This window comes from Pseudopipra pipra, chromosome 2, assembly GCF_036250125.1.
Source record: "Pseudopipra pipra isolate bDixPip1 chromosome 2, bDixPip1.hap1, whole genome shotgun sequence".
Classification (NCBI taxonomy): Eukaryota; Metazoa; Chordata; class Aves; order Passeriformes; family Pipridae; genus Pseudopipra; species Pseudopipra pipra.
In genome coordinates this window covers 65,803,822-66,092,179 of record NC_087550.1, presented here as the reverse complement: position 1 = coordinate 66,092,179, position 288,358 = coordinate 65,803,822, and the positions used below count along the sequence as shown (strand labels likewise).

Sequence of the window (288,358 nt, the reverse complement as noted above, 5' to 3'; positions counted from 1 at the left end):
TTTTTTTTAAACTATCATTTATATGTCCATATTTTTATCTATACTGTAAACTACTAGAGAAAAAAACCACAAAAGCTCACATACATTTTTCAGTTAGAAATATTTAGCATTTAATCTGAAGTATAAAAGGGTAAAAGAATGGAAAGAATTCTATAAAAACCTAAATACCTTGGATATCTTATAGCAACATAAAGAAAAACAGCAGACAATTGCCATCTTCACCTATACAGTTACAAGAGGTCTGCTGTAAAAATTACATGTAATCAATATGAATGCAGCTATAAACAGAACCACACATGGCACCCTGCAATTTAATTCTGTCCTTATTACTGCTGGGTTCCACTTTTATATTTATAGTATGCATAATGAATGAATATATTTTAGAACTGATCCAAGGGGAAAAAAATCTCTTTCCTTTTTGACAAATTGAGTCAACTACTTGTTTTTTTTTAAATCCAAGTTACAATATATTTGGTTTGTGGCTGAGCTGAGGAAGAACTGAGTTTGGTTTGTGTAGCAAAGAAACCATGTACTGCAGAATATTTCACTAAATAAAAGAATATATATATATCAGAGACATAATGAAGCAGTCAAATAGAGAAAATAATAAAAATAATAGTACCAATAGCAAATGCAAAAAAATTAATTAATTAAAATACATTGTTTCCAGATGAACAGATATTTGCCTGTCAATTATATTCAAAACTGACCTTCTGGCTTACCTTAACAATAACTTAAAAAGAAGTATTTAGCATTTAAATATAACACATAATTGAAAAATATTTTTAAAGGTAATTTGATTTTGGGTGCCTTTCTATGGTCAGCTTATGCAGTTCAGCCTTAATTAATTTTACTTGAACACTTGAGTCCTGAAGAATCTATCAGGGAATTATTTTCTGTCTCGTACCAGTATGATGAGTGAATTCATCCTCCGCATTCAGATTTTCTGCTCTTATTTGTTGGAAAAATATCTAATAACTAACAGTGTCTGTATAGCTCAATGCAGTTCTCAATGAGAATTCCAAATACTGGCTTACTGACTTATTTTTAACTAATTAAGTAAATAAATTTTTGAAGAAAAAAATTTAAAAAAAAATAGAGCTAGATATTACCATCAATAACTAAGTCAAAATCTTTCTCTAGTTTCATAACAAAGGTGTAACAACATCATTGTTATGCCTGGGGTGCATAAAAAGAATTGCGACCAGCATATCAAGGCAGGTAAGCAGGTCTCTACTCTGCTCCTATGAGACTCCACCTCCACATCCATCCAGCCCGGGATTCCTCAGTACAGGAAAGGCATGGACCTGTTGGAGTGTGTCCTGAGGAGGGCCACAGAAATGATCAGAGGACTGGAACACTTCTGCTGCAAGGAGAGGCTGAGAGAGTTGGTGTTGTTCAGTCTGGAGGAGAGAAGGCTCTGGAGAGACCTCATTTCAATATTTAAAGGGGCCCTGTAAGAAAGATAGGGAGAGAATTTTTAGCAGGGCCTGTAGAGATAGACTGAGGGATAATGGCTTGAAACTAAAAGAGGATAGATTCAGACTGGATATAAGGAAAAAGTTTTTTAAAATGAGAGATTTTAATCTGGAATAGTTTTCCCAGAGAGGTGGTAGATACCCCATTCCTGGAAACATTCAATGTCAGGTTGGATGGGGCTCTGAGCAACCTGATTGTTCCTATTCATTGCAGGGGCATAGGACTAGATGATTTTTAAAGATCCCTTACAACCCAAACTATTCTGTGATTCTGTGATACTATTGTTACTACTTATAATAGGCTTAGAATGGGTGTGTTGTATTCTTTGAAATCAGTTGCCAAAATCTTTGCTAGCAGGAAAATCATGAAGAAGAGAGCATTTTGTGAATATGCAAGAATCTATTTCTGCATGCTTTAGAGGGCAGGAGTGCATGCAAAACTGACAGAAGAGATTATTTTACTTTGCAGTCTATGTCTATGATAAGACCCAAGGTCTTTGAATGGGTTCCATAGAGTGTGCACAGAAGACCTGACTATTACCATATACATCAGATCTACCAAAATGTGTTGTGTTATTGTTTGTAGATGTGCTGTTGTCTCTGTATATACTGCAACTCTGAAAACTAAGATTTGTGCTTTCAGGAATCTGAATGTGGCAGATATGTCCATGTTATTGTCTCTGCCATATAGAAACACATCACACAGAGACTGAATTGTCCATGTCGCCATGGATCCTGGGGTCTCCTGGAAAATAGTGGGTTTTTTTCTTTGTTATTGGAAACTACTAAATATTATCCTGTTCAGACTCTATATCACCTTTTTCCATGCCTCATCTACTGCTCCAGTACAGCTGCCATTATAACAGAGATAGTATTTTGTATTCACAACATTATTATTCAATAACCTTTTCTGTTCTGTTGAGAAATTGCCTTCTGTCATTGTGTTTGACCTTTGAAATAAAGTAATTCTAGCTAGCAAACCCTTCTTTTTTTTTAGCATTTGTGAAACATCATCCACTCTTGAAAAATGATTCACAGAATCACAGAATCATAGAATGGTTTGGGTTGGAAGAGACCTTAAAGGTCATCTGGTTCCAACCTTCCTGCCATAGGCAGGGACACCATCCATTACACCAGGTTGCTCAAACCCCCATTCAGCCTGTCCTGGAACACTCCTATGAATGGGGCATCCACAACTTCTCTGGGCCATCTGTTCCCGTGTCTAACAACCCTCACAGTGAAAAAATTGCATAAAATCATTCTAAAAGAACAAAGATACCACTTCCAATGTTGCTGAGGGGCTGCTTATTCAAATTCAGAGTTCCTGAGCTCTAATTTTCTCTGCCATTGATTTGTTCCTTAACCTCAGACAAATTTTCTGTGATTTAACTGGCTCGGTTTCTCTTTGGATTGATATTATCTAATTCAGTGAGATTCTTCTGAAGACTTATTAGAGCATTGTTCATGATATGAAAATAAAAATGAATGCATACTATCATATTTAGATGCTTTGCATCAGCCTGATGCTTGTTGATGTTGCCTATAAGCAAGAATGAGTGGCATAAACAGTAATTGACAAAAACATCTTCAGCAATTGCCAGAAGTAGTGCTATGAATATACTAAAAAATAATGACACTGTCATTGTATTCAGGCTGACAGGCTTTGCTAAGAGGCAAGGAATGTTAACTTAATCTTAGATCTGTAAAAATATTGTATTCTGGACATGGCTTCCTATATTTGACTGCTTTGGTGTGCCAGCAGGATGAACATCTGACAATCTGCAGCAACTGAAGCCTGTGACCTCAAATATATTGAGCTGTTAGTGCTGATATTGTTTATTTGGCTACTAGAATGACAGAGATTTATGCCAAGTTGCTTTAGAGAACTCAGAAAGCACTGTATAACAACGTGCATCTATCCAGAACTGTCCATACACAAAGCTTTATTCATTCACCACTCTTCCAGCTGAAAAGGAATCTTATTTTTATATTTTTCTGAATCTCAAGTTTACAGTTTAATTTTTGGATTAAAAGTACAATGTATTTCAATGTATATTAAGCACTTTAATTACTGTTAGGTAACATAAATTCCTGGAGATTTTACCTAATCAAAATTCTTCATCTGGCTTGATATTTTAAATACCTTTTTTTTAATTACAGAAAACTTAGTATTTAATAAATTGTTGAACAGTAACAACAAAACCAAATCCTTTTTTTTTCATAAGAATTTGTATTCAAAGTGCTTAAATTTTGCTTCTGCTTTCAAAGGTACAGAAAGAGAAAAAAAGCAGAGGAAAGGGAAAGGTCATAGTTTATTTTCCTCAGAAGACAAATTTGAATATAAAATGTTCTTTTCAGCAAATTAAATAAATATTTTTAAGATACACATATATTTTAGGTACTGACATAAAACTATATATTCTGAGCACTCCACCATCATCAATCCTTTCTTCACTAATTCCTTCTGACCGCTTGTCTGGGAAGCATAAACTTCCTAATTGTGTTTTGACACTTTTCTTTGACAATCTTTTTAGTATTTTGAGACAGAATTTGCTCACTATATCATCTGAATTCTACTTATGCTCAAATAATAATTTTTTTTCTTCTGAAACTTTAGCATAATTTTTGACATTTCCTTATTCTTTTCACTAGAATCCATTTTATGAATACTAGGGGTTCCAGTTTTGTCTATCTCATAATTAGATTGAGCTATAGCTTCAGCAGTTACCCATGAAAGATCTTCTTCACTATACAAGGTATGTTTATATTTTATTTCTTCTTTGATATTTCCACTCCTTCTTTGTGGTTCTTGCAAAACAATTTTTTTTTTTCTTACAGATGTATTAGTTATGTCTGCTTAGGCTTGTCTTCACTTTCAGATCTGTTTCAGTTTAATTTTATTTGTTTTTCTTCTGGATATAGATGAAGATTTTATATAATTCTGTATCTTAGAAATCATAAACTCCTTTCTCTAACTTTAATGAGGTTCTTAATAGCCTTTCACTCAGTTTTGGGTCTCAGATTACTATTATAACCCTGTTTGCTGGGATTCTAAGTACCTTCCAAAGTTCTCTCACTAGTCTCAAACCCGCTTTTAATTCTACTTTTTGAGTTTCTTACATAAGACTTATGAAACATAGACCCCAATTCTTTCTAAGACTTGAATTTCCTTAAGTATCTTCGCATTTCTTTTGCACTCTTCTCAACAGCTATGAATGTAACATAATCGTATAGGTTGGAGTTTTTACCTATGAGTCCCCTATTTAAACCTTCCTTTTTCCTTTGCTCTTATAGGTCACTTCTCCTTTTGTCTCTGCTGCTGATACTTTCTAGTGCCAAATTGTGCTCTAATTTACAAATTATAATCATATCAAATCCTTATGAAGATGACAAAGGAGTCAGATTTTTTTCCTTTTCCTTAATTGACAATATGAAACTATCTTTAAATTGACAAGAATGTTGCAGAGGTCATTTCACTTGTAGTTTGAACATTTTAGCATGTACAGGTTAGGTTATCTTAACAGTTTTCTACTACACTACAATTTAAATTTTTCATCAGAATAGATAATGTGGTTTTCATAGTAATATCTATTTAAGACTTTATCATAATCAGAAAAAAGTTGCAAGTAAGTGCAATAATAAGTAATATATAACACTATAAAATTAAATTTAAGCATGAAATTTATGAGAATCAATGAAAAGAAGAGCTTCAAATTATTTTTTCAAGTGCAAACAATGGTGATTGACCACTATGTATTGTTCTGCAGTTTCAGATGTGAAAGAGAACAGAAGAAAGTTAATCATTAGAAGGGTGGAAGAAAAATGAAACTGCAGAGAGAAAGGACTAAATTGAATGCACTGATAAAAATTAGACAATGAAGCAAATCAGGACAAGGGTAGAACAATTTCCCTTGAAAGTCTCTCTTAAAGGATGAGAAATGCTGCAATGTGGTTCTCAACAAAGGATAAAATTCCTTTCTCCAATTTGCACGGCAGTTCTTAATGGTATATTCTGCAGCTGCCCTGTATACAGGGCTCCCACTGATATTAATAAATGCCCTTTTCCTAGAACTACAGAAGAATATGAATAGAAATCAAGAAGAGAAAAATTTTACTGTGTTATGCAGAGAACACTGAAGGATTGCCATTCTGACCTGTGCTGACTTTCTGACTCTTTAATCCCTTGATGGCCCCAAACTGTGTGAACTTGACCTTTGTCTCGTGATTATATTTAGGTGACACGTTATTTGGAGCTTAACTATTGCTACTTCCTATTTCTTTTTTGGTACCCACACGCTCCCCATGACAAATCTCTAATATAATTACACTTAATAAATAAATAAACCAAAAAACCCACAACAAAAAGCCCAAACAAACAACCCCCGCCAAGCAAACACCACCCCCCCAAACCACTATAAACCTAGGAATATGCACAATCCATTTCACAATTTCCAAACAGACAACAAAATATCTTAGAACAGTAGAGACTTTTGCTTTTGTCATCCTCTCTTCCTCCAATTCACTGTTTCTTGACCAATGTGATTTTTATATCACAGAACGGCTGACACTGGAAGGGAACTCTGGAGGTTATCTGGCCCAGCCTCCCTGCTCAAGCATGGCCACCTAGGGCCAGTGACCCAGGACTTGTCTATACATTTTTTTTATGTTTTCAAAGATGGAGACTCCACAACCTCCCTGAGCAACTTGCGCCAGGGTTGAGTCACTCTCACAGTGTAGAAAGGTTTCCTGATGTTCAGAGGGAACCTCCTGATTTTCAGTTTGTGCCTCTGGTCCTGTCACTGGGCACCACTGAAAAGAGCCTGGCTCCATCCTGCTTACATCCTCCCTTCAGATATTTATGTACATTGATGAGTTTCCCTCTGAGCCTTCTCTTCTCCAGGATGAAGTCACAACTTTAAAATATCATTTTGTAATATCAGATTAAAGAGTGTTATTAAAGGATTTGTAGAACATTAGGCAAATTATTTTTAAAACTTATTTACTTTGAAACAAAGGCTAGTCTCAGTTGAAAGAATATATCATATAGTAGTTGACATCAAAGGAATTGTACTTATGCATGCATGGTGTATTGCATGTATTTAGATTTGAGTGAATTTGTAAAATTACTAATAAATCTTCATTTTAAAAGGAAAAGCAAATGCAATATTTGATTGATTATTTTTAATGCATTTCAGTAAACAATCTGCATGATCCCTACCATTTCACATATGACATAAAGTACTCAGCAATATCAGTGAAACGGATTTTCAAATATATATAAATTCTTTCAAAGATCAGATAATAAAAAAAAAGCTATAGTTAAAAGAGTAAAATTATATATCTGGTAGACAAAGAAGGGGAAAGGAAAGAAAGATTTTTTAAAATTCAGACTAGTATAATCTAAACTGACTTTTAGTCTAAAATAGGATGAGCAAGATGTTATATATATAGGGGTTGCTTTCTTAGTTTGTTTGTTTTTAATGCAAACTATGACTAAAACAACACAAAAACAGAGAATCCAAAGGAATTTCTGCTTGGAGGTGCAGAGAGGTTATTCCAAAGCTATAGCAATTAGTGAAAGGCCTTCAACTTCTCATCTAACTTTTTAGCCAATGAACAGGATATGTTCCATTAGCAAAGTGTTTATGGTCATATGTTTCTTTAAACTGTGATAATTTTTTCTTTTTTTCTAAATTTGGCCACTGTCTATCCATGATTACCAGATGCCCATGATAGGGGTGTAATTAAGTTTCATGTTCACTGGCTCCAAAAATGTCATTCTTGTTATCCTTTTATTAAATTATTGCCATGTAACATCAATCTGAGATCTGAGGAACAAACTTAATTTGCTGTTTGTCAAGTATCATCTATGTGATACAAATTCTACTTGATAAATCACACCCACACATTGCCATATGATACTACTACTAATGTCTTCACAACCTTTTCTTCATCGTTAGTTGCTTTGGTGAAGTGAATGATTAGAACATAAGCAATGGCATTTGTTCAAGATGTGCCAGAAAGAACTGCAGTCTGTTCACTTCTTCACTGCCCACGTTAGCACAGCACTGTAAAAAAAAAAAAAAAAAAAAAAAAGATTACTAGGAAAAGTGTTACTTTTAGTCTAAATTTGTAAATGATATTCTGAATACCCTGTTCAATGATCCTATTTTAAAATATGGCATCTTAAGGGAAAAAGTCAGCTCTAAAGAGGATTCAAGGTGGTTGTTTCTAGAAGAAAAAGAAGATTTGAGGCATCTTAAAGGCTTTGGTCATGCCATTTTGAAGATCAGTTCAAAACTCAGTTCCTTTCATATGGCAAGAAAAGAGGACAATAAAGACAACTCATTTCAAAATGGAATATATTTACTGTTGGAGTTACTGGATAAAGTTTCTTGTAAAATCAAGAGAATACAGTTAACTTTCTGTCTTGGTTCCAGCCAGGACGGGTTTAGTTTTTTGCAGTAGCTGGGAGGGGCATGTCTAGAACCTGGAGCTTATTCTATACCACTTCACATCACTGCCAGGGGCAGGGGAAAGGGGCTCTCTTTTGTGGGAGAAGGGGTTCTTTATGGTCAAGAAAACATCATAGATGGAGCCATGTGGTATTGTCTCTTTTTTTTTTCCATGTGAATAATTTCTTTTCTTGTGTTCTCTGTCATTTGTGCCTCCAGTTCTCCTCTCCAGCCACCCAAATCAGGGAGGGAGAAGGGAAAGTGGGGGAACAAGAGAGAGAGCGGTGCGTGGTTTGGAGAGTCTCAGTGGGGGCACTGAACTAGGGAGTACCATTCCCAAACCACAACAGCCTCCAATACTTTCCTTGCCTGAAGTTAATATGCATTTGCTCCTATATCTAGTGTCTCCATTTATTAGTGATGATGTAGTTCATCTGTGCATTAGAATATGCAACTAGAGCATGTGTCTCATACTTGTTAGTTAAAATTGGCTGAAACTGAATCTCTTACATAGTATTTACACTAGCTTGTATTACAGTATGCTTATTTTGATAGGTTTTCTTTAGACTATCTTTCAGCAATAACAACTAGTACAACTTGCTGCACTGAAAGCCTTATAAGAAGAGAAAACAGCTACACTTTTCTGCTTTCTCTAGTTTCCTGTAGTTAAATACATGCCAAAAAGCTTTTGTTAGTAATAGTACTGTCTTGTAAGAATACTTGATACAATTCTACCTTTGTTAAAATTATTACTGGGCTACTTTTCCACAAGGCAGAAAAATTTGATTTTAATAGTATATTTTTAATAAGTTGGAAACTTGGACTTCTTATGAACCAGTTATGTAGAATGTACTACTACTTCAAAATAGCTTTCACAAACTAACTTAGAAAATGTTCACTCTGTTTGACTTAAAAGTAAGAACTTTAGGGATATTCATTCTCTTGATGCAAACTTTTTTTCCTACCATGCTGTTATTTTTTATATTAAACTCATTTGTACCAATGTAAATATTTTTCCATTACAGCTATGCAAATATCTGTTTACTCAACATCGCAGCATCAGTATATTGTTTATGATTATTTCAACATGGCCCCAAACATTTCTGACAGCTAGACAGCAGATGTTAGCAGCAGTGAACGAGAATAACTCCTCAACAATTTCAGAAGGTTTTCCAGGAAGGGCTTGCTTTCTGTCAATGCAAATTTTCCCTGAGATGTTGTCGTCTGGATAACAGTTGCATAAAACTGTATTTTTTCAAAAAGCTTGAGGCAAGTTCTGTCTCAAACTTATCAGTGAGTGCAAAGAGGGTAAAGGCGGTGCTTCACACCCCTCTGTGCACTTTCTGCACCAGGATGGGGTGATCCCAGAAATAAGTGTTTCATCTCTCTTCAGAGTACAAAGCACATTGTCACTTCATGCATCTTTCTCTGGGACTCATGATGGTGCCTAAGGGCTAAATGGATCTCTTGTGTTCAGCAAAAAAATTTGTACCATTACCAAATTTGAACATGACTGAAATAGAGTCAATTTGAATGCTGGCATGACAATACTGCATTCCAGCAGTAACATGCCTCCATTAAAAGACTGTGTAACAATATTGTTTTATATGCCCAAGTTCTGGATTGTTTACAGTCTTCACTCAATATATCTTACATTTTGCATATGTAAAATAATTATAATAATCATACTGGAAATGAGCATCTCTCACTGGCTCTCAGGGCAATATAAACTTCATCTCTACATCAGTCTAATTCATTGGATTTCAGGGAAATTGACACATCTGCTTTCCCATAGGTTCCTATGAGGCTGAAGAGTGAAACACTAAAGATATGATTTTGTACTTCACAAGCTGATGAGAATTTTTCTATTGATTCGAATGGCAATCCATGAATCAATTCTTCCTTTGACCCTAACAGCTTTGCCTCCTTTGTAATTCAGCTCCCAGTTTTGGCAGAGAGCAAAGGATACTTTTACTTTGTTTGTTTGGGTTAATTATATAAGCTTTCTAACTTCCTTACACTTGAGAACAAATCATATCTGCCATATTATCACAATGCCTATTTAAGGCAATTTTTCCATTGCAAATTATTGCAGATTACCTAGGAAAAGAAAACAGCTTCAAAGCCTTATGTAGTTTTGACTCTCCTGTCAAATGATACCACAGAGAAGAACCTCTAAATTGATTCTTCTGCAACTCTCTTTCTTTCAAAGCACTCAAGACACATTATTGCCTTGTTGAGACACATCAGTTGCATCTGGGCAGAGGAAGAATTTTATTTTACTGAGAATACTCAGTGCACTCCAGGAGTGCAAATCTGTAAACTGCAAGCTCGGGTATTTCATTAGGTCTGAAGGGCCATGATAACACACAGTTCCATTACAACCACACAGGACAAATCCTACTCATACTATTAACACACCGAATCTCACTCAGAAGATGAGTGCATGATATCATTTTGCTTTGATTTTTGTTCTAGGACAAGAAAACACCGTGCAGCAGCCATTGTTTCTCACGTGGAAGCTCAGAATAAGACCACACAGTCTGCATTCCAACAGTAAAGTCCAGAAGCCAAAGCTGCAGATAACTGTAGCAAGAACTAGATCTGAAACGTTTAAGCAGATCAAGGCAAAAAAAAAGATGCTTATTCATCCGCAGAAGATTTTGAAGCTGTAGGGTAGGGAATGTAGTGCATATTTTATAGGATGGGGTCACTGCTCTGCTACTGAGCCCAAGGAGAAATGGATTCTGTAAAAAAAATACAGGTATGTAAATAAATACTTTACTAGTAGGTACTGCCATTCTTTGCTAAATACCACTGCATCTAAGAGCAGCATAGAGTTTTTCCAGAAAGCCTGTTTTAAAAACTCCCAACTTGCAGCTCTAGTCCAGGAAATTCATGTAGGCAAGGAAAGAGACTCCTAGGAGGTCTGTATGATAGGGGAAACAGTTCCATGCGTCATGTATAGACCACAGATTGTCTATTTGGGGTACCCCATAAAGTACCTCCATATTACCCATCTCTTGAACAAAAATAGAAAATCTCAGCAAGAGAAGTCAGTCTCATTTTTCCCTTTTCCCATTTTATCTTGCATAGATTAAATTTTACCTACTTTCCACTCAAGCACAGTGTCAGCTAGGAAATTTCAAAAAGCAGAAAACTTCTTTATTTTTCATTGAAGAAGAAATTGAGTTTAAAAATTCCCCATTTTCCTTCCCAATAAGTGTTGTCATATGTCTAACAGGAAGGGAGAAAGCAAAAAGTCTGAGAAAATCCCAAGGATAAATTTCTTTCTGAGACAATTGTATCGAATCTCAACTTTCACATGAAATAATTAGAGGGAAAAATAGGGTTAGGGAGAACTGCATGTTGTGCTGGAAAAAAACCCTAGCAACAGTATTAGAGACATCAGTTGCCAGTCTCAGTTTTATAGGTCAGCTTGGTTTTTTTTGTTTTGATTTTGTATAAGATAAAAATATTATTGCACCTTTATTGTTTGTTAGTATAACATAATATAATTGCATTCTTGTATATATGTCCTTTTTTATACATATGCTATAAGACACTGAGAAAGTACCTAACCATAAATATAAATTCAAAAGTTTATAATAATTTAGAATAAAGTAAGTGTAAGGTGATATAATAACAAGAAGAAAGCAGCATTTTTTTCTGCTTCTCATGAAAAAAATGGAGGAAATTGTAGAATGCAGGCCTATTATTTCCCTTCCCAAAGAACTGAGTAGGTTTGCTATGGCTGATGGTTTTCATTAGGAAGGAAGAAATTCCTTTTGAAAAAAACTTGAAATTGATTTCACATAATTGTTATGATGTTAATTTCACCAATCATGAGCAGAAATTGTCACCCTGATAATGGACATAAGGATACCTGGGCCATGCATCATGAACATAAAAAAGCATTAGAATGAAGGTAAAATTCTGTACCTGTACTAGTGAGAAGAGAGTGCAACAGTGACACTTGCCTTTAAGAGTCTTCAGGATATATAACAGCAGAATAAATTAGTTCATGTGAAGTATTTATGAATATAATTAACCTTTAAAATAATATTGTTTTCAAAAACCTACTTACAATATCTCTTATAATGATAGACAGTTATTATAGATAGAAAAATAAAGGCATTTTTTCCAAATGGTTGTGCACTGTAAAAAAATATACAGTAAAAATAATATTTTTCTCATGCTGGAAATTATCTTAATAACGATAATGCCTTGTAGCACACTTGGCACTTTAATCTCTTGTTTAGCACAGGTTTTTTTGTTCATCTAACAATTTTCACATTGACTATTTTTCAAGCTTAATTAATGGTGCTTTTGTACTTATGTGGCATCAATGGAGAATTTCTTGGGTTTTATTTTGTTCTCTATCCTGAATGGCAGGTTCTCTATTCTGCCATCTGTCTAGCTTTCCTGTTTGTTACAGCTTCTAAGAGGTATTTTCAGAGTTGAAGGCTAACTTTAAGAATGATGTTAAATACAAACATACATTTTACTTCTTGGTTAATGCAAAACTACTTTTCTTGTACAGCAGAATAATAATAGGAAAATAATGATAGTAGATTCAATTCTTCTCATAGTAATACACAGAGGACTATTAACACCATTAGAAACCAAGGAAGTATTATTTATTGCACATGCAATACCACTACTAATGTAAATTACCCTGAAAATTCAAAGTGAATCTGTATCATGAGTGAATTGTATTTTTCTATTGATATTGTGCTCAAAACAAAAAATAAATAATTTTGACAACCTGTGAGGCACTGGATTTGAATCTCATGGAGGATTATTTAATTATTGGGCCAGAACCAACTCAAGAGTGCGGGGGGAAAGGGCCAGGCCGTCCCCAACATGGCACAGCTCATGGAACCCATATAGCAGGCTCCGCAGTATCACCTGTCAATTAAAAGGGCAGCCTGGGAGCCTGCCCACACCACATCCCCTGGAACTCCTAACCCAGCCTCTGGCTGGCTACACCACCCCTAACTCCAGCCTGGAGGAACAGAGTCGCCAGTGAGCCGGAATTCCTGCCGGGGAGGGGTGGCCAGAGGTGGCCAAAGCACATAAATACAGCAGCACATGCTCTCCACCTCTCACTCTTCTGGGATCTGCCTCCACCATGTGAAGCTGTACTTCCATAGGACTCTTTGGCAGTAGCTGTTTTTCTCTTATTCTTCTTTAATCTATTTTCTCTCTGTTTTTTACTCCTGTTTCTTCTCTTGTTCTCTTTCTTATTTTCTCCCCAAAATTAAAAGTATCTCCTGAGAAACATACGCAGTGTTCTCTCTTTACTCTGTCTCAAGATATTAAAGAATCAAAGGCTCTGCAAAAGTTTGGTGGGAAATATTTTGGAGACTTTTATATTTTTAAAAGTAATACTCCCAATTGAGCTTGTCGCTTTGAGACTGAAGTCTTACACAACCACTGCATAATTCCAGCCTAACTTTCAAATACTATTTTCAAACAGTTGAAACATGGTAGTTTATGAAATTATACTATACAACACATAATACCAGATCAGGTCATACACATTAAAAAAAAATTTTAAAAAAAATCAAAGGACAAATTCACTCAGGTCTGTAAGCCCTCAAGAATCCCCAGGCTCAAATGACTCTGGAAAATTAGGCTGGTGGCACAAATTTTCTACCTTTACACCAGCAGGGACAGCTGATATCTGCTATAGGATGCAATCTGGCTTACATCACTTCCCAGAGCAATCTTCTGCCCTCCCTGCCCCATACATCTTCTGCTCTGTTTACCGGATGATAGAATATGCTGAGTTGGAGGGACACATCAGGATCATTGAGTCCACCTTCTGGCCTTGAACTTCTGAACATAATCACAGCACTTAAGATCAAAATATAATATTAAAAAACATTTTCATATGATAATGAGTATGGGGAAGTGAGAAGCCAGATATACTTTTTTTTTGAAAATGTCCTAGGGAAAAAAATAGTCTTAGGTTAAAAGCATAGCATTAAATATTTGTAGACAATCTGAATTCTCATTACTTAATAACATGAACCTATAAATGAATTGAAAACCAGGAAAAAAATAAGAAGAAAGCTTCAAGCTATGAAAGATGTGAGTTTTCTCTTCCTGGTTAAAATTTTCCTTCTATTCCAGGTTAAAAATGTTAGGTGGCTAAATATTCACATATTGTTTACAAAAGCTGGACATAAAAAGCACAACAATTCCTGTAGGACTTAGATGTTAGGTATTTCTGAAAACCTCCATTTGACTGCTTCCCAAGCCTGATTCAGTTCACTTAAACTCAGCTATATTTTAGATGCTCAGTGGAACAGTACTTTTAACGTGTATAGTTAACATATATTCTGCAGAGAAAGCTAGATAAATTTGAAGATCTTTTTCAGTCATTAGTATTTAAGTTATTTGCAAAAACATACAATGGGATTTCTGCTGTCTTCTTAAGGTCACTTCCCTCAGAGACCTCTCCATTCAATATCAATAGTTCTTTCACTCTTCTGGTGATCCCCAGTCAGCAGTGGGACTGTCCAACAGCATGTAATTACTGTATGCTACAGCTGCACACTGAGGTGTCTGTGTGACAGAATCATGTGAGCCATATTAATGTCATCCCATTAGTATGAACTGAGATACCTCAGTTGTTGGCTGACAACTGGACCTAAAGGGACAAGGCTGTACACTGATTTTGTAAAACAGAAGTGTATTGAAATGTGTACTGAAAAGGAAGGAGGCTGGAAAATTTTAAAATTTTTCATTCCAGCTTAAGCTTAAGCAACAGTGAATCTTGGTTTTCATCTGAAAAAATTATGTGAATTAATCCCAACTGACATTCATAGGCCAATAAAAAGTGTTAATAAGAAACTAAAAGAATTGTCAAAATAGTAACAATTGTAGTAATTAACATATAGCAATAATTCATTGGAAGAAATCAGGAAGAAGGACTAATCATGAAAATATCCTACCCTAAATATTCTATTTATACAGATCTCTCATTATATTCCCATGTAATACATTGGACATGTATGTTTGTGATGACACAAATACTTGTAAAGCTTACCAGATAAACCATCTGTTCTTTTCAAACAGCGAAACATTTATTTACAGTTGGATTTAATAATTATGTTTGGACTCAATGTTCTTAAGTGTCCTTTCCAATATAAATGATTCTATGATTCTCTAAGTCATGCATCCTGCTCTATTGAGATATGTCATCAGACTATGCCAAGAAAAATTTTTGGAACTGCTAATTAAAATTCCACAACCACAATGAAGCTGGGGAAGGAACACGGAACATTACAGTTACCTTGTGACAGGCCGATACTCCCTTTTAATCCTCCTACTTTTCATTTTTAAATCCATGATATCACAGGCACTGATTAAATATCCTTTGGGCAGAAAGGAAGATATTATTCTTCTCGATTACCTGATGGATAAACTGAAATGTGAAGCAATTAATTCAAAACAAAAAGGTAATAAAGTCAGTACTAGAACTCACCACAATTTTGTTTACTATCCTAAATCCTCACTATCCCAAAACACAATAACAGATGTAAAATTCTTGCCGCTACATATTTTTTCCTATACTTACATGATAGATTAAGGAATAGACAATTCCAAACAATGGTAATACACAATAAGGCATCCTTGGTGTCCGGATTTTGCATAGCAAGTTCTTCACCTGATAAAGTTATTCCATTGCAACAGTTTTGGGAGTATTATAGAAGGCCTGGGGTTGTTTGGTTTTAAACTGTCTTGGCCATTTAGTTATTCAGTAGCAATGAGAGAGTTTAAAATGAGGTAGTGCTATGGGTTGACTTCCACATATGACAGACATACTTCTACAGCCCAAAAGGCTGACCTAACATTTTATTGCATGTAGCTGAAGTGGTAACCTGTTCCCCAGAGGTTTTCTATTTATTTTTTAACTGCTTTTCTACTAGTTTAGTCATCTGACCTAGCTCAACCAGGAACCAAATAAGTGCCAGAGCTTTCAAATAAAAAATCAGATGCAAAATGGTGATTTTGAAGTTCCTTTGAAATATACATTTTTCCTACTTTTCATAGATACATGGCATTCTCTGGAATGATATTGCTCCAATATCATTTTTTTAGATTTTAAATTTTATACATTCTTTTGTCCATTTTAGTAAATGGATTTTCTCTGATAAAGACTTTCAAGCTGAATTCCTTCTAGTAGGTATAAACACTCTGGTAGATAAAAGTAGATTACCAAAGATAACATGCAGAATGCATTTCCCTTAACTTCCCATTAAGGCAAGTGAAGGAAGCAGGCAGGAGATCTTTAGATAATATGCTATGTAAATTGAAAAGGATCTGTCCTTATTTGAAGGAACTGAGAAACTCACACACTGAAATACAGTTCGGAGAGATTAAAGGGTCACATATGATGTCAAATCTATACTTTTAATGTTTGAATTAAACAGGGTTTCTTTAAGTTCAATTATAGAAAAAAAAGCAAATTTACAGAAGCAATTGAACACCGTCTGTTAAATAAATATAATGTTTTCTAATTAAACTGAGAATTCAGGAAGGCAACCTTGAAAATAAAAGGCTTTAGGAACATACAAATGTGAAGACTGGGAGTTCAAATAGACTTAACAGTCTCTTTAAGATAAGATTTATTTTTAACTTCTGATTTTAGTGGTTCTGGTGCCACTAGGAATGTTTCAATTAAAAAAACCAACCAACCAAAACCAAAACAACTCTGAAAAATCTTTGAGGAAGAAGAGAGGTATGATTTATAGGGGTTAAATAGCCCCTTAAAAGGTGTCCCTTGGAAAAGAGATAAAACCTGTAATGACTGTGGAGTATATTACAAAAATGTAATGAAGCCTGTAAGGAGCAAGAGCCTGTAATAAAAATAGAGTGTTGGGTTGAAAATAATCCAGAAATGTTGAAATTATAATTCACTTTTTCGGGGGGGGGAGTAGTAAGAAAACGTAAGGAAAAAATATTTTGAATCTACTTTCCCATTCCAAGATGCTATAACAGTTTCATTTCATTTTGTTACTAAGACTATTTCATATTTTATTAAAAGTTCTACAGTAGAGAGCGAGAATTTTCACCCTTTAACCATACAAAGAAATATCAGTGGATCTCTTTTACTTTATTTTACAGAATGAGATCCAATTTAGCCTACCAAGGATATAGCTTTTCAAAACCACATATTTTATCTTATGTATTCCTACAGGTACATTCATACTGCAAGGAGCAGTTTGGAACATCCTAGTCTTTTTGTTTTTCAGATATGTTGCTGTGTAAAATGTCTCTTATTTTAATTTTTGCCTGCTAGAGTATATGGTCTGTGCTTAAATTGTGATGCTAACACCATTGTCATATATTCTGTAGGCTTAGAGAGTACACAGCAAAGCATTCTGTTCTTCTGAGAACATTTTACTATTTTTATGAGAAATGCTGAAGGTCTGAATTTAGTTGCAAAGGTCACTGATTCACAGATTACAAAATTGTTAAGTCTAGTAACAGCAGGAAAATGTGCTGTTGCTGTATGTGTAAATGTCAAGTCAGCTGCTGTTGAGATAAAAAGCATGAACATAATCAAAGATCTCTGCATGAGTATAAAAGAAACCAATTAAAAGACATTTATTGTGATTTCTGCACTAAGGAACAAGAATAAGCATGTGTATGGAGTGCTAATTTCAGTGACTAGCCAGTATCATCCTTGACCCAGTTCTCTTCAACATCTTCATTAACAACTTGGAGACAGGGCTGGTAGGGTCACTAATCAGGTTTACCAATGACACTAAATTGGGAGGAGTTGTTGACTCCCTGAAGGGCACAGAGGCCCTGAAGAGACGCTTTGACAAATTTGAGAGATGGGCATTCCACAACCATATGAAGTTCAACAAAGGAAAGTGCCAGATTATGTACCTGGGACAGGACAACCCTGGTAGTGTGTACAGACTAGGGAACAAGATGAATGCTGCTGGAAAGCAGTGCCATGAAAAGGGACCTGGGGGTCCTGGTCCATTGCAAGTTGAATCTGAGTCAGCAGTGACCTGGCAGCCAGGAGGGCCAACCCTGTCCTGGGCAGCATCAGGCAAAGCATCGCCAGCTGGTCGAGGGAGGGGATTGTTCTGCTCTGCTCTGCACTGGTGTGGCCTCACCTTGAATATTGTGTGCAGTTTTGGGCACCACAATATGAAAAAGACATTAAGCTATTAGAATACTTCAAAAAGTTGGCCAGAAGGATGGTGCGGGGCCTTGAGGGGAAGCCATATGAGGAGTAGCTGAGGTCACTTGGTCTGTTCAGCCTGGAAAAGAGGAGTCTGAGGGGAGAACTCATTGCAGTCTTCATCATCTTCATGAGGGGAAGTGGAGGGCCAGGCACTGATCTCTTCACTCTCATGACCAGTGACAGGACTCAAGGAAATGGCATGAGTCAGAGGACATTTATGTTACATAGGACATTTATGTTAGGAAAAAGTTTTTCACCCAGAGGGTGGTTGAGCATTAGAACAGGACCCCCAGGGAAGTGGTCACAGCACCAAGCCACTCTGAGTTCAAGAAGCATTTGGACAATGTTCTCAGGCCCATGGTGTCATTCTTTGGGTGTCCTGCACAGGGCCAAGAGTTGGACTTGATGATCCTGATGGGTCCCTTCCAACTCAGCATATCCTGATTCTACCTTGACCACTGAAAGTATATTGCTTTGTCTCATCAGATTTTGAGCTGCTATTGCTGGTCAGAATTTGTCACTAGTGATATTTGGTATTCTGTAGCATACACTGGGCAATGGTATTTATCACAAAAGGATAGTGACCCAAAAAAGACAATGCCATTTTTCAACAGAATTTTGGACGCACCCACTGTAATCCTAGAAAAATCTGGTGCTTGAAACAACACTATTTTATGCTAAGTAATCCTCCCATATCTTCAGGAGAAAGAAGGCCTAAAGAAGGGACATATTAAAATGAAGTATTGTGGATTTTCCAGTTCTTTAGCATTATATTTGTACATCTACCATCCTTTTATAAAAAATCGTATTTTTGTATAGCATGTAATTTTCTAGCAAAACACATTTTTTGCAACTGAGCCCATCAGTCTCTGCGAAAACATATTTAAGAAAGTGCAAAACATTTGAGCAGGCAGTGATGAGTGTGGGAAAAAAAGTGTGAGAAGCAGTTCTACGACACTAAGGTGAGAGAAGTCTGAAGTCCCTGGAGGACATCATGGTGAAGTAGGTTGTCCCCCTGCAGCCCTTGGAGAATCATGGTGGAGCAGATACCTACACTGCAGCCCATGGAGGACTGTGTGCCACAGCAGGCAGATGCGCCCTGAAGGAAACTGCAGCTTGTGGAGAGGACCAGAAAGCCATACTTGACCTTTATCACATAATGGAATGTGCAATTGCCAAAGGTCTGCTAACTATAATCTACTCTCTTTCCAGTTATTATCATAGGTAAGTAGGAAGACCATATAGAAATTAGAAGCCTAAATATTTAGAGAAAGTTAGCTTCAGGCTCCCACTCTCCCTGCCACTCAAAAATTTAGTTTTATACAAAATGAAATTCAATGTAAAGTTCATAAGGCTTGATGTTCAGGCTTTGTAGAAAATAAGGAGTACAAAAAATTCTTGTTCCTTTACATTTTTTTTTTTTTGTTTTCACAGAATAAAAAATAAAATTACTGTTCTCTACGGACTTATAGAAGTCAGTTGGTAGAGGTGGTGGGAATAAACAGTATAATTAATCCGAAACAAGACTATCATTTAGATGTATCAGTTGTGTACAAGCACTTTAGCAGGAACACTAGACTTTTAAACAGACTTAGCACACAATTGTTATCTCTGGCAATATTTTACTATGCATAGTACATTCATCTTTAAATGGCTCTATCTGTTTTATAGTTATGACTTACATTTTAAATTTTATTTGAAAAGAAATATTAAGAATTCAGATCATTTGCAATTCTGAAGCATTCCAGTTGTTGACAGTTTTCACTGTCTCCTGAGGGTAGGAAAATAGTCTTTGCACCAACACTGAAATAAACTACTTTAAAAAATATTTTTCATTATTTTCTGCCTATTCTAACAGGTAAAGCAGCAACAACACTGCTATGAATCTGGTGTTGCACTACCACACATGGGTAATAAACCTGTAGTGACTCGTAGTTTATTTGCACACATTTCTGATGTTGGTTGGTAACTGTTGTGCAGAAGAATCTGTAAACTGTTTTCACAGAAGGATGCTCCTGAATTGTTTCTGAACCAGAGAACTAAGATATCACTAAATGTTTGTGATCTTGCTGTGGTATCCCCCAAACTCATTTTCTTAAAATGAATTTTACTTTAAAACAAAGTACGTTATTACTTCATGATATAATTCTGTTGTTCTTAATGTTCGGAATATTATTTTATCACCACAATAACATATTACAGTAAGCAAGTATAACGTAACTTCTATCTTAAATAGTATAAATCACTTGGGTTTGGTTCATGGATCTCCAAGGAATGTAGTTTACAATAACTATACAGAGTGGGGTAATGGGCCACGTGTTTGGGATTCTTTCTCAAAATAATTTTACTTTGAAATTTAGTTCCTATTATTTCAAGTGTGCCTTTATTAAAGCAATCAACTATTTATTACCTATACCACAATGAAGAACAATAAACAGTATCCTGTGGCTAATCATCACACAACAATTCTAATAGAAATAATGGTCTCAGCCCTCAGTAGCACAGAGTGTCTGTAATAAAGCCACAGTTCTTCAGGCTTCTTCTCAGTCTGGAGAAGAGCAGGCTCTAGGAAGATTTTATAGCAGCCTTCCAGTATCTGAAGGGAGCCTACAAGAAAGCTGGAGAGGGACTTCACACAACAGCACACAGGACAAGGGGTAATGGCGCTAAAACTGAAAGTGCATAAGTTTAGTTTGGATATTAGGAAGAAATTCTTTACTGTGAGAGTTGTGAGACACTGGAATACTTTTGCCCAGAGAAGCTGAGGATGATCCATCCCTGGAAGTGTTCAAGGCCAGGTTGGACGGGGCTTTGAGCTTAACCTGGTCTAGTGGAAGGTGTCCCTGCCCTTGGCAAGGGGCTTGGAATGAAAGGATCTTTAAGGTTCCTTCTCAAACCATCCTGTTATTCCATGTTAATGTTCATACTGTGCAGTAGCAGTAAGCAGTTTCTAGATAGAAATAATAACACAGACTTATGCAGAAGAAAAAGTCAGTGTAGGGAACTTGTATTTATCGTAGTGTTATCAGTATTCTAAAATACTGCTGAGTCTGTGTATAGCTGTGCAAAAATACAATTCAATTAAAGCATTTAATGACTTTTCCTAGTCTGAAATTTGGGTGATTTAAAGGTAGCCAAAGATATCTTATCTCCTCTTGGTCTGTACTATGTGCTATAACTGCTGCAAAGCTAAATACAGGAATACCTTTACTCTCATCTGTACTCAGAGCATTAGGAAAAAATATTCTGAATTAGTATATTATATTAATGAATTTATGGTTATTGCTTTATGATTTAGCAGGAACAATCTCACCTCAAAGAGTAAAGTAGATTTGATATCTTCAGGCACACCATATATCATAAAAGATATATTAAAAACTTCTTGATTCAAAGTCAAATGTGATGTAGCAGAACTAAATGATGAAATATTTGTAGTATAAATTTTCTTACTTAATTCTAAATATATGATGATATAACTATTTTAAAATTTATTTAAGACTGAAAGCTTTTGATTGGTCTGTATTTTTTAAAAAGTCCAGGTCTGACCTGTTAGTTAAACTATTTCTTAGTCTAGAACTAAATATTTCTGCTCCTAGGACTTTAAAACAATATTAATGAAAGCCAGTTCTGACTCTATCTGTTAATTTTAAGAACAATATTGACTTTGTGGTTAAGACACCTAAATTTAGTGATGCCATTCAGTTACTAATTTATATTGTGTTGGTACTGAGATTTATCCGAGATGTCCATATGGGGCTAATAAGTATGAACATCTCCCATTCCTTTTGGATGAATTAGAAACAACTCTTGATTTGGTTAGTGGTTTTTTATTTGTTTGTTTAATCATATCTATCTATAATTAAAATGGTCCCATTAGAGCTGCATTCAGAGTTTATAAAAGAAAACAAAAAAATACTCTCTCCCCCCAAAAATCTGTTGTGGTTAAATCTGAGGAATGTGAAAAAATCAGAAGTAAATATATTGATTTTGTGCAAAAGAAGATATGTTTAAGTTAGTAAATTTTTTTGTCTTCTTCCTAGCCATAGATAAAAGAAAACAATGCTCCACTTGTCCATTTCTAAATACATGCTTTTGAACAACGTGGTCTCAAAACAGTAGTTCTGAGTCTTTGTAGAGAGGAGGAATTCAAAGAATTTCACAAATCTTTGTTATTTCCCAGGACTGCAATCAGGGCAGTCAAATTCCTGGTTCTGAGAAACCAGTCCAAGGAGTTTAACTGTTTTCACTTCATACATATGTTCAAATTAGCATTGTTATTTCTATTGAAAGTCATGGCACTTAAATATGATATATACAAGAGTTTAATAATTTTTTAGAAGTTCTTTCATTTGGGCAGGTTTTTTGTTTGTTTTTTTCTCAACTTTGACATTAGTTAGCAAACTGTGAAGCAGTGACAGTGAATCTTTCCTAAATACAATTTTGAAGTATAAAAATGGATAAATAATAAAATTATGAAGACAGAGCCTTACAGAATGATTTTAAAGTGAGAATTAGATATCGAAAATTCAGAAATACAAAATTAAAATTACAGAATGGACTGTTTTCGGGGGTTTTCTTTGTATTTCTGTGATACATATAATGATCTCAATTTTTTTGGAACATATCTTCTGAAAATAGATATTTAAATTTACTACTTTATATTACAAAAATATTTCCAAAATAAGGAAACTAATTTTTGCAGGTGAAAATAAAATATTCTAAATAGTCAGCATCCAGTACAAAGGATTGCCGTCACACATTAAGCTTCATGGAGAATTCTAGTCTCACAGACACACAAGAGGACTTTTCAACTGCCTAGAAAAATCTTTAAAAGCAAATTTATGTTTGAAAAAAAGATTAGAAAATCCAGAAAATCATATACATGCACACTAACTATACGTCTCTTACTAGATATTAGATCTGCTGTGTGGGTGAGTACACTTTCCACTCACCCACCTCACCCCCCACGCTTTCCCCTGCAGTTCTGTGATTTTCAAACTCAAAGAACAGACTTTCTTTTTTTTTCTGTTCAATATGTTTTGGTTCTCAAAGTCAAAAGGTATTCTTCCTGAATCTGATATTGCAGGGATAGATACAATCTCAGAAGAATTTGTAACGGAAAGTTAAGGACTCGGATTTCACTAAAAAGGCTTTCTGCCTAAATGGTAACTCTTTCTCAAAGGCAGTTTGAGAAAGACCCCACCCCTGGCATATAGCAAGAGAAGTCCTCAGCCTCTCTCTGGCAGGTGAGAGGAGAGAGATAGGCCTAAGAGACATGCACTGCCTTGGGAAGGCGGGGAAGAAATAGAATAAAAAGGGCCGTGAGGGGCCAGAAACTCGCGCAGGGTAGCGTTGTTAAGAAATGGTCCTTGCATCTGAAATAAACCTTTTTTTTAATGCTTCCACTGCCTTGGCATTCTTGGGAAGAATACCTGCATATGTTTACCTTACAGATGTTAATAAAAATAATAAAATATTTGGTAAAACCAATTCAAATTATACATTCATGTGTACCATTTAATCTAATTTGGGCTGCTTACATAAATTTTTTTTCTGAATGTAATATGGCAACTAAAGAATATTTATGTCAAGGACAGATCATCTTTTGCAGGAACACATCCATGGCATGTTTAGCACACACTGATGCCATGCATTTTTTATTAAAGAATTTTTTTTTCAAGAAGTCTTTTCATTTAATTCTTGCTATCACTGAATTCTGGATTCAATAAAATAAGTGGGAAAACGCTCATTAAAACCAACACCTCACCTTCCAAAATATCAGCTACCATAAATATATATGCTCTCTGTCTGGATAATACCAATTCATATTGGTAAATTGGAGGTATTACCATGAAAATAGATTTATTTAATCAGAGCTTATATTTTTATAAATATCATTATTATGTAAACGTTGTCAAAATTATTTAATACTGATACTATTTGAGGTTCATGTTTCTAGAGATTTTGACTGCCAATAAAATAAGAAATCTATTATAGAAATTTACCTAAGCTCATTTGCTTTAGAATAGCCTTGCAAGAAGTAGAATATAGCCAACGTCCTGGTGAGAAACCCATTCCAAAATTACCAGCTGAATAGCTTAACAAGGCTTGATTTGCTGAAATTAGAAAATTCTTAAGTGATGTTAATAAAAACACAGTTTGATCAAAAAGACCTTTTCAACTGAAGAAAGAACAGGCTCACTCATTTGTTGGATTTCTGGAGGTTAATATTGGAGGTATAATCACTACAAATACAGTGAAATAAATCTATATTGATTCCTCAGCCCCATAAAAATGTCCAGTAGAGCCTTTGTTTGTAAGAGGTATGTAGTAAATACACAATTAAATTATCACATATACTTTTGAATGGACAAATCATAAATGCACCCTCTTGAAAATCAGTACATCAATCATAATAGAAACTACATGAGCAATAAATGAAATTTCAAGTTGGTTTTAATGAAAAGGTAATAGTGCAAATATGTCATGTATATTTTTTCAAAATCGTATTGTAGTGCCTCAGCCAACTATAACTACCATCAGAAAACCTGAAAATAAATACCTTTCATAGCACTTAACTACAGGGTTTTTCACAAGAAGTATTTAAATACCCAGCACAATATCAAAGTTCCTATCAGGCCTTCTAGATTGTTACTCACAAATTACTAAAATGTATGAACCACACTATAACTTAAAGTAATTTAGTATGAAAAATATGTTGAATATATATGGTACTCTGTCAACAATTTCTGGTTGTAAAATAAGAAAATAGGTATTATTACAAATATGCAAATTACAGCATATGGAAAATCTATGCAAAACATGAACCATAAATTCAAGTAGAATTAAAAGGCTGATAACTGAAAAGAACAGACCAGATGTTGGGCTGCAGCACAAAAATACCATTCTCTGTCTTCATCTGACAGAACTCTGGAACTCACTTTAACCTTAGCTTAGGTAGTGACTAAGAGGACATACATTTAAATAACCTCCTCCAGGTCTTTCCATTTCTTCTATTTTTTTTTTAGAATAGAGAAGAACTTCTACTACAGACTGCAGAGACACTAAGCAGTGTCTAAGGGAACTTGCTTATCAATTACTTAAAGGTGAGTGGTTTAAAATTCTCTCCTTTCTTTTCCTTTGGAAAATCTAAAATGTTTTCATCAGAAACAGTAATGTCATCTATCAAAATATTCAATACTTTCTATGAATTATGTGGACTAAACATTGTTCTTCATAATGGTCTTATCTTTTTAAAAGCTTGCCCTTCAGTGGTAAAATTTGGTTATTTATTTTGGATATTTAGACTCTGAAAATTAATTTCTCCATTTTTCAAAAGTAAATTTTTGGAAATTCATTCTGAGGATTATTTCTACAGCAATATGTTTTTAAAGTTATTGCGGAAAGATAGTAGTGAAATTTGAAGCATAATAAAAGTCTAAAAAAATGTAACAAATTAAAAACAACTGACCTGATTTGTACAATAATGTACACTAACACATATATATATACATAAATACATATATTTTATTCCATGCTACATAATTTAATTTGCTTAAAACCATAGAAAAATTGCAAGTAATGTTTTCAATTACAATTCATAGAAGCAAGCCCTACTGCTTACTTGGTACAGAAAATCATATTAAGAACACTGTTCAGGCCAAAATATTTTCAGAAGCAGCATTGTTTCAATAGACTTGAATACGTTCTCCTCCTTAAAATACCAAGAGCTACCCCTATATTACGGAAGATAAATGAAAAAGTTGCAACTGAATAAACTGTTTCATTTGATTGTGAGTTTGATTTTTTAACTTTGTTTTATCTCTCTTTGTTTTGTTTCTAACACTATATTTATTGTACATAATATTAAGTAACCCTGTCAGAAGATATTTAGGATTTGATTTGGGAAGTATATAAAATCTACAACAGTTGGTACAGAAGTTAGTGGTTAGAATGCAACATGAAACAACTTTCTGGGAACATATTTTCAATGTCAGTCTTTTAAAAAAACCTAATTTACAGAAAGGCGTGTTTCAACCTTTAAATATAGGTACAAATTAGTAGCTGGGCATTTTTGTTTCCATAGCTCTAAATATGATTTGATTTGGAGGGAACCCTCTTGAAGAGAATTGTGTTTCAGTATCTTTGGTTTGCATAAGACACTATCATCTAGAACACTTGGGAAAACCTCACTGACATAAAAATTCTCACCTTTTTCAGATGTCATTAGTAATCATTGTTTCCTTTGTTTCTAGATATTTGGGACTAACCATTTATCTACAGCAGAACTCTTTACATTGCTTTGTAAATGTGGCAATTTTTTTGTAAATACTTTGACTTTTCTAAAAGAAACCAAAATCTACGACAATCAGTGCCAGAGCATTACAAATAAATGCACTAGGTAAAAGAATTAGGCAGTAGATGAAGACATGCACTTATTTTTTCAAGTTTAGAGTCTAACAAGTGTTGGAAGTGCCCTTTGAGCAAGATGGCAGAAATTAATGTGTTAGTATGTTACTCTCCAAAAGTCTAGATAAGAAGCTCTGTCTTGATAAACTGTGAGTGTGTTCTGGGATGCTGGAAATAATGAAAAATTGTCTTTGATCAATTTGGGGAGAAACAGTGTAAGCATAATGGCAATACTATTTTATTTTGTGGTTTTGCCTGCTATACACAATGACAAAAATGTTTTCTAATGTTCTACAAATGATCAGAGCAGGCAATTGGACCATTTCTAGAAATTTTTGCCAGTGTTCAAAAAAAGAGCTTATGCAAATATTAGCAAAAAAAAAATTTATCAAAAAAGCACTAAATTATAGATTGTAGAGGCTATTAAAAATGCAAAAATTGCCAATGGGAAGCTAATAGGTAGCTAAACATGTATCCACAGGGTACCTGTCTCTAAAGAAATCCTCTAATACTAAATGTCATTAATTCTTTATATGATAGTTCTCATCCTCTTTCATATTTTAAATGTCAATGAAAAAAATTAGCACTGTGTATATATATGTATCAGATTAATCTTACATATAAAGCACATATTTTTTCAGTAGCTTTCTGTAAGTTCTTGTAACTGCATTACACATTCATTTGCATGCTTTTTTGCTTCTCTCTGCAATCAATACTCTGCACTTAATGCCATGTACAAAGAGTATGATTTCTCTCACCTAAGTTAATGTATTTTATCTTTAGAGTCCCCTTATATTAAATTGAAAGAAAATTAATTGATTTGTTCCACCTAACATTGATATTTTTGGCAAAAGTCACCTTGAGAAAACTTTTTTCTGCTAGGATTCAACTCAAGGATTGAAATAATTGGGATGAGTAGTAGGTACTGGAGCGTGAAGAGCCTTTCAGCCTCTGCGAATATCTACTACAGAATAAAATTATCAACCCTCTATTGACTGTACTGAACAGAACTCTGACTATAATCTGTTTCACACGTAGATATCCCCTTTAAAGACACATGGTAAGATGAATCCCACCTCCTGTTCTGTGCAGATATTTGTATTTCTATGGACTATTTAGGAAACCTAGATGACACTCAGATGTCTAAAGTGAGGTGAGATGAAGCTTATTCTCAATACCTAGAAAACCCACCCTATAAATTCTAAAGCTCACAATGCAGAAGTTGTGCAAAATTTCCCAAATCAGTGACTATAGCATTTACTGAGGTTGCAAGATACCTGCACACAGATATTTTTCAAGATATTCACAGGATACTCTTCACATAGGAAGACACATCTTTCACCTCTTCAATTAATAAAAAACCAAAATATATTACATTTTTTAATTTATTGCTCTTTTGTGTTACAATTATTTAACTATAGATCAAATCAGAGAAATATTGGTAGACCCAGATAGCAAAGAAAATTGGAAACTGGTTACTCAGAGCATGAGTAGGAAGACAGGAAGAGATTTAAAATAGTAAGGAAACTAAACAGAAGCAGGGACAATGAGAGACATCCTATGAGTTTCCTGCTGGGATTATGTATTATTTAATCAGTGACAAAATTATAAGATCCTGCACATTTGATGTCTCACCATGGGAACACAATAGCCATTATGCATGCTCACAATTGCCAAAGGAACATGGCAAAGAGAAGGAAATACACAGAATAACAAAACTGAGTAGTAATACTTTTTCAATAATTGAAATTGTTTGTGAATTATTCAAATAACCATTTTTATATCGTAAAGCAACAGATATAAACAACTTGGTAAACTGCATATATGTATCATTTGTACTCAGAAAATGATTTGTAGAAAGATATAGGTTCTAGTTTTGATCAGAAGTTTCTGAATGTTAGATAAGAAAGCATAAAAATTTAAATCAGAACATTTGAGTAAACTACTAGGATCTAGGGATCAAGACATTTATCAAGGCTGAAAATGCACAGCTGAATCCTAACAAGCTAAGGCTATGCTAGCAAATTATCTACGAATCAGACTTTTGTCTATCACTGAGGGCAACTCAGTGGAAAAACCTGCATTCATACTATCAAACTCCCTTATGCTCCAGGACATCATGAATACATGCATAGTGCCTTTTGAGGGTCATCCATAGTTAATTCCACAACTATCCCAAGAAATGTTTTAGGAGACTGTCACTGGCAGAAGCTTTTCAGGGACCATTCTACAAGACTAACAGAATATGAAATACAGTGTCCAGAAGCATTTCTAGAAACTGTTTTATTTACTAATATAGAGGTAACCAAAGCCTCTAGTATTGGTGTTGTTTACCATTCCATTTACTTTTTCCTTCAAGCTTAGGCAGCTTGTACAACTGTGCATTCAATGAATTCTAGTTGGTCATCCTGTGATTTCTGAGTCTGATGCCTTTGAATATGTGTGTCTTGTACTCATTAATAACTCATTTTGGCATGCTGCTTCTCTGTACATTAGGGTATACTAATTGGAGACTTCCGCCTATCTGTTGCACGAGTTCATAATCCCAGGCTTGTAGTGAGTTGTGAAGAATAAGGTATGGCTCAAGAAGGCCTCATTAGAAATGCCTGATAGTCCACTATATGATTTTCATTTTAAGTTGCTTAGCAACCTTTCTCTGGTATCAATCCCTGAGTACAGATTGGCAAAAGGCTCTACAAAGGGAAGATAACAAGGAAAGGGTGAGATATCTGAAAGAAAAATCTGCATATAAAGGGATTCATTCATTAAGCTTATTTTTGTGAATCTGTGCATGCCTGTTCATTTGTGCACTGATTATTAGTAGAAGAGCAAAGTGCCATTGCGGTCTGTGCACCTATGCGGCTTAAAATGATGCCAGGAAGGAATAGATTTAAAAAAAAAAAAAAATTAAAGAAAAAAGGACTTGTGTCATGACAACTGTAGACTGAAGCATCTAAATGCAAAAATCCATCCACTCTTCCCTCAGACTTCCTGAAGGGCTATTTAGTTATTCCTGCATGCTTTTTAAAAGGAAAATTTTCGAGAGTTAATAATAGGCTCATTTTTAGTATTGTCCAGTTTTTTTTCACATTGGTACAAGTTCCATAAATGAAAAGTTGTGAAGTTCTGGAAACTGGAACTACTCTACAACATAGACTCAGCTATGTAGCATCGGCTTGAAATTAAAGACACTTTTAACTTATTTTAATTTGGATAATTATATCAAAGATTGAGTTTTGTGGAAAATCTTGAATAATTTTGTGCAATTATATATATCTGGATATAGATATTGTATTGTGTCATAGAATATTATCAAAATTATCTCTTTATGGTGATGTCCACTTACATTTGGAGTCTAGCAACAGCACCAACAGAGGAAACATACCCAAGACAGCATAAAATTATCATCTGCTTCCAAACAAAGACCAAATGTCATACCTCTTTTTGCCTGCCTTTTGATAAAGGCCATGTGTAGTTCCCTTATGCATTCAACTAGAGCCTTAATGCTTTGAAGTACAGTTTTTTACAGGGATCGGAACAGATCATTGAATAGCAGTTATAAGGCATAGAGAGCTGCCATCCAGCTTCAAACAATTCCCTCTCAGTATGTGACTCCTGTGGTTCTTATCTCAGATGTCCATTCAGTGTACTCACTAACAGTGTGAGGAAATTTAATTTAAAATTTTCTCCCTCTTGTTATATTATGCAAGATGGAATTTGGCAACTGAAGACAGTGATCAGAACAAGACACAATACTCTTCAACTATCAGACAACTAAAATTTAGACTAATAGTATGGAAAGGATTGTGAGCAGGAAGATAAAAGCTATAGAAATATTAAACCTCTCATAAACCCATTTTTGTCTTTATTCCTTAAGTATTCCACATGTCAGAGGGATATAGACTCAATTACTAATGGCTACTGAAACAAAAGACATAAATTAGGATTTACCTCAGTGACATTTTGATTTCTGAGTCTTGTGTCTGACCCTCTGACTTCTCTGTCTTGACAAATAAAGTTATAGCTTTTGTTACTAAAAATTTTGACTGGTTTTGCTTCAAGACAAAGTGAACTCGTATAAACATGGGCTGATGATAAAGGGCTCATTGTGCTGACCACCTGAAGCAAACACTTCCTGTTTAGGAGAGATGATTCAGTGCTGGTTTCTGTGGCTTATGGGCAACCATCCATAATGACGACCCTCTGGAAGCTTGGTCTGTATTACTGGTTAGCCATGGAACTTGAGCAGTTTACCTGGGTAGAAAGATGCTGGCATCAATACAGGAAAAGTCAGGCATTGCTGTCAGATCTGTGAAGAGATTGTGTCACTGTAGAAATCTGTCAGTATTAAATTCTTGCAGTAAGTGCTCTGAGTGACGGCATTTATTTCAAGCAGTACTCCTGGCTCCTATATGTACTCCTGTACACAGTGTGATGACAATGAACAAAGAGAAAACTGTATGTATCTTGTCTACATATAGTATTGTGTATATCTATGTCTTTATATCTTTTCAGACACTCAGAACATGCTTTATATGTCCTTCTTTGACAATCCCATCTGCCCCTAGTTAGCCTCCCCTCCTCCAATCTGTCTTACAGATCTTCTTCCACCTTACAGGGCAAAGTGAGAAAACACTACCATCCTACATGCCACTAGGTGAGAGAGCAGTCTTCAGCTGCCAGTATCTGGGTGCCCTTATAGCAAGAAACTAAGCATGTTAATCATCAACCACACTGCACTACAGGTAGCAACTTTAATATTTATTGACTGAACATGTGTGATATCTGTGTGATCTACCTAAGTGGTTTTGCTGTGACAGATGGGAACCATGGTGTCCAGGTGCACTGGGTGTTGCAAACTTTTTCTTCTGTAAGACTTAAAGCTGTGACTTCTTTCAGAACTGTCTTATAGAGGCTACAGCTTTTTGTCCATGAAAACTGAATCTTCCAGTTTCCAGATACTTCATCCGGGGTAAGGGGAAAGAGGTCTTGCTATGAGTGAAGGGAAAATAAACCTCCAAGGTTTGGGTATTTTGCAAAACAGAGTAATGATGGATCTGAAGAAGGAGCAAGACTAAGCAGAAATATGGAGGGAATGAGTGGGAGAAGGAGGTTTCAGCATAATACCCTGAAGCACTTTTCTGTCATGCTGTTCTGTAGTCATCTTGATAAAGCTGAGTCACCTGAATCACTCCAGCTGAAAGCTGTCTATCCATAATATCTTCCATTGTGTAAATAGGGAAATAGGATGTCTGCCTTTAGGCAGCTATCTCATGATTAAATGCAATTTTGAAAAAGCACTAGCCTAAACTGAGAACTCTATTTTTAGGCGACTGAATCATATCCCAACAAAAACAGTGGAAGTACAGTGAGTGGTCATTGTGAGCCAAAGGATCACTCTGCAGCCTCTCTCTCAAATTTCCTACGATGAATATAAGAATACTTTACAGGATAACAAAAATATGCTATGGTGGATGTGCTATTGAGCCTTTAAGATAAAGAATCATGGGAGAAAAAACCCAGATAAAGTAATCATTATTACTGTAACAATTAGCAACTGAGAGAGGAACTACAAAGCCTCTGAGTCCTAGCTAGGTATTGCATGTAAGAAATGTTAGAAGGCAATGTCAATTAATGCATTATAGATGCTGTACAGCCATCACATCTCTTATTATCACATTTTCATTTGCTGCATTTGGCTAGAGTCTGGAACACTGACATTTAAAACTAATCTACTGGGAGAAGTGCTTCCAAGACTAAAATTAAAATTGCGTGTATACCTTTCAGGAGTGTAGTTGGGAAGCAAGATACTTTCTAGCATCTAAATATGTGATTAAACAAAGGGTCTTTAATTATACTACACTCATTAACTCATACCTATAATAAATGCCCATCTTTAATTATTTATAGGATTGAATTCATGTTGCTGAATAATGTGCTCCAAATGATTTCTTTTCAAAGCAAAACCACTACTGTGCATATTGCCATTGTAAATATAGATAGGTGGTAATAATTCAGTGGATTGCAGGGCTGAGGGTGGGTTTTTTTTAAAAATGGAAAACTACAGATTATATTAGTATAATTTCATGTCAAGCTTTATATTAATGAAGATGACCAAAAATGCCCTGCAATAGGGAACAATAGAATTTATTTGAGGGAGATCGTTCTCAATAAAATGTCATTTCAGCTTTTGGTCAATGCAAGCCTTGCCCTGGCAGATCTGAATACTTCTAGGCAGGTAGGTGATTCTCCTGTTTTATTTTTCAGTATATCGAGTCCTGTTTTCAGCTACAATTAGGAAATATATTCAGAGATATATATGATATATTCAGATGAACAGTTAAGCTGTTATCATTCTGCTATTCTCATGTCCAGAGCATCATCAAAGGACTTCATTTGTTAGTTTCTCTCTTGCCTGTGAAAAGTTATAAAATACAATTTTCAAGTTAGACTAAAATTTTTACTTTAGCTATAACTGCTGTATAGGGGGTAGGAGTTCTGAGCTTTTGCATTTAAGTCATTAATTCTTGGGGTGATCCAAAAATTCTCTGTGAAGCTATCTGCATAGTTAAGATAACAGATTGACTGGAGAGAAGTTTATTGACTGAACTCAGACTATCACCGAATCACAGAATATGCTAAGTTGGAAGGGACCCACAAGGATCATCGAGTCCAACTCTTAGCCCTGCACAGGACCATCCCCAAGAGTCACACCATGTGCTTGAGAGTATCGTCCAAATGCTTCTTGAACTCTGTCAGGTTTGGTGCTGTGACCACTGCCCTGGGGAGCCTGTTCTAGTGTCCAATCACCCTCTGGGTAAAGAACCTTTTTCTAATATCCAACCTAAATCTCCCCTGACACAACTTCAGACCATTCCCTCAGGTCCTGTCATTGGTCAACATAGAGAAGAGATCAGTGGCTGCTCTTCCTCTTCCCCTCACAAGGAAGTTGTAACTGCAATGAGGTCTCCCCTCGGTCTCCTCTTCTCCAGGCTGAACAGACCAAGTGACCTCAGCTGCTCTTCATACAGCTTCCCCTCAAGGAACTCTTAGTTATCCTTCCAACAAAGCATTTGACTATTTTGCCGAGGACCTCTCTAGGTCAGAATTTGAAACTCTCTCTAAGATTTTCCCAGGTGAAATATTTTGTCCAGCCCAGTCTCTATGTCCAAAGTGTTGACTGACACCCTTGGTGAAAAACCTGACCTTTTCAAAAACCCAAAATGGTTCCTGTGCAGAACTGATCAGCCTTTGTGTAAATAAGACTCTTGTAAACAGTCACTATAAAGTGTTCATGCAGATACAGAAATGGTCACATATGACAATCTGTTTTACATACTAAGTAAGCAGGAGACGTTTTGCATGAGGTTTAAGTAACAGATCGTACACATGTTGGAGTGATGATGTCAAGAAGCATCAAAGAGCTGCTCCCTGAGGCAGGGTGAGCTGGGAGCCTAGGGTGACCCTAGCATAGGCCCTGGGCAATACAATCATGGACAGGTGCAGTCACACAGCACCTATCTAGGCAAGCAAAGCAGGAGTGGTGGTATGCTGTACGCACTGCTGGAGGATGGAGGCAAGGCTGCTAGGGCTGCGCTCAGGACCGTGGGAACATAGGAACATAGGCCAACATGATTATAAAATTTTTACCAAAAAAAAAATCTGGGGACTCTCAGATGAAACCAGTGTTACAAGCACCCATCATAATCTGAACAGTGACTGACCATCCTGAGATTCCCCATGTGAATGTTACTCTATGCAAAGATCCCAATAATCAGTCTTTCTTTCTTTTTCATTTTTTCCTGCTTCCTTTTTGTCCTTTTCTTCCTTCTCGTCCTTTTCTTCCTTTTCTTTTGTTTCTTTCTTTCTCCTTCCCCCTTTTTTTTCTTCTTACACTTTTTCTTTCCTGTGGAACACTTAATCACTGTTGAAAAAGGTCTTCTCTGATAAAGTGGATTATCAGAGACAGCAGTGGGTATTAAGGAAAACTCGCTGGAGAAAGCTTTGCATCCAAGCAGTAAGATGCTAAATAGCTCTAGTTATATAAAATGAATTTCTCTTTTACTTGAGATATGTATAGCTTTACAGGTCTTCTTCTAGGCCAAAAAAAGAAAAATCTTTTCTGGGTAGCTTAAAGTACTTGTGTCCTTTCTTTTGTTTAGGTTTATTTTTTTTGTTAACAGGCATCATTATTTACTTATATTTGTATTTTTGGTTGTTTTTTATACCTTATAGTGAACCTGGAGTGCTGTGTGCAGTTCTGGGCCACACAGTGTTAAGGTGCAACCAGAGGAGTTGGAAGGAATGTTCTATGAGGAATAGATGAGGACCTTGTGTTTGTCTAGTTTGGAGAAAAGGAGGCTAAAAAGATGACCTCATGGCTCTGTACAGCTTCCTGAGGAGGGTAAGTGAAGGTTGAGGTGCTGAGCTCTTCTTGGTATCTAGTGATAGGAAGCATTTCTTTACCAATAGGGTAGTCACACCCTAGAACAGGCTCCCTATGAGGCAGTTGATGATCCAAGCTTGTCAGTGTTTAAGAAGCATATGAACAATGCCCTTAATAACACGCTTTAACTTATGTTCAGCCCTGTAGTGGTCAGGCAATTGGACTAGATGACTGTTGTAGGTCCCTCTCAACTGAAATTGGGTATTCTATTCTATTTTATTCTAAACAAATATACATTCTATATGTTTGTATAATAATTCTAATACCTACTGGGTACATTTTACACTTTCCCTTCAATTTTTCCAATTCTCTATTAATTTGACAGACTACAGTCATTGTCACTGAAGTAATAATCTACTGATTAGCTTTTAGTTAATCTAGCAGAAACACACTCTCTAAGTTCCTATACACATGACCCCACTAAATTTTGTTCCCTTTATATTACTGTATTCTGGAAGATAACGTCGTTATTCCCTTATATGATATTCAGGTCTTGTATTAATGATGTCTCCCAAGAAATAAGGGTAGAAAGAATTCAGAAGGGAAAGAAGCATTGAGTGATAACTGTTTTGATAGCATGAAACAATAGAGAAATAAAAAATATAAAATATTTTATATTTATAAAATATTAAAAAAATTCTAATGCTATTAGAAATAGTATCTTTCCTTAATTTAACCTAGTTCTCTTTTTAACTCCCACACTGTCTCTCTCACATAGTGTTAGAACTGTTATACAGCATTTCTAAGAAGCATATAACTTCCATTCTTCATTTCAGTGCTCTGTCTGAGAATAGAGAACAATGATCCTTAGTCACTTCCTCCACTAATTTTACAATTATGAGCATGAGTTGAAAAGTCACATTTGAAATAATCTCTGTTCTTACTAATGCAGACTTGGAAGTTTATGCAGAATAGATTCTGAGTAATCCTTCCTAATGGATTTGATAAATGCAAGGTCAAGCAGAGTCCCTTAAATGAACAACCCTGCTAGCATAAACAGACTACAGTGTGTTTAAAGTATATAGTATCTTGATTGCTGCCTTGACATCCCTTCCACCTTCCTTTTTATGGGGTAAATCAGCAGTCCATGATAGTGTCTGATATGGAAGAGACGAGACCTGGCAAATAAAATCTGTTTTGCAAGGAGACTCTTTTAACATATAACTGATAAAGAGAAGCAATCTTATGAACCGTTATTCAGCCTAGGGCCTGTGTTAAAAAACTCTTTAAGAAAAGTTAAGATATTAAAAGTTCAAAATGTATGAGTAGGCATTCATTTGCTGCTATTCATCATTTTTCTAATTTTCAAAATATTTTATAAGTGTTGGTAGTTATGTCCCCAGCATTTGCTAAAATTAACATAAAATTTTATGAATGCTCTAGAACTGACCTTTTCACAGGAGTAAAATGAGACTTATGGAATTATTAATTTTTATTTTTGTAAATCTTTATAAGCCTTTCACCAAATACATGAACTTAAAATGAATATGAATATGAATTCTCTTTAAAAAATATTTTTGGTGAAATGTTGGTCAGTGCTTTCTACTGTTTTTGAATAGAACTGGCAAAGGGATTTACATTGTTTCAAACATTAATACAAAGAACCAAAGGGGTGGTTCTTCTACAATATATGATTAATTAATTTTGCTATTATTGATAAATAACGTTGTTTACAATGTTTTAATATGTAATTATATTTTTAAAAATTAAAAAAATCTATTTTCTAAGAAAATATCTTAGGTAAGGTACACTGGCTTTACATCCTATTCTGCTACCACTGAAATCAGATGAAAGTTCTGTAAAAGATTATGTAACAAAAAAGGGCCCATAAAATCAAGTATTTCAGATATATAGGACACCAGTAAATTAAACAAGACATGTAATTTTTCCTTTTTTATGAGTTATGCTGGCATGCCTTTAGCTATGAAACAATGTCAAAAGAAATATTAATCAATTTCCCTCTAATGCCTCATATTAAAATACTACAGTTGGATACGATATGTTAATTACTTTGTATTTTGTTATTCTAAACATAATTTTGAATGCTGTTTTGAGAGGTATTTTGTTCAATGTGCATACTGGAGTGAAAGAAATTTATAACTTGCTAATATGGTTTATCAGACTTTTTTTTCTGTTTGTTTTACCCTCTACTTTCCAGACAGACTGTTCTTTGATTTCTCAAGCTGAAGGGACAGAATTGCACACTGAAAATAGGGTTGCTCAAAAAAATCCCTTTGCAAATAATAATAGAATTATAGAACCTATACCCCTATATGTTTTAGTTTGCTTTGGGTTTTTTTCTTCATTTTATGGATTAATACTGTTCCGTATGACAGTTGATAATTGCATACCAGCTGGTAATAAAAAGCCATGGTGTCTATAGAGCTTTGGAATCAAATCAATGGAACGTTACAATTTGAGATAACATTGGCAGATACAAAACACTTTAATCTCAGATACGTGTGCACTTTTACAAAGTGGTCACGGCAGTATGGTCTGTGATCAGCTGGGCTGTGGGCTCCTCTGGGTGTCACTTTGGTGCCTTCTTCTGCAGTTCCATCAGGGACTTGGGTCCTCTCCTTGCACACCCCGGGAATCTATCTGCGTGTCTCCAACAGCACCTTGCACAGTCTCTACACTGGTATCCACAAGTGCCCAGTCTCTCCTGTCTCCCCAGGAGTCTATCCCCATGTGTCTCCCCAGCTGCCTCTGCTCTACATGTTTTCCTGTGTAGTTCTTCCCCTAAGTCTCCCAAAGTGTTTCTCCCAGATGTGTCTTCTGCGCCTCATAGATGCCCCTTTATTCCTAAATACATGTGAGACAGAGCACGTGGGGCTCCCCTGCCTGGTGCAGTTTGGGGTGAAATGGAATATTTTTGGCAGTGTCAGAATCAACCGGACCCTCAGGATCTCCTCCACTCAGAGCACCCTGCAGCTCCCAGTCACCCAAACCTACCACTTAGGTCTGATATATTAACATTTAACATCAGATCTTCCTTTCTTTTTTCCTTCTCTCCTCTTTTTTTCAGAGCTTACTCTCATACTTTGCTGCTAGGATTTAAGACTTTCTTAGTGGATGATCTTTTTCATTGTTTCTCCTCTATGTGAAATACAGACTTCTTTCTCACAGTGGCCAGGTTTACTGTTTTTATTGATTTTTACACTAGTTACTTCCTGATCTGAAAAGGAAGGATTGTTTTTTTCTTGTTTTTTTCTTCTTCTCTAAACACATAACTTTCCTTGAAGCACCAAACTTTCACTTTTTGAGACAGTCTAAAAAAGTGCTTTAGAACAGTCTTAGCAGCCAGAGCTAAAGCCAGGACAAGAGGTTATATATTGTTAAGGTTGCTAGTATCATTAACTATTTTGCAGATACTTCAGAAGGATATCTTGGGTATTTTTCAGGGTTAAGACTGAGCTGGACAAATTCAGTGCTCAATGACATTTTTAAATTTTTAAGCATATCAGATGGTTTATATATATAGGGGCAAATTCTTGCTAGGATTTGATTTGAGCATGATATAACTACTCAATAGATTCTTAGTGTAATGTTTCTATCTTAATATAAGCAATCATCATATTTATGCATTTCTTGGTTATAATTTTATGAACAAACTCAAAGATGATTAAAAGAAAACAAGCAGGATGTGCATTTCTCAAAAGTGTCCTTTCTTGCTCCTGATGGCTGCTTCTGTTCTGTTTCTATCATGACATCTGTTTTTCTTTACTTCCTGATATTTGGCTTACAAGATCTGTAAACGGCTGACAGGTTCTTTTTACATTTATTTAGATTCCAGTTGGGACTTGCTCTATGAATTAGCTTGAGGCCATGATAGGGAACAAACCCATGAAAATATGAAGTGTTTTCTCAGCATCGGAGGCCACTTTCTACCGAGATTATGTATGAAGCCAATTAAACAGTCAACAAATGTTCTACACCTGTCAGAAAGTTTAAGAAACTGTTACTGTTGGATGCGGTGTCACATGCATTGTATAAACATGTCTGAATTTCTCTATTAAAGAAAAGCTGAATTATTCAATGTGAAGCAGTTTTGCAATGCTTTTCTCTCTGTTTTCCATCTTTCTGATTCACTTGTTTCCTGGAGAGTCTTAAGGCACATAAGCACATGGACTTTCCTTCATTTTTGTGTAAAACTTACTTATATCATGAGGATTCAAATTGTGAATTGAAGATGTTAACTTTACATTTCCAGAAGCTCGACAGCCCAAAAGAAAAGAGATTTGACAAATCCTCCCTACAGAATGACTGTGACATTCTAGTTCTGAGGTTTTACTCTAAGTGAAAAAGTCAAAAAGACATCTAATTTTTAATTAGTTCTCCCCATTTGGGAGATCATCTGATTTTACTGGCAGAATTAGCAAGTGAAATCACTCAAGAGCTGCCATGTAAATGTCCCCTACCCCTAGGGCCTCAGTATATTAAATGAGTACAGTGTTAATCTGGAAACATTATTATTGATTTTAAATGAGAGTAGCTACAAAATTTGGAGGAAATCATTAAAATGAAATAATTATTATGATTCCTTTCTCAATCACTGATAATGGAAATTAGACATGTAAATATATTTTATGCATAAAAGAGGACAATTTCTTCCCCCTCCTGCATTTTTCTAATTAAAATAAATAATTTAAATTAATTCCAGACATATTTTATAGCATTTTCTGACCAACAAGATGAACGTCTTGCAGGGCATATCAGAGAACAATAAGGGCTGTAAGTCTTTTCCTCCTTGATTTTTATTTTGTAACTTCTTTTGCTAATTTATGCATAGTATGACATTTTACTGAAACAATGTAGAAAAATATTCTGAGATTGTGTAGTTAATTTTTCAAGTGCCATTTAAGTATTAAAATTCAACCATATTTTTATGGCCAATTTTTAATACTCGATTACAAATAAAGACCATTTCTCTTGTATCAGTACGGAAGTTCACTTACTGAAAAACTTACAATGCTTATATAAATTCTGAATGAATGCATCCTGGAGCCATACAAACAGCTTCCACATATTTAAATCTCACCCCTCAAAAAGTTTTTGAATAGGAGCCCCAGCCTTACCAGCCTGATCTGTCCTATCAAACTGTCATTCTTATTACACATCCTTTTACTACTTGAGAACAAACAGTGCCTAGAAATAAGCAGAGATTTGAGTACCTGCGCTTCTCAGTCTCTATTACATGAATTGTACTGCTAATACAAAAGGCTTACTTAAAAATAATTAAACATTTCCAGTTAAATATTAAGACTGAAAACTAGTCAGTGTAAAAAGTGACCAGTAATAACATGCATTTTCAATGTGTATGTATATGTATATATAGACGCATATGCATGTGGATTCATATACAATCATAGAATCATTTAGGTTGGAAATTACCTTAAGATCATTGAGTCCAGTAAGTTGTAGCAATAATATCTGATAGAATCCCAAAAAAATACATTCAGGCATAACATAAAAGTATAGCTTTCCCAATTCCCTTCTATCTTGAAAACAAAAAGCTGACATATATCATCTTCTAATAATTGCACATTCTTACATTTTAAAACAAATTAATGGGAAAAAAAGACTATTAAAAGGAGGTCTTTATTTCACAAATCCACTCGAAGTCAAGAGGCACTGCATCTTCTAAAATCAGATAAGTGGTATGCAAATCTATCACAATAACGAAGAAGACAAGTTCTAAATGTAATTTAAAGCAGTCTGAAAGGATAAATAAAATCAGAGGGGAAAAAATTAGATATTGCAAAGTATAGAAAATGTAGATACTTTCACCAAGGAGAAGCTCATCCAGTTTTGACAGCCTCAGAGATCTAGTCGTTTCTTAGTCACTAATGATTTTTAAAAGTAATGTATAAAAGCAACAGAGTTAAAAAAATGGTAATGAAATACAAAGAAAAAAACACGCATTTTTATTTAACATAACTGTTAAGATTACACTTTTCAAAAAATAGATTCAGTTAGAAACTGCATCACTTCTTAGACAGCTCTACTGCACAGTCTTACAAAATTTAGGGAACTGTTCCAAACCTCATTGTAATAGATTTTTGTTTTCTACTAATACATTATTGACACCATTAACATTAATAAAGTAAAACACCTGAGGCAATTATATGAAGAAAACTTATTATTTTCAGTAATAACTGCATCTGCTCTCAGTGATCAAAATCAACACTTGTTAATATATAAAGTACTATATCTAAAAATGGAAATTTGCTTCTAAGAACTATCAGGAAGGATATGATAACTCATTAAGAGCTGAAAGACTTGTGTTAAACAAAGGCAGAATACTTGAAAAATGCTTAGAAATCAAGCTAACTAAAGGGAGCCTGGAAAAATATATTAGTCAAACAAAAAGGGATTCAATTCCATACTTTTCTTGATCATGCAGTCATTTGCAGCTGCAGAATATGGATGTAAATCATTATAATTTTATTATTTCTAAGAAATATAACTGTGTATGTATACTGAAAACCAAACTCATTGGAATCTGTGAATTTAAACTTCTGGAACTTTCTTTCTATTATTTCTTTCTATTGTTGGAAAACTGAATATAAAAGCAGTTCCTTTATTGAATTGCCAGATAATTTTGATTTTCAAATAAGGCCCAAAACTGCAATATTTGCATGGCCCACAATAAATGTATATTTTCTGCATATTTCCCTGACAACATAGTCCCTTTTGTTGCTTCTGTCAGATCCCTTAGGGTTCTGTCAGATACAGAGCTTTCTATTTTACATGATCTCCTTACAGTCAGAGGACTGGTCCAGGATGCCAAAGACCTTCATTTACTCCACACTGTACACTGACAGGGTAAAAGTAACATCCTGGATTCCCAGAAAAAAGCCTTAAACAAACACTATATTAAGAGATGTTGGGTTGGAGCAGATAAATTCTCTTGGTTCCTTCTTTTGAAGCAGTGCTATTATGCAATAAGAAAACTAATATATAATATGTTAGGAGAGGTGCAACTAGTGTGAAAATAAATTCTATATCCTCTGAAAGTTTATATAAATTTGCCTCTGAAGTGGGAGGAAGAAATGAATCCTAAATTTTCAATTTCTCTCAGCTTTTCAACTACTCACGTATTATTGTGGATTACCTAACTAATACTGTACTGATAAGATTTTTTGAATTATTATTATTACAGTTTATGAGGGACAAATATGGTGACAAAGTTTGTTCACTGTGGTTTAAAATGTCTTTATGGTCATTCAGAAGACGTCGGCAGAGTCACTGGATTCAGTACAGAGCATCAAGGTTAAAGAGATGGTTATGCAAACAGATCAGAATGAGACTCCCTGCAAGCACGCATGTAAACAAAGCACAGTGATACTAGTGATTTAAAAGTCAAAAAGGAATGGACTTAATATATATTTGGCATTACATACCAAATCCAAATTTTGGGTTTGGGCAAAGCCAAATTTCCAAACCCACAATTAAGACTACAAAGTCTTCCGTTGGGTCTTGTCTGTAATCACATTTTAGGGGTAGTATTTTCTTCAAGTTGGGTCTATCAGTTACTCATGAAGTTGTTATTACTTTGAAAAGGCCTCCATAAAGCATAGGTACTTTCCAGCCTAGATACACGAATCTGTATATCAGCTTGGAATAGTCAAATCTGTATGCCAGCAAGACATCTAATGCCGCACACTGTAGTTAATTTCCACAGTATATTTTGAGAAACATAATTAAAGTGTGTTCAATATCACAAAATGTGAATGGGTGAGATCATAACAAGAGTCTTACCTCTGCCACTGCAATGCAGAGAAAATATGTCTACTTAATAAAAATGATCTGATGTGAAAATTTGTTTATCAGGATTAACTATAATACACAAATGCTGTTTATAGTTACAAGCACACAATTAAGCACAACACAGTATAAAATTCAAATAACATATGGCATTTGCAGAACCAGCAGTGCTACCAGGAAAGAAACATACCAGTTGTCATATTTTATTAATCCTATGATAAACTACTGCTGCATTGTAATTAAATGAGTCAGCCAACATCATTATCTGAACTTCTGTTTTCTGTGAATCTCTTGTAACTTAGAAGTCCAATTATTTATGAATACGACATTGTTTCATTGACTGTGAATTATTGTAAGGACAGCGGGTTGACTTACTCTCCAGTATTATTATTCCAATATAGCAATGATTTATGCTAGGTATTAATTTTGTCATGTTTCATATTGTATCTATTTATATATACTTCTTGGCAAGAGTAACTAGCCCAATATTCCTTAGGTAATGAGCTGTTAAGTTCAACAAGTGAACTTACAGTGCCCTTACAAATATAGCATTCACATTTAGCTCTTATTTGTGTCAGAGGTTAATAATTTCACAAGTTAATAACTTCCATCTAACAAAGGTAATCAATATTATTCTGTTTCATAAGTTGGAAGGAACATCATGGTAACATGTAACAGTAGCATCCAAAATTTAAAAAAACCTATTCTTTTTAGTAACCGAGAAACAAGTAATTTGTAAGAATTAAAATACCACTGAAAAGGAAACAAAAAACACATTGTAAAAAGACAGCCCTAATTATTTTTCTCAACATAAATAAAGCCTGGGGATACAATCCAACAGCAGATGCAATATCTTAAATGAACTTCATGTTGCAGTGCTGACCATTATTTGAATAAATATGTCTAATTCCTATATTACTGATTCTTCTCAGCAATAACAAAAATTCAAGAACCTTAAATCTGTCAGGGTCATGTACATACCTTGAAACTGCACATCTTGCATGAAGGGGCACCAGACAAAAGCCGTTTTGCCTCAGAATGTCTTTGATATTACCATTTAGACACAGCTAAATAAACTATCAGCCTGTTTTGATTTTAAAAGTCAACAATAGTCAGGTAGACGCTACAATTACTTCACTAAGAAAAAAATCGTATTACCTAAAATTTTTTGATTGGTTTAAATAGCAAACTTATAACAGCTGCAAGAATTTCTAATAATTTCTAATAATTTCTAATAGAAGACCTTGAGGTAAAAAAAACCAAACTAATTATAGGTGAAATACTGAACATATTACATCCATGTAGAAGTTAAGCAGAATTTTAAGCTTATAGAATAGTCCTACATATTCTTCTTGTTCTCTGTCAATATATAAATATGGGCCATAATTACATTATATAAACCTCTCAATTCAAAATTACAATGTCCAATTTGCTTATTAAAGGATAAGTATTTCCAAATTACTTAATTTTGTTTACTCAAATCTATTCAACTGACATAAGATATCAGTTCTCACATCAGAATCCTTTCTGGAAAGGGCTCTGCAAAGGATTTGCCTGAAATCAAAAGGGTTGTGGGAGAAGCTCTGGCACATGCATAAATAAACAAATACAAAACACCTCACACAATGAATCACAATAATTTCTTTCAAAAACACATGATATTTTGTCTAAATATCTATTGGATATTGGATATCTGGATTGCAGAGTAAACCTTGATAATTTTTAAATATATCCTCATGAGTAGACAGAGAACTACATTTTTATAACTCTTATACCAAATAAATTAAGATGCTACAAAGGAAAGAATGAATTGATATGTAGATAGATAAAATCATTCAGTAAATTATTGATGCTTTCCTCTTTTTATCAAGACAAAGAAATACTTTTAATCTTGCTTTTCAAACTGCAGCTTTATTCCACAGTAATCTATAGACTGGAGGACAGTGCATATGCAAAAGAAATAAACAACACAAACCAACAACAACAACAAAACAAACAAAGCCAAGAAAACACAAAACCAACTCAGAAAGAAAAAGTAGGTTTAAATCTGCAAAGAGAGGAAGAAATCTGAATCTACATCAACTATATCCTATAAACTTCTATCTGAAATGGAAACAAAACTCTACTTGCCATTCTTTGTATCTTGAGAAGAAGGACTGTTAATCATGCCTGGAGAAAACAGCCTCCCTGGGGATTGGTATTGTCTGAAGAGTAATGGCAATGAGCAGGTATTTCTCACTAGTGGCTAACTACTAGCTCATCATTCAGCACTCTAGTCTTCTAGTCAGTCTCATATATATCAATTTGTTTAGGAAGCTAATAGTCTACCACAAGTGACTGGGATTTCAGTATACAATGAACACATCAGAAAAATAAACTTAAAAATGAGGTACTGCAACAATACACTGCAGTGTCTAAATTCCTTTCCCGATCTAGACTCATATTAATTTCATACAACATTTACACTGTTTGTTTTTATTTATTAATGGAGTATGTTAATCTTACTGGAAACATGTTTATTATAGCAATACTTTGTGAATAGTATTTTTTACTGTTTCAAAATGAGCTATTCATAAAAAAGGATATTGAAAGTATGTGAAACAATAAATTCTGGAACTACAATAGAAGAGATTTTGCTTTTAACATAATTGAACTAATTTATGTTATGAAATTGGATTGACATATTTTGGAGTACACAACCGTAATTGCTTCTGCAAAAGTAAACAAACAAACAAACAAACCAAACAATCAATCAAAAATAACTCCTAATCTACCCAAGCAGTCTGGAGAGAGGAGAGACCTAACAAACATGACAACTGAATGAGAACAAGAAAAGGGATTTGAGCTCTTAGAGAACTCAGAAAGCAGTCCTGAGATATCTGGACTATAAAACTCTGGATCAATTATCTTTGAGAATCATAATGAGAAATGTTTGTATGACAGAAAAACATATTATTAGTATTATATATTATATTATTAATTCAAATTTCTACACAGGCAAAGTAAATATTGAGTCAGTTCAAATAATTTTTAAAAAATAGAACTGTGTGCTTTTTTATGATTCTGGGTCATCTTATTAAATACCAGGTTAACATATTGCAAACCATTATCCTCTGTTTTTAATGAAAAAGAAATCCTGTAAAATACTTCTGAAATCTTATGCCTAGATTTTTTAAATGGAAGTTAAACTATACACTTCAAATTAAATCAAAATAGGAGGAAGAGACATTCTATAAATCTTCAGCAGTTAGCCCATGCCCAAGTCTAACAGAAGACATATATTTTGTGAAAAAGTTTCTTCTCTCTCTCTCTCATGTCTTTGGACTACTCCATTTCTTCCACTTTCTTCCATCACATTGCCAGAATACTATTCCCAGAAACTGCATGAAGGTCATAAAGAACCTTTAGAGCAAGAGAAGGAACATAACAATTGCTAAATCAAGTGTAGGTTTATTTTTGTTGTTGTTGTTTTGATGTGCTTTTAATTTACCTTTTCAACTATTTCTGTAGCTGGCTTTCAGTCTTATAGGGCTCTTACTACTCAATTTCACTTGGCCAAAACTAGTCCATACATGATGCTCTGTGGGGTACATTACCGAGTTAGATTTCTATCCATCTAGATAGCTTTCTATCAAGGAGAAATAATATGACATGGAAGTCTAATGATATTAGTGTGTGCTTCAATAATTTCTGTTGGATATAAATTTCACTGAATTTTAAAGTAAGTTTATCTGACTTGTTTGACCAGTTATTCTTTCTAGCATCTAAATAAATCCAAATAGATAGATTAACAAATTACACGTAAGGAAGTACTGACAAGGGAACTCAGTGCTTGCAGTACTATGCAACTTTCAAAGGCAGGTGAGACTCAGACATCATATGACAACCTGTCCGTATGACAATCTGTCCATACAATACACTTAGTTCAATTATGACCTAACACAACACTGAAGAATTTATATTGTGTAAAAACACAAAGAGAATGCACAGGCAAATCAGAGACCTCTATAGGATTTGAATACACTATAGTGAGAATAAATTAAAAGAGTACATAAAAAAAATTCCTAACGAATAGGCACTAGCTAATGAAATATGTCAAATATTAAAAAAAAAAAAAAGTATCAGTAGAAGACAGGCATCTTTAGGTATCTTATGCAGCTGTCACTTGAGAAGGACACAGGGACTGTTATATCTGCCATGCCTGCCATATAACTTTGAATGGCAAGGCAACCGGATGGTGCCAAATATTACCATTGACTATAACGTAAAGCACAGATTTAGCTTTCAAAACCACATGTAATATCTAAGTGCATTCAATTTTTAACGTGTGCATTCTGGAGCTCATTCCCACCTTGCATGATGCTACACCTACTCTATTGTATGTTCTTACCAATTTCTTTCTTCTGGCCACAGAACTATCCTTTAAAATCTGCCTTAATATCTAAATGACATTTGAAAAAGGACCTGAAGACAGTAAAGGGGAACTAGAGATTATACAGACTATGCATTTGCTCTGCTTGTTAGCAGCAAACCCAAAGAATTTAACAGTGAGAAACATTCAGAGGAGAGTAAAATTCTGGACAATATGTGTACAGAAAACCAGATCCACTGAAGTGCTACTTCCACACTTTTAATATATACAAGTATCTTTTGGAGTTTGGTGTACATATTTATAATAGTTAAATTAACAAGTATGTTTCAGCTATGTTTTGTTTCATAGAATAAATAATAAAAGGTAACATAGCTAAAATAAAGATAATAATTTTAAATTCTCAACGTAAAACTCCAGCAACTGGAGTTTTTCTTTGTAGTTAAAATGAAGAACACAGAAGGAATAATCAATACCTCTGAAAGCAGAATTGACTCTGAGTGCACTTTTTTAATTAACTTCTTTAATCACAGTTTGCTCTTAATAACATTTTAACATAATGAAATCTTTTGTTTGCAGTGTTCACAAATGTAGAGGTTTTTTTAATCAGTTAAAATCTTTCATTCTCCTACTTGATGACAAATCTTCATACAGAAAACATAAATACAATGGACTGCAAAATTGTCAGCCACAACTTTGTAACTAACTTTTTTTCCTTACTTGAACTTTATAAGGGTCATTTAAATGAAATCTAGAAGCCTAACAAAATCTGAAAAGAGAATTTAATTTTTTTTTTCTAGTAAGAGAGATGTTAAAGTATATTTTTACAGTATGGATAATTTTCAGTGAGAAGATAATGTCAAAGCTTACAAAGAAAAAGAAACAAGTAAAACATGACACATAATGACGATGCACTAAATATGAGAACAGTATAGAAGTAAATTTTTATTTAGGGCTAGAGCATTTGAGAAAAGGAATCAAAACCAGAAGGTTCTAATAGTTATTTGACATCTCTCAGTGCCAAATACTATTAGTGGTGCTATTGGAAAAGTTAGCTGACTACAGACATGTTAGGAAGGGGGGCACAAGAGTGATGGGAACTTTTTGCTCTTTGTGCTACAATCAACCTTTTATCATTGTCATTTTGGTCACCTTAGTTACCTGTGCTAAAAGCATAATAAAAAGACTGTACTTAAAGTTTCCATAGACATGAAGATTGGCTTTAAATAGCTGTGAACTTACATAAAAGATGGAATCCTGTTAGGGCTGGAAGACCATGACTATGCTGCCGGCTATACCCTGCCCTGAGATAAAGTTAACTGAGCAGGACATGGCATGGCATGGCATGGGAAATGGCTGGATGTGACAGATGAGAAGCTGAAATAAATTACAAAGAGCACCATGAGGCATGGCATGGGGTGCAAAGTTGGTTAAGGCAGAAATTATCCAAGAAATGATTGAACTCCACAGGTAATTGGAGAGATAACTGGGAACTTTCAGGATGGCAGTATCTCACAGGCAAGCAGTGACAAGGTAACCACATCAGCAATGACCTACAAGGCTAAGGCTACATAAGGAACAGTCAAAGAAATACTCGATTTGGATAAGGATGTAGCAAAACCAGGATCAATAAGGAAGAATTAACTGAGGTCAGTTAGGAGGAGATTGGGGCATAGAAAAGGCAGTGGCAAAAAGAGAGTCAAGATACATGAAAAGCAGTAATAAGACATGTTAGTGTTGAAATTTGTGCTGTCTGGGTGTACTTTCTGGGCAGTCCTGCACTTGATCACGGTAGCCTAAATCAGGACTGTAGACAAAGCCTGTAGCTCTGAGCATAACGCAGGAGTCAGCCTTGCAGGTAAGATATCTTAGGTCAATTCTCTCCCTGGTTAACAGGAGCACACCTGGACAAGTAAATCAATAGTATCTCCAGATGATGTCTCGTTCCTGACAGCATCCACATCTGCCCATCAGCTCTAATAAGTATAAAATTTTGATACAAACATTTCCATACAATTCATGCAACTCAGATTTCAGTTTTTTAGCTGCAGATGAACTTCTAAATAAGAAAAAGGCATTCACTGGAAAAGTAATATCAACATTTACTGATTTGGAGAGGTCAAAGCAAGACTTTTCTTGTTTTTTAAAATTTCTACTATTCATTGTTTAGGTTTTCTCCAAGCACTTGAGTATATTCAGTGAAAAAGTAAATTTATCAAAACATAGAATATGGAATATTTCAAATTTCATGTAGTAGAGGACAGAGGAGAAAAGGGCTATGTGAACAAAGTATAGGATAATATTTAATTATTTTAAGAGATGAAGAAGGAAGAGTTAATATGCAGGCAGATTAAAAAAAAATATACTGTATAATGTAGTATAGTCTCAAGATAATGAATAATAGTTTTAAACATGTGGGCAAAGAACTCAGTTTTTTCCAAGTGGATATGAGTCATATCCATTAAAACTGTCATATTTCAGCAAGTCTGCCATTCAGAGATAGTTTTCAAACGTATCTTTGAAATAGTCCCTTCTGTTGTCAAGATGCCATGAAAGTTACAGCCTAAACATCACTCTACAGTCAACTGCTGGAGATGTGGAGGAGTTCATAAATAGTGGCAGTGACTTTGGAACTCATAAGCAGACAGTGCTTCACAAACTAATTCCTCGCCTTGCAGAAGTGCCTTGCTGCAACAGTCTAGCCTACATTTCTTGACAGAAAAAAAAACATATGGGAAAACCCAGAAACCAATAAAAAACCCCATAGACTTACATGTAGATAATGGCTTCTTTTTTTTCCCCAGCATATTCCATCAGATTTTGAGCTCTGGATTTGTATTTTATCAAAAGAAACATCCTAAATAGTTTATGATCCATTTTAAAAAAACACAACAGTTATATTCCACAGTAATTTGGTCAAAACCTCATGATGGGGGTTTCAGCTCTGAAACTCTTTCATGAAGATGCCTACCTCATATCTATATTGATCTACCTCAAATTCTGTAGACAACACTTTCAGTTAAATCCTTTTCTTAGCTGTATTTTATATTTCTATTCTCTTTAGGCTTTCTGGTCCATCAGGATTCTTTATGTGGGTGTGAGTCCTTATTTTCAAGCATATGATATACTTAGGTACACTGCAGATGGAAGTAAGATGTTCATTTCACCTTAAAACTTATTGAATCTGGATACCAAATATAGGTACAATACTAAGGATTATAAAATTTCTTTTCTATGTCTTCACTGCTTTTCTTATCAGTTGTGTTGAAATGGAAAACATGAGGCAAATACAACATATTATTACTTTCCATACAATTTATGTTAATAAAAATGGATGCTTGGGATGTTTTCCAAGACTTGTATATTGCCAAATGCTAATAAAGACTAATAAATACTAATTTAAATTTAATCAGGACAGTATTTCAGGTAAATCCCATTTAAAAGGAATATTTTTTTCTATTGCCAAGAGATAAGTGGTGTTCAACAAAGTTCAAAGTATATCTAAAATTCAAATTTGATTTTGATGCACATTTCACTAAATAAGTATTAGGAGGTATATGAGCCAGTTTATTCAAGAATGGCATGCAGTCTACTTAGCAATTAATTAATGATTAAATGTTAGGTGCTTTGTGAGTCAGAACACCTGTAATTCCAAATTCCTTTGTGGTAATATCAGTGGACAGTTATCTTTAAAGATACAAAGATAAATATTCACAAAGAAAAAAAATATATTTAACACTGAGGAAGTTATTTCCATTTTAAGTTTTAGAAGATGAGTTATTTCTTTCAAAAATTAGAAATTATACCAATGTTAAGAATCTGAAGACAAATTTAAGATACATATTGAACCTGAAATCCACATAGAATCATAGAATAGTTTGAGTTGGAAGGAACTTTAAGACCATCTAGATCTTACTCCCTTGCCACAGGCAGGGAACCTTTCACTAGACCAGGTTGCTCAGAGCCCCATAAAACCTGGCCTTGAACACTTCCAAGGATGGAGCATCCACATCATCTCTGGGCAACCTGTTCCTGTGCCTCACCACCCTCATATTTGAGGTGGGGTCTCATCAGAGCAGAATCACCTTCCTCAACCTGCTGGCCACCTGCTGCTTTTGATGCAGTCCAGGATGCAATTGCCTTTCTGCACTACAAGAGCACATTGCTGGGTCATGTCCAGCCTCTCATCCACCAGCACCCCCAAGTCCTTCCTGGCAGGGCTGCTCTTGATCTGTTCATCCCCCAGCCTGGATTGATACTGGAGACTGCCTCAACCCAGGAGCAGCACCTTGCACTTAGCCTTGTTAAACTGCAAGAAATTCCCAAAGGCCCCCTTCTTGGGCCTGTCCAGGTCTCTCTGGATGGCATCCCATCTTTCAGGTGGGTCAACCACACTCAGTTTGGTGTCATCTGCAAACTTGCTGAGGGTGAATTTGATCTCACTGTCTATGTTGTTGATGAAGATATTAAATAACACTGGTCCCACTACAGACCCCTGAGGGACACCACTCATCACTAACAGTCCACCCATCAAATCCATTTACAGAGAAGGGTGTTGTGGGGGACTGTGTCAAAGGCTTTAAAGAAGTCCAGGCAAATGACATCTGCAGCACTTCCCTTGTCCACTCTACTGCAGAATGCCCTAGCTTGGTTAAGCAGGGCTTGCCCTTGGTGATGTCAAGGGCATGTTTTATTAGACTTGAATGTGTTCTCTCTAAATGTTTTAATTACTTTAGCTGGTAATTATTATAATTTTACTAAAATAAAAGTGATGCTCCCTATGGAAATGTACACATAACAAATTACAGTTCGGTAGTGTAACCCTTGATCAACAGGTTCTCCTAGAAACTAATCTAGAGCTTAGTTTCCTGTAGCACAGCTGTGTGACTTTAGCACCATTTTGCTGAGAAATTTATTTTAAGTTTGAGAAAGTAAGTGGTCTAAAGTCATTAAAAAGTGTGGGGGTCACAGAGGTATTGGTGTTGAGACAGTGACAATCATCAGCAGGGCAGAGATTCAGTAAGAAAAATGCTGACATCATAAGGCATAAAAAAATTCAAGCAAAAAATTCAACAACAGCAAGAAGAACAAGGAGGCTTTTCCACATCTGACTACTAACTGACTCTAACTCCACAGAGATCAGTATTAGATCAGTAGTGAGCATATTAATGCTTTGCATAATAGCTTCTTGGTTGCAGCCATCTACCACATGTATTAGCCAACAAAAAAATTGATTTTCACTGCTAATTTGTTCAAATCTTACTGACAATATTTTCCTTTTTAATAAAAGAAGCTCAAATGAAGTGACCCAGAAAAGAAGGGTTACCCTTGGTACAGTAAGGCCAACAAAGCCTTTGCAATATTTATGCTAAGAACAACTGAAAGCAATCTACAAACAAACATGAAAACTGGTTAAGATGTTCTATTTGTGATAATTGCAGTTTAAGATAATTTCAACCACAGAAAACATTTTGACTGAAGTATTATTACAATGTGATTTGGCACTGAAAAGAGTTTTAAGTTCTTGAATATAGGTTAGTGTCATGGTAACAGATTTTAATTTGGAGTAATTCTGAGTATGCTTCTGTTTTGTTTTAGGTCTGCAGTTTGTTTAGATGTATCCTAAAGGAATTTAAAATTAAATCATACTGGTATAATTGATTTTGTTTGAATTGTGGCTTTATATCTCACTAAACTACATTTCATAAACTTAATTGCTACTGTGTTATGAAGAAAAGACAAAACAAATTTACTAAATACAACTCACTAGCACTTTTTAAAGAATACTATGTATCTTTCTGTAGCTTTCTTACTTGTAAGGGTCAAAAATGTTGGTTTTTTTTATTTTTTAAATTACTCAGAATGTCTATAGTGTACTCAATGTCAATCACAATACTGTTAAAATAGGGATATCTGAGTATGGTTACTTTTCATTCACTTTCCCTTTTTACACTCATATATGTCAGCATTATGTATTGACATTGAGGTATTGCAAAAATACATACTGATAGCCTAGGCAAAGTTTGCACAGTAACCCCCTCACCGTTTTTCACTTATTCACGTAAATTCATATGCTAATATGGTTTAAAAGAATAGTGTCTCTTCAAATAGATAAAACAGAAATTTCTTTGCAGCCATCTCTATCCATTTCTGTCTGTCATTCATATGATTGTAGGCCATATCTTTCTATGAGGACAATCAGTGGTAAAAGTAATACTGAGAAAAAGATAAAAAGAGCACCCAGACTTCCAGGATAAATAAATGAGTTATGAGCTAACAAAATATAACTTCAAAACCTTTTCTCCAAATTTAAAATTTTATTCAGATTTTGTACACTGTAAACATTAAACTCAGAATACTACCTAAAATAATACCTTGAACATTATCAGAGACTCAAGTAGCATTAAATGTACATGAGAGCAATATGAACAAAATAATTAAGTTGTTTTCATAGTAAGCAAAACAGCTGAGGAATGTAAATTTTAAAACTAAGAAAAAAATACCTTGATTAAAGTTAAACATTGCAACTCTAAGAAAACAATGCCACTGTTCACCCAAAAATTATTCTGTTGTTTTGAAATGAATGCAAAGCAAACAAACCAACCCCCCCAAACCAAACATGTTTTGTTCTAGCAAAGTCAGCAATACTGCTTAAGTAATCATATTTGTCTGCGAATTTTCAGAATTTTAACATCAAGTAAAATGGATTAGAACTGCCTGTTATTTCTTCTACCTAATTACTTTCAGTGTACAACTGAACAAAAGTATTATCCTTCAGTTACATGAAATGAAAAAAAAATAAAATCAGAGTGGAAACTTTGGATACAATTACTCTTCTTTACCTCTGACACGTGCACTTTAGATGTTTCACTAACAGCTCCTCACTTTTGTCTCCTATCACAATTAACATTGATAAGATTGGTTAACATCACCTCAGACAAATGTCTGAGATAGCTACAACAGGCCACCCTTTGGAGATGCCATCTTCCTCCCACTCATTATGAAGAAAACTCATAGTGATCAATACAGGTGCGATCAGAATGTTACCAGTTGCATAGCTGAACAATAATATAGAAGAAGAGAAAAGTCTTTCCTTAGGGAAAAGTCAGGGGGCTCAATTACACTCATGGATAAAAGAGAACAACGGAAAGGTTTTTACTCCTGAATGTTTGAAATGCTTCACTGCTAAATTACTACTGGCTCCTTTTTGCACAACTGTCACTAGTTATCCCCAAGACTAATCTGTCATTAAAATGGTTAAGCAGCCTTTTTTCCATTTAGTCACTGGGCTAGTATTAATTTCCTTGCCTTTCAGCAAGAAAGAGCTGAGTCATTACTTAAGGGGCACCAAACACTACTAATTCCAGGAAGGATGAAGTGTTTACACTTCTCTTGCTTTAGTTTTCATTAAGGAGGCTATGGATTAATGGACATCACACCAAGACAGAATAAGTAAAAAAGTTACCTAGATATAGGTCTCACGAAATTTCATCAAGTTGATGAAATTTTCTGCAGAGGACCTAGAAAAATGGCTGAGGAAATCTCATGTTAGCATTACATGTGAAAACACAAGGAGAATAAATGAAGAATATGCCAGAACAAAGATACGGAAAATCAAAAGATGTTTATTGTCAGCCAATAAATTACACCATAACAAATTTCATTCAACCAGGTACCTCATCTCATTAGTATGTTTGAAATATTAAGGTATGTCAGATAGTGCCTGGTACTATTTTCTTAAATGACCTAGAAAATTACACCCAAGAAAAATCTGCTGCAAGGAGAGTATATAAATGGTTGGAAAACCGTACTCCGCTGCTATTCATTGCACACAGAAGCACAAGAAAAAATGTCGAGTATGTTTACATATGTATTTGTCTTCACTACTGTTCAATACATTTATCATTTCATAACAGAAAATACAGTACACTGTTCAATTTGCAGATTCCTTCAGACTGGACTAGGCTTTGGAGACCATATTAAAATTCAAACAGTCTCAAGAAACTGAAGTTGTTTATCTTCCAAAAAAACTGCAAACCGAACGGTTGCTGACAGTAATGCACTGTTAGCTTAAAAGAATATGACAGATTGTTGTTGCCTTCACTTGAAAACCACATCCTGATAGTCGAATGAATATTTTGGGGCAAATAAGAAAATTGTCCAAAAGTTTACCATAATGATTCTATCAATCTGTATTTTCTTTAGTCCCCTCCTTTAGATCATCAAAATTAATAAGCTTTCTTTTTTTAGGTTTTGTAGGTAGCAGTACTTTGTACTGCTCATATAACTCCTACTGGACAGGTAACACGTGTTCTGGCCATCACAGCATTCTAATTACTAAGCTTCTTTGTTAATTATGCCTCCTTATGAGTTATATGCTGCAGCAATCCAACTGTAAAACACAAGTTATACCAAAAAAATGAAAATTATTTCAGTCATTACTTATACACTTGCAGAAAAAAAAACCCAGAAAAATATGTCAGCTATAATTCATTCAATTTTGATGAGAAAAGTTTGGATTAAATTTTTTTTTAGTCAATCTCTACTTTTTAGATTCTAACTATGCAGTGAAATTTATGCCTAGGCTTTTCTTGACAAGATGACTATGTCAAAACATGAAGTTAGAACATACTTGCCAGAAGTTATGGTCTTAGGACACTGAAATCTACGACATTCTACCACCATAAAAAACTGTGGCCAAGGGATTAAAAATACAGTATAGTTTTTTATGTAAAATCAGAGAAAACACAGCAAGAAAACAATTCTGCAAACAAAAATAATTATAAATATGTGAAACCTCAGATATATAGTAATATAAAACATTTTTACTGCTTAATTAATTCTGTGTGAATGAGAGAAATTTTTAGATTATTTGATTTTATCTTGGTTCAGCTTAATTACAGAATTTTGCTTATACTTTTCAATGGCAAAGAAAAAATACAAGTTCATTTTTAACATTAATAGAAGTTTATTGCTCTTCTGTACTTCAAAATATGAAACATATTAAACATATTAAAAATATTAAACTCTAATTGCAGGCTGCAAGAGGAAAATGTTCATTTAGAAATACATATAACAATAATGCTTTTGGATGGTAGTATTTTTCTCTTCATTTTATTTCTGAAATAGCAAAAACTTTAATATAAAATTATATGATGATTACCCTTGATATTACAAATGTTACTCTGAGCAACTACATTATATTCATCTATGTATTCCTCAAATTAAAACTGTCTCTATATATACATATAATGTAGTGCAGTTGGTATTTACTAGTCTGTACTTATCTATTTTTCTACTCAGATTACAAAGATTGCAATTTAGATGGTAAATAATATTATCACAGAAAATTCTTTAAAATCATCCAATATCCTGTTATTTAGACAAAGCATTTTGCTATTTAAAGTTAAATTTTATAGGGATATGAAGTTTTCCTATAAAATAAAACAGTGAAGAAAATAATATCAGGTTCATAAAAAAAGGAAAATTTCTTTTAAAACAACCTACCCACAGAGGAACATCACAAAATATCTCCTAAAAGTTTTTCAAGGGTGAAATCCCTAGTTTGTTTTTTTTTTTTAACTTCAAAAGAAACCGTAAGATGAAATATAAGCATCATAAGGTCATGTCTAGAACAGTAAACAAAATCTCCCCGTGCCTGTTCTCTGCTCTGTTCAGCTTCTGGGACCGAGGCCAAATCGCATGGCACAATTTGCCATTTGGCTAAATGCTTCTATTCTCCAAAATGCTGGCTATATCCAAAGTGCCTATTGAATATGTTTCCTAACTCTGAATAAGTTTGTGACATGTTAGTCTGTGCAATCCAAAACCATTTCAAGACTGTGATGCCTTATCGGTATTGACCATCTTATGCCAGCTACATTGGCTCTGTTTAATTTAATTAAGTCTACTATAATTTACTACTACATGTGTAGTGGTAAAATCCTAGCAATTTCTTTTTTATATAGCCTGTTTTGCAAACCATCACTGTCTCTATTACTGTGATTTCCTAAAATATAGTACTTGAAGGAAGTTTTTAATTCAGATTGAAAAACAAACATTGAATAAAATATCAGCAGGAAACTGCATATTTTTTGAACTGAACATGAAAGAAAATCAGTTCTAAGAAGATTCTGAGTCACAGAAAAATGTCAGCAACTATTATTGAACCCAGCTAAGAAAAAACACCCTATTTTCTTTGCATCACCGGAATTTCCACAGAGATTGATGTCATTCACAGAAGCACTGTTAAAAGTGTTGGTTCTAGATCAAAGGAAAACAACATAGTGAGTTTAATAAGAAATTCTACCACTTGAAATAGATAGTGATAGCGTCTATGTGAATGAACAAGTGGTACAGATGAGTGGCTTTCAAATGCAAAGGTCTCAGGATATTATGTGGAGTACGGCATAGGAGGAGAAAGGTGTACGCTCTGCCAAACCTGTACTAGATGGATTTCAGCTGTTTCTCTTGACCATAACATGTGAGAGAAGGCGTGGCACTTTTTTTCAAATAAGGCTGATCTACGGACAGCTTGGGAATTGCAGGTAATAACTATGTATTTCTCAAGAGAACTGACAACTATTACAAATAGCCAAATTTTTTGAAAAAACTATTTCTCTGGTGGCATAATTTCATGTTTCGCAGAATCATAGAATATGCTGAGTTGGAAGGGGACCCACGAGAATCGTCAAGACTAACTCCTAGCACTGCACTGGACCATCCCCAAGAGTCACATCAGGTGCCTGAGAGTATCATCCAAGCACTTCTTGAACTCTGTCAGGCTTGCTGCTGTGACCACTGCCCTGGGCAGCCTGCTCCAGTACCCACCCACCCTCTGGGTAAAGAACCTTTTTCTAACCTAAATCTCCCCTGACACAACTTCAGGCCATTCCCTCAGGTCCTGTCACTGGTCACCACAGAGAAGAAATCAGTGCGGGTCCCTCTTCTTCCCCTCACAAAGGAGTTGTAGACTGTGATGAGGTCTCTTCTCAGTCTCCTCTTCTCCAGGCTGAACGAAATTGCTCACTCACCACATGGTGTGTTTATCCAGTTGTGTGCTGGATAGACATGTTCTCTAGCCTTAGTTTATTTGTGAATCTTTATTCATAACAAATAATGTAGCATTTATACTTCTTAAGTGAAATTCCCTGACCATTTAAAAACTCCTTTAGGGTGTGTTTATAGAACTGGTTGTGACCATAATGAAATGGATTAAGAAATGACCATCCCCCAGGCTAATAGTGACTGTGCTATTCTAGGCTCCTGTAACAGAGAGTAAAATGTATCTGTTCAAGTCACCACTAGGGGCAATTCATATATCATTACTTTACCCAGCATTACTAAGGAGGCATTCAACAACTATGGAGAAGTAATTTTTGATACCAGCTGAAAAAAATGTAGCTGGATATGTCACCACATTTTCAGAAACCTAGCCTTGCTGTGCTAGCTCACTTTTAATTTTAAGAAATAACATCATTTAACCTTTAAATTTATCAAAGGCAAAATCATTCTCAAAAGTTCATTTTCAGTTGAAAACTCACTACAAAAAACCATACATAAGCACTGATAGGTGAATCAGGTCCAATTTACTGTTTGCCTGGTTTTGTTATTCCTTTCTTGCCATTAGAAAACAATCATAGTCAATAAGTGTGGGCATATTTATAGTATTTAAATATGTTATTATGGGAGGAAAATCAATTTAACGAGTTGAAACTCCCTGACTCACTGCAATGCCACAGCATTATATGTATACATTATAAGCAATGTAACTGTTTTTTTCCCCCTACCACCATCTATTCCCAGTGTTTCTCAGTTTATTTACCAAAACAGAATATATCTAAGTCATAAAGCTTGTTCAAAGGCTTTGTACATACCAAAAGTTTAAAGCATAATTCTAAAGCATTATTTGTTTATCATTTAGCACACTGACACTTTCTGCACTAAGTTTTGAGGTCAATGGATGTCCAGTCCCATCAATTTCTTTCTCTACTTACTTTAGCTTAAGTATTCTGTAGTTCTTTTTAACAGTTTTAAGCAGATCTTTTAAGCTTCTTGTAGTTCTTTTAAGCATCTTTTAAACACCCTCCGATTCTAGCTTCTGAATGTATAAATAATCACCCAAAAAATAAGCATCTTTATAGCTAAAGTGCATGTTCATTCATTCGTGTGAGAACTCCCACATTCAAGTAACAACTGTTTTAAAACCGTTTTAAAATCATTCATTCTACTACCATCTTTATCCAAAACACAGTGCTGTCTCATTTTTTGTGTTCTCATCCAAATTTAGCATCTTCTGGATTAAAAATACATAACAGAATAAAATTCAGTAACAAAACCACCCCTTATCCTTTTAATTTGCTGAGAGGTATATCCCATCTCTTATTGATAACTATTTTTCCACAGTAAGCACAAATGCTCATCACCCTCAGACTCGCTGTATATCTTTTGACTTTATTAATGTGTAGATTCACATAGACCAGGACTACTTGGGTTTCTTTGCATGATGGTTCCTCTGTCGCTTGTTTTATCAATCAATAACTGCAACTACAACTCAACCTTATTCCTGATCCACCAGTTCTCCCTAGGGTACAACATGTAAACAGCTTGATGTAAAACATTTATCTAAAAATAAACAGTATTCCAAAGTTTTGCAATGGAAAGGAGGAAAAAAGAGGGTTAATAAAATCTGACTAGTTTGGATATATACTTCAAGGTTCTTCTCTTTGCAAGTTCACTTTACTATTTAAAGATTTACTAAAGGATATATACCCCTAGGCCATTTTTCATACAAAACATGAGCATGAGACTTCCCTAGGGACATGACTATGTGAATTTATTTCATTTGAAGAGCATTAGAAAGACAAAAAAACAAATAGGAAGTGTCAGGAATCTGACTCATAACAGGGACATAAAGATTAACCACTTTCACCTGTTTGCCTGACTAACAGAAGAAGAAAAAAGAGCCATGAATACTTTCGAGCAAAGTCTGTAAAGTTATTCAATATTTGAGTGGCAATGAGTAATCTGGGGAAATTACATCAGGTGAGGAAGTTCAGAAATATGCTATTTAATAAGCAAAAATAAAATGTGATACACAGTGCGCAACCAACAGACACGACAAAGTTTACCTATGATTATTATAATTTCGGCTGTAGTTCATGGAAAATATAAGGTATGGATGGAAGGCTGTTTGTTAGACATCAAAGTATTTCCCTTTGACAACTTGAAAGACACTTGTAATTTCACAGTTTTGTTCATATGTTTATGTCAACCCCATATGAGTAGACTAAGACATAGCCCACCAGTAAAATAATTATTTTATTTAATTCCTATGAGTAAGGTCCCTAGAATTCCAGTAGAGAACCATTTTTTCTTCTCCTGGATGGAGAAGCAAGTCTAGACAATGTACAGAGTAAAGTTAACCTTTTTATGAACAAGAAGTTTCAATTAAAACTCAAAGACATTTTGTGTTCTTCTTATCATGCAATAATCTAGAATATGTTCTTTGCCTCACTGACATATATCAAAAGTGCTCACAGGGAAACATGAAGATAAGAAGCTGTGAGAGCCTAACTAAATCAAACTGTTTAATTCTTTTACTTCAACATCAGGAAACCAATTTATTAATTAAGTATATATACTGACAATGGCTACTTCTTCGGTGTAGCTTTTTTTAGGGGTAACTTTTGTTTACTGTACATTGACAAAATAATTATGAATGTAATAAGAACTAAGACAATAAAGACAGTTTTCCAGATTTCATTTTATAATACTTCATGCAGGAAAAATCCATCTATAGATAGCAAATATGTACATCTTTTACTGCAAAAAATATTTACGTACTACAATAAGAAAGGATCAAGTAATGTTAAAAAGTACGTCAATGACTACACAATATATTTAAGAACTGAGATTTTAATTTTTAAGAAGAATTCAAGACTTTATTTCAGTGACCGACATAACTGAAATAAAAACATATGAATAGCAAATAACCTAAAGTATTCTTTACCTTTCTTCCTCATAATTGCTTGATAGGTTGTACTGGATGGAAAGGTGATAAAAAACCTGAATCAATTTCTTGGGTGATACTGTTCTATGTAGTTACTGAGTGATCTCTGAAGTAGGTTTTGTTGGAATGCGCTGTCATTTATATTTATCTATGTAGCTGAAGAAAAGATAGAGCATCTAAACTATCAATTGTTCACATCAAATGATCAATTTAAATATTAATGCAGATTTTAAAATTACTAAGATTTATAACATGCCAAGGAAATGATGCAATTCTCCTCAAATTAGGTTATATACCTGCATCGTCCTAATCAACCAGGAGGCATTAAATGAAGAAGAGATAGCATACTGTCTATGTATTCATTGATTAAAATTATTTTATATGTACATATGCTCATCTTTTAGAGCTTGTAACTAGACATTAAGCAGCCAGTATTCACTATCGATGATTTCATATATATCGCCATAAGAGGTGCACTTCTAGAGTCTCAGAAATGATGAAAGTTTCATCTGTCCTACCCTACATGAAGATTTTTAGGCTTTTCTTCCTGCTGCCCTTCTCAGCAGATCAGTTCCTGGATAAAAATGAGCTGTCTCTTCTGTTTGCTTTAGAATGGTTTTTGTCTTTTTTTATCACTGAATACTGAGAGCAAAGTTGAGGCACCAAAGAGTTTTCAGTCCAGCTGTTGTGGAATAAATCAATATTTAAAATGCACAGTAGTGATTTTTTTTCCTTTGAAAGTAGGACTTGGTGCCCTGAATTCTTGTAGTGTTAAAGCTAGAACTTTATCAACGTTAAACACAAACCCTAATATTAGTTTATACTCAGAAGCACTATTTCACAGAAAAACTAAACAAAACAATAATATACTTCACTTATAAAGTAAATATAACAGTAATAAAATTGTTAATTAATGTTTGAGTTTTGTGTTTCTCTGGAGAAATTTTCATGCTTGAGGGAAATGATTCCTACAATCTTGTTTCTTGATTTCACAAAGAGTTAGTATACCGAACTTTTGACAGCTCATGAGTACATGGGTAAAGCTGGCCAATGCAAACATTACTGGGGGAAAATACAATCTTTTTCATCATTTTCCTAGGGATAAATCTTCTTCTAAAATATTACTTTCTAAGGTACAGGTGATTTGCAGGTATTCTGTTTACTGCCAACATTTCATGCATGGGGATTCATGAGCTAGCCGTGATACGTAGTTTTGCCCCCATATCCCTCTCCCACGCTTCAGCATAAAGCTTTTAATTCTGTAATTATGTCCCAGATGCAGTGTACTGTGACACCCCTCCCAAGTGGGCAGATGTTCCTAAGCAGATTTTTTTCTGTCGAGAAAGGAACCTCCCTTGGGTTTAACACTGTCAGACTGCATTAAAAGCAGATATAAAAGGTAAGAAGCAGATGTGTAGTGCTATTTCTGCTTGACACACTGTCCCTCTAGCCAATGTTTTCTACTGGTACAGCAACACTAAGCCAACAGGCTAATGAACGGAGCCTGCAGAATAAATCGTTAACCTGTAACCTTATCCAGTCTGCATGCAGTCTATTACGTCTCTACTCCTATGATTCGCATTTTTGCATTTACTGCTGCTGATCCATTTGTCGTTTCACTTTATTTTGTTCCCAGTAATACAGAGTGATCTCAGAACCAAAATACCAAGGTGAAGAGACCTGCACCGGAGAGAGGAGAAGGAGACTGTGAGGGATAGTTCGTGACCTGCCGACTTACTTGCACGAGGAAGCATGAAGCATTTCTTTTCCTCTCTGCCTCTTCACACTGATGGCCCCAGCGCACAACTGCGTCACATGCAGGGGAGGGGGCGGCTTGCTGAGAGGAGCCGAGATAGACAGAAATTTGTACATACTGAGGACCTTGACAGCCTCACGGGCGGGATTTTTTTTTTCTTCCCTCCTACGTACAGCGTATATAAAAGAGCCCCGATTTCTCCCTGTGCCAGCTCTCAGGCTTTGCCATCCCAGATAACGGCAGGCATGGGACTCCCCAGAGAAATAGGATGGGAAGGTGGGAGGTAAAGAGAGGCTTCCAAGTGACTTTTTCCTGTCTGGCTGCACTCGGTCACGGAGATCTCGGAGACTGAGGAAGTGCCACCTGCCTCCCGCTGTTGCTGCCGCCGCCGCCGCCGCTCCTCTCCGGGCTGTAGCTCGCCCTCCCGTTAATCAGACTAGAGCGTTGTCGCAGCCTCCCTCACCCACACTTCCCTCGCAAGTGCCCGTCTCCCCTGAGAGGTGTCTCTCATGTCTGCCTCTTTCTCCTCCCCTTTCCACTGATCTCCGTGCAATTCTCGTCAGCTCTGGACATCTCTCCCTCTCTCTCTTTCTCCCTTCCCTGCTGGGTGTCTCTACCTCCTCTTGGCTCTATCCATCCATCCTCCCTCTCTCTCTGCACGGGTGTGTGCGCGCATCTCTCTCCTCCCGGCGGCTGACACCCCTCGCCCTACAAGCGCAGCGCTGCCCGGAGGAGCCGCCGCCGCCGCCGCTGCCGGGAGCGGGGCCGCCCCGCGATCCCGCCACCGCCGCCGCCTGGCCCTGCTTGGCCGCCGTGAGTCCCGCCTCAGCCCGCGCCCGTCCCCCGCCCGCCGCGGCACCATGTCCGGCTCCAGCAGGAAAGACTTCGACGTGAAGCACATCCTGCGCCTCCGCTGGAAACTGTTCAGCCACCCCTCGCCGGCGGGAGGCCCGGCGGGGGGCGGCTGCCTGCCGCCCGACAGCAGCTTCGAGCACTGGGGACCGAGCCAGAGCCGCCTGCTGAAGAGCCAGGAGAGAGGCAACGGCGTCTTCTGGAAGAAATCCGCCTCCTCCTCCTCGGCGGCCACCACGGCCAGCCCGCCCAACGGGACTCTGCTGCCCGCCGGCGGCCGGCCGGCCACGGGGCACGGGCCGGGACCGCCACCGCCTCGCACCGTCTTCTACGTGGAGTCCCTGGAGGAGGAGGAGGCGGAGGCGGTGCCCGGCGGGATGGAGGTGGCCTGCGAGCCCGAGAAGCCCCTGGCGCCGCCGGAGCGCGAGGAGGCACCGGGGGGCTGCGCGGATGGAGGCGGCCGAGCAACAGGTGACGGATGCGGACACAGGTAGGACCGCGGCGGCTCCAGCGCCACCTGCGCGGTCGGTCCGCGGGGGGTCATCGCCCTCCGGCCGTGGGGGCGGGCCCGCGGCCGCGGGAGCATTGACGGGGCGGGGGCGCGGTCGGGCCGGGGTGCTGGCGTTGTGGCGGGAGGGTGCGGGGAGGTTGGGGACGGAAGGGAAGTTCCTCCGTTTGAACTGGCAGGGTTTAGGGGTGGAGGGGCGCCCTGCGGCGCGGGAAGGGCAGCTGGGGGGCTGCCCGAAGGTCCCGGGAGAGACCGGCCAGCCTCATGGCCAAGGTGCCGCGGTCCAGGGATGCTACCCCTGGCCTTGCCCCTGCCCCGGCCTGCGACTGCCCCTGACCTGCCCCTGTCTTCGTCCCGGCTCCTGGGCTGTCCCTGCCCGCGAGGTGGCCCGAGAGCCTCTCAAAGCCGGCGCCCCGCGCTGGGGATCGTCGCTACCCAACTTTCTCAGAAGTTCATTGAAAGGCTAGCGGGGAGGTGATATTGTTCAGAGTATTGGGGGATGCCAGATGAAAGCTCAAAAGTAAAAACGTTCGCTTTCCTGGAACTCGGTGACTAAACCGTGTTACAGCCTACATCAGAGAAAAATAAGAATTAGTTTTACAAATCATCAACCGAGTGACACCTGAGAAGATGTAAGAGCAAGCAAGACACATACAGATTCTTGAGTTTCATACGAATCTGTTAATGTTGAATTGCTTTTCTTTGTCAATCCTGCCCTCCTCGCCCCCAGCTGAAAAAGAAATTAAAATCATTAGAAGAAGGAAATGTAGCTAACATAGAGTTTTCAGAAACACTCTGATTCAGATAGTCCTGAGGGTAAAATGATTCATTGCTTTAACTCCGCTTGCCCCCACTTCCCCATGGTTAAAATTGCTTCAATTTAATTTCTCTTGACTTTTTTTTTCTTTTAAACTATAGAAAAAAATGTACAGTTCTGTTTCCAAACAGAAATGAAGAAAAGTTATTTGTATTCTTCATATTGAAAGTAAAACATAAAGTATTAAATATTTTATTAGATGGAGAGGCAGCACTCTGCATATGTTTGAATTAATACGGTTGTAGATAAACGTACATGTACATGTAAATTTTAGTATTTTAAGCTTTTTCAGAGACCTCCCAAAGCATATATTCTCTCCTTGAATCTCTTTATTGTTTTGCTAGTTAGCATAGTTTGTTTCATAGGAGCTACCTAATTTAAACATGTGGAATGGCTGATAAGTGACTTAGGGTGTATTTTTAAAGGAAAAACAATACTGAAGTTTTTATGAACATTGAAAATTATTTTGAGCAACAAAAAGGATTCAATACAAATTGTTATTGAGATGCACTATAAAGACATAAAAAAACCCCCTAAAATATCCCTTCAAGGTTTCTGAACTGAATAGAAGAGGTTAAAACCTAGTACAAATATAATTTCATTCTATGGACTTTATATCAGGTGTGTCACTGATCTGAGAATCTGTAGAGATCTGCATACTGGCAGAAGCTTACTGAGTTTTGATGGCACTACTTGATTTGTCCATAAAAGTTGACTTGCTAGAATGTGTGTACTCTGTGACAATATGTATCTGATTACTGCTCTTACTGCTTTTGATTTTAATAATCAGTTTATTCCATGTTCTTCATTCATTGCTACTGAAACAACACGTCTAGACATCGTAGTTCTTTTGAAGGAACATGCTAAAATTTGTTCAGATTTAAAATAACTAAGTCAGGAGAGACAATTTTATTGTTAATGAAAGTGCCTCCTTTCAAGATATGGAAATGTTTAGGATAGTTTTAGAGTCTAAGGCTTGCTTTTCTGTTTCTCCATCATAGAACCTGTACGAACTTTGAATGCTGTGACAAGAAGCAGTCAGGTTCTGCAAAAGCAGTGCTGTGCTTGAAAGTTCTGTGGGCCAACAATTTTCTACTGCCCTGTCAGGTTATGTCTCACTCCTGTAGAGATTAGTCTTTTTATCAATGGTGCCAACTTCTTTATGTCACTGTGACTATAGAATATGTAAACTACTGTTCAGTCCTGAATGAAAGATACTATCATATACATAAACAGATGAGTAGGCATATACCTGGATTTTTGGCACAGAGAGTGTAAAATTGATAACTCCTAAATTTCCATAGTATTTTGTCCTACACATATTTAACAACTACTTTAATATTTTGGGACTGTTTGGAAAACAATATTTTTGTTATGTGAAAATGTTGAGAATTCAACATTTGATTATGATCCAATATAGACCATGTCGACATTATTTCAAATGTTGTGAACAAGAGGTCTCTGGGCAATATTAGCTAGGTTCCCAGTGGTAGGTCAACCTCAGGAGCAGGTTGACAAACTGGCTTTGATTTTATGCTTACGATTAATAATTTTTTGTTATATCTACTATTGATATGTATGCACAAGAGAAAACTACTTTTTTTGTTTTATTACCTACTTGGGATCTTGATATCCTTGTACCCCAAAGGAGTTTTGGTTGGTTTTTTGCTTGTCTGTTTTGTTTTTGTTTGTTTATTTTTGTTCTGTTTTGGTTTCTCTTTAATGTTTTGTTTGTTTGTTTTTATTTTTCCCAGTTGCTCCCCTCAGCTTGAATTTTGTACTGGAATCCTTTTTTCAGCTCATCTTATATGCAGAATTTCTGGTTTTGGTGGGTTTTTTGCATATTTAGTTATTGTTTTCACATTTAAGTTAAACACTAAGCTGAATGATCTTGAAATCTTAATTTTAATTTTAATATTCTATTAGATATTGTGGAATTTATTTAATGAGAGATTGTGGCTGTATAATAATAAGCACATTCTACTTTATTGATTTGGAGTTTTTGCATGCTTCTGAAGAACATCCTATCATGTCAATTGTGCAGGTACATATATGCTTAAGGTTATGTGAATAGTCCCGTTGGCATTAAGAAGACTGAAGGGTTAGACCATGCACATTAAAAAGTACTTGCCTAATTGTTCTATATTCCATATTGTATCCATAAAAACAAAAAAAATACTTTAGAGTTAGCAATTAGTGTTTAAACACTGTTTGATTGTTTGAAATTGCTTGAAAACATGCATATCAAATTCGTTAGAGGTGGTCTGACAAAATTGTCAATAGCTGCAGTGGATAATTAAACAGATTCTGTTTTGATCTTCATTTTCTAAGACAAAGCTGTTAGGAAAAAAGTCTGTAAAATGAATTTATAATTAAGATTTATAAATCATCCACAAAATGCTTGGAAAACACCTGTTTGAAGATTTGCTATATAGCCATCAGGTATCCTCTCAGTTTATAATGGAGACCTTACATGATCACAATAGCTTTTTTTACATGACGTGTCAATTAACCCTCCACATGAATGGTATTCACCTAATAAGCAAAGAGTCAGTATTTTAATCCCTCCCTCCTCAGTGAATGGTAGCATGTTTTGCTTGATTTACATTGTCCAAATCCTGTGAAGATGTAATTACTCAGGAGCCCTCAGGACTGTTCGCCACTACACTCAGTATGTGCTTCACAGACTAGTAACAGGTTTATCTTTACAACAGCCCTATTTTACAATAGGGGGTAAACCAGAAAGAGAAATAAAAGTAAGAAAGAAATAATTGACTGGTTTCAGAGCATATAGCATTTTTCTTCTACTGCTTTCTATGTTCTCTGTTGTACCCATAAATTATGAGCCCTTCTGCAAACCAGTCCCAGACTCCTCTGGTTGTGTGCAGGAAGAATGGGGAACATGGGATTCAATTAACATTTTCTTTAAGAAACAGCTCCAAGAGGGGTGTGCTAAGATAATGCCTAACCCACATGAAGATGCAAAATTCTTTCATAAAACATACAAGAATTTGAAAGTACAGCTTCTGAAAGAAGATGGCAAATCCTTCCACCATTAGCAACCATAAAGGAAGAAGTGAAAGGGCTGAGTACTGTGGCCTCCTCACACAGCAGAGTCTCACACTCAAATTTTGCTTCACGAGAAAAAATCATGAGGAAAGCATCTTACGCTGTTTCTCTTGAGTTTGTCACCGTGAAGTAAAAAATTCAGTATTAGTGGGAATCCAGAAGGTTAATAAGTGAGGGCACGATTTTGTAATTCAAACATTAACTGAGAAATTTAGTTTACAAGTCTCCATGCTCAAAACTATTTATTTAAATTAAATCATTATTTGATAAGAAATGATAACGATCAGGGTAGAATCAGAAACATAAAAATTTGCATGTGTAAAATATAGTATCAAAGCTTTTGTATAAGCAGTTCTTTTGTATCTTTCTGTTCTGAGCGCACAAATCCTGTTTTGATGGTTTTTGCCCATTAGTCTTTCCCACTTTCATGTCTTCCTTCTTTTCTCCTAGCAACCTACAACTTTGTGGTTAGCATACTGCTGTACAAAGTTATGAATTTGAAACCTGTCAGGATAAGCAATAATCTCAATGCAGCTTTCTAATTTAATGAGAAAATATTGTGGTCAATTCAGAAAATGTAGATAAAATTATCATCAAAATTTGCAACTTAAGTACTTAATGTACTATTGCATATGTATCTAGACTCAAGAGAGGATTTCCGTCTCTGGTTTCTAAGTAAGTGGGGCTTCCCATTTACAGCTTTGATCTTGGTACCTGAGCTTACAAAAAGAGAGGAATCAAGATACTTTCCTTATGTCTTAGTCTATCCTGTGAGCTCTCACATCTTTAAATATTTTCACCAATGATCATGGCTATGGCCTTTCTGAGGTGCTATCCAAATTGGAACCATGGCTTCTGCTGTGATAGCTAGATCCTAAAATTAAGTACTAAAGAAGTAAAATTTATAGGTGCTTATGTTTTCCATTAACTTGGCTATCTCATATAGAAGGCTTTGTAAAGAATGTAATTTAATGCTCAGGGTGGAATATAGATCACACAACTCCACATTTCTAGGTTATGGAATCAGAAGAGAATAATTAATTTCTTTTTTGACTTGATTATGAAACTTTTAACAATGGTTATATAACTTTTATGCTTTTATATTTTTAACTTTCACAACAAAAGAGGCAAGGTTCCTACACGACACAGGCCACAGACCTGTCTCCTCCGAAGTTCTTATTCATTCTCAGAGGATCTATGTTCTGTGCATGGGATGCAAAATAATCTGGTGATAAAAATAGTGCAAGATCACATAGCTAGAGACTGTATATATATATGTGGATGGCATTAACTAAATTACAAGGAAAATCTAGGTCTAGAATTTCCTCACTGTAAAGTCTGGCTTTGCTACTCCTAGAACAACATTTCTAAATCTGGGTGTTTAGCGCCTTTGTTTGTTCTTTTATTTGTTTTTTTTTTTTTCTAACAAAAGAAGCAGAAGAACACACAAGTAACTTTATGCGCTGTCATTTCTTTTGTCCACCACGTGGATGCAGGACTGAAACTTGAGGATTCACTGTATACCCCATTGCCACTTAACTGATAGAATAATTGATGGCAATTTTTATGTGGACAATTACAATGATGATTGCATCATCTCTCTGAAGAAAGACTAATGAATTCAACAACTGAAGGGATGGCAAGTCTTCAGAGTCTTCTGCTGCGTTTGGGATTCTAGTGACAAGCAATGAGTCATATATTTTCTACTTAGTGTTACCAAACTTTCTTTTGTTACATCCTCTTTATGCTCTTTTTGTATTGAGTTTGTGTCCTCCTTCTGGATCTTATTGTAGCTTTTTTTCTCCTTTCCATAGTCTCAGAGGATTCCTGACTGCCTTATTCAAATTCTGGGTACCTCACCCAGTGTTACTAGATTTTACTGACTTCTCTTACAATCTGCCTTGTTGATTTACTCAGGAGGTTATTTACTGTCCATTCCTTCCCATATCTTGTCCTAGATCCTACCAAAAATAAAGTCAAATTTCGCCTAGTTCATTAGCAGCTTCTTGGACTGCTCATTCTGTTTCTATTTTCTAATCTTTGAATTTCACTATCATTTGCACCTTCCTGTAGCTCCTTTGTCAGTTTTAACAGAATCACCTCAGCTCCCAGTTTTACTTTGTTCTCTGACCTGTTTCATCAGCTGCTGCCAAGTTGATGGTACTATTTGCTATATTTAATGGGTCAGCAAGACACTAGTTTGAGTAATTTGTTCAGTCCTTGATGGGGATTTATCTCCTTTCTTTCTTAGATGCAGAATAAGGTGAATTATCTTCCAGACGTGCCTATTTTTCTTCATTGAGTGTAACAGTAGTCTAAAGTGGCTAGTTGAGGTTTTTAAATGTTCAATTTAAATGTTTAATATTCAATTAAATTTGAGAAAATGAACATCATTTGAAGTCTACATTGCAAATTCAAACCGTTCTAAAAGGGTAGAATAAAAGGATAGCATTAATTGAATCTTGGTACATTTTCATAGTGTAGTAAAGATCATATCTATCTTAGTAAAGATCATATCTATTATCTCAATAAAAGTATGGATGCTGCTCCAGAACATGGGCCCATTAAATGCACTAGAAAGCAATACTTGACAGGTTTTTTGGTTGTTGTTATCCGTGTACTTTAAACATTGACAAAACCAATGTTTTTTTTCTTCTGGACTTATTTTCAGAAATACTTACACTGTTTTACAGGAATATTTCCAAAAAATTCAACATGAAGAAAAGATTTGGCAGTGGAAATATCAGTTGCACAGAGAGTGATTAGATCATTAAAATACCTCTAAAAGTATGGTTCTCTTAAGGGTTACATCAAAGATCATTAGTAAAGGGAAATGCTGTTCGTCCTTTTCATAGTAAAAGTGAAAGCAAGTAGAGAGAAGAATAGCTATCTTTGTAAAATCCAATTGATACTGAATCTTTATAGATAAGCCTCCAAAAATACTGTTGGCTTGAATATATTTTTTCCCCCCCTCGATAAAACCAGTTCTGGAATAATAATACTAGGGAAATATGTAGGTCTGTATGTGCACAAATAGATATGTATTATCTGCATTTCTCTATTTATATAAACATCATTATATATATAAATATATATATAAAGTGCATATATGTATATAATTTATATATTTATACACAGATACTTTTAATCTGTAGATTTCTACACAGTTATAATAAATCCTCTATAATATTTTTGAGAGCAGTGATGGTGGAGTCATGGTCCCTGGAGGTGTTTAAGGAAAGAACGGATGTGCCACTTGGTGCTATGATCTAATTGACAAGGTGGAGTTAGGTCATAGATTGGACTCAATGATCTCAGAGGTCTTTCCCAACCTAGTTGATTCTGTGATTCTGTGAAGTTCACTTAAATATTATTCATGAAGAAAAGTTGTAGCATGTTGTTGGAATCTGTTAAATTCATAAGAATGGTGCTGATACATATAGGTTAACATATTCTTTGCACATGATCATTGCTTTCTAGCAGCTACTTCTTATCCTTGTGACAAGTATTTTTTTATATCCTGTTGCAAGTGGTTTAAGAGTTTACTCTTTCTTTTTATATCTCAAGCTTGCATTTTTTAGGTGAAAACTGCTCCTTAAATATTATTCTATGATATTTCAGCAGAATTTCATAGTAAAAGAGTTTCCTGGTGTTATTTGAACAATTTTTTTAGAATACAGGATTAATGACCTAAAATAAACTGTTTACACTAGGGAAATAACTAGGTGTTATTAAAAGTTTCATAAAGGAAATTTATCCTGTAAAAAGTTGAGAACTGCTGCAACTTCCACAGAAAGATAAGTAACTGTGTAGTCATCCCTAGTAATATGGAAAAAAAGATCCCCATAATCCCCCAAACCAAACTTTACCAAAAATATAATTTCAGCAGTACCTAAAATTTCTGATTTTTATTTCAAAAAATTATAACTTAATGATAATTTAAGACAAACACAAATCTAAAATATTATTATTTTTTGGTAAGAGTTTTACTAAAGCTCATAATTTTGTTTAGATGTTTTCCATTGGTATTTTAAATATTTTATTTCAAAATTTTTGAAAATGTTAATTTTAACTGTAGTAATAAGCTAAAACATTATTATAATTTACACTTTGAAAATACTCTTTTAACTTATTACAAAATAATAAGTGAAAACATTTTGCTGCATAATAAACAAAACAAAGTAAGTTTCTCCAAAATTCATGTTAAAATTTTCCTGGAAGTTTCAATACATATTTTAGGTTTATATCAAGTTGTTCACTCCATATCTCCTATTTACAGCTGAAGTCTTGAATTGAAGTACTAGCAATGGTGAGGATTACTGTAAGTTTAGACCATTGTAATCATACCTCCTACTTCTTCACTCTTCAGTCCTTTACTGCATATTTCGTTGCCAGATTTTGGCTGTCACAAACACCTTTTCTAGCAGTTAGGGTCCAGAATCCATTCTTCTACTCGCCTAGGCACATCTCATCTCTAGATTTCCATTTTGACTGAATTTTCATCTGTTCTACCTGACCCATGAAAAATATCAATTTTAATTAATGAAATAAAATGGAAAATAAAGGATGAGGGTGAGTATTTAATTCTCAGAAACAAACTGACAGAAAAACACAGAGAGAATTAAGACTTGGTTCAATGTGGTATGTGTTCCAAAGTTTGCACTGATTTGCTTCAACTTATTATGTTAAAATTTAATGTTAGAAGTGAAACATGTAATATTAGATCTGGTTGAAAATAGGAGATTTTATATTTTGGCCTTTACCATTATCTCAAAATAAATTTGAAGGAGAGAAATGTCTTTTTCAAAACTTAAAAATTATTTTTTGAATCTGAACTAACAATCTTTGTCAAACTGAATTGATTGTCTGAGTTTAATAAGTCACTGATGTTCTTATTGTCTAATAAAGGCTTAATTCATGGAATGCATAAACTACCATTCTTTCTTTTTCTAACTATATCAGTCAGGTTTTCTGATTTACTATGTCTTATCAACATTAAAATATTCAACCTTTTGTAACATGTTTATTTGTCTGTCATGGGTTTTTTCCTCCCTCTCACTCTAACCATATGGAAAAAGCATCATTGTTTTGACCTTGGTGTCTTTTTGCTGCTATTTAGTGTTACTTTGTGCAAAACTCATAGAGGAACACAAAACCAAATCAAATAAGGGATCACAAAAGATCCTTTCATCTGAACGAGTAAAATCATGCATGCCCTCTTTGGAGAATGTAGTCCTAGCCCTATTTGGGCTCTTAATTCTTTCTAGTGATTCTTCAGTGGTGTGATTCATACCTATAAATAGAATGTAGAAATATGTAAAGAGACTTTCTGTTCTTAGATAGACTTCTGACTGCCTATGGAGATCTAAGTTCTTTTTATATTCTAGACCAGTCAGGTGCATCACTAATCAGCTTTCAGACTGATCTGGTTCACCACTTTTTCTCATATTCCTTGTTATTTCTCTGCTTACAAACTGGAATCTGTAAAATTAGTATAAATCCATCCACTGCTAATCTCCATATGCATTGCTATATTTTTATTCAAGCAATCAAATTATGATAGTTTGCATTCGAATGTCTGAAAGACTATTTTTACAAAATTATTTATATTGTAGAATTTTATAGTACTAATCATGCTAAATGTAAACCTTCTGTATGTAGTGTCTCGTGGCTCTATTTATGCAAGCTGAATTATCTTCTGCCGGTTGTTTTGTCATAATTTTCATTATTAACTTGTCCACAAAGATAACCTAGTTTTTTATCAATTATTTGAAGTTCAGAACAAAAATACCCCAAAACAAATACCACCTCCACTCCAAAGTAGCAATAGTAAGGACAACTCCAAAATATATGAGAAACTGAAAATAGAGAGGGAGAGAAGAGAAAGAAGGGGAGAAAGAAAGTAAACAGTATGAAATAAACAAAAGAAAGTAAACAATATGAAATAAACAACCCAATATTTTCAGCTAGTGAGAACAATTTTTTTTAAAATATTTTTAGTCTTCTGTTGATAGACAATGAGAACTTCAAACTACTGTACTATTCAGAAAATTTTTTTAATGGAAAAAGCTTCAATAAATTATTGTTAATCAACAATGCCTTCACCAACATATTTGATGAATTAATCCTCCTGAATTAAGTTTTTGTATATCTTGACCCTCTTATTTTAATTTGAAGATTAATGACTTTTTTTTGAAAATATAATAGTTTTTGAGAGGATTGAAATGTAGATGAAAGTGAATGCTTCTGTATACTGTTCGTCTGGTATGGAAATGGAATTTATGAAAACTGCTATGAAAGGGATTGAAGAGGAAAGCCTCGTTCACAAGCAAATTTAAGAACAGGAGTTGTATAAGTAGGAATACGTCATATGTTTCTTTTGCCCCCAGTACTTTCATTCTAGTCAATAAGGACTAAAGAATGAAATAAGGCATATGCTTCGTAAAAATAAAGATGAAAAAAGTCTTAGATGATTCACCCATATGTTACAGAAGGTAATTAGAATGCACAATAATCTTGGGGAAAAAAAATCCTCTCGAAAAATGAATATGGAATAGTATAACTTGATATCCTGTCATAAGAATAATCAGCAAAGGTATCAAGTAGGATCAAATGTCTAGATAGCATTCTGCAGAAGTGTTACGCTTAGTACAAAGCAAGCAAAATATGAATGAACTATTCCATACTGCTACTAAAATTTAATCACAGGAGTAGATGAACCGATACATAGCCTACAAAACAAGATTCCTATTCTCTATTCAGTTTTGGTAGAGCCTCAGCTTCATTGTATTGTCTAGGACAATCAAGAAACATATGGATTGTTTCAAGAAATTCTGAGTAAAAAAAATCACTATCCTTTTAGGAAACATGTTGTACCAAGAAAAGATTGTCATAGGAAAGAAACTTTATTTTATTTTACAAATACTGATATACAGGAACAGATTTCCTGGGAGGGGTATGGACTATTTGATATCTGGGATTATGAGAATAAGCTAGTCAAATATCTGTCAACCCTAACATGTTTAAGCATGACAATCCTTTTGCCTTGAAGAAAGAAGCACATCAAATAGTCTCTCACAAAGTGTCAGTCAGTATCTTGCTGTGAAAAGGTTTCCCATGCTCATGCTGACAAAGATTAAAAAAAAATCTAACCTTTCATATGGCATGAAAAATTTTTAAAACAATCTTTGAATATATCTATTAGAATTTAAGTATCTCCTCTCTTTACATTTTATGGCTTCATCTTGCTCTTCCATTGGAGTACTGTGGTGTGCCAGATCTCATGACTATTCATAAACAAAATCAGTCCCCATCATGTTAGGCATTTAACATAAAGCACATATTCCTATCTTAAAAAGCTTAGCATTTAAAGAAATCATGCTAATTGAAAGTAAATGCCAATACTATTACTTGTGGGGGTTTTGTTTTTGGTGGTGGGGTTTTTGGGGGATTTGTTTGTTTATTTTTATTTGTTTCTTTTTTTTTTAAAGACAGAAGCAAAATAACTGAATTACATGGGCAAATTTATAAACTGAAACTGGCTATTTTGAATCTGAGTCCTTAAAGGCATGACCCTATTTCTTCATCAAATAAATGTTATAGTAAAATATATTTATCCATATGCTCATTAAAAAAATGAAGTTTAAGTGCATAATGAAAGCTTGTGTGTTTAGTTCCTCAAACTCCTTCTAATTTTGTAAAATTTAGTGTGTTCCTTTCTGTGCACGAACTTCATTGTTATGTCCCCAATTATCCCACTAAGTGTCATATTTCTCATTACATTATCTTAAAAAGATTATGGAAATACAATGAAGTTTATTCTTTCCAGATAGTGAATAAGATACAAAATAAAGACTTAAAAGTAGTTGTGTATAGTTTCCTAATAGCACTAAGTAATCTCTTGTGCCATCTCTCTCACGACCATGTAAGTTGTTAGGTCGATTTCTCTTCAGGTGATACTGTTTTCATGACAGGCTTCAAACATTACTAAAACTGAGGGTTGAAATAAGATCCTTTTATGTACTAGACTCTTAATCCTCTCATAAGCATTAAGAGTGTAACTCACAGGATCAAACCTGGTTGTCTAATCAAGGAAATTGCTGTCTGAAATGTCCTGCTTCCTTTATAGTGGTGATTGGGAATTATGTAGCAAAAAAGAGGCAGAGAGTAATTAAGAAAAGAAGGAATGTGCCTTGTTTTATGAACTCTAGTCCAAGAAGCTCACTTCAGAAGGAGAAAATCGTTGGAAGGTTTCTTTCCAAATTTCGGTGATTAAGAACTCATACAGATGTTTCTTAAGTCTTTGGTTTGGTGTTGAAATTAATTCCTTTGTGCCTGACAAGAACATTTGGAAAGTTTCAGTCCAAAAAAATCAAGATACAGAAAACTGAAAAATAGTGAGTTTAATTACTCTCAAAAATAGAACTTGGAAAGAACTTCTTTTTTTTTTTTTTTTTCTCTTGCAGTCTAAGTGTTCTATTACAACAGAGATGTATCTAGGCATATGTTATTTTGCAAGGTGAAGTCAAATAACTTCTCTCTTCCCTTTTCATGTAGTCTAAACAGAGCCACTCTGTAATTCCTACAGATTACTGTACTGTAGGAAAAGCTCATTATACTTCAGGATTTGTATTTTGTTTTGCTTTTATATTAGCATATGAAAACAGCAGTTGAAAAAACAAACCCGTCCAACAGATGGCTTGTGCATTCTGCTACAAGCAGATGATAGGTTCTCTGTCTAGTTTATGCAGATAACATTGTCTGCTAAAAGTTTTGAGGAAAGTACTATTATGGAAGCAAAATGTCAATATATCTTTTCTCTTTTTTACATTAAATGATGCAAGAATCTTCAACATATGCACATTTGTATGTTTCTGTATATATAAATCTAGATAGACAAACATGAAACAATAATAATTTCTGGAAGTGTTGCTGCCTCTCTTTTCAAATGTCATGTTTTGACTATATGTCGCAAACTGTGCTGTTGGGGCCACAACAGTGTAATAAAACTTATATATCTGCATGTTTGAGCATATTGAAATGACAAGTAGATGGGTCTGACTTTCCTCACTGATTTGTACATACTTTTTAAAAAATATTTTTCATTATTTATTGCATTTTTTTCATGGAAAAACCCTACAAATAATTATATTGCCTTTTTTACCTTTCAATAAAAACACCACATTGGAGGAGACTCTGGTGGAGCTCAGAAAAGTGCAGTTCCCCTTTGAGTGCAGGTAAAATTTAATTTTTCTAAGATTCTTTACTGTTACCATAACAGGCAATCCTTCTGTCAGAAATTGAATTCCAGCATCATATCAGAGTAAACAGCAGTTGTAATTACTTCTTTACCACTTTTGTAGAGATTTTTCTCTTCAGGAACTGAACACTGTCTGAAAACATATGTTAAAAAATGCACCAAACTTCTTGTCATGTACAGTAAACAAGTTTCAGACTATCAAAACTCAGTCTAAAGTTGATCTAACTTAAAGATTATTGATTTCTCAAGAACAGGTGTTGTTCCTGATGACTATTTCTGTAAATGTGTTGCATGCCTTGTCTTTGCTGTACAGTATTTCAGAAAATCTTGTAAGGTTATGTGCATTTTTGCCATAACCTTTGTTTCCCAGTCCTTGATTTGCTTTATCTCATGCTAATTCATGTAATGTCTGATTTTTAAGTTTTTTAAATGAGTCCTTGCAGCAAATTTCTTCAGTCTTGTTTGAAAATTAATGAAAACCAAAATGTGTTAAAAGTAGTAAAAAGTAATCCTGGTGTATACAATTTGATCATTCTGTTCTAATTCAATGTGCTATGGGTCAGTCAAAAAAGATCTGAAGTTTCTTTTCTGTACACAAAGCAGAGATGTACATCAATTTTCCATGAAAATATTTTTTGTAAGAAAATAGTGTTTTATTAAAAAATAGTGAAAAGAAGTGATTCCACTGCTACCATTTACTGATTTAAAATTAATAATTAAGATTTTCAAAAGTACTGAAGCATCCTCTATGGCATATGAACAAAATCCTACAGTCTCATTTTAAAAAAAAGTGTGTTTCATAGAACATAATTAGATAGTTAAAAGGCCTGAAGAGGGTTACAAAAACTAATACTAAGTGATTCAAATGAATGTGTTGATTTGAGCTGAGTAGGACTTTATTTAGCAGTTTGTAAACTTGTTCATGAAATCATTCAGGTTCTGACTGCATTATTAGAACTTTGGAAAATTATTACAGAATCACAGAATATGCTGAGTTGGAAGGGACCCACGAGGATCATGGTGTCCAACTCCTGGCCCTGTACAGGACCATCCTCAAGAGTCACACCAGATGCCCAAAAGTATCATCCAAGCACTTCTTGAACTCTGTCAGGCTTGGTGCTGTGACCACTTCCCTGAGGAACCTGTTCCAGCACCCAACTGTCCTCTAGGTAAAGAAACACTGTTTTTGTTAAATGTTAAATAGGGGCAAAAAAGCAGTATTATTCTTCTGCTAAACTTTTTGTTACATGCTGTGTATTGTCCCTGCTCTATGACCTTTTAAAATGGCATTTAATTTTAAATCTCTAAATTGCATTAGAAATTAATTTCTGAGATTAAAACAGCAATACTTAGAACGACAATAAATAATAAATTTAGGAAAAATAGCATGCAAGCAAGAGGAAGAGTACTAGATTTTTAATAAGCCTCTTCAGACTACTGTAACTTTTCTTACTATTACTTTTGTGTATTGGATTATCAGGTCCCAAACAACTCAACAATTTTTCCAAATTTTCTGTGCTAAACATGCAGGCAGTTGATTCCTTACGCATTCCCCATTAAACTGTATTTATCTCAACGCACAAGTTTTCTACATTTTGTGCTTCTGATTCTCTCCCTGATCCTGCTGCTAGGGGAGTGAGCGAGTGGCTGCGTGGGGTTTGGTTGGTGGCTGAGTTTAAAACATGACAATGTAAAAAAAAAAATTATTTGTTAGAATAAGTATCCAAAACAATTATGTTCACACAAGTTTTGTAAATCATTTTTGAAAATGACAGCATATATATCCCCACTAAAGTAATTTGTGGAAGGATAACAAAGTCTCTGAAGAGATAACAGGAAATCTTGTTCTAATTTGACACAAAGAAAAAAAATTTTGTTTTTAAGGAATCAAGCCTGACTAGTTCTGGAATTATTTGTTTGATTTTATTACATTTTTATGTTTCATGTGTGCAGGAGAATTTTAACTTCTAATTAAAATGTTAACAGTCAAGTAATGCTTAAAAACTAACTTCCTGCTGTTGATTGTTGAAACTCTAATAGTTTAATTTGTGATAGACCATAAATTACTGTATAATGGGTTTTTTTAGCTGAAAGAATAGATTTGAGAAAATATAAAACAAAACAAATGGAAAAGATAGTTGTGAGAAGAATGTGAACTGCTACTGTATCATGGCAGTTTAATTCATTTTACTTTATAGCTACATCAGTTTAGCAGCATTTGCAAGGAGAGTTATTGTATGTCAGAAGAGAAACAGTAATATTTTAAGATAGGTCAACTTTTTAACTTGCTACCATGTGCTCATATCCAAAGACTAAAAGCTGTAAATCTTAAGAGTTTCACTTTATTCAATAAAATAGAAGAATGAAAGATGTTAGTTGTCTTATAGTATCCAATATTCTTGATATACATCTAGGTTAGAATCCACAGACCTGAAAAGCTATCTGAAAGAAGCTGTGCTTGGAAGGGATTCACTTTGTTCCAAGACTTGATCTGGAATGAAACCTGAATTGTCTACAGATGTTTATTATTTTGTTGCTTAGAAGATTTTCAAGTATGAAGCAGAATATTCATTTTGGTAAAAGAAACTGAAACTTCAGTAATGTGTAAAGAAAAGGCATTTTGAGGTTCTCGTGCTACAGGGGAAGCAGGATCAGAATTCTTGAGTGAGATCGTCATTGAGGTAGAGTATCTCAGTTCATTTTAGCCATTTACATTTAGATTACCAATTTCGGCATGTCTTCCTATGCTCTATAGTCAATGAAGAGAAATACGTGCTTGAAGCCATGGCTCAGCTAGCATATGTCAGATGGCTACAGTAGTATGGATTAGATCATCCTTAAGAAGTGCTTAGATTTCTCTGCTGCCCATTCTGTGTTTCCATAAAGATTCTCTATGAATAGAAAAATGGAGACTATACTGGAGCAAGGCAGATTCTGAATTCTACCCTTCTAATTTGCTTTCATTACCAGGAAGGAAGCCCAAGCCTCATCATCTTATCTAAAATGATAGAAGGATGAATTAAAAGAAAATAAACATTCTTTTAAAGGTAGAAGAATAATTTTTAGCTGTCTTTCATATATAGGTGGTGTTACTTCAAATTACAACTACTACTACATAAAAGAACACATTAGGATAAAAATGTAAATCAGAAAGTTCTATGCAGAAGATAGAAAACAAGAATTAAACAGTACATATAAAGAAAATTATATAAGCTACTTTACAATGAAAATTCTATACAGTAGAAAAGCTTATATGAAATGAAAATTTCAGAATGTAAATACAATTTTTAAAGCTACTCTTGCAATTGAAAGTGTTATTTGCAGTCCAATGCACATTTTTTTACCTATGGAGAATTAAAAAACCCTCAAAACTTTTTAACATTGCAGCATTGCTGAAACATCTGCATTCATGAATTTGAATTATTTTTAACTGTGCTTAAGAGCTGGATTAAGAATGTCATGTAGAGATACTGTTTAGAGACACTGGACGAACATTTTTGAGTTCAAACAACGTATTCGGATTGAGGCCCAACCTTAGAGGGCCTAAAGCTATTGACAGTTCTGCTACCAGTATTGACTAAAATGCATTTCATCTGTTGTGACCAGTAGTGCCTAATAAAATTTTGAGATTGACCAAGTCTAACTAACTGAAAGTTTTGAAAGAAAGTTTGTAACAATTTCATTTCATTGGAACTGAAAAGTTTTTTTCTTTTTTCTTCCTCTTATTCATTGACCAGAAATAAATTTATCATAAATAAATGAGAAAAAAAAAGCATCAGAAAAGCATCCCTGTAAAGCACTAAAGCAATAAAATGTGTATTTCTTTCCTTTCTGGTAAATACACTTGCTCTCTTTTAAACAGAACTTATCACAAGCTCAACTCTTGTCTTAATATTTTATAACCTTAAACCTTATAAAACTTTAACTCTGATATAAAAGTTTAATACATAGCAGAGGATAGTTGCTGAATAAGAATGTTTAGAAAGGAGTTCTTTAGCACAAAGAAAAAAGCACTGAAGTAATTTGTGAATATTTCATGTTATAAGAACCAGCTTCAATGTCAACCTTCATTTTTTTGACAAAAAAATACCATCCAAAGGTTAGTTCTAACCTTTGGAAAAGGTTACTTCAGTAATACCAAGCAGGGAAGCATATGAAATGTTTGCAAGCCTTTGTGTTTTTAGTTTGCATGTTTCTGATGTCAATTAAAAATATCATCACTCAGGGATAAGTGCATTTTGGAATAAGCATTGTTAAAACCTTTATCCTCCAGAAAGTATTTTAAAGGAAAACAAATAGGGGAAAAACGATTAATATGTATTTCAGGCTGAAGTCTGCAAACCCCGTTTTATTGTGGGAGTTAAATAGTAGCAGTTGAACTAGTTTTCAGTTAATTCTGACTGACTATACCATTTTGCTTGGCTTCAGTGGTCCCACTAAAAATAAAACCCAAAGTCATGAACGAAAACAACAAATTTTACATCCACTTAGAGAATCATGCCTGAGACCAAGAGTATTTGATCACAGCTAGATGAGGTAATCCATTTATGCCAAGTTCTGCCAGCTGCAAGTAGGCTGCTTAAAGCTGTGTTTGGTCGTCCTATATTAATAATTTCCTGCTCAGCTAATGTGATTGATGGCTATCCAATGTTTTTGTGTCCAGTCCTCAACTCAGAAATAGCTTCAAGGTCTGAAATGAGGAACATTTTGTTTTGGTCTGTCATTTCTTTGCTTCCTGTCCATGCCCCAGTTTCTCTGTAGGTTACAGCACTGTCATATGCAGGTCACCTTACCTTACAAGGTGTGGCAAGCATCAGTGTAAAGGAGAGTTGTATTCCGAATAAAGGAAACATCTTCACAAATGATCTTCCCTTCTTCCTTCCTTTCTCTCTCCCTTTTTTCTCCCTTTTTTCTTCTCATTCCACAGCACTGCTGTCATAGCCTTGTGAAAATAGTACTTTATAAACTGCAAACATAATAAAATTGTTGGTCATGACAAATGTCTGAAGTCAGTCTTTCCTATTAAGTCGATGTAATGGCTGCAGTATGTACTGTGCTGTACTGAGGAATAAGACTATAGCTTTTGCAAGAGCTATACTACCAATTTTTCCCACAAGTAAATCAGACAACGACAAATTGTCTTCTTCTTTAGGAGTATTAATAAAGTCTCTACTGTGCATTTTTATGGAGGCAGAATTTGCCCAGATTGCTGGAACTTTGCACAGATTCTGTGTACTAGTTTTTCTGTTAAGGTCTGTTTCTAATTTCATTGCATACAAATATTCCTGGTGACTTGGAGAAAGTTTGATTCAATAAAATGATATAAAACTGCCTCTTTATTTTACATCTGTGAAGTGTGGAGTTGGAGGACATTTCCAATAACTGACTTACTAAAGGAATACACAATACAGGAAAGACAGAAGGAGGGGTAAGATGCTTCCAAGGTCTGTTCTGCGGCATCTTAAATCTATGGCATGTGGTTCAATAGATGATTATATTTGTATATTGTGGATAATTATAAAATTATCCACAATGAATCCAGAGTTTTCTTCTAAGTGGTAATAGCCAATTTTTAGTCAATTTAGAACGTATTATTTCCCATGCTTGGTGATTCTTCCCTACTCTCTTTGATTCTGCATTTATCAACACTGAATTTAATCTACTTTTGATAACATTCAAATTTATTACTCTATCATTCAGAAGCATGAGATCTTTCTTATACTGCTATGATCAGGTTAGATTTGATTATCATTAATAATTTAAATAAAATATTTTCCATACTCATTTTTCTTGGGTAAATAATTAACAACAGACCCAGCACACAGTTCAGGGATGCCTCTGTGGAGATCTCTTCATTATGAAAAATGACCATACATTTCAATCCTTTTCCATTCCAATCTTTCAGCTGATTAATAATTCATTAAAGATCTTCCTCTTCTTTTAAAACAGAATGGGTTCTTTCAGAGGCTCTGAGGGGAGAACTTAACAAAAGTATTTTTGAAAACAAAGTGCATATCTTATATCATATTCACATAGTTCCTGATCCCTTTACATTACTAAAACTTGTAATCTCTGATTTCCTCCATAGAAGCCAGTTTGAGACTTCCAGATCTAACTTATGTGTTCATTTGCCTATGAATCATGTTCTTATTTTGTTTTTATACCAAGTTCCTTTAACGGAGGTAAGACAATGACTAGTCCTCTTTTTAAAGATGTTACACCTGTAGCTTCTGTCCATTGTTCTCATACCAAAGATGATTTAAGTAACATCTTATACCAAAGCAGATTGCTGTATATTTCATAGAAAATTAGTGGATGAATACAAAATTATCTAGGCAATTTATTGTTTTCTATTTCAAAAATTTATTCCAGGACATTTTCTGTTAGCAATTTCATTTTGTGACTACCTGTCAGATTTTGTTTCCAGTGAAAAGAAGACATCTAGTCAGAGAACCTATATGTGACTTAACTCTGTTGTAAATAGAAAATGAGATAGAATAGATAAAAAACCAAAACAAACCCAAACTGAATGAAACGTGGAATTTTTCCATATTTCCATTTCCTTGATAAATGGCATATTTTTATGCAGTTTCTTTCCAGATATGATACATTCTTTCAGTCTGTGGTGCTACAATATTTCTGCTATCAATTTCTTGTTCTTTGCTAGAACTATCATCTTTATTTCAAGGGAGTCTCAAAAAAGTGGAACAGGCTTCCAAGCACATAAAACTAAAAGATTATTCTTTTTTAGAACCTTCATTCTGTCAGGCTTTTTTAACATGCGTCAAAAAATACCGCTTCATAATAATAATAGAAAAATAGAATGGGAAGGAAGATTTTTTTTTCATTTTTTGCCATCATAGTCAGTATACAAGGCAAAGTGAGAGTTATGATAAAAACTTAATTTTTAGTAAGAAAATCCAAAGACTCATTTTTTTTAGAAATGCATACTTATGGAATTAATTATATTTACTTTCTGTTATCAGATGGCTAGAAGTGACTGTTAAAATCTCAGCAAATAGCCTTCTGCCTTTGTAAGTACAAGGAGATAATGTGCCATCTCACACATAGATCATTTGATGCTCAGTGAAGCTCATTTAAGCTACGAAAGTTTTACCATTTATTTAGAAAAAGGAAAGGATTATCTTCCTCATAATTTTACATTACTTCTACAAAACAAAGCACCTTTTGGGAAGGAAGAGAAGAAGGGAGGAAAACAGGAGTAATTTAAATGCCATTTAAATGTTCTCAGTATTTGGTTATCCTCCACATGAAAGGTCTACTGAAGTATACTGTCTCTGAAGATAAAGACCAAAGTTCAGGAGACAGTCCAAGCCCAGGACATGAGTCAGAAAATAAGCATACCTGTTACTGAGTAGGTTGATTGTCTAAACTCTCTGGGTTTGGGGATTTTTGTTTGGTTTTTTGTTTTTTTTTTTTTTTGTTTTTTTTTTTTTTTTTTTTATTTTTTTATTTTTAATTTCTAAATTACTTGGCAGAATAAAATCTGCTTTAATGCCAGAATTCTGATAAATACTACTATTGAACTACATTGCCTCTTGAGTATTCGGGAAGCTTCTAATTTTTCTTAAAAATGAAGAAAAGTAGTACAAGAAAGAGTTTCTCACTTTGAAGATATCACTTCAACTAGTTTGTTTATTAATCTTTCAATGTCTATTTTTGTACAATAACTGATAAATAATTGCAGAAATACAAGAACCTGCAATATGATGATCAGTTAAACTGGTAATGAATTCTGCGCCCAAGATTTTCTTGTGATAATTTTAGCCAAATTAAACTTAAAAATAAATCTTCAATAAAAAGCAATCACCTACATTGGGATTTTATTTCTTATTTTGGGAAAGCTTGAATGTATCTCTGAATTACTTGTGAAAGATTGTCTTTATTCTTGAAAGGGTTTTTTTAATATTATTTGTGCTGACTAGAGGATTATAAAGGTCTTCATAAACATAATAGACTGGATTAAAAACATAGTTGGGAATTATATAATCACATCTCATTTCTTGCTCACTTCTAAATGCACCTGCTAGGAAAAATTCAGAGTAACATAAAGCATGTGGCTAACATGAAGCACAGGCAATCTCATTAATATAAACATTTTTTTAGGTTAGTTATATACATATATGTGTGTAATTATATGTACATATACATATATACATATACATATATATATGTATGGCCAAATTATACCTTTTTGTTATGTGGGAGCTCTGTATGGGAAATAGGCTTGTATGTTGTTACAGTAAACATTCACATCTGCCCACCACTGATTATCTCTCCACTGGAATGGAGGACTGGAAGACTGCTGAAGAGGATATTGAATAACCCCATCTGGTCCTGTGGAGAATACCTGAAAGTGCAAACACATGCATGACCCATTAACTTGAAAAAAATGAATCAGTTATAGTAAAAAATATTTTTGAAAACTATACTGTTCTATAACTGATATAAAGACTCCTACATTCAATGCAAAAAAGTCCCACAAGCCTTGTAAAGTTTTGAATTAAGAATTCATCTCTAAAAAGCCTCACTTATTTAAAAATAGAGCATATGTGTTGTTATTTATAAGTAAATGTAATATATTGAAAGTTTGTTTTAAAAGAGTGATATATATACATAAAATATGAGATACTATTCTGTTTCTTTTTTTCTTGTTATGCAGTACTTGTTTTACTAATATATCAAAATACTTAAAATATTTATATCAATAATATAAAATAATATAAAATAATATAAAATAATATAAAATCTTGTAGGCACTTTTAATAATTCTTTTTAAAATAATTAATAAATTAGAATATATGGAAATAACATGCCAATTGTTATGACTCTCAAAAAGATATTATTTTATTAATTTATGCCAGCCAAGCAATGCTATTAAGAGTGCCATCTTGACTTCAATCTAAGAAATACTATGTTAACTCTACAATAGTTCTAATTTTTATTTTTTTAAAAATTATATTATTTATACTATATTAACTGGAGAAATCTACTGCCATTTTTAAGAAAACAAAGGTGGAATGGAGATTCGTGGCTGTACCCAGGAGAACAGTGCTCTATGTGAAACAGTGTTTTGACTGATGTAGATCTCAAGGGTCAAGGGTATATTTATTCCCACCCAAATATTCAATGATTTCTCAGCCTACTCACTGTTTCTTAGTTTAAAAGCATATGAATTGTTCATAGTGACTTGAACAATATTAATTTGGATAAGTCTGCACCACACTGTTCTGCGCTGCATAAGCAAACACACTTCGGATTGCTGAAGTGGATATAATTGGACTTTGTTTCTCAACGTGTTTAAAAAAAGGACAATAACTTTTCTAATTGTCTGTAGTCTGGAGATGTTCTTGTGTTTTGGACAGGCTCAGAAGCTGCAAGTAAAACCCACATTTCTTCTCTCTCCTAAAGAATATTTGCTTGGTATTAATATTAACTACATATACCTTTCAAATCCATCACTGAAAATAAATCAGAAACCAGAAAAGTGCTCTATTTGCCTCTTTCTGAAATTTGTGTCTACATCTAGGAAATATCTTCTGGAAAACTTAATGTTTAAGTCCCACCAATTTAAATAAGAATATATTTGCTTTTCTTAATAAGATCTTACATTAATAGTATCTTCATTTTGGTTTCTCTTCAGTACACAGGAAAAAACTAACACCTATCCATGATTTCTTCTAAATAAGATTCTTACAAAGCAGCAGTAACGTTTTTATTTTTGCAACTAAAGTAGCAAGTAAAATTTTACTTGCAACTTCTGACTGCTGAACCAAACAGAATTCAAAAAGCCAGTCCTCTTCCTTCATGGAAGCTGTATAGAAAAGTATTGTAAAAAAGGGAACAAATAATTGATAGTTTAACTTTTTTTGATAGATACTAATGTTCAGAATGCTCTCTAAACAAAATAAGGATTCACTGGAGAGGCCTCATGAATATACAGGTTGGAGTCCTTATTCTAAAAATGACTAAGCTATTAAAAGTTACCAGTAGTTTTCAGTGTTGTCAATGAGTAAGATAAAATGTTTGTGTGAGTTTGAGGACCAAAAGCATGGTTGATGTTCCTTATTCTGCTAAACAGGGAAATGAAGGCAAAAGATTTTTCCCTCCCATGTGTCTTCCCACGGTGTTCACAAAGGAGCCTTCGCAAAGGCTCTTTAGGCATCTAATTGAGGCATAAAAGTGAGTAATACGAGAACTGCCTGTAATGGTAGTAGAAAAATGAAAAGTATTCCAGGTAATCTAGTGCATTTGATGTCCATTAGAAGCAGCTAACTCAGTGCGATAAGTTAAGCCTTTCCTCATTAACACCTTTAGCTTTGTGACTTCTTGAAAGAAGGGCAAGAGAAAAGTAGGGGAGCATATGGTAGCATTATAAAAGAGTCAACCTCCATTTATGGAGGTCGGGGAAGACTGAGAAGTTGCTCCCAGCAGACACTTCTTAGTTTATTCACTCTAAGCAATTGCTCTCAGATCCATATTAGGCCATGAAATGTGGAGTTTGACATTAGGGAAACACACTTGCATATTTCCATGAGTCCAAGATTAACCTAGAAAATTAGATTTACTGTAGTAATAAATATCTTGTAGGCCTCTCTTGTCATCTTCCCTTTGTTCTGCCTTCAGATGAACCTATGAATACTAAAGGAAGATGCAAGTAGAATTCAATATCAGGCAAATTAAATGACATTTGGAAAGAGCTTTATTTTTATTCTGGACAAAAATCCAAATAGCTATAGATTTTTAAGTTCTAATTTAAGAACATAAGTCTGCTGACCTTTAATGAGACTGTTACTGTAACTGACTGTTGAGATTTCAAATACTCTTTTGAAAAATGTGTGAGGTTTTAGAAAATCAGGAACAATCATTTATTTTTCTAATAATTAAACTGAACAAATTTGGTGTGTCAGCCACATTTAACTGTGTGTCACACACGAGCATTCATAAAGTATTCCAAGGATTGACACTCTAAAAAGGTATTTTTGGATATGTACTAAAATGTTGCACTGGTTATTTCTTGTATAAACACAGACTGGCAAAAAAAAAAAAGTATTTTTAAAGCAAAGAGCAGGTCTGTGGAAACTTAAATGTTACTGAGCTAATAAATCTAAACTAAGTGAATCTAAACTGCCACATATTGGAAATCCTTGAACAAGAGCTATCCATTAGTGTCTTAAAATTTCCTATTCATGAGTTGAGGCAAATGAACTCTCCCTTCCCTTCTACTGTTTTGTTTGCCTTAAGGATTGTTGATTGATCTATCAATCCACAAGTATTGCAGATACCTCCTTAGAATGAAATTTGTAAGTAGGCTTGTTATCCTTCAGCATTAAATGAGAATTGCACACTGTTGTACTTAGCCCGCTAAATGTCAACATGATTCGCTGGTAAGGCATTGATCCATCTAAGTCTCTTCCAGCATCTCTGCTAAGAGACTTTAAAAATAGCGTCACTAATATTTCATTCAACAGCACAAAATACTTAAACTTTTATTGCTATTCTTTCATTTCATGTGATTTTTTTTTTTAAGCAAGAGAATCTGCTTTACCATTCTGATACAGAGATTATACTTTAGAAATCCTCATTTATGTATCACTCCCATGAAATGATGAATGGGAAATCATAATATTGTCCTCTGCTTGTTATATAAGACAGCTGATGGTTTCCGTGTCACCGTCTACCAACTATATACAAATAACTGTTGAGGATGACAGTTGTGGCACTCCCACTTAGCAGCTTTGGTGGGACCCTCTCAGCTTTAGCAGAATGTTTTAAAGAACATTTGTGAGATGTGAGCAGTTAGGAGAATATTTATCCACTGACTACCATATATATATGGCTTTTTGAACCCTATACTCAGCAGTTTCATTAGTTGATGAAATGGGGAATTCCTTTTTTCAGGCTTTACAGAAATCCAAATCTCAAGCTTATATTTAATTATTTATAACGCCTATTGCAGAGCTGAGTGCATGTACTGATCTACTTCAATGCTGTTGGGTTTTGTTAATTCTATTAAATCTATAATTAAGAGTGAGCTGTAGCAATGTAACTATTAAACTCAAGAAATGTAAAAAAAAAATAAATTTTTTTCATTTAACAGTCAAAACAATACCTGTTGGAGTTCCTTCTTTATGCAATTTTAAATCTTTCTACTGGCTTTTCAGGAGCAGACTTTAAACTGGGGTTTGCTTTACTTTACTTCAGTTCCTGTAATGTATACATTTGAATGTGGTCGAGCAATTGAAGCACATGTTATTAGAAGAGAAACCAAGTAAGGCGTCCAGAGAGCTGGTCATCTCATCGCTAAAGTGAATGCCTGTAAATGTCCAGATGAATACCTCTCTAGGCTCCAATAGCAGCTTAGTTCAGTTCCTCATGCATAGATATCTAGTGTCGTTTGGCATGCCCTAAGATGTCTAAGATATGTTCCATGGGGTTGACAGATACTACGCTGGATCTAGATAAGACCATGCTTTATAATGCCATCTGAAGACTGGACAAGATACTTGAGAGCATCTTAATAAAGAATGCCATAGAGTGATACCTTGCATAAAGACTTTTGTCAATAAGGACTAATTTTAAATGTACAGATATATCTTGTGTTTACTTGGTGAACGTAGACTGTACTGTAATTTGGTTTTGTCTACTGTAATTTCCTTTTTAGAAAAAAACTCCACAGTTATGGGCCATGTTATATTATGATTTATGCACACATAGCAGAACTGTAGTAATGAAAGTCCATGCTAATTACCAGTATTAGGTACAATGTTTCAACAGAGAAAGACAAGTTGTTAATGGTTATGGTGAGAAAAAAAAAATCCTGAAAATATTTAAGATTCAAATAACACACCTATTTCCATTTCTCATGTTCTTGCCTATCTTCTGAAATGTAGAGTAGATAAATGAATTAATTTTTTCTCTGGTTCTTTACATGTTCTAAGTTCTTCATCTTAAATTGGTTACTGCAATCTGACTGAAGTAATTCATTCTGTATATTCGTTTAAGATGCTTTGAGATTGCAAATCTAAGAAACAATTTTTGTAGGATCCTTTCACTTTCAAGAGACACTGTACAAAGGTTTATTTAATGAGATATTCATTGAAAGGAGTACTGCCTCTTGAAGGGAGTACTGCATCTTGAAAGGAAAACTGCCTCTTTGAGAGTTTGAAAGCAGTGAAGTGATAGATTTATAACAGTTAAATCAAGAAGGGACCATTACATTGGCTTAAGACACATAGAACACATACACAGAATTTCATTCGGGTACCTTTATGCTCAATAAATGAACACTGATCTTATAAGATTGGGATCAAGAGATAAAACCTGTCCTCCTATCACCAGTATTTGAAGAACAAATCACGTCTAACCAATCTCTTTGTTAGATTTACTTTCCCAATGAATTAAAACCCAGGAAAGATTTTGGTACTTAAGCATACTGATAAATGAACTAATGATATATGATGGAGGTATAATCAGCCCCTGTAAGTGTTCAGCTGTTTAAAATCAATCATAGAATAGTTTCTTAAAGGCTTGTTGTAAGCTGAAAGGACATTTATTACAGTTATGTCCTGAAGCCAGTTTGATTCACTTGCTTGAATAGTAAAAATTAAAAAAAAAAAAAAAAGGCATACAAACTGCAGGTGAAAGTCAAAAGTGATTACAAAAATGATTGTAAATATAAGTCTGATCTCCCATTGATTTTGAACCATTTGGAAGGAAAAAGGAAAAAAAAAATTGAAATCTTGATGTTGAAACACAAGGCTCAGACACTCAAGCAAATTACCCATGGGTACTGCTTTAATAATCACAGATGTATATATCCCACAGCAAATGCAAGGTAATTTGAATTAACTTATTTCTCTTGTAACAAAGGGTAAGCTATTTCAGATATCTGGTTTCTGTGGTTAGGAATAGAATTTTTGGTCAGCTGATGTGTGCTGTCTTTTGGGAACCTGTTTAGCTAGAGAGAGAAACACTTATGATATCTCTGAATCTCATTCACTGAAAAGTTTTGAGTTTTGAGAATTAGGCAGACATCTTTCAGTAATTGTCTACATGTGCTTAATTCTTACTAGGCAGATGGGTAAATAATTTTTCTAGATTTATTTAATTTTAATATTTACATCACTCTTAGCCTTCTTACTCCAGCTGCAGGAGGCATTGTGGTTGCAGACTTTGCAGCCTGCTGGGGGAATCAAGCCACCCTGACATCTGCTGGAAAAGCAGCACAGTGAGCTGTAGGCAGTCCAAGAGACTCCTGGAATGCATGGAGGATAACTTCTTAAGCCAGGTAGACAGCTCTGCCAGGGAAGATGCAATACTGGACCTGATGGTCACCATTGCAATTGAGCTAATCAGTGATGTCAAGAATGGAGACAGCCTGGACTGCAGTGTTCATACACTGGTGGAGTTTGGAGTCCTAAGGGATATGAGTCATGCAAAGAGCAAAGTCAAGACTCTTAGGAAAGCAAACTTCCATCTATTAAAGGAGTTAACCAATAGGACCCCTTGGGAAAGTGTCTTCAGGGGCAAGGGAACAGAACAGACCTGCCAGATCTTCAAGGACACTTTCCATGGAACCTGAGTGTGGGATCCTCAGGCACAAGAAATTGGGCAAGGAAAGCAAGAGACTGTCATGGCTGAATCAAAATCTGCTGGTAAACTAGAGGGCAAGAAGCAAATGCACAGGCAGTGAAATCAGGGAAGAGTATAGGGATGTTGCTTGGTTGTGCAGGGATGGAGTCGGGAAGACAAGGCCCAGCTGGGGCTGAACTTGTCAAGGGATTCAAAGAATAATAAGAAGGGCTTTTACAGGTATGTCAACCAGAAAAGGAAGGCTGGAGAAAGCATACCCATCCTGATAAACAAGGCTGGCAAACTGGTAACAACTCAACAACTTTTTTGCCTAAATCCTCACTGGCAACATCTTTTCCCACACCTCTCGTGGATTAATAGCAGGATGGGGACTGGGGGAGCAAAGTCCCTCACACTGTAAGAGAAGATCAGGTTTGTGAACAGTTGAGGAATGTAAACATACGTAAGCGTATGATGAGATGCATCCCAGAGTCCTGAGGGAATTGGCTGATGTAATTGCCAAGCACCATAATATTCAAAAAGTCATGCCAGTCAGGTGAAATTTCCAGGAACAAGTGAAACATTGCATCTCTTAAACAGGGTAGAACAGAAGAGTCTAGGAACTGCTGAGCTATCAGCCTCACCTTTGTGCCTGGAAAAATCATGGAACAGATCCTCCTAGAAGCTATGCTAAGGCACATGGAGGACAGGACAGCCAGCATGACTTCACCAAGGGCAAGTCCTCCCTGACCAATCTAGTGGTCTTCTATGATGGAGTCACTACATCAGTGGACACAGGAAGAGCTGTGGATGTGATTTATGTGGAATTTGGCTGTCAGGCTTTTGACACGGTCCCCCATAACATCCTTCTCTCTGAATTGGAGAAATATGGATTTGATGTGTGGACCGTTTGGTGGATGAGGAATTGGTTGGATGATCAAATCCAGAGGGTAGTGGTCAGCAGCTCAGTGTCCAGATGGACATACTGACAAGTGATGTCCTCTGGGGGTCTGTACTGGAACCAGTACTGTTTAATATCTTCATCAACAACAGTGAGCTCAAGCATGCCTTCAGCAAGGTTGCTGAAGACACCAGTCACAGCGATGCAGTTAACATGCGTGAGGGTCGGGATGCCATCCAGAGGAATCTGGACAAGCTTGAGAAGTAGGAATGGGAATCTCATGAAGTTCAACAAGATCAAGTGCAAGGTGCTGCAGCTGGGTCAGGGTATCAATAGAGGCTGGGGGCTGAACAGGTCAAGTTTGAAATCATTTGGTCATTGCTAAAATTCATGGGGGAACAAACATATCCAGAAAGTTGTCTCGGTCTCACACTTGAAATAGTCATGATGGTAGCTTCTGAGATTTGCTATGGTTTTGGCACTTAGGCTATCTCAGGAGAACAGCAGGTCACCAAGCTGTCACCACACTGCTCAAGAAGTTGTGACTGGATCTGTTTTTATACTTTCACCTTGACACCATTTTTGGTAACTAGCGTCTCACTAATTAAGGGATGGGATGAATGGAGATGGCAGTATGAATTAGGACAGCTCTTTGTTTTGTTATCAGTAAAATGACACTGAATGGTTGTCATTGGCTTTTCTGGCTCAAGATGCTTTTCAGCTATACTAACATTTATATATTATGTACTTACATCTTTCAAATGCTAATAGAAAGGAATATTCAAACAATCCCCTAATAAGCATATTGTTTCTCCCTTCTAAGTTAGGATTAGATACAGTTGTAGCTAGACTGCCTAGACCTTTACGTTGTCAGTGTGAGGATTTGGGGAAATAAGCAGCAGGAAGAAGAAAACTAATATATCTTCATAATATCTTTTAGGAAGAAAAGCAAATGGAAGAATTATTTACAGTTTAGCTCCTCATCTGCTATATCAGAATCATATATCTTCCCAGTACAGTTAGTATAATGAACATTTCTGGTGTTCCTTGCTTGGCCAAATGCATCCAAATGATTAGCACTTGTAGTGTTCACCAGAACCCCTCTGACTCACCCTGAAAATGCTCCCTCCCACCCTCATGTAATTTACAGTCACAAAGTTCACCAGGAAGACCAGGAATATGAGTGTCACCCCTGTCACCCGTTTTCTGAATTTGTCAGACTACTTAGTGTGCAGTTAAACTAATCTGCCTGAGTGACATCTGTGTACAAATACTGTCTTGATACCAATACTGTTTGAGAGATATAAAGTCCTCAGCTTCCTCCAGCAAGCTGATGCCAGGTCTCCTAAGCAAGCTGCTATGACTCATTTACTCTACCCTCACCTTCCATTAGCCTTCACGACCTGCTGTGGTGTATTTCTAAAGTGGTCCCTCCTAGTGCACAGCTAATGTGTGTGTATGTTTCCTTAGTAATCTCAGGTCAATTTAGAATTGTTCTGCTTGCTGATAGTATCATTGCACAAAGAAATAGACTTCAGCAATACCGTGTGTGAGAAAATAAGGAAACAAGATTGGCAAAACAAATTAGTATCTTACTGTAGCTTCTTTTGGGATCACAATAGCAGCCTCCCTCTGTTCCATGTCTTTTCTCATCTCTACACCCCAAGTCACATTACATGCTAGTTTAGTTGTTTGGTGCTGTAAACATTTCACAAGAATTTATCCACAGCTGTCAAACTCACAGCTATCATTATTTTTATTAGTCATCTTCCCTTCTAAAAAGTCAGCATCCTTCCCACAGGCTCACCTTTCTCCCTGCCTGACTGTCTACTTCTCAGGATTGCAAGCTGGTATTCAGTTGTTGTCTTTAGTGACACTGGGTTTCTATGTGCATTTGCCATTAACTGCATTGAAAGGAGCAAGAGCTCACCCTACTGAGCAGGACCCCAGACACTGGAACCAGCTAGGAAAGGAAGAAGTGATAGAAAAATATGTGATATTGTTATTGTCAAGCTAAAATACTTCCACACAGAAGCTCAAGAAGGAAAAGTGAATTCTTCCTCAACATTTTTACAGTCCTAAGGTCACCCTTAAAATTCTACCCTCTCTTCCAATTTAATGTGCAGTTCTGCACATATGCATACATATATGTGTACACAGAAGTATGATGCAGAGATATTCTTGCAGTGCAAGTGCAGTGCAAACCATCTTGGCAAAAATTACTATCTACATCTGCATGAGGTCTGTACTGTTATGAATTATTTCTAAAGAAAGAAAAAATAAACCTAGAATTAGATTTTTTTTCTGTAGGAGTTCAGAGCACTCTGACAAAGCTATTTACCATAAAGTGAAAAACCTCTGCTGCAATTCTGACAGTAAATTTATTTCTCTGCTCCTATGCTCTCTCATTCTGTAAAGCGAGTGAGGATGGAACTTATTTATCAAGAACATACTGAATTTTTGTAGTTACCTTTTCTTATTCATTTATATTATTCAGCTTTGTTAACATCAGAGTGTTCTTATTTGTGGTGCTTTTTTTAATCCACATCTCTGAAATCTTTGTAAAATAAATCCTTTAATAAGCATATAGGTTTTCTCCTTTTTAGGATACAGCTAGATAACTAAGTAAACAATCAATCTGTGGATCAACTGTTTTCTCAGTTCAGCGTATTTTCACAGGAATCAGCATGATTCCTGCCATAACTGTAGTTAATTAACAAGTACCTCAAAGTCCTTGCTTTTATTGTTATTTTAGCCACTGGTAAGCATGCTATTGCAACTATTAACCGTAGCCAAATGTATCAGAAGGAAAAGACAGTCTATAGTTTTATGTAGTCAGCAATGAACTTCCAGGAAGCTTAAACTTTTTTTTTCAGAAAAAAATCAATTGCAGTTGAGCAACCCTGTATTTTTGCTGTTGCTGTTGTTAGATCTATGCTGAATAACGATCATAAGTTAAGAATGCAGATATCAGCCAGGAACTCAGTTTCATGTAGTATAAATGCAATTTTGCTTTAAAATAGGTTATAATTTTATAATTAGATCCTATTAACGAATGTACATAGTAATAAGTAATTTATGCTACTGCTTGTCGTCATCAAACTCATTACTTGCAGAGTCTTTCATCCCTCTCCCTAACCAGAAATATGAAAAATTCTCCCAAAAGGCTCTCCTCATATATATTCCCTTTCCAAGCCCCACCACTGAAATTTTCCTACAGAAAAGTAATGAGATTAAGCTTACAGGACATGATGAAAACAAGTTCTGGAGAACAAGCTCCAGTTTTCAATTGCCATTTCATCCAAAGTAGTAATTTCTCAGGGTCAAAACATAATTTAGGTGTATGAAGTTCCCTGTGAAATAGCAATAGAGAACAGGGGAGAGTACAATGGGAAGAAAAAAAAAATAATCTGTATTGAACATTTTTATAGAACTACCTTTTAACTCAAACAGGTTCTAACCAACAGGTTATCTTAAAATTTTACCTTACTTAACTTTGAGAAGGGTCTTCATGAAACATCTTACTGTGAAAGTGTATCTCATATTTTTGGGAGAAGGGAAATCAGGGACTGCTACCATAGGAAGGTGAATAGTGAGCAGAGGGAGACAGCTGATGTATTGTACAGCCCTACAGCATCTGAACACAGCAGATGGAGCCCAGGGCTGTTAACTGGGAGCCAGAGCCAGGATGCTTCCAGGGGATCAAGAATATAAGGAGATAAGGCCAGAGACAGAACTAGAGATAAGGCTACAATATAGACAGTAGTGGAGTTTTACTTTTAAAACAATTAAATTTCCTCTTTCACTGTTTTAAAATAAGAATTATATTCCCGTAAGCCTGCAATATCAGCAATAGCTCAGGAAACAAATCAAGCCTATATGACCACCAGCCTCTGTAGACATAAAAAGGAAGAGTGTTGCCTTCCAGTTTCAGTTCCCCTGTGGAAATGGTCTTGGAGTGCTTGTGGGTCCTTCAATTTATATTTAGTTAGAGGCACTATAAAACTGCAGTCAGGACTGTAGGCATATAAAGGACATTAAATATATCCACGAAAAATTCTGAGCAGGACTAAGAAAACAAGAATACATTCTTTTAAATATTGGGAAGAAGCATACTTTGCTAATGTCAGAACTTGATAGGCAGGGCATACTGAAAATACAACAGTTCTATGCCTTATATATGGTGCATTTAGAATTTTCCTTTCACTGAAATGCTATCTGATTTGGTTTTAATTTGTGAGATGTTAGTAATGAACTATTAAAAGTAAATAATAGCAGACATAGTAACAATAGGTCTAATGTGTAACTACGTCTAACAAGGTGTAGTAACAAATAAAAGTGAACTCCTTGATCAAATTTTTGAGTTAGTCTTAAAAAAAAAAAGAAAAAAAGAATGTCGGAGAATATCTAGTGGTCTAAGGAAAAGTTTGTTTCTTCTAATGTTCAAAAAGGCCAACTACAAGTTACAGGTGAACTAGTCTCATGTTAATCCTAGGAAGATAATAGGGAAGTTGATATAGTAAACACTACAAAAGAATTGATTAAAAACAAAAGAGCTTTATGGAATATAAGTTTCATCAAATGAATTCATTGTGTTTGTTCAAAGCAAGAGATGGGTACAATCTAGAAACACACTAGTACATTTTGACACTTGAAAGGTTTTATATTAGTCTTTCATAAGATTCTAATTCAAAAGAAGAGTTGGGTTTTGTTTGTGGTTTTTTTTGGTTTTGGGGGGTTTTTGAGTTAATTAACTTGCATTGAGTTAATTAATTTTCACGGCTCTAGACTTCAGACTGTCAAATATGCATAAATATACAATTGGTCTTAAAATATATAAATTTATTGATTTAATTTTTAAATGTTTCTTAAATTATGGAATCTTACATAATAATTACAAAGTAATACAGTCAGCGTCAGTGCTAGTAATGGGATAATCCAAAGAGAATCTTTTGAATACAAGCTATTACAAGGTATACATGTATATCTGCTAAGAATATAAAATATATTCATAACATAGGAAATAGCATCCTAAAAGATAAAAATAATTTAAAGAGAGGATCAACAAATTTTTTTGAAAAGAAGAAGAAAGATTAAGTAAGAAAATACATGGCAATAATGAAATCATCACAAGAACTACACATCCTATGCTGGTTTGCAGTTTGAAGAAAGTATGATCTGAAAACAAAACTAAGAAAAAAACTATAAGGAAAAAAATAGAATGATCTGGTAATTAAGCTTTAGAGAATGTTAATAAGAAGGGCAATGTGTAATATGTACACTGGAAGACTTTCTGGGTTTCAGAACTGATATTTGAGTTGTCTTGTAAATCCTGAATCCTTTCTGAGCAAGCAAAATATATAGGAATATTATTCACTTGAAGCATATTGCATTCTTCTGTGTGTTTTTCTAGTTGACTGTAGGGAATTCCATACTAGGTTTCTGCATCATGCCCTTCTGCATCATGTAATGTGTTTACATATGTCTTCATCTGTGCTGGGACTGTTGCTACCTCTGTTGCTGTCAGGCATATTGGTAAATATGCATTTAATGACAGCCTACTGTACCTTTGACTTGGTTAAAGTGTTTCTTCTGGGGATATTAGTAACAGTTTGGACTCTTGAACACATTCAAGGTGGCCTAACCAAGGAGGCTGGTCTGAATGAGCTCCTGAGAAATGTGCATGTTAGATAAAGAAGATGTGGATTAATAAATGTTTGGAGACAATATTATTTTTTTTTCTTTTTGCATATTGTGGCAATCTCTAATCCAATAATTGTATTAAGTGAAGGAGGAAACAATGTGAAAAGAACACATGCTTTTTTTGACCTTTACTTCAAGCTTTCAGTGTAATTTTGTGGACAAGTCACTCAATCTCAAGGTTTCCACATGATCTGTAATATAAAGATATTCTCATTTTTCTTTTTATTATTTTTGAAGGATGGTATTATTCTATCACCAAGTGCTATTATGCTCTTCAAGAATAGTTTTTTATGTACCAAATAGGGCAAAAGATGTAATTCTATATCTTTGTAAACTCTTTACGTTTTGGTAAGCTGCACTATTACTTAAAAAATATGAGAGGCAAAAAAATTACTGGAAAAGGATAGTTGTGTAAGAAGCAAGAAAATCTGATAGATTCTTTTCATATCAGAGGATTTCGGCTATGATGATCTGTTAGAACTTGTTTTAAAGAGAGGGAGAACTTGAATCCATAGGTTCATAGAATCATGGAATCATAAAATGGTTTAGGTTGGAAGGGACCTTAAAGGTCATCTAGTTCCAACTCCCCTGCCGTGGGCAGGGACACGTTCTACAATATCACAATATCTACAATATTGCTCAGACCCCCATCCAACCTGGCCTTGAACACTTCAGGGATGGGGCATCCACAGCTTCTCTGGACAAAATGGTAACACTGTGATTTCTATGGAGTACCAGTGAAAATGTTAACTATTCTGATAAAAGACTTAACACTGAGAATATTAAGTAATTGTGCAGCCAAAACCATTTTCTCACCATACAGTTATCAGTTTAAATTACATTTGCTAATCTTATACCTATTTGATTTTGCCATTACTCTATGACATATAAAAAAATCAGCAAAATAAAATTTTCAAATGTGACAGAATAAAAGCCTGATACAAATGAAAATAAAGTCTGTGAAAAAACATAATTTAAAGGGTACACTATCATAAATTTTAGCTGCTTTACATTGGCCTGATTCTTGGCTGTGCATTTTGTGAATTTTTCTGATTAATGTTTGCCCCAAAAAAACCCAGCAAGTGAAGAAAAAGGCTATTTCCTTGCTTATATTGGAGAAAAGACATGGTGAGACAAGAGACCTACCAAAAGGTACTGGAAGGATATTGGCAGTGGGGTAGATTCTTGAGGAATAAATCTGCTTGGGTTAGAGAGATGTTTGCAAATGTTGACTGCTTATAACTCCTTTTCATCATCTAATTTTTTTTTTCCTTTGTTAAAGGATTTTCTGTGTTAGAAAGAAACTGGTTCTCGTTTATCGTTTTGGTTTACAAAACTGTTTTTTAATGTAAAAAGACACAATCAGTGGGGGAACATGCTCCTCCAAAGAGCAGTGTTTAGCTCAATCTGATGAAGAGCGGTTCATAAAGATATGGAGTCAGACATTCATAGAGATCATGAAGAGAGGAGATGCAGCTCTGCTAAAGCATGCCATTTAACATTTATGCCAAAGCATAATTGTATGTTTAGAGTATCCAATTAGGTGTTAAAACAGTACTTTGGATTATTTGCATTCTGCCAAGGAATCTTAAGATTTTGGAATGGTTAATTCTAAACAGTAAGCAAGCAATATGAGGTAGTTTTAAAAAAATAAAAGGGAATAATAGTGAGATGATTCAGCTGGGCTGAAAAGTGAATACTAAAGAGATATCTGTAGAAGGGTAAATAGCTCTGAAGAAAAATAATTGGGGGAAAAAGTGATTATGGTTAAAAGAAATAATATATTTAAATATGTGCAGTATATTAAACAATAAATGTGTTTTCCCAATATTTGTAAAAGTAGTGGGATTAATTGTTTCCATCAAAGATGTGCTTGCTATTGACAAGATGGTACAGAACAGCTTAAAGAGCTTTAAGAGATTAATTATGAATATGACTTTGAATCCTTTAGAATACACAGATCCTCAATACATGTAAAATCTATGCTCAGAACAAACGTATTTTAAAAACACATAAAAGCTTGGGGAAATTAACCCAGTCAACTGATGTCTAAGTCTTTATTTCTACAAGGCTTAAAAGTAGTGCAGGGAGGCTGGGGAAGGCAAACACTGTTTCAAGTCCTTGGTCTTGAAATGAGGCATCCCAAAATGAAATGTTATTGTAATTATTTTTTTTTTTCTGCCAACATTAAGCTTGGCATTGTATACTTTAAAGTCTCAAGACAAATTATAAAGGCAGAGTTGAGAAAATGCACTGTAGTAGCAATTTCAATAAGAATCCTTCAACAATATGTTTAGGAAGGAGAATTTCTGTTGACTTAAGACAATCAAATGATTATGGTTTGGAAATGATTAGCGAGCAAATGTGATATGAAGTACACTGAAATAGGCTTTGTGCTCTTTGTCCCTTTATAAAGGAGGAGAATTATGAATGGACAGCAATATAAGATCATTCCACAGAACAGATACTGTTGGATTTTTGTTGAGATAAATATAATATCACTTATGCATAATACTACATTTCAAGCTTAGGAACAAACCAGTGATGGAAATTCCTTCTATGTGATCTTCTCTAAAGCCATAAGTAACACATTTCAGTTACATGGTGTAACATAGTCAGTAGTCAAAGTCAATGGCCAGTGATGGCTAGAGAGGACTTCCAGTTCAGAATAGTGTGTAATCAAACCAATAAAAAGCTTTTGTGGTCTGGACAGCTGTAGGTACAGAACCGAGGGGTCTGGTGACAAGACCCAGATCTCCCACTGTCTGAACAGATTCCTCTTACCCTGAACCACTAAGGACTGTTACTCTTAACAGTTGGACTCAACGATCTTAAATGTCTTTTCCAACCTAAGTGATTCTGTGATTCTTCCCAAAGGCAAGTAGATGAATAAGTCTGGAATGGTTATGTGTCTCTTCATCACTGTTTTGTATTGGTGTTAGTCTGCAATCATGAGGCAGTCTCCCTTATGCTGTATGCCTTTTCCAATCTTACAGCTGTAACACTCCAATTTTAAGCCTCACGCTTAATTGGGAATATTACTTACGTTTAAGACTTTTAAGTTTGCTTACCAAACTTTTGAAAAGCCTTTAGTTTGTTATACCTTGAATTTGTATCTGGAGAAAATGCTGCTGTGTTTCCTCTAAGAAAATTTCTTTTGATTTAGTGAGAAAATGAGATATTTTGGCAAAAGATTTTACAGGGATAACTAATTATAACATTATAACTAATGCAGAAATATTTCCCCAAACACCCAGCAAAAAGACCCAGTTCACAAAAGCACCCACCACAAAGCAATCAATTTTAGTAAAACACAACTTACTAGTTTTAAGTTACCCACAAGAGAAAGAAAAGAGTAAAGCAAGAAAATAGAGATTGAGAAAAGAAAGAAGTAAAGAAATAGAGAGGAGGAAAATTAATTTCATTTCTGGAATTAATAGGCATTCTGTTTGGCATCTCATTGTAATGAATTCTAATTTAAGCTTATATCCCTTGGATTTTGTTCACCCTGCAGCAGATTTTACCTGGCATTATTTTCTTCACAGCTGTAGCCCTCTTTAACCAGCCAAGGATGAACTGATGAAAGGTTACAGTATGTGCTATCTTGGTTCTTAAAATCTACTAGGTCTCTAGTTTTACAGGTGAATCAGCCTGTTTTGTTGCACACATTTGCAAAATTTATGTAATAGACAAGTAACTGCTAAGACAGTATTTCCAGGAATAAAGAGAAAGGGTAAATTTATGTTTGTTTCAGGCATTGACAGGGCATGGCAGTAAACACCTGTTAAGATCATTAGGGGTCATTTGATATAACATGTTTCATCTGTGAATTACTATCCATTTAGGCAGCATAATAGAGCTTGATGAGAAGGTTGTATTTGCTCTGTTTCTGTGTCTCTTAGGCTTAAAGGGTTTAAAGCTCTAAACTAGAGTATAATAATTTGGAGTTAGGAATTTAGCAATGAGAACTGGAATTGAATTAAGGTAAAACATTAATCATAAAATATAACAAAAATATACTCTTTGGCTGCATTTGGTTCCAGCAGTAGAATAGTTGATGGTTTGGTGTGTAAGCATAAGTACTATACATGATTCATATCTGTATGTTATCAAAACAGCATTAGGACAATAAGAACATTCTCATGCTAGGCAGGTTTGGGGTTGTTGTTTTGTTTTTATTTTTTTTTTAATGGAAAGGATAAGGGTTAGATTTCAATTGAGTTTTTTGAATTGCTTTTTTCCACTTAACAACAGTAGCTTGTATTTCCTTTTTTTTGTTTTTTAATTATAAAAGCTACTAGCAATTGAATGCACATCCATTTTGTCTGAGAGTGAAAATGTTTTGTGTGTAATTGTTTTTTCATGCCAAAGCCTTTAAATAGATTAAGTAACTGTATCATCCTTCTAAAATTAAGTAAAATCGCTTTCCAAGGATACAAGTTAATTAATTTCAAAAGAAAAATGTACTTGATAGTAGTACAAAACCTTATGTACCCCAAAAGTTATCCTGCTAGATTTGCAATTCTGGCACATTGGAATTTTTTTTGTGTGTTGATATTGCAGTTATGCAAAAATCTATTTGAAGTCTGCCCTTTCAAAATTATTCCACAAATCTAGATGCAAAATATACCTGTGCTAATGAGTAAGCGCTGACAGGGAAAAGTGGATGTTGGACTGCAAAGGAAAACCTTACTAGATGGATTAACATTATGATTTCTGTTAAGATAGGAGTACTTCCTTTCCCTTTGCTAATTATTGTAGCATTCTCTTTTTCCCTTTCCTTCTTGGAGCACCTCCCTGGGTAAAGAATGACAGTGTGCTTGTAAAGAATTTTGAACACTTCAAGTATCTGGCCATTTTTACCTATGACAAAGTAAATAAAATAATCTAAATCTTTTAATTATTTAAATGCTTTGATTTTTTTAAATATTATTTTCTATACATTGTTTGTATTATTGTTCTTTAACTTAGTTCCTTGGTTTAATGTACTTAAGCTGTTTGCTTGTGGGCTTTGAAGCTAGTTTGTCTGTAACTCAGAATAATCTGCCAGTATATTTGAACACATGGACTTTCAAGAATACACAACATGACAAATGAGACAAATCCTTTTCCTTTCTGTAAAAGATCCTCCAAGAACTTTCAAAATACAATCCACCCAATCAATATACCAAACACTGTTGCTTCTCACCTGAAATACTAAAAAGGAAATATGCTGAAATACAAAAAAGGAATCGTTTTAGTTTCATGTGTAAGAAAACTAAAGCAGTCATTTGCTTTATTTATATGACCTTCCTAAATGTATCACATATGAAAATAAATTGTAAGAAATTATTTTTTTCATTTTTCAGTAATAGGTGAACAAAATCTATTGTTGAGAATAGCTTGACATAAAATCCAATCTAGATAATGCTACCATGAGTTCATTAGCTGAACTCTGCTGAACTGATGTACAGTGGATTACTGGTATCTTTTGACAACAAATGTCTTAACCATGCAATCCTTGAGACCCCTAATAGATCTTGAACTGTACCAGGAATTCAATAGACAAATGATGCAGTTTGCAATGCAGTCAGGTCACAATGCATCCTTGGAAGTTTTTTCTTTCCTTTTAAAGCATTGTTAAGAATAGCTTATTACAGCTCTCCAGTCTAGAGGAGGTCAAAAAGCCATGCTCTGATTATCACTTGTGGTTGTAATTATTGTGCAAAATGTATGTAAAATAGATGAACTTCACAGTGAATCACTTGAAGCTTCACAGATTATCACTGACCTTACTAAATTTCTCCTGCATGTGTAACTCAATAATACTGCTAGCACTATTAACAGTACTTGATAAAATTTTGCTTTCATTCCTTCTTTTTAATTGCACTGATAATTTTTTGTGTTAAATTAAAAATTAACATAATAATGTGCAATGGCAATGACAATTAAAAAACAAAAAGTGATATGCAAAAATTCTTGCTGAGCAAATTGTATATGTCTGTCTGTCTGTATATGTTCATATGTACATACATGCAAATGTATATGTAAATATGAAAACTCGCACATACCAAATATATATGTATTATGCACAAAAATATATAAACAGACATTTTTACAATTTTTATAAAATTAAGAACAAATTCCTAATAGATTAGAGTCAAAGGAGAACCCAGAGGAGAAAACATTCAAGCACACCAGACACACCAAGGTCTGCTCTCTCTTCGTTCAAGGTTTTTCTCAAGCGTGGAAAATGAAGGTAAAAGATTAGGTTTCTACTTTCCTTTTAAGACAATGGAACCTGGAGTTTTCATGTCTCAAGACACCACCAAAGGACTGTAAGAACAGTCTTAGTGCTGTATTTGTAAGTTTTCCTCTACTGCTTGAGGAGCCTTATATGATGCTTTATATGAAGAAATCTGTCTTAGCCTGAGGATTACTCATTATTTCGTAAGGGAGAAGCACACTTTTGTGGTCCTTTATCCACTAATAGCTGTTGACATATTTTTCAGTAACTTTTTTATGTGTCTTACATTAAGACTCTTTGGACTGGTGAACTGAAACAAGTTTCTTTGTGTATGAGAGAGAGGGGGTCTGTACCAGCAACTGGAGTGGCCTGTGACCTTGGTATGTCCAGCTGCCATCAACTGGGTAGAATGGGGTGTCTGAGCCCAGCTGCTGGAGACATCCACCTTGTCATCCAAGTTGGTGCCTTGTCAGTGGTGGTGTTTTAAATAGGAAAGGTCTGTCCAGAAAGAATGACTAGTATTTTGCAATCTGTTGCAATTATATGCTATGATTGAGAGATTTCATATCATAAATGCTAAATGAATCTCTCTTTTTGACAGCGAGAAGAGAAAATTATGCCAAGCACACAGGAAGAGCTTCAATGAAATATGAATCTTGGAAATCTGCGCCTGTCAATAGCATAATGCATACTTGACAGATGACCAAATACAACAGATGAGAAACCCCAAAATTAGCATGCATGCACATATCAACATTTTAAATTGATTCATAGCAAAACTTGGCAGAAATCAAAATCATTAGCAGGTATAGTTCATTAATAAAAGTCAGTTTCATACATAACTATACCTAATTTCATGATATATAGTATGCAATGATTGCAGTCAGCCAACAGAGTTTTATTGATAGCTGCTTTAATATGGTCACACACAGCCTGCAGAGGAGATATATATGTTCGTTACCCTGTTTACTAGTAACTCTTGTTTTTAGTTTCTGACTACTGAAATACAGTGATAATTAATATTCAGATTGTCAAAATAATTTGGAAATACATTGTACTCCACTGTAACATAAATCAAAAAGTACAGGTGTGCTGCTTTAGTCTTTCATTAGTGAGAAGTTAAAGGTCTTCATCTACTAAAAAAAATGGGTCTAGTTTAGAATTTACTGATGTGGGGTAAAGTTTCTTGACTTTTGATTGAAAATGCCAGTGTTTTATTCATAAACCGTGAAGGAAATGCAGAATCAAGTAATTATCGTTAACATTGCTTCTTGTTGAAAGAAAATATTGCATAGCATAAAGTGGTAGACAATTTATCTTCACTTTAGAATAAGATTGGCGGAAACCTTTGTGTTTGTTTTACAGCACTCCTAATGAAAGCTGGGACTTGCTTATAGGGATTGATTTATCTGCTAAGTTTGGGTATGTAAGTTGCTCAGGTGTAGAAAGAAAGCTGACAATAAAACTCTTATAGCCTAGAGACATCTCTGGCCAAGAGACTCAGCTATAACATTGCCTAATTGTTACATTTTGCCCTTAAGCATGTGTATGATAGTTTGATGTACTCCATTTATAAAACTGTTTTATGGAATTTGGATTTTTAAGTGACAGCTAAAAGAAATGAATTCCACAATTAGGTCTCTGTAATTATACATTGTGTAAACTGCTCATCTCAGGCAGCGATTTCAATAGTGAAAAATTGTTGCACCTATATCATTCTTAGAGATAGGCTAGTAATTATGGCATTAATGCCTTCTCTTTTGTCTTACAGCTGCCAAAAATATAGAAACATTCAGTCATGACTGGGAATGGCTTTTCAGCAAAATAATCTCAACCAAATAAATTTGTATGACAGCGGATAATGCTTGCAATAGCTAATGAATATTAGGTGTTGAATCGAATAAGTAATGAACATACCAGGGCAGTGCACGGGACTAGAAAGGCATCTATACAAATCATAGAGCTATTTAAACTGTTTCAGGTGAGAGCAGTTACCTGTAGTTGGGGTTCGGTTTTTTAATCTTTTTTTCACCTTTTTTAAATTTTATTTTATTTTTTTAGCTAATGGCAGGTTTTCCTGTTAATTTACTTCTTCTCTCTCCCTCAAACTTCTGATATGGAGGAGTATTCTGGCAGCAAAAATGGTAGCAACAAACCCTGAGGAGATAAACTTGCCATGTCACTTTTACTGATGTGAGATCACCCTAGAGCTATTCAAATTTAAGACCAGAAGTGAACAGTCTCAATGACCTTACAGGTTAAAAGATTTCTCAGAGATACCCTATGCTAACACACTCGTCTGGGCTCTGTATGAAACATGGTGAGGCCAGACATGCAATAGGACTGGTTTTGTTTCACCAATGTGAATTCACTGTTATAAATCCAGTTTTATAGTATTATTATTTCTGAAGCTTGACTGGTATTAAAGTGATTGAAGAAAAATCTTAGTTGAGCCTCTATATTGCTGTTCTATAGATTACTATGTTTGACTTGTTGAAAAAACAAATTTTGTGTAGTTCTGTGTATCTTGCAAATGTGGAACAGTATTTTTTCACTTTTTGAATATTTAATTTGTTTTAATTTGTTTAATTTGATTTAATTTGACAATTTTGAAGGTGTACTAGAAAACACAGGTGAAGACAGCATATGTATATAACTTCTATTTGAACTGATGTAGTAAAAAAAATTCTAAATATGAATGCAAAAGACCATAGTACCTACTTGGAGACATTCTTCATGATTTTTGGCTGTTTAAGCCCAAAAGGATGTTGGTTGTAGCTTGCTCGTGTCTGAGACATAGAAGACTGCTCTTTACAGTAGGCAGGATTTTCTATACCTTCTGATTCATGTGAAGGAACACCACTAAATACATTCTTAGAACTTTATTTGTCTAAGCAAGATTACTTTCATCAAAATAGACTTTAAAATATCATTTACTACTGAATTTGGGTAATGTCTACATTTTAGTTTAAAAAATAATTTAAGTTGCCTTTAATACTTTTATTTATTTATTTTTAAGGCACCCAGATGTTTGCTATGGTATTTGCATTTAATCGAAAGAATGACAAAGAAATCAATGAAAAATTTTCTTTCTTTTTAATCTGGGGTGCAGATGTAAACAGCATTACAGATATTTTTAAAGTAGGTTAATGAAAAGTACATTTCTAGTCTCTATTTTTATGTTAATCTTCCCATTTCCATTGAATATTAAATTGATCAAGAAAGACTAATAAGTCATAGTATTCACATATAATTTATAATATTATTATAATAGAATATAATTAATATATTTTGATATCTGGTATTAGGATGAAGAGAACATTCATGACTTAAAATTGTACAAGATATAATTGCTCATTTTCGGATATTTTTCTTCTAACAAGTTATATAACTAGAGAAATAGGTAAAGATATATTCTACAATCAGTGGTCATTTTTAAATATCTTTCCAGAGAAATTGAGTTTGATGGGTATCACGTTATTTGTGTTGAATTAATAACCCATGATAAAACAATGTAATTGATTCCTGAGTGGTCTGAAAAGTTTGAGAAATTGTTCAGCATTTCACTTTGATAATCATCTTGATGCTGTTTGATAGCTTTTTAAACATTTCAAGGGTTCTTAAAGATGTAATATTTTTAATCCATTTCTTTTAATCCATATGAACTTCAATCTTTTGTCTTTTCAATTATAGTTGAACTAGAATTTTGTTTCTATCCCAAAGTTAAAGAAATAAGTAAGTATTAAAAAAATCTACTAATCTCAGGTCTTAACTACTATTAACTACAGCTACAGTATTCTATGTACACTGAGTTTGTCAGATAGTCAGGAAATGGAAGGCTCTGCAAATTTGTCCATATCCACTGAAATTAGCTTGACATTTGAAGACACATTCAGAAAGCAAAAACAAGCACATGCAATAAAAAAAATCAAGTAGAATTCAGGTTTGACTAGACAGGCACTTTTTGAGATGCAAACAGTGACAATATAGATTAGCCTGGTATATAACGAGTTTGACTAAAATAAATCTTATTCTAGTAATGAATTCTTAATTTTGAAGTGGTGTTGTGTTCACTGAATCTAGTTGGAAGTGCACGCTTAAAATTCTGCAGACCTGAGAAATTAAAGGATTACATATTTTGTTAGAGAAGTAGGTACTTTTAAAACATTTGACAAACTTATGAATAATCCATATGGATTAAAGATAAAATATAGCCAAGTAATCATTGCTAGCTGTTTTAAAGGTGTCCCGAGACAGTAAGAGAATTTATGGAATTTATGTCCAGTCATCAAAGATATGCAAAAGATGTGAATAGCTTTTATCTCTATATATATGACCTGCAGTTTGTTCCTCTTGTTCTCTATCTAAATAAAAAGTGGAAAAGAAAAAGAAAGAGAATGGCCTCAAAAAAAATTGCTGTGATACAATAGCCTAAGAAAAAAATCAGAAACATAAGCAGAAATCAGTGTTCTTACAAAATACTCCTGGGCATCCCTCTTCACCTACACCAGTGTTGCATTAAATTGAATGTAGAGAGAAGCATAGGTCAGAAATGTAGACATTCCTTTTATCATCCCTGGAGCTCAGCTTCCAAAGGAGACTGTTGCTGCCGTGTTAAGTACTGAAATGCCTAACACTGAGTACGTACAATTAAAACAGATACTCAGGTTCATTAAAGGTTTAATGCTAAAGGTTAAGTACCACAAAGCAGAGATGCATCAGACTGAGAGTCCTCATAAACTAGCCAGTTTAGGGCAGGTGAGGAGAAGAAATACCTTTCTTTAAATCTTGCTTTTTTTCATATGTGCTTCTGGAAGTATCTTCATCTGTTTCGGAGTACCAGGCAAGACTGTCTCATATCTGTATCTCTTTAAAGAAGTTAAACATTCACATCTGTTTTAATACCTTTGTGTATGCCCTGTGCAAAATACCTGATCACAAAGGTCTGGCTTGTCTGTGTTGTTTGCAGTTAGTTATGTGGTTAGGGCACTCATGCTCTGCTCTTGATTATTCCTCCAGTGAAAGGTCTTACCTAATTTGGTAGTCTGCTGACTAGTCTGTGAAGTAAAGGGAGTGAAAGTGTTTAATCTACTTCATCTTTCAAGAAAAAATAAAAGGCAGAGGGGTACAAAGAAATAACTTTCCTTTAATGGACCAAAAAAAATCTGAATTCCAGGTTTTGCTTTTATGTTTGTGTCATGCTTTGGATAAAAAAATGTAAAACATCTTCAAATCACAAACAGTAACATGGAAAAGATAGATAGAATAGATAGTAGATAGAGAATAGATAGTAGATAGTGGGGTTTTTTTCTATTTTATAACATAAGCACTAAGTATGCCACAGGCTGTCCTGTAATTCTCTGTAACTGTACATAATATTGAGGCTTTGCCTGGAGGTTTCATACCTACAAGTTTGCAAATTAAGGTCAGTATTTAACTTGGATATGTGTGTACCTACCTTTTTATTTAATTCAGTCTAGCATATCACTCTTGTTGCCTGATTTCAGCCTCTGTAGATAGTAATTTTACAAATACTGTGTTAGACAAAAGTAATATTAATGGCTATTAATATGCGTACATATGAAAAATTCATTAGACCTTTTTCATATTGCTCATAGGATGAAGAGCATGGCTTGGGTATGTGCTGGGTTAATGAGTGGTGACTGTTATGGAACATGTAGTCCTTAATTGCTTGCAAGTTAAGTTCCTAGGGTTGTAGTGATCCTGCAGTGTAGAAGCTGAAACCATCAAATTTGTCTTAGACAGGATTCACCAAATTGTCAATCTTAATTGCTGTTTTTGGGATTAGCAATTAAAATTGACACTTTAAAACAGCAGGGCATAATAACCTACAGTTTATTTCTTTATTTCAGACATATCTTTCTGATATGCAGATTTGCAGATGCAGGCAGGCATGTCAGGGCCGTGAAATTCGTGAATGTCACCAAAAGATGTATGACACTCAATAGATCTGTAATGAATAGCAGGAAGAGATTGTATGCTGCTTGCCACTGAATGCTGTGCAAGCTCCCTAAAAGCTTGTCTTGCAATACGACATGGGTTGAATCATTCACACAGTTTACTGAAGGGCAGGGGTGCATGCATGTGTGTTGTGATCTCCCACCTCACCAAGTGTAGTATTTGACTGAACCAGAATTTTAAGCCAGGAATTTTAAAGATTCAACTTACTGTGGTCTTTGATATGATTTCCATTGCAGTCATAATGTGTTTCAAGCTCTAACATGCTACCTATGCTGTGGAATATCAGCATGTAATACAATAGTGCAGTGAAATTTTATGCATACTGAACACAATATTCATAAAATACTTGCTTGTCCTTTTTTGAATGCCATCACCATCACTCACCTTTATGATTTCTGTTTACATAAAGTCCCTATATCATAAAGTAAATGCTGGAAGAAAATGTCTTCTAATAAAAGAGAGATCTGCATTCTTGTATGTATTTGTGTACACGCTCTGAATGAGTAACTGTGTCAGCTAATTTACTTAGTTTATCCATATAGATACGGCCATTTGTCATGACAAAATAGTTAAAACATGACACAGGCACCTCTCTTAGGCATAATTCAAGCCATCCATTCAGAAAATAGAGCACTGTTACAGAAGGAAGTGCAAACATCTGGGAAGTGGTCAGCTGGTGCTGGGATGGAAAAGCCTGTGTACTGTCACACAATGGGAAGCATGCCCTATAGCTTTTCTCTTCCCTCTTTTTTTGTGTGTGTGTGGGGTTTTTTTTTGTTTGGGTTTTTTGGTTTTTTTTGGGGTTTTTTTGGTTTTGGTTTTGTGGGGTTTTTTTGTTTTCTTTATTTGGTTAGGTTTTTTTTCTCCTCTCTCTTAACCATCCCACTAGTAAGTGCAGCACTGCTCTTTTATAATCCATGATTGCATTGTTCATAGAGTAGTACAGGACTAAGGTAGAAGAGAGCTCCTGTGTCAGTGACACTGGCACTGGTTGAATGGACTTTACGAAGTTGCATTTGTTGGAAGATTACACACTACTGATAAAGGAATTACAGCCAGAGCTGTCTGAAATATATGGGACTTTTCCCTCCATGGTATATTAGAACTTTCCTGTATGGTGTTGGCTTCATCAGTTTCTGAATGTACAATCTTTAATGTCTGTATTTGTAAAAATCTCGTTTTATGTGGAAGTATGTGCATAAACGATGGGTGGTGATAAAACCATAAGTTATTTTATGTGCATCACTTCTGCATTAAAATACTATGTGATCTCTATTGATAGATCTGTCAACTGCTTATTGTACCTAAGTCTGAAACCATCCTCTAATTGTTCTGCCTAAGTCAGAGTTCAGAATTCCACTGTTCTATGTTTTTATCATGTATCCATATAGTATAGGAAGTAAAATATTTAACATTATTTTAATGATGGAGATCAGCAAATCAAGTCAATACATTTATCATAATAATTTTATAAATTGAAAAAATAAAAGTGTCAGTGATTGTTACTTGTATGGCTGTTAAATGCTGTTAAGTCCCTATTATGAAAGACAGTTAATGTCTTTTAATTTTTAGTCTTTTGCCTTGATGTTCTTTCATATTCTATCCACTTATTTGACTTACAGAATCACAGAATAGATATGATTGGAAGGGACCTCTGGAGATCATCTAGTCCAACCCTCCTGCCAAGGCAGGGTCACCTAGAGCAGGTGACACAGGAACATATCCAGGTGGGTTTTGAATGTCTCCAGAGAGCAAGGCCCCATGACTTCCTGGGGCAGCCTGTTCCATTGCTCTGCCACCTTCAGTGTAGCGAAGTTCTTTCTCATGTTGAAAGAGGTGAAACTTCTTGTGTTTTAGTTTATGGCCATTGCTCCTTGTCCTGTCACTGGGCACCACTGAAGTGAGTCTGGTACCATCCTCTTGGCACTTGCCTTTGAGATATTTATATGTGTTGATGAGATCCCCTCTCAGTCTTCGTTTCTCTAGACTAAACAGTCCCTTCTCCTTCAGTCTCTCCTTATAAGAGAGATATTCCAGGCCCCTGGTCACCTATGTGGCCCTCCACTGGACCCTCTCCAGTAACTGCTTGTCTTTCTTGTACTGAGGAGCCCAGAACTAGACACAGACTTTAAGTCACACTCAGTGAAACTCTGAATATTATCTATGACTGAGTGAATTTGAATAATGATAAAAAAAGCAGTGAATAAAGAATCATTCTGAAATGCTCAGCAGAATTCTTCCTTTATAAAATTCATCAAAGTAAGTCCATTCCCGTTAATTTTAATACTGCTGTTTTTTTCACTGTGAAATAGTGTTAGTCAGCCATCAATTTAGCATTTTCTAAAAACAAATACTTTCAGTTGTAACCAGATTTATCAGAACCTTATTTCTATTTTTGAGAAGCACATCTGATGCCAGACACATGACCTGAGTCTCTTTGTAGTCCTGGAACGATAGTATTTCTGGCTGCTCACGTTTTTTTTTTGCCTCTACAAGTGGTACAAATACAGATTATGCATCACAGTGTTCATTCACACTCATCTTCAGGCTCAAGCTCAGTCCATTTTTTTATAACTGAATTATAAGGTTCCAGCATGGTGTTTGTGAGCTGGTAAAAGATGGCTTTGGGGAATAAGGAAATTATTTAAATTATATAGGAGAACTATTTTGTCATCTTATATTTGACCGCTTAAGTAATTCACAAAGACTCAGTGCAGTTCATTGTCTGGAATATGCTGTTATAACAACTGGGCAAGTTATAAGCTGTTATAACAACTTCCAGGAAACTGAAAGTCTGTGCTTTGTGTGAGTGTGAAGTCTGTGTCTGCCAGCACCACTCAGTGCACAGTGGTATTCAATACATTGTCATAAATTTCTCAAGCTCTCATTTCCACTATGGCGGCTACTTCTTGGTGTTCTTCCTGTACCCGTCTGCTTGTGGCTGCTTCTCAACCAGAGGAATGAGTAGTCATCATGAACACCTTACCTCTGCAAGAAGACAGGGAAGTACATCTCCAACCTGTTGCTTTTAACTACTCAGACCAGTAGTATTATCCTCCTGTACAAGAGTCTTTGTCTCAGACTTCTGAGATGATAACTTCCACTGTCTTCACTAAAATATGACCCAGCAGCTCTGCTTTCCTTCCCTCGTGTCATTAATAACAGTAATAAATTCTAGAAAAAAATGGGGGAAAACTGAGGGAAGGGGCAGCATTTGTCATGAATGTAACTGAACTCTGTAAGTAGTTGCTTTCACAAAATTAGATGTTTTTTAGTAATTGTCCATTAATTGAATTAATTTTATTTAATCTTTTGTTTTTACAACAACAAAGTCAAAACCAAGACATTTTTAAAAGAACTGAAATCTAAAAAAACCAAGTATTTTGGAAGACTATGAAATCTTTATCTATGTTGATTTATCACACTGACAATAGAGAGGTCAGTGCTTGGAGCTTAGGTTAGGCCATTATCTGGTGAAGGGTCATAGATAAGAAAAAATCCAACTGAGTGTATTTTGAACTCAACCAAAACACATGCCTTGATTTGTGTATTATTAGTAACCTGGAAAAAATCATACTGCAAACAAACTCTTCCTTCTCTAACTGTACTGCCTTTTTGTTGAACTGCCTTGTTGAGCCTTTTTTTTCCTGTCAGCAACTAAACAAGGCATATATTTCTTCTCTACAGAAGCAGTTTGGTGTAGTGCAGTTGTCCCTTCTCATTGTCCTTTCTGTGTTTCTGAAGGGCTGCTTGAACAATTTGTCTGAAATCACACAATAAACTGGTAGCTAATATTTTGTTTCTCAGGGCTGATAATATTCTTAAGTTGTACAGAAACACAGAACAACAGAGGATTCAGATGTATTTTTCCTAGGCATACAGCCTAGTGACTGAATTTTGCCTTATGGTGTCCAAAGAATGAGTTACATTACAATTATCTTGATCCAGAAACTGCCTTTAGGAGGAAACATCATTGTAAAGGATACATTATGCATATTTATCTATAGAACAAGAGCGACGGGTTTATAATGTGCACTGGACTCCATTTTTTCTTTTACATGGAAAAAGAATCCCTGAGACAGCAGCAATGCATCTCCGAGCTAACCGGGTATAACTAAAAAGTCCTATTTGATATTCCCATTATATTTTTATCTGGCACTTCTACCTGCTGAAATTCTAGGCAGAGCCTGTAGTTGCAGATATCATTGCAGGTAACAGAGTGAAAAACGTAGCTTTTGTTCACGAACAGAATTTTAGCCTTCCTGTTACTGTAAGGAAACTTTTTTTTTTTTTTTTTTGCAAGTGATCGCTAATGAGAGCCATGACTTTTGACAGTTCATCTTAGTTTGGTAATTGCAATTCCTCAGGCCATTGATTTCTAAGCATTCAATAAGCAATTTTTAGAGAAAGAATTGTGTGGATTTTGTTCACTCATATATGGAATATTTCTTCTGGCTTTGCAAGTTATAAATAGCAAAGTAATTTTCACTGAAGAACTGGTTATGTTTTTTTTCTTGACTATGTGTTTTGGATATGTACCCAGTAATATACACTAAATTGCATTGAACAGGTTTTGAATAAGTTTGCGTCATCAATCCTGCATAAGTGAAAACTGAAAAAAAAAAATTTAAATAACAACAGGATTTGATATTCCAGTAACAATGAAATGATATGATATTTTCTGATTAAAAAGTTCTTTATTTTTGGCCAGGACCTTCAGTGAAATGAAGGATGTGTTCTGATAGAGTATTTAATATACCTAAGTACTCTGTAAAGTACTTTGCTATATACAGTGATATGAATCTGTTGTTTTCTGCACCTCTATGAATATAATTTCCAGAACGGAAACATTTCTAAATCTAAGCCTCTGGTTACTCAGAGAAATGTAGTATAGTTTCAAATCATATTTCATACTACTATTTTTTATTTTTTCCTTTGATTTATTCAGGATATGGTTTGACTACTGGTGTTTGTGTTGCTGTTTTCAAATGTTTGCAGCTTAAGTGTGACAGTTTTACTAACTACTTAACAAGACTGATACAGGTAGCTAAATTAGTATGCAAGGTCCTCTTTTTTTCTTGGCATTTTCTCTTTAACTCTATAGCGTTACTACAAGATAAAGGTTTTCATTTCTTTATTTTTGTTCAAATCAATGTGCTTTTTCTAGTAAAAGAGGAGCACAGTGGAGTCAGATGTTGTAGATTCTCTAAGTTTTTATTTCTATTTACACTATTTTAAGATCTGTAAAGGCTCAAAGACTGGATTTTCTCAACTCCTTTGGGCTCTTTTTAAAACATTTCTCTTTTGAGGGCGAAAAGTTGTTCTTAACATTGAAAATTAGTCTATACAAACTTGCTAAGGTGAATTGTTTCCTTTTTTTTTTTTTTGAAAGACTCAGGGAATTTTCAGTCAAATTTGTGTCAGGACTTGCTGCTGAATGCAATCAACAAGCATCTCACTGCATGTGCAGTCCAGTTTCCCTGCACCTAGACAAAAACAATATATGCAAAAAGAAAATGTGATTTTCATATCTCTAATTGGCCCTAAGTACCTATGCATGCCTTTCACAAACTGGTGGAAAGTAAATGGTATTTGCTTTAAATAATTCCTACTTGAACAAGGTGCTATCTACATTTAAAGCATTGATTATGCAGACAGAACTTTTGTAATAAACAGAGTTAGCTCCTGAATAGGATAAGTAGCAGGCTTTTAATCTGGACTTTCTTAGAAAATAAATAAAAGATTAACTTATTGTCTTCTACTAAGCTTACTGGTTGCTCTTTTTCAGGATAATAATTTAAAATATGCTGAGCCTTTGGGAGCTTGCTTTTGAGCAGTCATTTACTGACTTGCTAAGTGACAGATATACTGAGTTAGTAGAAAGTCTTGTTTATAAATGGCAAACAGGAAAGAGGGCAAAATTTGTGGCAAACGCTATCTAACAATTCAAGAGCAAAATAGACTAAGCTCATTGCAGCCCAATCTCACTTCATAAGACTAGCATAAATTCAGTCAGGGTACTTCTCTTTTTCTGACCTGGAAAAGATAGGATTTTGAATAGCCAAAAAGAGTCAGGACTAGCATCCTATCTGTTCAAATGTTAACTGACTTAGACCTGCTTTCTGAATTAACAAACAATATGAACCCGTTAAATCTGCTCATTCCTGTTATTTTCCTTTCTCAAAATTGCTGTTGTTGTCACTTCTAGATTCCCCAGGGGAGAGGAAGAAATGTGTCTGTTTAACCCCAGCAACCTCATTTATTAGGAACTGATTTATTTCTTGTAATTTACTTGTCATTCTAATTCTTCAGCAACAAAACTAAAGTTTGAGTAGGGCTACAATCAAAGTGAAGAGAAAGAAAGAAAGAAGGAAGGAAGGAAAGCAAGACAGACAGAAAGAAAGAAAGAAAAAGAGAGAAAGAAGGAAAAAGAAAGAAAGAAAAGAGGAAGAGAAAAGAAGCCGAAATACCTACCCACTACCCATTCTAATGAGCTTAGCTCTATCATTAGAGGTTTTTTTGGGAAAGCATTTGTTGATCAACCAAATATGTGAGAATAAATCTGGATTTCTGATCAACATGTGTGGCACTCCAGATTAGATAGGAACACATAAACAGATTATGCCACTCACAGAACCAATGTTTGTTTGATCCGTTAGGAGGAGATATCTGGCACAAAGCACTTAACAGTATAACAAGATTAACTATAACAGAGTTAAGGAATTGTTTCTTTCTAAATCACCACTTTGTAACTGTGTCTGTTGAGGAATCAGGTTTAATAACATTTTGCCAGTTCAGTTTCCTATAGACAGGCTCACACATAACCTTTCCAGCATAAAAATTAATTTAAACCAATTGATGACTTTTCAGGATCTGACTTAATGTTATGAAAGTGAATTTACTTCTTTTAAATGAAGTTTAAATAAAGTGAAATTACTTAATTTTAAATGATAACTCATTATGTTGAATTAGTACCTGTATATGACACTTAATAGCTGGTGGGATGAGATCCTAGCGTAACTGTGTCGGTTCGCTGTGAAATTATCTGCATGCCACCTTCAATTATGCAGGCTTCCAGATACTTTAAAGGAATGCTGTGAAGCCTAAAGATTACTGTGACAGAAAGATGGAGTAGCCTTTCCTCCTTAAACCTATTGACCCTCATACAATGACTGTAGGAGTGGAACACTTTTGGACAAAAAATAATTCAAAAGTAAATCACAAACATATCTCAACATTTTTTTTAACTTTTTTTTTTTAATAACTGCATTTGATTTTAATAGCTGACTTTTAAGAATTTAATTTTTTTCCAGCACCAGGAGTTTAGACTGCATTTTCTTATAGGTCTTTCAATATCATTCTGCAAATATAGTATTTACTGAATTCAAACCTTATGTAATGAAACTGTTGTATTATTACTATAAATAATCAACATTTCTTATGTGCTCCTTAATATTTATCTTTCAATAGAATATATATAGAATGAGTTTGATTTGAATTAATTTATAATATTGTTTCATATGCTGGACTAAAATATGTCTTCTACTGCTCTTCTATTGATTATGTAAACTGTTTTCTATATATCTAGTTGAAGAAAAAAATTATCAGCTTCATCTGTGAAATCCTTAATTTTCAGCACTACAAGTTACACATCTATCTGTATATATATAAAAAATCTTACAGCATTAATTTGAAACTATCTCATTGCTTATTTTTAAAAGTTGTTGTGAAAAATTTGGAAATCTAGTATTAGCTAGACCTGACACTTTTTCCTATTTTCCACTCCAACACTGCACTGAGTAACTTTGAACTATGAATAGGTATAATGAAAAAAAATTACATTTTCTCCTGTTTTTCTTTTCTTTTCTTCTCTTTTTTTTTTTTCTAATATAGACTTCATTATTTTTGCATGCTAAATTTACTTTCTATTAATGAGCCTTTCGGTTGAAAAGTAGCTATGTCATTTATTGTTGTGGAAAAAATCACAATTCTTTACAAATTAAATCAATTAGAATTTTATTTTTCTTTCCCATGGGATGTAAAATGAATGTGAATTTGAGAAAGTAAACTAGAGTAGGCCCTCTTAGAAACAGTGGAAAGATAGGATTGCTTTTTTCGTTTCTCTCCCAATGCAGTAAGATTTTTGTACTTCTAGATGAGAACAGGGAAAGGATGCGGTGATTACTTGTATCAGATTGTAGAAGCCTGTGATGAAGCCTGGTTACATCTTATCAACGTGGAGTTTGTCTTGTGGTTTACAGACTGTCAGGAGCCAGCCACTCCTTGCCACCCCACTGTGACATGGATTCGTGTAGCTCCGAGGAATTCTACCAGGCTGTTCACCATGCAGAGCAAACCTTCAGAAAGATGGAGAGCTACTTGAAGCAACAGCAGCTCTGTGACGTTATCCTGATTGCTGGGGACCGCAAGATACCTGCGCATAGGTAGGAAATAAGCATAAAATATGGAAGTTACAAAAGTAAATGTTTTGGGTATCTGTATTTGTTAGAGCAGTGTTTTCTGTTGCCCCTTATACTTGCATCTATCTTGCTTTAGGCATAGCTAAAGGACTGCAAAAGGTGTATTTGAAGGTTGGGGTTTTGAAGGTGAGGGGTTTTTGTACATATTCCAAACGTTCAAGTAGCACTCAACTAGCAGACTGATTGTGAGTGTGACAAACAATTCTCCCTGATGTGACTCTATTCATATGTGAGGAGAATGGAAATTTCTGAAATGAAATGCTGTATAGGTACACTGAACACTGTGTAATTTCTAGTTTAAGATCCTGATACTCTGATAAGTCTGTTGTACAGAGTTTCTCAGACACTTATAGAGGAATACTGAAGGCTTTCTCCTATGACCTGTACTTTTCAATGAATTGAAAAACGTATTTACTTTTAATGATAATTATTGATATAAAAAAATAATTAAATTATCATTTATAAAATTCTATACGATTATCTGGTATTAAAACAAGCCAGTATATATGAAACTGTGCTTGGTTTTAGATAAAAATTAGAATTTAAAATGGTTACTCTTCACTGAGATTTTGGTCTTAGCGATAGGCTTTGATTTAACAAATGCAAATAAAAATCAAATCCTAGAGTTTAGATTAAAATACAGAGAATAATTCAGAATTTTCAGGTGAACAAGTATTTTTGCATCTGCACTGTGCATAAGGTTGCAAACCAAGGGTGATCTATTTCCTGCTTGTGTCCTGATTTCTCTGCTGAGATACCAAATTCAGAGCAGGACTATGGTTTCCCAGCAGAAAATCAGAAAAACAGCCAATGGATTCCTGAACTCATAAATTAACTTTCTGGTGTAGAGGGATACTATGAGATTATCTTGGCAACTTGGACCTTACGAAGTTGCTTTTACCCTAAGTGAATAAAGACACGGAGACTGTTCCTGTTTAACAAAAAACGTTGGATATTTTATGTTGCCATGACAATAAGTAAAAAAGAAAAAAAGGTGCAATATGCAAGACTGGAAAGCCAAAGTTATTGTCCAAATGCTAAAAAATAAAACAAGACAGAAACCATTAAAATATTCAAATAGCCCCAATAATTATAATAAATGGAAGCATAACTCCACTTAACAAGCAGTAACAGATTGATCTAGGTAGTTTGCAGCACACATGGAATGGAGTCCCCTTCAGATTAGTAGCTGTAATAGATATAGAAATATTTCTCTTCTTCTTTCAGCAATTTTCATTCTTAAGACTTTGTTTCTAGTCTTCTGTCTTCTAAGAGCTGCCATTTCTCCTGTTCCTCCCTTACCTGCGTGTATTCAGGTTTCCGTTAGGTCCTTAGTAATTTCTACCCAGTGACCTGGCACCTGATCCAGCTTCTGTGTTCCAGGCCTTTTGCCACTGTTAAATGTATTATGCATCTAGCACCTTATGCACCCCTGGTAGCTGTGGTCTGGTGCTATTTTCATCTAAATTGCCAAGATCTTTCCTTTATGGGTATATCAAGTACAGATGTAATAACATTAAACTTTAGTCCTTCTATCCATCTGCATTTATATTGTTCCTACAAGAGCTACAAGATTTGCCTTAAGGTGGCTACCATCACAGAGAAAACTGTAGGAATAATAGCCTAAGGCCTTCTAATTTGTGTACAGTTTTACATTCCTATATATTCCTGAAATAAATCTTTTTTTTTTTTCAGAAATAATGGGAATTTTATTGTTCCTTCTTAGCAGTTACCAGTCCAGTTTTTGCTTTTCACATTTTTCAACACATATAAGGTGAAAAAGTAGAGCAAAACAAATGACTGAATCTACATTCTTAAAGTGACACAAAAATACTTATTAGATACATATTAATATTCCATAATTGGTATAATTCACCCTATTTAATATGGATGGTACAAAATATACATTTTTTACCAGTATACTTTTTGCCCATTTTAGTTATTTTGGTAACCTGCATAGTTTGTAGAGTAGGAAACAGAGGAAAATGTAAGTTGTTTGGTTTTTTTTAGTTAGTTTAGTTCAGTTGCCCCACTATTTTTAATACAGATGTTCATATTTGTATACCCACCTTTCAGCAGTAATTTAATTTCACATTTGTCATTTCAATTCTACAGTATATGTAAATCAGTCTTGAGCTGGAAAAATACCCTAATAACAAGACTGAACATGAAATAATAGCCAGAGTCTTATTTAGATTTTCTAATAAACCTTCAGAGACCTTTACATTTAATTTTCTGCTTCTCAGTGGTCTACAGCTAAAGGTCCAAATCTCGAAGAACTGGAAAAGTCAACTGTTGAATTTTGTAGAGTTGATAAGACAAGATAAAATGAGAAGAAGGGTATTCTGAATTTTCTTTCTATTTTTATCTTTAACAGTGTTTATTCTATGTTGTTTTAGACACACGTGGCTGGACAAGCACAGGGAGCTCCTTATTTTTACTGTGGCTGTTAAAAAGCTAGAAATTACAGATTCAACCCTCCCTGCTCAAAGCAGGATCAACTACAAGGTTAGATTAGACCATTGAGGTCATACCCGGTTAGTTTTTCATATCATCACTTGCAGAGGTTACTCTCTTCTTAGCTTGTTCCAGTTTTTTATTATCCTCACTGTTTTTAGTGATCCAGCACGTGGCATCTAGGCAAATTTGCTCCATGATCTTGGTGAGGCAAACCAGTCTATAGGTGTCTACATCTTTCTTCTTGAGGATGGACACGGAAATTGACTTTTCCAGTCAATTTCAAACCTACAATTATCTGATCCATTAAAGATAAGAGAGAGTGGCCTTTCAGTGACATTGTAGATCTTCCTCTAGCATTGCGCCTTCAACTTATCCTCTCTGCTCCAAGGACTTATATATATGTCCAATTCATTTAACTGCAGCCTAAGGACATCTTCCTGTGTTGTGAGTTATACCCTCCACAGAACATACCACTGGGAGGTTTTTTTGTTTTCCTTTTTCACCTATTCTCTTTTTGCATTTGACTTTCATCAGGAGTCACTTCAGAAGTCCAGATTTGTAATTTGCTCTTCAGTTTACAAACTTTTCTCAGGATCCATTGTCTAAAATTTCATTGTCTCATGGTCACTGCAGCCAAGTTTGCCAACATATTTCACAGGTGCTTTCATTTCTCTCTCCAGATCTGTCAGGAGCAGATCCAGTAAAGTACCTCCTCTAATTAAAGAGATCCAGTAAAGTACCCCCTCTAATTAAAGATTTTGCGATTTAGGCTAGATAATACATACTTTGCATTCCTTAGAACATATAAAAAACCTGCTTGCAGAGGACAATGCAAAACCGGTATTTGTGGAGTTTTTAAATGTGATACTTATCATAAAATCATAGAATTAGCCGGGTTGGAAAGGACCTCTGAGATCATCAAGTCCAACCCTTGATCCAACACTGCAGTGGTTACTAGACCATGGCACTAAGTGCACTGGATGCAGCCCCGTTCACCACCACTCTCTGGGCCCGGCCCTCCAGCCAGTTCCTAACCCAGCACAGAGTGCCCCTGTCCAAACCGTGGGCTACCAGCTTTTTGAGGAGTATGCTGTGGGAGATGATGTCAAAGGCTTTGCTGAAGTCCAGGTAGACACATCTGCAGCCTTCCCCTCATCCACCAGGTGGGTCACCTGGTCATAAAAGGAGATCAGGTTGGTCAGACAGGACCTGCCCTTCCTAAACCCGTGCTGGCTGGGTCTGATCCCTTGTCCATCCTATAGGTGATGTGTGATTGCACTTAGGATGATCTGCTCCATAACCTTGCCAGGCACTGAGATCAGGCTAATGGGCCTGTAGTTTTCATGATAGGTAGGAATTTGGTAGAATATCCACTGTATAAGTTTATAAAATCTTATCTTAGGTAAAATGAATCCTCATTTTAAAATCCAATTAAAACATATTACAAGCCATAGCTTATACTGAATATGTAACAAATTAAGAAATACAAAATCCTCAAAATTATTGCCAAAAAGTAATGGTCTTCACATATTTTCTCTTCTTTTTAAGAGAATGACTTTAGAAAATGCATTAGATTTAATATACTGTAATATAGTACAATAAGAATTGCTTTCAGAAAACCATAGCCCAACTTTCTACATCTTTTAGCAACAAGTACGAATGTGATCTTTTTCTTCACTCTTCTTTTATTTAAAACAAATCAAAACAAAACAATAGTGTAAAAATCAAGTACAGAAAAATGTTTTCTAGTTTGTTTTAGATTTTTTCAATTTTTTATTTTTTACATTTTTATTTCTCAGAAAATAAATAGGAGAAAGTCAAATTATATATTACAGCTGCATTTTATTGTTTGGGTGTCTCAAACAGTTTTAATGTGCTTTTTGTTAGCTCCTGAACATTACATTTGTCTAATCTAATATTCCATTAAACAGGTTGCAGATGTAATATTTTGCATGAAGGAATAGCAAAAGGAAGAACAAAAGAACCGTGTGTTGTAATAATGAACAAGCAACCAAAAAGGGTACTGAGAAAGTAGGAAGACCTTTTTAATAGGCATTTCAGAGGGAAAAGTAGCTGACATTTAAATAAATTTCAAAAATTAAATAAACCTCATCTTTTTTTGTTATACTGCTATAACATGTATAAATAACAATTAAATATAAAAATGTAAATACCTTAAAGGGAGAAAGAATGCTAAAATAGTAATTTCCCTTCATTTAAGCTGTTGTACTATTAGCACTCCATCCTAATATATTAGGATGAGCATGAACATGGAGTTTCTAGTTTCTCCACTCATTCTGGAGATACATGTATATATTTTTTTCTCATTTTCTGTGACTGCCATTTATAATATAATATTTAAATCAATTATTGAAACACTTATATTAAAGCTAGAAAAAAGAAATAATTATTAACTAGAGATTGATGTAACTCACCGATACCAATGTTCTTTGGCATCTCTCTTTCTCTCAACCTAGAGAACTGTCCTTGAGGGACATCCCAACCCAAGGGAGGAGTCTCCACTAATACACCCCAAGAAGGGCTATGTTACAAGAACCTGGCAGTATGAAAGTCCACTTTATACCTTTACAGTATAAAGTGATTGACTGACTCTGGTGGTTGCCTCAACATCCGGATGTTAATTCAGGATGTTAATTCAGGGTTGAAGCCAGACTGGTTTCAACATTGTCAGGCCTGGGGATTAGAGCTGCCTCAGCCCACCACTGATACATTTGCAAATAGGGCATTGTCTTGTTCACATTTGGGGGAAGGGGAGTATCCTGCTACAATGAGAAATCTGAGTTCTTATGCATTTTTGTTCTTTCTGATATTCAAGATAAGGGCTAAGAGGGGCTCTTACCATGGCAGAAAAGGTAGTACAGAATTATTAGACAATTGTCACTTACATGTGAAACAAAGAAATACTTTAGTAAGGCTACAGTTCTACAACTGGTTGGATGAAAAGGGAGTAACTTTCAACACAAATTTAAAATTTTACATTACAAATATGGAAACAAGTTCAACTGGAGCTTTTTTTTTTTTTGGATGCTCAGTTCTAAAATAATACATCTTTTATTTACTATCACCCTGATAAATTTAATAAAACTCTTTCAACAAACTGCAATTAGTTTTGTCTTTTTCAGTTCTCTGAGTAGTGGTACCAACTGTTTCAATTTTGAGTGCTACTATTAGAGACAAAGTTTAAAAAAGTATCAGTAAAATGAGATAAATTAATGGAGAAAGTTAGGCTGAAAGGCAAGGAGAAAAGGTAAAGAAGCAGGAAGACAAGGAAGGACAGTTTAGAGGCAGGAAGTGAAAGAAGAAAAATGCACATTAGTCCTAAGCGTTGATTTGTTTTCTGGCAATAGTAGCAGATGCACATGGAAAGCACACAATAAAAGCAGTACAACCAGTTCATTCTGAGATATCTGTAATTAAGATTTGAGGAACTTCCCACATCAAACATTGCATCTGAAATGCGTTGTTTAATACAACCTACTGTCCATGAGTTTAAAAACAATTTATTCAAGTAATATGGTTGGAACAGAACAACAACAGCAGCAAAGATTCCTCCTACTGGAGGGAAAGCAGCAAGGCACTTTAGATAAGCCTTTAATGTTAACCTTAATTGATAATCTTGATGTGGGGGTTTGGGTTGATGGCAAGTTGGATATGAGTCAGCAGTGCCCTGGCAACAAAGGGCCAACTGTTGGGGGTGCATAAGACAAAGCATCACCAGCCAGTCAAGGGGGGTTATTGTCCTGCTCTACTCTGTGTTGGTGAGGCCTCAGCTCCAGTACTGTGTGCAGTTTTGGGAGCCATGGTATAGGCACATCACACTGTTAGAGTATGTCCAGAGGAGGACGACTTACAAAGAGCAGCTGATGTCATTTGGTTTGTTCAGCCTAGAGAAAAGAAGGCTGAGTGGTGACCTCATCATAGTCTACAGCTTCCTTAAGGGGGGAGGGAGCAGAGGGGGAGATGCTGATCTCCTCTCTGGTAACCAGTGACAGAACATGAGGAAATGGAATGAATTTGGGTCAGAGGAAGTTCAGATTGGACATTACAAAAAGGTTCTTCACCAGGAAGATGGTGAGTTACTCCACCAGGCTTCTCAGGGAAGTGGAAAGAGTTCAAGGAGCATCTGGATCATATGCTTAGTTGTAGGGGCGGGCCAAAGGTGGCACAGAGGATGTGCCCAGGTACAGAGCCCAAGGAGCATGCCCCAGAGTTAGTAAACTGGTTGGTTAAGAAAGTCACGTGATCTGTAAGGATAAAAGGGCGCACGAGTTTGAATAAAACCTCTTTGTCTCACCACCGCACGAGGAGCATCACTTATTCCTTGTTATACAAGGGTCACATGCTACACTTAGTCCTATGGTTTATTTTTGTTTTAGTTATAGGTAGTCCTGCAAGGAGCCTTATGGGTCCTTTCCAACTCGAGATATTTTACGATAGTATTAAACCAGAGTACTAATGGTATTACTTTATGGAGTGGAGGCAAGTGCAGTGACTGAAATGAACTTTGAAGGATGAAAGAAACAAGGATGAGATGTCTGAAAAAGAAAGTAAAAAAGAAATGTTCAGCTACCTAATCTCTCCCGAGGTGCCTTGAGTGCCCTGTCTGGCTTCCATCATGTGGTCCAGAGGGGGACAGGGTTTTTATAGGTCAGCGCCAGCCTATGTTGATGAATTAGGTACTTTGAATTATCTGAAACTGGTCTGACATCGATGTTTAGGGGATTGATTCCCCTTCCAAATGGATTGTTAAAAGAAAATAAAATGAGGGAGAGGCTAAATGATACAGAATATGAAAATAAAACAAACGAGTTCAGATATATGACAGACTGACAAAGAAGGCCATATAAGAAGTACTTGGATCAGGAAGATGTGACAACCCACCATCAAAAAAGGGACTGAAAATCACACACAAGGATTTGACCAAACCAAGTTCTATGGAGGAATAGGTTGTGAAGATAAAATAATATTGATGCTCTATTGTGTAATTTTGTAAAAAGGAGTTCTAAAATAAAAGGATGACAAATGGACTTTAAAAAATCTAGATACTTAAGCAGTCACTTATTCTAATGACTTCACAGATCATTCTCTATACTTCCATCAAACCTAACATTTGTGTTTCTGAGATTTCTGCTGATAGTTCAAAGGAGATAAAACTGGACTTTTCCTTCTCCCGCAAGCTTTTCCCCCTTTTTCCTTGTGGAGTTACAGTGAATAAAGGAAATCATAAAGCCCACATATTGAGTATCACAGTTGATTGTGTCATCTTTCTACGATCAAATATGTATGCTATGTCTGAATTGTGTGGGTATTCTTCTGGAGAAAACCACTGAGCTCTGTTTTGTATTTGCATCATAATGGATCCTCATCAGCTCTTATCTTCATCCCTGTGACATTTTGCTTGTCTTGCCCATTCCCAAATGTTGAGAAGTTAACAGCATAGAGTTCCAAATACTGGCTGCAGTTGCAGGTACCTTTAAAATTGACACAGGACCACAAACACACTGGCAAAGTGTTTTGGACAATGGACTTTGTTGTCAAATCTGGCAAATGTGATATGTGCATTACTTATAGTTTCTGAAGAAAATTAAAGCTCTGGTAGACACTGTGTATTTGTTGGAAGTGTTGATATTGGATTTGTGTAACATTCCTAAAAACATTGAGACAATATGAGAATATAATGGAATGTAACTTTGTGTTTCAGTTTGTAGAATAGAAGAGATAGACGCACTTACTGTATTTACACTTTAGTTTGTGGAAACAGTGAAAGAATTAAAAGAAGATGAATTAAAGAAAAAAGAGAATGTAAACTCGAAAGGCATGGTCCTCAGGGAAAAGAGGGAACATCACTTAATGTAGATTACTGGTGTCACTTGTAGCTATGTGTTGTATAAAAAATTAAAATGGAAGGAAGCTGTTTGAATAAAGAGAAAAAGTAAACTTTCTTGTTTCAGGCTTAATCAATTCTCTTCAAAATTCAATCTGCCTCTCTAGTTGACTTCCTTGGAGATATTACTATTATTATGATTATGATGATTATTATTATTATTATTATTTAGTTGTTCTTTAAAAATTCCCTTTATGAATAGGCTAGTTTATAAAAGTTATTGTGATGGTCTTGGGGAAGAAAGTTTATCACATAGTTCTCTTCCATTCTCTCAAAAATGAGGTAAGCACACAGAACACAATGTCAATATCAACAGTTATGATGAAAAGTATGAGAAAATTCTCATTAATTTAACTGTTACATACTCATTGCTTCTTTACCCAATAAATGTGGATTTCTGATATGATAATGAGCTAATCTGATAATCCTGAATTATAAGCAAGATGATTGCACTATGATAATGGTTCTGAGTGGATACTAAATCCCAAATTCATTCTAAGACTGTCTCCTGTTTTTAACTGCATAGGAACACCTTCTATTTAGAAAAATTTTGGAAAAAAATAACAATATTGAGAATTTTACCACATGACATTTTAATTTTCGCTTTCTTTTTGACAGATACAATTGTGAAGTATGCATATATATATCTATGGACTCACATATATGCATTCATAAATTATTTTTTTTGAATATGTGTTTTTAGCTCTGAATTTTAAAGAAAATTTAATTTTCAATGAATGGTGGAATACTTCACAGAAAACATGTTTTTGAAAAGTCAGTTGGATGCATGTTACTATTAATGCATATTACTTAATGGTGCTTTTGTGTACCGTTCAGATGACTACTGTCTACTCTCTTTTTTTCCTGAAATTATTTCAAGGGCATGCATGGATACATCTTAGTATAGGTTCTGCAAGCCTTAAAATTTATGAAATCATGGAGCCTTATCTATACATACAGAAAATGTTTGTGTGCTGCAAGAAGAGCTTGCAGTAGAGAGCTATCAGTAGAGCTTTATTATTATTAGTAAAGACACACAGTGTCAGCTGGTGTCCCCTGCAGAGCAGCAAATCACATCTTAAAGCAGTGAGTCATGGAATCAGTGATCAGTTATATTGATTACTATAAAACAAACCAGAAATATATCTGGCTGAATTTAGTTGTAAAGGCAGAAAAGTCCCTTAATCTGGAGAAAAGCTTTCTGGGTCCACAAATTCATTTAAGCCACGAGTTACCTGCTATGAGTTTCAAGGATGAAAGTTTATTATGTATTCTCTCTGCCAGATCAGCAGTTAAAAAAGGTGACATCCTGAGACAGCTGACCTTTATTGATGAATAGGTCAACATGCCTTTAAACCAAGATTTAGGAATGTTTGGAGCCTTCTGATCTACAAAAAGCAGCAGATCATTACAAATTCATTGATCTCTTTGATTTCCCACTTTTCATCTTCTATCTCAACACTGGAACACAATTAAGTTTTACAAAAGGTGTCACCTTTCAGAATTAAGTGTAATTAGCAAGTTCCTCTCACTTTAGTTCAACTTTTGGAGTGCTTCCAAAGGTAGAAGTTAGTGTCTTGAAATCAGTTAACCGTTTCGTTGTAGTTATATTGATGAAGAAGCTGGTTCATTATTTCTGTTAACTATTGATTAACATAAAGTACTTAAAAAAAAGAATCCTTGTACATCAAGCTGCTACATCACAGAGCCTTTCTGCTGAGTTAAGCCATCTTCTTTAATAGGTGGTGCAAACTTCTAAGTAAAATGGGTAATGCTGAGGACCTGACATATGTATTATTTCTTTTTTGTCTTTTTTTTTTTCACTTTGGACCAGATCTTGTCTGGTCCTGTAGATTGAATTCTCCTTCACAACTGAAATCCGTTAGATGACTTCTTTGACTTTCCTCACACAAATTATGGAAAACCACACATTTTTGTATAAGTTTGTGAAAGAGATGTAAGCCTTCTGTTATTTATTTTCTGTTCTCCCTCTGTTGTTTGATTTAGGTTTTTTTATATTTGACAATGAGATTATATAATAAATAATTTATGAACATAAATGATGTAAATTGAAATACAAGTTACTACTCATTGAAAATATTTGCATTAATCATTAACCGGTATATTAAAAGTTCATTTGTCCATTACTTTTGATGCGGCAAATGTTTTTGGCTTTGCTTCTAGCAAGTGACAAAGTTGAAGACTCCTAGTTGAATTTGAATGATGGTTAGTAAATCTGAAGCAACAGCTTAAGCAAAATGATCTCAAATGGAAATCTCAATCACATACCTAAATTACATCTTTGGTGGCTGTGAGAGATTTTATTTCATAGAACATCATCTATATTTCCTTTTTTTCTTTTCTATTTTTTTATTTTATTAAAGCATCTATTAACAGTAAAGTCACTTATTTATAACTGTTCAAAAATTATTTGAAGAACGGATTTAAAGATAATAAATAAATAAATATTTAATTAAAATAAAATGGAAATAACAAATAAACAAATAGAAGTAAATGTTCCTCAGTGATGGAAAAACAGTGATGAAAAAACAGTGATGAAAAAATAGGAGCTTCTGGTGGCAGCACCAAAGTATGGGGTTTTAGCAATTACATAAATATAAATGTGAACTGTTTATGAATTGGGATGTTTGGTTCTAAAATTCATGATTGCTAGAGTTGAGAACAACACAAAAATTGATAAAACTACTATACCTAATTAGTCATTTCGTATCATTAGAGCCAAAGTAAAGGCCATATATATGTCTTCAAGCTGCCATACTTGCAGGTAAAATATAGTAGCTTAAAGCACTGTAAAATTATTAAGCCAATTCAAACTTTCATACTTTACTTTGCTGTTGGAATGAGCTAAGAGAGCAAAAGGAATCAATTACTGTGCTGGCTGATAAACATTAACTCATTTATCTTTACTATTTCTTTTTTTTTTTATTTATAATTTATTTCCCTTGAACAAAATAGTTAACAATATACTAAAGGCTAAGTATTTTTCTTGGTTTCCAAGTTCTCCAGTTGTGATTCTTGTGTCTTTTATTGTGTTTATATATTATAGTTTCAAATTAATCCAGAAATGTGACCATCTTTTATGGAAGCATGTGGTACACTATTTATAGCTGTACCACATTTCTGTCTCAAGATCATCTGGGAATATTCACTCCTAACAAGATCAGAATTTCACTGTAGATGCTACTTAGAAGAATTCCTAAGCTTAAAGCCCCAGTAATTACAATCATACCTGATACTTCCTGTGTTTTGATTTATCTGAATCAGATCCTTAAAGAGCAAGCCATGCACATTTTGTAGGTATTTTGAAATTATTTTCCTTGGAAATGTTTCTTAACAAAAACATTGCATTACACAATGGTTCTGTTTTCTTTTTAGTGAATAACCTGTTAAGCTACCAGTAGTTTTATTGAAGATTGATAGATTGTCTGAAGTCACATGCTGGTTTTGAAGTTTATAAAAATAAGCCTTTAAGAACAATGAAGAGTACCTCTGGAGTATGAAATGTATTGGTTTTGATACTGAGAGGTTATCTTGTTAACATTTGGGATATCTGCATGATTGGAAGATTATCAGAAAGACTGAGCACTAATTTCTATGTCGGTTTTATAGTCGTATGCTAAAATGCCACTTGGTTTATATCACAGGAGGCAAAACCAAATTAGAATTAAATGTCATGCTGTATTTCGCTGCCTATATGCATTAATAATATTGCTCCTGGTAATTTATAACTATTCTGAAAATATGTTTTTTAAAAAGTTTACATATATATGAAATTTCTAATACATATATCAATGCAAATTATACCAGTTTCTAACTTTTTTGCAGACTTGTCCTCAGTTCTGTCTCTGACTATTTTGCTGCCATGTTTACAAGTGATGTTTGTGAAGCCAAGCAAGAAGAGATCAAAATGGAAGGCATAGACCCCAATGCACTGTGGGATCTTGTTCAGTTTGCATATACAGGTATTGTACTGCATACATTATCTTAATCATCCAAAATGCTTATTTATCATTTCTAGGGCTGAATTCAGATTATCTCTTATCTCCGAGTTGTTAAATATATCAGACTTGGCAAATGCAATAGGACAGTCAAGAAAATTATATCTTTTTCTTGGTTTTCAAATACTTAATACTTGCCTCATATGCACATAATTCAGATTACGTAAGATCACTGAAGGAACTGCTGTATTTTTTTAAGAATAGCCCTATATTGCTGTCTTAATAAAATTTCAATTTAAACAATTGCATAAATCTTTTAAAATTTAAAATAATAAAATGTTTTAAAAAGTTTTATTAGGAGGATATTGTCACTTTCATTTCCTGTTATAGGGTAGTACTCTGTTGTATAATGTAAACTTATGAATAACAGACAACTCGGAGTTAATAACTCAAAGCTTTCTTCTGAATAGCATTTACATTTTACTGCATTATAGATTTGGGCAACTTGTTATGCACAATGTATCTGAAGTGCATTAATAAGAACACTAATGTTACAAAATAAAGTAATTAGAAAAGAGGAAATGCCAATAAGAAGAATTGTCTTTCCTTGACTTGAATCATATAAATATAAAATAGATGTTGTTTTCTGTTTGTTTCCTAAAAGACATCCTTATATTGTTTAAATTAACAATATTTTATCATGATGATTCTATTGTATATTTGATTTAGCTTCAATTTTAAATGGATACCCCAATCCCTGCAGTTCTAGTTTTCTATAAATACGCATATAATAATTTAATCACAAGTTGCTGTTTGCTTTGATATATTTAATCAGGATGTGTGCTGTGTTTTCCATGACATAATAGCTTTACCATCCTAATGGGAAACAGAAACTGCAAATAAATACAATTTAAGTTAAAAGTGCTCTTTTTGAAAATAATGTTTGACAAATACATGTTCTAGGAATGTCCGACAACATTTTATGTAGTACTCTACATGTTCAAAGGTTAGTGCCTATTCCCTTCAGTTATAGTTTTGCCATTCAGGAATGTACATCATCCAGAGGGTTTCAAGCTAGGGATCCATGAAGTGAAGAACATGTAAGTAGTTCTTAGGAAGCATAAGAAGGATACAATCTGATTCCTTGGTACAAGGCTAAAATCTATGGCAGAAGAATACTGGGGCAAAATCAAGAGTACTTTGGCACAGAATAGAAAAAGACCTTACTGGTAATGTTAAATCATTCTGTAAGATGAAGGTAAAAGAAAGAGGAGGCAAGAGGAAGATGAGGGACAGTGTTGTTCCCCTGGGAACTGTGGAAATACTCGAGTACCGCATGATTCTTGCACCTCAGTTTTCACTGAAAGATCTAATGGAAACATACAGCACAGTTGTTATTGACAACAAAAGACAGCATGTAAGTTCAGATTAAGAAAAGAAGGAGAGAAAGAAGAGAGAAAGAATAAAAAATTTAACCATTTTCAATATGACTGAAGCTATCAGAACTTTATGGTTATCTCTGAGAACTTTGGAGACTGGATGAGGCAATGAAAAACTAGAAAAAGTGAACTGCTTTCTACAAAAGATAAAGATTTTTAGCCACTTTACACTCCTTGATTTATCTAAGCCTTGTGATGTACTCTATTTTTGAGGTGAATAACTTGGAATTTTCTTTTTGGTGTTAGGTAAATAAGGATCAGCCTTCACAAATGGATGAAAAGAGAACTCTTCAGCTAGCATACTTCCCGTTTTCTAATTTGCCTCATGTGAATTTGTGTCTGCAATATTCTTTCATTTATACAGTCACACAAAGTCCAAACTATGTGAGAAATGGCAACCTTACGTGCTATTGTAACATCACTTTGAAGAATTAGAAACTTAAGGTGATAACCAAGGTGTCTAATTTCTGTCACTTGTAATGGTAATACACTATTATCCTTTTTTTTCCTAACCTCTTTTAGAGACCAAATAAGACTCAAAAAATATATTCATAAGTTTACACTTGCAAATTTCACAAATACTTGCTGACAATAGAAGTGTGATGAGATTGAGGAAATGTGAAACTATTTTACATATTAAAAGAGTACATTTATTGGATGCCATGGACCATTCTGGTTTTGATTACTCGGTCTTGCATTTCTATTCCATTGGGTTCTTTGTCCTGACTTATTCTGATTTATCCTTATTTATTCTTAGCTTGTGTCCTTATCTCTTGAAATTCATGTTGGTTTATTTCTTTCCCTATTCCTTTTCTCTGCATCAGATGTCTTAGCAGGCACCTAAATTTCCCAGCTACAATTACGCTAGTAAATTAAACAGTGCTAGGGAACATTTGAAGGCACTGGAACACAATTATCTATATTGATCCTGGCAGTTTTAGTCAAATCCATCTAGCAATCTCTCTAACGAATGTTGGCTACAGCTTGGATACACAGGCTTATCATTAATGCTCATCAGAGCCTTGAAAAGTGCTATGGAGAATTCAGTGATAACTCACATGATCAGGTAATTCCTAGAAAATGGTCCCAAACTTATTCAGTTTATTGAAACTAAATACAGTTTTTGCTTCTCAGTTAATCATTCTATTTTCCCTTGACCTTGCCAGATCAAAATCATATTTTTCCCTTCCCTTTCATTTCCATTGTTTCTCATGATTTATCTACCTTCACAGTTTCTTATCTCTTTTCTTACTCTCTGATTTCTTATTTACCACCAGTCTAGTTCATGTCCTCTTTTTCTTTGAGTCAGTTCACTTTCCTTGTGCTGCATGGATGTGTACAAGGGTAACATTGAAAAGCTAAGAAAATAGCCACTGTTCTGATACCCAGTAGCAGCCAACAGAAATTCTCTTTTAGCCTCTGTAACCTGGAGCATAGATTTGTCTAGACATAGACAGAATATTTGGAGAATCTGGCTGCCAAATTCCATTTACTGACTGCACAATTTGTGAAAAAGTTTTCAGCTACTCATGTCGGTGACCAGTTTAGCTCTTTGTTCTTTTACCTCAGGCATAGCAAACTATTTTGACAGACGAGAAGTTATTCACTCTTCTATTTTCTTTTTCCTGCCACTTCCTCCTTAGCTCAAGAAGATTAAAAAACGTGAACAAAAAAAAAAGGATTTCACATATAGTTGCTACTGTTATAGAGAAGTTTTTCCCTGAGGACAACTGAACATTTCAGAAAAAATACAGCTGAACATGGGCTTGCTTACAAAAATGTAGAAGTTAAGAGTATTACAATTCAAATGTGTTAAGATGTGATTTTAAAAAAGGGAACCATTTCCACATTTAATGAACTGTAATTCAGTCCAGTTTATATTTTTTTTAGAATTTTTAATTAGGAGTTCAAGAAGGATAAAATATGCATATCTATGAAAAGTATCATTATAGATAGAAACATCCTGAACTGATATCAGACCTTTCAGCAATATAATCAAATACTGTTGCAAAATATCAGAATTAAAGTTCAGCAAAAGGGAGGTTTTGTACATCAGAGACCTGAGGAAAGGTAGGTATATTGTTCTGAAATGAGAATTGTTAACATCTGCTATGTCCATCATGAGTTAATTCCCCATTGTGGTGAGTTTACCTTTGCTGGACACCAGGGTTCTACCAAAGCTGTACTATCACTCCCCTCTTCAACTGGGGAGAGAAAATATGAGGAAAGACTCATGGGTTGAGATAAGGACAGGGGAAGATCATTCGCCAATTACCATCACAGTCAAAACAGTCCTGACTTGGAAAAATTAATTTATTGCAAATCAAATCAAAGTGGGAAAATAAGAAATAAGAAAAAAATCTTAAAATACTTTACCCCACCCCTCCCATCTTCCCAGGCTCAACTTCACTCCCCATTTTCTCTACCTCCTCCCCTTCAGTGGCACACTGGGGACAGGGAATGGGGGCTGCGATCAGTTCATCACACACTGCCACTCCTTAGTCCTCAAGGAGAGGACTCCTCACACTCTTCTCCTGTGCCCAGCATAGGGTTCTTCCCACAAAAGAGTCCTCCATGAACTTCTGCAATGTGATTCCTTCCCATGGGCTACAGTTCTTCACAAGCTGTTCTGATGTGGGTTCCTCCCATGGGGTGCAGTCCTTTAGGAGCAGGCTGATCCAGCATGGATCCCCCTGTGGGTTCACAGGTCCTGCCAGCAAACCTGCTCCAGTGCAGCCTCCCTGTCTTCACAGGTCCACAGGTCCTGCCAGGAGCCTGCTTCAGCACAGGCCTCCCCTGGGGTCACAACCTCCTTTAGGAATCCACCTGCTCCAGTGTGGGGTCCTCCATGGGCTGCAGGTGGATATCTGCTCCCGCCTTGATATCTGCCTCCATGGGCTGCAAGGGCACAACCTGCCTCACTGTGGTCTTCACCCTGGGCTCCACTGTAATCTCTGCTCTGATGTTTGCTGCACCTCCTCCCCCTCCTACATGTCGTTGGTGTGTGCAGGGCTGTTTCACATATTCTCATTCCTCTTTTCTCTTGCTGCAATTTTCTTCTGCACAATAACTGTTTTTTCCTTCTTATATATATTATCCCAGAGGTGCTACCACCATCACTGATGGGCTCAGCCTTGGCCAGCAGTGAGTCCAACACGAAGTTTGCATTGACTCTGTCAGACATGGGGGAGACTTCCAGGAGCTTCTCAGAGAAACCACCCCTGTAGCTCCCTCACCACTACCTAAAACCTCACCACACAAACCTAATAAACCCTACAAAGTAAAGACTACATTTATTTTCAAGATGTCCTATTTTTTATGGTAATGTAGTGCATGTTTATTATCGATATTGAGCCTTTACAAAGTCTTAACAAGTAAAGAAATAACTAAATAATATCTCAATGGGAGACCAAGTAGGTAGGTAGCAACTTTGGCAAATTTAATTTAGAAAAAAAAAACAAACTAAACCTATCACAAAAAAGGGTGTATATTGCCTCTTTGCTAATTATGTGAAGTCAGGATATTACTTACTTTGCAAGCGAAAACAAGCATTTTAAACTCTAATCAACTTCAGGAAGAGCTTGCCATCTTTTAGAAATCATCATATTAAATAAAGCCAGTCATTTTTTGAGGCTATTTATAGGAGTAAAGTTGGATGAATGGTTAAAGAAGATACAATGGGGGCTTTTTTGTCTGTTTTTCTTTTTTTTTTTTCTGCTTACTTGACTTCTTTTCCCACTCTTTTACTTCTTTTAAAATAGGTAGTAATTTTTGCACCTTTTTCCTTCTTTTTTTCTGGCTAAAGAAAATACTACTCTGTTAAATAAAGGAGGCACAGTACTTACTTTATGGAAGACTTTATACAATGGTAAATTGTCTTTCTTGTATCTCTTAAATACGTAGATGACAGAGTCATGACACACTGAAGCTGGACTGTGTTCAGTCATGTGTAAGCAAATAGACTTCTAAATAATTGGCAAGATAGAGTTACATGGTGACCAGCAGAGCATCAAGTCCTGTATAGCCTTTATAAGAGCTGCTCCTGAGTGAAGGCAGCTGCCCATCTAAGAGTTGTAATAGGAAGATAGAAAATTAGACTGCCAAAAGCACTGATTTAAAGATAATAAAAGGTGTTGAAGTTTCTGCGAAGATTCAACATGACTAATTATATAAAATTAATGCGATAGATGTACCTATAAAACACAATTTGATTAAAGATTACAATGTGTTAAAATATGTACTGAAAACTATGTTAGATCAACTTTGAGGTTCTTTTGGTGGTTTTATTTTTATAGACAACTTTTTTTAAAAAATAATAAGATAGTGACTGCATATTGTTTTGTCTGAAATAAGCACAAAGTTGTCTAACAACATAAGCTAAATTATAGTGTAATTACCACTTATATAATTCAAATTATATATATGATGTAAATTTATTAGAAAAACACTCCATCAAAGTTATGTGCTTCTTGTAGTTTACATAGGTCCACAACGGTAAATTGAAACTGGTTTCCCACTACTTTTTTGTGAAGGATATATTTGACTAGTAAAAAGATATGCAACTTCATTAATCTACCCACACTTAACTGCATTTTGTTGGTTTATTCAAATAGACAAAGTATGTTTTGTCTGTGATATAACAGAATTATGACTTAATGGGAAAGCAAACTTCCTCCTTTGCATGCCTGCTGCTTGTGAGCCAGCTGAGGAAATCTGAAGCTGACACGTACAATGACTCTGCAGAAAGAGCGTTTCATTTCTCAAGCAATAAGATGATTGATAGCAAAAATTCTAAGATTGAGTATACTGGCTTAGTGTCATGGGACACACAGATAGGTATTCTTTGATCTTTTTAGAGTTCAGTATAAGCAGTAATACAGAAGAGTGTTTCTTTACCTGATTTTCTTAAGTAATGCTGCTTTCTTGGTCTTAAAACTTGGGTTTTCATCATGTGCAATTTTGCTCAAATAGTTCAGATAGGAGTGGAACTAGAGATTGATATTCTAGTGTTTTGCTACTACTGGTAACTCTGGGAGCCTTCCTTTGAAGTTAGAACAGAGCTGTGAGGTTACTATAGATCTCCTCATACTGTATGAGGATATCTAATGAGCATGCATTCCCAACTGTGATCAGAAAGGTAGGCTGGTGCTTTCATACTATTACTGCAACTGAAAAAGCAAAAACTATTTAACTAATAGAGAACTAAAAATCATTGATTTATTGATGCATATTTAAAAAAAAAGAAAAAAAAAAGAGAATAGATCATACATGGAAAGGGTTCAAGCCCTACTGAATAGCTTTTAATTAGATTTTATTTGGGGGATTCTTTAATTAAAGTACTGTCAAGTGTTTTTGTCAGTGTTATAGCTAATAACACACACAGGACAGACAGCAGGGGTGTGGCAAGAAAATGCCTGTAAGCACAAAGACCCTTAAGTTCCTGCAGAACAGAAACTGTATTATTTAAACATCCCAGGGAGGTTTGTTTCTTGGGTTTGGTTTAGGGATTTTTTTTTTTTAATTCCTGAACTCAGTTGTCTGTATGAATAAACAGTGAGAACAACTCTTAGCATACTTTTGGCTTGTGCCAATTAATAGTGTCGTAGAGTCCAGAGGTTATCGCAGCCACAGGATTGTTCTGCAATGTGCTGTTTGAATGGGACTACTGTGGTTTGAAGGATGACAGCATTTAGTGTATAACTGAGACCATTTCATTCCCATTAGTCTCAGTGCTAAAGAGAAGTCCCAGAAAAGCTTAACTTGATAGGTATAACATAAGGCTTATGCTAAGACAAACAATCCCTGGCTTTTAGGTGCTGGTAACCTGTTTGCAGTGCTTCAGGCTACTCCCTTCTAGTAGATACTGATCACGTTGAGAATTGGAGTGACCCCTGATACTGTGTATGCTGTGAAGGTCCCTGCCTCTACCTCTATGACATGTTGAGTTTGTTCAACAGTTATTTGTTCTGTACCATCATGTTAGAGATGCCTGTGAACATGGACCATGTCTAAAGAGCGCTTTTTGCAGGAGACTATTACCTGTTGCTGTCCCACTACATTTGCTCTGCCAGGTACTTGATGGTTGACTTTGCACTTTCAGAGAATAAGCCCTTAAATTTCCATTCATTTCAGATGGGAGATCATTCATTCCAGGAACTCTGGGATGGGCGATAAAAGGACAAATTAAGGTAACTGGATTGATCTGGAAGACTTTAGCCATTGTGTAATGGAGAGCACAGAAAAATGGTCATGAATCACATTCGATGCTGGTAGATCTTGAATAAACTTAATTTCTGGATATGGAGGATCCGCTGTAAAGTTCTCTTCTAGAAGCAGATACTTGTTATAAACTCCTTTTCAGGAGTTTATAAAGAGGGAGTTGCAAAGAGACCTGTCCAAAGAAGGCTTTTTTATCAGGGTTGCTCCAATTTGGGAAGTAGGAAGTGGTAGTAATCTCATGATCTTTAGAGCCATCATTCAGATATATGTCATGGATGTTCTGCATTGACTGGTCTTCCAAGTTCATATGTACCTTTGTTCCAGTTGCATTTCTTACTAGTGCTAGAGCAATTTACAAGATTGACATTTTCAAATAGTTTCCTCATAAAATTCTTATTTATGCATCAGCAAAGCCTTATTGCAACACCAAGGATTATTCCTGAATTGAACTCTCATCTATACTGTCTATGTGTACAGTGCCAGAATCTTTCAAAGTTTCTCAACATAACTGTAGGACTAGATTGTCATCTTCTTTCATCTATGGATGTCAGCCTTCTTGGAATTAAATACCTTGCTTCACTGAATATCTTTCTGATACTAAAACAATCTGTGGACTTCCATGTAATTCAGTTCTGTAGGAAAAAACTTCATAGACACATTTATCTTAAAGAACTGCAGAAACTGACTGACTGCTTCCTTGTTTTTTTTTTTTAATTTTTTTTTTTTTTTTGAGCAGTCCCTACTCTGAGGATCTTGTTTCCACCTGGAGCAGTTGTTTTCCATTCCTGTTACTGAAACACCAAGTCCTTGCTCATTTCTGAAGTTATGCACTAAAACAAATTGTTATTGTTCCTCTTTTTTACCCAGGATACTTCATTAAGGGATAGAACTGGCAATTATGTGTTAGGAACCAGCTGTTCTCTCATTCTTTTGGCAATGTAATGAGAATTGCTTGGAAAAGAGCTCTGAACTGGATATCCATAAATTTTAAGTATTCAGAATGATCTTGAATATTATGGAGAGATAGCTAGTAACTGTGTGTCCTCGTACTGTGGTGCAATCTGCTACTCCTGAGAAGTCAGTAAGAGTAAATTCAGGGAAGCAGTGAAAATGGAGGGGGAGGACAGTTAACTGAGTGCACTGCAGGGTGCATTTTAAAGCTGTCCCTTGCTAGGTTCAAAGTTCTCAATCTCTAAAGAGAGATTAAACCAAGTACTGAACGTTAAATACAGGACCTGAGTGTTCCTTTGAGTGGAGGGCCATCCTTCTGTGTTGTCATCTGGCACATGCTAGGCTGTTGCCTAAATAGCATCACTGAAGTGATCAGACAGGCTGCTGTAGCATGGTATGCCTCTTTAACATGCTTCTCTCTGGAGGTCCTGCAGTGGAGATGTGTACCTGTATCCACTCTGTTGAGCTCAGCTGCCTAACTGTGCGTCCACAGTTCCAAAAGAAAGCAAAAGAAATCTCGAAAATTGCAATGGTTGTTTGTTAAAGAGGTCCTCACCTTTCAGGTGTTTTTCTGCTCCTGTCTCTGCGTTGTAAAACACCTTCACTCCCTTTCTATTCCATGCCCATCTGACAGCATCTGTGCTGAAATGTACCCACAAAACAGGACGTGACTGTAGTACTCAACTTCTTCCAGAAGTGCAGTCCAGCCCAAAGCAACGCATTAGGCTGTAAGGTGGAGTCATAAGCAAAAATCTTTTCTTGGCAATTGGTGCCTTCATTTCTGTAACATTTTGTTCTCTAAGTGTGGATTCAAACTGCTCTTTGCTACCATAGCACAAGCTGCCAAATCATCACCTAAGAAGTTAAGAAGCTTATTCTGGCAGAGGTGAGTGTTCCCGCTTCTGAGCTGGCTTCAGATCTGCAGAATAAAATACTTCTCCTTCAAACCTGAAAGCTGAGCTCCTTTGACCTTGAGACGTTTTTTCCTTTTTTTAATTTTTTTTTTCCTACCAGAGGTCAAGGCTTGATTGTGTTCAGTGGAATAGAAAGGCTATATCTCTTTAAGATATACCCAGTATTTGGTACAATTCTTTTGGAATGAAACTTGCCCCACTTCTCAAGATGAAGTTTGCTTATGTTTACAAAAGTAAACTCCTGGAATGGTTTTCAATGTGTGCTGCATGATGAGCTGGACCTATATTCTGGAAGCAAACAGAAGTATTGAAGTCCATTGATTAAAAACACTTAAGGGAAGCTAAGGCCTTATGTATGAAATGAGCTTTTGGGAATACTTCTCATCTCTCAGCCTATTTTGTGTATGAGTACAAGATTTGTGCTGTTTGAAATTTAGTTAGTAAATGCTGTTTAGATTTGTGTATTTTTTGAGGTAACTCATATTGTTTTTTTCCTTTGTTTGTTTTAACATGTGAATTTGTATTCCTCTATTTACATATAAAATTAAGCTTAAAATTTCCAAATACGACTGTGTAATAGTTGAATTATTATATTACTAATATACTGACCATCTATGCAAGTACAAACTAGTAATATTTAGCACATAATCCCAGCAATGTTATGCATATTTTAACGAGTTTTCTATAACCAATGGAAAAACATATCTTCAGTCTCAGAGTGCTAACATATCTTTCTTCACAGTTGTCAAAAAGGTTTTATGAATATTAGACTCACAGCTAAATGATTTATTGTTTTTACTCATGTATATCTTACAGGTCACTAAGTTAAACTATAGAAAGTGAGATAAGGCACGTGAATGGCAGTTCATAAGGAGAAAATAACATCTTAATGTCTCTCTCTAAAAAGCTGATGTATATAAGTCAGCGGACAAATTTTCTTTGAAAACATGACATTTTAGTTATAAAACAGAGGTGTTGTAGTTTGTTGGGTTTTGGTGGTTTTTTTTTTCACAGACCAGGAGATGAAAAGGTAACACATCATGGATTTTTTTTGGGTAATTTACTTTTCTAATCTTTAGCCAGACATTTGCAAGAAGTTTCTTGCTCAGGGTGGATTTTTATTTGTTAATACCATTTCCATATTGCTCTGCAATGTTGTAAATTTCCATACCATTTAAATACAGTGGACTTTGGCAGTACTGACGAATGATCATGTGATTAGGCCTCTTTAGTCCACTTGCTTAAAGATATAACATGATTAAGGTGTAAATAATTATATGCTATTTTAAAAGAGTGATTCTATTCAATTTATAATAATTCCCATATTACTGTGATGGAGGCTTTTTAATTTTTGTCAACCTGCATATATTTATGGCTCTGGAATAACTGATGAAATTATTTTATACATAATAATGCTAAAATATAAATTTAAAATTCATTTTATATTACAGATTTCATAATTTTGAAGTCATGCTTGGTAGTGAGGAGACTACCAAATAATAACATAGCTGGCAATATAATCGACCATTTAATCATAGTCGAAATTATATATCTGAATCAAGTGAATGTTTTTCTGAGCATGTAGTGACAGGACAAACACTTCAAACTGAATCAGAGCAGGTTTAGATCAGATAATAGGAAGAAATTCTTTACTATGAGGTTGGTGAGGCACTGGAACACGTTGCCCCATCCCTGGCAGTGTTCAAGTCCAGGCTGGATGGGGCTCTGAACAACTTGGTCTAGTGAAAGGTGTCCCTGCCCATGGCAAGGGGGCTGGAACTAGATGATCTGCAAGGTCACTTTCAACCCATACCATTCTATGATTCTAAATAAACACAGTCAGCCTATCTTCCTCACTTGCAACTGATGAATGTGGTCTGCAGCAAGTAATTAATAGAAAATAAAAAAAGTTTGATCAGGGGAAACCTCTGCAAAGCGAATATATTGTGTCCTGTTTTCTTTTCTGAAAACAACTTCACTTTTATGAAAAGTATGGAAAATGATACAATGTAGAATTTATCTTTCAAGGCATAGGTCAAAATCAAAACCTTAACATTGCCTTTAGAAATCACCTGGAGACTAAAAGATGTTCTGCTAGGGGAAAATACTTTTTGTAGCATTCTTCACTGACCGATATTCATGGATAGACGTAAGAGGTGATTTTACACACTATGTCATTACCAGGAGTTGACAGTAACAGAGAGAACTGATCAAACCAAAGAGCATTTCATCGCCTGAAACCTGATGATTTTGATGATTCAGCTATTGTGTTTGGGAGGAGATGCACTGAGTTCATATCAACAAATATAAATATCAGCAGCATCTCAGTAAGTCAAATGAAGGTGCTCTTTTTGTAGCTGAAAACAAGAAATAGCCATTCAGAGAGTGATTTATCTCATTCTGAAGTACATGACTAAAACAGGACAGGCGAAACACCTCATATTTCTCTCCATGGACTGTAAAAGGAGTGATTAGCTCAGGTGGCTACCTGACAAGAACCTAAGACTTGGAAAGATTAATGATAAGCAATGGCAGAAAGGCCTATTGTAGCAATATGAAGTATATTACGTTTTTTTATAAACTTTTTCAAGTGTTCATTGGCATTTGATGCTTCTTCAAAAAAGTTATTTCTTGTAGTCATAATTGTAAGCAATTTATCTACTATGCAAAATCCGAATAAATATTATCTTGATACCATTTACTGCCTTTATTTTTAAAAAAATGACACCTAATAGAGAAGCTGCATTCCTACAACTGGTTAGCCTATGGAAATAATTCCATTCAGCAGCACTTCAGAACTGCAACACAGTTGATCAAGACACATGAAATAGAAAGGTAAAATTTTAAATATCTGATTACAAAGAATTAGTTCTAGCCTTTGTTTCTAATTCCTTGACACTTCCAATGACTTCACTGTTACACCCTTACTCACAGGTATCTTAAGAATGTTGAATAGTCTTGCTATGGATGAATGTGTGTAATTACAAGAGAGAAAAAAAATTACTGTGCACATGAGGTAAAATGATATTATGATGTGTTAAAAATCTGGATGAAAATTTGTTGCTTATGCACAGAGCAAATGAGCAATATCTACTGAGTGGTCCCACCACAGGTCCCACCTATTGGTCAAAAGCTGTGAAACACTGACCTTATTAACATCATCCAAGGGTGGTCAGATATGCAGTGATTCCTTAGAAATAAAAAAGAGTTCTAAAGTGTAGTCAATTGTGTAGAAGATAGAATAAAAGCAAAATAAAAATTTTAAAAAAAATACCAAAACTGTCCCTGAACTTGGGAAAAGTTTTAGCAAAAGAATAAGAATATCAGGGAATTTTTTTATATTATCTCTGCTTCACATTTGGTAGTGAGGTAATAAAATTTATGCATTCATTATGAGAATGCATGCTAAAGACAGGCATTTTAATTTCTGCGTAAGGAATGCACGTAAAATTTGTCACAAATAAAGCTATAATTTAGAATAACAATTAGAATACATAAAAGTTCTTTTGATTGTTTTTTCCTCAGATTTTTTTCATCTTAATTAATTTAATACAAAAGAAGATTTAAAGCTCTGGTTAACTTGTTTTTCCCAGACTGACACACTTGTGTAGGCTACTTATTGCATAAAAATATGAGGGGGAGGTGAATTGAAGAAGCAATAGTATTAATGCCCCCTTGAATATCCTATTAATCATTTTTAAATAGATACTTGGATCTTCTAATTGCCAGTATGAAACTGTCTGAAGATTATATATTCAGAGCTTCCTAACAGCTTTCCTTTTTCAAACTCTGACCATGCTAAACACTTGATATCCCAGAGCAATTTGCATAAAAATGTCATAGCATTCTTCTGAAAAAGTGAATACAGCCCTTGTGAACAAATTTATGAAGGTGTCTTGATGCTTAAAAAAGAAGATAAAAGACTTGGAAAATATTTAGATGGATTAAAAACTTATCTATGATTGAAGCCTAAAGAATGAAGAACAATAAACCCTTTAACTCATATCGAGTGTACTTTTCTTGCTCTTATCATAGTAAATAGTAAGCAGTAAATTAGTATTTCTGAATTTATTTAAAAATAAGTCAAGCTATAATATATTTATATACCTAGATACCCCAGAAGCCATTGTATATTTACATCCTCTATTAACGTGTAAGGCAGAAATGTGTTCACACTCTTTCATAAAAATGTGAAGGATCTTCTTCAAAATAACCATGTTGGTTGCATAAGGAAATCTGTAATTTATAGAACAGATAATGATTTTTATTGATTTAAACTTAGTTTAATTCTACTATTTCCCAACTAGTAGCCTACCAGGACTAGTCTACCTTAAAGTTAACAGAAAGTATCTTCAATTTGAAAACAAATAGATTGATGTGGCTTCAACTGATTCCTTCGGGCTCTTCTCCTAAGAGTAGCTACATTCAGTGATAAAAAGCTGAACTATGGTAGCTATACCATTACCTTTCCTCAAAATGATGGTCATTCTTTCAATACTTACATCACTTTGCAAATGATATCTGGATCGGTTTTATAGGGTCAGAGACTTTACTGAGCTCATTGTTGAAAAATAAATAACACATAAGTAAAGCAGATTGAGGACTCCTTTTTTTTTAATTTTTTTTTTTTTTTGCCATTTCTCAGTCCATCTACTTTTCACAGGTGTTTTGCAAATTTTTAATTTTCTGCCTTCTGGTACCAGGGTGATAATTTTTAACATGAAAACAACTATCTTCTGATATATTCCACTTGACACAATGAAACCATCTTTAAGATAATAGATTGTATGTTGAGCTAGTCATTACCTGCAAGCATGTAGCAAATGTGGGAGTGTCATTGCTAAACTGATTGGAGGTCACCCAAGAATCTGCTGCTGAGTGTGCTTTCTGACCACATTGCATAAAGGTGTGGTGGACAGAAATTCTGAGAAACTGCCAGATAACATAAAGAGAAGCTCACGTGACATTAATAGAAGCATAAAAATAAGCAGAGGAAAACCACTGAAATCAGGCTGTGCACTTGATCCAATGCAAAGGATTGCAAAAGGATGTATTATAACTACATCCAGTAAAATATAACTTCGGTTTCCATCATGTATTAAAAGCTCCAGATAAAGTGAAAGTAGAAAAGATCAGATGTGTAGTTTTAATGTTACTGTATTTTGGGTTTGGTATTGCAGTATAAAGCAGCTTTTCAATGGCATACTGTTGTGAAGTTGATGGCTCTAGAACTCCTTAGTGCCATGGGATAGAACTGTTAAGATTTGTAGGTGGGTTTTTTTTTTATGTGACAACAGATACAAAGTTTGTGTGGAGAAAAAAAGGAGTTTGTCTGAGTGTTGAACTATATCACTTTGAAGAGAAAGATCTATATACACTTAATCCTCTTATAGTTTGAGATGATTTTCCAAGTACAGCAAAATAAAATCAGAAGTGTTGTTTACAATTTATAATTGCAGTTTTTTATTTTCCTATACTTTTTTTTTTTCCAGTTCCACAAGTCATCCTTGTAATCTTTAATTTATGATTTCTTAAGTTGTTAATGCAAGAGATTTATAAGATACTAATGAAAAAAAAATAAAAATTTTGGTTGGGAGGGAGCATTATAACAAGAATTACATATTTCTCAATAAAAAAATAACTTTTAAAAGTTTATTTTATTCTATTTTACCTTTTATTTGTTAAAAAGTGCATCAGTCTGCAAGGTAAAGATACTGACTTGTGAAATTACAGAATTAAGTACAATATAAGTATGATTTAATGGAAGATAAGTATTAGGCATGCATATATGTACTTTTCACTAATAAAAATTATTTTAGAAGAACGATATGCTATGAGAAGCTTGCCATATGTTTCTCAGATAAAATTAACCCCAAAGTCACATTACAAATGAGCAACACCAAGTTGGAAGATTGTAAGCCTTATTTGAAGATATGTGGTCACAGCACCAAGCCTGACAGAGTTCAAGAAGCATTTGAATGATACTCTTGGGCACATGGTTTGAGTCCTGGGGATGGTCCTGTGCAGGGCTAAGGGTTGGACTCGATGATCCTTGTGGGTCCCTTCAAAATCAGCAGATTCTGTGATTTATGGGTTTATTCATACTATACTAGGAAGTTATTTCATTCTTTCCAGGGAAGTAAATTATTTTGAAGTTTGCTCTGTGCCACTGAACATAATACAAGTTTTATCACTGACTTCAATGGAAAAAAAAAGAAAAGAAACACAACAAAAAAACCATCCACAGCCTGGTCGATATTCCTAAGTCTTCTCTTCCATTCCACACTGTACAGTCTCTCTTTGTATGCCTATTATATAGTTGAATTAATAGAAGTTTAAAAAGAAATGGTTTTAATACTGTAATGTTCAGGTCCCTGAGATGTTCAGTCAGGGAGACTAATCCTTCTTTTCTTCACTTTTTCTGTAGATTTATTTATATAGAACTATGATTATTTTTAAAAATATCTTTTGATACTGCATGTTTTGTAAATACCAAGTAAATAAGTTTGCATGTGTTACCAACCCTTTTTTTTAGGCTGCCTGGAACTGAAAGAAGATACCATTGAAAATCTTCTAGCAGCTGCCTGCCTCCTCCAGCTTCCTCAGGTAGTAGAAGTTTGCTGCCATTTTCTAATGAAGCTTTTGCACCCATCCAACTGTTTGGGAATACGAGCATTTGCTGATGCACAAGGATGCACAGAGCTTATGAAGGTGGCTCACAACTACACCATGGTAAGACAGTTTTGGAATATCTAAATTATAATCTTGTGAATCCTATATATCCTATAAGTAAAAATACCTTTTTTAGTTTTGGCTTGAAATTATTCTGTACTTCCATGGAACTTTATTCATAAGTGGTCCTTTTGAAACCATAGAAATGGTGATTCCTATGAAGGTTAATTCTGATAACTTCCTAGTGAAGTTCTCATAACTTCACTTCCTAGTGAAGAATTAACCTTCTATGATGGATGCTCTGTCTGCTAGGTCAGAACAGTATATGTCTTATTTAGATGCATGATCACATACAGGTAAGAATAGTAAGAGTGTATGTAAATCATGAGAATACTTTTTAATCCCTTTCTTTTAGTTTAGCTTTAGGAAAGCTTTGTAATTGTCATTGTAATGCATAGGAACAATATCAAGAGAAGTTTTGTTGGGTCGTGGGGTTTTTTTAATCAAGGATTATCCCTCCATTTAGTCATCTGTGAAGTAGATTAAGACAAAGAGTTCTAGAAATAAGGAATTTTATCTGATAATAGTTAAAATTTTTCAAGTTTTATCTGACAGTGCAGGTATGGTATTAATACTAAAAATTAATCTGAATCAGTTAAGCAAAATATGCTACTTATTCAGAAATTAAATCATATTGGTAGTCATTTGATTCTTCATACTTTGACAAAATTAAAAACATCTGGCTCATGAAATTAAACTTGCAGAAATAGTCGATTATTTATGATTTCTGAGAAATAATGGTCCCTTAAGGTCTATACTGAAATTATTATTGAAGTAATAGAGCACATTTCATTGAATCTACTTCTCTTGTTCATTAGTTATGTCCTTATTTTTTTTATTCTTTACAATAGCTAATAACATGTTGTATTTCACAGATTTAACTGTGTTCTTCTTACCACTGCAGTTCAGGTAGTTATACCCATCTTGCACTTCTTGAGCTTAGTTCTGTGGTTTCTTTGTATTTATTCATTTAAATTGTAGTTTTCCAGATCCAAGCTAGTGAGTTTAACCTTCATCTGTCAGTGGAGAGAAATAAGCTGTCAGAGCAGCATTCATCTGATCTACTTTGGAATGAGATTGCATTAGAATTGAACAGATACATTTTGAAAGAATTCAATCTTTTTATAATTTTTTTATATTTATAGATTACTTTCATATTTTCAGATTTATTTTGTTTTTTTGTGAATGAAAAGCAGTATAATGAAAAATATAAAAAATAGACAAAAACATTGATTTAAAAAAAATCTTGTTTTCTTTAAAACAACTTACTGAAATATTTTTTGGGTGAATGAAATTACTCATTATAATACATTTGAAGACTTGTGACAAATACATATCTGACATATCACAAGGTCCACAAAGATCTGTGCCCATTTCTGAGATATTAGGTATATAATCTATTATTCTTTTTAATGCTCAGATCTAAAATCTGAATTATGTGTAATGGGAAAATCATCAGCAAAAGATGGCAGATCCAAAATGAAGTCAGTTGTAATTAATAAGCAAGCTGTGATTTAACTACAATGGCATTTGCAAGCAGGCACAATAGTCATATGTTCTCTTTGCATGAAAAACAAATACATCTAATCAGCAGTGAAATTACAATATTTTTTTTCTGATTCAATGAAAACATAACTCTAACAGATAAGCTTCATAGTGCATGACATTTTCCTAGGCATCGTGTTACTTCATTTAGGTGTGAGTCAGCTCACATCTATTTGACACTGTTTTGTGTTAGAGGGTGCAGAAGACCAGTTGGGATGGGGAAAGAGTGCCTTACTGCCTGTCTTGAGTACAGCACTCTCAATCGGGGGAATCTACATATGAGAAAAGTGGTTTCCTGCATAGCCAGGAAAAACTTCCAACAGTGCAGGGAAGATACCTTGGGGAGGGTGATAGAGGAACAGCAGAATCTTTGGATGTGAAGAAAGGATAGGAAAGTGATGAGCACAGGCAAAGAGCAGTGCATCATCTCTGTGACAGAAACCATTATTTTTTCCTTCAGGCTCCAGGAGATTAGTGTCGACTGTGATTAGAGCAAACATTAAGTAGGGAAAGAGGGAGTTTGTTAACAAACTCCTCCAGTCTTATGCAAAGGATTTGAGGGGAAACCCTCTTTAAAAACAGGATGGAAAAATCACATTTCTTTTTTAAAAAGTTCTTGTTCTTTCAAAAGAACTTTAAAGCCCTTTCTTTAAAGCTTTTAAGGATGCTTTCTTTAAGAGTTGCAAGTGATGTATCTCAAATTCTTGTTCTGTGAATCCTCTTCCAAGGTGTCATGATAAAAGCCTGCTGTGAATAGGAAGTAATAGTACTTCCTTAACTGGCATACTGTGAATTGTTTGCTTGTAAAAATTTACCATTCTTTGAAAGCTGTAAAAAATAAATAGCTTAAGAAGTTTCTGATATGCAAGCAGAGTAACATATTCATGAATGCAGCTTTCAAAGTTTCAGGGTTTCAGTTTTCAAGAGAAAATAATTTTTGTCTTTGAAAATGTGAAACATGAAATGAGTGAATTGAATTTTCCTTGGCTTACTGTCTTAAATATTTACTTAAAGTATGTATCATATTAATTGCGGAATTGCTAGGAAATTAACATCTCTGATGTTAAAAGCACTTAGTGGGAGAAAACTTGGATGAAGGGGGAGCTCTGACAGCATTTGAGAGAACTCTAACAGCTTTTGAACAATAAAATAATACTATGATTATAAATGCAGTTTTCCAAATCATTAGAAAGATTGAGTTACTTTCAGGATATTTGGCACTGTATTGCCAAAATATTTTAGTAATATATCAGTTCATTTAATAGGGATTTATAACTGACTGACTGAATTGTCAGTTCTAGAATGCTAATCTTCATAACTTTTTTTAATAGAGTACAAATAACAAAGCTAAATGGAGTAGATATAAGGGTGCCCAAAGTAAAGAAAAATGAGGGTAATGACTGAAATTGTCTGCTTTTCGTCTTGCTCTTTACATCTACTAATATGTATACATTAAGTTTTGACCCCACTGTATGTCTCTTCAACATTGTAGCCAAGAACTGTCAAAACCAAAAATAATACTCTTTATTCAACTAACCTTGATTTATTTCTATACAAATAGGCCTGAACAGAAATAAAAGTGCTGTACCATAATGTTTTTTTGAGATAAAAATACTCAAAGAAATAAAAGTTCTACACTGGTGGGAAATGGAGAGCAAGACAAAGTTTTTCAAATAATCTTGCAAAAATAGATTTATAGGTGTAGCTTATGCAATCAAATGTGTAATAATTTTAATATATGACTCAAATCTCATCTTTGAATAATTTTGCTTCATAGTTAATTACATAGCTGAAAATAAATTCATTGATTCATTAAAAAAAGAAGCAATAAAACTATAGCTCTGTTATTGCATTGTACCTGGCAAATGTCTTACAGCTTTTCTCCACCGGTTCCTTTTAAGTAGAAAGTCATTCACAGTTGTCTTCACAATAGCATTTTAATGAAAATCAATATATTTTCATGGAAATGGTTTGCTTCATTGAATCTCCATAAATGTTTTAATTTTCATTTTTCAAAAGAAATTTCCTTGCCTAGTGTCCAACTTGATATGTTCTAAATTATACTGTTGTTCACTAAACAGAAAAAAGAAATTATATACATATATATATATAGTCAACTTGCTTTGTGCATTCGCATAACTTGTTACAAGGGCAAGACATTTGAGCTTGGAAATTTCTTTATATTGAAGAAGAAATAGCTTCTAAGGAGCAGATAACTGAAATTAAGAATCCTGTTGACTTCAGGAGATATATCCTTTCCAACACTTGTTTTCTGTTGTGTTGAATAGCTTCGATTTCCTTCAACCATGAAATCTGTGGAAGCAATGAATACAAATTTTTGTTTTCATAGTTGTCAGAGGTATGTCGAGAACTAATTCAAATGTGACAATTTTTTTTCAAAATGTAGTCATTGCTCAGCATGAAGAAAGTATCTAATGGAAGTAAAAATCGTTCACTGTACAGTTATATGACCCTTCCCATGAACAGAGTTATAATATCCCTGGTATTTACTGGGATATTTAGATTCAGTATCAAATATCAAATTATTATTTTGAAATTCAAAATCTAAGAGAGGAATATAAGAATAGCAGTGAAGGAAAATCAGATAACATTTGAAAAATCTTTAGAAAATACACTTGCCATATAGCAAATTATGAGGTTGGTGGAAGAAGAGAGAAAGGTAGACTTCATAAAAAGTTAGTGAACAATTAAAGTTGGAGATTGCTATGTTTGCATTCTCTGTGCTTTTTAGAAATGGAACTTAGATAGCAATGTTTCAAATGAAAACATTAGGAGGAAGAAGTTAATAATAAGACCAAAAATGTAAATTTTCATTGGTTTCTTTTTTAGGCACATCAGATTTAATGTGGTTTGTTTTATTTCTGAGGTATGAAATCATCCTGCCAGTGTTTTATTGTGTGATTTTTAATTTTCTTTTTTTTTATTATTTTTAATGAATCTGCTAATTTAAATGGCAACAAATATCCATGTCTCTTGATTCAAGATTTCTGTACTTCTTAATTACAATCTGGGTTGTTACTTGCTTGTCAGTTTCTGAAAACTTTCAATCTACATCTCCATATGTCTGATAAGTTTAATTTTCTAATTTACTGCCAGTTACATGATGATAGAGTGAATTGCATGTGTGATGTCTTTTTTTTTTTTAAAAAGGCAGCAAAATAGAACATATCAATTAGTTAAAGCAAATGATTTTTTCATGGCAAGCATTTTTAGTGACAGATCTTTATTCTTCTAGTTGAAAGGGGTTTCATATATAGGTAGTGCTTAGAAATTGAGTGTGTTACATTCCAAGATATGGTACCCGTTTCTTCATCTCATTATTATGCCATTTGATTGAAGCCTGATTGCTTCCAGCAGAAACTTGAGATACTTCATAGATAGAACTATTAAATCTGTCAGTGCTTCACCTCTCAGGAAACTTCACTTAAACCTCAGTGATCATTTTGCATCTTGAAACTGCAGTTTGAGAGTTGAAATGATAGAGCTTGTTCTACATTTTTATTTCATCATATTTCAAGATGAATTACTAAACATAAACTTGTAAAATCTTCGAATTACTTTGATGCACTGAGCAGGAGAATGGCCATAAGTAAAAATTTCTGAATGATCTGAAGAACATAAATGAGTAAAGTGATTGATGTGTCTGTAACCCAATCATAATGTTAGCAATATAAAGGACCCTAACATATATTACAGTTCCAAGCCTGGGAGATGCAGAATGTTTGCAAATGGTAGAAGGTGTTTAGCTTCTCACAGATGCAGTTCTGTGCTTCACACTGCAAGGGTCATTAGTCCTAGCACAGCAAAACATTATTCAAACCTAATTATAAGCACTTAAGTAATCTCAGTGACATGTACTGACTCTATATGGACTCTTTAACTTGCTGAGAATCCTGATTATACTGCAGATGGAGCAACTGTTTCATTTATGTGAAGTGTATGCCTTATGCAAATTTTGTAATGATCTTTTATGGTGAAGAGCTTCAGTGATCATGTTATTAGTTATGTTTATTATCTAAGTTACAAAATTTCATGGTTAAAGCTTGGTGGCGTGAGTGGGTAAGGAGGGATATATAAAACCTTTACTATCCAGTTGCATTAACAATAGCTCATCCTGAGTATTTTGAAATATTGTAATGTTACTCCATATTCAAATTAAGGAAAATATTATTGAGATACTGATAGATGATGATAACAGTCATTGAGCTGTGGTTGCACATTCAGACATCGGGGTTTATTTCAGTATTAATATGACTTTAACTAAGATCAGATAGCAAGTGAGGCAAGAAAACTCCCTAGTACTGTAATTTAACAGTTCTTCAGTGTCATAGTAAGACTGGTATTCTCCAATTTTTTAGTGTTCCCACCGTGTGCCGCTTGCTCACTCCCCCTTTGTCCTCCCCCTCCCCCTGTGGTGGGCTGGAGAGGAGAATTGGAAACAGAAGAGGTAAAGATCATGGATTAAGAACAATTTGCTGCAAATGGCAATGAAATAAGACAATGAACAGAGGTAAACGATTCATGTGCTCACCAGGGGAAAAACCTCAACAATACCTGACCCCTCCCACCACCATGCTACCCAATACAGAAGGGAATTCTTCCAAAGTCCCCAGAAAATGACTTGAGGTGTTATAGAATAGCCTCAGGGTCCTAGCCACATGCCCTCTTCTGGCTACTGCAAAAATTAACCCTGTCCTGGCCAGAACTAGGACATTTAGCATATGATGCTTAACTTTTTATGTACAGGGTCATCAGTTGGCTTTCCACACCAGATGCTACTCAATAGACACTGATCAGATATCAGCTTTATTAACTTCATATTGTACTTTCTTTTGACCACGTTGACCTCCTTATCATCACATTGGTAACATATGGATAAATATATAATGAGATGCATGGAAGGCTGACTGGATAGACAGACTCAGAGACTCATGATCTGTAGTAAAAAGTCCAGCCAGTAAATAGTGATGTTCCTCACAAATTATTTCTGGGTCCAGTACTGTCTAGCAACTTTAATAATTATCTAGATAATAGGATGGAGTTCTCAGCAAATTTGCAGATGTCATGAAACTGGCAGGGAGAGACGGTCAATATGTTTGAAGACAAGGCTGCTATTTAGAAAGCATGCTGGAGCAATGGGCTGAAAGCATAAAATCATAGAATCATTAAAGTTGGAAATGACGTCCATGGAAATGACCTCCAGTCAAATCCAGGCTTTGACCGAATACCACCATACCAACTAAACTATATCACAAAGTGACAATGTACTTCTTTTTTGAACACTTCCAGGGACGGTGACTCCACCAGTTCATTGAGGAGCCTGTTCCAATGCTTAACCAGTGAAGAAATTTTTTCCTAATATCCAACCTGAACCTTGAGGCTGTTTCCCTCCTCTTGTCCTATTGCTAGTTGCCTGGGAGAAGCTGCCAAACCCCACCTCAACACAAGCTCCTTTCAGGTAGTTGCAGAGAGGAATAATGTCTCCCCTGAGCTTCCTTTTCACCAGTCTAAACCTCTCTCCAGAGCTTTCTTCCCCTTCTACACTCCTGCCCAACTTTTTGTTGCCTGCAAACTGACTGAGGTTGCACTTGATTTCCTTGTCCAGATCATTAATAAAGGTATTAAACAGGACTGGTCCCATAACTGAGAAACATTGTGAAGTTCACCAAAGGGAAATGCAAAGTCCTGCCATCTGGGGACAAGTTACCCGATGCACTGGTACAGGTTGGGGAGTAACTGTTGAAGAAGCAGCTCTGCAGAAAAGGACACCAAGTTGAATGTAAGCCAGCAGTGTACCATGGCAATGAGAAGGCCATCAGCATCCTGGGGTGTATTAGTGAGAATGAAAAAGTTGAAGAAGGTGATCCTTCCCTGTTTGGCACCCATGAGACCAAATACAAAGTGCTGTGTCTCCTTTGGTGTTCCTTAGTACAACAGAGACATGGATATATTGGAGTTAGTCCAGTGGAGGTCAGCATGCTAATTGGATGCTGGAACACACAGCACCTGAGTGAAGTCTGGGGAAGCTGGGCCAATGAACCTGGGAGGAGATGTTACTCTTCTCTGCATCTACATGACTGGGGGATACAGACAAGAAGGTGCCACACTGTTGGAGGTGGAGATTGATAGGCAACAGACACAAGTTAGACTACAGAAAATCCCAACTGGATTTTAAGATTTTTTTAAAAAACAATTGGAGTAGTTAAATGCTAGGAAAGCAACAACCAGTTGAATTTTTGGGATCTGTTCTTGACTGAATATGTTGCTGAGTACCCTGACCTAGTTGAAACATGTACAGGGAGTACGACTAGATGAGGTCACTTCGAACTAAAATTATTCTATGAGGCTTTGATATATATTTCCTGTACATTTTCAGTGGTCTTAGGAATGAACTATGTATCCACAGATGACATGAAACAAAAGTTCAGATATTTTTTATTTTTTTAGTTTTACATTTCAAGCACTGTGAAACAGATGGGTTTACCAGAGCTAGCATTTAATTGGCTTTTATTAGCAATAAGCTATTGGTAGCATGTTAGCAACAAGTTAACAGTAACATATTGAAATTTTAAAACATTCAGCAATTTTCTTATGCTCGTGGCAGTAGCTTGAAGGAAAAAGTTTAATTATATCTCTACTTAAAATGACTCCTAGATCTACATAGAATGATAATTAAAGAAAACAGATCCCTATTTAACCATTTAAATTCTGATTTTTAAAGTTGTTATTTTGACACTCCAACTGCTTGTGTTTTGTTTTGTTGTGTTTTTTTTTTTTTTTTTTTTTTGGGGGGGTTTTTTGTTTGTTTTTTTGGGGGGTTTTTTGTTTGTTTTTTGGGGGGTTTTGGTTTTGTTTGGTTGGCTGGTTTTGGAGGAGTTTTTTGTCTGATTCTTTCCCTCTCTGGCATCCCTTGACAAGTAAAATTAAGTTGAAAATACTCCAAAGAAACCAGAATAATTGAAATAAATGAAGTTACCAGAGATACAGAGATTAAAAAGAAAAGCATTTTGGAACTGACTGTATAAATTATGCCTGATGGGGAAGTATATTTTTTGAGGTTTAAAACTTTCTGTTTTGCCTTTTAAAAGCCATACTAGTGATACCCGAAAGTGAACATCTTCAACACTGCAAACACAAACAAAAGTCCTAAAATGCTTGTAACTTTCAAACAAACCACAAAATTTGATCTTTGCATACAAAACTGAACTTAGACTAGGATATTTCTCTCCATAGGATGACTTTCTTAAAATATTTCAGTGTTGTTTTTTTTTAAATCATGACATTTAACTATTATGAGTATTATTATGACCCTTATTACCTATGTCTTTTTCTTTTTTCTTCTTCTTTTCTTCTTTAAGAAGAAATTTTTCTTCACAGATCACTTTTCTCACTCAGTATTTTTAAGATTCTTGTTTGAAAGTAGTAATCAGCACTTGGTGCTTTTTTTTAAGTTCTCCTTAGTACAGCTGTGACATAGCACATTACAGTACCACTCCATCAAGACACAGTAGGAGAAGAGGAATGTAAGAGCATTTCAAGAACTAGCATATGGACAGTAAGATAATTAATAGTAGAAAAGACAACTGCTGATAGTAAAATGCTGTGAAATCTACAGGAAAATAGTTAAGCAAATAGTCTATAGTGAATTAATCACAATTTGATAACTTCTTAATCATCAGGAATTTAAATTTGATTACCTAAATGCCACATTAAAAAGGTTCATATGGCAGAATGTTGTATTAATCCTAGAGAGTGCTGGTCTGAAAAGTAGCACTCTCAGATGAACAATCTTTTTACATGATTCACAAGACTCAACAGTTCCTGTGGTTTTAATTTGTTTTTCAAGTTTTTTCTAGTTCCAGAAACCTAAATATTCACCAGCAATGTTAATATCCCATCAAATTAATATTTTCTATGCTTCAGAGTGCTATCAGAAGTAGAATTGTGTATTAAGGGTGCTCTGATACGTCTCTTCTTCATCATATGGTTATTGTTTGTCTTTGAGGTCAGCAGATGTACATCTCAATCTCTCAAGTGAAGAATATATCAATTCATAAATTCTGCTTCATCTCACTGAACTGTAGGCAATAATAAATTACTGCCTTTAACAGGTTGCTCAGGACGAGCAAACTCTTAACCTAACAAACATTGGTGAATACCTAAAATCAGCATGAATCTCTCAGAACATACAGAACTTCAAACATCATATTGCAAAAGACTCCGAAGACAGTGAATTTTGGAGGATTTTCTTGGCATTCATGGAAAACAATGAAGATGAGAATCAAGGCAGCTGAATTTTGTAGCTGTAAATTCAAACCTTTGAGTCTGCATACTAGTGTAACATCAAATACCTGAATTTTTTGCATGTCTATTCTCTTATATGGATCTGAATCATGGGTCATCTGCTGCCACCACCTGCGACTCCTAGAACGCTTCCATCAACACTGCCTCCATACACTAAACATCCACTGGTCAGATTATGTAACCAATACATCTGTTCTAGAACAGACAGCAATCACAAGTATTGAGGCCACGTTGCTGAGAACACAGCTGCGCTGGGCAGGGCACGTCTCAAGGATGAAAGATCACTGCCTCCCTAAGATCGTGCTCTATGGTGAACTTGTCACTGGCTGTTGCATGAGAGGAGCCCCAAAGAGGAGATTCATGGACTCCCTGAAACAACATCTCAGCCTTGGCTATATTGATCAACATAACTGGTCTACTCTGGCCTCCAATCGGGAGACCTGGAGACACACCATCTATAACGCTGCTGATGCCTTTGAGAAAGCACGCAGGATCACTCTTGAGGAGAAAAGACAACGCAGAAAGAATCGTGTCTTGCAGAATATACCACCTAAGGAGTCTTTCTGCTGTGCCTTTTGCAACCGGACGTGCCTATCTCATATTGGCCTTTTTAGCCACCAGCGTGCTTGTAACAAATATGAGTAGAGCCCTCCCCAAATCTTCATTTGCAAAGCCTAGCCATGATGATGAAATTCAAACCTGTGAGTCTGCATACTAGTGTAACATCAAATACCTGAATTTTTTGCATGTCCCAGTACTGGGGATAAACTTTCTTTCTTTGTTTTCATGAAAGATCATCCAAGTGTGGATAGATACAAAACCCCTCAAGAGTACTTAGATTGTGTATGTAGAAAATTAGAAGTTGAGGGCTGAATCCTCTGAAAATGTAGTATGTATTGAAGTTCCAATTCAGGGGTACCAAGAAAGCATGACATAACCTGTGAGTGTGTTTTCTGTCTTCTATTCCCAATACTTTAGGATTGAGAAGAGGTACTTTAGGGTAGAAAGGTCCCTAGTGATTTCTGTGGGCTTCTCCAGTAACAAGGAATATAGCCTAACTGGAATATAGCTGGCGGGAGGGGAAAACAAGATAACATTGGACAGGATGATTGAACTCATGCTATCATGGGGAACTCTGTTAGGAAAAACAGAGGAAGGGAAGATACAGGAATGAGACATGGTAGAAAAGTGAATCTTAGGCTATGATTGAGAAAGTAAACAGAAGAGTATATGGCCAGTAGAAATCTTACTCTCTAGAAACTCCATCACCAAGATTCTTGTCCCTAGTCATTACTCTGCTTTCTGAAATCATCAGGGGCTCATATTCTTAAAATGGCTTAAGAATATTCAGTCTGATCTTATCTGGCAATAATGTTTTCAGTATAAAGCAGGGCAGGTAGCTCATTTCTCTGTTGACTAAGTCATAAAGAATTTGGTGTCATTCAAAAGTAAAGACAATGAAATCTCAAAGAATAGTATCTTTTTTGATATGCCAGTGGGGGGGGGAAAAAGTTCACAATAGAGGTTAGCCCTACTCTTTCCTGAAGCAGTATGAGAAATTGAAACTTTACAGTGTTCTGTCCATGTGCAGGGACCCTTCAATACAATAATGACAGATGTTAGAGAGTCATAATACAGAGATACTGGGAAAAAACATCATGTGCAAGTATTTCTTCCTAAGTGGACCCAGGGGGACAGAAGAGTGCATGTTCTGACTTACACCGTCTATATTAAAAAAAATATTCATTGTTAATAGACAAGACTTTAGTCTTTCCATTTCATTGACATGTTACTCCATCCTGAGCCATAAAATATGCTGACTCACATTTAGAACACCTTTGGTGATATTGCAAACTTTCAAAAAGTTTTTCTGTCATGGGAACATCACAACCTTGTGCTAATAAGGAGTTGGGTGACTGGATATAATGAGCTGAGTTGGGTGACTGGATATAATGATGTGTGGCTGACAATACAAAGCAAAGATGGACTGTGGTAAGCCTCGGTACAGCAAGGAAGAGAAAAACAAAGCCTGAAGCTGACAGAAAGTTACATCATATCATAATAGATTGATTTTATTGGTAGCCTGTGTGACAGCTCCTCAGTAATAGAGATTGGGACCAAAAGGGCAGAGGAATGCGTGTATTGTTGTGCAGGCATCCAACACTGAGCTGCAGAAAGTGTTGCATTTCCCCAGGCTCCACTGTGCCAACTCACATTTAGGGCCAGCTTCAGTAGCTGGAAGTGTGTGTGGGTTGTATGCGTGGGAGCGTGAAGTTTTTCCTGACACAGCTTACCCACTGGTTTGGTTCAGTTATTAAATTGAACTTTGCAGCATTACACTGTCTGGTGCTCTTTCTCCCTGCCTCCTCCTCATTGTCAACTGTTCATCATGTATTTCTTTCTTGACACCAAGAAATAACATATCGTCTCATGTTGACTGGAAATCATCCTTACGAGAAATACATTTTTTTTTCTTTATGGAAGTATATAATGTAAAACCTGTCACATTTTTATAACTCATTTAGACTTGAAGGTGTTAAAGACATCTGTATTAGGGAGAGGTTCAAACATACTGAATCTTGAAAACCATGACACCGTTGCAAGCTCAACAAAACTGATATTTATTACCAAGAGGTGGCCAACAAAATGAACAAACCCAAAAGGGAGGAAGGAGGAGAGAAATAAGCCCCCAGCACGACCTCCCCAGTTACCCAGCTGTTGCCCATAAAGTTATTTTACCGACCTAGCATGCCTATAATTACCCATAGCAGAAGCTGCATCCTTGGAGAGTCAGTAAGTTCACAAACTGGCAGGCATCCCTGCCAAAAGGCAACGTTGTCCTTGTTGTGACGCTAGCTCTCTTCCAGGAAAACACTATCTGCTTTTATACAATCAATGAGCACCTCTGCCCAGGGAGGTGTGGCCAGTACCGCCCCGCCAGAGGTTCTCAATCCCACCATCTTGGTTATGTAAGTTCATCCCTTCAGCGCATGCGTGGGAACTTTGGAAATTCCCTAACACACACGCAGTGTGCTTTGGGGGTCTTTTCTAATTGAGTGGGTCGAGCCTTCCTCCCCTCCTCTTCGATTTCTCCTTCAAATGCCCTTGGCAGACAATGAACCAATAGTAGAACACCAATTAAAATAGTTTATACAGAAGCTCTCCCTCCAAGGACGAATTCACTGTTTTATCAGTGAGCTTGGCAGGGAGAATATAAACTACAACAGGTGGCTGGGGCCAAACACAGACTAAAAGTATCAGCATAAATTCACCCTGCTACAGACATCGTAACAGATGATAGCTACAAAAGAGGACAATATAATATAAAAAAAATTAAAATATTCTGAATTACTTCAGAAATTAAAACATGCTTCAAAATAAGAAGAATCAGTTTCTTCTTAGAAGGAAATAGCCTTACTTGATTTTGCAATCATTATTGCATCTAGTACTTTAAAAGGTATTTAGAGTAGCAAAAAATAATCTAACTTAAACTGAAATAATTTTGTTAGAGTCATTAAAGCTAATACTCATTTATACCAGCTGGCAAACACATATACTTGTAGAATCTCCCTGTTAAGATTGTTTCAACTTTTTTCAGGAGTATTGTATATTCCTTCATGATTCTTCTTATATTTTATCTTTATTTGTGACCCCTGAAATTATTTGTTCAAAATGGTGCCATATTAACATCACACTTGATGTTAACCTGTTTAGCTAGCGTGCTTTACACGTTAGAGCACATTGGTGTAATCTGAGTGTCTTCCTGAAGGAAAACATTACCAAGAGCTAGATGTAGAGAATTGTTTGGACATTTCTTGGGGCTTTTATATGGGATAAAATAGTTTGGGAAATCTGTCACTTAGCACTGATAGTGCTAAAAAAAAAACTTGTAAGGATATTCTCTAGCACTGAAGTGCCCATAATAAAAGACTGGCAGTTGACTCAAGGCTAAATATGGTTTACTTCAGTAATTACTCAAAAATACTCATGCTACCAAAAATTAGACTCAATATCAAATAACTGCATTTCATTCTCCTCTATACCAGTGTTCTGGAACACGGAAATTTTCAACTTCAGTATGAATCTGTAGTTACCAAGCTCTCATTTTCTTGACATAAACTTTACTAAAAATTTTAGTGTTCAATAAAAAAGTGTAAGCATTTAATTTTTTTTTCCAAGTGTTCATGTTTGTTGTCAATATTTCTATTTCATTCATATAACTCCCTCTGGTGGATTAGTTAAAATATGAACATGCAATCTCTAAAGAATGTGGCTCTAGAGGCTAATTTTATGACTTTCAGTACTAAGAATATTTCAGTTAGCATTTTATTTTTTATATTTTACATAGATATTATTTATCTTGATAGCAGTTGTTTTACTTACCTTCAAAGTAATTCTCAGAGTACATCTGAGTTTTTTTGTCCATCTGTAATGCTGGTATCCTCTACCATGCAAAGGAGAGTTTATTAAAAAAAAAACAACACAAAGCACAGTAACAACAAAAAAACACAAACCCAAACAAAACCCAGTTCTAATAAATTGAACAATCTAAAGTTTATCAGTAATACCAGGATTGGCAGGGCAGTCATGAGAAACACCAACCATGGGGAACTACCTGCACTGGTTGCTTAACACTAACATTATTTTTTAATATGCCCACAAGTGAGTTAGTTGTATACCCTAGAGGAAAAAGATGAAAATGAAGAGTCTGAATTTGAAATGAAACTCTGAGCAAGAAGGACCAAGAGAAGAATGCTACGGCCCAGGAAACTGTAATGAACAAGGTGCCATAGTGATATGTAATTATTTATGTACTCATGTTAAGACAGAGCAGTTAACTAGATGAGTTTTTAGTTCGTATGTGAAACTTGTTTTTTTACAGGTAGCAACAAGCTGATTATCATGCACATCATCCACAGGTATGAGAAGATATGGCTTATTCATTAAAGAAAGGAAGTGAAAAGTAGTAGTGGTAAATGGAGTGGCAGTCAGGAAAATAATAAGGATTAGCACTTATAAAAGAGGTTCTGATAGACTGAAAAGGGAAGAATATTAAAATAGAGAAAAGTGACTGTTAGAGACCAGCAGAACTAGATTTGTAAATAGATGCTGTTGTCTTTCAAGTTGTAAAAGTGAGCGATATTATGAGGGATTGTCATTATGGAAGATTTGAAGATGTAAAAATGTAGTAAGTAAATATTTCTAATAAAAGTAGGGACTAGTAATTTCTGGATGCCAGATTTCTTTACTAAACAGTTACTAAGCCAAAATAAATTCATGACGTCATGACTTGAGAGTATCATTGAAACACTGGTTGTCAAAAATAAAACTGATTCATGTGATGATGAGCAAACTTTACTTAAAATGAAGGATAAAGAAACCATGGGTAGCACTTAACAATCTCGATTGCAAAAGCTAAAACAGTTATTATAATAAGTTAGTCAACTTCACCAAATAGATTAAGAACTAAGATATTGAGGAGATATAGATCTTTAAAATCAAATGTATAAAATAAACTTAGGGGTAAAACTACCTAGATTTTGTATTTCCAAAAAGAGGAAAAAAGCTTTTAGAGAGGATCCTCACCAAATAAATAACTGGCTCAAACACAAACCCACAAAAACAACTTAGAAATGAGATAAGAAAATACATGTAATGGAAAAAAATCAGTGTAGAAAAAATAACAATCAGTAAATACAGACATGCAGTGGGAAGCAGCAAGAGCAGATTTAAATTATTTTGAACAAATACAAAAAAAAAAAAACACAACAATTTAGAGGATTTTAATTGCTAAATCTAGAGAATAACAGTGTTAATTGCAGTGGAATAGTGAGGGTATTTACCAATAATTATGTAAACATCGTGAAACTTAACAGAAACCTGAACTTACTTTTAATAGTTACACTGATTTCAAACATGTAGACCATAGAGGATGTGCTTAAAAGAATACTGAAATTCTTGAAAGGAAATTTATCACAATTAAGATGAAGGTAAAACTCAGAGTCCAAAATTTATGTTACTGATACACGTGCATGTATATGTCTTTGCACATATATATATGTCTTCACATTTCATATACATATATGGAATAGATAAAAAACCCTCTTCTGTGTTAGTGTGGTACTGTGACAAAAAAAGGGCTTATCTTTGGATGCAAGAGTGGATTTTTGCATATTTTGCGTAATCCTCATGTTACCATTTCTAAATAGCACTTGACATTTGGAAGATGTGAAAAAGGGAGACATTGGATTATAGGACAAGAGAAAATGTCTTGCAATAAATACCTTAGAGTGCTCAGGCTGTTTCAGCTTATTAAAAAGAAGAGAAGACGAGGTACTTGATGACAGTGTATCTCCACGGGGAGAAGCTACTGTGAACTAAAGAGCTCTTTAATCTAGTTGAGAAACCTTCACAAGAGCCAATTCAGTTTAGATGGATTGGAAATAAGGTACACTTTTCCATCAACAAGATTGCTTAAACACTGGAACAAACTGGGATAGCTACAAAGAAAAGCATTGAATTCTCCCTCTCTAGATATTGTCATCTCAAGATTGAATATATTTGAATAAAATTTAGGTAAAGCAGAAATTATCCTGTCGGAGGGTAATTGGTGAACTGTATATGCAGAATATATTTGATATATATAAAAATTAGATTAATTCTAAATATCTATGTCATGCTAGTCTGTTTTTTTCCTTGTTAGTGCTTGATATGTCCTGTTAAAAAGGTGCAACTTAGGAGCAGACTGCCATTTTGTTAAGTCACGAATACTGAAAACTGAGTGAAGTGGAACTGTGTGGGACAAAGGCTAAATTCTGCTTAACAGGTAACTCAGCAGGGGGAACATTCTGGAGTTTAGGGTGTCATTAGAGAAATTTTGCTAAACAAGGAATCCACAGTATCAGGAAGGGTAGGAAATTCCTTTGCTCAGGAGGAAGCAGATAGTCATCTGTTTTACTTTTATTAATGTCTTTATAATAGTCTATCTGGAGCTGAAAAGCACTGTAGAAAATGAGACTCTAGACCAGCAAAATGTACTCCTATCAAACTCAAGTAATCTTTCTGAACCTTCTCTCCTCAGTGCATTTCCAACAATGTGTTATTTTTTACTTTTTACATCTGTGTTAGAATTCTGTAGTCTTCCCTGCTTGCAATGAGTTACCTAGACAAGGCTGCCCAAGAAATTAATCTGACGTTTTATAAAATAGATCCTATCAAAAAGACATGATATTAAAAATCAAAATATTTTTCACCTATATTAAATGTATTAATTTGAGGTCCTGTTAATTCTGGCATGTTCTTTTACACTTCCTATGATTTAAATGTATCCTTCTAAATACAGGGTTTCACAGGCACACTGTACCTTTTGACATAAGTACTGGTGTTCTTATGTACTGATGATTAATAGAATTGCAGAGAATCTTTTCCATTTGTGAAACTGAGGTACATGTGGGCCTTTTATGTATCACTTTCTATTGCAATTAAGGAGTTGATATATGATTTCTGTTTATGGTTGTTAACTTAAAAAAAATTGAAGTTATTTAAATTAGCAGAATATATTTGGTTAAATCTGCAGTTTCTCAAAACCAAATTGTGTCAGTGGCAGTCATGGTTTAGTATAGCCTAGTGCAAAGTCTTAAATAGGTCTAGACTTGTCAGGGTTTTTATTGTTGTCAGAGCAACGTTTTGTGCTTAACAGCAATATAATTTTTCAGAAGGTCAGTGCTGTGCACTGCTAATATAAATAACAGAAACATTCCCCCCTTCAAACACTTTCAGCAGTTATATCTAACCAGTGTAGCTGCTGTTGCAATAGGGTTAAACAAAGTATAGAAAAGCTTTATGATGCTGCTATTACAGTCAGGCAGGTAAGGAAATTGCTTTTTCCCAAAATACAAAGGTTAATGAGAATTAATAGTTTCACTTTTGTTTCATTAAAGACTTTCCTACAGGTAATATAGTCTAATTCCCTACTTCTGTATCCTACACAGAATTAGATTTTTAAGACTTTTAGTTAAAGGTTCAAAACTGTTGTTCAGACAATTATATCCATTCCATTTTCTTAATTTTTCAGTCTGTGCCAAGAAGGTGCTGATACCTCATTCCCCCCCCCCATATATTTAATTTATATGGAAAACCTCTTAGTTGGCATACAGTAATATTGTAGTTTGCTATGAATAAATCCAAGCTAAGTCAAAGCTCAGGTGTTTTCTGTTGTTTATTGTTGGGTTTTCTGTAGTTTTTTGGGGGGAGAGTTGTTTGTTCTTTCTTTGCTTTCACCTGGAGTGCTCTGAATTTTCTGGAATCCTTCCAAAGGTTAATCAGTGTTCCTGTTTCACATGTTGGCAAAATATACCAGTTTTGATTTAACAAAAAGATATTATACAGATCTTTATGTTGTCAAATGGAGAGTAGCACACAGTCTACAGACGGTCTGAATGGCATGCAGCCCAAGTCAATACTATCAGTTTTTAACTGTTAAGGCTCTCTACTGAAATTATTAAAAGATTTTCTTCTGATGAAGTTTTGTGCTGCATTTGTATAAATACTAACCATATACTCAATTGCATTAGCCAACAGACTGAAGGAAATTATTATTCCCCTCTACCCACGATTCATGATGCCTTAACTGGAATGCATTTTCCAGCTGGTGTCATTTCAATTGATGAGCAAATTGAACCAGCTATGAAGCTGAAACAGGAAGCACTTAATATATGAAGAGAACCTGAGGGGACATTCATGAAGAAAAGAAAGCTAAGGGAGACAGTATTTTCAGTTTCCTATCAGGGATTGCAGAAAGAGAAGATCATTCTTTTCTTTAAGATGCACAATGAGAGGACATCGGGCACCTGTCACAAGTTGCAGTTTTCAAGTGAAAAACATTTCTTCACAGTAAGAGTAGTACTCATTGTAGCAGTTTTCTCTGAGAGTCTGTGCAATCTCTGTGCTTGGAAATATTCCAAGCTAGACTCATCAAGGCTGTGAGCATTCTGTTTCGTCAGTCAACCTGATGCATGAAGTCTAAATTTGCTACATTCCACTGCTGTACAATCAAGGGAAAATGTAATAGTCACATAATATTCAGATGTAATTATTTGTGACATTCTGCAATTTTCAATTTTCTGTAGAATTTTCATGAGATAGAGCTATCATTCAGATCAGATTCAAAACCCTGTGGTGGAATGTCTTCAGTATATGTTTATACATATTCATGCACATATACACATGCACCTGTGTGTGTCTATATACATTTGTAGCATTACTGACCAAGTTCCAGTTACAAAAAACACCATTTAATCAATAATACCTGTAATTTTGGACTTGCTGTTCATGTCATTGAAATGAAGATAATTAAAAAGAAATGTGGAAATTCTTGTAACTTATGACTGAATAGTATCCTCTAGACAGATGACTTTATATACTAAGCATATTCTGCAGATGAACTTATGTTCAGAGAAATAAAAAAAGGAAGTTTTTTTTATATCTATGGCTCAAAAAGCCAAAACTCTCAACCTAGGAGTGTAACTGTAAATTCTGTTGCATTACTATGGTACAGTTCTGTAATGGGCTTACTGTGGAGTTAATAAGTAGAGTTTCACACAGAAATCAAACTACATATTTAGAAGTTAACAACTTGTACATGCAATCTCTCCGCGTAAAAGAAAACTGTCAAAACTGTGAAAATCACTAGCTATTATGAAACATCTGCTTCTACTTGGAATTGGACCTCTGACAAGGTTGTATTCAACCACAATCAATTTTCCATTATTCTTTTGCTTTTCAAAAACACTGAACATACTGATCATTTTGATTCTAAACATGAGCCATGTACTGACACACAGAGCAAGAACTAAAAGTATTGCTAAAATTCTCTGCTGTAGTTTTGAGGATCAGTATTTTAGAGACATACAAACTTTTTCTTTAAGCCAGTTTAATTCAGCTGTAAAACCTACAAAAAGTTCATTCTGATGGTTGTTAAGCTGCTTTGCTTAGGTTTAGATGAAAATCTGAGGTAGAGTTGTGAAATTCCTAGGGGAGTTTAAACTTTATGTTAATTAGAATTTGATTATAATTTTTGAAAGGTATGATGTAAGAATTTATTCAGAAGTATTCAGAAGTACACCTGAGAGTTTTCTTATTTGTAGTGACTCTTCAAAACGTATTGCCATGACTTTCTCATGAAAGTTGTTGTCACAATGTGCATCCACAGAAAGGATTTTGCAAGTCTCTTTTTAAACACTTGTGTTTTTCTTATTACAAATTTCATACATATCAGCATAGATTAATGAATTCTGTAGAATAAATTCCTGAATTAAAATACACTTTTTTTTTTATTTTTTGGTAGCTAAATTGCCTTTGAATATGTACTAAACATATATTCTCACCAGTCTTAGCACTCTTAATCTGTTATATACATCAGGACCTCTGAGATGTATTGCAACTGACTTATTTATTGGTATATATTGACTTATTTACTCGGTAAATACCTATTCCTTTTAAGAAGTGATATCTAGAATATATTTTGGAATTGCATTACATAATTCAGTATCTCTGTCAAGTACCTGCTGGGAAAAGTAAGTGTATGAAAATATAGATACTTTGACTTTTTTTCATTCAGGATGTCCCTGTACAATGTGCAGAATAATATCTACTGCTGTCTGATTTTATGTTTAACTAAAACTGAGAGGGGACAAGAGCAGCCAGAGTTTATCAACACTTTCAGCTTTTCATTAAAATTCAATGTTAACTGAAAATTTCCTTATTTTAAATAAGATTGTATTTACTAAGTACTTTCTCAGTAAGAAGAATTAAAAACTTGTGCTTGGGAGAAAGCAACAAGTATGAAATATCAGTGTTTATTTTACCTTTATCTTATTCTTGCTCCTATTTCTACTCTTCCTGTATTTCTTTTGTAAGCGAAGCAGTATACATAACATGGTATGTTGCAATGGTTATTACTTCCAAGCCTGAGCCTTGCTTCCTAGCTCAGAGAGACTTTTCTCTTAGTGTTGCTCACAAGACAAAAATGTGCTGTGTATACTATGTGTATATCCTGTGTTCATGTGCTGAGGCAAATTAGCTAATTTAAGTTGAAATGCAAATACCCCAAAGTTATTTGGAGGAGGGATTGCTCTGGGATGCAAAGATGGGAAAGCACAGAACTCAAAGGCATATAGCACAAGTGCATCACGTTTAGTTCATTGAGTGGACCCTGTTTAGTCTAATTACTAATCTGTTCTGCAGTCTCCATGCCACTGTCTCCTGTCCATAGGAATTAGCGCAGTTAAACCTGAATCTTTTTTGATCCTCTTTTTTTGTTGTTGTTCACTGACTTAATAGGGCTGCCATTAGAAAGGGTTTTAAATCCAATGATGACACATGATCTAAGATTTGAAAATTTTAATATCCCATCAGTTGTCTTGATTGAATAGTCAGTCCAGTATCTGGCAAAAATGTTGATGAACAGAAATATGTTCAAAATCATCTTCGCAGGGAGTGCACTAAATAAAGTCTTGTTCATGAACACTTAGAATATTTTCTTGTGAACTGATGAAATTAATTCATTCAAAATGAGGTTTGTCTTATAGCCTAAAATTTCTCAGGTACATATTTGAATTATTAAACTGTTTGAAACACAGACATCATACTACTGGTGCCCCACATTTTGTGGCTTCTCTTCCACAGAAGATTTGTACTCCAAGGTCCACAGAGCCATACACCAATTAGCTTGATTTCCAAATAAATTGATTATAATAAAGGAGAACAAGTATAAAGATGGATTAAAAAAATGGAAAAGAAGTGAAAGAAATTTTGGTAAGGCAAACCCCATATTGCAATTCTATTTTGTGCTGTGTACTTGCATTTAGAAAAGTCCTTTGATAAGTCTCTGGTTAGCAACTCTTAAAGAAACATGTGATCAACAATTAGGAAAAAAAGGATGAAAATGAATATACAGATGTCACAGTGTAAAAAGTTACCAATAATAATCAAGAGGGATGTATGATGTGAATCACTCAATTAAACATTCTAATGAATTGTATGGAAAAAGAGCAAATTATGAAATCAAATGGCCTTATGGACAGTAAAAATTACTAAGGATAGTAAAAGCCACAGACTGTCTCTAAGAAGTTGCACAAAGGTCTTGTAATTGTCAGCATATAATACCAAATAAAATCAAATAGCAATGAGTTAAAAATAACGGAGCTGGAGAAATCATCTGTATACATTTAATGATGAGATCTCAACTGACTATCTTTATCAGAGAGGGGAAAAAATACAAGCAACTTTTATTTATCGAGTTCTGCTCTCTGCTTATGAGAATGTTTGCTGAGCACACAGAGTGGTTGCAAAAGAAGTGGAGCTCTAAGTAGCATTAGAAAAGGAACAGAAGATAAAACAGGAAACACAAAGTCTTATTGTGCTCCATGGTTTTTGTTTGCACCTTTCATACTACATGTAACTCTAGTTATCTAATCTTACAAAGAATATATGGAAATTAAAAATCACTGAAAAAAGGATCAGTGATGACTGCACCTAAGTGGATGTGTGAGTATGTTCTACAGAGTAATCTGAAGTCAGAATCTTTTGCCATCCAGTTCAAATAAAAATCGTGCAGCTTAGGTTTTCCTTTTCATGGGAAGAAGCTTGCGAGGTGAGGCTGGTGAGTGTACATCTCTCTCCTTGGATTACAATGAGTAAAGACATGTTGGAATGGCACTTCCATGGCATTCTGTTTACTTGTAGCTAAGGATAATCATGGAATAATAATCGAAGACTTCTCATAAGAAAAGAGATGTTTTGGTAGTGGGGGGGGGGTGTTGGGTTTTTTGGCGGTGGGGGAGTTATAACTGCTGGAGAAGCTGTAATGGACACTTCAGACATGAATGGCATGAAAAGAGAAAATAGGATATTATTTTCCTCAATTCAAGAACTGAGCTTCATCAAATCTATTTCAGCAACAGATTTAAAAGTAAAGAAAAAGAAAAGGAAATATTTGCCTTTTACAGGCATGTGCTTAAACTCTATAGTGGACTGCAAGGGATTCTAGGAAGACAAAACCTAAATAGATTCAAACTGCTATTAAATAAATTGAAGAAAACTCCTAAAAGGTCTTCTAAACATCTCATACAGAAAATCCCTAAAATCACAAATTCCAAAATCTGTGATGCACAGACAAGATAGAACATTCACCATTTAAACTTCCTCTAATCATTGTCAAAATTACATCTGGTCACTGGTCACAGATGCACCTCTTCTTGCTCTAAACCCATACAGCTCGTTTTATGTCCCATGAACACTTAAGCACTGAGTATCACCTAGATACCTAAATTCTGTTCAAGACTTTATCAGCTATCAATAAGCTTATCTCAATAAATACCATATTTTTAAATGCCATGAGTACCATCTAAAGCATAAGGGAATCAGGAGTTCCATTCCTAACAGTTGAGCAAATCCCCATGTTATTTCAAATTCTTCATTTTAAAGAAAGAATGTTTATATCTCCATTCTGCTGTGTTAGGCAGCATAATTTCAGGTGTAAATGTCATCTACTAGTGTTCTGTTTATTTCTAGAAAAAAATTATATGTTTATTTTTGCCAGGTCCTGCACTTGGGTCACAACAATCTCATTCAGCAGTCTTGAGAAAGAGCGGCTGGAAAGCTGCCTGCCAAAAAAGGACCTGTGGATGCTGGTCAACAGCTGCTGAATATGAACCAGCAGTGTGCCCAGGTGCGCATGCCATGTGCATGATGCAGTGGCATTCTGACCTGTATCAGAAATAGTAGTGCCAGCGGGACTAGGGCAGTGATTGTCCCCCTATACTCATCATGGGTGAGGCCATACTTTGAATACTGTGTTCAGTTTTGGGGCCCTCGATACAAGGACACTGAAGTGCTGAGGTGTGTCCAGAGAAAGGCAACAAAGCTGGTGAAGCATCAAGAGCACAGATCTTGCGAGGAGCATGTGAGAAAAATAGGGTTATTTAACCTGGAAAAAAAGAGGCTCAGGGAGGACCTTATCTCAGTCTACAACTACCTGAAAGGAGGTTGCTGTGAGGAGGGGATCCGTCTCTTTCCAAGGTAAAAAGGGACGGGACAAGAGGAAATGTCCTCAAGTTGCACGAGGGAAGGTTTAGATTAAATATTACAAAAAATTTCTTCACTGAAAGAGCAGTCAAGTATTGAAATAAGCTGCCCAGGTAAGTGGCAGAATCATCATCCCTGAAAGTGTTCAAAAGATGTGTGGATGTGGCACTTAGACATATGGTTTAGTGGTAACAGTTGGACTCAATGATTTTAGAGGTTCTTTCCAACCTTAGCAGTTCTGTATTTCTATGAACTTGAACACAAGCTAATGAAAAAGACCATCGAAACAACCAACAACGAGACACAACTATGAAGTTCTCTTTACTTCCTTCCCCTTCCTAATAAAGAATTTATCCTAAGAAATAAATGCATATCACAGTTAGTTGCAGCATAAGATTGTTTGATGTTAACATAAAGTCTTGGAGAGAATGAAACAAAGTGTCTGTTCCTTCCAAATTTCTAATTTCCAAAGCACCAATAAAACAAGACTGTCAGTTTAATCAGTACTATGTGCAGGATGACAAATGTTTTACAATTTAATTTCAATCTGAAATTTGGCTTTTGAGATTTACATAGTAGGTTAATATATTTTCATCAATTTAATAGTTTTTAAAGTGTTTTATCAAACAACTTAATGTGACAAATCTTCAGCAGCCTTGTATCTTGACAACCACTTAAAAGCTAAATACAACGGTTCTTTTAGATTATAATATATACCATTATTATTAATATATACCATCATTTTATTGAAAAGAGTGTAGAAACCACCATTGTTAATGGTCAGACGTCTTTGTGTGAATCATTCTATTTTGTGAAATACTGTGGAATACATTTCAGTCGTCTAGGAGAGGACCTATTTCAATTGACTTCGTACCCTAACTGCTCCTTTAGCATTAATATGGATTTAATAACGTGCTTGAAGTTTTTAAGTGCTGTCAGAAAGTAATAACCATACGAGTTTCTTCAAATTCGCTTATAGAGTGGAAGTCTATGGAAGTCCCCTTTCAACTGAGAGGTGGTCCTTTCCCACAATTCTTCCCGTATTTTAATGTTTGTCTAATTTGAAATATATTCTCTTCTTTCATAGTAATTAAAATTCTCAGGAATACTTCAGTTTGTGCTGGATGTTAGGTGAAAGGTGGATCAGAGTTTGACAATGAAAAACAGAGTGTGTGGGACAATGATTCAGGCATATAACTCAGGCATTTCCGGAACTTTGTATTTTCCATATTATGGGCTTTTTGTTTTCTGTAATGCTCTTGGAAGGTATATGCTTTTTCAATACAGTGATTTGCTGTAATTTAATCAGAAATGCTAAAATGTTCTTATGTCCCTGCTATGATACTTTAAATATTTGGTTTCAGTTGAAATGAATACTGAATCTGAAATAGTAATATAAACTAACATTTCTAAACACTTCCCTCAAACAAAACTAACTAAAACATTCTCCAGCAACAGCATACATGATGTGGCACAACATGCATATGCTTTGAGATGCATAATGAAGATAAAAGAAACAGTGTTTTTGCAAATCTTTTTAGTGTGGAGAGTGATAGAGCAATGCATTTTTCCTTTATGATCTTGCAATTCCCTGTGGCTGCATTTTGATTTTAATGGCTAAGTAGGGTGAGGATAGGTTAGTGAATGATTATGAGATTACCAGTATATATTAGGTGTTATGAAAAGAAAAAGTGTTAATGATTAAGTATCTTGCTTTCACTCCTGATCATTACAATCTGGTGTTATAGGACACAGTACTGTGAATGAATTGTAAAAGCAAGGCCATAACCACTCAGCCTTTTTGAGTTATTAAAGATCCAAGAGATCGTTTTGAGTTTTTAAGTTTTGGTACTAATGGGCTCATTAATCAGAGTGAGAAATTTATAATAGGAATCAGTATGTATGAGTAGAAAATGGACAAATTCAAACGGGATATTAGACACACGTTTTAATGTTCAGATTGATTACTTCTGAAAGCTACTGTGAAAGAGGCAAATTATCCATCTCCAGATGTCTTTGAGATGATGCCTTTATAGGAAGCAATCTTCAGTGAATCAGATGTTATTAGGTTCAACAGAAGGGTAACTGAGTTGAAACAAAACTGAAAGGGATTCCAAGGCAGTTTCTTGCTCAGGGAAACACAAAGCTGGGAGAAATGGCTGATACCCCAGGGTGCTGTGCAGCCCTTCAGAAGGACCTTGAAAGGTTGGAGAGATGAATAGAGAGGAACTGTCTGAAATTCAACGAGGGCAAATATATACTCCTACACCTGGGGAGTAATAACCACATGCACCCGTACAGGCTGGGGGCTGACCTGATGGAAAGCAGCTCTGCGGAGAAGGACCTGGGGATCCTGGTGGACAAGAGCTCTCCATGAGCCAGCAGTGTGCCCTGGTGGCCAAGAAGGCCATCAGAATCCTGGGATGCATTAGGAAGGGCATTACCAGCAGGTCAAAGGAGGTGATCCTGCCCCTCTGCTCAGGCCTAGTGAGGCCACATCTGGAATACTTTGTCCAGTTCTGGGCTCCTCAGTAAAAGAGGGACATGAAACTCCTGGAGTGGAGGGCTATGGAGATGATTAAAGGACTGAAGCATCCTCTTATAAGGAAAGGCTGAGGGAGATGGGACTGTTCAGCCTCAAGAAGAGGTGACTGAGAGGGGACCACATCAATGTATAAGTATGCAAACGAAGAGTGTCAAGGGAATGGAGCCAGGCTCTTCTTGTTGGTGCCAAACAATAGGACAAGAGGCAATGGGCCTTTTTCATCAGAAACTGATGAAAAACAGTTCCCCCTGAATATGAGGAAGAACTTTATTGTGTGGGTGACCGTGCATTGGAGCAGACTGCCCAGAGGTGTTGTAGAGTCTCCCTCACTGGAGATATTAGTGAACCATATGGACGCAATTATGTGCAATGTGCTGTAGGATAACCCTGCTACCGTGCTTGAGCAGGGACAGTGGACTAGGTGATCCTTTCAACCTTACCCATTCTCTGTTTCTGTGAAGCCACCTTGTGTAATCGCTTTTGTAAACTGCATCCTAATTTATTACACTGGTTCTAATCAACCTGTTCCTGTCCTATCTGCTGGAAATCTGTTCTGGAGCTTAGTGCTTTAATAGCAAGATTACTTTTTTTTGTGATTTCCAGTTTTCTTTTAATCAAATTTGAGTTAGTTGAGGTTCCTGATAAACTTGTTGCCCTCCATTTTTCTTATTTTTCTTTTCTATACCTGTAATCAATGTAGCCAAGTGCTCCATTAGGATATAAAAGTATGTGATCCTTTACATAAACCAAAATTATCATAACTCCAACAGTTATCAACATTATTGTCATACTGAGTCCAAACCACAGCACTGCACCAGCTACTAAGAAGGAAATGAGCTCTATCACAGCTGAAAGCAGTATGGTAGGGAAGAAAGAAAAGTCATTCTAGGAGAGTAAGAAAGTGAGATTGCCATGATGAATACTTCCCTGGAGTGTTATAATTTAAACCCGGAAAATTGTCCTTCTGCTATCTACATGAGAAGGGTTGCATTCCTGCTGTGTAAACAGCACGATTTAAAATGCAGGGGGAAGCTCATATTTTCCATACTTGGGAAGTGCTGAGGGTAAATCTTATACAAGTAACAGCAAAACAAGACAATCACCAGAGTCAGTAAAAGTGTGTATTCACACTATACAATACTACACCATTTTGATAGTTTGCACTGTGACTCTATATTTTTACTACTTTTAGCCTTTTCAATCCAAAATGCATCTGGATGATTCACAGTGATGATCTGTTTTGCTATTTCCTTGAAATTGTGCTGAAAACCCTTCCAGTGGCAAATATATCAGTCTGGGCCTATTCAAGTGACAGAAGACAAACATTCCAGTTTTTTTAGGTCCCAAAGTGCGCTCCCTCATTCTATTAACTTTATTTTGGGAAGGTAAATAATCATTAAAAAAGACACTCCTCTCTCCCCTCCCTCCCCCCCCCAAAAAAAAAAGTGGAATAATGAACAACAAGAAAATTGGTTTCCAGGCTGCTAGAGTTCTATTTTTCCTAGATACCATGCCAGGAAGAAAATGTTATGCATGCACTGAGGCTTAACACTGAGAAGTTCCAGGATTTGTAGGATACAGGGTCTTCCAGAGCAGTGTTGGAAGATTGTTTTAATCAGGGCAAGCAAGATGTCCTCATCCATCTAGCAAGTTGTATATTTTTTGTGTACAGGTTTAGACTTCTTGAATCTTCTTAGATGTGAAAAAGAGTAGTGCAGGATGTGTAAGACGAGATCCTTCAGGAATAGAGGAAACAAAAATTAATCATACTGACACTGCTTGAAAGTTTTAGCCAGTTTATTGTGATAAACTGGCATATCAGCAAATATCTATGAACAACTGATTCGGAACTACATTTAGATCATGAAATCCCACAATACCACATTGAATTAGACTATAGTATGGCTAATTCTGCGGCCTCATATCCTAAGAGCAAATTATTTTTATTTTTAAAAATTAATTTAAAAGTTACAAGTAAAATATTTAGATTGTGGAAGTCTAACTTAGTTATCTAGAAGTCTCTATTAAGATTTCAATATGCTGTGTGAGGTGGTGTCCATAGTCACAGTCTCTTCTGTCCTCAACCTGCTGTCTGCTCTCCCCAAAAAGCAGCACTTGCTGGTCTCTCTTCCCACTGACAAAGTTCAGAGGAGCATACACATATACATATGATTTCTTTCCACTATGTTTTGAACACTCTAGCCTTTATATCCCTTCTGTAATGGTGACATCGGGCTGGCATCTGGTGCTGGAAGAAACATATAGCTCTTTGGATTACGTAGGTCAGATGGAGCTCACTCTCAGATAACATCTGAGATTTGCCTAGAGATTCAGGTTGTTAGATAGAATCTGGGATTTGGCTAGAGAACCCGACCATAAGCATATTAATAAATACTGGTCCTTTGTCTAATTGGAGTTCAGGAACCTGAAAAGCCCATTCTCCTTAGGAAAGAAGTTGCACAATAGTACAGGAGGTGTAGTCTTGTGTGATACACATAAGATATGGAAAACTGAGCATAAAAACAAGAGGATTGAATTCAATGTAACACACTGAAAAAGTCTGAGACTTGACCAAAATCAAAATTTGCTTCTATGTCTTTAGAACTTCAGGAAGTATACCATATGATTTAGATTGAAAATCAGAGTCACTATTTATTAATTTATTTAAATGTTCTCATGAAAACTTAGTGTCTAAACTAAAAGCTGTGTGGGCTTAAAATATTCATGAACATTAGTTATGTACTAATTAAGTGAAAGCCTAGTATCTGGATATCTTTTTTTTTTCAGCATTAGTTTATGTGGTTTTCATTTTTGTATTGGTAAGGCCACAGCATCAAAATCACAAAAATGTAAAATATTTTAAATAAGACCCTTGCATCCAGAACAAAAAAAACTACTAAGAATTTTACTTCCATGGCAACTCTGATGTAACAGGTTCTAAATAGCACTCTCAGAACATGACATTGTTTTTCAACATATGAAATTATTTAATATTTTTCAGGTTCTTCCTTACAACTGATACGTGCTGATTAGTGAAATCAATGACGTAAACATCAATGAGAACTAACTTTTGCAAGATAATTTAATTCCATGTGAAATAGTGATCATTACAAGTCAAGATTAAAAGAAAACAACCCTAATTCATCTGTATTAGTGACATTTTTATAAAGATACATGCTATTAAATTTCATTTGGTAATAGTTTATTATGTTCCTATGATGCACAATCTATTAGATACTCAACTGCTTGCTTATCTACCTTTAAATATAGATATGTTTTTTTTTATGTAGCTTTACTGTTCTAATACTTCATGGTCATTTAATTCTAACCCTGTGTACAACTGAAAAGGTTTAAAAGTGAAACAGCTCAATCATGGAAATGCTATAATCCCAAAGCAATGGTTATTGCATTGTCATTTTTGTGAAAGTGGAAGAGCGATCAAGTGACACATAACTTTCTTCAAGCAGGTTCAGCGACTTTCATACTTTCTATTGTAAGTTACCTTTTCTGAATTAAAACCAAAAATCCACTACTCCACTTAATTACAACATTACAGCTTTTGCTGAAGAGAAAGGCTAAGTGAATGACTGTCATGGTTTGAGATAGTCCCGAAATCCAATTCCCTAGTTCCATCCCCCCTCCCACATCTCAACCTAATGTGAGATGGGTTTTTCCAGACAAAACACACCAGACTCAAAGTGGGGGAAAGGGAATATATTACAATGACTGTACAAATAAATACCATATCACATTATACACATGATCACAACTATCTCTACCCTGACATATGTATTTACAATGGACCAGATCTCTTCTCCCCTCCAAATAAAAGTCCAGGAGGGAAAGAAGGACAGATCCCTTCCAGTCCTTAAGCAGCAGCTCCTCTTCTGTCCTCCATGCAGCAGTAACTGGGTTGTTGTAGCTGGATCTCTGTTCAACATACACAAGGGGGTCTCCAAGCCCCTCGGCTCTCCTTCGGTCCAAGCGAAGGCCTCACCTGTGGACTGCCAGCAGGGACAAGACTCGCATCACCACAGGCATATCACGAAATGCAGGGGCATCTTCGTGAAAGTCCCTTCCTCAGGGGAATCAAATTCCCGTTTGCAGAGCTCCGTGCTCTGTCTCCAGGCAGCGGGGGGGGGGGCAAAGCCCTCCTCCACATTCCTTTGGCTGTCCTGGTCCAGCTTCAGGACGCCTTTGAGCTTCTCAGCTCCTCTCTCTCTCCGGTGCTGCTGTACTCCAAGGCTCCTCTAAAATAGGAGTCCATGTCCCTCTTCTCCAAGAGGGGTCTCAAGGGAGTTTTGGGGAATCTGGTACAGTCTCACCCCAAACTCTGTCAATCAGCTGCTCTCTTCTTCTCCTCCCTTTCCAGGAGTCTTCTCTCCGGTGCTGCATGTTGTTTCTGCTGCTCCTTCAGTTCAGGTCCTTATCTCTGGCTCTCTGCCACCGTTTCTCTGGTCAGTCCCGGCTGCTGCTCTGCGCCCATGGAGAAAAAACATTCTCCCGGCATAACTACAGGCACGTAGCCCAGCTTTATGCTGTTCCAGGTCCCTGCAGCCCCCAGCCGGGGCTGGGAGGGGGCCGGAGGGCCCAAGGGGCTTAGAGCCCCTACCTCGTGGCTCACAACATGGCCACCTCTCCTACAACAACCAAAAACTACAACTCTTCTCTTCCGGTCTGTTTGTGAGATGTTGACATTTCTGCAGGAGCGCCCATTGGGTAGAACTTCAAAACTTCCAGAGGTTTCCACCCCTTGGGGTCTACCACTTTTCAGCCTCTGGGGAAAACAAGGTCCAAACCACGACAATGACTCATGCAGAAGAGGCATTAGTTACAGCCCAGTTGATCTTATGAGACTTATGGGACAGTGAAGACCAGATCTACAAAGCTTCTTGAGTATCAGAGTCAAAAATTACAGGTCCTGAAAACTCGTCCAACACTGTCACATAACCTAGGGCATGCTTTAACGTTCAGCACCCTTACTCTTGTAATTATTTATCAGCCCATGAGGACTTAAGCATTCCCAAAAGCATTTCACTAGAGCAGGATGAGTGGAAATGGCCTCAAGTTGTGTCACAGGAGGTTGACATTGGATATTAGGAAAAATTTCTTTACTGAAAGGGTGATCAAGCATTGGAACAGTCTACCCAGGAAAGTCGTGGAATAACCATCCCTGGAAGTGTTCAAAAAACATCTAAATGTGGTACTTAGGGACCTGGTTTAGTCGTGAAGATGGCTGTGTTAGGTTAATAGTTGAACTCGATGATCCTAGGTCTTTTCTAGCCTTAATGACTGTATGATTCTATAACTGTGCAGCTCAATTCCTATCTTGCACCATAATTAAAATTTATTTAATTTATCCTGAAAATTGTAATGAGTAGATCAGAGACATCTGTTGAATCCTGTTCCTTAAAGTGCAAAAATGAAGACTAGTCACATTAAAAAAAAAAAAAGGTGGATATTTTTCCACAATAAGCATAGGAGAAATTATTTCTGTTATTATAAAACAGCAAGGCATTGAAATATGCTTTGCTGCTCCAAAAGAAATTAACCTCAAGAAATTAAAATGTTATCTAGCAAGTTTTAAGCATTCAGTAGTCAATTTAGGAAATGCTAAGGATTTAAAGGAGAGAGTTTTTAGCTCTGAAGATCAAGAACCGGGATTTTATTGCTGCTATTTACGTATTTTATATATATATATATGAATATACCATATACGTGTGTGTACATCTATATATATATATACACAGAAGTTATATGATTATGTAAAGAATTTTTATTAAATGTAATTTTCTACAATACTCATTCCTAAGTAACATGAAATTAGAGTAAGTCCACATGTTTGGAAGAAGAGATTTGAGCTTGTATATTTTGTCCAAAAACTTTATTAATTCTACTTTCAGTCAATGGTCAATTAGTACAGAGACTGGAATAAGTTATTTTTAAGCATATATACAAATAAAAAGATAAAAATGATAAAAAATCTTAATAAAACCTAAAATTATTATTCTGAAGTTAGAGCTCCTTCTTTGAGTGTTATTAAAGTTGTGTGAGTTCTTTAAATGTGTTTCACCATCACAGTGCTTCTCTGTGATATTAGGTCTTTGTATTAATATGCTATTGCAAAGTTTGATGTTGGTTCCTATTAAGAAGTAGAGTAATATTTTTTTCATAATGAAATTTAATGTCAGTTTAACAAGGTTTAATTAAACTTTGGCTTATAAATCATTTTATTGAGAAGTGCAATGAAATTTTCTGAGTTTTATGGCTTTTTAATTAAAATTAATTAAGCCAACTTGTGGTTAAGTGCCTGCAAACTTGTTCCCTTACATTTCCAAGCTATCACGCAATGTTCTAGTCACACAATTTATCAGGAGTTAGTGGATTAAAACACCATTACATAAAAATCTATTTTTTTAGGGACATATTGACATTTAATCAAATAGTTTAAAAAAGAACTGACGCATGTTTTAACCCAATTATCTCTTATGTTAAGATAATTTAAGAGCGTGGTTAATACAGTCCATGACCACATGAACACCTTTGATTGTCTTTGTGTCAGCATCCTACTTTGCTTATATATGTAAAGTTAAAAAGTAACTCATTGAAAGTTATATTTTACATATAAAAGTATTTACAGTCATAGTAATAAGCATAATTTTCGGCTTTATCTAATTTATTCTATCTGCACTTATGTAATTCATCTGTAATTACATTACATATTTCAGAGAACTTCTGTCATGATTTTGTCATGTCTATGTCTTCATTATTAATCTCTGCTACCTTATGTAAAATAATATGCAGTTAATTTTTAATAAATTCGTTTAAGCAGTAAATTTCAAAAAATATGAAGTTGGAGAATTGAAATAGGAATTTCCTTCTATCGCACGGGATGGAGGAGGACAGCATGTGACACACTAGAGCCAGAGTATAATTCTGATGTTATAAATCTTGCACCTTTTTTTCCTGCATTTGTTATAATGGCCCAGACCCAAACAAGCAATTATAGACAGCATTGATTTGGATTTTGATATGCTAAGAACTGAATCAAGCGGGTGTAGCAGTCGAAGTATCCACTTCCCTGAGTTTTGATGTTCTTACACTTCATGACTGAAGTTTTGTCATTCCTTCCCTGCTTCTTGTCTTACTCTCACAAAGTCTATCCAAAATAGCATGAAATTCATTATTACCTTTTATCTATTAGATGCTATAACTTACTGCTCCTTTTATTACTTTTTGAATTTTTTTTGGTTTATATAAAAAATAAGGGTTTTTTTCATGTGCCTCCAGTCTACAACTACTTCACATTCATCTCAAAATTGTCTATGAATCAAGAATTTTTAATTTCTCCACGGAGATTAGGCACTTAAAAAAACATGTTTGGAGAAAAATACCCTGCAAAACTGTGATTCTATTGTGTCCTGTTAATGTAGAGTAGGTAGTTCAGAGAGTGCTTAATTCAATCCTTAGGATTCAGTCAACCAAATGAAATTTTTTTGTTTAGTTTATAAGTTTTATGTAACTTATATAGTTTTTGTTTATTTTTTTTTCTATCAGCCAAGAAAAGGTTAATTTTTTGCAGTAGCTTGGAGGGGGCATAGCTAAGAAACAACGGTTATTCTGTACCACCTCAGGTCATTGCTGGGGGCAGGGCAAAGGGAATCTCTTGAGAGGAGAAGGGGTTCCATCAGACACCTGAATGAGGTGGAGGGAGCTGTCCAGTATTGTCTATTTTCGGGGGGGGAGGGGGAAGTTCCTTTCTTGTATCCTCTCTCATTAGTATTGTTGCTGTCATTGTTCATTTTCTTACCTCATTGCTGATTCCAGTAAATTGTTCTTATCTCAACCCCTGAGCTTCACCTTTTGTGCCTCCAGTTCTCCTCTTCAGCCTGCCCCAAGGAGGGGGGAGAGGGGAAAGGCAGGGGAGTGAGAGAGCAGCAAGTGGTTTGGAGAGTCTTGGTGGGAGCACTGAACTGCTGAGTACCATTTCTAAACCATGATGGTATTATAAATTTTAATACTGTGAGACCTTAATTGCTGTATACATTTTGAATGTTAACTGGATGTTAACAATCTGTTCTAAACAAGTTCAAGAAATAATGCTAAGTTCAGGTGTTGATCTTCCTCTCAGCCTTGTCATGTATATAAACTGACATCATCTGGATATTGATAATATAACTGTATATGACAGACAAGTTTTTTAAGAAGTAGATCAGACAGTGAAAAAACACAGGAAAATGTAGTATGTCCATATAAAGATTTACAATATATTGAATATGTTGAATTACAACTGAGTTTATAAAAATTTCAAACAATAGCCTTTACTAGTTCTGACAATTCTTAATTACAATATTACCATATAGTCTTCATATTTTTCTCTGATTATATTTATATATGAATTGCAACTACAGCTGTTGAACTCATCCGTGGTTTGTTTTTCTCATGAGCTGTTAGAATATGGCACAGCATCCCCATGTCCGTGTATGGCAGATACAGGCTGATTCTATGGTCTTATTAGCTTTAGCATCTGTTTTTTCTTTTCTGAAATATTACTGAATTACTGAATCTGAACTACTTTCTTCTTCTCAGGAGAATATAATGGAAGTTATAAGAAATCAAGAATTTTTACTTCTACCAGCTGAAGAGCTGCATAAACTTCTCGCTAGTGATGATGTGAATGTTCCTGATGAAGAGACCATTTTCCATGCCTTAATGATGTGGGTGAAGTATGATATGCAGAGGCGATGCAACGACCTAAGTATGCTACTTGCTTATATCAGATTACCACTCCTTCCACCTCAGGTATTTTTGCAGTTATGTAATAATAGTAATAAACCCAACATTGTTATTGTGTTATTGTGAAAACTGGCATCTTTATAATCTGCAATACTCTAATACTCTGTGTGTTTAAAAGAAAACCTATTCAGAATTAGAAAAAATTATTGATAGCCCTTAACCCGGAGTGATCTCAATAAATTTGAGGAATGGGTCGACAGATATGCAAGAAGGGCAGAGCTGTGAAACTGAAGAGGAGAAACAGCATATTTCATAGCATGCTAAGAATGATAGACAGAATAGCAAATATTCTCAGAAAAAAACCAACCAAACAAAAAAAATAATCCAACACATGGGGCTTATGATGGATACCAGGCTGAGTATGAGTCAACAGTATGAATGAGGAAAACTGTATATTGTTCTACAGCAGGAAAAATTCTGTCAGCAAGCCATATGAAGTTATTATTCACATAATACCTGGTGCTGCTAAGTCTGCACCTGAAATATTGTTTCCAGTTTTGCACTCCACAATTCACAAGACATAGGAACAAATTGGAAAAGGTCCAGAGATGGGCTACCAAGATGGTATATCAGCTAGGAAAGGAGAAGCTGAAGAAATGGTCTAGTGAAGATGATGACCAAATAGCAACTTAAGACCTGAAAGGAAGGTCATGGAACCAAATTCTTGAGACCACCACAAAATGTAAGAAGAGGCAAACAGCCCAACTTGTAGCATGGACAGTTCAGGTTTGACATTGGCTTGAGGGGAATCACTTGGAATGCAGTGAACAAATGCAGCTATTTTTTCAAAGTCTAAGTGATCTTCTTCGTTGAAGGTTTTCCTGAATTCCTAAATCCAGTATTGGCACTAGCCCTAATTTGAGTGAGGAGTTTATCTAGTTGGCCACTGAGGTCCTTTAGATCTCCCTTCCTATGAATGCTTCCATGAATCTGTGATTCAGGCTTCAGTTTCCTTTTTTTTTTCCAGAGAACTAAATAGCAATTTTCTTCCATGTTTCCATACTATCATTCTCCTTCCAGCTAGTGTACTGGGTCTGGCTGGAGTGGAATAAACTTTTTTTATGGCAGCCCCTATGGTGCTGTGCTTTTCTCTTATGGTTAAAACAGCATTGGTAATACACATGTTTTGGCTGTTGCTGAGCAGTGCTTATACAGCTCAGAGGATTGAGTGGTTTTGTTTTGTTTTACATTCCAATATAAAATGTTGAAAGGAAATAGTCAAATATGACAATTTTAAAGGTTTCCTTGTCAAAAATGAGCTTTTTATTTTTCAACATCTATGCCAATTGAGAAGGTCACACACAACACTATGCATAATTGCAGCGTTCAAAGTGGTTTGTTTTTTTTTAATCTGCCAAGCGCTTAAAAAAAGTACCTTAAGTTGTTCACACATCATTCTCACCTCTAGCTCTTATTGTGTAGAATGATCATGAAACCTTTGTTGGTTACTGGTCTCTGCACTAATTCTGAATAATAATTTTCTTTATAATAATTTCATTTTCTTTATAATTTATAAATTTCTTTATAATTACTATCTTCATGATCTACCAATAAGTTAATGAGTTAAGTGAGGCTATTGACAGTAGTCAGATGAAAGGAGTACAACTGTTTTGTCTGTTCTGTGAATTGCTGAAAATTATGAAAAAATTAAAAAGTTTCCTTTTCAATAGTCTTATGTAAATTATCAGGTTTTGTATGTATGTATGTGTGTAAGGTCTGTAATGGTCTCATTCTTATCTAGGTTCCCTTTCTCACGAAAGGCTGGACCAGAAGATCTTTCAGTCACTTCCAACCTGGGCTGTTCTGTGGTTCTATGATTCTATGGTTCTGTGGTTTCACGGTATATAAAGTATCTGTTGAAACAACTTAGAGGCGAGATTTCAAACTGCTTTTATATTCATAAGCTTTAAACCTGCTACAGATTCTAAATATATGGCTCACAAATTTAGCTGCGTTCATCCAATCAATAGGGATTTTACTACACCTAGACATGCCTTACTTTGCTTACCCCTGAACTGCTATTTGCATGTAAACCAAAATTACCAAGCTGAGTGTTTTAGCTCTTTATCCATAATGTTAAAGGCAATTGCCTGTATAATTGTTGTCTCACATGATTGACACTTACCTATACACTCCTAAAACAGTTGTGTTAACCTGAAAATTAATTCCATTGTGTATCTTTCAGAAAATTTCTCTATCATTTTCATTGCACTGAGAAATAACTGAAGAGCTCTCTGGAAAGAAGCCAGGTCAAAATTAGCAGCTAATGATTGAACCTTTGAGAAAAAAAAAATTGAGTTCCTTACTTTTGAATTCACTAAAAAAGATGAAGTCATAGTCTACAAGGATTATTAACAGTTTGGAAAGATTGTACTGAGATCCTCTTAAAATGAATGTTTAAATTTATACCCTGAGTTTTCATGATACCTCATTTCAGTCTCCAGGTGCTGTAATTATGTTGGCAATGTAGTCAGACTTAAGTAGTACGATATCAAACAATGTAATTCATAATTCAATAGCAGAATTATCAGAAGCTAAGCAGTATTAACATGTTAAAAGGAAAGTATCATGAAGATGAAAATGAAATAATAGAACCTGCCACGTTACCATGCTCCTTTCATTTGCCTGAAACAATCTGCTAAACTTAAACAGTTTATGTTTCTTCATTCAAGTCAAACTAAGAAAGATTGGTGGCTTGACCAATATAAAAAATTGTTTCACATTTAGTCACCTCCTTTCAATAGGCATTACAGATATTTTATGTTGGTCCATACAGAAAACATATCTTAATTTATGCTTATTTCACTTTCCTTGACTTACTGACAATAGTTTGTCTAATGCAGCTCAAGATGTCACCTGTCTTCTTTGAGACACGGGCACAGTGCTGACTCCTGACAAGCTACTTTCCAGCTGGGTGGCCCCCAGCCTGTATTAGTTCATGAATATACATACATATACACATGGACATAAACATATACATTTATTTCATTCTTTTATAGTAGAATGTTCTTATAAACCTTTTCCTTAAAGGTGAAATTCCACAGTTGTGGACAGATATATTCATTAAGGTCTGATTAGAATAGCTAAAGGTGTTCCCACCTAGCTCCCTGATGGCATGTGATATAGCGATTGCTGTCCCCACACCTCAGGGAGCAAAACAGTTCATTTAAACCCTCACTAATTCTACACAGACAAAAGTCTAACCTTGTCTGCACTTGAAGCTAAAACATTAACTTCTAGCCATGAACGCAAACAGTATAGAGAAGTTTATATCTATTCAGCTGTATTTTCCTTATCTTTCTGTCTACCTTTTCCAAAACAGAATAGTTTCTTCTGTGTTTGTATTTCCTATTCCCTGACTCAAGCTGTATCTAGAAACATTCAGTGCAATTCATCAGCATGTTTGAGCCTCTGCCTATTTTGATTACTAATGATGTAATCACATTTATTAAGATGAAAAGCTGGTTTCTGCTATTTGTACTGTGTACATTACACAGTGTAATGTATCTGTTAATGTTGAGCCTACAGCATGAGCCAAAAATGTATGCATCTTCTATTGGGCAAAACATTATTTCATGGTGTTTTTTAAGAGTGCAAGAAGTTGCTAATGACACTTGGGCTGCTGAAGGAATTTACAAGCAAAAGTTAGAAGTTAACATATGATACAGAGTACCTAGAAGAGTATGACAGTAAAGAGTGAGGATGTTACACTTTAGGTTTCAGTGTTTCTCAGAAAAGATGTGCATGATATAAAGACCACAAATATTTCCTTGTAGAAATGGTTAAGTTAAAGATAACTTGTACTCCACCAGTGTGCTATGTTTATAATGGCCATTCTTTGCAACTGTTTGTAACAGCAGATCACTGGTTAACTGGGAAACTTAAAAATAGCATAGGGTAAAACATAGGTGTTATTGCCTTTTCCTCTGCAACACTTTAAATGATATCACTTTCAGAGGCTTTGCAAATAACATCAGTAGAATAATGCATAGTCTTTTGAGTACTGTGACTATGGCTCAGATTCAGTAAATCTAATATAGGCATCTAAATTAGATTTCTTGCCCAGGAGCAGAAACAATGCAGTCCTTATAAAATGAAATACTTAAATACCCTGTAACTCACTGGAGAGAAAGTGAATGGGTCCACATGGCTCCTGTTCTTATTTATACAGAGATGCTGTAGGTAACCTGTAGGAAATGCTAAGCCTCTAAATCCCCTTAGAATGCACACATTACATCTGACTGTACATGATTTAAAAGTGTATATGAATTTGCATGTAGTAATGGTGTAGAAGCCCTTTAAATCCTAGCTTGGATATCTGACATTATGAGGTAAACTTATAAATGCCTTCTCTGGCTCAGCTAGCATTTGGCAAAGAGGTACTGCCAAAAAAAAAAAACAAATTAACCAGGCAGTTGTCATCAAGTTCTGACCTCTTCAATACATATTGAGCTAGATGAAACAACCGAAAGTTCCTTTGCTTAGCAAAAATGGAGGGAAACATTCTATGTCAATCAATCTTTAAATTTCTTCTTCAGAGCAGTGTGATTGATAATACGAAATGAGAAGCTTTTTCAGTTCTCTAACCACCTCTAGCATCACTAAAGAAGTGCAGCTTATAAGAATTTGCACCTGACTAGAGTTCTAAGCTTTTTAGAATGGTTCTTCCCTACTGGTCTGAGGTAAATGCGAAGTATGTGCGTATATTCAGTCATACTCTACAACATTTTGTGAATTCTTTCAATCATTTCTGGATGAACTACATACCAGGAGATTATAACTTGAATCTGAAAGACTAAAGGTATGATACAGCTTCTTATTCACCTTTGTGTTTCCACATCAGCTGGATTCCTAACCTCCTACTATAGGCAATGAAGATCTAGTGCACTTTCCAACACATAGGAACAAACCTGTGTGCTGATTTGAGAAGTTCCATGATCATGTTTTCTGGGTCCCAGCAGATTATCTGGAAGCATTCCTTCATAAATCCAGTGCCATGTTTATTGTCCCTGTGTGGGTTCTTAGACGCCATGTGGCATGTCAAATGGTGCTAAATGCTTGGTTTTGTGCAAGTGGATTAAGCAATTACTCAATTTGAATGTCAGCCTCTATGAGAATAATATAAATTTGGGAATGTGAGGAAGTTTGACAGTATTTTTAAAGTAATATATATGTTTATTTAAATAAAATAAAAATTAATTAATTAACTTAAGAATTAATAAATTCTCAGTCCATAAAAATGACATTTCAGAGAAGCTTCTAGGAGGATCTCCATATTCCTCTATTAACTTATCATTGTAGGGGAAATTTAGGCCCAAAATTTCTGTTGCCTATGAAGTGACAATTAGTTGAGTATGGTCAGTACAAACAAGCTAATCTGTTATTTCTCTACTTTTCTTAGATAGATCATACAGTAAAGCTAACTTATTCACTTTTTTTATAGCAGCTTCTCTGCCTGCAGATGTAGCTTGTCAGAGGATACTTTACCTGAACAAAGATATGATAGTTCAGTGCAATGTGCAGATACAATCCAAAGGGGTTTGTTTTTCTTTTTTATCTTCTAGCTAATTCTAAAATTGTCCAGAAGTCCTGTCAATATGGCTAGCGTTTCTTGTGTAGATAAGTGACATGTGAGCATTTGTAAACAGTGAAAATGATAACCATTCAAGACAGTTATGTGTGATATTCATTTCCAAATGCATTTGTCTATCAGTAAAGCTTAGTGAATACCAGTAAATATCAGTAAAGTATCACTAAATGCTTTGAAGCTGTCATGGGGTGCTGTTCAAATAAAAAGTTGTGACAACATAATTCTTTAATACCATTTATCTGACACACAGGCAACTTACCTGACTTTTTATTGAGTGTCTCATGATATACTGGGCATATGGTTTGCTGCTAAATATTTTTGGGGTATTTTTATATAGTGGAAGAATGTATTTTCACTAGTTAAATCACTACTGGAAGTGATCATAAAATACTTGTGGAATGATAATGATGCTTAAAAAATACAAACCTTGTCTCTCTTCAATTGTACCTCCACAGGTCATGCAAATATAACTTACTGAATGTAGTGAAGGCAAAGATCAATCATTGCTCTCAACAATTGTTAACAATGGGTAGCTTTAAAAGCATAAACCATTATTGTTGTTGACTTCGTTAAAATCTGTTATTTTTAGCAAAGAAGGAAAGAAAAAGGGAGGTCTAAGACATGGGTTGGACTTACCCTCCATAATATTATGTCTCTATTTTGCACTGTAGTGCTGTTTTTTGCATTCTTCCTTCTCCCTTAAATTGATGCAGCATAATAGGAAAGCACATAATAAGAAACATTTTCTTTTCTATTTCTAGTTGAGCCATCAACATTTTGGAGATTATGTACGTCCTTAAAGAATTCTTCATATTGGTAACATTTAAACTTGAAATACTATCTGGAAAAGGTGCTTAAATAGACAGTTCCCCTTCTTTGTGAGTTTTTCCTATCCATCCTTTTTGCCTACTTCTAGGACGTGAAGATTATATTTGAATAAGGAGAACATCATTTATAGGGGAAAAAAGCTTCTTTTATGTTTTATTTCTTTGTATTTATTCTCTTATAAGAGTTTTATGAAAGTAACATGAATTTTGGTAAATTACAGCTAGCTGCAGATAATAGGTAATTGCAGTTAAAAATAAAAAGCCAGTAATTTCCAGTAATTTTTAAATGTAGACTGTTAGTTTCTATTGGCTGAGTAACATTTGTGTTCTATTTGTTAGCATCTTTCATGCTTTTACCTAATCTTCTATTTGATTTATCACTTTCAGAGAAAAAAAATAGAATTTTATTCAGAAGCACTTCAAATAAAGACATCTACCTTTAAACCAAAGGAGACCAGACAATAAAAACATTTTGTCAAAGGCCTTGTCTTTGTTGGTTGGGGCATTTTTTATATTTTCTCTTTTTTTTAATGTGATTTTCTTTTTGTTCAACTTCCTTTTGAATGCAATTTGACCACTAGAACCTTTCTTATTTCTTAAGAAGTATTTTAACACTAATGCAAAATGTATATTTTTCTCAGAATTATGATCTTAATTTTTTATCTCGAGAAGTAGAGAAGAAAGAATTCCAAGGTACTCTAAGAGATATTCATCCCACCTAACTTTATCTAAATAAATACTAAATAATTAATAAATAAAAACTAAATAAATAGTTACTAAATAATTACTTTAAGAAGGGACTGTTTTCCTAAACTGAATAACATTTGAATCATTAATACATCAGGATGATAAGTAAATTGGTCAACTTAGTACAAGTTTCAAACATAGACCCAGTAGTACTGGTAGTTCAACAAAAGTCAGTATGTGTGACAAAAAAGTATGGGCATATTAAGAAATTAAGTTAAAGTTTGAACAGCGTCATAGAAGAAGACAAGGGTCCACTTATGGAAAGATTTTAATAAATGGTCTCCATAAATCATAAGCTTTGGGGAAGAGTTAATGTGAAAGTGATTTCAACACCACAGTTTAATTACTTGCTACAGATGCTACCAATGACTATTCCAATTTCATTGCTTAGTTTATTCAAGGGGGGGGGGGAAGTCAGTTTCTTCATTTCTGTATCAAATGTACAGCCTCAGAGAATGTGTGTGTAAATGGTTGATTGTTTCTCTAACATATTTATTAGAGTAATGTAATGACAGGTTAAGAAAAACAAATTTCAACTATGCTGTATTCTTTTTGGTCTGGGTTGGGTTTTGTACTCTGATGTGAGAGGAGAATAGGGAGGATTCAGGATTATAACTGAAGGGTAGAAAGCCAGTTTAAAATTTCTTCTGAATATGAAGTTATAATGTGTGTGCAAAAAGGAGAAATTGCAAATCAATTAAATACTGACAAATTTCTTCTGCCAGTGACTATGATCACCAAAACTTAGTAGATGTCAGAATTCAGTTTTTAGACAGAAAACCCAATTAAATTTTTTTTTCAAAATCCCAGTCCAAGACCATTCACTATTGCTGCCATGTGACTGATCTATTTGCCATATATTATCACCTGCATGCATACACAGATCACAGACTTGCAGTCACAATAAAAAAAGTCTGTGGTGTCTAAGCAGTAAATCCTAATGTAGATTTTTGTAATAGAAATGATTAAGCCGAATGTTGCAAGGAAGAACTGGTCTAGAGTTTCTTAAAGATGCTTAAGTCTGATGCATCTTATTGCTGGGAAGAAAGTAATCTTTCTATGAGAATATAGAAATCTGAGGGATTTAGTATAGCCTTTCTTCTTGCATTAGTTGAGCAGCTGGCTTGACTAACGCATTATGAATAATTTAGTCCAGAAGCAACAAAAATGCTGAATTTCATGTACTGAATATTTGTGTTACTACAGAAAAGTGCCTGGAAATCTCTGAGATAAAACAACTTTACTGAAACCATTAATTAAACATGAATAACAAAAAAAGAATTCCAAACAGATCCAGAATGTTCAATGAGCTGAAAGAAGATGATAGAAAACAAAGCAAAATAAGACATGCTAAATTTGGGAAATTATTAGTTGCAGATATTTTTCATTATTTTATTACTAAGACAATATATGGAAATGGTTGTTTTAAAAGCAAGTAAAAACTCAAAATTATAAATTAGATATAAAGTTTTTAAAAAATTTCAATTTAAGGCCCCTCATTGCAAGTCAAGTGAGTAAAGCAGATGATTATGTTGGATTTAGCTCAATTCATTCAACTCCTAGCAAAACAAAAAAGGTCTTTAAGTAATATTGCTAAGATTCATATGGATAAAATGAGTTTAGAAATGGAGTTTGAACTTTAGCTCCATACATGATCAATTTGAGACCTTGTGGTCTCTATGTTTAAGGGTCCCAAAAAAGTTAACAACTTTTCTATTCATTTTTTAAAATTAAAGACAAGCGTGAAGGAATGTTTAAGTGTTTTCATTTACTTTAGATAAGAATCTATTTGTAAATCCAGATTTGTATAAAGAATGACACTTTTGGTAATACCTTAATATATCCTCAAAGTGCAAAAATTGGTGGAAAATTATTTTATGACTGCTATACATTATACTTTCAAAATATAGTAATTTAAAAGAAAAAGTTAAAAGAATTTGTAAATATATTTCTCATAAATTCATAATTATATGATTCTTGAAGTGGTATGTTCTGTTATGCAAAGTTAAGTTAATTTTGTGTGTACAAAGCTGGCCCAATTTTCAAATTCATATATAATTTCCAATGTATTTTTGAGAACTTTTCTAAATTGTAATTTGAATTTTTAAAGTTTTTTAATTTATTCTTGTTCTCTGATTATAAATCTTAAATATGCCAATAATGTATGCTTAATCAATAGTCCCAAATACTTTCTCACATAAACAGTGCAAACATGCTGTTGTTGTCTTTCCTATTTTCTTAGGATTTTTTCATGAATGCTTCATTTTGTATGTATAAAATTAAAATTTGTTTTGTATTTTTCTTTATTTGAAAATATTACTGATGACTGAAATATCTTGCTGATTTTACTTGAAATACTTAATAGTATTACTAGTGGAAACCATTTAAATTTCTAATGCAGGAATGTAAATGAATATCATGCATTGTCAAGAAAGGTATAATGGTCTCTTAACTTAAATCTGTTCTTTTCAAGAATAGATGAATAGCAGAATATTTACTTAATGTTGCAAGAGCAAATATTAAAGTGATATTGAAAGAAGGCATATTTTAATTCCATTCCCTAGTACCTTTCTGTAATTAATTTCATAATTATCTTTTATTTTTATCTTGAATAAAGGAAGAAAATTAATTTCGAGCTAACCCATATTATTGGAGAATTCTGGATTCTGATATAATTTTATCCACCTTTACAAGCATGTAAGCACCTTCACACAAAAACTATGCAGTATGGAGGTTTAAGATTTGAAAAGCGGGTGTTGTGGTTTAACCCTAGCCAGCAACTCAGCCCTACACAGCTGCTTGCTCACCCCCTGCCCCTAGTGGGATGAGGGAGAGAATCAGAAAGAAAAGTAAACATGACAAAACTCATGGGTTGAGATTAACACAGTTAATAAGTGAAGCAAAAGCTGTGTGCATAAGCAGTACAAGGAATTGAACACCAAGCAGGTGTTCAGCTGTCTGCAGGAAACAGTAAGGGTGATTTGGAAAAACCAACACCATCACTCTGAATGTCCCCCCATTCTCCTTCTTCTCACAGCTTTTTATGCTGAGCAAGATGCCATATGGTATGGAATATCCCTTTGGTCAGTTCGCATCAGCTGTCCTGGCTGTGTCCTCTCCCAGCTTCTTGTGCACTCCCAGCCTCTTTGCTGGTGGGGTGGGGTGAGAGGCAGAAAAGGGCTTGACTATGTGTAAGCACTGCTCTGCAACAGCTAAAACAACCTTGTGTTATCAACCCTGTTTTCAGCACAAATCCAAAACTCATGCCCATACCAGCTACTGTGAAGAAATATAACTCTATCCCAGCCAAAACCAGCAAACTGGTCAGAAAACAGACTGTCAATTTTCAACTGAAATAAGAAAAATAATAAAAAGTATGAAGAAATGGGATATATTTTCTGCAGATAAAAAAAAACCCTTTAATTCAGAAGATACGATATTGAAGGCCTAATCATTTATCTTTTTAAACCCCACAGAGAGTATTTGAATGTAAGCCTTTGTTTCTGTATGTATGTCAGGGAGTCAAATAATTAGACTGAATCTGCTTGTAATGCCTGATAGGTAATCACCAAAAATCTGAAAAACTTATATGGCCTCTTGAAAAATTTGTGAAGACTAACTGGTAATTGGTTAACTAAAAATTACTTGCTGTAGCATACTTCCCAGTAATAAGCGCTAAGTGTGAGTTTTCTCTGTCCATATTGTATTCATTTTCAGAATTTTTAGTATGATTTTCCTACCATACTTTGTGACACTATGTAGATAAAATGATTTAGGATAAAACTTGATATAGTCAGCTTTGGAAATCAACTCAAATGTGTTAAATCTAGATTCAAAAGACTCTGCATCAAAAATAAAATTTATTTGAGCCCACCCTTTAATGTGTTCCTGAAAAAAGGCAACACCCTTTTTTCAGGGTGTTTCTCAACCTTATGGGACCTTCATTTAAAACAAAAAACCAAACCACATCGAAACAAAAAAAAAAACAACCAAAACACACCAAACAAACAAACAAAAAAAGAAACAAACCAAAAACAAAACATAACAAAAAAAAAAAAAAAAAGTAAGCTTACATCACTTCTAGGGGAAAAAAAGTGCTTTATTACCTAGATGGTGAAAAGGAACATTCTTTTCTACCTGTTTTAACAAGATTTATAAGAATATAAAATCACAGTTTAAGTGAAACCTATTATTCCCAATTTAAACCTAGTTAGTGAGATTAACATTTAAATTATCTGTCATCAATTTTTATTTCAGTTTTTAGTAGTGGCTGATGTCTATTCAATTCCTGTAGACTAAACTAAAGATATTATTCATGTCAACCAAGATTTTAATCTGAGAGAAAGCATAGATATATTCATTCAGGAATAATCTTGAATTATTGATGCATGACCAAATTTATTCATACAGAAGTTGATCTGCTTGGTATGCTATTGATAATATTAGCTCAGTATACTGTTGTTTCTACTTATAAGCCCTACATTAATTGGGTTATTATAAAGTTTGTTTTCAAGATGTTCTTGGAAAAAGAAATAACAAAACTATTTACAATCACTACATAATTGCCCTGAAAAACATATATCTCCAAAATCAATTTGCTATGAAACATGTAAATGGCAGTTGTTGATCCATTACCAGTTGCAGAACAGTTCCACTCTATCAAGGAATTCTGCATAATTTTTAAAAAAAATCATAGAGTTACAGCATGGTTTCAATGGATGTGGCCTTAAATATCATCTACTTTCAACTCCCCTGCCATGGGCAGAGATGTCACCCGCTAGACCAGGTTGCTCAAATTCCCATCCAACCTGGCCCTGTACACTGCTAGGGATGACCTGTTCCGATGTCTCACAATGAAACAAAAAAAATTAAATTACTTAACTCTCTATTATCTTTATCCTGTAAGTTCAAAACTTTTTAAGTAAGAAGCTTAAACATTATTAAACAATAGTCTTTATAACAAGAGCACTTTTATCCAATAGAAGTAGCTCAGAATTTATTTGTTTCATAAAAAAAGAAGTAGCACTTTGTGGGGGATTTTTTTTTTCCTTCATGTTTGCAGTGGAGCACAAATAACCTAACTGATATTTCTTAAAATGGGTATATTTATATTTAGTTCTAATCAGAACAGCAATTAATTAAGTTGAAATCTTCAGTTACAAGAGTATTACAGGCATTTTTTGCAATTGTATTACAGACAGAAAACACAAAGTGTCAAAAATTTATTCCTTTCATCACATTAGGCAACTGAAATGCTTGCATTCATATGCCAATATTATGATGTAGGAATAATGACCTCTACCAGTTTTAGACAGATAAAAAATTCTTCTAATTGGAGCTCTGTCCATAGAAACACAGTGTTTCCTAACAGCTAGAGCAACGTAAGCATGGTAGGACTTTGAAAGTATAACTAATCTTACAGAAAGTTTCAAATTAGTAGTTTTATACTTTCCAGAAATTCCTATGAACCCTTTATTTGCTTTTCATTTTAATCTGTACAAAGAGCAATCATGACCTTACCTTTCAGAAGTCTCTATCCTTTCCTGGTTGCTGCATTACTATGATCATCAACAGTAACCAACCATAACAAATCTGTACATGGAACAAGACTCATAAAAGGACAATGATGGCTAATCAAATATCTCTCTTGAAAACTATTCAATGTGCAAACTTTCAGATTTTTCTTTCATGTGGTAATGTGTTTCTCTGACTCAAGGTTGTCAAGTGACTTCAGATGTGTTTTGGATCAAGAAAGAGACTTATGGGCTTTGTTAAATGAAATGTGCCATAAAAATCCACATTTCATTAATTTGCAATTCATTTAAAGGACTTTAAACTTTTTGTTCTTCTCTTACAATTATTAATGCTATTAAGATAATTCTAATCCTCTGTTCCACATGACATTGACATGTAAGTTTCTAAGGGCACAGGACTCTAAGTAGTTTTTCGCAGGGAGAATGCATCTAGATACTGGGTTGGTTTTTAGAGAACTGAAAGTTGCTTTCTGTCTGTGATAAAATTAGTGGTTGGGTATGAAATTTAATACTAATCAGGGTATAGAATAATTATATGTTCTTAAGGACTATTCAAGACTATAAATCATAATAGATAGACATGGGGAGATAGAGACCACATAACGTGTAATTTGCAATGATGCTGTCCCTCTTTTGGCAGCAATTATCTGTTGGATTACAGATTTAAAATTTTACATGTGCTTATTCTTTAACTTTGGCGTGCAGGGAGTACTTTCTCTGTTTATTTTATAGCCCTGATATCTGTCCTGGAGGAAATACCCATGTTTTTCTTTTTAGTGGTAGGAATCCAATGGTGTTTCATCATCTCCCCTTTTGGATAATTACTGTGTCTGAGGCACATACCAGGGTGGTGGAATTTGAGGTTTAGTTCATCCTGACTGAGTGAATATTGTCACACCTCGCACTTTTCACAAAGTAGAAAGCTCTATCTAAATAACCACGAATCGTTCAGTGTCTCTTCAGAAGTATGAGGTTACTATGAAAGTTTTTCTCTAGTAGTGGCTAAATTTCATCCTACATGACACATATTCAACAGGGTAGAAAAGGACCCATCCTATTTCTCAGATGATCGGTTATGTAGGATAAGTGAGATTTTGCTTAATATCATTCGAATCAACTATTCAAATCACCTCAATAGCTGGAAATCACTTTCATAACAGCAGGCTGGAGGAGATCTGTCAGGAAGCAGTAAACGCAGAGATGCTCCCTAAGGAAGGAAGGTGGGAGCTGAGAGTAACAGCAAGGCAGGCAGCAATCAGTGAAGTCTCATGGTGCACCCACTGTCAGTCAGCGTACCAAAACTCCTTCTTTTGAGCTCATTAGACTTGACTTTCCTTTTGGCAGTACTTGAGTACTTTACACTCCAGATTTCCAACTGAATATGCTTCGCTGAGTTGAAACATGCCAGCTCTCTGCAGCATGGAGTTGAAAGTAATTTGGAAGTACATCTGAGAAAGCACTTGTTCAGGGTTTTAGCTAGGAAAAATGAGAAACATGATGACACAAAGTTACAAAAAATTCTCAGGATGTTGCTAGTCTGAGAAGTTCTAGCAACGCTAAAATTAACTATGCTGGAGTAGCATTGATATGGATCTTCTGAGAAGTGACAGCTCTGTGAATTTCCACATGTTACAAAGCCCAGCAATCTTCATTTAATGTTAGATACAATTCTCTTTTAATGAAGCATGTCATAGCCATGGAAAAGCTAGCTGAACATAATATAGTTTTCAGGGAAGTATCCTTATTAACTGAATTTCCTGATCAAATGCATCCTGATTTAATAAAAATATATTGATTATCCTGATATAATAAGGAAAGATAACTATGGAGTAGAAAAAAATTGAAGCAGATTATTGAAATTTAGACAACATGACACAATTAGCTTTATATGACTTCTGGTTTCTAAATAGTAGCTTCAATTTCAGTTTCTTCTTTTTTCCCTTCACTCACAGATTTAGCCTTAAGGAGATTCAAAAATACAGTGTTTATCAAAAGTCAGCCCATGTGCTAAAAAAAGTGAGTAGGAGGGATAAATGAATATTTTTCTTAAAATTATTGTTCCCATATCTTTACAGTCGGGAAAAGACATTGGAATAGTATGTTTTGAATTACACGGTTGATTCTTTTTTTTTTAACTGTTATTTTTATAGTAAGTTAGAGTAGGCTTTTTGACAAAAAATAAAGAAAAAGGTTTTTATGATTTGGACACTGAGTATATATTTTTTTTTAGGGAAATGAACACAGGTTTCTGTCTGCTTGAATTTATTTTTTTTTTCCATTTCTAAGGTGAATTTCTAATTGGAAAGAAAAAGAGATGCAGCTTTCATTTGTGCTTGGTCCATGAAATCTCAGGATTTTGGGACAGAACAGTGTTTATGGATTATTAATTCTTTATTTGAAACACCTGGCAACTCAGTTGAAAGATCTCAGAAATAACTATTTGCTTTAAGAGCCTAGGCACAGATTGGAATCTCTGAATAAAGAAGTAGCAGTCTAACAAGAAATCACGAATATTATTGTTGGACTTTGATCCTCACTGATATAATAAGCTTGCCATAAAGACCCTTGACATCAATTCCATTAATTCCATTAAGCATTAGAAAGTATATATAACTTAATATTACCTCAAATTTGTGCAGAGAAAACTGATAATTTGATTTCTTAGCTCTCTTGTGCCTGTATTCTGCTAAGTTAATGTTGACAGAGTATACTGTTCAGTTCAGTAGTCCTAAATGTACATTAAATCATCTTGCAAGAGAAGGCGTGATCCTGCTTAAACTCTGAATATGGTTTGTCTTCAGGTCTTTGATTTTTTAGTCTACTGACAGCCTGCTGAACACTTTAGAGAAAAAAAAAAATCACGAAAAGAATATATAAAAAGTCTTAACAGTATGAAATAAAAATTAAGCTAGTTCTGAAAAATGCTCAACACCATTGCTTATTAGCATACTTTAATATTCCTATTTAGTAACATTAATTGCATCCTAACCAGAACAGGCACACACAAACACACAGAAACCCTTATCGCACAATCATAGAATCATAGAATGGGTTGGGTTGGAAGGGGATCTTGAAGATTATCTAGTTTCAACCCCTCTGCCAAGGGCAGGGATACCTTCCACTAGATCGGGTTGCTCAGAGCCCCATCTAACCTGGCCTTGAATATCTCCAGGGACTGGGCATCCACTACTTCCCTGGGCAACCTGTTTGTGTGCCTTGTCACCCTCACAGTAAAGATATTTTTTCTAATACCTAATCTAAATCTACTCTCCTTCAATTTGAACCCATTCTCCCTTGTCCTGTCACTATAGTGCTTGTAAATAGTCTTGCCTCATCTTTCCTGTAAGTTCTCTTCAGGTACTGGAAGGCCACAATTAGGTCACCCTGAAGCTTTCTCTTTTCCAGGCTGAACAATCCCAGATTTCTGCCATTCTTCATAGGAGAGAGGTGCTCCATCGTTCTGATCATCTTCGTGGTCCCCGCTGGACTCACAAAGGTCCATGTTCTCCTGTGCTGGGGACCCCAGAGCTGGATGCAGTGCTCCAGGTGGGGTCTCTTCAGAGCAGAGTAGAGGGGCAGAATCACCTCCCATGACCTGCTGGCCACACTGCTTTTCATGCAGCCCATGATACAATTGGCTTTCTGGGCTGCAAGTGCACATTGCTGGGTCATGTCCAGCCTCTCATCCATCAGCACCTCCAAGTCCTTCCTGGCAGGGCTGCTCTTGAACTGTTCATCTCCCAGCCTGGATTGATACCTGGGGTTGCCTCAACCCAGATGCAGCACCTTGCACTTAGTCTTATTAAACTGCATGAGATTCCCATGTGCCCACTTCTTGAGCTTGCCTAGGTCCCTCTTCATGTGTGCCATCCCATCCTTCAGGTGTGCCAACCCCACCACTCAGTTTGCTGTCATCTGCAAACTTGTTGATGGTGCACTCGATCCCTCTGTCTATGTCATTAATGAAGGTATTAAATAATACTGATCCCAGTCCGGACCCTTGAGGGACACCACTCATCACTGATGCCCACTGGGACTCTGAGCCTTTGACATCTACTCTCTGGAAGCAACCATCCAAACATTTCCTAATCCACCTCACAGTCCACACATCAAAACCATCACTCCAATTTGAAGAGAAGGATGTTTTGGGGGACCGTATCAAAGGCTTTACAGAAGTCCATATAAATGACATCTGTAGGTCTTCCCTTATCCACTGATGTAGTTACTCCATCAAAGAAGGCCAATAGGTTGGTCATACAGGATTTTCCCTTGCTGAATCTCTGCCGGCTGTCTCAAATCACCTTCCTGTCCTCCATGTGCCTTAGCATAGTTTCTAGGAGAATCTGTTCCAGACACAGCATGAGACTGACAGGTTTAGTTCCCAGTGTCATCCTTTCTTCCCATTTTAAAGATGTTTCCCTTTTTCCAGTCCCCTAGGACTTCCCCTGACTGCCATGGCTTTTCAAATATCGCAGAAAGTAGCTTGGCAACTACATCAGCCAGTTTCTTCAGGACTCTGGGATGCATTTTGTTGGCTCTGATAGACTTGTTCACATCCAGGTTCCTCAGGTGGTCATGAACCTGATCTTTGCTTAAAATGGCAGAGATTTTGCTCCCCCAGTCCCCATCTCACTGTCCATCCACTTGAGAGGCATGGGAAGAGAGGTTGCCATTCATGACTGAGATTGTTCACTACCTCAACCTTCTCCTCGACTGCTATTACCTTCTAGCAAACAAAATGCTTGCTTTTAATTTCTTGATAATCAGAAGTTTTGCAGCCCTTCCATTGATATAATGGGTGATAAGATCATAAGGATACACTCATTGGAAAGTTGTTAAAAATAATAGCTTAAATACCCTCCTGAGAATTGTGTTTTCCTCTACATGCTAGGGAAGGTTAATAAATCTGAAAATTAATTGGACTCTAACCATAGACTCTATTTTCTTGATGCTCAATTTAGATTAAGAAATACTGAAAAAAAATCCAGTGATTATTCTACTATTCTTGTACTGACTCTAACTCATTAGAAATAAGTGTAAAAGCATATAGAAATTCTATATTTTGTATAAGGCCATTACAGTCTGTGTGAAAACACTGACAAGCTATGAGAGAAGAGAATAGAATCTTGATATTTAATATCATGAAATTAGATGTGAAGATCGCTTATGTTAGATCAGAGACATTTTAAAGCACTTATTGATAAAATTTTAGGTGACTGCCTTTTTGATTAAGAATAGCAGACTCTGGGACATGGCCACTTTCCTGTAAAAAAAAAAAAAGAAGTTAATATAAAAGTTTAAAAATATTTTCAAGTATAATTTATTTTATGTGCAATTTTTTTACAAACATTTATATCAAGCTATTAACCTCAACCATGTGTAGTGACCCCTCTTAAAAATATTGCCATCCAGGAACACAAATGTCTCTGCCTTTTTTTTTTGGAATGTGTCTATTTATGTTCTGTCTGTGCCTCATACTGTTTTAATAAAACTCTTGACAACCCAGCACCCTGAGCCTTCAGCCTCAAAGCATTTATATTACAGATGGAAGTACATATTGTTTTAATCTGACCACAGTATTAAAGCCTCTTCAGTGACTTCGTTTTCCAAAAGCAGCTTTTTCTTGTTAAAATTATCCGAAATCTAGATGCAGGCAGGTGTGTTTCTAAGGAGTAAGACTACAACAGATGATAATTTTGTATATGATATTGACTCCCTCTTAGTGAATTTCTGTGGTCAAGGGAATATGGCCTTGGAATATATAGATCAGTAGAAACAAATTAGTTTAAAAGATACATATATGTTAGGAAGAAGCCAGAATGGAAGTTGTGACAAATTTAAAGGAGCAGCAGATCAAATTTCACATCTTTTCTGTAACATTTTTCTGAGACTGAATTAATATTAGCCAATCGCAATATTTTTCTTGTTTTTCCAGTCAGTGCTGCTATTTCAAACATTTTTTTTTTTAGTTTCTTAATACAGTAGTCATGCACATTTATAAAAATGAATATGACAGATACTGTTGTTTTATGAGAAAATAATAGCAAATACAGTTTTGGAGAACAAATATATGGAGGGATTTATATATATATCTCATTTTCCATGTAAGATAAGAAAAGTGCTTGGTTCACCAGACATAGAAAGTTGATATGACAGTTTTCAAAAATCTAATCTACCTAAATGAAAGAAAGCATATGAGCCATTCATTATTGATTGGGAGAAAAAACTTCAGCCTCATGCCTTCATTTATTGATACATTAATCCAGGCTTGGTACTTTGACAGCAATTTATTCAGAAATCCTGAAAGATATTTGAATTCCTCAAAATATATTGATATTTTCAATGCCTTTGTATCTCATCTGTCTCTTTCTTTCTTGAATTTATTTTTACTTTCATGATCATGGGATCATTTGTAGTTGGTGCATAATCTATTTGAAAACATGGACCACATTCAATGATGTTTTCTGAAAATATTATTATCAGAGAACATAGCTGTCTTTTGCTTTCATATTTTCATTCTTTTAATATTCTTATATCTTAACTGATAAAACAACACCATTGTGTTTAGTCCATAGGTTTAGTGACCAAAAAAAAAAATTTTGTTTGGTTTAGCTTTCTTAATTATACATTTGTGAGATAGCATATGTTCATTGGAGCATTTACTTTCGTATCTAAGGACAAAAAATGAATATTAGGATTACTCCAGTGAAGAGATTTAAGTTTAATATTTATGCAGTCCTTGTGCAAACTAATGATTTGCAAACCCATGGTTTCCTTTGTATTACCTGTTCCCTCTGTGAGAGAGTAGAATAGAACAGAATAAAATAGAATAGTTCAGCTGGAGATGACCTACAAATATTCTCTAGTCCAACTGACTGACCACTTCAGGGCTGACCAAAAGTTAAAGCAAGTTATTAAAGGCATTGTTCAAATACCTCTTAAGCACTGGCATGCCTGGGGCATGCACCAGCTCTCTAGGTGCAAATAAATGCTTCCTAATGTAAATTCTACTGGTTTCTATGAACCAAGGGACTTTGTGTATTGCTATGCTAAATTATCAAACTTTTGTTCTTATTCCTCCTCCCTAAAACTAATTCAATTACTTTGTGGTGAGGTCTCTTTGTACCTTTTTGCATTGTCTCCTACTTTCTCTTTTCCTCTCCCATTTTTTTTTATACCCCAACTTTTTTTCTCTTTTATTATATGGATATGTGGATATTTTATGGTACCAGATATTCGGGAAGTTGGGCAGAATGAAACATGATGCATACTGTCATCTGAAATGTGCCAGAGGTTTTCAATACAAAATAGGTGGCTTAAAACTACAAATCTTGTTAATTAGATGCTAATGCTTTAATAATGTCAACTGTATTTCATCAGTTTTTTGCCTGGAATGTCATTGAACATTGGTGTGACTCAAACCATCCACAAGTTTTCTCACTCATGAGTAACCCATGGAGGACATCTCAATTTGGACAGCCAGCTTTAATTAAATGGAAAATATTTTTTAAAAATCCTTTAATATCTTCAGCCTCAACTTGTGGAATTTGTATTAGAACATAAAAGAATGAACTACCCAGTCTCCCACTGTAATACATATTCTCATCAACTTAGATGAGAGTTAGTTCTGCAATTTTATAATAGAATCAAACTTTTGGATACAAGAAATTTCACTGACTTCCCCAAGACTTACAAAAACTCAAGATGTGAGTAGAATTTAAATCCCTAGAATTTAAACACCTCAGAATTCCTAATAACTTTTGCATTTTTACAATTTTAATGTAGATAAATTTAATATAATCTACCTGGAGAACAAACAATAATTGAAAAAAAAAACCAAACAAGAAAAAAAAGCCAAACATTAAGTTCAAATTTAAAACCATAGGTTCTGGATTGACCACTTTCATTCAGGAGTAAAATTTTAGGTCTCTAAAATAGGAATTTCTGGAAAAGTCAGCTTCTGACTTTGTAGTCAGTAGATCTGCAGTGGTCAAAAATTCAGAATCGAAAGTTGCAAGTTGTTAGAAAAGAAAAAGTAAAAGATAACAAAACAGAGCACATCATTTTGCCACCACAAAAATTCATGGTTAATAACGTGTGCAGTTCTGATCCCTTCACAAAAAGAATCCAACAAAACTGAAAGGTTCAGAAAAAGTCAACAAAGGTGATAAAAGATATAAATCTTTTTTCATCTAAGTAATGACTGAGAAAGCTGAGGCTTCTTGGTCTAGAAAATACTTGACTAAAAGAAAATACAACAGAAGTCTAGAATATTCTAAGAAACTTGGTACATCAGTAATTCATTTTCTCTTTCAACAGAAGAATTAGGGGGTACTGAAAGAAAGAAATGTATGAAACAAATCAAGTGAAAGCAAACAAAGCAACCAGAGCCAGGTTTGAAACAAAAGGAGGGAGGTAAACCTTCATATACAGTGAGTAATAGGCTGGGTACATTGTGGATGCAACAAATTTACGTGAGTTAAAAGGAAGATTGAACTACTTAATGGAAGATAAGGTCCCTGAGAATTACAAATTGCGTGGAAAAGACATCCACCTCAGAATGTGCCTGATCTGAAAGTCGGACATTGGGTGAATATTAAAGGGAGTTACTATATATTTGAAAATAATTTCATGGTTTGCTCCCTAGACATTGACATATGGCCACAGTTGGAGACATCTTTTATCTAGGCTAGGTGAGCCTCTCTGTTCACTTCTTTTAACATGTTTATTTAAGCATATCTATTAAGCAATTTAAGCATATTTATAGTCTGTTAGGTCGTCAGCCATGAAAAAGAGGTCTGGATCACCAGTTGAGATACTGTAGCCTGCATTGCCTTTCTTTGAACCTGAATAGACTCATCTCATCATAGACACTTAAAATCAAAAGCAGGACACAACTGTCTACATGTGCAAGCTATTAATACTTAGATCTCACAAAAAAAATCTACTAAAGGCTGACAGATTGACAAAGGACATTCATACATTCTTCAGCAGCCATTGAAGCCCAGATGAAATAGCTGAGAGTTCTTACAAGCAGTCTAACTTCCTGGTTTTAGGGAACTGCAATACAGTTTGCATATGTTTGCATATATGTGTCTGGGTGGAGATACATCCTCAAACTTCTGGAACTAAATTCTCCTGCTTCCTGGCCTTCAGCTGCTTCTCTGAAAATCATTTGGTCTCCCAGTCATATATTCTAGGAGATCTAAAAATTTACCACACTGTACAGATATACTGTCACATGCAGTTAAAACCTGCTCTAATATGATGGTCAGCGGAATGTAGGGATCAGCATGTAGATGTAATACTCAACTGCCTAAATATGAATATTGAGAGTTTGACTGAATTTGAATGTCCTAGTGTATCTGGCAGATATGGCCCAAAATCTTCATAAGCACTGCACTCTTCTGACCTGACATCAATGAGATCACAGAATCATTCAGGTAGCAGTAGAGGTCAGGAGGTCTGTAGTCCAACAGATCAAAGATAGGTCAGCTGCGAGATTTAGCCCAGGTTACTTAGTTCAGTGGATCTTGAAAACTTATGGGGTGATTTATTACTTCTCAAAAGCTGGTAGATTTGTACATACAGGCAGATGAATCCAACACTTAACATTTACAACTTGCAACCACCTTCTTTGGAAATGTAATATAATAGTCTTTCAGCTGTATGCACTAAGCATTTATTTTTGTAACTATTGATTACATTTTTAAGCCAATTGTAAAAAGTTACATTTTCTGCATTATTAGTCCTTTATTTTGCTAATAATACGGCAAAACAACAGTTTCAAAACTTGCACAAGCAAGTTCTTTCATTGGGTCGTTGTTGATGTTTTGTTTTGTTGTTGTTGTTGGGGTTGGTTTGGTTTGGTTTTAGAAATAAAGGATGTTCCTGCAAAGGGATGCTTTCTGGGTCCTTTCAGTGTCACTTTGGAAACCATTAAAAATAAGTCAACCTACAAGAGAGCAGTTAGATATCTTCAATGCCTTCAGTAAGAGATTAGTAAGATTGTAGTCTTAACAGCTGGCAAAATAGTGATCTTAAAGTCTTTTAAAAATCAATTAACTATTTACTTTTCTGCCCCTGCTGCAAAAAAAAACCCAGCCCTGCAAAACCATATAGTCTACAATGAAGTGATATACTTACAACATCCATTTTATCTTCTCTCATTGCATGGTATTGCTTTTCTAGGAATTTCTAGCACTTTTGATTCACCTTCATGTCATTCACAGATATTGGCAGACCTGGAAAACCATGTGCTTTTTAAGGATGACCTGGAATGTCAGAAGCTTATTCTGGAAGCCATGAAATATCATCTTTTACCAGAGAGAAGAACTCTCATGCAAAGTCCAAGAACTAAGCCTAGAAAGTCCACAGTTGGGACGCTTTATGCTGTTGGAGGAATGGATAACAACAAAGGTATTAAAGGATATTTATTGCTTTATAAAAGTTATACCTTGTATTTTCTTTATCAGCAAATGGTGAAATAACTTTCTATTCCAGGATTGATGTGGGGATGTCTAATCAGTCAAGAAATGCTGCCAAGACTTTAGGTCTAATAAAAATCTACTGATATTTAAGGAAAAGAATAATAATGTTAGAGAAAAGAAACTGAGGTTTTAATTCAGTCTTTGTTAAAAATTATTATAATTTTCAGAAAGAAATTTAACAAAAAAAAATTGAATGAAGTTAATTTACCTTAGTTTTAGATTTCTAGAAATTATGTTTACTCTATAAATGACTCAAATACTTCTTTCATTCTTTTTTAACCAATGAACAAAGGCAGTTTGATATGCAGTATCATTGATGTGCAGGTATTCCATCCTTAAATAGTTGTCTAAAATATTATGGATGATTCATGGTCTTCTAATGCAGAAATTTGTCAGTCCTTTAGAGAAAAAATCTAGATAACTAGCTTAAACTAGATTATTACTTTGTCAACAGATGATGGAAGATGAAATTATCCCCATTTTTCTGTGAGGAAAAGTAGAAGGCAGTTGAAATTTTATTAAAGTATTTTGTTGTTATTTGTTGGGATTAAGAATTACAATTATGTACTTTCATTTCTGCTAAGAAGTCTAATCCACTGATTTCTTGAATGAGTTAAATAAAATATTTGAACTTAGCTAGCTGTGTTATAAGCCTACATACTCAAAAAAGGCTTTTATTATTTTTTTGGTGATATTCACTGACAACTCCACAGTATCTTTAATTTTAATGTCCGTATTTAAACTGAAGGTTATGCCTTCAGAAACACTAGTTCTCATAAAATAAACTGTACTTAAAAAAAGTATAAAATGATATCTTCAGGATTTTACAATTCTGTGTCTAGGGTATAGTTATTGCAGTTGTTTCACTAAATAGGTTTGGCCATATCATATGCAAAATTACATGGCATGCTTTTCCCATAAAGTTACACCAATGAGAATGATGTATGACATTTGTGCATGTGTGAAAAATAAATGGGCAGCATCAAGAGAAGTGTGACAAGCAGGTCGAGGAAGATTAATGCTAACAGTTTCTGTTAGATATCAGAAAAAGGTTTTTCACAGATGGTGGTTGGGCACTGGAACAGGATCCCTAAGGATCCCTAGTGATCCTGTGGTCACAGGGCAGTGGTCACAGCACCAAGACTGTCACAGTTCAAGAAGAATTTGGACAATGCTCTCTGGCACCTGGTGTGATTCTTGTGGATGGTCCTGCCCAGGGCCAGGAGTTGGACTTGATGATCCTGATGGGTCCCTTCCAACTCAGCATATTCTGTGACTCTGTAATTCTGTGATTTTTTAAAGTCCCTTCAAACCCAAATTGTTCTATGTTTCGATGATAATAAGAAAATGTTGATGAAAGAATCAATATACATATATTTTTATTGTAACTGTAGATTATTTTTGTCCATTTAGCATTTATAAGCATTTATATAACCAAATGTGAGGCATGGATGTGTACAACAGAACACTGTCTTTGGATCATAAAATAACTAAAATACAAATGTCCTCTTACTTAGAACAAGTTACTTTGAATACAAGTATTCATTGCGGGTAGGAAATAAACCCAATTTGGATGCAGCAGTATCTGTTCTCGTTTACTATAAATGTCTGTTCCTCAATCGAAATGTAGAAATATTCAGGAAGAGAGCACAGAGTGTAGCACCATTGCAGCATCGACACACAGCCTATTTTGCAGTTTCAGGTCAGGCAGAAGCAGTTTTTTTCTGTAGCAGCAGAAGAGGACACAGAGCAACAGAGGTTCAATCCTCTGTTGGTGAAAACTGACTGAAGATAACCAGGACTTTTATACATTTACAGCAGATACAAACTGCTTTGAGAGGGGGTCTGTTATGGCAGAGCAGCATGTGCACAGTAGGAGCCTTTGTTACAGCTGATATATGTATTCCCAGTAACTCAGGTTCTGCAACTGTGCAGTCTCAGCTTGCATCTGTTCAGCTCATCCCTCTTGTGACTCTTGACTGGCTTTTATGTCCAGTGAGTCTTGTTTCCACATGTCAGTTCAGGAGACCTGTTTGCTTGTTTTGAAGAATAATTGAGTTCATAAAGCAAGCCTGAATATTTGGGCTGTGAAATGATGCTGATACTGTATTATCTCTCCTCAATAATTAATAATTTATTTTTCCCCCCACAACTCTCCTCACTGAAATGCTGACTTGGATGGTTGCAACTCACAATGATGTATTTTTAATGCTTCCTGGTGTTTGCTACCAAATATGAAACAGTTACATATAAGATCTGGATGAGCTAATCAAATTAGCAATTTATTAACTAACATATAAAATAGTGGGTAAGTACAAATATTATGAAAGTATTTGAAGGTTATGTGGCGCATCACATAAAAAGCAGCCTACCATGCTAAGTTTGTTTTAAAATCTCATCTATAGTTATCTTCCTTTCCATAAAAAAAAGTGATAATTAAAATCCAGGAAATAGAAACTGGAATTTTGCCTGATGTGAAAAGTTAATGCAGCATAGTTCTAAATGGATAAAATTGAAAGGATCAAAGTTGGATAATTTTGTAATTTTAATTTCATAATTGTACAAAACCTCATTCAAATCTCTGTTTCTACAGACCTTTGGTTATTCATTAATTTAATTTCAGAGGTGCATGTAAGAAACACACTTTCCCTATATGTTTGCATTACTGAAGTGAGATGTATTGATAGATTGGGGGTTTATGCTTCTGACAATGTTCCATTCACTTTACCCATTAATATTGTCACACTGACTTCTCTAATTTGGATTAGCAGGATTTAATCATCTAATAGCATACAAAAGCTAAGTCCACATATAAAGGAGGACAATAGACTGAAATGAGTAATTGCAAGAAGTGGACATTTACCAATTTTAAAGAATGATTAAACACTGACTTCCTGCAGCCATCTTGGAATCCTAAATGCAGAGAAAAAACCATGTGATAGAACATGATGTATATGGTCTATGTTAGATGGTGCTGTGGAAAATTATGAGCAGGCAAATATACTTGTATTTTACTTGAAGGAAAATATAGCAAGAGGAGATTGGTATCAATAATCAAGCAGTCTTATACTGGTGTCAGAATACTGATTGATGTCTCATGAAGTGTCCTAACCTAGCTGACTCACTAGCTAGCAGTTAGAACAATAAGGGAAAAGTTAGAATAGTAAGGGACAAATGCTTTCTTGTTTCCAGAAAGACATTTCTCGCAGCAGACTTCACTTAAACCTTATTTATTTTACTTTTATATTTTTCTTTCTCATACAGGCATTTCTTTTAAGTACTGAAAGAAATGTTGGAAAACCTATTGTAAATACTGTAAAGAAATGCAAAAATATGGAAAGGTCATGTTTTTCATCTTAGTAATTCTTGCTTTTTGAGATATGTGTCTGAGATATCTGTAACTTGGAAAGCTATCTGCCTCTTTCCTCTTCAGTTTAGTGAAAATTTGCAAAAACAAAAAAAAAAAAGTTAAATGCATCAAAATTGTTCTATGGCATTTTGCAAGTGGTAGAAATTACTACAAACCACTTTGTTTTCACATACATAAAACATTTGACGACATTCATTATCTATCCATTTGATGCACATAACTATCTTGAGCAAGCATCTTATCTTCATCTTACTTGCATTTTCATTCAAAATATACAGCATACAGTAAATGAGTTTAATTTTCAGAATGTGAGTGCTTATAGTCCTGTATTTGTATAATACACAAAAACATCCCTACTCAAGATAGAGTATTTTTCTTTAAAAAAATAATTCCAATGTGTTTATTACTTTCTATTTTTCCCTGGTGTGCTTTTGGAAAGGTTTTATGTAAGTGTGTGTATATATGTATATATATATATATGTATGTATGTATATATGTATATATGTATGTATATATTTATAAAATCACACGTATAAATTATTGAGGTCTTCTCTTAGAAGTTTGAGGGTGGAGCATAGTTAAATACCTCAACCTTTCTGTTGTACTTCACTCTTTCCTTAATCCACCATGCAAATGAATTCATGGCTGGGACTTCCTGCATTTAATGGTACATAGTGCTCATAATATATTGCTAATATTTTATTGTTATTACTATTAAGAACTTGGTATATTTTCTTATTCCTGTTTGTATATTAGAATGCAAGAAATAGTCTAATGCTTACAAACTTCTCAGGAAAGTTGGAACATCTCCTGGATGCAGCTGTCCTGACCCAGGCCCCTCCTGTCCAGTGATGCTCCTGGAAAACCAGGATCTCTGCTCCGTCTGAAGGATGCTTCTGCCATTTTCCCATTGGCAGGTTCAACCAGTAGTGAAGTTAAGTGTGTGTGCCACAGATAGACACAGACACAAAAATACACAGAGGACACAGATAGGCTGGTCACATAGATGGTCACAGACAAAGTGCTGCTCTCAGCAACCCCTACATTTAGGACTCACACCAGACACATTCTCCCTCCTCCTTTTGGGCTGACAGAGGCTTCTGCACACCACACTCTCCAGGTTCACAAGCACACACACATTCGTGGATCCCCTGAGCACCAGCATGGCTCTGCTGCGCTCCTCACTCATGCTTGTGTCCCAAAATAGCTGATTTTCATGAGAAGGCCCCCAGTGGCTGGAGGTTAAAGACCTCACTGCTCCCAGTAGCTTGCACCACAGACCAAACTCCAGGAGCAGCTCTTGTCAAGCAGGAACATAAACATGCTGTCATTACTTATGGTATAAGTAGATGTTCACAAAAGAACTGACAAGTGAGAAATTGATGGTCCCTTTTGCAATCCTACTCCTTTTATTGATAACATCACATATATCTGTCCTCACCATTCCTCTGTATGAGTTTCTTCTGCCTTTAGTGCCAGTTTGTTTTCACCTGTGTTTTCGATGAGGACATTTGCTATGTTAAAGGATTATGTAGTTATAGCCTTGAAATACCTCAGGAGGACAATAAGCCAAAATAAATTATACCTCTGAACTTCGGAGCAGCTATCTGCATATTGCTTTTATTTAGATACTTACAGTTTTTTCTCTGAAATCTTGTCTGCTCTATTTTAACAGTTCTGACTCAGACAAAAAACTCCAGTGATTTCAAGTATTAGAAGTGAGTAATTTTACTGAGATAGATGGTTGTAATATGAAAGAGCAGGGTCCTGGAGTTGATTAGCCTGCAGAATAGGAGGCTCAGGAGAGACCTTTGCACTCTCTACAACTTGTAGCAAGTTGGGGGTCAGTCTCTTTTCCAAAGTAACAAGTGATAGGATGAGAGCAAATGACTGCAAATTGCATCAGGGAAGGTTTAGATTGGATATTAGGAAAAATTTCTTCACTGAAAGAGTTGTCAATCGTTGGAACAGGCTGCCCAGGGAAGTGGTTGAGTCCCCATCCCTGGAGGTATTTAAAAGGTGTATAGATGTGGCACAGAGGCACATGGTTTAGCGGTGAACTCAGTAGCTGGGTTAAAGGTTGGACTCAATCGTAAAGTTCTTTTTCAATTAAAATGATTCTATGGTTCTGTGTTTACTAATTTCCATGTAATATATTTCAGTATTCTTTCTTATAGTTTCTGGAGTTCATTTTTCCAAAAAATTTACACATTTAAGTGTGTTTTTTTTAAACATAAAATGTATGTTGTTGTAATCCTTTTTTTTTCTCAGACATTTAATAGCTAGCAATGGTAAATAATTACAGCATAATTTACCTTATTTGTAAAATGAACTAATAAACAAGTAACATTCCATTAGCTTTAGGTCAACACTGTGTACCAATGACCAACTCTGTTTTCCTTTTTCACACCTTCTGGAAGACTAAATAGGAAAAGAATAATGGAGTATATAAACAAGAACAGCAAAACAGAGAAATGTCCCTCATTGGAGTCATTAAGACAGCATAGTAATGAGGTTGTCATCGTGGTGAGTTTTCTTGAGAAAATTAGAAAGCCAAAGTAAGAGGCAGGCAGGCTATGCAGAATGGATAACAGAACTTTTCAGTCTTTGTATTGCAAATGTGCATTGAAACTTACTTAACCTTTTAGATTTCTTAAATGAAACAGACATAAGTTACCTGCTTGAAAATAAAAAAATAGAAATCCTCTACTTTTTAAGACAGAAAACAAGACATTTTCCCAAATTTTGGGAAAATTAGTTTTATCTACTGCAGAAACTCATATTTTCAGTCACTTTAATATAGCCCAAGAGTTCATCATTGGATATATGTTTGATAAACTGCAAAGAGAGTATGATTTTTAGTTTGATTCATTGAAACCAAAATGAACTGTTTTAAGAAATATATGCATATGATGTATTTAGCTAACAACAAAACATTCTGGGGAGAGAAAGATAATTAATGAAATATCAGGAATTAACCTCAGGAAGTTCAACATGGGGAAGTGCAAAGTCCTGCATCTCAAGAGGAACAACCCCTGGAAACAGTATAATCTGAGGGCCACCCAGCTGGAAAGCAGCTTGGCGGAAACAACCTGGGGTCATTTTGCCCCTATACCAAACATCTGCATAATCATTATTCAGATATATGGAAATGCCAAAATTACACATGTAGATTTGATCCCTGGAAGCAGGTCTAGGGAGCAGAGGAAGCTGTACAGAGCAGCCACCCTTTCTGTCTCACTGTCTTAAATTCTGCTATTGAAGAGTCAAGTTAATGATCAAAATTGTCCTTTCTGGCTTGAAAACAAGAGACACATAGCTTGTGGACATTGGAGAGATAAGATCACAGCATGTTCTCTGTGCTAAGCTCTTAAAATCGTTCTTCACCAGATTTTCTTTCTTTAGTTTTGCATTTTTATTCCGATTCAGGTTTAAATACCCCTCTATTCCTTCTCTTTTCAGTCATTAACATTGCTTACATTTTCCACACTCTGCTCAGATCTCATTGGAAATACTGGTGACTCCTTTAATAGCATGTCAGATAGATGATGACTGGAGTATCTCTTCTATGAAGAAAGGCTGAGAAATCTGTGACTGTTTAGCCCAGAGAAAAGAATGTGAACCAGATGACCTCCAGAGGTCCCTTCAACCTCAACTGTTCTGTGATTCTGTACCATGTTAGTATAATTGTAGAGTAAAAGTAGAGCTTGGTTAATTACTTCAGCAGAGGAATATAAAATACACTGGCTAATCACTAATGAGATAATTAAATCTATAAATCACACTAAAATTCTCTCCTAATCCAGTTCTTATAAGTATTAACATGATTATTTCCTTCTTTTCACTGCTGTGATTTTCAATATGTTCCAGAACATTCAGTCTCATAGGCCAACTAGCAGTCAAAGCACTTCTGAATAGAAAAAAAAAAAAATCCAGATTTTAACACCATCTGGTATTTTTTTGCTACTTATTTTATATCACCTAATTTCTGGCATTTTTTTTATCGTAGTTATCTTCTGAAACTGCTGATTCAGTTATGGTTTGAAATAAAGCAAAGATCCTGAAGTGATCTATTCTGAAGCCTACATGGCTTCAAATATAAGAGAAGAGCCAAAATTATCACACACAAGATAAATTTCACCTTGGCAATCTGGTATTCACTTTTGTTGATAGAAACTATGGGGTCAAGCAGACAGTGCCAGAAGCTGCTGCATCATGGGTGTATTTGGGGGATTATTCTCCCAAGAACACGCCTCTGTTCTTCCTCATTACTTCCCTGCTACTTACTCTATTGTCTGACATTTCCAGTGCAGATATTTTATCACTGATTAAAGTGCACAGAAAAAAAAAGGAAGCCTTGTGTGCAATTTGGAGAAGAAACATGCCTGGCAGATGGATGATTTAGAGAACTTCTATACTATCTATACATTATGTATCTTGTTCTCGAGACAATTCACTTCTGGAACCACTCTCAGTAGCCAGTGTGGTAGACTAGCATAGTGCATGATATGAATCATTAATAAAAGGAACTTTTGTAAGTTTTAGACTAGATAAAAACATAAACCATGAATGTTTTATATAATAAAGCATAGCACTATATTATAAAACAAAACACCCAACAATAAAGACATTGCCTAAAATCACTGTGGAAAAGCTGTCATTTCTGATACTCAAAAATATATAAACATTGGTGGAAAAAACTTGTGTTAGTTTTAGAGAACTCTGATCATATAGAATAACTGAATATTCCCAGGGGTTTTCTGATTTTTTTTTCATATCACTTTATGGCAAATCCTTGTGACATTTTAATACATTATTTTCACTCAGAAAAAAGCAATATTCCTTTTGTGTACGTTATAGTTTTTTGAAGAGTTTAAAGGAGTTTCTTGCAGTCTGACTATAGAGTAGTGAACTGCTACCCTGTGTTACCATTTTCTCTATAGCTCGTTCATTACCAAAATATTCTTCTTGGTATCTACATCAGTAACCTGCTTAGGTCACATATGTTCCACTTGAGTAACTGTCTTTTCAGTTCAAAATGTAGTGTTGCAGATCGCTAGATCAAGGTCATCATTTTGCACCTACTCACAGCAGCATCACTAAATCTTGAACAAAATTATCAGAGCACCAGTCAGCAACAGCTTTAGCAATAGCAAAATCAGCAGAAAGTCTTACCGGGGAAAAAAAAGTAGAAATATTTTTATGATAAATGTAGAATTCCTACCCTTCTTTATGGGTTTAAATACCAAATCATTCTAATAGAAAGGAAAAAATGTAAGGTACCTTTATGGTGGAAATGTCTACATTGAATAAAAAGGTGGGGTTGGGGACAAGGGGAGATATTTAGGATTTGCGTCTGCTTATGAAGCGATTTTCACTTTTTTTTTTAATATACTGCTAGCTATATAAAAATTTACATGAAATTACATTTGAAAATGTATTCTATTATAGTTTCCTTCACTTGTGTATCACTACTGGTTTTTGAGTTGTCTAAAATACATGTCTAAAATACATGACTTATTAGACTGTCTTTAAGATACTGAATATGAAACTGTAAAGATTAAACAAAAACAAATACACAGAATATTGAGGATTTTACAGTAAAAGTGCTACACACCCAGGCAGTTCCTCTCTACATACACAGATGCACAATCCCCTATTTTTCAGATGGACAGAGCTCTAAAACAGAGTTATTTCAGTGTGTAGCATTGAAGACAGAGTATATGAAAAAGTCATAGAGAGGTGAAACAGAATTAATTTAATATCTATTGGTGTAATTAAAAAAAGTATGTAGTAAATTTAAAACCTGTACCATGACTATGGCAGCACAAATGATTTCCAGTAAGAAATAAGGATGTTTCTTGATGTTCTGGATACATTTCAACATATTTTTTTTCTAACCTAAATTCTACTTATGATCCAGCTGGGTATTGGATGAGATTAGTTCTGTGTATTGTGCATACTTTCATAGGCATTATAAACCCTGATTAATCAAGGTCTATGAAGTAATGAGAGACTTACAGAGAAAGAAAACTTTAGAAAATAAATACCGTAGATGATCAGAGTAGTGTTGCATGAATGTTCAACTGCTGCTGACAACCCCTCTGTGTGTGCAACAGGGGTGAATGTGATCCTACCATCCCATGTTTCTGTGAAACAATAAAGTACTAGATCTCACAGTTTTACCTTTATCTACAGAACAGTACTCTATTGCACAATATAAATTTCTATTTATTTGCTTTGATTACCATTTGTAAGCTTATTTATGACTTTTTTTCATGAAACCTTTCAAGTGATATTCTAATTATCTTCTATTACACTTCATCTTTTTCTAAAATAAGCAATTTTTGCTTATCACTGGAACCAGCATCTGACTGAGTGACTCCACTGTACCACAACATGGTGGTTTAAAAACTCTGGATACTGATCTCACCTTAGAAGTGGTGAAAATGAATGGGGATAAGGTTCCATCCCTCTCTCTGCTAGTTGCATATGTCCAGGGATACTTTGTAGTCCCTCCAGATCCGGTGGCAAAGAGTAACTCGTTGTCCTGCGATGTAATTCTTGATTATATATGCGCTTTTTCAGAGTTAATGAAATGCCTGTGTCACAGACAACTAGAATGGTGTTTGTATATCAGGGTATGGATGCTTAAAAAGTGTAGAGGTGCTTAACCTTAGAAAACCTGCTGAAATCCTTATCAGTACTGCGGGATGGAAGAAATCAAATGTGCTGCATTCTCATCCAGTCTGCCATTGTGGATTGGACCCTGAAGTGAATGCTGCATACAAATATTTCTTCCGTTTTTATTTTACTGCTCCCACTAGAATCTAGTAAGGCACAAATACATATGAAATATAAACATTCAGGGTCAGGGAACAAGCTGGGGGCCATGCTATTTGACGGAACAGAAGCTTCTTAGTTTGTTATTTGCACCTGGCTGAAAACTTTGGAGGTAGACACAAGGGCAACGCAAGCAATCATATAGGAATTGCAGGATAAACGTTCTCCCTATACCCTCCCTGCTCCAGAATATCAAAAATTCCTTTGTGAAATAAATAAACAAATTAAAGATACAAAAGTGATGTTTTTAGAATGGATCCTGTAAATTCAATTCTTCACAGACATGGTTGGATTCAAACCTTTCCTGCTCAAGAGCAAACAACAGAAAGACATGCTAAGATAAGCCTAAGAAAAGTCCTATTTGTGTCTTATTCTGTTCCCTGCAACATCCTGTACAAAATTCCTTATTACATTTTTAAATTATGTCAGTCTTGGACTTAACATTACAATGTGTTGTCTTCATGAACTAGCTACAATCTTTCCTCTCAAACCTGTGTTTCTAAATCTCCTATGTATTATCTCACATATTTTGTCCCTCAGTTACTTCCATTCCTTTGCATGTTTCTCTTCTCTGACTTTCTCCCTCCAAACTATTCTAAAAAATTGCAAGTCATGTTTGAGTAGGGTGAAGTGGTGCTGTTATTTTAGAGAGTGTAGATAGAGAACTTCAGAAGCAAAATAATTGTCTGCCAAGTTCCTTTTTTTCTGTCTTTTATTTTCCTTCCCCCACAAAGAGTCTGGGGCAATTGCAAAGACTGCTGTAAAAGGCAAAATATTTAGGGCAGAGTATGTAAAGAAAAAGATTGGAAAAGAGGTGAGATAGACATGTACAACATATGGTTATATAGTTTTGGGACCAGTAATTATTCAAACCACAGGGATTTGCATAATTAAAAAATTATGATACAGCTGTGGGTCTGTAGTTTATGGAAAATCTCTCTCTACAGGCTGTGATAATTTTAAGTAATGTTTATGTTAAATTCAAGGCCATATTTCCTTATAGCAGGAGTAGAACCATCAGTAAGTTGGAAGTAAAATAACTGCAAAATATTAACAAGTAAATTTGAAAATATGACACACTCTGTACGTTGTATACTTACTTTAAAATTTAGGGCTTATTTAGTCAGTACTCAGACAGCAGGGTTACTATTTTAAGAATAACAGCTTTTCAGGACAGAAATTTTATGTTCAATTTCTTTATAAAGCACTTTCCAAATGCTTTGTTAGGTTCTGGGAATGAACAGTCCCTTGGCCCCTGGCTGCATTGGTGAATGGATACTACAATGCATATATACAATCTATTGTCTGAAACATTTTACTTTTCTAAACTGAATAAAAATACCTCCTTAAAATTTACGTATTTTGAATACACACCTTTATATTTTTCTGAGTTTTCAAGGAAAGTGCGCAGGCATAATTATAGCACAGGAAGAGGGAACAGGCTATGATAGCAGGCAGACAAGGACCATGGCAAAGAAACATTTTATTGTCACTGTATGTGTTTCAAACAATAAAATGAAAATCTGCAAGTGCTAATAATAAAATCAGTTATAATAATAAAATAAGTTAGATAAGTTGTAATTATAAAATAAGTTATGAATACTGAAATAAACTTTAAGGAACATAATGATACTGCATAAAAATGTTGTCTAATAATTTGTACTTAAAGAGCATTTAATCTTATTATTCACATTAACTAAAATGAATCAGAATTCTAGGAAAAAAAAGTGTTCCATTGTTCCTGAAATATGTTATATATGGGAAACCAAGTTATACCTGAAAGTTGAAGACTGAAAATAGTTCTTGTGTCCTAAAACTTTTGTTTTCAAAGTATTTATTGTTGAAAGCTATTTTAAAGTGTCAGCATTGTTTTATCTATATTCTCATAGAAAACAAATATAATAGAAAAATTGCCTGCAGTCCCTTCCTTTGTCTTGAATTGCCATAGCCTGCATTACCAAAACCTATATGATGTCTCCCCTTTCACTCTGCTATATGAAATACTAACAACTGACATAAGAACTAGAATATGGTTCATCTAAATTTTAGTGTTTACATTATACATGTCTACACCTAAACTATACAGTCAATGCTGAGTATAGTCAATACTGATGCAGATAGTACACTTGGTCTAGTCAAGACCAGCATTTACTACACAGGAGAGATGTACAGAATCCACTAGCAGCACTGATCATCACTACCCTGGGATCTTATACAAATAGCTCGAATTGCAGATACTTACATTTTCATGTTTAAAGCTGTGTCCATCCCCTCTCCTGATAGAATGAACTGAATCCATTCCAGTTATCGAAACCAGTCAGGAAATTGAACAAAGGAAGAAATTGCGTCTGTTCAGAAAATACTGTAGCACTGTGTCTGTAGTGAAATATCATCACTCTATTATTATTGTTTAAATTCATCTTTTACCAGTCTCTGAGTGTTTTCATTCCTACTCTGTGAAACTTTTTGTCTATTGCCATCATCATATTCTTCCCACCATCTCACTTTCATCTTACTATCTGCTTTTATCCTTTTTCTTTTATATTTTCCCAATTATTTTACTTCTGCCTACTTAAATTTCATGAATAAATATATGACCATAGACTGAAAAAATATTTGATGCTATCACATTATTTATTTCTATATACCTTACTTCTCTTCTTCTGCCTATGTCTGGTTTTTAGTCCATAATATATAAAGTTGATTTTTACTTTGATTTTTCCAGTACCTAGCATAGTGGGACATATTTGTGAATGGTTCTTTACCTGCCACCATATGATTAATAATGTAGATTTTTCTGGTCCAGAAATCTACAGCCTATTTAAATCAGAAATTTATTTGTTTTATTTAGCTATATCAAAGGTAATAAATTTACAGCTATTTATAGTTCTAAATGTGCCAATACATTGTTATTAATACAGTAAAATCACATCAACATTGCAGTAGATTCACCAATAAGCTCTTCATTAATCATTTTCATTTCCATTTGAACACATTTTCTCTTACATGTAGTGTTGAATCAATTTATTTCTGTTTCTTCTTTCTGCTTCTTTTTTCCCCATACTTCTAACAGTTTTTTGTGGCATCTGAGAAAATCATAGCTCCGTGAACCTGTGGAACAGAGGCTTAATCTGCTATCATAGGGCATCCAACAGAACTGTCATTGTAATGTGTGCTTAAGTTATTTAACTCTACCATAAAAAGACTCCTATGAGATCATAGATAGATGGATAGATAAATGGAAAGAGATATATGTATAATGTTACTGTGAAAAGTCTACAGGGAAAACAAAATTATAAAATTTTACAATTATAGACAGTATATACAAGTCAAAATATTTACGGTCTCTGCTTCAGTAATGTTTCCCATTTCCTGCTTTCTTTCTGATATCATGCTAGTTTAATGATGGACTTGCTTATTTATTCTTTTTCCAGTCATGTAAAGATGGTCTAAAATTACATCAGCTTTCTACTGATAAGAAGAGAGATAAAATATCAATAAGAGATTGAAGTATATAAAAAATTTGAGTATTAATTACTTATTGATTATTTTCTGTAAAGATAGATGTACGCCATAATCACTTTGACCTGCATAATTCCATAATACCCATAATATCAATGGCTGCCTAAAGTCAGTATGTGTCCTTTATTGAAAATATGTATGGAAAAATGTCTTTCACAGTAAAATGATGCACTACCTATCGAAGTTCATATTTCTTACATTGTTTTTACTCACATAAATACATTTGCAATCTATGATTCCTGTCCCACTACACTAAGTAAAAAAACTAATCTTTTATGAACATCTATTATTATATTATTGCCTAAAGGTTATTATGAAAACAAGTTACACTGTCATTCATGATGAGAAACACCATGACTTGGCACTTTATTGTATATTTAAGAATGCATTTATGACTAGTATACTTTCCTGGAGCTTTGTGCAGCGAGCTTTTGTTACAGTTTTCTGCATTTTGAGAGTCAATTGAATTGATAACTTGCTCCTTTAATCCTGTTCATCTTGTTTCAATAACTCTAGTTACTCCAGTATCTCAGGGACTAGACACAAACACCCACTATCAATTTTGGCAGAAAAAAATCGTAATCAGGAATTGCTTTTGTGACATTCTTTTGTAGAAACTCTTATACTCCCTGATATATTATTTAATTTCTCTATCTCTAAAATAGAGACTTAAAGATAGACACTACATTCTACTTTCCCAGGCAGGTTCTGCTTAACTAACCTGATCTTCTATGACAAGGTGACCCACTTAGTGGATGAAGGAAAGGCTATATAAGTTGTCTGCTTGAAATTTAGTAAAGCCTTTGACACCATTTACCACAGCATTCTCACGGATAAACTGGATGCTCATAGCCTGGATGTATGTACTCTTATCTGGGTAAAAACCATCAAGATGTCCAAGCTGAAAGAGAGATGGTAAATGAATTTAAATCCTGTTGGCAGCCACTCACAAGTGGTGGTCAGGACAGTGCCATTTAATATCTTTACCGATGATCTGGATGAAGCGATCTAGTGCACCTTCAGGCAGTTTGCAGATGACATCACGTTGGTGGGAGTGTTGATCTGCTGCAGCGTAGGAAAGCTCTGCAGAGGGATCTTGGACAGGCTGGCTGGATGGGCAGAGACCAGTTGTATGAGTTTCAATAAGCTGAAGTGCTAGGTCTTGCACTTGGGTCACAACAACCCCATGCAGCACTACAGGCTTGGGGCAGAGTGGCTTGAAAACTGCCAGGTGGAAAAGGACCTGGGGGTGTTGATTTACAGCCAGCAGAATATGAGCTATCAGTGTGCCCAGGTGACCAAGGAGGCCAATGGCATCCTTTCTTGTATCAGAAATATTGTTGCCAGCAGGACTAGGGAAGTGATTGTTCACTGTGCTCAGCACTGGTGAGCCACACCTCAGGTGCTGTGTTCAGTTCTGGGCCTCTCACTACTAGAAAGACATTGAGGTGCTGGAATGCTCCCAGAGAAGGGCAGCAGAGCTAATGAAAGGTCTGTAGCACAAGTCTTATGAGGAGTGGCTGAGGGAGCTGGCATTTAGCCTGGAGAAGAGGAGGCTCAGGGGGGGACCCTCAACTACGTGAAAAGAGGTTGTAGCAAGCTGGGTGTCAATCTCTCCTGTCAAGTAACAAGTAACAGGAAATGTTCTCACTACAAGAGGTTTAGATTGGATATGAGGAAAAGCTTTTTCACTGAAGATGTTATCAGGCAGTGGAATTGCACAGGGAAGTGACAGACTCCCCATCCCTAGAGGTATTTAAAAGATGTGTAGATGTGGCACTTGGGGATATGGTTTAGTGGTTGACTTGGCAGCGCTGGGTTACTGGTTGGATGTGATTCTATGATCCACTTAGACTCCTTGGTGCAGGTTTGGTCCATTTCTATATGTTCTAACAGTGGATACTGGGAAAAAAAGCTTTGCATCTCCCTCTCCACTTCAACTCCTCAGGAAGCTGTAGAGAACAATGAATTAACCTCTCAACCTCCTTTTCCAAATTAGACAACCCCTAAAGACCCCAGCCTCTTCTCACAGGACATTCCTTACAGCCCTTTCACCAGCTTTTCTGCCCTTCTCTGGATGCATTCAAGGAGCTCCACATCCTTCTGAAGTTGTGGGGCCCAGAACTGCACACAGTACTTGACATGAGGCCACACCAGTGATGAATACAGTGGGTTATCATTTCTTTTGATCAGCTGACTGTGCTGTCTTTGGTGCACCCACCCCTGGATAATTCAGAGCTTCTGCTTTTATTTTTTTCAGAGCAAATAAATTAGTTTTAATATTTGTGATGTCAACTTTTGGAAATGTAAGGATATTCAAATATATTCAAATATATTCAAACCATAAAATATATGATAAATGAAAAATCAATATTCTAATATGTTATTGATTTTATATATCCAAAGGACCCAATTCTTAAAGAGCTAAACTAATTTGTCTATTATAATCCTGTTGGAATTAATCAAGGTTTTGCCTCCTATTCTAGGTGCAGAATATCCTTTTACTTGCAAGATCAAAACAGTTGAGCTAAACAAAAGAATCTGTTACTTTGTCAGAAATACCCTATTTTCTTCCTAGGTAGAAGTTTATTCCCTTTTATAATCTAAGTTGTCCTATTACTTGTCCATTTGTATGTGAATGAAGAAGTTCTCAATAATCTGCAATTAAAGTGATCCTAAAATCTCTTTAATTTCAGCAGTTCCACCACCTTTTTGTTGAAAGATTTTTCCTGTTTAAATTTAACTCCAGCAGAGCCATTGCAATCAAAATATTTTAAAACAGAACAGCACTAAGACAAGACAGGTTTTTTTGTTCAATTACATATTTGTTGGTTTGGGTTTTTTTCCATTACAAGTACCTAATCAGAAAGAATTATCTGAATGTCATTAAACCAAATGCAATACTATGACTTAAATTAGGAATATCTTAATGCTAATTAAAAAACTATATTTTTGTGTTCTTAGAACCTATTAAATTGGAGAAAGCGCATTAAAAACAGTACTGATATCTGATATGTGAGGCAAATTTTCCTCCCTTCAATTTAAACAGAGGACTTCATGTAGTTGGGAGTGAAAGCTGGCAGGAATTGTTAAGATTTTAGTTCATAAATATGTATATTTTTTCCTGGATAGTTGTTCATATAAATAATATATAAATAACAAGAAATTCAAATAAATATGGGACATAGCAGGAGATGGAGAGGATTGCAACGGTCTTTTATTCATATAGTATGTGATTCACTATCTTAAGTGAAAGTGTTTCATATATGAGGTTTTATCTTGTTGAAAGTTTTGAACGGATCATGCCTAGGAAAAGAAACAGATGGCTACAATCTCCACCCCAGATCATGCAATCAGATTGCAAAGGGCTTCATGAGGTCTCTAGTCCAACTTGCTTCTCAAAGCAGGGTCAGCTATGAGATCAAACCATACTCATTTGGGTCTTGAAAGCCTTGAAGCTGCACGAGAGGAGCCCCAAAGAGAAGATACAAGGATTCCCTGAAACAACATCTCAGCCTTGGCCATATTGATCAACATAACTGGTCTACTCTGACCTCCAATCGGGAGGTCTGGAGACACACCATCTATAACGCTGCTGATGCCTTTGAGAACACACACAGGAACACTCTCGAGGAGAAAAGACAACACAGAAAGAATCGTGCCTTGCAGAATATACCACCTAAGGAGTCTTTCTGTTGTGCCTTTTGTAATCGGACGTGTCTATCTTGTATTGGCCTTTTTAGCCACCAGCGTGCTTGTAACAAATATGGGTAGAGCCCTTCCCAAATCTTCATTCGTGAAGCCTAGCCATGAATGAAAGACAGTATTACAGAACTCATGTGCTACAGTTCTAGCTTTTAGCATGAATATATTCCACATATAAAAAATTTCCAGCAGTACAACTTTATTAATATGCATCATTATAATATGCCCTGCAGCACCACCAAAAACCTGTATCAAATAATCTGTATATTTTCTTCTTTCAAACCTGAGGATTTATGCATTTACAACTCAATTTTAAACTAGAGTCAAAAAGAGAAATAAATATGTCTCTTTGAATCAAATGCAAAATTTACTTCATATATCTTATGGCTTCATAAAACTAGAAGGGGATTTAATCCAGTTGTTTTGTTGTATTGTACATTATTGCTGCTCTGCTACACTTAGATACTAATTGAATTTAAATTATGTCTTTTTTAGTTCAATTAACAAAGCTATTGCTTTCATGATGTTTGTTTGCACTCAGTTTGTTACTCTTTTGTTCCAAAGAATTAATGAATCCTGAAATAATTAATTCCCATGGAATTCTAACCTTTTATTATAATCCAAATAGCTAGTTGGTAAAGCTTAATAATTATGTTGATTTTTTTCTGTAGGATATTTAAGCTTTGGAAGCACCATTATGTGTACCATTAAGATAAAACACCAGTTACATTTCAGATATATTATCAAGTCACCCTCTTAAGGATTAATTTAAATTCATCTATTATTTAGGTATTTGTATTTCTGTTTTAAATTTTTCTACTGTCATACTACAATAAATGGAATGCATGACTGACATTCTGGAATCTAGTTAAGTTAATTATGCTTCCTTTATCCCTCTTTTTTTGTTAATAAACTCTTCATTTCTTATAACATCGTTGTGATATCTTGCATATTACGTGCGAGTTAGTTTAAACAGTGGAGGCTTCTTAATGACATTTTCATTACTAAATGGTAAGTTATATTACACATAATGGTCTTTATAGTTTTTTAATTAATCTTTGAAAGTAATTCAAATTACTAAACTCAGAAGGAAATAGTTTTGACTGGATATGGAAACATTCTTGAAATATTTTGCTTCAGATTGTAAGTATAGCATTCTCTACTTCCAGCAGAAGCATGTCTGAAAGAGACCCTACACAAGTATCTAAAATAAGAACAAAAACATGAATGCAAGTTAAAATACGACTTCTAATCTTAGATGACAATATACATTGTATGGAAGATTGGAATCAAGTGTAAAAAGATTAGTATTTTATATAGTTATTTCACTGAACTTTAAAAAATCATAAAGTTAGAGCATAGTGTTATTTGAAGTTGTAATATTTTGTTTCTATAGTGGCCATTTAGATTTTGTTTTTTTTTCATGCTACTTGAAGAGGTAAGAAAGGTAATCTATCACACACACATGCACATATTTGAGGGACTACTTTATTTAAAAAAAAAATTTCAAGATGTTCGTCTAATCAGAAAATATTATCAAAGTTTTAACACTTTTAGGGGAAAAAAAGAGAATAAAAAGAGAAACATTGCCTTTTTAAATACATTTTTATACATAATTCTATTATTATTATTATTCTATCTCATCAGGTGCTACAACTATTGAAAAGTATGATCTCAGAACAAATATATGGATTCAGGCTGGAGTAATGAATGGCAGGAGGCTTCAGTTTGGTGTTGCTGTCATCGATGACAAGCTGTTTGTCATTGGAGGCCGGGATGGCTTAAAGACATTAAACACTGTTGAATGTTACAATCCAAAGACCAAGGCTTGGACTGTGTTACCACCTATGTCAACACATAGGCATGGCTTAGGTAAGAAAAACATTATTTTTAAATGATGCCTCAGTTTTCAGTTATATAATTTGCAGTGAAAAACTGAAAACTCAGTACACTTAAGCTGTCGTAGCATTCTGACCAGTAATAATAACTTCTTGTTAGATCACTATGTATATTGAAGGTTAAAGTAAATTTTTATTACTTGACAAAATAATACTGGAAAAAGAAACCCCAAACCAACAAATAAATGGCAGAGGAACACTGAAACTTACATAAATTAGTGAGAAAATTCAGATTTGTATGCATTGATTTTGAAAAAGGGCATTTTTAATTTTTCAAGCAGTCAAGGGACTATTTTTAATCAGAATTTTGTGTTTACATTTATCTATTATGATAGGATATAAAGGTTATAAAGACTGTGTCAATGAGGGACTGATATGCTTTACAAAGTATTTATAGCAATAGCTTCATCACGACTGAAAGGATATTTTTTCCTCAAGTGTTTTTTGATAAGTTGGGTTTTGTTTTGGTTTGATTTTATAATAGTATTATCCATGCCATTTTCATCATTAATCACATCACACTGTATTCCTCTTCCCTATTGTTTTTTTAAATTAAATAAAAGCAGCAGTTCTGCTGCTTCCTTGGGAAAAAAAAAAGAGTCCTTCTATTATATATCTCATATATATTTATGGTAGGAAAAAAGCTCTAGTTTATTCAATTACATAATTAATTTTGTGATGTTTCAGAAATATTCTTTTTATTCTTAACTGTATAGTGATGAGATTTTCATGCTTAAATAAAGGAGTTTAGAATCTGTAAGTCATACTACGTATACTGGAATACCCACCAGAATATAAATTTCTAAGGTATGGAAAACTGAACTGCTCATTATCTGTTCTACTGAAGTCACTTGGTGTGATAGAGTTATTACAACATGATGAAAAGTAGAAACGGGAAAGAAGTGTTGGGAGGAAAGGGTAAAAAGAGGATGAATGGTGACAAGGATGGTAGATTTGCTCAGGTGACCTTGCACCTGGGATTGCCAAGGCCTGGAGAATAACAGCTGGGGAAACCCCATATATCATGCCTAGTGCTGTTTATCCTCTGTTTTGAGAAGTAGAATTTATGTGTAGAGATGATGTAGGTGTTTGGGGAGACTTGGAGGCACTCTCATGGACATACTTGAGCTCCTTCTTTTGGGAGAGAGATCAAAGCTCAGAGATCATAAAAAGCGCAGGGGAGATCACAACACGGCGGTAAACTACGTGTGTGCGTATCCTTGATAAATGGGTGCCAACAGCAGGCTGGCTGCCCACCAGGATAGTCTGAGCCTGACGGTGCCCGTATTCTCACTTGCGTGTCTCTGCCTGGGTGTTACTTTGGGGTCATCTGGTTAGCAAGGAAATGAAATAGGTTTACTCTTTGCATTTCAGCTGTGTTTTTGTGGTTATTCTGGTTGCCTGCCTGTGTCGACTCACACAACAGGCTATGTTATCTTGTCCATTCCCCTGAGTTACAACTAGCTGCAAGTCCTTTAATGTACTGTTGGGTCAATATTGCACAAAATGAACATGCTTTCCTGCTCCTCCAGTCACAGCATTGGACACTTGTAATGCATATCTACTGCTGCTGTTAAACAAGTCTTAACATATAAAATAGTGATGGGAATCTATATCAGATGACATCATGACACTAAATAGCTCTGTGATTTAGAATTGTTTCCTAAGTTTAAATTTCATTATAAATTAGAAAGTACATGAGAAAATACATAAATTACATGCAGAAATACATGTAATATCTCTTTTATCAGTGTTCAAAAATTTTACAGAATCTGTTATTAGTTTCAGTACTGTTCCCAAGGGTAGTAAAAATACAATAACTTCAGCTATAACACAGGAAAGCATTATTAAAACATTATGGAATTCTTGATAGAGAAAAAACTTTTCCAAGTGACAAAAGAGATGGATCCATGATCAAAAACCCTTGACAATCAGTTAAAAAAAATAATTTTGGACCAATCCTTTTACAGATGCTTTTGGTCAATAGATTTAAAAAATACCATTATAATTTAAGTCGAGGACAGTTGAGGTTATGACGAGAAAAACTGGTACACTTTCTATAGGAAAAAAAAGGAACAGATGAGGCATTTGACCACTGAAGGGTATTTTTTGTTTTCTGTGGAATCACTTTTGAATTTTTCTGTTGAAGAAATTCTGGCTTTTTGTAAACAATATGTAAAATGAGGAAAGAAACGTAAAATGAGGAAAGAAACATAAACTGAGGTGACTAAATGCAGTTGTTTGGGAAGCATTAGAGATGTGCTCTCTATTTGGAATTGTGTAAGAATCATGATATATTCTTCCTGAGAAGCTTAGTTAATAGAATTTAATTGCTTTTTTTATTGCAACTTTTTTCAAATTATCCCATAAAGTTATTAGTTTAGTAATGCCCTTTGTAATGAGAAATTAGTCTGAAGTAATAAATCTTTTTTGTTAGTTTTCTAAACTATGTGCTATGTTATATCCATGTAGTGATAATGCTAGAGCAGTTTGAATTGGTTTGTATACAGGATTAGAAATAAGCACCCATCCTTTTCATGAATGTCTTTTTGTTGACATAGCAAAAAATTTTCAGATGTAGCCCATTGTAACTGAAGTCACAACCAGGTAATACAATTCACTTTATCCTGTCTTCATATAATCTTCAACAGATCCATGTATATATAAGTTAATATATGTAGAAATGAGGAAATAAAAACTGTCAGGTCTTGTAGTGAAAGTACATAGTGTAGGAAGTCATATGTTAGGCAGTTTCAAAGCTGCCATTGAAAGATGAGGGAAAGCTCTGGTAATGGTAGTGTTTGCAAACAGTCGTGCTTAACTACAAAAAAGAAAGGGCAGACTGTGAGATGCAAAATTATTATTTAAAATAATAGTGATTTTTATAGCAACATATAAGAACATTGCAAACTAGAACCTTAGAGATAAAATTTGGGTACCACAGCTTAAATTACTTTTTATCAGCTGTACTTAGCAGTGGAAAGCTCCTTTTTTTTATTTCAGGGAAAATTAAGACATAGCATAAGCTAACTTTATGCTGTTATACAGACATTAAGAATCTGAATTTGTACAGAAACAGACTCAAAGCAATGACAGTTTCCAATAGTTCAAATTTGGTCATTAAGGCCATTGACTCTCAAATGTCATTTTCCACTTTTTGATTTAGAAGTGAGTTTTGCCTCTAACGTGGGTGAACAGAGCAAATACGCTAAACATAGTTGCAGCATCTTAATGTTTTAATTTTTTCTTTAAAACACAGAAGAAAACACTCATAAATAATTTCCTCTTAACCAAATGAGACAAAATATTCTCAGCCAGCTCAGTGTAGTCCTGTGTAGTTGCAAATGTTTAGGTATGCCCTAAAGAAATATATGTATTCACAAAAGAATTAATAAGTCTTGCTTTCCAGTCAGTAATCCACTTCTAAGAAACAAAGCTGAGAAGCTTTTTTCAAATAAATGTAGAATTTTGCAATTGGATTTAATGTAAGGACATATAGAATCAGCCTATTGCTAGCCTTGTGCTGCTCTTTATTCAGCCTGAAGTGCTAATTTGGACATATTGAATTTCAGCTTCAGATGAATGGAGGAGTTTTCCATTAAATAGGAGTAGAATAAAAGCTTCAGAGTTAACCTTCAAAAGAAAGGCGCTCTTTTGAAAAAAAAAAAAAAAGGTATTGTCTTCTTAATAGGAATACTTTTAGTGTTTTCTATCATAGCTGAGTATAAGAAAAATTGGAACATTATAATTAAGCACAAATATAAATATTTTTCAGTCTAGGTACATTAGGTAGGTTGTATTTTCCACTTCTTCACAGGTGATTTAGCCAAGAATACTCTACTGAAAATATAATTTTAAAAGCCAGTTGTATCTGTGGTAATGCAAATATAACTTAGATTCCAGTTGCACTTGAAGTTAGGAAACCAAAGAAGTTGTATTGAGTGTGTACGTATAATTTGAGAGACGTCAAAAATATATGATCTTGAAAAACTGTTTAAGACACAAAACTAAAACAAAAATTATAGTAAATTTGTAGGAAAACTTCTATTTAAATAAAACTAACATAGTAATGAAGTACATTATATCTTAAAGGGCTAGTAAGTAGTATCAATGGAACTGCTTACCAGTTTAGTAATTTCTAGTAGAATTATTCCTTCATAAAGCAATAAATTGAAAAAATATTATATATAATAAGGTTTCTATATATAAATATTGCCATGAAGCAAATATTTTTAATCCCTTTGCTTTCCATTGATGACATAAAGAAGGTAATTTTCAACAATAAATTTGTAACATTTCAACAGCTTTTTAAAATGAGCCTTCAGTGCAATACCAGAAAAAGTATCAGATACTAACCTTAATAGATGTATAATAGCAAAACAATATATGACTACATTGAAACAAGTAAAGGAGAAAACAAATCTAACACAAATTTATAATGAACAGGTCATTACAATGAAAATTATGAGGATTAAATATGCAGTTTATGAAGTCAATAAAGTCTACGTTACTTTATGCCAGATAAACTTTATTTGTAAACAAAGCCTTTAAAGAATGAGTATTACTAAGAGATTTTTTAAAATACTTTGACCAGGAAAATATATGCCAAAGGATTTATGAGCACAGTTGATCAGGTACACAGCAAAGTAGGAAAACCACTAAATGTACAGGCTGTCTGAGTTTTGCCTTTTTCATGAAATATTATAAAACATAGATTATTGCTTGTTGAACACTGAAATCTGAGGATGAATGATACTGCTCTTTAGACCTAGTTTGAAGGACAGTTTTCAAGTCAATGAGAGTTGAACTTTCATGTTCCATTTTAAAAACATTTGTTGTAGCAGTTAAGCAGTGGTGTTATTTTAGATAGTGCTTAAGCCCCAATGAATACATGCTTGTGTATGGAGTTCCAATCTATGTGAAAGGCGTGGTAGAAACTGTTAAAGTATACTGGGAATATAAATAAAAGCTTGGTACAGCCTTAACACTCCCATCCGTGATAACTGTAAAATAAACCATAAAAATGAAGAAGATAAAAAGAATCTTTGTTCTTCTTTCTCCACTAAGTTGCAGAATAGCTTTTTCTTTTTATGTACCACCATTGCTACCAAGGAGGCAAAAATGACAAATTACATCTTCCATCAACATAGAAAAGAAAATAAGTAGGGGTTTTTTCTGCATTTGGATATATTTTTTCTTTTTGAGTTTTACAGTAAACTGAATCTAAATTTCACGTATGCTTTGTGTATGTAAAAGAAACCAGACTGTGGAGATTAAAAAGAACAGAGGTAAAGAGACAGATCCATGAGAATCTGAGATTCCATTCTGGACATCAGGGCAGATATGAACCTGCAGTGTCCTTATGAACTGGAGGTCAGAGATGAAAGGCAGGAAGAAAGAAATGTCAGTAAAATGAAGACAATTAAATTAGCATTGAAACCAACAGATTAGCTCATACCCTATTGGTATGATAAAACTGTAATTATTTATGATTAATTAATTTCCCAGAAGTACTGTAAGCAGAGCAACTATTTATACATAAAAGAATTCTTGAAAGATATAATCATATTTTTGCTGAATGTTTGTTACAGTGCAAATCAGCTAAAACGTTGGATAAAGGAAACTTTTCCTGTTAGTAGTTAATTAAAGCATATTGAACACTGGAAATATTATACCACTTCATACTACCACACATATAATACTGAACAAATTCTACTGCACTGGGCAATGATATTCCGTATTTTCAGATGTATGCAGCAGTATTTAGATACTCTGAGGAAATGACCATGATTGTTCAATTGAAGCTTAAATCAACAGAGCTGTCACGGAGGCATCCTCTACATGTCGAATCTGCAGCATACTCTGCTAGTGCAGGAAATCTGAGGTGCTTTTGGACCTTCATATATTGGCAATCATAAACAATACTTTCCATCATGAAGATCACATTCATTTATTGATTATGTACTTCAAGAGTAGAAAGAAAAATTTTCGCTGCTTTGTTACTTGTGCAACACGAAGAAACAGTTTCCATGTTGTTGTGATTTAACCCCAGCCAGCAATTTAGCCCCACAGAGCTGCTGGCTCTCTGGCCCCTGGTGGGGTGGGGAGAGAAGCAGAAGTACAAAAAATGGGATAAAGGCAATTTAATAGGTAAAGCAAAAGATGCACATGCAAGGAAAGCAAAACAAGTAATAATTTCAGCACCTATCATCACCTGAGCATTAAGTAGAATAGTTTTTCAACAGATCAGCTTACCAGATCACAGAGTGCTCTGACATAGCTTATTGTTTACCCTTTCAGAAGCAGGTCTTAAGAGATTAGTTTGAGAAACTTTCTTTTATGCAATATTGATTAGTAATGTGTACCTCTATGTAGTTAAATTATTGTTATTTTTAACGTGAAAATCTCAGGAGAAATATGTCATTCTGGCTGCTTTCACTGTGTATTGACATAAGGCCTGAGTGTTTAAAAGTATTTTTTCTGCAATATTGATTTGCATGTATATTAGATTTTTCCTTTGGATTTTCCTCCTAATCATGGGGGGCATTACAGAGATTTTTTTTTCTGAATTATTAAGTATATTTTTATTGTACTTTACACCTTCAGTAAGTAGTAGATCATGACCCAATCCACTAAAGAGTTACAAATCATAACAACAACACTTGTAATAATTTCTGAGTCATGTTCTCAGGATAATAGTGTGGCAGTGTTAAGAATCTAGTGCCTTGTCTAAAAAACTGAATGTAATGAAAGAGTACACAAGCAGAGCTTTACTTCTATAAATTTGTATTATATTAATATGTTAGTATAATATCTTTGGCCCAAGAGAGCAGTGATATTTCTATAATTCTTTAAATCAGCCTCAATACTTGCTTGTGAATAAACATAGGAATAGGTATTTTCAACAATGAGTCACTGAATATTCACTAAGGAAGGTAGGACAGGTCTAATTCTCCAGTTAATCACCCACTTAATTCCCAGCTTGGCCTATGGCGGTCTTATATGCAGCATCTGAAGAATAATAATTGTATTTCACACCCAGTTAATATTATGGTTGTGAGAACTAAATGCGAGGTTTAATTCATTGATGCATAATTTAAAACAAATTTGACTTTACTTTCTCTGACACCACAACTGTGGAAGAAAAGTGGTTTAAGACTTAAAGAGGGCAAGAACAGAGTAAGGAAAAGCAGCAATGTTAGTTACAATTAATACAGAATTGTCTAATTATGCTTCTGTGGATGTGGGTAAGAAAGGAGATTGTTAGAAATGTACTCCTACTTGTAAACTAAATAAATGCAGAGCTTAAAAGTGTATTATTCAATCAAGTTTAATATTTGGATAACAAATCACTGATTGTCTTCTCACCTTCAAAGTCATGATATAGTGTCTGTCTGTGATGCTTTTTCAAATTTCAATATGTGAAATTAGATCCATTAGGCACATAAGGAAATGCAGAGTTAAAAATATAATAGGCAGTGTTCCTTTATTTTGTAACATCAGAGAAAAGCAATTTAAAAATCCAATTCCAGTTTTTAAGTATAAATAATGGGAACTGTACAGATCTCAGCACCTAATTAAACATAATAGGGGTTTTGCTGAATAGCTTTGTGAAGGCAAGCAAAAGTAAAATGCCTGCCATTGCACACTGGACAATATTAATTTTTTAGATCTCAGTTTAAAAATTACACTGTTTGCTTTCGTAGATTCCTAAGTCTAAATACTTAGAGGAATTATTTTTAAGGTACTTATGTTTGTTTGTTTCTGTTTTAGTTCAGGAATCTGCCAGTTTCAGAATTATTGTTTTCTACAAATTAGAGAAGTAAGATCTGATTCCACCAGTTTCCAGTTTCTTTGTTCAGATAAATTGATTATTTTTAATGTAATTCTCTTACAATAAAATACTCCCTTTCTGAATGTATTATTGCTTTTCTCAGAAAACAACAGAGCACTAGCATTGTGTGAAACATTAAATCCAAGAGGATTTCTTCTTTCCTTGTGCCTTAAACTAGTTCTGCCAAATTATTGAAGATGAGGTACAGGAAGAAAAGCTGTGAGGGCCTCGTGTCCTTCCTCTTCTCATAGCAAACTGTCCTGGAAGAACTAATAGTACTATTCTTGTGCGCAATTTGCTTAATGACAATCAGACTTCAAGTGTCAGCTGAAAATTATTATTTTCTCATTGAGGAAACAGGAAAAGCCTGTTCTATATATTTTAATAAAAACATCTACATTCTGAGTGTAAATCTAGGTGAATGTTTATTATCTAGTGGAACTAGATGACAGAAAACAACAAAACTATGTACTCTGATGTCAGTTTACTGTAGGACACATAATGAACATTAAAACCGGTTTCATGAAGTCAAAATGAACTCTCATCTTTTAACACACTGTTCAGTATCTTGACTGCAAAAAGGTGAAAAATCATATCTCAAGAGACCATGCAGAAATTGGCTGCACCATTTAGAAAAAATAAAAGGTATATGGAGTTCAGTCCCTTTGCTCTTTAAGGAGGAGGAATTATACAGTGTGCTAATAGGATTGGAACTCTGACATTTCAACAGAGACTATTTTAAATAAATTTAATTTTTTTTCCTATTAAAACAAACGACCTGGAACATTCAGAAAAGTGAATGGTCTTGTTTCAGCAATTTTACTGGAAAATATTTTGCTTTGTGATCTTGCCAGAATGTATCCCTTAAGATTTTCATTGTGGTATTTCCATTTGCAGTTACCATGGACTGTTCAGTAACTTCAGTACAGGTTGACATAGAGGTGAGATGTACTGGAATCCATCCACTCTGTATGATAGGGAGGCTAAAAGCAACAGCTTTGGGACTACCCTTTAATTCATATGTACAATATAAAAATCATGTAGAAGTTCTGGCATCTAAGCTTTAAACGAATTCAAATGCTTGAATTCAATGCTTGAATATATGACACAATCTACTGTAATATAAAATGTGTATTTAATTATTTTCTTGGGGGAGTTGATTACATTATTATTACTACTCATTAAAATTTTTTGAAACATATGGTGCAAGCACTGCCTAATGGTGAAAGAAAATACTTCTTCATTGCTTAGAGCTTTTCAAACTTGGCTTCTTAGAAAACATAAGAATTAGACAGTGGGGCTTCATAGGTAGGTGGCTTTGAGCACAGGTAATAGAAGCAGGCAAGAGATGCAACAGTTTGTACATCAGCTGGCACAAAATGGAGCCAAAACTATTGAGGGCAATATATTGGTTTCTGCAATGGTGGCTCTGGGAAATATGTCTCTGGAGAAAAGAGGGACCCAGAAGAGCTGACAGATTTTTCAAGGATCACTTGCTTTAATCTATCTTGATGTGCAGAAAATCAATCAAGAAGGTAGGAGGATGGATTGAGAGCTTCTGATTAAAGCCAAACTGAAAGAGTAAGTGTACAAGTGGTGGAAAATGCACAAGTGACCCAGGAGAAATACAGAGGTGCTGGAGGGATCATCTTAGGAAAGGCAAAGCTCATTTTGAGTTGAATATGATGGGTGACTTGAAGGGCAACAAGAAAGGCTTTCTCAGGTCTTTAAACAGCAAAAGGAAGACTTAGGGAAAATGTGAGCTTTTTTTTCTGGTTGGGGCAGGGGGCCTGGTGAGAAAGACCACAAAAAAGGATGAAGTACTCAATGCCTTCTTTGCCTCAGTCTTTAAGACTGACTTTGAGAGTCCTAGGTCCCTGAAACCAAAGAAGGAAATCTGGAACAAGTATGACTTACCTTCAGTGGGGGAGGAAAAATTTAAGGAATATTTAAGCAAGCTGACCATGGAACCTGAAAACATGCACCTACAAGTGTGGAGAGAGCTGGCTGATGTAATGGTGAGGCCAGTGTCAATTATCTTTGAAAGGTCCTGGTGATCTGGTTCCTTAAGACTGGAAGAAAACAAATGCTACACCTATTGTCAAAAAGGGCAAGAAGAGTCTGCAAAGTTACAAGCCAGTCAGCCTCACCATGATCCCTGAGAAGGGGATAGAGCAAATAATACTGGAACAGTTTTGGTTCATATTAAGCTGACTGGGAATATAAATTTATAGAAGAAAAGTCATTCCTGACCAACTTTACTATATGAACAGTCAAGACGAAAGAGCTGTAATCAGCAGCACAAAGCCCAGATAAAAGCCACTAGGGATGTTTCCCAATGCCCAGTGTGCTCATCATCTTCAGTGATGACCTGGATGATGGGAAAAAGTACATGCTCAGCAATTTAGCTGATGGCAAAAACAGTGAGGAGTGGTTGATGGTTCTGCTGCCATCAGATAGAACACAACAGGCTGGAAGATGAGCTGATAGAAATTGTCAAGCATCACAGAAACTAGTATATTCCTAAATTCATAATTTAAAAAAATCCTTGCCATAATTGGTTAAACTACAAAATTCCCATGCTTAATTTAACAGGTTACCAACTCCAGTCACTAGCTTTTGTTATTCCTCTTAGACTCTTAATCATACAATCTGTTCTTTATGTGGATACTTATATACCATGATTAGATTACCACTTGGAAAAAATTATCTCGGTATACCCTACATTTCTTACAGAATTTCTGGCAGATTTTCCTGATTTTTAATGGTACTTTTTCAATTCCCTCTGGAGTTGTTTTGTACTATTTACCTTCTTTACACATACTACATCCACACCCACTAGTTCTCATGGATATACCATAAGAGGAACTCCCTACCAGCTATGTCTACATGTCTCTCAATCTGTTCCATTTTGTATTTATGCTTTTCAGATATCTACAAATATCAAAATTAAAAAAAAAAAGAAAAAGCACTTAAAATAGGTGCAATACTACTTTCACAGAATGCAGCATTGTGTGTTTCTTTTATTTACTTGTGAGAAAACTGGACTTGCACTATTGAATTTACATAGTCTGAAATGATGATTTTCCCTTACATATGCAGCCATAACTATACCAAAACAAAATTAATTCAATACTGCAGAATGCATTTGTCCAGTATTTTAAAGTTTAGTGGGCCGGAAGTGGTCCAGCTCTTAAGGAGCAAGTGTAAGGATGTCAGTGCATTTGGTATTCTGTAAAGAAGAGACTTTAAATGTGTGACCTCACAGCACATTAATATAATGCTGTAGTCAGCAGCATGGAAGATTAGTTTTGTACAGAAGGCTTTCTGTCTTTTTCATGTATGGAAAGAATTATTTTCATATACCTTTGCCAATAAGTTTTCCTGTTATAGAAGAAATACAAACAGGCAAGCTCAAACAGGGATTGTTGTCTTGAATACCTTAAAATTCTCCAAGCAAAATAAGCTTCTAGGTTTCCTTATTGGTGTATCTGTGACTATATTCCCAGCTTTTGGACACTTTTCTAACTGCAGCATTTCTTTGTGTCAATGTAAGATTAATTTGTGTGGAAATGGAATTGAACATCACGATAACAAAGTGTGTAGAGGTTATTCAGTAAGATCTGACAAGTTCAGAGATCACCAATAAACTAAACCAGTTGAATTCACAACATAGCACCATTTGCTACATGCAAAATCATTGGGGAAAAAATCGGAAGGAAATGTGCATCTCACAGGGTTCTACATGCATTATATAAACTAGAAAAGTTCTCATTAGAAGATCAGAGAAGCCAATGTAGACTATTTTCTGTATAAAGCCCAGTTAAAGAGTATGACAATAACATTATATTAATGCCATGAACTTATCAATTTTCATGTCATTAAAAAAAAAAAGGAGTGATAAAAATCCATGAAAATGAAGGAAGAATGGTATTTTGATTATGGGGAAAGCAAATTTCCTTCCAAACAGTGACTGAAATAATTTTGATGCCTTAATTTACAGCAAGAAAAAGATGAGAATTAAACTCAAGTATGAGGTACTTGACAAAAAGTATGAAATAGTGAATGAGATAAAAAGAATAAGTTGAGAACAACTCTTTGTATCTTAATGGAAGTACAAATAAGCTATTTGAGGAATGAAAGCTGGAAATTTCAAAATGTCGAGATGTGTTTTGACATGCATCATAGTTTCCCTGTGAAAATCACTGCATAATAATACAATTCTGCTTATTTTTTTAGGTGAGAGAGGGTTTGTGCATTTATCTAGACAGCAATTATGTATGTGAGTACCTGTATAGAAACATTCACGCACCTAAACTTTCTTTGAATATGACTCATTTTTATCCCAATAAGAATTTGATTTTCTATTTAACTTTGCATTAAATTAAGAACATATAGATGAAAAGCTAAATAGTACAGTGTTGTTATAATAAACCATAGTAAATACTTTTTTGACAATGTAAACCTGTTTGTTTGGGATTTAAGACTATTTAAAAATATTAGATATTAAAATAAACAAAAAGCCCCACTCGCAAACTGCTATGTCGTACAGCCTACTATGCCCTAATTTTTGTGTGAACACTGACACATCTTCCTACATGTTGTTACTGGTTGCGTTCTGAGGTAAGTCATTGAGATCTATATATCATGACTTCAATTTAATATCCCCTTTAATATTCTGGAAAAATTATAACTGGAAGATCTAATTGAATAGAAAGCATTTATAAGCAAGACAATAAAAAACATTGGAGAATGAGTTGGCCGAATGAGAACGAGTTTCTACAGAAAAAGATGAGGCTCAGACTTCATAAGCAGAAAAAGTTTTGTAAGGGTTAGTAGGGCTTTCTAATTATTTTCTTTCTAAGTTAAAAAATACCAACAAACCAAAACCAACACCCAAAGTGCAGGAACACTTTCTGTGAACACTGAGAGGAAACATATTCAAACTCATTGATAAATATAATTTTAAAGTCAAATAATCTTTTAACGAGTGACTTTTCTGAAATAGAACAACATGTTTCTACACAGAAAGTGGAAACTTTACATTATTTTAAACTAAAAATGGACTTTTCTGCAAGAAAAAAATAAACCAGTTCTCTGAAACTTTAATGGTCTACTGTTTTCTGACTTTCTGATGAGTTCAAATCATGTGAAATGGAGTAGTGGGGGGTAAAAAAAGATATTGACTTAGGGATAGAATTGTACTTAGCCTGAGATTTTTCAGAATGATGCTCATTTGGGGTGATGGGTTCATAGAATGGAATTACTGAGCTCACTTTCTTGTAACAAATGGTACTTAGCTCTAACTTATCTTCCAGAAACTTCTAAGCTTGACTGAAGATACAGTGAGAGAATTGATAATTCCTTTAACTGGGTTATTAAAACCCCTCATAGTTAAAAATCTGTTTCTTATTTAAATATTTCCTTTTTAAACTTTCATGCTTTACATTTTGTTTTACTTTTCTTCAATAAATAAAAGAATCCTTACATATACAACATTGTTTTCCTGTGAAGGTATCTGGCTATTTCTTCTTTTGATAGGGCAAAACTGATGAAGCAGCTAAATTTCTCAATCTAAGTTACTCGCTCGAGACTTTAAATGTGTTTTTTTTTATTCTGTACGGATCCATCAAGCTTTTTGCTAGTGAAAGGTTGTGTATTTTCTTTTACATAATTGACAAAAATGCTAAAAAAAAAAAATCAGACTTCTTTCCCTTTCCTGTGGAACCCACCAATACCCCTTAGGTTGACAATAATTTGGGATCCATCAGCTATCCAGTCCATACTTTTTGTGCTTTACTGCTATTCTAAAGAGCTAATTCATAATCAGAATGTTATAAGATACTATGTCAAACCGTTTACAGGAATCTAAGAAGCAAACACTCTTCTCAAGGAATGAAGTTTGTGTAACAAGACCTGTTTTTCATAGAAATGTGTGGAGTGACATTAGTTTATTCTTGTTTGTTAATCCTTAATTAATCAAATCTCAAATTGGTGCTTCCATTTTTACTTTGAATATACAAGTTCATTTGTTGGTTGTGTTTTGGAAAACTTTTTTAATTTTTACTACTGATAGAGAAAGCATACTTTTATGTTCTCTCACTCTCTCTTCCATTCTTAGGAGTTACAGTGCTTGAAGGACCTATTTATGCAGTGGGAGGACATGATGGTTGGAGTTATTTGAACACAGTTGAGAGGTGGGATCCTCAAAGTCAGCAGTGGACATTTGTGGCAAGTATGTCAATTGCCAGAAGCACTGTTGGAGTAGCAGCATTAAATGGCAAGTGAGTAGGGTATGCTTACACAATTGAAACACTTTTCATAGAGGGATGAATAACTGTGATACACAGTAGTAACTAACTTTTAGCATACTGAAATTCAGGGTGTCTTTTGAAATAAATGTAGTCACATTTGGGCACACCCTCCTATATCTCATGGCTCATACGTTGATTCGAAATAAGTATTATTTTATGTATATTCTGTATTGTTTTTGTGTAATATTCTTATCAATGCTTAAGAATATAGAAATTTCAGTTTGTATAGTATAAAACAATTCAGGACAAATTGTAGTTGACTCATCTGACTTTTATGGGTTGTATATGCCAATTCCAGTTAACCGAGTTTATCTAATTGTCCTAATTCCAACCACGAAAGGGTTAATTTTTGCAGTAGCCAGGAGACATAGTGGCCAGGACCCAGAGGTTATTCTATACCACCTCACTCTTTGCCGGGGTGGGGAAAAGGGACTAATTTCAGGGGAGAAGGGGTTCTTTCCGGTTGTGGTAGCACAGCACTGGTCCTGAGCCGGAGGGAGTGGTTGGGGGTAGAGTGGCTGTGGTTGAGTGTTGTCTATTGTTGGAGGTTTCCACAGTGAGCAGTAACATTTCTTTTCTTGTACCTTCTGCCGTTGGTATTGTAGCTGTCACTGTTCCTTGTCTTATTTCATTGGTCTTTCCGTAAATTGTTCTTATATCAAACTGTGATCTTCACCATTTTGCCTCCAATTCTCCTTTCCAGCCACTCGCAGGGGGGAGATGTAGGGGACTGTGGGAAGCAAGTGAGCAGCAGCATGGTTTGGAGTTTCAGTGGGGACACTTAATGGGGGGTACCATTCCTAAGCCATGGTACTAATGCAGTCATGTACACAGTGATAAGATTTGTTGTAAATGCATTTTGTACCTTGCTTCAGCCAGACATTGACCCATGAAACCTTGTTTGTCTGAAGGCAACTACACTCACCCACAAGTAATGTCATGGTTTGACCAGCTCCCCCCTCTGTGGAGCTGGAAGATGGCTAGAGGCAGGGTACTAAGATCCTGAACTCTATAGAAGAGAGAGATATATTTTCCAGCTAAGGCAAATTGGAGCTGTAATCCTGAGAGTAAAGGAGAGACTTCTTCTCCTCCTGGACTTTATGTGGGAGGAGGGGTGATTTTTGTAAATACATGATTTTATTATCATAGGAGAATTAGTTAGGATTGTTGTATATATTACTTTATAGTTTTTATTCTGTTAGTAATTTTGATATCATTTCCTCCGTTTTGCCAGAGAAGGGGCAGGGGGGAAGGGAAGCTTTTCACTGGGTCTTGGGGACTTAGCGAGGAGCCAAATCAAAACTAAGACAAGTAAACAGAAATTTTGTTCTTGTCAAAACAGACTACCTCAAACCTATAATTCTAATCGTGTTCATATTCTAAATTTCTCTTTTATAACTTTCACTTTTTAGGTTTTAATGTGGCACTTATTAAAACTCATTTTATAGTAACATGATATTATGTATTCCTTGTTACTTACAACTTTCAAAGTACTTACTTTTAGCTAAAAAATTATGGTATGAACTGAAATAATTTATAGGTGGGGAAGAATTCATCACACCTAACTTCAGATATTTTTCTTTAGACATCTACTACTGTTCCAATCATACTAAGCTTCCTCTATGGTCAATGAAAGAAATAGGAACTTTTAGGATATTGTTTGTCTTACCTATTTTAGACATCTATGTTCAGACAGTATGAATTGTGCTCTGTAAGTGCCCATTTTTCTCAAGTAACTATACAGGAAACCTAAGGACTCTGTCTCAGACTCTGACTTCCAAGGTTTTGATATTTAAGCAGGAAAGATGTGTCCCACTATAGAAAACTGAACATAATAGGGGGCAGTCAGTAAAGAATCCCTGGAAAATAGTAGGAGCAATGGAATAAAATTTTTGGAATATTGTTTTCCTCACACTTTATTGCTACTGAAAAAAAAAGGAAGAGAGGATGTGAAACAGTTGCAGTTGTGGAATAGAATGAAACATTAAAAAAAATTAATAAAAGTTTGGATAAAAAGTATATAGGGATAAAAAAGGACTTATTAAGGGTATTGTGTTTCGTGATAGACTGTGCTATTGCATAATTCAAGAACCCGCTGAATTTTGCCCACCCCATTTCTTCCAGCTGAAAATCACTCAGTTTTGATTATACAGTTGTAAAAATCTCTTAGAAATCCTTTTTACTAGATTTTGCTTATCACACCTAAGATACAGGCCTGATATTAATGGGCTGAATTGATTTCTGGAATTGTCAGACTCTTCCCACTGACTGTAAGTCACTGAATATAATAAAAATCAAACAAGAAGCTTAATTTAGCCTTTAAACAACTATCTTACATTAGGAAATTGTGTACCTTTCTGTAGCAGCAACAGGAGACCTGACGGAGTATCCATAATTCCATCATTATAACAATATACAGGTTGCTTTTTTAAAATTTATTTCAAATCAATTAAAACTACTGGCTTTAAAGGTCTTAGTTCATTTTGTGAGTTTGTCATATTGCAGTTATGTTCTATTAGCATAATGACTTCAATTAAATAGGCTTTATTGGATGCATTCATTATTAATATTTTATTATTTAATTCATGGTATGAATCAGTGATGATCAGTCAGATGATCCACCTCTCATCCATGACACTAGGAGTTAGTTTTGTGTTGTGAAATCATTTGAAAACCAATGAAGCTTAATTGTCATTGCTTTGTCTTATTAAGTCAAACTGGCATTGAAATGTTCCGGAGTAGATCAAATGGACAAAGCTGCTTTAATAACCCTGTTATTCTAAAAGAATCTGGTTTCAATAGTGCATGAGCCATGAAGCAAACTAGCAGAAACAAGATCTAAACAAATAACCCCTCAAATATTGATCTAAAATCATGAAGATCTGCATATAATTATGTATATATATTCTGGGTATATTTCTTTTGCACAACTGAACATATATCTAATGCTTCCCAGTTATAGGATACTCAATTGAATTTTGTATTACTTATATCACATTTAAAATGAAAAGAAATGTTATCTGTGTCTCAGAAAAGTAGAGTGGACATCACTGAAAACTGAAAAGCAGTAGTGTCACTGAAACAAATGGAAATATATTATTGATTTATTTTTTTTTAATCTGAATAACCATCTTCAAAAAATATTCCGTTTTCCAAGAACTGATACTTGAAAACATATGTAAGAACCAAATCTTTCAACTCCCTGGTGCTATTCTTACTACAGTGCTGTTCCACACAACTGACATATGCTGCATTCCTCAGAATATTGGAAAGGGATATCTCAATGAGCAACAAGATGTTGGATTTATCATTCAGCAAGGGAGAAACTATTTTGGTATGGAAGTCCTGAGGAGTTTTTTTCCTGGTTATTCCCTATGCTTCCTTTCTTCTGCACTGAATTAAATAATTATGAAATGCATTCGACATTTTTAAATTTAAACTGAAAATTTTATATCAAAATCTTTCCTAAAAATTGAAAAGGTTTGTGTCAACATGTGCATCATAATCTAATCTGAAAAGTATTTAATTACTGAATCCATAAAATCCTGCTGAATTTCTCGGAAATTCAGAAAAATAAGTATCTGAAGTACGTTTTTTTAAACTTAGTCCATTTCACAAGGTTCTTTTGTATAATCATGTTGCATTATTACATTTTTAAGTTGCAGTACTGTTTCACCCATAAGGCCTTAATGGAATATCTTCCTGTCCAAGCACAAAGGTCACCTGGTTTGTTAACTTCAGATTTCCCAGAGGAATAGGATACAGTAGTCACTATCCATCAATAAGGAACACAGGCAATATTCATTTTCTTAAATGTGATCCTACATGTAGGGAACTGCTAGAACAACTAATAAAAGAGATATGTGGTTTTCTAGATAAAAGAAAGACACATGACAGATTTATTTTACCACAATTTCAACAAAGCAGTTTATCTGGTGTTACATAGGAAATAAGTAGTTACAGGGATTTGAAGAAGAGAAGAACTTCTAGTTGTTGTATGCAACACATTTACCCCTGGAATTCTTAAGATTTGCCTTGGGATAAAAGAGTGTAACAGCAAGAGCACGTTAGTTAAATTATCATTAGACCATTCAAAGTGTCACCAAAGGGAACAATATCATGTGGGTCACGTTGGGCTATTCTACAGAAGTATTTGGATAACCCTAAGAAGCAACACAAATAGGATGTTTAATAGTATATATGTGAATTGGCAAGTCTTGTGTTTGAAGAAATTTAATGTGAAAGTGAAAGAAGCCCAGTACCTTGTGAGCACACAGAAAGAACAGTAGAAGAAATCTATGGACAAAGAAAAGGAAATGCTACTGAAGCATACATAAACTGTTGCTAATAATGGAAATACTTATGTTATTTGGATTACTGTGTGGAAATCTGGTCATGCATACTGAAGGAAGTTTAACTGAAAGTGCAAATGCTATATAGGGTGTACCATGACTATCAAGAATGCCTGTCATACCAAAGAAAAGCAACAAAACTATTACAGTTGGCAAAGGAATAGATGCATAAAAATAGCTAAAATTCAGGTGGGAAAGTAGAGATGGAATGAAAATAATACAGAGACAACAAGAACATGTACACAAAACTCTCTTCAGTTCTAAATGCATGTTTATTGGTTAACAGAAAGGGTTATGTATTTTCATGCAACACCAAGAAGGAGAATTTTCCTTTTGAATAACATTTTTGTTTTCCCAAATCAGCAATTGGTTCTGTGTACCACTAACAATGTGTACTGAGGCTTTGGAGATTCCATCACCTTCATCCTCATGTGTTTCTTATAATCAAACAGTACATATATAAATATAATTATTAGTGTTATCTTTTCCAGAAGCTTTTAAAAATTGTCACATACTATTTCAAGATTATGTCATAATTTCTTTATTTTTAAACTAGAGAAAAAAAAAATCTAGTTGACACTTTCAATCCAATAGGTACTAATCCTTAAAATATAGTTGCCTCCAAGACTACCATGGCTATTTATTAGCCTTCTATAAACTCTCTAATACGCAAAACATATATTCCCTAAGAACACTAAACCTTTACACTAGTCTAATTTAATTTAATTTCAGAACATGTTTTATGCTAATAATATAAGTAAAAATGAAATTAATTTTACACACTTTCCTCAGGAATATATACACCTCGAAGACATGCTGTGTGTCATACAGATTGGTGTTATTCCAACTATTTGTGTGACACTGCAATAACTGAATTTTTTCTAGATTGTCCCATTATATGGCCATAAAAACTGCATTACAAAAAACATTCCTCAATTTCTACTTCTGTGTTCTAAATTATCAAGATTCTTTTGAAGCAATTGTAGCTTTCATGGCAAAAAGTCTGGCCCTTTACCTTTGATCTCCTTAACAAATATCAATAAATCTGTGTTAAAAAAGGATGAAATACTCAGCTGTTGATCTGATCTGCAGGTTGTCTGTAAATGATAGAACATCACAGCAGTACCTTAAGTGTCAAAAATAATGACTGTGACACACATTGGCAAACAGTTCAATCTCATGGTAACATCTTGTGGAATTCAGGCGAAGGGGGTCCTGCCTTTTATTGATTGCCACATCCTCAAAGATGTGCTATAGTAAACTTGATATTTCCACCTACTGCTGTTGTTTTTATTAGATATCACACACTATTGTTCTATGATAGATGACAAAAAGCAAGGAGTTGTTTAATCTTAACTTTTAAAAATAGAACTGTTTCAAGTACTCTTTCAAATAATGTTTTATTCTTATTTGAGAAAAAGAAAAGTTTTACAAGTATTCAATGTGTCTGAAGAACAGTAAAAGAGCAAGGAGAAATCCTGCAAGAGAATATTATTCCTCATAAATATCTATCTGGCATATCTGATTCTTTCAAGAAATAGGAATCAATGTATTTTTATTATTATCATTAGTATTAGTATTTCTATTACAGTTATTTTTATAGTCACCTTCTGCATTTAGGCACTGTACAATGAGAGAATGAGAAAGGGGATGCTGTGAACTTGCAGTTGCTTTTAAATTATTATGGTGGGTTAGTCTTGGCTAACAGTCAAATGCCTGCCCACCTCCCACTCCTCTCCTTCTTTAGACAGGGGGAGAAAATAGACTGAGAAAACTCATGGGTTAAGATAAAGACAGCAAGATCACTTACCAGTTACTGTCACAGGCAAAACACACTTGTCGTGGTGAAAATTAATGCAATTTATTGCTAATAAAAATAGATTCTAGCTAGTGAGGAGCAAAAACAAATTTTAAAATACCATTTTTCTTCATCACTGTTTCAGACTCAACTTATGTCTTATATAGTCCTATAGCCCCACTCCTGACTGGTGCAGGGGAATGGGGAATGGGGGTTGTGGTCAGCCCATAACTGCCTCTATCTGCCACTACTTCTTCCTCATGCATTTCCCTTGCTCCATCGTGGGCTCTCCATGGGCTGCAGTTCTTTGGGAAATAACCTACTACTCCAATGTGATGTCCCCCACTGGCTGCACTGCCTGTGACTGGTGATTATTTTAAGCAGGAAAATTAAATGCAAGTGCTATAGGCAGGATGCATAAACTGACCCAGAGATATTTTCTTTTATAGGAACAAAACCCTAAACATAGGTCCTCTTAATCCAATCCAACATCTTTAAAACTGGAGTTGTTTGGAAAGCCTCATCTTTCCCCATCAATTATGTTTCCATCCTTTTTTGTGTTTACCTTAGTGATATGTTTTCATATTGTTTTTTTCATATTTTTGTTGAAAGACAGTCCAACATTAAAAAAAAGTTATTTTGTGGTTAAGTCCTTTATGAAATTATTTATTATCAATTGGTAGTGTCAAATTTTGTCTCTTGCTTAACTACAGCAGCTAGAATTCAGAATGGCTTCTACATTCCATTAATTCTATTTAAATATTCATAGAAATTGAACATACTAATGATATTTTTTTTATAAAAATGCATCTGTATATACACATATTTACTGGGTTTCCCTTCATACCCATGCAAATTCATTTGTTACATTTTCAACTTCACTTGTGAGGTGGAGAGACTTTAATAACTATCTAGCTTTGGGCAATTTTTAAATATTTGTTTATTTATATTCATTACATTCATTCACTTCCACCAGTTTTGCAATAATTGGATTCCTTTAGTAATGGATTTTCATTAATTGGATTATTGTTTCAGCAGTGCTTTTCCAGCCATTTTTCTGGTTTGTTTTGAATGGGAAACAGAAAGCTGGCCAACAGAGATGTTGGCATATGTGAAGTGGAATGTTTTGTTTTCAGGTCACTTAATGAGAAAAGCTGGAATGAAACTTGTGTTATTTAGATCAGTATTGTGCCTATGGTAAATAGCAGTTGCTTTAGTTTAATATATGCTTTATGATCATTATACACTCTTATGATGTGACTATCAGAAAATTTAGGTTGATGAACCTTCATTTTTAAGAGAAATGGCAAAATTTAAACCAAATTAGTGTGTGCACAGGAAAAGTTCTCAAAATTGTCTTGTAGTTAGTCACCCACCAGGAATATATTTGCTGTGTACTGACCTTGGAGAGGCAAAGGTTAATAATTCCACAAAGTCCTTAATAGCATTCAGTGTTTGGCACAAGAGAATTAGCAATGTATTACATTCATATAACCACTTACAAAACTTGATTGCGTGGCTGATTATAACCTCCTCCAGGAGTTCTACTTCTTTGCCTTTCATGCATCATATAATAAACTATCTGTGGTATTTTCTCTTAGCAGAATCATTAAGGCTTATTACTAAATCAAAGTCCTTGTCTGATCTTTTGTGCTTTTGCACACGAATTCATGTGTCCTACGTAGGGGTCCCATGCAGCTCAGTGAATGTGCAATTCAATTCAAAGTGCAACATATTCTCCCCTTTTCAAGCAAGATTTAACTTGGTATTTTACATTCAGCCTGTACCATAGGAAGTAACCTACAGAGGTTTACTTCTTTCTATGTGGTTAGGCTAGCCCTAAGAAGATACAAGTTAGATAAATACATGTGACCCTTACAAGAGGACAATGAAAACTCATGACACGTTACAGTAAACGCACTATTCTTTCAGCAGTCCAAGGCAGACACATACGCACCTAGGATGCATTGCTCTTTAGAACCTAAGTGATTGTTAGGAGACATGGCAGGTGCTAAAGACATTGCTGAGCTGCAGGGTGGGAATTTGATCAGCCTTTTTTCCACAATGATATACTGTGTCCAAACTCCCACATGCTCAGACCACATTTCTGTTTTAAATGTTTACTGCGCATCTACATCTTTTAGTGTGCGTGCCCCCAGCATGCACTTCTCTTCATCCATTACCCATACAACAAAACTTTTGGACTAGCTGACTGTTCACTGTTATGCAGCTAGCATGACTGTCATTCGCTATAAGGTCTGTCATTCAGTTTTTGTAATAAGAAACATTTTGTCTATACTACATAGTTCTTTTTTTTTCTGTAAGTTTTGTGATGAACAACAAATTCTACATAGATAATGCATACGATATAGTATGTATGCATTAATTTGGACATATATGGGTACCTCAGACCAAGCAAACATAGTTAGTTAACTCACTCAGTCCTAATACCTGGCAGGAAAAGGCAGTAGGGTCACTCCATCTAACTTAAGCTTTTAAATGTAATGTATGCACCAATCTAGACAGCGGGAGGCAATGTGGATAATGCCTAGAAAAATTCACAGCCTATTTTTTAATTGTGCAGCTTCCAAAATTAAGCACAGACTTTTAAAAAGCATTCAGACATCTCTTGTGGCTACAAAAGGTGTTAGCATCCTATATTCTGGATTATTCTGAAAGTCTGGCTTTTCATTATCTTTTAGTGGGAGATAAAGTATAACACATATGCATTCATATGTGTATTTTCATGTGTATCCACATACTTCCTTATTTCCACATATGTTTAAATCTAAAAGGATATTTAAAAATATAAATCTTACAGAAATTAAAGAAATCTAAATATCTAATTTAATACTCAACTAGATATCTTTATGGGCAACAGCCCTTACAGCTGTCAAATATCTGCTGTACTCAGCAGAACAGAATACCATGCCATCTCCACTCTTTCTATTTTTTTCCAGTTTGCAGCTTGATTACCTTCTTAATGACTAATATTGGGGTAAGATGAAATTCCTTTTGACTCAGTAGACCAACTTCAGCTGAATCTTACATTAGTGGTTGAATTCGCTGAACTGAGAAGGATTTGTTCATTGTGAAGGTCACAGACTAAATGATCTAAGACTTTTTTGTGAGTCATCCATGTAATTGCAATGCATGGATAATTTTCATACTTCAGTAACAACTAGGGAACTGTACCAATATTATTAATTAAAAGAGGTATTATTATGCTATAAATGTGATTTTTAAATCTGAAGTAACACTTCAAAATTTCATGCCAAACTACCAAGATAAGAAAGTATGACTGAAACCATTATATTTCCCATCTGTGCAGTTTTTTTCTCATGGCTTTTGTTGCTTGAGGTTATCTTTGCTCTTGTGCCTTATTGATGGATCAGTTATTCTTTTACTAATCCATTTGAACTAAGAAAAATACCTTAACTGGCATACTTAATTACAGTCATGTAAGGAGAAAAATGTATGTTGCAAACTGTGAGCTTTCTGCCCACAGTATTCTCACTGACTACAAGCAAATAGTTTTAAATCAATATTTTATGAATGACATGGATATTTTACCTGATGCTAAAATACAGCAGTGCTTTTCCCTGTCAGAAAACTCATGCTGTCACATGTCTGCTTCCATAAGAGACCCCCTACATCATGTACCTAACTATAGAGTACCTCAGATTTATCTTAGGAAGTAATTAGCTACTATTAATGAATTTTATAAAACTCTTTTGCAATAGGAACAATAACAAACATTTCAAAGTCTAACTCACAAGTTATCAGCCTTAGAATTTTTCTGTTGAAAGTTTTAAAATCTTTTCTCTGTTCTTACTATGTTTTACTGTAAATGCACTTTGACCTATAAATAAATTTATAACTTAATTTAAATCCTGAGAAGTTATTTCAGGTTCTTTTATAACCATTTTGATGCTGCTGATATTTTATGAATATGCTGTTTATTAACTGCTGCTTTCAATTAAACCCTTTTTTCAGAAAGGCAATTATTCTGCATCCCACTATAGGGAAAATTAGACAAACGTTGAAGTTGTTCTTCCTTAACTGTAGAAACTACAAAAAGATGTAGATATTTTTTTTAACATTTTAGTCAAAATCATGCAACAGATGGATACTGAGACAGAACAAAATGCAACAACTCTATGGGCTATAATTAAACTCACAAAGAAAATTAATATCATAAACACAGCTCAGTCTAGCACAAAGTAATTCTGTGGATTCAATAAAAAATTCTTCTTTACTGACAGATTCACTGTCTGATTTTTTAATAAACAAGAGAGCAAATAAAGGGCCTTATGCACATCTTGTAGTAAATGATTAATTTACAAAGACTGTTTTGCCTTACCTATCCTATAGCCTGATAAAGTCAAGAATGTTTTTTAACTGATGGAAACTGCATGCTGTCAATGGTCTTGAAGAGATAATGTAACCCGTATAAGTCCAATTACAATTAAAATTGCTTGGAAGAGGTTCTTTCTACTAGGAAACAACAATTTCTAGTGTAGGAAATCAAGCTTTATCATAACAATACTATCCATGGAAAGAGTGTTTTTCTCTCAGTCTTTTATATCGTAGCATCATAGAATGGCTTGGGTTCGAAGGACCTCAAAGATCATTTAGTTCCAACTGCCCTGCAATGGCCAGAGATACCAGCTGCTAGATTGGGTTGCTCGGGACTCCCATCCAACGTGTCAGTAGTTAATTTTATTGCACTTATTTTATTCCCTTTTTTTTTTTTGGTCCAACTCTTTATATTTTTACTTCACTACTGCATTACAAGTACATGAAATGCCCTTCCAAATTTACACACAAAAATAAGACTTCATTAACGCTTTCCATTCAGAAAATTGTTGTATTTTCAGCTTTTGCAAGTGAACTACATTGTCTTAACCAAAGCAACATGGATAGATACCTTTCCTCTTCTACAGTCTGATTCCTAGGTCAGGTATGGACTGATTTAGCAATACAGTAGCCCAGCATTTCTGAAAAATATTACAGTGCCTTCACTTCTACAAGCAGATATCTTTTTGGCACAGTAATTCTCTGCTGCTCTTTCAGAGACACTGAAAGGCCAGAAAAGGGTACAAAAGGGCCTAAGCAAAAGGCTGGGTAGGGTCTTTGGTATCCACAGTGAAAGAATTTTGAAAAGCAAAACCTCATTAAGAAATGCAGCAAGGGCATGATTCAACTGTTTTCAGCCATACCACCTCACATCAAAGACAGTCTGGTCTTTTGAGGTTGGCTTGTCAAACTGAATTTAAAATTGGCTCTTCTGAGTAGTTATCAAAGGTTTGTAATGGCTAAACTAAGATAAATGCTTTTGATCCAGCTGGTCATGATTTCTCCTAGTGTTTCCTACTTTGAAACCTCTACTGCATTTTGCTAGCCAATTATACATATAGTTATATATATACAAATGTTCATGAATCTCTTTCCATCTTAGTACAAGAAGTGACAAAACCCTGAAAAGACAAATTTCCAGCTCAGAGGAGGCTGAGCTTGGTCCAATTTTATATCTATGCACAGTGTCTGAATCAGCTGAAGTGTGGGACACTTGGGAATAGAAATCCATAACATCTTCACAGGCAGAACTTTTACTATGGAAATAAAATTGCTCAGTACTGAATGCTTTCTTTTCTATGTTCATCTTCCTCTCTAAACAGTGATATATCATTATTATTATTATTATTATTATTTTTATAATTTCAACAGTTTTGATGGGATACACAATGAAAAGCAATTCAGCTAATTCAGAGAATTACATTATACTTTCCTCTATAGAAATTTTACTATAAACTGTTGGCAAGCAAGACAAAGCTAAAAAAAGTTGGTTAATTTGAAGTCATCTAACAAAATAGGACCCTGAAGATATGAATGGAAGTAAGAGTACTAAATATCTTTGGTTATAAGTATTTCAAAAGTTTCAGTTAGCTGTACAGTATCCTGAATAACCAGTACTTGTTTCAGAGTTACTCTGCATCATTTTAGGCCTTTGTGAATATGGACTTGGAAATTTGGCGGAAGAATGGAAGGGATTCCTGACTGAAGTGTTCTGGCTCAGCCACAACCAGAGCTTTAAATCAATTTATTGAATTTTCAGATTTTTTGTCTGAACTAGACTCCTTTGTGACATAAAAAATTATTTTTATTTTTATAAACTATTCCTTGCTGAGATAGAAACACAGTCAAACTCTAAAATGACAATTCTAAAACCTGGTTTGGAAATTAATTTTGTTCTGAATAGCATAGAGCATTTTAAGAAAAGCTAGGTGGTCCCAGTCACTGACTGAAACTTTTATCAGCTACTTGAGAACAACATTTGCTATCTTTTTACCAGCAACTCTGGAATGCTTTCAGCCATATTTTATTAGCAATAGAGGAATGAGAAAGTGTACTTCACAATCAGCATGGAAATATCAGCTTATAGATTTATTTCAATTGAAAGACAATGGAATAAATGAGAACTTTTCTTGCCAGAAGAAATAAGTAAAGTGGCGGGTATTTAGACTAGGGAAACACAAGATTATTTGCACTGAAGCCTGCAGAAGTGTTGCTGCTTTACATTTTTTAAAATTATGTGCAGTTGTTTAGGTGTCCAAATATTTACTTAGAAATCTATTTGAAAATCTCGGGTTTGTTAACCATGGTTTGTTTATATTTTTAGGTATCAATTCACCTATCTACATGTAATTGTGTACTGCCATTTAAATTGCTTCAGGGTAGCCTACTTGATTTGCCATATCTCTCAGCTCACAGGGAATGTCACCATACCTTATATGTCACAAATAAAATTTTATCACTGTGGGTTGCTGAACCAAGTCAGATCTTTGAAGATAAAGATAACATCCTTGCAGACACATACACATAAATGCTTATATTTACATTTATATGAATGTAAATGTTTTTGATCACATATTTAAATTTTTTTTTAGTGCTGTTCTGTGTTTCTTATTTTCAGCTGAAGGACAAAAATATGGTTGTGGTTGGTGAACAAAATTGTTCTTTAGGCTCAGCTGCTCTGAGCACAACAGCAATTTAGACACTGTAGACACCCACAGGTTAACACCTACATATGGGTTTCTTAATACTGATTTCATCTGTAGATATCCAATAATTATAAAGAAAGTTAAATGTATTAGGACTAGATCCAAAGAAATAGTTGCAAAAAAAAATGTACTAAAAAAAATGTGCTTGCTTTAGTATCTCTCATAGAGGAGTATGGATTCTCCTGCGTACTTCAGCCAGAGCACAAGTATGTCTATCAGAAAGAACTGACATGTTCTCATGCTTCAGTGACATATTTATAATAGTATGGTACTTCCTTATTTATCAGCATCCATACCAATGAAATGTAATGGTAAATGCACATTTAAATAGCTCTGAATTCATGGAGTGCTTAGGACAGTAAAAGCTTCCAAATGAGTAATTGCTGCACACAGACAGCTTTCACAACCTAAATTGCTTAGTGTCTGGACTTTAAAATAGTGTGTGTTTTTATTAGTTAATCTCCAGGCACTGTAGGAAAGGCAAAAACGTACAACAGTATTCATATAAGAAATGAATGCAGTACAGTATTAGTGGGAAAGAACAATCAGAACTGTTTCCTCCTGGGAACCGTTATAAAAAGTAGACTGGAACAAGTTTCTTGCCTGAAGATAGTTACAAACACAGCATATTTTTTGTTAAACCACATTTTTGTAATTTCAAGTTTAAAATACTTCTCAGAAGTTTTCCATGACTTTCCAACTTACCCTCACAATATATTCTGATGAAGAAAATATACAGGGCCTGGGGGTTATAATTTTCTTACTTGCAGATAGATACTGTTAGTGCGGGCAAGACTTTTCTTCAATATAAGCAAGATTCTTGAAACTGAGCTAGCTCTCTTTTAAAAATCCGTGTCTAAAACAAAATGTCATACTCCTATCTGCAACACATTTCATATTTGATATCTACTATATTGTATGTGTAAATTCATTCTGAACATGAGCTTGATAGATGCTTTTGTGGAATTTGTCAAATATCCAAATTGAAGACTGACTACAATTTTCCATATCATTTGTATTTTAGCATACTGAGTGCCTCTTTTTTTTTTCTTTTGTCAAGAAAGGCAGAGTAGAAGCTTGTTCTTCTAATTGTTCTGATTCTATTCTAACATTGAATGTATTCAGTATTGTAGTACTATATAAGATAAATTTTAAAATACAGAACAGCAGTTGACAGGGTGTTTCCTACTAGTTTGATGCACAATAAAAACAGAGAGAAACTATAATAAATGGATAGCATATTTTTTATGTTGTCTGGATTACCAATTGTAAATTAGCGCTTCCACTTTCATCTCACAGATGATAAGCTTAGGCAGCAACCCTGCTTACATGATTTATAAATCTATAGAGACATATCTACATGTTACTTGTGGTACCCTTGACTGTGTATGCAGTAATGGAAGAATGAAAATATCCATTTAATAATATCAAAAACATCTATTTGCTCACTATATAAAAATCAAATTATTTAAAAATATATTTTTTTTATTTTTTCTGTTGGCTGATGTCAGATAAAAAAACACATACTCCTTGTTTTTATTTCTGCAGTTCTGAGCACTTGTTTTATTAACATTCTTATTTGTGTGGACTTTCTTAGGTTATATTCAGTTGGAGGTCGGGATGGAAGCTCGTGTTTGAGTTCAATGGAATATTATGATCCTCACACAAATAAATGGAATATGTGTGCTCCTATGTGTAAGAGAAGAGGAGGTGTAGGAGTGGCTACATGTGATGGGTTTCTTTATGCTGTGGGAGGCCATGATGCTCCTGCTTCTAACCATTGTTCTCGACTGCTTGACTATGTAGAAAGGTATTCAATTATACATGCTTTTTTTTAATAGAAGATAATGTCTGGTAGCATAATTTTCTTATGTTTGTGATGGTAAAGTTAAACAGACTTGCTTGAAAAATTCTGTAAGGGTCTGTAAAAGATGATTTCTTTGAAATTTATTGTCTTTCCTTTTTATTCCTATTTATTATCATGAGCACAAAAGTCCACTCTTTTCACATAGCATTTAAGTAATCTGTTCTTTTAAGGCACTATATTACACATTGCAGAATTATAAACTATACTTTGTAGAGATCAAATTTTTTCCTTGAAATAATTTTGTTTAGAATTTTTGTTTAAATTTTGTTTAGAAATATTTTTTAACTCTAAAAACATAGCTAAGCAAAGAAGAAATAAACAATTGCTTAAGTGATGGATATTCATAGTACAATATATTGTTTCCTTTAGCAACATTGCCACTTTCTAATGTGTTAATATAGGCCTTATACACTGTATTTACAGTACGCTGAGTTTTGCAAGTAGATATTCTACAAAGTCAAGAATATCTAGTAGGGCACTATAGCACAGTTGAAGTGATTATAGCATTCCATTTAAAGGTATTCTTCGAATGTTTCATGAAGGTTTTTTCTGTTTCTGTATCCTATAAAATAGAATAAGGAAAACACACTCTCCAAATATGTACAGGTTACAAAAGTTAAAGTAGATATGTTTGAGTAGATGGTTTATCTTAATGCACAATTAAGACTGGTGCTGGGAGAGATTTATCTATTTATTTATTTTCTGAAGGGGTTAAACTTTAGTTAAATGTCACTCATTGCTTCTGCTGAATCTGGATTGGCATTCAATATTTAATCAAAAAATTATAAGTTAAAACGTACTCCTTATGTTATCCATATGATTTTGAGGAATCTTAGACACGTTGCCATCTCTAATGTATATGTAAGAAAAGATCATAGGCTGCCAAATACTTTACTTTCCATCTCCAGCAGATGGACAGTTAATAAGAGAAATCCCATGATACCTGTACTCTATGGACTATCTTTGTGGACTTTCATTTATAAGGAACAATAATGAGCATTTTCAGTGAAATAAATTTATATTAAGAGTACTAGTGACAGTAGTATGAGATCTTTTCAACTACTTCTGCTTATTGGTACTCATATGGGAGCTCTTCTTTCATTTTTCTTTCTCTGAGAATAAAACCCTTCTGGTATTGAAGATGAACCATCCCATCACATTTGTCTTTCTCAGGGGAGACTGTAACAATGAGCTAAACCACATATCCTTATGCTGTGTTATGTACTGGTATTGGAATGACATTATACTGTGTTCTTCGTCTAGGTATTTTTCCACTGATAGAAAAAAAATGTGGATAATGTACCTCATGAATAGTAAGCTTCGAGACTAAAAGTTGGGACCAACAACTCATAAGACTATTGGCTTATGTAGAGTGGATGTGAATTAACTGGTGGACTCCACTAAAATGGGAAAAAACTCTCCTGGCCCTTCCAGTGGTTGATTAGTTTATAAGATGGCTGGGATGTTATTTTGTGTGTCTGGGTTTTTATTCAAAAATTATACATAATTTTCAAAAAAATAAAAACTTCTCAATAACTTAGGGAAACAAAGATTAATGATTACAGTAAGTTTTTTTTTATATCTCTCTGAAAGTTTTACTTTCTGTAAGTATCTAAGACATGTTTTTTAACTAAGTTTCTTCTTCAGTCATTTTGTCATTCTGATACAGGCTGATAGGATGTGCATTATTCAAACACAATTTGCTCCTGGAAGACTGTCAAACCAGACATAATACTTTAAAATTTATCTTTGAGATTATGCAAATATAGTGATAACAGATATATGGTTTTTAAATGCTATTGCTAAAATTCTGCTCAATAGTAATTAGGACTTCCAGATTAATCTCTTCTATGGATAACACAATTTTAAAGAATTTCCTATGGATTCAAGCATTCTGATATAAAATAAGAGTTATGTTTTTCTCCTCTTCACAAGCTGGCAAATGTTCTATTCCTTTTTAAAGGTAAAACAACTAATTCCTTTTTAAGAATTATACAATTTTGAAATATTTTGGCATATTTCATAAAGTAGCTTCCTTTTTCAGATGTTACTCAAAACCTGATGGATGCTAAAAACATAAACATTTAATCTATAGTGTTTCCCCTTCATCTCACCTTGATTTCAAAATTGATTTCTTTCCACATTCCCATCCAGTGACTTTCACTGGATGGGAAATAGTTTCAGCTAGAGGCATAGGATGCTGTTGTTGAAAAGCTCAGAGTCTTTGAAAAAAATCCATTCAAATTTTCTTTTTCTTTTGCTTGTTACATATTCAAGCAATGTTTGAAAGTATTTGCCTCTGAAGTTATGAAAGACATTTATAATATATCTAGATATTTAACTTCAAACTTCTTAAGTAAGGCTAGAAAAATGAAAAATTTTGAATAATAAAATTAGTAAAAGTAAGAAAATTAGAAATGAAAATAAAAACATACAATATGATCAAGGTTACAGATAATTCTTTTATTATCCAATTTAAAGGTTGTATTTATGAACCAGAGGGCTGTTACAAGCAAAGCACTGTAACATTGCTGTTGTAGTACTTTGCTTGTACTAAAAAAAAAAAATAAAATAAAATTTTTCATTGTTCAAATATGTGGGACTTCAAATAGTATCCCTACTAGTTGCTTAATGCAAATGTCACAGACTGAAATAGTAACAGGTGCTAGAATTTTCCTTTTTTTTCTAAAACTTATGTATTTACAGCTTTCTGTAAGATTATTAACTCCTAGTTAAGAAAGTTTCGACTATAAGAAAATATATCGAAAGAACTTGCCTCTCCCCCCAAAAAGCTAACTTACAGCTAATATTGTCTCATAGAGCTGAAGGAGAAAGTGGCTCGATACCTAATTTTATGTAACAATATAGTAGGTAGAGGGCCTGTAAATAAAGAAAACGTTAGCCATTATAGAGGAGTTACCTCATTATTATTTTAGAGAAATCATCATGCTCAAAGTGTGACCTACTTTACACTTTTAAGCAACTTAATAAAGTCGGGCAAAGGATTTGTATTTTCTCCACTGATAATCAAGTGATTCTACTACGTGGTAGAGATGGTTAATGACAGATTAAATTAATTCTATCATACTATGATACAGTATTCTATTTTAGTAATACTTGACATCTAAAAATGAGGTATCTAGTTTAACCTAATACTCCAGACATCCATAGTAACAAACTCTCAAAAGATATTTTATTGCTGCTTTATGGATGTCCAAAACAGATACAATGGAATGACTTCTGAAATTAAATAATTTTACATTGTTAATGAGTATCTAAATTAATACCTAGGTTCAATGTTTAATTTTTAAATTACTGTCATTATACAAAAGGAATTTTTCCCTCGGTTTTAAAAATTCAGTGGTGATTATGCCTTAAAAACAGTATTACTTTCCTTACTTGAGCAAATAGCAGGAGGAAAATGTAAATCCTATGCAGTTAAGCATATTCCCTGAATACCTGGGAAGGTTTTCTGGTTGTGAACATTGTATAGTATAATTTCAGAAATTAAAATATAGTGAAATTTAATTTTAGAAATAATTTTTTTAATATGATACAAGAAATATCCTACTTAAAATGTATGCATAAATATATGCATACATCCAGATATTGATCATATATCTTTCTCAAATCTCTTTATGACACATTATCCTACAAATACCTTAGTTTATTCTAGAAGATTAGCTGAGCAAAAGTTTCTGATCAACCTTTGGGAACACAATAAATCTGTATCTTTTCTTTGCTGTTAGGAAGAGTATTTTTGAATAGGATGCTAAAGGATGGTTTTTTCCCCAGGAAAAAAAGGACTATATTCAAGTAAAAATCACCATATATTGACACTTATCTTTTCCCTGCACATCCAGTTTCCTTTCTCTTTTCTCAGATATGATCCAAAAACTGATACATGGACAATGGTGGCTCCACTAAGTATGCCTCGAGATGCTGTTGGTGTCTGTCTCCTTGGTGACAAATTATATGCAGTAGGTGGCTATGATGGTCAAACATACCTGAACACTATGGAAGCATATGACCCACAAACTAATGAGTGGACACAGGTAATCATAAAGTCTATTTTTTGTATTATGCTATATAAATATTATATACTATTATGTTGCTACCTTTCAGACAAAATTCTTGTTCTGATCAATTTCCGTATTAAATTAATTTTTTCATCTTTCTTCATGCAGAAGTAATATCATAAAGAATATCAAAATGGTCCTAGAATTTTAATTGGTAACCAGCATGTCCTGAAGATCCTTCATATGAAAATATGAATTTCATTCTTCTAATATAATTTCATTCTTCTATTCCATTTTCTTCTGTTTGACAGATATTTTGAAATGTTGAACTGTATGTATGTCTTTAATTTTGAACCATAAAAGAATTAATAGGTATAATAGAAATAGTAATATATGCAAGAAGCTGGGGGCAAGTGATTTGGTTGTAGAAGGAATGTACTTTATGTCACAGTTTGCTGGAAAGATTTTAATTCATTGCATAGACTTAAAAAGAAACAAAAAATTATTTCAACACTTTTTGTTATTAGTCCTGTTGCAGACTTGCTGAAAAAGTAATTTTTTCCACCATTGTAGATGTTTACATCTGAATTAGTCGTCCTAAGTTCTCTTTAAAGTTAATGAAGAAAAGTGCATGCTTTGAAAGCATGATCTTATCCTAAAATAAGCATTTAAAATAGGTGTGATATGTTATACTCAAGAATACTTATTTCTTTTTGAAGTTGTAAAGGGAAGCTTCTGTTGAGAAGCTTAAATGTAGACATACACATAGAAATCCCTTGCATATCAACAGTTCACAAAATTAATGACAGCTCTAAAATTAATTCCTCTTTCTTCTGTTCTCACACTTGTCAGATGAAAGACATCAGGTAGGAGTAAGTAATTTTTAAAACTACAATACTAGAGCAGTGTGGTTTGTATTTATTTTTAGTGGTTTTGAGCATTTTAGAATAATGTTGACACAGCACTTTGGCAATTATTGCATAGCTTGTTCCTGTTCAGTTAATTTCTATCTGTTTTTCTGCAGATGGCATCCTTAAATATTGGAAGAGCTGGCGCCTGTGTTGTAGTCATCAAACAACCATGACTTTGTCAGCACTGCTTAGAATTTTACTGACTGTGAAATGATTATTTTTCTATGAGACAAAGAGAATGATAATTTCACAAGAACAAGGATTTACACAGTGAATACTCTGTTGATCAGAAACTTGAAGTTTGAAAGTGAGAAAGATTAAGTATTTATGTCCTATAAAATCATAAAAACTGTTCACAGTCAGTGGACAAGAAAAAAAAAACAACAGAGTGTGTAGGCGTAAATATGTGAATGTGGAGTAGTAAGCTCAAGTTCTCATGAATGTGTCCTGGAGAACTGGATTAGCAAGGTAAAGCTCTATACAAGGAGCAGAAAGGAACATGAAAACAGTTTTTGTGGCTGCAAGAGAACTGCAGAAACATAAAACTACATTTAATAAATTTGAAACTGTGGTTTTTGAAAAAGAAGAGTTGATAGTAATATAATTTTTTTCTGTCCACAACCCTCAAATGGGTTGTGGCCTTCTCATTTAAATGGGCAATTTGATTCTTACTGAAGGGAAGAGGTCAAATGGTCTGGATATTCATAATGGCTGAGCTGTCACTTTATAGTAGGAATAAAAACAAAACTAAAAGTAAACTTGTTTTGTATCTTCAGATTGTACCTCCTTGCCAGTTTTAACACGTCTTATAAATTAATCTACTGAATGGGAAGACTGTGTGTTTAATCAAATAATACATAAAGCAATCCTGTGGCTGCACTGGGGCTTTGTTGCAAATATTGGAGTCAAAAGAACAGTTTCCTAATTCTTTCTTAGTCTTATATTCAGTTTAAGCATGTGGGCTCTACTCTCTTTGTTTAATGCATTCTTCTGCATGTTAGAAGCTCATGACAAGCTGAAAAATTGATATTGTTCTTTCAGTGCATCATGTATCAGATGAACCCTGACCAGAACAGTCTATAGAACCTCCTCTAATATTTCAAGAGGGAGAAAAGTCCTACATTTTAGTTCTTTCTAATGCTCGCAAATTTTACCTAACTAGAGCTGGCAATTTATGACTTTCCACTTATGACTGAGAAAAACTGAGAATAACTCCCAGTAGACAATTCAGAATAAATGCAAGTGAAATAAGGAAAAGTATACCATTTGATCTAATAAAGTTCATATGGTAAATATACTAGTGTCATCTGTACTTCCCTTTAGAGTTGATAATTTCTGCCAGTAATGATACTTGGAGCTTTTGCTTTGTGAGTGGATTTAACGCTGATGCTTTCCGTCTGCTCAGCTGAATCAGTTAGAACCTAAGGCCACTAATGGAATATGAAATTCTGCTATTCAGGGAGGTACAGTTTCTGGGAACAATTCTACCAAGTATACTTCTTTAAAGCCCTGCTGATCCTTTAGGAAACATTTCATGGTCCAAAAGCAGAAACCTCACAATCCTCTGTCGCTAGCAATTTTGAGAAGTAATTCTGGTTGCACTAAAACCAGTTTTCCAATGGAAACCTCCGAAGCTATTTGAGATGAAAAATTACATACAGCTTCCAGCTTGGGACATTTTATTTGAAGATATGTCTTTCTGCCTAACAGCATCAGCATGCATGGAGATCGTTGTTTACTGTTGCAAACTGAACTTCAGTTCTGAAGCCTAAGTATACTGTATTAAATCTTTTAAATACCTCTCTGTACTAATTTGAAATCAACCAAAAAATCTTCATATTGGTTTTCTACAGCCACTTGGCTTTTGAATTGCAATTAGTCTTCCACAGGCAAGCATGTCCATTTTTCTCCAACCACAAGAAGCTGTTGAATAAAAGATGTTACCTCTCTAAAGATTTTGCTTCACATAAACACAAGCTTCTAAGATGAAATGAAGAAGATTCTAGCATTATAATTGTAATATTAAGTATAGACATTGGCATTTGGTTCTCCTACACAGATACCTAATGAACTTAGAAACTGAATTTTAATTCTATTCCCAGAACTTTCTTTTTATTACATTATGTCCATACACAATAGAAATATGATTGTTCTACCTATTTATTGATCTTCAAAATTGGATTATTTCTACTGATTGTATCTGTGGCAGATTTGTTTTCTGTGCCTTGTTCATTCTTATCCTCAATTTGTCTTCTATTTTATTTTTGATTCTCAATTTCCTTTTACATTTTTTCCATTTGCCTTTATTTTGCCAAAATGGAACATGATTCTCATGTGAAATTTTTCAGACTATTCCACTTTTCTAATGCTGAAAGAATAAAATTTTTAATTGTTTTATTTAGGTTATGTAAAATCTAGCCACAATAAGAGCCAAAATTGGCTTTCATATTCTTTTTATGCAACTACATCAATATGCTCTGGAGTCTCTTCTAGAGAGAATTTGTGGATAATTTTTTATTATTTTTTTTCTTACTATTACGTTTACTGTTATTGAAAACAATAATAATTTTACCTTTATTTTCACAGGGAATGCATTTAAATTGAAGTAGTCTATAATTGTAGTCTTGGTTTCTGCGATTCATTAAGACCTGTTTTTTATTTATAAGACTTAAAATGACTTCTGATACACTGAATTGTGCTAAACAATATTACATTTACAGGAAAAGATGTTGTCTTTTCAAAAAACAGATAACCTCATTGTTAGTGATCTAGCATGGTTTCTTTTCTCTCACATAATTTTGAAATCATACTTGAAAATTGATTTCAAAGTATGAAAATCAGAGTGGAGTCAGAACTGCAACAGATATTAGTGTGATGGTCAACTCCAAACTTGCACAATTAGTTTCAGTGAAATCAATAACTGAATTCCTCAAAATGCTGCTTTTAAATTTTATAGTTTAATAGTCTAAGTATGGTCTCAAATGTTAGCTTTTTCTCTATATTTCCAACTTTTTTATTCAAGAGCATCAACCAGCTTTATTAGAAAGTCCTTCCCCCCAGGTGGGGCTTTTGGTGTACCAGTGGCTAATAGCCATTCTGGGGCTGATCTAGAGGCTCCAGGTGGTGGGGTGTGGAGTAGTGCACTGGCCCACCTTGGCCGAACTTGTCCTGCCCCCACACCCCCAACTTTAGTCATTTTGAGCCAGTAATAATTTTCTCCAGTCTCTCACAGAAGGGACCTTAAAATCATCTAGTTCCAATCCCTCTGTCATAGGCAGGGAAACCTTTTACTAGGACATGTTGCTCAAAGCCCCATCCAGCCTGGCCTTGAACACTTCCAGGTATGGGGCACCCACAACTTCTCTAGGCAACATGTTCCAGTGCCTCACCAAGCTCACAGTAAAGAATTTCTTCTAATATTTAATTTAAACCTGCTCTCTTTCATTTCAAAGCCATTACATGCCTTTGCAAAACACCCCTTTCCAGTTTTATTGAGGCACTTAGAGGGCTGCTTTAACGTATCTCTGAGATATCTCCAGGCTGAACACTCCAACTCTCTAGCCAGTTTTCATAGCAGAGGTGCTCCAGCCCTCTGATTATCTACATGGCCCTCCTCTAGATTTACTTGAATGGATCCAGGTCCTTCTAATGCTGCTGGCCCCAGAGCTGTACACAGTACTCTAGGTGGTGTCTCACGAGAGCAGAGGGGAATAATCACTTCCTTAGACATGCTGGCCCCTCTTCTGATGCAACCCAGGATACAGCTGGCTTTTTGAGCTGCAAGCACACGTTGCCAGCTCATGTTGAGCTTCTCATCCAATAACACCCACAAATTTTTCTCCTTATTGCTGCTCTCAATCCATTCTCTACCCAGCCTGTATTTGTGCTTGGGATTGTCCCAGCCCAGCTACAGGACCTTGCACTTGGCCTTGTTGAACTTCATATGGACCCACCTCTCAAAACTTACAAGATCCCTCTCTAGGCTCCAAGTCTCTCTTTCTGCCTCTGTCATTGAACTGGTAGTAGTGAGATGGATTGAGATTTTGCCCCCTGCCCCCCAGAAACTTTAGTTTAAAGTTCTTTCATTCATGACCAAATTTTCTTCTTGGAGTGCTTACAGAAGCAATATCTAAAAGACAAAATAAGTGCCTTCCCCAGAAGAGGAAATTCTTATAACGGTGGCAGTGCTTTTAATATTTATTAATAAAATTACTAAAGAAATCATAGAAGAAATTACATTTTTGCAGGGCTTTAATTAGTTATTTAACTAAACAAAATCAAGAAAAATACCATAGCACATTATGTCTCTGTTTTTCACATTAATTAATATTTCTGATTTAATTCCTTTCAAAATGCTAAATAGTTAAACTTCAAAAATAATTCTCTAGACAATGTTTGAGGCTGTATAAATATGGAATATAATTCAAGTTGAAATCAATAGAAAAAATAATCAAGAAAAATAGGTAATTTTTTTCATGTGACACTTTTGATCTGTTTCTACAAATATTGTGGTGTTAAAAAATCCATTTTGCAAAATAAATACTAACCTTGTGATCCTCTGTTCCTTCTGGAACTGTTGGTTACTTCACAGTTTTGGACCCTTCCTTTTAGTTATTTTTTACATTTACTTTTCATTATTGACAATGATGGATGCTAGAAATATAATCCCCATTAGAAAATATCTACATAGAAAAATGTCATTTACTAGCTAGCACTTTATTATTGACATTATGTGATCCAGTTTTATTGAGAAGTTTTGCATTGAAATCAGTCACAAATAAGACAATAAAAAGATCTGTAGGTAAGAATGTTGTTGCTTTGGCTTTAATTACAACTGTTCAATATGTATTTTTATACATGTTCTTGCAATCAAAATATTGTTTATAACCAAAAGTAAATTTAAAAAAATCCTTTTACATATAGAACAGTCTTTTATTCATATGAAACTGGTCAAATTATTACGGCAATTTTAGGATGCTTTCAGGGAATTGCCTGTCTCATAATTTTACTCCATTAAGCTAACATTCATTGATGTAAGGGAATGATTTTGGCATAGACAAAGGATCTTTTCCTTGAGTAACATTCTCTTCTACAGAAAATTGCCAGCAGTTGACCATTATTTTAAATCTACATATGTTAAAATATATCTAGAAAGCTCTATATATTATTCAGATAACTTTTATATATTTAGAAGGCCCAAATAAATTCCCCTAAATATATTTGCCAATGACTTAAACACTTTTAAATTACTTCAATAAAAATAACTCACAAATGAATTTGAAGTTATGCAAGTTTTAATGGCTCAGACCTTGATGTCCATGAGCAAACACTAGAAATACCATGCATTGTGATCATAAATGTAATACAGTTTTTCCACAACAGAATTCACATCTTGGAAGACTTCCTTATTACTGTACTCACAGTGAACGGGGCAAAACAAAATGTGACCTATTATCTATGACTTTGCCCTAGGTATTTCATGAGGAATAAGTAGAGAAGGCATTTCTGAAAAGACTTTAAAAAGCTTTTGTAACTGTTATCAGTAGCAATATTAGATTACATAAATAATCTTGTAATATTCTTCAGCATTATTCTAAATCCAGTGTAAAGCTGCTCAAGTTGATAAAACCTTGCATTTCCTTCCAAATTCCCTTATATTTCTACTTCATAGTACATTGGGGATGTATGCTTATGGACAGAGAGACTGCTCAAAATCATTAAATCAGCAAAAGTTTGATTTCCATGTGTAGGACTTCAGCTGTTGAAAATTAAACCATAAGGAAAAATACTACCACAGATAAGAAATGTAGTGGCAGGGAACAATACAACCTCAAATCACTTGCTATCCACAGCTTCACCTTGAGGAATCTATGGAGCTGCCAAATCCATCACCCTCTAAGGATTACAAAAGTAGTCCAAGCTGAGGTATAAGCACCTTAAGCTTCTGTAACCCCATATTTTCCCAGATTTCCTATGATCACATGATGCTTAAAAATGCATAAAACTTGCAATAATAATTATAAATCCTCCCTTGCAGAAGTCTAGTACTCCTCAGAATTAGGTCTGTGAACCAGGTCCATGTTCAGTCTTCTTCACTTGGAAGGCTAGGTGGGTGGGTTAAGTCTGGTATCTTTACTAAACTGTTTCTGATGTAGCTAACAAAAGTCACTGAAGAGGGCTACCTTTGATGGTCTCCAGGAAGAAATATTGTTCCAAAGGTGAGATATTTCAATTAAATGGATGAGCATTCAGCTTAATCACCCCCACATAAGTGTCTAATACCATCTGAGATGCCCAAAATTATCTGAGTCATCCACATTGGGCTGGCAAGTATGGCACAGATGAAGTTATGAAGGGATAACAGAAGTTCAAAGAGGAAGCTGTAAAGTATCCCAGATGATATTAGATACTTTTTTGTAGATGAATGATTTTGAGTGCAATTCTGTAAAGATTTGGGTGGCATATTTCAGTCACGTAGTGGGAAATCTCACATGTATACATAGTGTGGAAAAAGACAACCTTTGGGTTGGGGTTCTGGGTTTTTTCTTGTTTCTACATCTGTATATTTTCCAGGACATCAATTAATTTAAAATGGTAATTTGTTCCATTTCAAAGGAAAAAGAGAAAGAAGACTTGCAATAGCAGCATGAATGAATAAATATCCATTTCATAATATAGAGTATATAGGTATCTACTATGTAAATGTCCACATTAGAATTATACATCAAAAGCTTTTCCTTATCACTAGAATAGAAAAATCAATATTTCCAGGACATGATTCATCTCATTCTAAAGGTGAAATAAATCACACTTTAAAAGTGTGTTTCTCTCTATTGACTGCAAAAGTCCCTAAAATTACTAGTTCAGACAGAAACAAGTTGGTTAAGATGAATCTCTAAACTCTTATGAATGCCTAGAAGGAACTGGCCACACAAGCATTTATTTCCAATAACTATGACAGAAATTTAATTTAGAATATAACTGCAAGACTCAACTGTGCACTGAACAAAACCAATATCCCTGTTCTGAAATCCCTGTTATAATAATTTTGAGCACCCAGATGACATACAAAAGAAGTTAAATATAGCTCTTTGTTAACATAGGAGAGAAAGTATTTAGAAAATCATAGCTACAGGCCCCGGTTACCTAAGGTTTAGATATCCTAGATGTCAGGGATAAGGGAGCAATTTAATACTGTAAGCTGCAAAACATGTCTATATAATTAAAATTTAGAAGCCTTCAGAACATAAAAGAGGGTTATTTAAAAGCATAGGATTGCTGTAATCAATGGGCATCAGTTATTCCAGGCCCTTGGGTAGGAAGAGAAAAACTGGAGAAAAGAAGACACCTCCCACCAGATGGGTCATCTCATCCAAATACAGGCATACAAATAGATCACCTTCTTGAAATGCATGGTTTTCCTCTTTGATTTATAAAGGTGCCTATGAGACTAACCCAGATTTAGGCACTTAAATTAGTAGAAATTCTAACAATGAATTGTAGAAAAATGTCAATAGTATGATCCATCCAAAACTGCTTGACTTTCTTACAGATTTATCACAAATAGTTTATACCATGCTGCATATTCATTGACAGCTCTATAAACAATTAAAGAGATATATTTTTTTAATTAAATGCAACTTTTGAAATAACAGATCTATTGTAATACTATTGTAGGTAAATTTATTTGGTGGTTTTATGCAACTTCATAATCTCTCTTTGTGCAGTTCTGAACAACCAATGGATTAATTGTTCATTTCATTACAAATTGTGAATGTTTAGCACCTTTTAAAATCACAAACCATTTTCTTTGCTCTTTAAAATCAGATGTTTATTTTTTATTCCATTTTGAAAAATTGTGGCTATATTTTATATAAGACATATTTATGTAACACATGTTTATGTGTCTGGAACCTTGCAGAAAAATACAAGTCAGCATTCTGCTGGAATGAGTTTACAGAACACATAATCTTTTAAAAATGCATTTTTTATGTCAGGAAACTAACATATCTTTGGTTATATTTAGTTGACTTTAGGGAACTGACTCAGAGTCATTAAAAAATATATAAAGAAAAAGAAACTAAACTTTTCACTGATTTTACTTGCTTGACTGCTGTCTTTCTCTTCTTCCCTCCTAAAAAGCAACCACGAAAAAAAGCAACCAAATAAATGCACAGATAAGTTCTCTGTCCTTCTAATTTCAGTGTCCATTCATTAGCTCATACTGTCATAAATTCTAATTAATTGTAAAATTAGAATTAGACAGAGGAAAAGCTGCAACCAAAATGGCACAGAAGTAACTGTTACACAGAATTTCTTAACTGGGGGGGTGGGGGGTGGAAAAATAATAATTTTTCTAGAGTGGTCTAATCAACACAGTGTCAGCAGATTTATGCTAATGGATGACTCATTCCTTAACTGAAAAGCTTCTGCCTTTACCTTGCATACCAAAAGATCTTGTATCAGATTGTGGCTGCTTGCTCTGCCTAAGAGACTGGAAACTGAGGGCTGAGTCTTCACTGCAAGTGGGACATAGTTAAAGCAGTAATGATGTGGTAACAGCATGTCATAAATATGAACTTTCCAGTGCCATCATTTGAAAGTGCAGCTGTGTCGAATTGGTCCAGTCAGGAGTTTTGAAGTTTTAGTTGAAAACAAAATTAGTGTTTAAGAAGTATCTTAGGATGTTGAGATATGAGTATATTTAGTATGGCAAGGAACTACAGAGCAAAGTAAGTGTACAGTTGTTTGGAATCTAAGATAATATATACATCAGGAAAATATATAAATATTGTTGTAAATACATTCAATTAAGCTGTCCTCAGTTTTGCAATATTTGCAGAGCAGTTTACTGAATGTTATGCTTTTACTGTGATTCTGTTATACCTTGGACATGTATGTATAGAATGCAATTGAAGACAATAGAGCACAATATTAAACTTGTAACCTGACTTTGTTCGACACAATTTGCTTCAAAGTTTGAATCTTGAAAATATCACTGTACAAAAATAAATATGCCTGGTTTTATGTGTTGCAGAGGTGATTCTTTTATGTGGATATGGTGACACAATTAGGGGTTTAGCTTGCATATTTTAAACTTGCCCATACACAATTTTCCCAAAAGGCAAGAATCTTAAGACTCTCATAAATATTAATATTTGTCATTTATTCTTTTCTAAAGTCAGACAATAAAGACTATAATGGAATGACAAATAATATCATCAACAATTCAGACTTTCAAGGTTTTTTGATCTCCTTTTATAGGAAACATAATGAAAGAACTTATTTCCCTCAAAAATTAAAAATGTCTACATAGAGAAATATGTAGTTCAGGATTTAATTAGAGTAAGAGACATGAATTGCAAGTGAGTCTGGGTGCTGTTTAATATGATGATCAATAAAAAAATAAATTCCTAGTGGAAAGAAATATACCTATTCAGGTAAAACAACTATCTTGAATCACACACATTTGGAATGGTTTAGTACCTAAAATGTTAACCTGGGATATAAAATAAATGTGTGTTATAGGACCTATGAGTAATTCATATTTCTTGAGCCCACCTGTACATTCGTCTTACAGTGAGATGCAGCTGCACTCTATCGTATGGTTAGACAGTTCAGATTGACTGAGATTCAATCTATTTGTTTCCTCAGTTTTTTTCTATGACCTGTGAGAATCATGTATTCCTTGTTCTTAAAATCCCTTCCCTCACTCTGTGAGTATGTAGGGATCATACTGTAAACTTAACACACACAGGATTTATGAGAAGATACACTAAAATGTGCTGAGGAAGATATGAGAGGGATGCATGACAAGTTGAAGGTTCTTCCGAAGTCAAATTTGAATACAGACTCTTGAAACATGAAGAATGCATGTACTAGAGTTTTCATTAAGTAATTTCAAACTCCTTAGAGAGACAAATATTTTAGACATGAGTGCATCAATAAGCACGAATTTTGAATAACTGATATCAGACTTTCTGCAGGGGACAGATTAAATGCAGATACTTTGCTGAGAGCATATTTTTCTTTGCATTTATCTAATGTATTTTAGATGAGGGCTGAAGTGTCAAAATTCTCCTTTATAAAATATGTCAGAAAATATTTAAGCAAGAAATTCTCTTTGTGTTCAGCTGAGTTTAACTTTTGATACAATGGACCTTTGCCATATAAATTACTTTTCTCATGGTCTCAACATTTCTCTTGAGTAACATACAGTCAAACAGTGGGTAATTGTTTCTGATTCAAAGTAATGAAAAGGAAGTTGCCAAAAGTGGCCATAAGTTATATTCTACATAGTCTTAATTCGTGTAATTTTTGATCTGCCAGTAAAGTACATGTCAAACCTGTCCGACATGCTAACATAACTTTCTAAAAGAAATACAATGAAGTTTGAGCCCTGATCACTGTATTTCAGATCATAAATAAGGTCATATAACAAGGGTCTGAGAATCAAAAAACATGCTATTATAGGAGGAGAGGTTTTATTTATTAAACAGACATACTGAATTATTTAATAGTTTCTTGTGCAGGATTCAGTTTTAAATCCTCATATGAAAATGTAAGACCTGGAAAGAAATTACATCTCTACCTTTTTACTACTTACTCTTTTATGTTTCTTCCCCACCTTTTTTCACCCATGTTTCATCCTACTCTCCCCTACAGCTTTCTGTCCCAATCATATGATCATTTTCTTCCGTCTAATAAGTGACACTTGTTTCTATTTCCCTTCTTTTCCCAATTTTCTTCTTATTGTTGCATTCTACCAAATCTCTGAAAACCTAATTTTTCTTACTGATTCTTTGTATCATGGATTGCAATATCTCCTTCATGCCACATTTAGCTGGAGCCCGTAGTTTTTCTTCCTCTCAGTACATTTCCTTCAACCTCCTCTTGTTTGTGTTCATATACATCATCAAAAAGTTCTGCTTACATTGTATTGGAAAGTGTTATATTACAGCCATTTATCCTTTTGAAGTCTTTCTTTTTGTCCTATTATAAGCATTGGGAAATTACATTTAATGTTATGAAGATTTTTTTATTAGTAGTCTTGACACACAAAAAAGAAAATAAACACTAATTATACAATCATAAAGGCTTTTTTTTTCTTCACACTGTCCAGATGTAAATGACCCATGCTGCACAACACACTGCATCATTTCTCTGTCATAAAATTTCTGTGTAAAAAACAAACAAAACTGTGTGTTTTCCTCTGATCATCTTGTTCAATGAAATATTATTTCCTGCTGAATCAGTTGCAAGGGGATGGACAGGAGGATTCAGAATCCACAAGAGATCATTGTTAAACACAGTGAAATTAAGAATGAGACAGACTACGACCACTAGCTGCAAAGTGAAGTCAGGAAAAATTGGTAAACAATAAAGATAAAATAATTATCCACACGATCATTCTAGTCAAGTAAAAAATACATTTTTAGTAGTTAAGAAAAAAAATGTAGACAGCAAGTAAGGTGTTTCAGTAGGAGAAGAGTAAATTATGGAACTATTTTTTAACTAGAATGCTTAGAAGTTAACTGAAAAATTGATTAATAGACTCAAAAGGATATAAAACATACATTATTCCTGTCTCAGATCATCTTACTCATGCTACCACATTTTGACCAGGCCCTCAGTTGTCCTGAGAGGACTCCTTGCACTTTGCAAATTTGAAAAATAAATTATGGAAATAGGAGGCACCTAAAGCTGGTGTCAGACTTTAAAAGTTACAAATGTAACTGAAGAATTTCAATATAATAGCACCTTTTCTTGTAACCTCCACAAAGTTCTATGTTGTCCTCTTTTCACAACAACCTATTATTTCTGCTTGAAAAAAAGAAGAAAGAAACCGCAATTTTTTCCACAATTTCCTTCGGCCTAAGGACTGAAAAAAGTATTACTTTGTGAATTCATGATCGTCTCTGTGACCTCATGTTTGAGTTTTGCATTTGCTACACTCATCAACCTTGCACCTGGCGCCCAAACTATGATGAGGCGATTTCATAGAACACAATCTCCACACTGCTGCAAATGTGTCATCAAGCATCAAGGAATGAAAGGTCTACTTCTTCTGTACATGAAAATGAGCTGGATATGATAAGTCTGATCATAATATTTTCAATAAATATGCTTACGTAAAAAATCATAAGACCATAGTATGAGTTCGTATTTTCAGAATTTCAAGACCAGTTTCTTAAACTGAATAATAAAATATCAGACAGGGATATATGTTGTACTACTACAGTAGAGAAAAAGTCAAACCTCTCATATTTTTGGCCTGAGAGTGAGTCTGATGGATCAAACAGAAGTCTTGGTATTAGCACAGTTACTAGATACTTTTGTGGAAACTGTAGGTTACCTTAGAAAACCAAAATTCTATCTGTATGACATTTTCTTAAGACTGTCTGAGTCTTCCTTGAAACACTGTGTTGATTACAGACAGTAAAGGAATCACTATAGGAGTAACAGTGAGCTATAAGGAAATGTGGTGATTTAAAATATATTTTTAAACAAATTAATTCTTTTTTTTTAGACCATTTAGAAATGTTGGCCCTGGGGTACTGCTTTTTACAGACTAAAAAAAATGTTCAAGGAATAACTATAATAAATTAAGTACTTAAAAATGTAAATTAAAATTCGTGTGGTATGTGTGCTTACCATTCATAAAGTTCTACAGTGAGAGTCCTATTGAAGAAGAAAAAGAAAAATGAGTATACCAAAAAATTAACTGCTATTGTTTTATTCAATGACTATCTTTCCTTCCACTCCTTAAACAACTTTCAGTAGATCACCCCTTTTCACAGCCCTTCTCAGTCCTTCTCAGTTCATTATCTCTGTCTTTCTCTCTCTTAGGTTTTCAGTCTTCCATTCTTTCAGTCCCTCCTTATCACTAAAGGGAAAGTTACTGTATTCAAATTCCTTCTACTAATATTCTTCTCTGAAACTCCATGTTCCAGAATAACCCTCCCTTCTTTTCCTGTTCTTTTCTCTACTGTTTCACTTAACTCTCTTCAGCCATATTTTAGTTCATCAATTTTAAAGCATGGAGGGAAACTATTCTTCAAAGCAAACTACATTTTTAGGCTGAAAAGGAAGAAAGAGTACTAATATTTTATAGGATCTAGCCATTTCTGAAAGCTGTCTGAGGGTGATTTTTTGTATTAGGTGAACTAATTTAGATAATTAGGGAAAGAGGAATAATGGTGGAATTCTTTCTTTCTCTTTACTGTTCATAAAGGGAGTCTAATTAAAGAAGAAGCACAGGTGTGATGAAGGCAACTAAATTTTAGTGAGATGAAGACTGCATAAATGTCAACTTTTATCCTAAGTTTCAAATTTAAAAACAACATAGTGGCTATCTTTAATAATTTAATCTCTTAAATTTGACAGCAGATCTCTTGACTCAGAGCAGCTTCTGATTTCAGTCATTTACAGTAATGAAAACTGACAGTCATAAAATTAGTCTCCAGAAATGTTCGTACAGTAAGATAATGACAACTGGAAATTTACGTGCAATGATTTGTAAACTCATCTTTCTATGATTTATACCCAGTATTGCTCTGTCCTTGATATTACTTCCTTTTCCAAGCAATGAGTGGCTCAGCTGCTCCACTTGGAGGGCAAATGTTCCTGACGGAAAATTTTTCATAATAACAAAGTTTATTACATGAGAATGGAGTATTTTACATAGTAAATTACATTTCCATAACAGGGACATTGTCTTTTATCTCTTTGTTACAGAAGGGATGAAGAAAGTTCCTTTTTCTTGTTGTAAGAGAGGCATAAAAAGTCAGACTTCTTTATGAAGAAAATCTGCATTGGCAGAGACAGTCATGCAAGGAACAAAACTGAATCTCATTGGGAAGAGGAAGGAAATTATTATGTCTAGGACTTGCAAGTGAAAACTTAGAAGATGTATGAGATCCACATAGGTTCTGAAGAATCAGGATACTATTGTTTTACTCCAGGAAGAAGTCAATGATTGTAAACTAAAAGTTTTCATTTTAAAAGCTTTGCATCTCTTTGGAATTTCAGTTTAGATTATGTTTATCACAGCTTAAGTTTTCACAAGGAGAATTAAGATGACAACCAGCAGGGGAGAAGTTAAAGCATGGCTACCCACCCACAATAGACAGATGAGAAATTTCTTATGTGAAGGTGTCTGAAAAGCACCTGTGATGCTGTAACAGCCTCAGGCATTCTCCCCACTGCTGTAATATTACAGAGGCTCACAAGACCAGAACACCAAAAATTCTGTGCAACACAGTGCCGGAGCCTCTCCTGGCTGTTTCTTCAGTAAAACCTTGAAATATTAGTCAGATAAACACTCTCTGAAAAGGTTAAGAGGTCAGAACAGGTGTTACTCTGGATTATTTTTGGTTTGCTAATATCCCTGAAAACAAACCTAACAGCAAAATATTGAAATAAAAATAAGTAAAGAAGCAATTTGCAGAATTCAAATGCAGATGGTATAAATCATTTTCTAAGATGAATGTAAAGGTATATGAGAAAAAGAACATGCTTAAATTTACCTATACTTTGGATTAATCCAAGTATTGCAGATTTCATAAATATTTTTCCATAGCTAAATCTTGGTGAGAGAAGACCTACTTTTATAGTCAAGATTTAGAAAATATTTAAATGCAATTTTTGTAGGTGTTTGTTTTGTATAGAACTACTCTTTATACGCATAGATAAATAAGAATATGGATGATACTCATTTCACATTGCTGCTTGAAACTTGAATAGCTGTAGATGTACTTCCAAGGTAGTCTCACATGACTACTTATGTCACTTTTGAGGGTTACCATGCACTAACATGCAACAGCTTTCCAAATTTCAGAGTCTCCAAATTCACAATTAAGAAGGCAAATCACATTTGTCATCATCTACAGGGCTTTTTGTTGTTGTTCCTCTCTAACATCCTGAGATAGGATGTTGTATCTGTATCAAACATTATCTGAAGATCAATGAATTCAGGAACAGCACACGAAAAATGAAAAACTTCCTAATGTCAGATAGGAATACTATAGTTCTGTGTGACTCAGAGAAAAGTGTATTGTGATAATTACACTGAAGAGTGCCTACATGTCTTTCAAAAGTTGCATTGAAATAAGGCAACTGCTAGAGTAATATACGTCTCAACATTAATACTTGATCTGTAGTTATGATGTTTATTTTGTGAATTTCTCTGTCCCTTCTGCATGTAATTATTCTTAGTAAATGCTTGGAAAGAACTACACTCCATAGGAGAATAGCTCACAAATAGATCATGTTTTCAAAATAAAAACCAGTGAAACCAGTGCAACTTGAGTCAGAGAGTGCCTTGCAGCTCTGTCTTCATCTCATTTCATTTGCTGCCACATAAATTCTCTTAATTTTACATTTTATTACCTTCGTCCTTCATAACCTTTACTTCTGGAAAGAAGTACATTCTCTATTAATAAGGAGTAAAAATGGAATACAGTCCCTGTGAGTTCCTGATCATCCTGGGCATAGCCCTACATATAAATATGGATTTAATACTGCTGCAGTTCACTGAACATTTGAAAAGATAAATGTTCCCTACATAGACTACTGCAACGACTTTGACATTGCTGGACATACATTTCCCCAGTAGTGACATTCACTGAGGAGACAAAAGAAGGATTAAACATTATAATTGTACTTTGACAAGAACATATGACTTCTGGGATTGATTAATACTCCTGCAGTGGATTTTACTACTATGTCTGACAATACTGCCTCATGAACTTTTATTCTGGGTGCCTTTTTCTTTTGCAGTAAAATGATGCATGAATTGCTCTGAACAAACATTTATCTCTATTCCAAGGAAAATATATTGCAATTTCGTGAAAGATTATCCAGAGTTTTTCACTGCTCAGCAGAATTTGGTCATCTCATCTGACCTTACAGCAGGTCATAGATTCTTACCTTTTACCCTGGGTAATCTCATCTTCTGCCTATAATCTTGGATAACTGAAATTAAGGAGTTGTTTTTTTTTCCTGCTGTGTAAATCTGAATTGCAGAAATACATTATAGACTCCATTTAGATGGTTTGCCAACCTACAGGTAAGCCAAGTTTTTCTGGGCATAATAATGATCTTTCTTCCAAACCCTCCCAGGTGGCCATATTCATATCTTCCAGAATAGCAACACTGCCTTCAGTGATCTGCCTTGAGTGATTTCTACTGGATCCTTATTTACCTTTGAAAAAGAACTGTTTAGATTCTTTCTTAGAGAAGTACGGCAAGATTATAAAAAATGCTTTAAAACAACTCGAACAAAACCCAAACAAACAGCAAAGCAAAATACAATAAAAACAAATAAAAACCTCCAACCCTTCCTCCCCCCCCAAAAAACCCCAAAGAAACACAGCAGAAAGTCTATAAAACATTCTCTTTTCACTATATTGTGGGAAAGCAAATCACAGTTTCCAGACTAGCTTTGTGCTTAAGGTTAGTCTCTCAGCAGCTCCCTCAATGAAAACTGACTCTACGCAATTCCACTTCACGTAGATAGTTTCCTTTGAAACTATCTTCTGTTTGCTGTGACTTCTTTTCGAAAGCCCAGTTGTCTGCTCTCTTCCTTTTCACCAGTGTCTTAATCTGTGTATGATGGGCAAACTCTTTCTTCTATGCTACAGTATCACCATTTCTTCTTTCACTGTGCCAGGAAACACCTTTTCCCCAAGCATCTTAAAACAGCCACAGAAGTTCATCAGGTTCCCTTTGAAACCCAGGAGTTCCACCTGACCTTCTCTTCTTTCCTTGAGGGAATACAATACAACACAAGGAGAGTAAATAAACTGTCATACTGATACTGCGAGAGTGCTGGTCTCTCCAAAAAAGGTGCCTATAGGAGTAGCACTACAAATCCTGATTGATAACTTTTGAACTTCATGGAAGTAACTAATACATATTTTATCTCAGTAAAATAATATTATTAGTAATTTGTGTATCTTCATATATTAAATGGTACACACAGGTAATAGTGGACATCTTGAAAGTTGCATCTCTGTCTTCAATTAAGTTCAGATTGATCTCACCCACTCATTTCTATCTTGCTCTGAATTTCAACTGAATTTGCGGGAAACCTGGTTGTATTATTTAAGTAGTGAATTTAATTGGGATAAATTTTTGGTTTATTTTATCAATTCAACACTTTCTTGTGTAACCATACAACTATGTCCCATTGCAAAAGCCATACAAGAGTATTTCATAAACTTTGTTGCAGATTAAATAGTGTGCCAGGATAAAAGAAAAATAATAAATTTGCCCAATGAGACTAGTACACTGTTTAAATTGCTAGATATTAAGACTTAAAAATAAAAAAGCACCAGACGAGCACTCTACATTTTTTACTGATTAGTGATTATGATTTTTTTGTTCTGCATATATATGCAGTATTGCATTTTAAATGCAAAATTTAAAAATTTCCTTTAGCAACATGAGGATTTCAAACTATTGAAAATTGGGGCAATTCTTAAAACATCAGCACTTATCTGATATTTCCTAATAAAACCCACTGACTTTATATGAGCAGTTTTAAGTAAATCCCTGGATAAACCTTACCCTCCACTCTAAAACACCACATGAAGGAATGGTATTCAGCATTGGTGTGGCCTCCTCTGCAGTACTGTGTGCAGCTCTGGGCCCTACAGTTTAGAAGGACGTGATAGTCCTTGAATGTATCTAGAGGGCAACAAAGTTTGTGAAAGTCATGTCCTGTGATGAGTGGCTGTGGACTTTTGTCTAGTTAGGAGAACAAGAGGCTGAGGGGCAACCTCATTACTGCAGTTTCCTGAGGAGGGGAAGTGGAGAAGGGAGGTGCTGATCCCTCCTCCCTGGTATCAAGTGATAGTATGTGGGGAATGGGTCAAAACTGAACCGTGGAAGGCTTAGATGGGACATTAGGAAGCATTTCTTTACTAAGAGGGTGGTCAAACACTGAAACACAGTTTCTAGAGAGGTGGTCAATGCCCCAAGACTGTCAGTGTTTAAGACACATTTGGACATGCCCTTGTGTCTTGCTTTAACCTGTCAGGCAGCTAAAGATAATTCCTCTATCCCAGTAGGATGGGGGAGACAATTGCAAAAAACAGTCAAAACTTATGGGTTGAGACAAAGACAGTTTAATAGGACAGAAAAGAAAAGAAAAATAATAATAATGATAAAAGAGTATACAAAATCAAGTCATGCACAATTCAATTGCTCACCACCTGCTGACTGAAGCCAGCCAGGCCCTGAGCAGCAGGCTTCCACTCTCCGTCTAACTCTCCCCCAAAGTTTGTATACTGGACATACTTCATATGATACGGAATACCTCTTTGGCCAATTTGGGTCAGCTTCTAGTGCAGCCTCCTCACTGGCGGGGCAGTATATGAGGAACTGAGAAGTTCTTGATTTGGTATAAACACGGTCCAACAAATAAAACATCAGTGTGTTATCAACATTATTCTCATCCTGAATATAAACGACAGCTACTAAGAAGAAAATTACCTCAGCTTGAAGTATAGAAAAACCTTCTGGAAGATTTATTAAGAGGAGATGAAGGTTTGGTGTTCTTTTGGTTAGGAGAGCTTTCCTACCTGGAAAGAGCCACCTTTCCCAGAGACAGTTTTTTGTCCTCCTGCATTCCAGTGGAGATAACTCCCGGGTACCAGAGAAGATAAATGTTTGAAGGCCCCGCAGCAGGGGGCTGAGGGTGATAAAAGGCCTGAGAAGAACAAAGAGGTGTGCCCTTCCTAGGCCCAGTGCAGCTTGTGAGAAAATATTAAGTGTTCTTGGCTTTGGAAATAAATTCTCCTAAATTCTTCCACTACCTGGTGTTTTGGGGGTACCTGTGCGTAATCTTCCTTTTTACCAGCTGAAACCAGGACATGTTAATAACATGCTTTAATTTGATCAGCCCTGAATTGTTCAGGCAGTTGTAATAAATGTTCATTACAAGTCACTTTCAACTGAAATATTCTAGTCTAGTCTAGTTCAGTCTAGTCTAAATATGGCACTAGATTTCTCAGCTACTTTTCTTGAGTCATCAATGGACTGCACTGGTGTTTGGGTTTCTTTTCTTGAAGGTTGTCCTTGAGGAGTAAACAAGGTTGTTGTCAATGGAATTCTGATGTTAATTTTTACCAGGACCTGTAGTTATAAGCCAAGGGGCAGTAGTTTTAAATTAAGAGAGGGTAGGTTTAGACTGAACATAAGGAAGAATCTGGAACAGGTCACTCAGAGAAGATGTGGATGTCACATCCCTGGCAGTGTTGAAAATCAGGTTGGATGAGGCCTTGAGCAACTTGATCTAGTGAAAGATGTCCTCAGCTGTGGCAGGGAGTTTAGGACTATATGATCTTTGAGGTCCCTTCTGACCGAAGCCATTCTGTGATTCCACGATTCCACAATTCCATGATTCCATGATCACTTGTCTCTGACTCATGCTGGAAATGAACCATTTATGCTTATTTACAAAGAGAATTGCAAATAAATGTTTGCACAAAATTTTTTCTTTTTATGTTTCCGTAATTTTGTGGCAGATATTTATGAAGAAAAAGATATTTTGCTGGATTTTTGGATATTTGTTGGTCTTCCTCTTCTTCATAGCATTATAAGTATTACAAAATCTTTCTAAAGGATCTTGAAAATTGTCATAAAATTAATTAAGAATTTCTTAATTATATTTCTGAAAATATCACTTTTCTGTCACTTTAGCTGTTTGAAGTTATTCAAACTCTCATTAATCAAACACACACATACACACACACACAAAATCATCATTACAGAATGCAATTTGAATAGTCTCAAGATTTCCCAATAGATGGTGAATCAAAGCTTTCAGACATAACGGGAAAAGAAATCTCTGATCACAGAGGAATACACCCACACCCATGCCTCAGGTCTGTTTGAAGGAGATACTTTGAGAGTCATAGACTAAAAGAAAAAAAAGTCATTTCAGCTGTGCAACTTCAAAGTTTCTCTAACATAAATCAGTTCTTCACAAATACTAAAGACCCAAATGGCAGAAAATGCCTTTTGGCAGGGAAAATGTATCTCCACCTTGACAGATGGAAGTAAAAATAATAAAGTTTTACTTGTTAAGCAGCGATATTATGGTGGTGCCCCCATGGACAGACTGATACTATATTAAAAATATATTATTTTTATTAAAGCAGTATATATGACAGATGGGGTTTTTAGTGGGTTTTTTGTGGGGTTTTTTTTGTTCTTTTTTTTTTAATGTGAAAATTTGACTAAATGACAGACGTATATGTGTAAGCACTCACCATATATACATCACTCAGGCCACAATTAGCTCTTAGGATCTACTTATGTGATTAGGTACACCAGTGATACACATTGTTATTTAGCAATCCAATATTGTTAAAACTCAAGACAGTTTCTAACATGTTCTAAGTCCACTTAAAACTGAAAACTTGCTGCATAATTCAATTTATTATGAATCATTTGTATTTAAACACCTTATTTCTCCGTCTGTGGGGATTGGAGGAAATAAGAAACCCAGCAAGAAAGTAAGCCTTTTTTCTGAAGCAAAGCTCAATGAGATTAAGAAAGGGAGCAACTGAATTGAAAGGAAGTCAGATATTTTCTTCAGGTGATACCAGGACATAAGTCTTCAGCAATGCCCCAGCAACACACAAGACCACCGGCATCTTGAGCTACATAAGGACAAGCACTACCTGCAGGATGAATGAGGTAATCCTTTTGCCTTGGTGAGACACAGCTGGTGCCCTGGGTCCAGGCCTGTGCGTCCCAGTGCAAGGGAGACATGGACATACTGGAGCAGATTCAGTGGAGGGACACTAAGATCATTAAGGACTAGAGCATTTGTCACCTGAAGGGAGGCTGAGCAAGCTGAAACTGTTTCTCCCAGAGAAGAGAGGGTTCAGGGGATCTTGTCAACATGTATGAACAGTTAGTGGAAGGGTCTAAAGAAGGCAGAGCAAAGCTGTCCTCAATGGTGCCCAGCAACGGGACAAAAAACCAAAGGAAATATAATGAAATATAAAAGATTCCACCTAAAGATTCCACTCGAACATAAGAAAAAAAATTTTTGATGAAAGGATAGTCAAACATTGGAACAGATTGCCCACTGAAGTTGTGTATGTCTCTAAGTTGTCAGAGATAATATTTTACTACCTTACTGATTTGTATTCTCTCTTCCTTTGCCCACATATGCAGCAAGCCACTCTAGGCATTTCTTAATCGATTTTCCCCAGCATAGTGATCTTTCTTTTCTGTAAGAGACATTGAGATCTGAATTCCTACCAATCCCTGCTGTAACTGCTGAAAGGCACAGTATTGAGGCACTCACTACTAATCACAAATGCACTGAAAAAAATATTCTGCTTCTATCAAGTCTCACCCAAACTGAGTGGAAATACCTGAATTAAATCTTTCTGCAGCTCATTTTCTACTCTGTAAAAATAAGAATAATGTTATTACAGGATGACACATGAGTGTTGTTAAGATATGTTAATAGATTCTAATCACAGATTCTAATTCAGAACAAAATTTGCAATTTAGTTTTTTGAACAATTTCCATGGAAAATTTGGACTGAAAATGTTATATGAAATTACGCTAAACACTAATCAGTGTGACAAAAAGAAAATAATGAATAGTTCATTCTGAAGCCACACTACCCTTTCATCTACTGTGAATGTGTTGGGAGCTGTCTGAAGAAATATAGCCAATTAAGTAAGTAAAGACTGCATTTTAATGCAAAAGCAAAAGGATACTAAAACAGTGAATTAAAATTTCACAAGCTTTCACATTTAACATTAATTTTGGTATTTCATATCTATTAAGCTCTTGACCCTATGAAGTAATTTAATGTTTGTTTAAGATGTTTCTAAAATGCTTATACAATCTGCAATAAACTTACTTCCTTATGTTACTTTTGATATTTTATAAACATTTCCAACATGAGAGGGTTTTTATTTCTTGCTTTATTATCAGCCTGATTTTTTTTCCTTATCTCTTGTTTCTTTAGGGGTGGTATTTTTTTTTTTAATTGGCAATTTTTGTTTGTTTGTTTCCTTGCTTGTTTTGCCTAAAATATGTATCATGTATATCTCAGGATAGTTCTTGTCTAATCTATTCATCTTCTTTGCATCTGCAGTAAACTGAAAATGCACATAAGCAGGCTATCACATATAAAAAATAAGTTTTATTTTCTCAACTACTTCATTTTATAAAGTAACTGAAAAACCAAATTACGAATATTTTTAATAGGAAAATATTTAATAACTTTGGAAATAGAGTGTTTAAATTAAAAAAATCTCTTCTTACTGCTGTTAGAATTCATTTCCACGACTACATACTTTTGATCAGGATTTTATCTTAATTTAATAATGGAAATTCTTACCTTTTTGAAATAACAGTAATAATAGATGTTATCATTACTTTTCTTAAATTGCAAAGAGTAGCCATAGAAATAGTAGGTAAATCTTATTTATATATGTATAGAAATACAGACATACATAAACCATACATGTATGGTTTATATCATGTTTTTTAAAATGCTTAGCAAACTGTAAAACTCCAATATTGTTTTCTTCATTGCTTGTGTGGAAATTATCAGTCTTTCAGGAAAAGTTAGTGATGCGTGCAGCAAGAAAGGCTGAGGATAGAAGAGACTTATTGTACTAGCCATATTAAAGAGTGGTGTAAAAGGATTTGCTATCTCATTTCATACCTGTCTGCAGTGGCTTACAAACTTGGGATTGTGGACACTATTAATGACTTCTAAAGGGCTAGTGGATGTTATTGAGAAAGGTAGCTCTGCAAGAGTCAGGTTAAATTCTACAAGGTCTAAATTCCCACTGGTTTTTGGGGGGCTTTGCTTGGGGGTTTTTTTGGTTGTTGTTTGTTTGTTTTTTAATGGATTTGTAAAATAAGATTACCTTAAAGTGAAGAATTTGGCATATTTTCAATATGTATGGTCCCTCCGGATATTTTTTCATTTCATCTCATTGATATATATTTATTGATGTTATTTTTAATTTAAAAGTCACTAAGACAGTGAAGTCCATCAAAGCTCAGCAGGTTTCACTGTCATAAGTGAAAGTTTTTTTCTTCATCTCGTCAGCATTTATCTGTAAAAGTAGTGGTTGAACAACCTTAACAAAATATATTTAATCCAAGCCTCATTAGGTTAGGCTTTTATTTCTTATATCACTTCAGCTTACTATATCTAGGCAAACATTCTGCAAAACGTTTTAATTAAATGTAATGATGTACATTTCATTGCATTATTTTAAATTATGTGGATTTAAATATCATATTTCATAAGGTAATATCTTGAAAAGCTACTATTTTTTCTTCCTAGTACTTTAAACTAAAACAGAATATAACAGTCTATCCTGTATACCCTGCTTTGCAAAATAGGGCATTTTTCAAGTTGTTTTACCGCATTCCAGACAGAGCATCCTACTATACCCATCACAGAATAATTATACTGAAGCATATTTTTCAGGAAAAAATGCAAAATATGAAAAATTTCTTTGTGGTAAGACATGTTTACTTGACGTAATATTAGTGAATCACAAACTGCTGAATACTTACAAGTGGATTTGTGTAGTTTTGAGACAGACACAAATATGACCAAAAGTTCTCTTGTCTCTACTATTACATGCCATGAACTAATTTTTGATCTAGTATTTCTGTTTATATCATAAAGTAAATATTTCTCTATTGAAATATAATTCTGTAATAACAGAGATTGCACTTTAAGTACATATATATCTTTGTGTACATATCTATAAACCCAGCATTTCAATAATGTAAAGAAAATCCTCACACAAGACATGCCTTCACTCATTTTTTTCTCAACTATTTTTCTCTTTCTATTTTCTTTTATAAAATTGAACACCCTTTCACAACTCTTCACCTTGCAAAAAATTGCCCCAAAACTAAGTAAAAAAACCTATCCCTTGTGATCAGTTTTTCAACAGTTTCCAGTTCTTCAACAGCCTCAGTTAATTAAAACTTCATTCCTAGCTAAATTTGCATTAAAATCAAGTGAAAATATAGCCAGGTTAAGCCCTTTAAAAAGATATTTTGTATTTCATACAAGGGTGAATATTTACTACACATTTAAAACATTTAGGATGAAGTTTGGTGCAAAGAAACTAAACTGACAATATTTTCTTCTATTCTATACCACATAGAAATATTTTAGATTGCATAATGATATGATAATTAACATGGGATATTATGATTTCTCTGCTACTTATTGGAGCCTAAATGTTAACAGACTGAACGCAAAATGCAGTATTTCTGTGTCTGAATTGACTCTTTTTCTTTGTTCCAAGAACACTCAGTTTTGTACAATCGTGCTGTATCATTTTGTTGAAAAGAATCAGTTCAGAGGGGATCTCTACAGAAACTGGCAGTAGCACTAGAGAGGGGAACCTAGGCTTATTTTGAAGAGTTATCTAATCCAAATAGAAGACAATATAAGCTGCAAAAAGAGTGAAGCTGTGTTCATAAGCTTGCCTCAGGCAAACCAAATGTTCAGTTCACATTTACTCCTTATTTGCCACAGAAAGGAACTATAAAAGCTAGGGGGAAAAAAAGTCTTTGATCATATTTTATTCCTATGGGACCTCCCTGTATCTAAAGTAGCATGATCTCTACTATTTGTGATGGGAAGAGTGATCTCTTGAAAGTATCAAATCTGTTCAAACCCCCTGAAGTGAAATTTTGGAATACAGTACTTTTGAAGACACATCTCTGTTGGAAAACTGATCCTCTAGAGTACAGCTAAGATTTAGCTATCCTTTTGTTTAGGCAGCTAGCTCTAATATGCTTCATCTGCTACTAGAGGGGGGCAAAGCATGCTTTTATTAACAATATGTCTTTGGAAATTTTCTTCTTGATTCTTGGGAGGAGTTAGAAACAGCTAACCCTTAGCAGGGATCTGTTATGTTGATTGAAGTACAGATCAGCTAGGAAAAAAAAACAACATTATCAATAAAAAACTTCTTTTCTTTGACCCCTCAAAAGCAAGGCACAAAATAAAAAAGTTGCATGATTTCAAACACGCAGTACATGGACATGGATTATTTGTGCAGTTAACCTTACTGCGATTTTTCCCATCATGTTTGCAGTGCAGGCAGAGAAGGAGCTCAAGTGCAATCTTCATTTAACCTCTTCTGCTACCCATTCTGTCAGTGAAACAGGAGGTAGCAAGTGAAACAGAAAGGGGGGGGAACAGGACATGACAGGTGAAGATAATATTGTTAGGGGCAGCATGACTGCATAGCTGTTGAATGAAAACATGCTCTGTAAGTGAGAGAAGATTTTGAAAGGATGAATTGTAATAAAATTGCATATTGCCACAAACAAGAATTCCTACAGCCCTAGATTCTCTAGTAACTCTGGATGCAAGGCAGGCTGTAGCTGAGCAGCTCAGAGAATATGCTCAGATTTCACCACCCAGACCAATGCTGACAGAAGAATACATCATGACCAAGTCTGAATAGGAAATAGGGCAGCCAAGTGGACCTCTAGTGAGATACTAGTATCTACAGCAAGTTCCCTCTAGCAACTGACAGGCCTGGCTATATTTATGGCCCTGGCCACGTAGAGAATTAGTAGAATTCGGAACCATTTGAGGAATTTTTCTGAGAAGAAATTTTTCTTCCTGTCCTGAAACTGTAGTGTCTGAGTTATCTGAGACAGTTAGCTGCCCAGTTCAGAGACCAGGAGTCTAAGGGCTGGATACTGGAGGGACAGACCAGAGGGCCCAGCCAGACAGTGACAGGACACATGCTTGTGTATGTGCCTTAGGAAGTGCTGAGTTCTGCTAGCGTGCTCTGACCAGGCAGCAAGTAGGAGAAGGTCAGGCCATTTCTGTTGTTCACACTGATGTCAGCGATGTTCAGGCATAATGTGCTACCAGTACTGCTATTTATTACTCTAGGGCTGAGATGTGTGTGCATGCATGTGTGTGGTAGCACACATACATATCCTGCAGTCCGTTGGATTCAGTCAGACCTTAAGGATTTATACAAACGTCAGTCTCTGCGTCTGGATACTTAAGCCAATGAGTCAGAAGTGATGCCGTGATAGTTAAAAACAGCTACTGCAATCCACAGAGAAAAGCAAGGCATTTAGATAGCATCTGGAAAGTATTTTAATAGAGTAAAAGAACCATAAATTAAGGATAAACAATGTTTTTTGAGTCAGTAACGTCTTTCCTTCAACAGATGAACATACTTAACTCACCAACTGTAGCAGTGCGAAAGAAATCTTGTGACAAAACACTTTCATTGGATTAATATGCAATATAGTAAATATAGATGTTACCATTTCCACTGGATGTCCATTTTTCATTTACAGTAACAAAATATAGAAGTGCACTATGTAGAAATATAATCTGGAAAACCAAATTTTCCTGTGAAAATAGTGTGCTTAATTGCTATAATAGCTTTTATATTTTCAATGTTTTGGTAGGATCATGTGTCAAGATTTTCTACAATTATTCTTCAAGTTTTCAAATGTAGAAGCTACTTTAGACAAGGCTCACTAGTGATAAACTCTAATCCAAACATATTAAATATTTTGGTTTGTTATTAAGCTAGGTAATATTAACCTCATTTACTAGATGAATTTAGAAATTAAATTTATTGCTATTGGTTTTTCATGTCAAGCGTGATTAATTCTCTCACACAAATAATTAGTTATTTCCATTTCTGTAGAGGTGTAACATGCAGAATACACTCAGCTTGTTTTAATTCAGTTTTAATTCTCTATTTCAAGAAGCCTCTCAAATTAAGATAACAGAATATCTTAGCAGACAAAATCCATCTGGGCTAATATGTATTTGGGAGTGGTGTATTTTAAGATTGCAATATTCCTTCTAGATGACAAAAGAGCTGTTGCTGCTGCTGGCACCTGGATTATGAGGTAAAATGGCAAATCCAGATGAAGTACATATGGCCCAGTGTCAAATACATATATGCACATTTTTATCTTTTTTATTGTAAAAGATTTTTTTTTATGTCCAAATAATAGAATTCCATAAAAAAATAATAGTTTTAAAACACAGAATATTAGTAGGTATTGATATTAAATGAAATGTCAGAAAAATTAAACAAAATATATTTTCTTTATAAGTAGATGCTCAAAATCTTAGCAACTGCATCAAACTTTTTTTAGTCACTAGGCAATGCCTACTGAAAGTCTGTAAATACACTTTTTTTTCATCACTAGCTTTGGTTAGTTTATATCAAGAGTCTTCTGTATAAGATTTATTTTGCTTGCTGGGTTGCTTGCTTGCTTGCTTCTAACAGCATACTTTAATAGTGTACTTTAGGTTTTGGAGAGACAGATGTCATAAGGTCAGGCCTGTTCAGTAAATGAAAAAAAATCTTGCACTTCTGTTTCCTTCAAATTCACTACCTTTGTACTTTGAGAGGAAAAATGACAACCTTGGAGCAATTTGAGGATTTTGGATATATATCTTGTAATACCATAAACTTGTAAAATATGAGTATTTGACTGCAATTCAGATGGTAGGTATTTCACAGCTCAGTTTTTAATGACATAAGGTTAGGTGCTAAATTTCCAAAGAAATCCATGAGGATTTATTGGTATTATTACTGGATTTGAAAGCAAGTCAAAGGCTTAAGCCCTATGTACTCCTCTGTTTAAAAATAATAAAATAAATCTATAGAATTCCGAACAAAGAACTGGATATGCATGTAACAAATTTTAACCTTGAAAGAAAATAGAACAAGCCTGTCATCTTATGTTTGTGTTATTTTAACAGTATATCTGGTTTAATCTGGCTACCATAAGATGTGCTGGACAGAGCTGACAGCTTTTTAAGGAGTGCAAGGGCTCTAAATTCCCACATGTAAGAAACTGGGCAAGGATGAAAGGTGACCAACACGGCTGAGTAAGAACCTCTTGGTCAAACTAAGGTGGAAGAAGGAAATGTACAGGGATATATGTTCTGGGAAGAATATAGGGACACTTCCCAGACATATAGAGATGGGATTAGGAAAGCTGAGGCACCGATGGAGTTGAATTTCACAAGGGATGCAAGGAATAATAAGGGCTTCTACAGGTATATCGGTCAGAAAGGGAAGATTTAAAAAAATGTACTCCCCTCCTGGTAAGTAAGGTGGGAGAACAAGTGACAACCAACATGGAGAGGGCTGAGGTATTCAACAATTTTTTGCCCCAATTTTCAATGGTAATCTCTTTTCCCATAACTCTCAAGTCCCTGAACCCCAAGGCAAGGATAGTGGGAATGAAGTCTCTCCCACCATAAGTGAAGAACAAGCTCGAGACCACCCGAGGAATCTGAACATATTATAAGTCTATGGGACCCAACAAGATGCATCCCAGGGTCCTGGGGGAATTGGCTGATGCAGCTGCTAAGTCACTCCATCTTAGCATGTCACACCAATAAGGTAGTCACCAGTAAGTGGGACAAAAAGGAAACATCACAACCATTTTTAAA

At 34.9% G+C, this 288,358-nt stretch overlaps 1 protein-coding gene across 2 annotated transcripts; it reads left to right on the top strand.

The window, feature by feature from the left end:
• The first annotated feature begins 63,053 nt into the window (after positions 1–63,053).
• Positions 63,054–261,160, top strand: KLHL1 (kelch like family member 1). 2 transcript variants are annotated; one of them, XM_064645853.1, is made up of 11 exons: positions 63,065–64,255; positions 119,087–119,269; positions 131,517–131,653; positions 147,688–147,884; positions 182,974–183,186; positions 206,111–206,297; positions 225,456–225,680; positions 239,662–239,824; positions 254,666–254,878; positions 258,819–258,990; positions 259,979–261,160. In XM_064645853.1, the coding sequence occupies exons 1-11, from the start codon at positions 63,774–63,776 to the stop codon at positions 260,036–260,038; spliced, it is 2,232 nt and encodes a 743-aa protein (XP_064501923.1). In that variant the 5' UTR covers positions 63,065–63,773; the 3' UTR covers positions 260,039–261,160. The 2 variants fall into 2 exon arrangements, with proteins under 2 accessions (XP_064501924.1, XP_064501923.1); XM_064645854.1 differs by lacking the exon at positions 225,456–225,680 and having other exon boundaries at positions 63,054–64,255.
• The last annotated feature ends 27,198 nt before the right edge of the window (positions 261,161–288,358 follow it).

Bases quoted from the DNA above. Each gene is read 5' to 3' on its own strand.
- KLHL1 (XM_064645853.1), top strand. From the start codon at position 63,774: ATGTCCGGCTCCAGCAGGAAAGACTTCGACGTGAAGCACATCCTGCGC. The intron at 131,654-147,687 runs GTATTGTACTGC...CCTTTTTTTTAG, and splicing joins TGTTCAGTTTGCATATACAG to GCTGCCTGGAACTGAAAGAA. The intron at 206,298-225,455 runs GTATTAAAGGAT...CTATCTCATCAG, and splicing joins AGGAATGGATAACAACAAAG to GTGCTACAACTATTGAAAAG.